This window comes from Ornithodoros turicata, chromosome 2 (assembly GCF_037126465.1).
Source record: "Ornithodoros turicata isolate Travis chromosome 2, ASM3712646v1, whole genome shotgun sequence".
NCBI lineage: Eukaryota > Metazoa > Arthropoda > Arachnida > Ixodida > Argasidae > Ornithodoros > Ornithodoros turicata.
Window position 1 is genome coordinate 119,472,641 of NC_088202.1, and position 257,857 is coordinate 119,730,497.

Consider the following 257,857-nt stretch of genomic DNA (forward strand, 5'->3'; position numbering starts at 1 on the left):
TGGATTCGTCTGTCAGCACAGCAGTGTGGGATGAAAGAACGTTGGCACATAAGTTGACCAAACGTTATTTTATCATCAGATTGTTGAAGGGAACGCTGATGGCGTCCTCCAGGTATTTCCAGATAAAGTTCTGGAGCGACAGTGCACTCCTTACCATTCTGTTCTGCTTTTATCTCGTGGAATAACTGGGTCATGGTTGATGTTTCCTTTGGGTTACCTTGCCACGAAGCTCACGCAGAAGGCTGACTGGGTGCTGTAACGGGACGCAACACCGCACTTCGGGAGGACCCAACATCGCTATGTAAAATGAAATCACAAGCGACGGTAACGAACGAACGAACCCTGGACCCTGCTATGTATGAGGAAGAGGAGTAACACTTCATCAACACATGGACCTAATCATTGGCCTGGGGCTGAATCTCATTTTCGGGTCAAATTGGCTGTCTACTCAGAGTATTGATCAGTCACAAGTCGATAATCCCGCGAACCGCAAAGCAAATTGTCCCGCAGTCCGTGTTGAGGAAGCCAAGTCAAGTAAACACGAGGCAGAGGAGGGCGCTGGATATTTGAACAGCTCTGACAGTACGAGGGTCACTCTCCCGAAATTAGAAGGGGCGAGAAGTACGGCTCTTCACGGTTCATTAAGCGAATGGGAAAGCGTCTGAAGCACTTCCACAGCTTGAAGAGACCTGTCATTCAAATCTCCAGAAGCTTCCCCGCGCTGTGGAAACAGCAAATGCGCCTTTCGATCGCTCACACTTGTGGTATCTTTGTTGGTTGGTTGGTTGGTTTAAAAAAGAAAAAAATATATAGAGGTTGCCCAGTTCGACGTAGGGTTGGCTACCCCAGCATGCTTAAGGAGGCGGGTTTCGCTACCAGATTTCTAAGAGGATGTTTGTTTCGTTACAGGAGAGATTTCCTTCCTTCCTAATTTTCTTCCTCGTGGAACAAACATTCCTTCCTAAGGAAGGAAATCACAGAGTGGAAAAAAAGACTTCTCGATATACGGCTGGCGGTTATCGAGTACTTTCTTGATGTCAAGAGGGCCCTTGACTTGTCTGTCCAAAGCATTCGTAGCACTTCATGGCTTGCTGCGAATCCCCCGCAGTTGTGCAGTATGTGCTCGATGTTCCTTCGTACTCGGCGTTGAGTGCAGTCCGGTGAAAGAGCTATCCCGATACAGTGTAGGACTAGGAACGCGTACCCGAACGGACCAGTCAGCCGAAATCGGTGGAATAATGATTTAAGTAACCTGCACGGCCGTGAAGGTTTTCGATATGTGAGATGGGTATCAATTCTATAGAGCAGGTGGTGGTGGTGGTGGTAGTGCTTAAAGAGCTCGCCGTCGTCGGCCTCACAGAGGTGAGCAACGTCACGACCAGGGTGGTCACGACTAACGCTCCGGGGGAATGTGCCGACTGGACCGACTTCTAAGGGAACTGTGCAAACATATGTCTGACAGCATCTTAGGAAAATTGAGGAAAAACCTCAGAGAACACAGCCGGCACCGGGATCCGAACCCGGGTACGTCCCAGTCTCGACGTGACATGGCCAGCGCGCTAACCACTGAGCCACGCAAGCTGGTGTGGTGGTTGAATAGAGCAGTGATGTCGGTTCCCTCACGTCCAACCAATCAGAAGACCTAGAACACGTTATTTTCTGTGGGGGCGCGCGCTGGTGAGCGTACAGCTTGTACAGCGCCTGACCCGGATGTCGTGGGCTTCAGTTCTGGTGAGCTATACTTCGGTGTACGCGGCCATGATGCCTTGTACCACAAGTGAAAAGCTGCTGGTTTCTTTCGCCGTGAAAACTTCGGTTAAGTCACTTTTAAAATACCTGAGGATAATCTAGGAGTCAATGGCTGGTACAGTGGCGACATACCAAAGGGCGCTGCTGTGGTGGCCGGTGTAGGGTGCCTGAATACTAGCTCCCTCTGTGTAGGCTAAGGGCACCCCGCGTCGTTTGCTGCAGTGTTCGCCACCATTTTATCTCCAAAGCGTGGCTTGAAGTGGCTTGAAGAAGTTGAATAAGTTGCAAGTGAATGAGAAACAGTGCAAAGTGGGACAAATGCATGATTGATGATGATGATGATGATTGATTGATGATCGTTTTACGTTGTTTGGATGCGTTTCTAACATCGTGGTCTTAGAAGAGGGTCCTCATTCCCGTTATGTCGACACGTGGCCGTATTAGAGTGGTTTCATCTTAGTAAACGTGGACACATTTCATTTACAAGTATATTACATAAACTGTCCATTACACTAACGCGTAATTGTTGCGCGAAATCGATTATTTAGCGAATCCGTACAAAAAACCCTGCTGAATTTTCTAAAGGCCATGCTACCTCAAGGACGGCGTGTGAGCGCTATGAGCCTGTGAGCGTGTGAGCCTTACCGAGCCGCCTACCCCCTTTTATCCCTTCCCCGAGAGACGGCCGCCAATCCAGACAGGCAGATGGCTCGAACCCCTAAGTAACCACCTCCCCCGAATATTTAGTAAGCACTTAATGAGACTTTTGGTATAGTCGTATAGACCTGGTATAGACCTTGGTAAGGCGTATAGGCCTTGGTACCTAGGCTTTAAACCTACTACGTACCATCCGTGAAAAAAAAAGAGACGAAAAATAAATATGCATCTGAGGGGGGGGGGGGCGGGAAATAATATGTAGATGGGCTCAGTCGTGTCCGAGTCGTAGTGTTTTACATGAAAACGTCACAATCTCCGATTCCTTTGCTGAATTTTAGTGAAAGAATTACCAGTCTTTGTGCATTTATTCAACAGGGTAAGGGCTCGCTGTACGCGCCGGCAGTCGTATTTGCGTCAGCCGCCAATCTTCTTCGGCGCTCCCATAGCTCTCTCGATCGCTCGGTGCTGAACTTGGGGGACTTCTTGGGTTCCTCCCGAGTCGCCCTTTCTTCTGATTGCCATTTCCTTCTATTCTAATCATATTTTAGTTCCATATATGCCGACATTCTGGCAAAATTTTCATAGTTCAAGTTTGCAGATTGATAAAATTTTGGCTATTGTTTTTGAAGCCGATATCGCTTAACTTCCAAGTAGAAACTCTCAAGCGCCTTCCAACGACACCTCGATCGGTGTCCTAGCTTCACGCGATCCTGAGCTCGACTGCCCGCAGGGTACGCGTACCCCTACATTTCCGTATCTCTCGCACACGCCCTCCACACCCAGAGATTGCCTCCGCTGCCGCAAGGACTTCGTTAGCTAGAATCTTACACGTGTAAGCTATCTGGATTTAGCCGATGGGTTGCTATCGGTTTATTATTCACGAAGTTATCGAGTCATGAAATTCGGCATAATTTCGTTGCATCGTAAGCTACACAGTAAACTTTCTTACACTTTTTTTGGTGTAAATGGCTTGTCCCATAGCGCACACCTTTCCGGTGTTGCCTTTACACTCAAATGACGGGTGTTTTCTAATACACCCTTTAGTGAAGTGTATTCCTAATAAAACACAGACGGGCGTTTAAAAACAAAAACACCCTTAAAATGGGAGTATTCTATTGAAAACACCTTTTATGATGGAATTGTTTGCTGGCAAATATTCCCTCGCAAATAGCTAGCGAGACAAGTGCCCGAGACATACACTTCGACGTTCTTGCTTCTATATGGCAAGCACCACCGTGAACATGGCAGACTACCAGCCGTGGTTCCATTGTAGAACCTAAACCGGAGCGTAATGCGTCGCAGGCACGCCTCGTTAGCTTGGTAACACTGTGGGACCAACGTGAGTGCCGAGACTTGAAGAGACCTCGGGCACCCTCAGTATCCTATATTGGCGCGTCGGATGGATCATATACAGAAATACAATTTGCTGGGGCACGTTCGTTACATGTGGTGGGGCGGGAAACGTTTGTAGCGGTGACGGGAATGCGTTTTTGCAATTAACACCCACGCTTGCAACGAGTCAAATATATCAGCTAAGTTCCTAACATTCTTCCCTGTCAAATACTGTGTTTTTAACTCAGGTTATCGTATATAATGTGATTACTTGCTGAGCGGAGCTGTGTAACCAGCATATTTTTTTCTCTCACGAAATAAAACACCATTTTTAACACCATATTCCCAATTCAAATGGGGTGTAAAAAGGTGTATTAGACGATAAACACCTGTTTCAACACCCCACTTTACACCCTTAATGATCGACACTGGATAAAACGTGGTGTATGTCGATATTACACCTTAAGTAATGCTCTTCTTGCACCTTTTGCGGAATAGAAAATGGTCTTTTTATAAGAATACACCTTTTTTGAGCAAATAAAGGTGTAAAATGATTTACTGTGTATGACCTGGCTACCAAACCTAACTTACAGACGTTTTCACGTAAAAAAAAAAAAAAAGATAGTGCTTCCCCATAAAGATTTCCTGTTTGAACATCCACCACCACCAAACATTTCCTGACAGCCAGTTCATGGGTGAAGTACCAAGTATCTGGTATCGTTGGTACTTACAGTACAGTACAAGTATCATACAGCAACTGTACTTTAAGTACAAAGTACCACGAAAAGTGCTTGAAAGTACTTTCCAATACTTGTAGTTGTTAATACACTTTTATTGCAGAATTAGGAAATAACGCATTTTATCACGGTAGGGAGACGCCTGTATAAGTACCTTTGAGGCTGTGATGCACATGTTGCAATGACGGGTCCCCAGCCTGACGCGAACCTATTTTAGTTAGAACCTTGTCCACTTCCTGACGATGGGTGTTGCATGTGTCTCATGTGTTTCATAAGAATTTGTTTTATAGGAAATCTGCTAGTACCTGAAAGGGTGATTTCAGATCAATAATGCTAGTGGTAGCCACTTGCGTTGTATTCCTCACACTGAAAATACATGCACCACATTATTTGATGAAAGATGGAACACCAATTGTCATCAGAACATCAATTGTCTCCTGCACCACATTATTTGTACGGTACAGCGTTATCCCACCAGTGACATATTACTTGAGTGCAGTCACATTGCCAAACTGCCTGTCCATACCGCCGAGAAATACGTACTTCTCTGACTTCTTCACAGTTCTTAACAGCTTTCCGTACTGTGCTCGTACTTCAGTACTGGCCTCGTATAGCCTAATGTTCAATATGCATACTTTGTTGGTTGGTCTTAAAGGGACCGAAAAGTGAAAAATAACCCCCATATTTTTGCCCATTGTCGTGCACAACATCGTCGTTTGATAAGACACAGAAAGCATTACTTCTCAATTCGGCATATTTTTTACGTATAAATATTTTGAAGATTGCCGGAACATGGACGGTGCTGCCAGCGAACGGTGAAAAAGAGCAACTTGGGTTTCTGGTCCAGGGCTCCCAGGGATTGGTCAACCCTTACCACGTGAGAGCTAATTTTGTAGAGAACGAAGCTGGCGCACATTATCTTACAGCTAAACACTATTTTAAAAATGACGCTCACTTCCATAGCTTTTACGTTAATAAAGCATTCAACAACTTCGCCGCTACGAGCTACGATCCGCCGCGCCATCTGCAAAGTCGTCTGTGTTATCGCGTTTATTGTTTACGTCGTGTTGGTCGCGCGAAGAGAAGCAAATGACATGTTCGTGGTTGTTGTGTCAATTATTCGAGAGTCCTACATATGAGTGGTGTGGTTTTGGTGTTCGGGGATGCAAAAATCATGTTCGTTCACCATCGGCGGCAGGCGTTTCTACTACAAGATTCAAGAGAGCGCGCGAAAACGAATGTGGTTCAAAGCACTCGGTTATTAGATGTAGCAGTCGTGTGGTATGTGCTGAGCTCATTTTGCTGCCGATGACTACGAAGATGCCGTAGAAGGCGAATTGCGAAGACGTCCGAAGCACACTGATGCTCAGTACCCCGTGATTTTGCTTCACCGAGGTGACGAGTTCAACACAACGTCTTAGGTATGTGCAGGCGTCACACACGTATAAGTTATAATATAGCGACGACGTATTCCATTTAACTTATGTTATCCTACTTGTCCCGTACTCAACTTTGTCAACATCAACAAATTTAATTTTAGGGGCCTTCCAGTGTTGAAGTGACGCAAGACTGCTTCGTATGTGTGATCCATGCACTCAAGTTGACATGACAGAAATAACTGAAAGCAGGTATGCAAAGTCCACAGATGGAAGCACTAGATTTGTTACGTGTTGCAGACTTTGACTTTTTTTTTTCTTTGAGTCTTTGGACAGGTGCAGAACATTAGTATGACGTCAACATGAGGAGAAGAAACCGATGAGAACTACTAGCTTGTTTGAAGGGTACGAGAATAGTTCCTGTTGAGATGGAGTTATGACTTTATGACTAAGGAACACTAATTAATTTTCTAGAGATGCATCCTCTACACTTGAATACCGAGTGCAACAGCAAACATTCATTGTCTTTGAAGCCGCAACTACTGGAATTGTTCAATGTGTGTCAGAGCTGCAGTGAGCCATGCAAGGTTACCACATCATATTGGTCCCAAAATTTGCAGTTCCCCTATCTCGGACGCAACTGTCATTTCTCTTTATTGCTCTTCCGATCCTACCTTCTCAGAAATTAATATGGTTCACCATACACTGCATGGGCACTGCCTTTCTCTGCTCATGCTTTCGGTTTCTTATTCTGTTGAATAAACCTTCACTTGAGTTTGCAGCCATTACGCTGTCTACTGTGTTTGCCCCTCATCTATATTGATGTGCTCTAACGGTATAGCACATCGACATCCCAACAACCTTCCAAACAACCTTGCCTAGTCCTACTTTTGGGTGGAAACTACACGATGTGGTAACATCCACATATATAAAGGTTTAGTCGACGGAGATTTGCTGTTTTTGTACAACCTTCATTGTACATTTCTTTTGTCTCACTTAGCATGCCTGAAGAAATGTTCTGATCTTCATCAAGATGACAGGTCATTGTTTGATCTGCAGCATCATTTTTCCTGTAATCTTTTCACCAACAGAGAATACAAAAGTGAACAAATAGTAAAATATAACTAGCTTGTTAAATTCAAAAGGGAAAGACGAAACTGTTTATATTTCTTTTGTTTATTTTGTTGTAGGTTTTACAACTGTACGTTCAAGTACGTCGAAACATCAGAGGGCAGGAAGTCCTACTCTATTTCCTAAATCCCTGGACAATAAAAAAGAAAGATATAGTTTGAATTGGGACAAAACGTTGCTTCTGCTCTTATATTATATTTCAATTAAATGTTACGATGCATTTGTAGTGTTCACTGAAGCCAGTTTCAATTTGCAGGGCTGTCAAAAGTACTTTACAAAAGTACATCTCAATTACAGTAACAGAGAACTTATGCAATAAATTATTTAGCCATTTTGGAGTACTATGTACACCAATGGTGCATTGTTAACTTTGAACCCAGATCAAGGGTTAATAATAGTTGAAGTCAGCCCTCAAGTCCTTCTTTACAAATGTTAGTTGGCGACGTGATAATGAATCAGAAGTACTCCGTTTAGCAAAACAGAGTTAATTAAGTGTTAAATCCCAATCTTGGTTCAATTATTAGTTGACATTTGGAAATGTGGTCACTAAGAAGTATACTAAAAGGTTATGAACACAATTCAGCTGAATGACACTGATGAAAATTGTCTTACTTACTCCTCACATATACAAGTGAGACATGAGTATAACCTACAAATACATCTATGCCCACAGGTTACTTAACCTTCCAGGTACAAACTAGTAATTATAATATGCTGTGACAGCAAAGAAAAAGCAATGAGAAAAACTTGCAGCAAACAAGAAATGAAAATGTGCTGACAACAGTTATACAGGTCAGCGCACTGATGGGAAAGCATCCCTAATAGCATGCATGACGCAGATCGAGATCCAGTGGAGTATTTTCTATTGTATTTTCACGGAGCACCCCATATCCTTGTGAATCGCCAACGGGTGGTAAAACGGAATTTCCTGCAGAAATAAGAGTGTTCCGTCCAGTTTGCCGTTCAAGTAGCGCGTAAAGACCACATGGCGCTGCCGTGTACGTTGCCATGCTCTTCGGTTTCTCGGATGTATGTAACAGACACTGGCAGTACTTCGGTGTCAAGGCACAGTATTTCGAAATATTCGTTAGTTCTGATGCAATCGTCTGTCTGCTTTTCACACGCATTCTCTACCTCTCGGCAGCAAAAACCGTAGTATCCGTCGGTTTGCATTTCACACATGAACACCTGCAAGACGAAAAAACGGCGCTTGTTTCGGCTTACATAAGTGCTTCTCCCTGATACATGAAAATTTCACAAAGCAGTCCATCTTCACGGCACGGTGAGCTACTCCTGAGGACGAATGCGACTCCGATTAATCTCTGGACGAGGAATCTTCTGCTGCGAAGAACACACTTTCCAGCACGCTAACACACGAACAACAGTTCCGTGTGAGTGACAGTTCTCGAATGCGGAATTCCAGCGCACTTATGTCCAATAGGCTCGACATTCTCGACGTAGAAAGCGGTCACAAATGCGCACTGCCATTTTCGTTTTCGCCGGATTAGCGCCCGGAAGTGCGCGTATTACATGCGTCCTCGACAGATGGCGCGGGGTCATGCCATTGTTGACAGACTGCTCGGTTTCCTACTAGGTCCCTGGACATGCGATTATGGAAAATTCGATTGCAGAAAAACTACAGCGATTTCAGCGGAGTTCTTTGACATTTGAACTTTTGAAGGTTCAAGCTTTTCGCTGAACATAAAGTTTCGATAGGTTTATATTCACTTTTCGGTCCCTTTAAGGAAAAAATAAAATGGAGATTTTGGCTTCACTAATGTGAGGCCCGCAACTCCACATCACTTGCACCAGTTACTTTGGTGGAAATTTCCTGGAATGATGATGCCAATGAAGGTGAGCAGGATGATGGCGATGATGATGGTGATGCTGATGATTAGTAGTGGTGGTGATGGTGGTGATTCCGACAGAAAGCAAGTACACACACACTGAGATATCACAGAACGCGCAAACACGCAACACGCAAACAGTCGAACAGCAAAACCCACAAACGTACTTAATACTTAATTTACAACGTTTCGTTGATTGTAGCTGGAGACTCGGTGTGTTCACGTTTGACATCTGCTGAGAGGGCTCGGTCTTGAGCTTCTGTTAAGAACGTGAAATTATTCTGGATGGTATGGATGTCAGCCTCAAGTGTCCACACGTTTTGCTTCAGTTTCTGCGTGACATGATTTCCTTTCTTGTGAATTTCCTTCATATTTCCATAGCTTGCGGGAAAATTGTTGTGTCTGATGAAGACCTGTCAGATAATATTTTGTTTTCTCCAATATACGTTTCTATATCGCGACACCCTACAAAAGTATGAGAAATATGCTCTTTGACCCTTTTTTAGGTAGCAACTGAGGGAGAGCACAGTAAACTTTTTTTACACTTTTCTTATGTAAATGGCTTGTCCCATGGCGCACACCTTTTTGCTGTTGCCTTCACACCCAAATCAAGGGTGTTGTCTAAAACACACTTTAAATAGGTGTATTCCTCATAAAACACTCTTATAATGGGCGTTTAAAAACAAAAACACCGTTAAAAGGGGAGTGTTCTAGTGTTCAAAGACACCTTTCAGGATGGAGTTGTTTTGTGGCAAATACTCCCTCTCAAATGGTCTAGTGTAATACAAGATCCCGCGGCAGCATACCGAGACATAGAGTTCGACGTTATTGCGTCAATGGATAGCACCACCCTGAACACAGCAGTCTTCCAGCCGTTGTTCCATCGTACAACATAACCCGGAGCGCAATGCGTCACAGGCACGCCTCGTTAGGTACCGTAGGCGTGAGTGCCGAAGCTTGAAGAGGCCTGGGCACTATCGGTAGCTTATATTGGCGCATCGGATGGATCATATACTGAAACACAATTTGTGGGGGGCATGTTCGTTAAGTGTATAGTAGCGCGTAAAACGTCTGCAACGGTGACGGGAATTCGTCTTTGCAATTAAAACGTACACCTGCAACGAGTCAAGGATACCATCTAAATTCCCTTGATCCCTCTCTATCAAATACCCTGTTTTTAACTCAAGTTATCGTTTTTAATGTAGTGAACTACTGAGTAGAGCTGTGAAACCAGTATAATTTTTCCTTCACGAATTAGAACACCATTTTCAAAACCATATTCCCAGTTCAAATGTGGTGTAAACAAGGTGTATATGACGTAAGCACCTCTTTCAACACCTCACTTTACACCTTAAATGATCGACGTGGGATAAAACGTGGTGTATGTCGATTTGCACCTTGCGGGATAGAAAAGGGTGTTTTTATAAGAATACGCGAGTTTTGAGCGAATAAAGGTGTAAAATGATTTGTGTGAGCCGTCGTGTCTTCAGCGCAGTTCACTGCTAGTGCGTGACATCGAGCAGCGTACGAGCTCTTGCCACCGAAGAAGCAGTGCAGGGTGATCGGCCTAAATGAGATGTGAAGTTTTTGCACATACAGGGTGTTTCACCTAGTGTGTCATAAAAATAGAGTAACAAAAACCTACTTGCCTGAAAATTCTGGGGTCAACGGTGTTTATCTTACGTTAACTTTTGCCATGATATCGAAACACTTGGACCAATCTTCTTTCTCGAGAAATTGAATTTTCTGAATTCAGCTCCGAAATTCACAAAGGCAACGTAACTTTTTTTCTTCTTGTGTTTCAGAAGCACAGAACGCGTAACGGAATTACCCCTATCAGAATGGTAACAGCTGGGGGGAAATGGAAATAGCTGGAAATATACGTGCACGGCAATTTTGGATTTATTCAGTTGCCAAAATATTTATAGTCAAACCTCGATTTACGAATTCCTCCCCTTGATCAACAATTCATGGTGGTACCCAACACTTCAAGATTTCACGGTCACATGAGACGACACAGGAGACAGGATGCACTTACTCGTGTCCTGATCTTTTTTTTGCGTCTGAAACCGCCAATGTGCAACACCAACGCAAAGCGCCCGTCGCAACTTCACAAGTAGTTGCTAACGAGAGGATAGAGAGGTAGGAAGCTAGCTGGTGGTATAGTCTCGGGTTTTTAAGTTATGCAAGTATAGTTGCTGTTCGCTCACGCACAGCTCTGATTTCTCTGACCTTTTTCAGTCACACGCGATGATGCATTTTGCAATTTCAGTTGCGGGAGAGAACATCCATCAAAAAGAAAAGGTCATCACTCATCAACTACGGCGAACTTATGCGCAAAGCACATTGCCGAACGGACGGAATTAGACTCGCTTCGGACGTGTTTGAACAAAACAACAGCTTTATTTTGAGATGATGAATGGGGAATTCGTTGGGATCAGCCGGAAAATGAAGGATCGGAAGCGAACCGATAGTGACCCTTAAATGGTCAGGGAGGTACTCTCGCCTGGTGGGTAATCAGTACATGCGCATGCGCTCAGCGCCATTCTCTCCCAATCGATTGTACCGACTGAACCAGTTCCCGGAAACTTCTACAGAGTAGAGGAAACTTCCACATAAGAATACGTCCGTCTTTCAACTCTCAGTAACTTCCACGAAATTCTGCATCTCCCTCTTCTATTTTTGACTAATGAAGGCTTTATCATATATACATCGTAACGCTTTTTTTCTCCAGTTCCCGAAAGCGCATTCAGAAAGCCCGGTCTGGCTCCGACCGATCGCTTGCCTCTCTACCACGAAGCGACCGACCGATCGACCGTATGCAGCGCGCCGGTTCCCGGAAACTCCTGCTGCCTTTAGCCGGTATTTCAAACTGAAGGCCTTTCAGGCCTTGAGTTTCAAATTCATTTTCAATGTTCGATGTGCATACGATGAGTGAACTTACAGAGTACAATACGCTGCCGCAACGTTGCACTTGAAATGCAGATGCGTAGCACGCAGTGTTGCTGTGAACCACGGCTGTGTCGGCAACAACAACAACAAAAGGGCATTTTTGTTATTTGAGCATCGTAAGGATGTGCTTGCGTTTAACCCATGGCAATCTGCTCAAAATTCACTTTCCTGAACCGGTTCGAACCGATATTTTGCGTTGCTGTGGAGCTGAACCCGAACCGAACCAATATGCCTGAACTTGAACCCGAATCGAACCGCAAAAATAACGGTCCGATCCCTGGTTTCGTTCTGCCTGCCAACCTTCTCAAAACAGTGGTACAGTCAAGCACTTTTTATTTCCCTTACCTTTCCCCACCTCCCTTTCCTCTCATCCTCTCTCCCTTGACCGGTATTTTTCAAGGAGTGAAGGTGGCAACCCTACTTGTATCGCTGCTGTCCTTTGGCGGTGTCTTCTGCTTTGGCGCAGCTACACAAAAATAAGCAACAGAAAATAATTATGTGTAAGTGCACCACGCATGATATGTGTTTCATACCTCTTCCCGGGCATTTGTGCAGGTATGTGCACTTTAAGTTACTTTTTGTACTCATTGTTCAGTCCTACGAGTTAATGTAGACAAGACGGCTGTTGCTCCCAAACCGTCCTCGTATGGTGTGCGAGCTAATTATGACGCGTAATTCACTTTGAAAAGCCCTAATTGTATAGCATGACACAGGAAGATCTGTGGCACCTGTTTCCTGTTTCTGTTTGTTTGTTTATTTGTTCTTCTCTTTTTTCTGGCTCTATTTTTTCACCCACAAACACGTTTTGGAGTAGCCAGTCCTGACTGGGTCGGGACTAACCTCTGCATATTTTTCTTTGTTTTCCAATCCAATCCAATCTAGTCTGTGACACCACCGAGAAATACCCTCGGTAGGCTTGCAGCAAAAGCTGAACGGCGTCGGTACCACTTTAGTTTTTAGATTTTTTCAATAGTCCACTCGATTCTCTTTGTAGCAGGTGTCTTCAAAGCCTGCCTGTAGGATAATAACACGTTCTCCCAGAGTGCCATAAAACTCCTCCAGTGAAATTTCTCAGCTGCACACCGGCATTCATTACCACAATCAGTTCTACTACAGCCACTCCGGCTGTACGTACGAGCGACGAACCACGAGCGAGATAAATAATACAGGAAAGCTAGAGAGACGTGTCTAACAGCTGTTGGCTTCACAGTGTGAAATCTATGCAATATGTATAGATACATCCTGACCTGCTAGGTGAGCGAAATACACAAACCGTACACTTACGCTGCAAATGTAAAAGCTCCCCTGCTCTGCAACGCGTCGATCAACGCCAGCTCGACTTAACCAAAATTCTCGGGCCATGGTCAGACCCCTCATATCAGCTGCAAGGCTTACGATTTGTTGCAGAGTTCCTCTCCAGCACTGGGCTAATGGACGAACTCTAATAGGACTCCTTTCCATCATCATTCCTTTCTCATCCCTTCCGCAAGAGCAATGGGGCAGTGTATAGTCATAACAACAAGAACATGTAGTAATGATGATGTAGTGGGATGTTTCGCCGCTGAGGCGGCACCCTATCCCACTGATTGAGGGGGAGAGGACGGTGAATGATAATGAATGTTCAGAGTTCACGCAGGACCCCTGTTGCTGTCAGGAAGGTGATGAGGGGTTGAAGAGCTCGTAGCTGATGTGCAGGATTTGCCGGATGCCCAAGTAGTTGAAGAAGGGCAAGTGAAGGTGTCGCAGTGGCTTCAATGGCGCCATAACGGTGGTGAATGACCTACCACATCATCCCTTCTTCTTCTTCTTAAATGTTGAGAGAGGTCAGCCAATATCCCATCATCCCATTTATGTGTGTGTAGAAGCTCCTTTTTGAATCCCATTTTTCTCATTGACATTTGCTTTCCAAATTCGACGCCCGTGTGAGTCTACCAGGAACGGATTCAGCTTCTTGACACTTCTCGAATGGTTGGAGCACCGCAGAACACAGCAGCCAGCCATGCTGACCCAGAGACCATGGACCGTGGGCTTTTATTGTACAAAACGTCGCAAAAGGATACCGTTTGTCCCACGCCACTTCGTCCACCACAGCAGAATAGCACGGCGTCCTCAAAGCTCTGCGGCACAATGGCAGCTCTCCCGCAAACAAATAGGTCATCTGTACAGAGTCCAAGGCAGTCCTGGAAACCATCCGAAAACAGAACCCCGACGACCTGCTGGTGTACAATATTGCAAAAGCCTTCACCTCTACGGCAAGAAACGGACACAGTCTCTCTGCAGTGGGTTCCCTCACACTGCGGAATACCAAGAAATGAATTGGCTGACAGGATAGCAAGGGGCGCGCTCAGCAAAACCAAGTTGTCTGCAATCCCTTTTTCTAAGTCAGATGTGAAGAGATCACTCAGAAAATCCACAAGCAAAAGATCAAACGGGGCATGGAAACAAGTCCAGCGGGAATCTGATCACATGACCCACGTATAGACCCAGACTCACAAACAGTCACCCCACGCGGCATCGACCGAAGCCTCGAGACAGCTATTCACCGCATCCGTCTGGGTGCTGTATACACCACGACGACGAAGCACAGATTAGCCATTGTGGCCTCGAACCTCTGCAGCAGATGCCAGGTGCCAGAGGACACACTTCACATTGTAATGCAGTACCCAGACTACGAGCATTCCGAGATCGACGGCAGCGTTTGCTTCTGCAAGAGACTACTCCACCCTACGCAGAGGGCGCTAGTATTGAGGCACACTAGACCGATGTACAGTATAGGTGCAACGAACGGAGTGTGGAACGCCACAGCTCGATATGTAGAACGCGTTGGTTGACCATACCTAGCCAAAAGTCACTTTCGAGCATGGTCACTGATTTTCAATGTGGCCAATCAGCTGAGCATGAGTGAGCGAACGGAGAGCATTAGTGAGCGGTAACGAAAGTCCCCGGATTTAGAGCATTGCACGGGCCTAATTTTCAGGCCCGTGCCCGGCCCAGGCACAGCTGTTACGGCCCGCACCCGGCCCGTACCCGACTGTTGAATGGCCTCTGATCGAGCATTTCAAGTTGACATATAAAGGCCAGTCGCTCGCATACGTACTGGCTGCAGTCTTCTAAAATGTGTCGGATTACTGCCGGGACACCACAAGTTGTACACAGCGCCGTGTTGCTGTGGCCCAGCCTACACCGGAGTGCAGGGGTGAATGCGACGCTAAGTCGTAAACAACGTTACAGGAGAGGTAAAGAGGCGAGGGAAACCGCCTGGAATTTCAAATAATAGTGTTGGGTCAACAGCATACAGAAGCGACCACCGGGTGATGTCATGACACCATTCCTGATAGGCCCCAGGCGAAGTCAATGCGGACAAGAGGGAGCGTCTATTCCCATTCGAAAGTATGATGGGGACTTCTGAGCGGCGATGGTGAGCCGCAGCAGCTGCCCGATCCGCTACTTCATTGCCTCTTATGCCAATGTGGCTAGGAACCCATTGGAAGGTCAGCCGGTGGCCCCTGTCTTCTAAAACCTTGAGCGTCGTCAAGATGTTCACTACCACCGGAGCCAAGGAGCCACGGATGCCCATGTTGTCTATGCACTGCAGCGCTGCCCGCGAATCTGTGCAAACCACCCAGAGGCGGGGGTGGTGATCCAAAATAGACTTTAGGAATAACAGGATGGCATACAACTCCGCAGAGGTGGCCGAGGTGCGGTGCGAAAGGCGGAACCCACGTGAAATTGATTCCTCTGGAATTACAAAGGCCGCAGATGAGCCGCCAGTAGTAGAGGAACGTCCGAACGGCGGTTTGGTTTCCGTATGCAGCGTCCATCCACTCCAGAGTAGCCTGCTTGAGGACTGGAGCAGGCCCCTCTTCGACCCCTTGATTCCCGGGATGTGAGGCGAGATGGATGGTTTCGGCAGTGTCCATGGTGCTACTGAAGAAGCGGTTGGGGCAACAGTGAAGGCAAGTATATGGTCCGTTACTTCTTGCGCACACTGCGCGATTTTGCTGTGGTTCCGCTTACGAAGCTTCTGTACCAGTGGGTGACGGCGATGGTGAGCGCGCGATCGCAAATAGTGGCGGAAAGTTTGTCTCTGGCGGAGGACGGCAATTAGGAGTTCCCTGGCTTCGGCTACCACCATCCTCGTCTCAGCGCAACGCGGAACGCCAAGACAGGTCCGCAAGCTGCGCGCCATGGTGCAACGGAGCTTGTGTTCGGATTCCGTGATAGTCCGTGCAACGCAGGAAGGCTGTAGGCTACTGAGCCACGAACAAGCGCTTTGTGGAGTGCATGAAGGTCCCGCTCACTTCATCCCCAGCGCAAGCCGGCAAAGTGACGTATCACATTTCCCCAACGTTGCGCCTTTGAAGTGAGATAATCAATGTGTCTTGCCCACGACAGGTTGCGGTCCAACACAACACCGAGGAACCTGTGGTGCCTAACCTGCCTTAAGGGAGATCCTCCAATGTGTAGTTGGAACCGACGCATCTCTTTCCGGGCGCATTCCACTGGAGAATAGTAGCTCGCTTATACAGATTGTCCATGACCCGCGGTCAGAAACTTTTCAGCTGCGAGCAAGGCCTGGACCTCCTGGAGTCCATCGGCGTCCGGGTACGCCGCTAAGATGGCCTTGAGGACCGCTAGAATCAGAGGGACCAGCACAGCTGCAGGTGCATCACCGCTCACTTGTCGCTCTAGAGCCCTGCACGGGCCCGGGCCCCCGGCCCGGCCCGGACCCGACCCGGCCCGCGGGCCGGGTCGGACATTTTATTTGCTATGTGGGCCGGGCGGGGCCGAACCCGGGCCGTCAAATCATGCCAGTACGGCGGGCCGGGCCGGGCCCGGGCTGACAAACATATTTTCGTGAGCCCGGCCGGGCCGTGTCACGTAGCTAACCCCATACAATGCGGGACTATTAGTTTATATGATGACGTGCTTGCATCATTCCTGTCCCTATAGTATCCACAAAAACAAACAAGGCCGCACCATTCTATGGTTCGATCCTGCAGATCTAGAACATTCTCACAGCTATTTCGCTTTGCTCATGTGCTTGGTGAGAGAGTTAACCACTGGGAGATGGCGCGCGCCACGTGCGTCGCCGCGTCGCCGGTGCATGGAGCCGCTGGGTCTGCCTCCTTCCAATGCGAAGCCATAAGACGCGTTCAGTCCAGCGTCGCCGCTGTTTTGACCACATTCAGTGAGCCAGGAGTGCTAACTCGGTAAACGATGTCTGACACACCAAGTGATGTTCAAGCAAAGCTCCAGGCAGGGACGTACAAACTGCAGGAGAGAGACTCAAAAAAAAGTGTCGTGTGGAAGACGTTCCAGCTAGTTGTCGACACGAATACCCTGCAGCAACAGGGTCATGTGCAGTGCACGAAATGCAAGAAAATTTTCGCGTACGACGGGTCGAAAACAGGAACATCTCATCTAAAGCGACACAAATGCATGGACGAGTCTAGATACGCTGCTATTTCGTCGTACTTCAAGGAAAGTTCACCAAATATCCGATCATCTACTCGCAGTGAGTGAGTCAGAGCATGTGTTCATTTCTGTGCCAGAGATCTTCGACCGTATGATGCCGTAGCTGGTAAGGGCTTTTTTGAAGTGGCCCAGACACTTATTAAGATCGGTGCGCAATACGGCCTCGTCGAAGCTAAAGATATTATCCCACATTCCACCACGATTTCGAGACACACTGAGGAGGTCGCGAATGAATTGCTTGTTAAAATGAAAGGTCCTTTGGAATCAGCTATGAAAAATGAATGTTGTGCTTCAACAACAGATATGTGGACAGATGACTTCAAAAAAGTGGCATACACTACAGTAACAGTTCACATGGTTGACGACAACTGGAAACTGCAGAGCCATGTTCTCTTCACGTGTGATTTTCCAGAGGAAAGGAAGACGGGGGACAACATAAGAAAGGAGTTGCAGCGAAGGTTTTCGAAACTAGGCTATGACTGTGACCTGCTGTCAAAGATCGCCTTTGTAACAGACCAGGGCGCTAACATCATTGCGGCGCTCCAGCCGTACTCTCGACTGAACTGTGCCGCGCACCTGTTGAATACTGTGCTTCGGAACGCTTTTAGTCGGGATTTCATGAGAGAGCACGCTCCGATGCTGCAGGATACCATCGCGAGCGCTAAGCGCCTGGTGACATTCCTGAAACAGTCGGGTCTCGCAAGTAGACTAGAAAGAACTGTCCGTCACGACGTCGAAACGCGGTGGAATTCAAAACTCGCTACGCTACAGTCAATCCACTGCCAGTTTGAGGAAATAGCAGCATTGCTTGAAGTTGAAAATAACTTTACAATGGACGACATCGAAAAGGCATCAATAAAACAGCTGATAGATCTGCTCCTGCCGTTTAAAGGAGCAACCGAAAGTCTGGAGAGAGAAAGTTGCCCTACGCTACCGCTTGTGCTCCTGCATTATCACCGTCTCAAGTCACATTTGACTGTTTTCTGCACAGAGACAGAAGCAGGAAAACTGAAGGAACGTTTAGCCAAGACTCTGCAGTTGAAGTTCTTAATTCACCTGCTGCACAAAGTTGCAACTTTCCTCTGGCCAAGATTTCGTCAGTTGCGGATGCTTTCGGACGACGAAAGGGATGTAGTGCTAGATGATATAAAACGAAAGGTCTACATGATTGATGGTACCCACATACCCGAGAGCACAACCGCAGACGACAGCAGCGAGCCTTCGGAGACCAAACGACCCAAGCGGTCGGAACATATGTTTGAACTGTGGGAAGACTTACGAACGCAGACACCTGCCTGCGAGGTGAAACGGTATTTGGAAGGAGAATATTCCTGCGACTCTGAGTGCGATCTTTTATCATGGTGGCGGGATCACAGCACAGAGTTCCCCAAGCTGTCAGTATTGGCGAAACGAATATTTTGTATTCCGGCAACTAGGGCCTCTAGTGAGAGGAATTTCAGCGCTGCTGGTTTAACACTGCAAGAGCGACGCACGTTTTTAAAGAAAGAATCTGTCGACAACATCCTGTATCTCCACAAAAACTTGTAGTGCGACGACGACGCACTTGCCTGGGTGCGTTCTGGGCTTTGGTCTCGCGGTGATACTGTGTTACGGTGACACAACCTCCAGTAGCATGTTTGTAACCCTGTTTTCTCTTCGCAATAAATCTGTTTATAAATGTGTTTGATTAGCGCTAGAGAGGCCACGGTCCAGCTGGAGATGCTAGGTCGGGTTCTATGTGCTAAGTCACCGGGCCGGGCCGGGTCGGGCCCTACTCACTGCGCTGCCGGGCCGGGCCGGGCTCTGCTCCCAGGGCCATTGGGCCGGGCCGGGCCCGGACGCGTAAATACGAGAAATGCTGGGCCCGGGTCGGGCTCGAAAAAGGCGGCCCGTGCAGTGCTCTAGCTCAGACTGCCTCGGGCGCGGAGGGAGTGGTGTGCTTGTATGTGCACCCAGTTGTGGAACCGCAGCGGCCCTCTTGACAGCATCCGTATAGGTCTGGCGCAAGGGAGGCGAAGACGTCAGGGGGTGCTGGGCATCCAGGCTAATCGGTGGCTCTCTCATCGACATTATTGTGTGTTCGGATGTCCGTGATAGTTCGTGCAACGCAGGAAGGCTGTAGGCTACTGAGCCACGAACAAGCGCTTTCTGGAGTGCAAGAAGGTCTCGCTCACTACATCCCCAGCGCAAGCCGGCAAAGTGACGTATCACATTTCCCCAACGTTGCGCCTTTGAAGTGAGATAATCAATGTGTCTTGCCCACGACAGGTTGCGGTCCAACACAACACCGAGGAGCCTGTGGTGCCTAACCTGCCTTAAGGGAGATCCTCCGATGTGTAGTTGGAACCGGCGCATCTCTTTCCGGGTAAACGGAAGCGTAGCGCTTTTCTCAGTGGAGATGTCCATCCCAGCTTTCAGGAAGTAGGCATGTATGGCATCAAGTGAGCTCTGGAGCCGACGCTGAATTGCAGGGCGGGACTTGCCAACCGTCCAGACGCAAATGTCATCAGCATAGATGGACAGATGCGCCCTCCGAGCAAGGCACCCCTTGAGGCCCATCAAGACAATGTTAAATAACAGGGGACGAAGGACACTTCCTTGAGGAACTTCCTGTGGCACAGTGATCTTTTCCGTGTCCCCCTCGCCTGTAGTGACGAAAATCTTCCGTTGATGGAGGAAGTCGGAGAGCCACGTCAGCGCCCTATGAGGCACCTGGGCCTGCAACAACCCATGAATAACACAAGGGTGGCTTACGTAATCGTACGCTCGTTTGATGTCCAGGAAGACAGCCATCGCTGTTTGTCTTCGCGCCTTCGCTTCTTCGACCGAAGAGACTAAATCGAGCACCGAATCCATGGAGTTACGGTGTCTGCGGAAACCCGCCATTTCCTGAGGAAAAACAGATCTTCGCTCCAGCCACCACTCGAGCCTGTGCAGTATCATACGTTCAAGGACCTTGCCTAAGCAGCTGGTGAGGCTCACGGGTCGGAAAGACGCCAGATCAGAGGGTTGTTTCCCCGGTTGGGGACTACCCGTGCCTCCTTCCACGCAGCAGGGACCTGCCCATTCCTCCATGACGTGTTGTAAACCTCCAAGAGCGCCAAAAGGGATGCGTCGTCCAAATCGCGGAGCGCCACGTAGGTGACTTTGTCTGGACCGGGCGACGACTTCTTGTGGGAGAGTGCCAGCGCAGCCTTGAGCTCGGCAAACGTGAGGTCTGCGTCCATGTCAGAGTCAGACACTGATGGGGCTTGACTAATAGCATGCTGCAGCTCCAATGCGTGGCTCCGAAAGGCTGCACATTTCGCTGCCTCAGAATTTGCTGCCAGAATTTTGCAGAAGTCGTAGGCAACTTCCTTCTCAGGCCTAGATACTGAGAGTGCCAGTGATCTGAGGGGATTCCTCGCGGGAGGAGCTTCGCGGAGACTCCGCGCAATCCGCCAGACCTTCGCAGGGCTTGAAAACGGAGTCAGAGACGCTCAAAACTGACGCCATCTTTTTTTGTCAACAGCCTGCAATGCTTTCTGTACCGACGCATTCGCACGACGCGCGGCATATGCATCTGCAAGTTGGCTGGATCGCCGAGCCTTCTGCTCTGCCCGTCTTCGAATGGCACGCAAACGCTCCACCTCCGGATCCGTACCTGCGTGGCCAGCGCTGATCTTTGCAGTCGTGGTGGCAGACGTCAGAGAGTTCACAATATGGCCGGTAAATTCGCCTGCGGTCATTCCCACGAGCACGTCCTTTTTGCACAGTTCAGGAAAGGACTGCCAATTTGTTAGCCGTATGGTTCTGCGGCCTGCCCCAGATGCGTACTTGGGGCAGGACACCAATATAGGAACGTGGTCACTACCTCTTCCGCCCAGGTCTGTGGACCACGTCAGGTACGGAAAAACGTCCCTCGAACACAGCGAAATGTCTAATACGCCTGTTGAGTAGTCCCGGCGGAGGAATGTTGGAGACCCGTCGTTTAAGACACAAATATCCAGGTCTTCAATGATGTCGCACCACAGGGACCCCTTGCTGTCTCGCAAGCGACTACCCCACAAGGGGTGATGAGCGTTGATATCCCCAACAACAAGGAAGGGATCACCCGCCCCTGCCAGAGCTAGTCTTAGGTCATGGGCTGTCGTCTGGACTGACGGCGGCACGTACACGCTGAGAACAGTCAGCGAAAATTTCCCAAGAAGAATCTTGCAGTGGACGCAGTCGAAAGGCAACTGTCTCGCCGTGTGTACTTGCGCCACAGCCAAGTCTTGTCGCACACATAGCACTGTCCTCCAAGATGACATCCCCTGCTGACCAAAGACGGTATATCCACTAAGTCGGAAGTCTGGCTTCACGTATGCTTCACAGATGGCCAAAATGGGAGTCCGGTACTTCAATAAAAACAACTCGAGGTCCGGTAGCTTCGTACGCAGACCACGCGCATTCCACTGGAGAATAGTAGCTCGCTTATACAGATTGTCGATGACCCGCGGTCAGAAACTTTTCAGCAGCGAGCAAGGCCTGGACCTCCTGGAGTCCAGCGGCGTCCGGGTACGCCGCTAAGATGGCCTTGAGGACAGCTAGAATCAGAGGGACCAGCACAGCTACCGTGGCATCACCGCTCATTTGTCGCTCAGACTGCCTCGGGCGCGGAGGGAGTGGTGTGCTTGTATGTGCACCAAGTTGTGGAACCGCAGCGGCCCTCTTGACGTCATCCGTATAGGTCTGGCGCAAGGGAGGCGAAGACGTCAGGGGGTGCTGGGCATCCAGGCTAATCGGTGGCTCTCTCATCCACACTCTTGTGTGCTTTGGAGCCCGCTGAGTCCGATGTGGAGGCGGCGCACGCTGGGGGGGGCGACACCACGTTGGTGGAGTGCCGATTACGAAGATCGCCGGTACTGCTGACCACCGGGCCCACAATGGTGGGGAGTACCTCCATATGGAACCGCTGTATCCCTGACCGCTTGCGCGGACACAGAGTGGGAATCCGCATGCGGACCTCCACAGTTGGAGCATCTTGGTTGCCGCCGCGCAGTGCACTCCTTGATGGAGTGCGGTCCTGAGCAAATCTTGCACCGTGTGGGCCAACGACAGTTGCGCGAGAAATGCCCGAAACGCTGGCAGTTATAACATTGTGTTGGACCCTCCACATACTCGTGAACATCGTGTGTGCAGAATCCCAAGTGCACCTTCTCAGGGAGTCTCAGGGTGGGCTTGAACGTGAGGATGACACTACGAAGAGGGATGAAGCTGTCCGTACCGTCTTCATGATAGACGTGACGAACTTGGCGGCGTGCCGCTATGACGCGTTCTTGCGCCAGGTACGAAACAAGATCACTGTTGTCATAGTCAAGTAGTACGTCATTGATCTTTCCCATGTTATTCACGTATGATGACGGTATTGAAGCGGAAACAGCCATACCTGCCACGACTTCAAGCGCCAAGAGGTTGGAAACCGCTCCTTGAGATTTGACGAAGACGCACAAGCTGCCATCCTTGCTAATGCGATGGTGAGAAATTGACTCCTGCGCCGCAGCGCATATGTCCCGAGCCACAACATTGGGGTTGACCTTCCAGAAGGAACGGGTGACATCGATGGGTTTGAAGAGCACGGGAATTCCTTTCGGCCGATTCTTTCTATATGTCACCAGTGTGAAGCGGTCCGCTGCGCCATCATCTTCAACATCTTCAGGGCCCCTATTGGGGTCGTACGTCACCGTAGCTTGCGACCAGTCACAGTGCGGCGACGGAGGGGGAGCAGGTCCAAATGCCTCCGACATGTGAAAGTCCACAGGAGCTTCATCAGTAGCTCGGCGGCCCACAGGTGACCTACTCCTGTCCCGCCAGGACGAGGGAGGCTCGGGCTGTGGGGCGAGAAGGCTCGCCGGCCTCGCCGTAACACCCGGGGTCTCATCCCCGCCTTTCATAGGCAGACAGGAAGGCCCCCGGACGTACAACTTGGTCCAAAGGGAACAGTAGCAGAGCTGGGTTACGAAAGAAATAGCTTCACGAACTAAGCCTAGTCTGGGCGGGAGCTGTAGGAATAAGCGTCCGTGCCGAGCGAGACTCGCGCGAAGACGAAAACGACGGTACCAGTCACACTACTGCTTCCGCTGATTTCAAGACGGCACCGTACACTGATGATTTGCCTACATTTGTTATCACTGAGAGTGATGTAAGCGACGCGATCCGCAGGTTGAAACCCACAACAACACCTGGCCCTGATGGAATTCCAGCTATTTTTCTGAGAGCTTACTCTGATGTTGTTACACCTGTACTATCGTTTATTTATAACTTGTCACTGAGATGCAATAATTTCCCTAGTCACTGGAAGTCATCCGTTGTAATGCCTGTCCACAAGTTAGGAGGCCGGCACATTGCGACCAACTACAGACCGATCAGTATTCTATGCGCGCCTTCTAAGGCGTTTGAGCACATCATATATACGCACTTGTCGTCGTTTCTCAAACGCAAGCTCGTTGACTCTCAACATGGCTTCATGACAGGCAGATCTTCGGTAACAAATTTGGTATCCTTCATGTCTTCCGTTGCCCCTGTCGTCAGTGCTCGCGGTCAGATTGATGTTGTCTACTTCCATGTATCAAAAGCTTTCGATTTAATGAGTCACGGCCTCCTACTAGATAAGCTACGTACATCCGGTGTTTCTGACTCGCTTGTTGTATCATTCGAGTCATACCTAAGTCAGCGTTCCTGTTCTGTTTTTGTCTCGGGCACGTACTCAGATGCATATGTTCCCACATCTGGGGTCCCTCAGGGATCCAACCTAGGTCTCCTGCTTTTTAATATCTTTGTGAATGACATGTCAGCCTGCCTCAAACATTCTACTCTACTTCAGTATGCGGATGATTTCAAATTAATGAAAGTGATATCTTCGGTTTCCGACTGCTTACAGCTACAGGCAGATGTATCCAATATACTGTCATGGTGCAGTGCTAACGGTCTCAAAATTAACAGCGCAAAGACGAAGGTTTCTCGTTCACACGCAAGACAAATATCTCTGTGTTTCGATACTTCTCCGACATTGAAATATGTCGTGTTGGCAGTATCCGAGATTTAGGAGTTATTTTTGATGCCAAGCTGCTATTCCATGAACATGTCACAGCGCTTCGTTCTTCCGCTCTTCGCATGCTGGGCCTCCTGTCATATACATGCAAGGATTGTCAGACTCCTGCTGTCTTCGTTAAACTTTACAAGTCCTATGTTCTTCCCAGGCTTGAATATGCCTCTGTTGCTTGGAACGCACCTTCAGGTACTGATACAAAGCGTCTCGAGGCTGTACAAAAACGAGCACTCTATATCATACGTACACAATGGCTTTTTACGAAACAGGTTATTGTATGACTATGACACACTATTGCAATATTTTCACCTTCACCCACTGGCCACACGTCGCTCTATCGCCGACGCCCTATTTCTGTACAAATGTGTCCATGCCCGTGTTGATTCCCCACTCCTGCTGAGCCTCCTAAACTTTTGTATTCCTCGCGCGGCTTTTCGTAATCCACCAGTCTTCTACGTTAAACGCTTCTGCCCAAGCGATTCAATTACCCTATGCCAAATTCTTCTGAACTCGCTTCCCCCCACATGTGATATTTTCCACGCCTCCAGCGCGTTATTTCTTTCCTTCATCAGTGAAGTTTCAATCGTGATATATCTTTCCTTTGTTTTGTACAGTATATCGTCTCATTCCCTCTTATAACTTATGTGCTGCGCGTAATCTATGTATTGTAGTTTTAGATTAGATTAGATTAGATTTTAGATTAGTTTAGATTAGATTTTTATTAGATATTTCATTGCGTGTACTGCGTGGTATACTTGTCTGTAAATATGTAAGTACGTATGCATGTTATGTAGTTTTGTAGCTGATGTATCATCGCGTGTACTGCGTGGTATATTTGTCTGTAATATGTAAGAACGTATGCCTGTTATGTTTGTAATGTACCTCTGTTAGTATCCCACTGTATATGTATTATATATATGTCTGTACATAATTATTTGTGCGTTTATGTCTGCATTGTATCCACTGTGAGTTATGTGTATTGTGTGCGCCAACACCATGGCCTTAGCCGCCGTTCTTGGGCCCTAATAAAAATTATTATTATTATTATTATTATTATTATTATTATTATTATTATTATTATTATTATTATTATTATTATTATTATTATTTGTCGATAAAGTATTTTTCGATATCCTGAACAGCTGCAATAGTAGCAAACGACTTCGGTGGCTCAGTTGGTTGCGTGCTCGTCTTCTGATCCCGAGTTCAGCCGGGTTCGAACCCGGCCGAGGACGCCAGCAACTTGGTGGCAGGGTACAAGTTGCTTCGACACGCCGCCTTCCGCGAGGGAAGTTAATACCGGGTGCCGTGTGATGAGCTTTCATCGCACGTTAAAGAACCCTCAGGTGGGCAAAAGCAATCCACAGACCGACCGCTGTGCCGTCGCTCATGACCTCAGTTGTCTCGCGACATAAACCCCCAATTATTATTTTATTTTAGCATAACACCATGGGCGAAGGACAACCTCGTGGTCAAAGCGCCTCCGACTGCTAGACGGAGGAACGCAGTATACTTGACAAAACTCACACTCATGCTGAATGTGGCTAACGAGCTGAGCATGAGTGAGAACACGGCGAGCTTAGCAATGAGTGAGCGAGCAAACAAGAAGCTGAGCAGGAGACGAGTGAGCAGGAGTCACAGGCACCGACCTAGCTCTGACATTGACACGTTTGGGGTTGTTGATGTTGGGTTTCAAAGGACAGAGTCGTCAACCAGTGTTGCTTCAAGGAAAGGCGTGTGATCGGCTTGCGGAATGTTGTTTCCGGTTAGCGTCGGACGTGTTCGTACAGCCAGGAGCGTAACACCGTGTTCCGCGCAACATGGTCACGTCAGAACTCACACTGGTAAGCGAAAGTCGGCGTATTCACCGACGACTTTTCACTTAGTATATTGCGATGCCAGCACCAAGCAGACGACATCGGAGACAATCCCCTGCCCTGTGCTTGCATTCGTGTGCCTGGCTTACGTCATCATGGTGGTAGCTGCAGAGGGAGTACAGATCTTTAAAACTTGTTTATTTCATATGTAAGCAGTTTTCGGAAGAGAAACTTGGCCGAGTGGACTGTGAAGCGACGACGAACATTACCGTATCGGTCTTATACATACGTTCCCGTATGGAATAGTCCCTTTAAGGTGTTTTCTCGTGAAGGAGAGATACACGGTCTTTTCCTTTGTGACGTCGATCCCTCCTTCTCTGATATATTGTACTACATTGTTAAGCGCGCTGTGCAGCCTGGTTTGCGGCGCCGGCCATTGTGTACCGGACATCAAAAAGCATCTTGCCTACAACAGAGATGTAGACCTCGCGGTGGGACTCTAGGGAGATCTGCGAGCGCGACATTAAAGTGGTTGGGCTTAGTAGCGATACCATAGATAGCCTGTGGTAGTAGTAATAAGTCTACTGCACTGTATTTTTCCTATGAACGAACATGAAACAAAGACAAAAATTGTTATTATTATCAAGGTAAAAACGCTCCTAGAAGCAATGTTTATCTCCCCACATTGTTACCGTCCGTCTGAGATATCCTGCGCACGTCAAAAGAGCCACAGGTGGTCGAAATTCTCCAGAGTCCTATACCCTGCGGCACACAAATACGCTGACACACCTTACGTGTAAATCTGCTTCAATTACCTTTTTGCCGCTTTGCGGCACGGAATAAGCCAAACGAAGATGAAAGCCATACGCTCCACAGACGCGCGGTTTTGGGTCCAGGTCATCTGCATAGCAATATCCGGCGATTGATATTGCAATGCACGCCCTCGTTTCAGTATTTTTAAGACATACAGAATGGCTTCCAACGAGGGTTGTCTCCCATTCTGTTATCTCGCCTTTGCCCGACATCTTAGTCATCAAGTTGTTACGTTACTTTTTTCGAGAGGATGTCTCTCATAGCTTTTTTTCTTAAATATTGCGGAACAAAAATAAAAAAGAAACTCCCTATACTTTTCGAAATAGTAACGCATAATGCACGGGTATAACAGCCAAACCTCTTCAGTCACAACTCTCTACCATTATTTCATGCAATCTAGCACCCACTTCTGACAGTTCATAAGCACGCCGTCCCCCCAAAAGACACAGCATGGGACCAAAAGAAGATGTGGCACGTCACGACTTAGTGTTGGATAGACGCAACAGTTGAACAGTTCAACAAAGTGATGGAGCCTGACTGCACAGGGCCAACCTTTGAGCCAAGCGCTAGCAAAGCGTAGAGGGATTGATCGGTGAATCAGTATTCGACCCGAACTCTCGCCCGGGGGCTCGTAATGTCGGAGAATAAAAATACTATAACCCTGTGCAAATCCTCGTTTTGATACCAGAAAGTTCGCTCAAGTTAGTGACTTGCTATGCTGTTCTTATGGTAACTTCGACTGGCGGTGCCAATGCTCTAATCCAGAAAGCGCTCCGAGCTGAAGGAAGAAAGAAGATGGAAGAAAGAAGCAACTGCCGAAGCTGCTGTCAGAGTGCTCTGTTTTGACCAAGATAGAGCGCTCTAGAGCGATCGGTGGCTGCCAGTCGAAGACGCCATACGAGACGGAAGCTGCTGCAGTGTGAAACTGAAGATTTCAACACACGCAACAAGATCCTGTGCCAAGCTTTCCCAAAGTGCGGTGTGATAAAGGCTGATTATGACGTGGGGCATGGAATGGTCGCGAACGCGATTTGCTTTGACGGACGTTTGCCGCGTCCGTCGTTCTTCTGACGATGAGGCCAGAAGGACGTAGACCACACTAAAATGTCTACGTAACTTCAAGAGGGTGCAATGAACAGAGCAAAAAGGAGAGCATGTACGACAGCAGGGTTGTTAAGTAACTGAGTACGTGTATTTTTGTGTATACTCTTTGTTTGTGTCTTGAGTGAAATATCAGATACATTTTCATTGAGATACTTTTGTCTGTAACTCAGTCACTTTTTTCAGTAAACTTCACACTTTTTCAGAGTTTTTTTTATTTTTCCTAAAAGAAAAAACACGATCAACAACCGTCATCAACAGTTGGCGCAATTCGGCTAGGCAACCTGACATGAGTGTTTTGCAATCGCTCCCAGCGCACCATAACTAAATTCTCTATTTCTCAAATATAGCTAGGGTTCCGCGGTTTCGGTTTTAATCGAAAAACACCGAAAAACATACGCCGGGTAAATTTTCCCTCATTCTGTTTTAATCGAAAAACATCGAATACAGGGGACATTCCAGGAACGATGACAGAGATAAATTGCTGCACATGCCCAGCAAGTTGTTGATGCAGATAAGAAAACCATACGTAAATACCATGGTCGTGAAAAATGTCCGTTTACGTTTTCGTTAGCTGTAAAACGACGCTGCAGCTAACAACGGCATGTTGAATGAGCGTCTTGCGGAAATTACACTGTGATTTGTATTCGCCGATAGCTGTGCCGGGTAAACCATTTACACGCCAGGAAAAACATCGAAAAACGTCGATTTCGTGAAAATCAATAAACACCGAAAAACATACGCAGAATCCGCCCAAAAATAAGAACCGAAAACTCGGAACCATAAATATAGCACATGGATTGTCAAAGGTAACACATGGGTTGTCAAGCAGGGCCGCGGTGGAGCGGGTATTTAGCTTTGAGGAATCTCCCCAACACAAATCTTCGAACGCGCATGATGAAGAATTTTGAAGTGACTGTGCTCCTTCGTGGAAACAGAAGGTATTTAAGGAAAGCAAACAGCTGTAATAAGTTGCTGGTTGTTAATGTGTGCTATCTGGTCAGTGTCCAGTCAATTTTTTTTTCTTGGAATAAAGACATTTAATGGTTCATATCTGGGGTATGTGCAGAATCCATGAGAAACAAAAGAATGAAAAACATGAAGCATTATCATATCCTGTGACCCAAGGTAGTCCGCTTTATTAATTGTAATGCAATTAATAACAGGTCACTAAATCAACCCAATCAATCCAATAGAAAAAGTAACTGTCAAAGTACTGAGCAGATTTTTGGAAGTATCCGTAGCTGTATTTTCTCTCACGGGGTATCTGTAGCTGTAACTCAGATACTTTTAAACACATTTACCTGTAGCTCTAACTCATATACTTTTTAAAAGTAACTTTAACTACCCTGTTCAACAATCGGAAGCAATTAACCTGGGATGGACGACAATGGTCGCGACTCATCGTGTGAAAGCTTGGGTAAGCGGCAGCGGAAAGGTGCGCCGTAATATTCAATCTATGTGGTCTCCCGTAGATTAATGTTGATCTCAAAAAAGCGGTAAAACGTGGAACCACGTGCAACACGACATGACAAAGTGGAACATCCCTATCCGGTGAAAATTCCTCGAGGGTACCTAATGTCTCTCTGTTTTTGGACAAATACACGTCTTCGTAACCTCTCAGGCTTTTTTTTTTTTCTTTTTTCTCTCTTTTTTTTTTTTTTTTTTTTGTAGAATGGTAGAATCCGATAGATATGCAAAATATACAATAGTTCCTAACAACGTTGTGGATACGCGTTAACCTTAGTGACACGGTGTGTAAATAGTGATGGCCATGCATTTCTCACGGTCATTACTGATATCCATATGGTACCATCGGTGCCTTACTTTCGAATGTCCGTGGTCTCCGCTGCATATATTTCGTGCTTCGCTTGTTTTTACGCGCCCAGATGATGTTTCTCAATCCCGATGTGATGCATATTTCACGACGTACCAGAATACCAATAAGAATACATCAGCAGAGTATTTAAGACACGATTTTAACTAAGATGGCTCTCACGTGTAAGTCCTGGCTGAGCCACATGAAATGTCGCATCAGGGATGTCCTATAAAGCAAGCTCGCACGGTGTTTCCCACTTTTTTATTTCCTCTCCCTATCTCTCTCACTCTTTCCTTTGCTGTCTCTGGAAAACGGAAGCCTTCATTGGCTGGTTGTCACTTCCCCAAATGTGAGAATGGCACGAGATTAGAGATGGGTTTCGAGAAGGCTGTTTCTCTGCAGTTTCTTTCTTCTGTTCCTTTTACTCAGCAGCTTCGAAAGGCTTACGTAAACGTGATCAGGTCTCGGGCAATCCACTTTGATTTTGCGAATACTCCGAACTCGATTGGAAGATATCGGGTTACCTTTCCTTTATACGGTAGTGTGTAACTTAGCGCCAAGTTCTTTTCCGATCATGCTGGTGAAACTAAATGATACAGCTTTAGAAGACGGCTACAAAAACATGGCTGTTCCTGTGTTTGTTTTCATTTTGAGAGGTCGCCGTGGGGAAATGATTCTCTCTTGAACTGTCAGGATAATTGCAGGATCAGAATTAAAAGTAATGTCTCTCCGGACGCGTCTGTCGCGTGTTTCGCTGACAGACGCTAGTAATGTGTCTGCCTCTTCATTACGGAGACGTACTGACTGCAGAAAGAGAAGATGTGGCGATAATGAGAAATCATTATTTGCTTCGCTCTCTAATTATTTCTTTCTTACAGCGTGTGGATCGCTGCCATACACGAAGGCATTATTAATGGATTGTACGTCGCCATCTACGGTTTGTCTCAATGATTTTCTGTACAATCTTGAAATCGAAGCGCTAAAAGAGAAGGTTCGAATTAAAAACTCCGAGATGAAATTATCGGCATTGCAAAGCGAATAACAATGTGAAGAAAAGCGAGTAAAAAGCTAGAAAAACCTTCGGCGTCGGCAACAAGTATTCTATTTGCTAGACTTGTCAGGTTCTTGTCACCATGGAGCTTGCACACATGTTTTTCCGCGTTTACGCTGCTTAAAAAATGAGGAAGCTCGCCAATGATTTAGTTTTAGTAATTTTTTTAAATTCCGTGTTAGCGCGCCGCGAAGCAACTGGGGCTATGAGCGGCGTAGAGACGTGGACAGATGGAGAGAGGACAGCCAGGAACGACTTCACTGGACTTCTTTCTTCTTTCCGACTTCAGGGGGAACTGTGCCGACATTCGTCTGGGAAGCGACATTCGGAAAACCCAGGGAAAACCTCAGACAGCACAGCCGGTGACAGGATTCGAACCCGTGTCGCCTGCCAGTCTCGGCGTGGAAAGTTTTACTAATCAGTTTTTCATCCGCACTCTCCTTAACCAGCGCTGTGCATCCACAACTGATATGCATGCTAAAGGAAAAGAAAGGTAGCCGAAGCTCTTTGGCTGCACGTAGACCATGTGTTTATAAGTTCCAAACGTCGCCACACCAGCACTGGACAGCTGTTTCCGCCTTATTCACGTGACCTTCTGACGCCACTCCTTCAAACTTAGCCCACCGGCGCACTGCTGACGATGGCCCAATAGGCCGAAACGGCTGTCCAGTGCTGGTGCGGCGACGTGTGGGACTTATAAACACGTATCCTACGTGCAGCTCAAGAGTTTCGGCTACTTTTTTTCCCTTTATACTTTACTGGCTTTGCACTGCGCTTTCAGATGTGAGTCTGCCACCCTAACGAGAGGAAATCACGTTCCACGTGACCTTCCGACGCCACTCGCTCAAACGTCGCCCACCTGCGCGATGCGTGCTGCCACCTGCGTGCTGACGATGGCCCAATAAGGCCGAAGCAGCTGTCCAGTGCTGGTGTTGCGACATTTGGGACTTATAAAGATACTATTTTTGAAATGTGATGTGGGCAAGCTTTCGCTTGTCCCATCCGGTAGTTGGCAATACGATATGCGTGCTATGCTTTTCTTGTTTACAGGAAAGAAAAAAACATGAAACGACAGTTATGTAATTGTAACGCGATATTCAACGTCAGCTGTGTGTGAATCAATGCTTGACGGTTGTTATAATGCAGTGGCGATCACAGCATATCTCGGGATGCGACCACACATCGAGCAACTGTAGAGGAGATTGTCTTCCTCCACAGGAGTCCTGACCGGCGGGGATGGAATGTCCCAGATGGCAGATATTCGTGTCCTCACGCTAGGACGACTGACTGGTTGGCATGTGCATGTCTCCGTCGTCTGCGGCAGTTTTCTTGTGGCGGATCACGTTACGCCCAGTCACGTGACCGGGTCACGTGACGCCCATGCGTTTACTGCGGACGACCGATCAAGGGTGGGCCGACGCTGTAATAATGAGTGCGCTATAATTCTCTCGCCGTCCCCCTGTTCTTCGGAACAGGGGGATTGTACCGATAATTGTACGGATTGTAGGGGCGAAACGTATAGCTGTCATGTAATTAAGGAAATCTGAAGAAAAAATTATATATTTCGTAATGTATATGTAGGTATGTATGTAATGGTCGGTAATGGTAGGTATATATGTAGGCAATGTATGTAACCGGTCGTATAATCAATTATATGTATAAACAAATATTTCATGCGTATGCTGCAGTAACGAGAACATATGGCGCGTCTATTTGTCGACAGTACCAATACCCATAGTTTGGATGCCCAGACGATGAGAATAGAGTAGAGGTGCGCAGGTGCTCTAGCATGCCTATACACGTTCTAAAAACAGGCAGAGCACTCATGGTATCGTACACTCTTATAATACGCATCTCAGGATATACTTTTCCCACCTTTCTTAGAGAATTCCATCTTTCATTTTCCGAATTTCAATAGTGTCACCTATGTGGCAGTCACTTGCTCCTACAACCGGAACCACTGCATTTCTCCCGTTTGATCTTCCGTTGATATTCCTTGACCGAAGTATGCAGACTCCGCATCTTATATATTTGAAGAGCAACGTCGGAGATCCTTCTGAGGCATTTTCACTTTGAGGCCGGTTGAGGATGCACTGGAGCCTTTATGCAAACATTGCCGCAAAGACCAACACAGCGCATATATTGGTCCAGTACGCCGAATATTTTCTACCCTGTTTCTGCTTCCCCCTCCCCTGTTATATAACGTATTCGTCCATCGCAATGACAACGCGCGCACCTACCAGCCTATTTCTTTCCAAGATAACGTAGCCCCTCATTTTTCCTTCCTTTTTATTCATGCTTATGTACTTTTTTTTTTCTGCGAAGCCTCTGGCTTAGAGCAGACTTGTCGTATTTGGAGCACTGTAATTAAAATACTGTATGTTAAATACCGTTGTCAGTATTTTGGCATCTTACTCAGTATATTTTCTTTGAGGTATTTGTACTCAAGGAAACTGACAGGCGAAAATGGGAGAAGTCTAGCACTCGCAAGCGAATAAATTTTTTTACTGAAAAACAAGCTTTCGGACGGAGTCCATCCTTCATCAGGTGCGATACATTGAACACTTGGTAGAGATATTTATACTAATGTACATCAGAGAAAGGGGACAACGAAGAATAAAAAAAAAAGTTATGAAAACTCTGCGCACTCAACCAGCTCTCCCTTTCTCAAAGCACGTAAGCTGTTAGACAAAAATATTAGGTTCCTTTCGCACCGCATGTTCCTGTCAGATTCTGCATTTCTCACAATGTTACTTCCAATGGATTTGCCCTAAGAAACCACCCTACTTTTGAATTCCATTCCCCACGCAATGCCACCCGATGGTATACTGTCTTAAAGAATACGTCATTGGAACTAACCAAGATTGCGCAGTATGAATATTCTGATCTAACAAAGGACCTTGACAACCAACTTCGCCAGATTTCACCTGTACTCACTCCCCTTGATTTTTCAGAACTAGAATCCTTTGCCTCCAAAAAGGCTACTGAAATAAATAAAGTAAAATTGAATAAAGCGAAGAAACTTGACGTAATATTGACACCCCTTGATCCCCGATACATCTTGGACCGGCTCATGCCAGTCAACCCACTACCATCCAATGCCACAAACGTAGTCTTCAATCCTTCTAACGCCGAATTGAGTTAAATGTTAAATGTAAAAGTTAAATGTTCTGTCCAAAGGCCTCAGTTTCGCTCCCACACAGACTACCATAAACGAATTTGAAGCACTCAACGATTTACAGAGCCTACGCAGAAGAATGCACCTCCGTACTTTCTTTCATGACAAATGCACAGATAGGGCTGAACCTTTCAAACAAACTTCTTCTTGGACGCCTGATCCCAGCCAAACCAGCGCCCTCATAGATAACTACATTCAAGGCGTCCATAATGACATCATGTCTGCATTTAACAATAGCCCAAAATCGCATCACGGTAACCTGTCCTCCAAAGAGAAAGCTGCATTGAATCGCCTAAAATCCCGAGATGATATTATTATTAGACCTGCTGACAAGGGTGGCGGCATAGTTGTTCTGAACACCTCCGACTACACAGCCGAAGCCCTTCGACAACTTAGCGACTCGAAATTCTATAAAATCCTAGATAAGGATCCCACCGAATCTTTTTGTTGCATTATTAACCAAACCATAGACGCCCTCTCACGTAAAAACCTGGTCCCCTCTGATATATCTAAATTCATGAAGCCAAAGAACGTTAAGCCAGGCAATTTTTACATTCTGATCAAAGTCCATAAGGAAAATCACCCAGGGAGACCTATTATTTCAGGTGTAAATACCCCGACAGAGAACATTTTTTTAGTTTTAGATAAGTGCATCAACCACATCCCTCCTCTTCTGCCATCATATGTTAAGGACCAAAAGATGTCATGGTAATGTCATTCTAGCGACCATGGATGTAGTATCCCTGTACACTAATATCCCTCATGATGAAGGAGTTAAAAGTCTTGAAGCTTTTCTTTCTTCGCACCCTCCCAATATTCTCCACAGCACCGCTATAATTCCACTCTTAGAGTTGGTTCTGAAATACAACAGCTTTACCTTTTCGGACACACATTATGTACAGATCCACGGAGCAGCGATGGGTTCGCGAGTTTCCCCAAATTATGCTAACCTTTCTATGGGCCAATTTGAACATAGAGCACTAGAATCATTTGATATACGTCCCCTAGCATACTATAGATACATCGATGACATATTCATCATGCCTGATGATGGAACGTCTGTAAAACGATTTTTTGAGCATTTTAACTCGCTGCATCATTCAATTAAAGTTTCATGTCACTTCTCACACCAATCTGTTAACTTCTTAGACATAGCCGTCTCTCTCAGATCTGGCTCACTTGTTACCGAGCTTTTTAAGAAACCACAGATCGACGCCAGTATCTCCATTTTGACAGTTACCACCCCCAGAAACAGAAAAGTAACATACCTTATGGACAGTTTTTGCACTTAAAACGTATATGCTCAGACCAGGAAGATTTTTCTAAACATGCACGCGACATGACTAAAGACTTCCTAAACCGTGGTTATCCTTTCCCCCTAGTCAGTGATGCCCTCCACAAATCAAACTTACAGGAAAGAGATGTCCTACTAGCACCTAGAACTAGAATAGAAAGCCCAAACTTAGTTTTCACGACTCAGTTCTATAAACCTCTCAATAACTGTAAAACAATCCTAGACCGCCATTTAAATATCCTTCACGCTGACAGGAAATTGAAGGAAGTTTTCCCGCAGGCTCCCACGGTCGCTTTCAAGCGACAGACGAACTTGCGTAACCTACTAGTATCGTCAAAGATTCACCACCAACCCCCAAGTTGTGCTCCATGTGACAAAACACGATGCCGGACCTGTAAATTTATTGTTTCGTGTACACAGATTGATAGCTACAAAACAACTTCACTTTTAAAATAAAACACTCTCTTAACTGTAATTCACATAATGTATGCTACATAATCTTCTGCGCCAAATGTCACGTTCAGTATGTCGGAGAAACGTCTAATTCCATGCGTGAACGGTTTTACGGACACAAAGGGAGACATTGTTCATCAGCGACCAACCCCAGTTTCCTTGCATTTTAACCTCCCTGGGCACGACTTTAACACACACTTAAAGATTGTCATTCTTAGAATCGGGCTTTCCTGACAAAAACGCAAAAACCGAGAGTCATTTTTAATTGCTAAATTCCAGTCCTTGACTCCCCATGGTCTCAATGTTTTTCCTGGCCCACTTTATCATCTCGTTTCCCCGATTTTCCCGAAGGTTCCAAAGCATTGCCCGTCTGCTAAACATAAAAACTCTTGACCTGTTTTTCACCTACTGCAGGAGACCACGTGTGTATTGGTCATTTGACCACCTGAAGCAATCCTCTTTAGTATTGTATAATGCATTCCCCCTTTTTTTTTACCAACTCCAGGGCCCTCTGTCTTTAAACTGTGGTACATATAGCTTGTGTTCTCAAAGACAAGTCACACTTTCTCCAGATTTTATTTTTCTTTGCTTATTACTTTATCTTCCCTTTTTTCACCCATTTTAAGAATGTACCACTTCGGCAAAACTCCTAATAACCGATAGCCTTTTCTTAGCTTCTGTACGTTAGAATGCAGGCTAAACACGAGTGCTGCCATTGCTTATCTTTTCTCAAACCCCAGCAGTGTAATATTTCTTCCAGCGGTCTTCTTTACGATGTTCGCTCACCTGAGATCTCCTCAACGGTTTTTCTTCTCCGGTAACGCTCTTACTGTACATTGCATTCTTTTGTATTTTCTTTTTCGCGCCCTCAGTCCTAAGAAGAATTTGTATTTCCTCCTCACCACCTTCGTTGTCCCCTTTCTCTGATGTACATTAGTATAAATATCTCTACGAAGCGAAATACGAATATCTCTACGAAATATCTCATCAGCTGATGAAGGACGGACTCCGTCCGAAAGCTTGTTTTTCAGTAAAATAAATGTTTCAATCTCTTTAAATACTTATTTTATTTGTATACTTTGATATTTTCTAATCAATATTCTAATTACATTTTTGGATCTCCCTGCCAATGTTTCCTTGTCTCATCTTCAAGGAACGGCAACTCCTTAATCTTCAAGCTCGTAGCCTGCGCACCTCCTTGGGAGTCCCGAAGACCACGGAAACCTTGTCTGCTATCGCCGAAGCGCGGGTTCCTTTCGTGCTTATCCTTCGGGACACGGTTACACACGCTATCTTGTACGGCATCCATATCACCACCTTCGTGATGTTACGCAGCATTTCGCTGCTTCTGCGTACGGCCAAACGGTTCTGCGCCTACAAAGCCAAATCCCACAATCGCATACCTTTGTCTCCTATACGGAGCCGCTGTGGACCTTATGTCTGCCCCCAGTAAACACATCCGTTCCTGGTCTTCCGAAAAAGATCCATGTCCCAGCTGTTGCGGCATGCCAACTAACGCTGCAATATCACCACTCCCTGCACCAGAATCGAACGGAGATTTACATTGACGGCTCGGTGGCATCCGATGGATCATCATCTGCTTTTTATATTCCTGAGGAGGCATACGAGCGCGGTTTCAATCTGCTGCCCGCGCTGTCATCAACCGAAGCAGAAGCCTTTGCTATATTATCTGCTCTGCGGTACATCTCTTCGTCGACACCAAGAGCGTAGACTATTCTTTCGGATTGTAAGTCAGTCTTGGAGGCCCTGGCATCGTATTCGCCCGAAGTTATCAACGACATCTACACGGAGATCCTTTGCCTGCACTCCATATTGTCGTCTCTAGACCACAGTGTGTGGTTCCAGTGGATTCCGGGCCACGTTGGTACCTCCGGAAATGCCCTCGCCGATTCTGCGGGCAAGTGTGCTCGTGCAGCTGGATCTGTCACTTCTGTCCTGCTTACCCCGTCTGTCTGCCGGCTAGCCGTTCCCTGATACTGCATGAATTGCTCTCAGACCTTTTTCCAAGACGCTGAGAGGACGAGCTCTTTTCTGCGCTCGATTGACCCTACGATGGCCCACACACTGGTAGGCCACTACCTCAGGGAAGAAGAGTCCTTCCTAAACAGGCTTCGACTGAATGTAGCGCGGACTCCACTACTCCTCTTTAAGAGGGGCCACCTTTCATCACCCAACTGCCCCACCTGTCATGTTGAAGGAGACATTCCGCACCTGCTGCTCCACTACACCCGTTACCGCCAACATCGTCTTCTCCTTCTGTCGCGCATCGCTCGCCTCAGGATTTCGGACTTTTCCCTATAGCTACGCTGCTACACCCCACACAACATCGTCAGGTGACAAATGCACTTGTTCAGTTCCTGCGGATCTGTGGTCTTCTGGGTTAAATGTGATCAGTTTCGTGGTTGTTTTCCCTTTTTGTTTGTTTGTTTTCCTTTTTTGTTTGTTTGCTTTCCTTTCTCTTTTCTTTCTTTCTTTGCTGGGAATAGCAAGCCGAGGTAGCGCACGCTAACCTTTCCCTCCTTTTTTATAATAAACATATATCCTCTCCATTTAGTGGTCGTGTGGCAGCTGTACTACTGCAAGGCAACACAGGGTTTTCTTTATCTGTACCCTATCAGTTCATTCGCACCGAATTCCGGGGTGGAAGCTCGTTTGGTTCTGGGGCCGCACCTCTACCTAGCAGACTGTGGTGTCCCTTTATGATCTATTGGGGGGTGGGGCAGGGGGCGGTGTTTGGTGACTCATGTCATACAGCGGGGACTTGCCGGCTTGACCGGTGACCACAGCTCACTGTCTTCCCATCTTTAGGTTAATAAGAATCACTCCATGTTTTGAATATGCTTCGGAAAGTGAAAACACTATTTTGGGCAAGTGCAAGCTCTGCTTGTCCAGGACGAACTTGCTTTCGGTCGGGAAGACATCCAACCCAAATTAGAGGAAACACATTAAGGTATGCTAAGTTTCGTATTTGGAATTCCACGCAAAGTCGCTTCTAAAGTTCCCGCTGCATGAAGGCATTCCATTCCCGGTGCCATTACCTTAGAAGTGGCGTTCACGAGTCTTCCTTAAGACTAAGGGTACTCGAGTGTCTAGATTGTATCTTAAATACTGTCTCAAGTATTTGCTACTCTATCTTAATTACTTTCACTTTGTTATATTTATGCCCTATCTTAATTACATTCTACCGTTGGCATTGAGCATCTTATTTTAAATATTTTTGAGTATCTTGTACATGTCTGGAGTAGAGTAATAAACACGCCGTTGTTACAAACCGTGAACGCTGGAAAAACCTTTCCTTCATGAAACTGGAAGCCGCATAATTGAAGTGCGATGATCCCGTAGGCTACAAAATTTGAGATGATTTCACTGTCGAATTTTTGTTCAGTCGGTAGCGTGTTCGCCTTCTGATCCCGAGATCGCGGGTTCGAACCCGGCCGAGGGCGCCAGCAACTTGGTGGCAGGGTACAAGTTGCTTAGACACGCCGTCTTCCGCGAAGGACGTTAAATACGGGGTGCCGTGTGATTAGCTTTCATCCCAGGTTAAAGAACCCTCAGGTGGGCAAAAGCAATCCACAGACCGACCACTGTGGCGTCGCTCATGATCTCAGTTATCTCGCGACGTAAACTCCCAATTATTATTATTATTACTGTCGAACTTTGCTCTCATCTGCAGACGCTGATTCTTTTCGGCAAGCTTCCTTCGACATCGTATTTAGAGGCACGCGAAAGAAAGTTTTGTCACTGAAAGCTTCATGCTCGACGGCGAACTATAAGAACGAAGCTGTTTATGCCCCTTTTCCTTGACGACCTCCACGGGGAATGTGTACCTGCTGTTCCATACAGTTTCCAGAGACAATGAAGTGCACAGGTAAAAGAAGTGAAAATCGCTTCTATATTTCCAGCTCGGGCAAAGCGATGAGAACGATGTCGTAGTCCTTATCCTGGCTGCCTTCATCGTTGCCTTGGGATTCCAAGGTTGCCCCGATAATGACAGGTTCTTGCGGAAACTGGAGAACTTCCAGTTGAGGTGTTATGTGAAGAACAGCTCGGCACTACATCCGCCTACGTGCACATAATCGTCGTCACACACAACTCAGGGAAATTCGATACCGCCCAGAGAGTGACTTTTACCGGGCTGCGCAGATGACAGGCGAGCCTCAATGGTTTTGCAACGAAGGACGCAACACCGCCAGTGCCCCCGTCGTCTCTGTAATTCGCTCCCATTTCGGTCTGTCGCTCAGATCTTCGGGAACGAAGAGACGAAACTCTCCTACATGTCTTTCGAGACCATTTTTATATTCTGGTAGCTAGAAGAGAAATCCTCTACTTCTGTAGTGGTATACACGGATGGCACTTCAAGAAATGGCAAATCTGCGTCAGTATTTGTAATACCACCAAAGTGCGTAGCGGAAAAAAGACGCCTTTCTCACCAAATCTCATCCGTAATTGTAGAACTTTACGCTATTATCTTCTGTCTTCAAGACATAGTCGATCTTGAGCCCTGTTTATGGACAGCCTTCGCCAACTAGAAGTCTGTGCTGCAAACGTTTGAGAACACAGGCATACGAGGATAGTCCGTCCCTGTCCATCTGCTCATGGACTTCCATAAGGTGTACGCAGCAGGCCGCAGGCTCACTGCAAGTCGTGGAGAATGAGCACGCTGAACGCCCCGCAAAAGCAGCTCTCTCTTCTATAGCAGACGGCACAGTACTGCAATGCTGAGAGGGGGCTGTTGTTCCATTCTTATAGCGAATGCAGCTGGTCGTTTGAGTGCAGGCCAGTGTAGGCCCTGTGCAGTAAAACTGCGCCAGTGCTGCTTACAGCAATCCGCCCAGCAGATCATGCTACATATTGCCAGTGTTGACCAAAAATTCATGCAACTGATGTACAAGATCGCGGCAACAGGACAACCACTTTAAACATAAAATACATGACAATGCCAGAATCCACATTCACAACCCACATTCATACAATCCGAATCCGAGTTCGCGTCCATCATCGTCCGAGTGGCGCGAAACAGTGTTCACGACGTATAGTTCTCCATGCAGCTTCGGATGCTTCGCCCGTGGACAGAAAAATATCTGCCGAATGTCTCAGCATCAAGCGAGGTGTAACTACTGCTACTGCTTAAGCTGTCTGAACTCGACTCCAACATCTGCAGTAAGTCTGCCGGTTCCATGGCGGCCATGTTGAGCATGTGTAAACTATGCAAAGGAGGGTGAGAAGGACGCGGAACTTCAGATCTCGTGTTCCGGTCGACACCGCCGATATTCTCGGAGTGGCCTAACCTGCACGGATTGAGTGCTCGCGAAAGGGCGCTGCACGCGTGCAACCAGCAGAACATGTTGCATGTTACCCTGAAACGGCCAGCACAACATGCACGCTCGAGACAGTGCAACTTTTCCTTCATGAAGACGACCTGCTGAATTCGCTATTCGACGCTTAATCCGCGGTCTCGCCAGTTGGCAACCGACATTCCTTCCATATCTCTGCTTGAAAGAGTTTATCTAACGCTCGCTTTCCGGACACAACGAAACATGTCTCATCAGGATGCTGCGTTAATTTATTGCATTAATGCATTAATGCGCTTTTACTGCTTGGTTGCACTATCGCTTGCGACAAGTGGACTTTCCAAGGTACCGTCACTGTGGTGACTTGGAAAGTCTAAAACACATCCTTCTTCATTGCCCGCACTACCAATCTTCTTTAAATCACTACACCGTCTTTAAATCAGCTAGACTCTCGACCTCCATGGCTACTCGCGCGCTCCTATAAGAGCGGCCTGCCGCCATCGACGAAATAGACCACTACCCTAGAAAGGTCATCATGACGTTGGTAGACAGACTGAAACCGAAACAAATCAGAAGGGGATGGCTGGGTTCCACGAATGGGCACTTGTTCGCTGCCTCCTATTGAAAGAAAAGTAAGACCGAAGGTCGCGTCCCTTTCAGGGGCCATCGTAATCCCCTCGAGACCGTGGCTTATGGGCGCGACCTTGTTCGCCCCTAGCTTCGAGCGTAGTTCAACTCTACCAAATTGGTGGCGCTGTCAAACACTTTGACGTCATTTGTTTACAAACAGGGAGAGGTCTATTCGCATGAGGGCCGAGTTTCGCATCGTGGCCACTGGAGGTGCACCCCAACGTGGACGACCCATCGCGATCGAGAACGCTCTAAGACTGTTCTTCCTGCGAGCGGTTATTGTGGAGTTACTTCTTGAACTGCCCTTTATGGTTACAAGCACTTTTACTTATTTTCTTTTTCTTTACTTTTTTTACCTGTTACTTACTTTTCTCGCGACCTAAAGGAATGTAATCATAAGTAATTGGAGGAATGAATACTTCATTGCCAAACATTATATTGATTTGGAGCATTTACTGAAACCGGAACGGAACAGAAAGCCGCTTGGAACCCAAATTTTTTAAAAGAACCGTAACCGGAACATAATCGCAACTCACCACCGGTAATTAACCGAAACCGTAACCTGAACCGTAAAATGTGATTTCGGTTACCGGTACATATGAACCGGTTCAAGCGTGGACGCGGACAACTTTGGATGCTATATTTGTATCGCTTTACAACTCTGATTAGTGGTGTACTACGTGCTTCTGTTAAATCAGGTTTCTCGTCGTGTGTTTTTCATTCAGAAGTTGTGTAGACAACATACCATCTTATGCACTTGGACCCATAATCGGATGACATACGCATCGTATGTCATCCAATGTAGAAACAATGTAGACAGAGTGTTCCGTTCACCGTATACGTGAGAAATACGAGTTTCGTTTCTCACCGCTTTTCACCGAGCGTCTTTACTTTTAAAACCTCACCACCGAAAACCGCCGATTCGTGACGAACGAAATAGACACCGATTTTTCACACCCAATTTCTGGAAAAATTAAACACCCTAAACCGGAGGCCCTAGTCGCAGGCTTTACTGATGTCGGCTACAGATTAGTTTTTACTTCGCAGTAACTCCCGAACATACTTTTTCTTATCAAGCGTCCGCGTTGTTTTTACTGAGTTGCTGTTAGCGCGACAAAAAAGATGCAATAAAATTGTTGCATAAAAACTGACACAATTTTTAGCACTGAGATCATTTTTGTGCTCGGCTCGATAGAGGCGCAATACTACTCGATAAGTACGGTGGCATGACATGCAAATCTGTCTTGTTTAAGAACAGACAATATTACTACCGCAGTGACACTGTAAAATTTCCTTCGTAATTTGGACTTTGTAAAATCCTCACATGCATAAAAAGGCTGTAATTCCTCTCCCGTCCTTTTTTTTTTCTCTATTTTTTTAAGCAGCGGTCTTCTTACTAGTCTTTCCAAAGTGTCAACGTCTTGCCACGTACATAATCCCTTGTACTTCGTGCACATGCACACACACACACACTCACGCATACCGAACGAGCCTGTGTGACAGGAGCCAGTGTGCGTTGCTCATTCTCTGGAATTGGTCACTCCATCTGATGTCCAGTGGGAAATACAAGCGCAGCATCCTAAATGCTTAAAAGAGAAAGCGCGTGATCTCATTTCGGCTCCCTCTTCTTTTTCTATACTTGTATTTGCGTCCCCCCTCTATTTTTGTAACCCACACAAATCTACGAGCACCTCATTCGCAATTCACTATTCTAGGGTTGCCCCCAATAGCCCCAAACTTCTTTGCGTGTTCCTTACCAGCTTTGTATCCCCCACATGAGAATTTCTGCGTTGGCGACGTTCGCTGCAGCGCACTTTTACTTCATAATTTATGACAGCGCTCGCGTTACATTTTCCCTGTCGTGGCTGTCATAGGGGAATACGAGTGTGTCGATGTTGTCCGAAGCTGAATTTACGACGTTTGAATTTTACTTTCTCCTTTCTTCTTTCATCCTGTAGCTTCTCCTCTCTCTCCCTCTCTCTCTTTCTCACTGTCGTTTTTATGAATTCATTGCTGATTAGAAGAGAGGACGAAAGCTCGGAGAAGTGCCGCTGGTTTTGTGCTTGCGAATGAGAAAGAAAAATCGCCATCGCTAGAATCTCTCGATCAGTGATCTGGAAAAATAATTCAGCTGGAAGTTTCAGCAGGCTGCGCTGAGTCGGCGATTGAGTACCTTGCTGTGATTGATGTAGAAAAGTGCTGCGCGAGAGAATTTATTTTCTCTTTTGACTTTTAATTTTATTTCATGGGTGGCAGAACAGCAAGGTGCAGGAATAACCAAAATGGTTTGGGAGACAATGCGAATATGCTCCTATCATCGTCTACGAATGCATTAACGGCATAGCCACCAACAGCACTCAAGCCTTCAGTCGTGCACCTGAATTGGATCACATAGTTTACAAACCAAGAACCATTAAGGTGTCACTACGGAATCTTCAGAATCCTACAGAACTTATGGCATTGCAATCTTCGTGCCTCACACTGTATTTTCCCAAGGTATGGTTTCACTTTGCAACGCGTTATGAAATTCATCTCTGGTTTTGAGAGGTATGACATCATGATGCGCCCCCATCTACCAACGCGTCTGGAAAAATTGCTTTTCGAAGGTTGATTTCCGTCATTTTTGACAGTCTTCAAAAATGGAGCGTAGGCGCGCGCTGTTGCTAAGAGACTGACGTCAGAGCCCCAGGTGATGTCACCATACTCGCGGAGAATCCGAAGCTGTGAAGTTTTGCGTGTTCTCTCGAAACGTTCACTGACGGCATTCATGTTTTGCGTACTGGATCTTTCAGCGAGGTTGGTTTATATTACTAAATGAAATACACCTCATTTTTTGCCCACATGGCACTTTAACTCCACACGGCTTCAGTCTTCAAAGACTAGTCATACTTATGGGTCAGCTTCATAATTGCTATCCAAAATCAAGCGTAACGTTAACGAAGTGCATCCTATAGCTTAGTTGCGTTACACGTTCGATTGCGGCGACAAAAGCCCGCGCAGGCTTGTAGTACGGCATGCAACGTTGGCGATAGACCACTGTGCCGCCGCGCGGACCGTCAATTTTTCAGTACTCACTAAGGCACATATATCCCAGTGATGACGTGGACGTCTGCATATCCCAGGGACATTCGCAGAGAGCCCGTGGCCGTATTATGTACGTCCAGGCGACTAGGAAAAGTCAGGTCTTTAGCACGTCCCAGAAACGTCCCATTGTACAAGGATGGTACAATTTACGTGCCATTTCTCGAAGCCCGCCACGTTGCACCCCCGCACTAAGGAAAACTTCCGGACGGCCATGGAAGGTGTTGCGACTTCCAGCGGCAGCTGTTAGACACTTTTACTGACGCTGACGACAATTTTGACATTGCCGCTAAATGTTGCTGCAACACTTGCCATGACGGTCTGCAAATTTCCTTGTAAATGTTTCGTGATATGTTTGTAGAAGGGTGATTAATACTAGACAGGGTTTTCGACGAGTTTCAAACTAATTTCTGTGTTACAGTAGATATCTATTCGAACGCATTCGATGTACTAAAACTCCCTAATGCGTGATTTCATTTAGTTCAGTATTAGCGACTCGAAACAACTGTCAGGCGTGGACAGATGGAGAGAGGACAGCAAGAAGGAGTGGGGGACACAGGGGCTGACTTCAGGGGGAGCTGCGCCGTCGTCCGTCTAGGAAATCTGCCACAAAACCCAGGGAAAACCTTAGACAGTACAGCCGGTGGTGGATTCAAACCAATCTTCCGCACGACCTTGACTACCACTAACGAACGGACGCTTCTACCCATTCAAACATGCCAGTGATCGCTCAGTGTGGCTGCGCAGCGTATCTCACTTGATGTCGCCCACGTCGTCTGGACGAGGCCCATGCCGACCTATGGTCGGGTTTGCGGTTGCGCCGCACGCAAATCATGTACTGTCTCAGCACGAGGACCGCCCTTCGGCTGTTGCAATCCTATCGCGTCTCATACGCGTTTTGCAGTGCACCAAAGAGCGCAGTGTTTTTTGTTTTTGTTTTTTTTTTATTAATTACTGACCAGCGGCATGGCCGAGCGGGCTAACGCGTCCGCTCGTTGGTCGTAGCCAAGGTCGTGCTGAAGACTGGGAGGTGGTGGGTTTGAATCCTACCACCGGCTGTGCTCTCTGAGGATTTCCCTGGGTTTTCGGAAGACTTTCCAGACAAATGTTGGCACAGTTCCCCCTGAAGCGGGCCCAGGACGCATACTAACACCCCTGTACCCCACGCCTCCCTGCTGTCCTCTCTCCATCTGTCCACGTCTGTACGCCGCTCAAAGCCACAGTTGCTTCGCGGCGCTAACACGCAATCAAAAAAAATTAATTACTGGAAGGTCTCTCCTTCAACAAGGAAGAGACGTACAGTTCTCCGCCACCTCAACTTGAACGCGGCTTCGCGCGGCGGAGCTAGAGGGCGGAGTTGGAGGAGAGACACCCTAGTGGGATTCAGCTGAACTATTGGGAGAGCGCATTTCGGCGGCTTCTGTCCTGAGGCAACTCCCTTCGTACTTATCTACCGGTTCGCTGGATTTCTACCCATCTGCATTTCGGTCTGTTCCACTCGCGGTGTAGGGGTGTCCGTTGTTAGTCAAACGCTTCGAAGGCGGGCATTGCTTTTTGAAGAAACAAACAACTTTATTGTGAGATGATGAATGGGGAGTTTCATCGCCATGGGTGATACCCTACTCCATTGCTGGTGGTGATGTGGGGAATGAAATAATGAGCCCCTTCACAATAAGAGTCGAAGTCCAAAAAGGTGAAAAAAGCTTTGAAGGCAGAGCGTTGTGGGCTGGATTTGACCAGGGACCAAGCAATTTCAAGAAGGGGGGGGGGAGAGTCAAGTTGTTATCGAGATCGCGATTATTTCTGTTGTTTATATGCGAGATACGCGCTAGGTGATATCGCTAATATCCGAGGCGTGGCCGCGTTGGTAGCTAAGAACGATCTCGCACACCCGAATTGAACTTCCATTATACTGTATGAACTTGAAACGCAATTATCGAGGATAGACAGAAGTGCATCACAAAATGTGTCAAATGACTAAAAAATGCAGAAGGGAATTCAGTCGTACTGTATGCGAGGTGTGATTTGCGCATCCTGACATAGGGTACCGGAACGGCCGATGCAAACACCACGTGTTGTGCCCTTTCATGTCGCTATATTTCCAAGTGCTCGGGGCCGTCACCACATTGCATAATTGAAAAACTGGAATACTTGTATGTCAACCTCTCCCAATAGTTCAGCTGAATCCCACTAGAGTGTCTCTGCTCCTGCTCCGCCGGTCGAAGCCGCTTCCAGGTTAAGGTTGTGGGGAGCTGTACGTAGCTATAGGACAACCAAATCCGTCTTTTCCTTGTCTCGGGGTTCTCTTTCATCATGTACAACCAGCTAGACTGCGTCTCATCTCTCCTATCCCTTAAAGGGACAGTCCGGGAAAACCGGAAGTTGATTTTTTCCAACTGCCACGGAGGCTTACATGCTCTGTGGAAAGTTTCAGCTCACAAAATGGCGTGGTTTTCGAGACACCGAATAAAAACTACTCCTCTGAAGACATCCGGGTTCGTTTTTCTCCCTCGCATACTCCTTGCCACAAGAATCCTCTATGTACGTCAGCCGTCACGTGACCATGACGCCACCAAGGGATAAAGCGGAGCGGAGGACTGCGCCGCTGCTGGGAATGCAGAGAGGTGTTTTTTTCTATGAGTGTACTGAACAGAAGGCTGCGTCGTGATACCTATGTTTACATTAACGCTACTCTGCATTTTACTCTGCTTAACGTGTGATTGCTACTCAAAATCATCATAATGGGCAAATGCTAGCACGCAAACAACCAAATATCGCGCAAACAGGCAAGCGCGAGTCACGTGCGGCATTGCTCTTATGCACGTCACGCGAGAGCTCGGTGCGTCCTTTACTCAGGACCAATTTCGACATAGGAAAAAATCGATTATAAATCGTGCGATACGATTTCTTTTGAAATATTTTGCACAGTTGTTGTGAGGAGTATTAGGAATCATAAGACGGTGTTTTCCAGATCTAGGTTTTCCACCGGACTGTCACTTTAATGCCGTATGGACCTCCACCATGCATCAGACCATAATCTAGGCGCCCAATCAACACTGAACGTGGGGTCACATTGCACGCACTCGTTTGTTTAATTATCGTTCAGTAGGGAGGCTTAGAAGGATTACAAGAGATTTAGGAGATTGGAACGTCATTGCGATAACAGTTCCGTAAACAGGGTACGCCAAGCACCCGATTCCTTTGCAGTGGCTAACATCACGTTGCTAATCTTGGATTTGAAAGCTTTTTGTTTTTCTTTTGTTTTCATGGAACGCTTCTGATATCTTAGAACTACCTATTGCGTGCTTCCTTTTGATTCCCCTGCCCCGCAAGCAGATACCGCTTTCTAGCGCCGCTTGCCCTTTCCAAACCTAGGCGCGCACCTGTCACTCTGTTTTCCTCCTCTCTGCAGCCGAGAGGCGCGAAGGACTTTGGCACACGGACACGGCGATCTCCTGGAACTTGCCCGTTAAAGGAGCAACGAGGAGATATTTAACGCCACTCGAAATCCTGCCTCGTCTGTCAAGCTGTCCACCAGGAGTCACCAAGCAAAATATTTTCGCTCTGCGTTGCGTTATAGCTGTGCAATAGAATTTACAAAAAAAAAACAGTTTTTTTTTATTTTTCAAAAAAAAATTTCAACTGTGTGCGGAACAAGGCCCTCGCGCTCGCTCTGTAGGTCACCTACATTGATCGTTCTTTCGCAGGAACTCATTTTATTCGTTGGAAAACACTCTGCATCGAAAAAAAAAAAGAAATTGGGGTCACCTCTTAAACAGCAGCCGCTGTAAAAGGAACCTGGGCGGATTTTCCTTTGCGAGACACGTTAGGAAAAGCTGTGTATATACCAAGCGAATACCAGCATATTGCGAAGAGTGGAAAAAAGACAAGAACGTTAAAAAAGGAACAACTGGCCTCGCTAAATCCCCACGTGGGTCATTGGGAAGGATCGACCCTCGCAGCGTAAGCCATTCATTAGTGTACGATTTGGCGATGACCTTACTGTTTTCTCTTCCCTACATCCACTGAGCGCAGTGTTCTCGTCCGAGATGCGCCGAAATTGTGCCGCGATCTGGTGGTAATGAGCGCGCAGCCGTCTTCTGACACTAAGATACGAGAGCCAGTCGCATATTCATATGTGTGTCGTATTGCCGCCTCTATGTAATCTGTACGAGAGATCCGAAACTACGATGTATCCGGACAACTCTGAAAAGAGCTTAAGAATCTGCTGGAAAACTTGAAACGAACCTTCTTTCTTTCTATCTTTCTTTCTTTTTTGTCCCCTCTAATCACTAATAAATTGAGCGTGTCCACCGTACGCGCTGTTAATGGTCCTCGCTGCTGATTTATTCGGCTTAGGCTGGACGTCCGAACACGAAACTTACGCGTTTGATTTTATTTAATGGAATTCAATAGTGAGTTCTTTACATTTCCTTACCCCTACTGAGGATGACACCGAGATGGGGATAGGAAAAAGCGGCCGCATGAAAAACGGAACTCCGCAGGGCGCTCGAAGGTCTTGCATTTTCTATACTATCTTTTATACTGGTGCACAGAGGTTCGGTGCGGTTTCGAGTTTCGGGTACTAGAGATGTCAAGGTCGTGCTCTACAGCTTTGCAACCATCAACCTATTTTCACTAATTAGGAATATTAATTATGAAAGTTCAGAGGTGTTTCCGGCGAATTACAAAGTGTTTCGCAAAGATCGAGACGGGAGACAGGGGCGGAGTTGCGGTATTATACCTGAGGTTCAGTGTATAGTATGCTGCTTTTGTAAGATTGTTTTCCGAGATTTTGTGGACATTTCCGAGGATTTCCGAGAATTCCGTGATTTCCGAGATATTGTGGTTGGAGCTGTATACCGTCTGTTGAGGAAGAGGACTAGATTGTCCTAGCGCAGAGGTCACAGCCGAGTGCATTGAAGTGGACCTCGACTTCTTGGTCGCACGAAAGGCCGCGCTTCACGACTTGGACCTCCAGATCTTGGTGCTCACGGAGGATGACAAGTACGACGACGAGGTGCACGGCATACTCGACTGTGAGCAGCAGTTGGAGGCCGCCATCACAAGAGCGAAACGAATGCTACGAACCACGTCAGCGGTAACGGTGCCAGCTCCGGGCGCCCCCACGGTCGCGCAGGGCGACGCGGCGCGGAGCTGCCCAACGAGCCGAGCTGTATCGTTGCCGAAGCTGCAAATACCGAAGTTCGGGGGCAAGTTGCAGGACTGGGCCCGCTTTTGGGAGCACTTTCAGGCGACCGTCCACGACAACCATTCATTGGCCGCGGTGGAGAAGTTTAAATACCTTCTATGCTACGTCACCGACGACGCCAAGCGTACCATCGACGGGATCAGCCTAAGCGGTGCCAACTACAACGTGGCGGTCGAAGCTCTAAAGCAACGCTTCGGTCGCACAGATCTTCTCGCAGCGGAGCATATCGATAAGCTACTTGCGCTTCGGGCGATCCACAGTAGCGATGTGATACAGCTCCGGCACTTATTAGACGAAGCCTTCCGCCACACACGTGCTCTGGAAGCGCTGGAAATTCCGCTATCCAGTTATGAAGTGGTACTGTACAGGGTCGTATCGCGGTGCCTGCCTTCAGAGCTCTTCGTGCAGTTTCGGCAAAGGAGAAAGGAACTGGTCGCATCTTCCGATGTGAGCGCTACTGCGCCGCCCACGGATGCGACGACAGCCTCACCATCAGCAGCAACAGAGGTTAAGGCGCTGATGGACTGCGCGTTCACGTCGAAGCGCGAGAGGAGGCTGTGCTTCACCGACCACGGCCTTCCCATCAAGACCACGCGGATGATGAGGTGCCAAACCCCTTGCCATCGGCCGCTGCACTCCCAACCGTAGTGAGCTCTGCCCCCGCCACCGTCGTCGCCAGAGGGCCATCGTCGCAAGCTCCTGAACAGCCAACGTGCGCCCTTTGTCGGACCGCGGATCACCGCATTGCAGCATGCTCAGCATCTCTCACACCGGAGGAGAAGCGCCGGCGCCTCGCTTCAGAGCATCGCTGTTTCCGGTGCGCGAGGCGCAATCACCGCTGTTGTCGTTCGGCTGGGAGCCTGAAGTGCGGTAAATGTCAGGGGAATCACCTGACGGTGGTCTGTGATATACAGCCTCTGGCGAGCGGTCGGAGCGCAGCAGCCGAGCCAGTGTCGGTGCCAGCAGTCCAGGCCACAGCAGCCTCAACGTCCTCAACTATTACGTTCTTGCAAACAGCCACAGCGACGATATCCGGTCCCGGTGGGTCTGCAGAGGTGCGAGTCTTGCTCGGGAGCCAAAGGACATTCGTCACCGAAAACCTTGCCCGACAGCTTCGCTGCCCCATCCAGTCTTCGGAAGGCCTGTTTGCGTTTGGCTCAACGCAGGCCTCCACATTCCGAACGTACGACTGGGTCTCATTGTGCGTTGCTGGTTTATGCCAGTCATTGGAGGTGGATGCCCTCGCCATCCCGCACATCTGTAGATCGCTCAGCCCTCCAGTAGATGCCCGAATCACAGAAGTACTAAAGCACCGCGGTCTCCGTCCCGCGACGACTTCATGCGCCTCACAGAACGTTGATCTCCTCGTCGGTGCGGACCACTACTGGCGTTTCGTGTCAGGGAAGATAGAGCGCCTCCCCAATGACATGACGGCCATCGAGACAATATTTGGATGGGTCGTCCACCCGGCTCGGCGCAGGACCACCATGCCCTAACGTCGCTCTTATGCTCCACGCTCGACGAGGGACTACCAGAGCCAGCTGACCTCTGGCGACTAGAGGCTTTGGGCATCACGGAGTCATAGCTGTCTCCTCCCGATGGAGCCGCAGATCTCCAAGTGTTTGAAGACAATATCAAGTGGCGAACAGACGGATATGAGGTGCCTCTCATGATCAAAGAGCTCGGTCTCCCGCTCGAGGCTAGCAAACTTGCCACCGCTGAGAAGAGATTGAAGGCCCAGTTGCGACGTTTCAGCACGGCGCCCGAAGTTCTGGAGCAGTATGACTCCACCATGCGCGAGTACTTTACCGAAGGGCACGCCGAACCGGTGACTGGGCCACACCTCACCAACAATCTGTACTACTTACCTCATCATGCGGTCATCCGCAACGAAGCCGTCACTACCAAGGTCCGAATAGTGTTCGACGCGTCGTCTCACGTCCCCGGCCAACCCTCACTCAACGACGTCTTCGCGAAGGGTCCGAACCTAAACAGCGACCTCCTGCGTTTGCTCATCACGTTTCGGTCCTCTCCCATCATCCTCACCGCAGATATCCGCAAGGCGTATCTGCAGATCCACATCCGGCCGCAAGACAGGGACGCCCTACGTTTCCTGTGGATCCAGGAGTTGCCGTCGGCATCCAACCCTTACCCAGCAGTCAAGCAGTGGAGGATGACAAGAGTGCCGTTCGGAGCCTCGTCCAGTCCATTTGTACTCGCAGCAACGTTACACCACCATTTCCGTGCCTGCACTCGCTATCCACTCACGGCGGCTCGTCTGTGTACCAGCTTCTACGTATCTGGTGGTTGGATGCGACAACACGCAAGAGGCCGAGACCTTATACGCGGAAACGAGGGCCATCTCGCAAGAGGCCGGAATGGACATCCGGAAGTGGGCGGCGAACTCAATGACGCTTCAGCGGAAGTTCCTCGAGGACGGAACGGCATATGACAACGTTGGTTGCACGGACACCGTGCTTCGTGTTCTGGGAGTGCCATGGGATCGTCACGCGGATGCAATCTTGGCGCCAGTCACCGCGGTTCACGCGTTCGCCAAGCTTAACGAGCCCACGAACCGCACGGTGCTCACGACGTTTTCCAGATTGTACGACCCATTTGGGCTTCTAGCCCCGTTCACCGTCACCGCGAAACTGTTGTTACAAGCAATGTGGAAGGACGCAGTGCCTTGGGACCGACCAATGACTAACACAGCACATCAAGTCTGGAATAAGTGGGTGAACGGCCTGCCTACTCCTTCGCTGTTGAACGTGCCCAGATGTACTGCCGGTACGAACGGCAGCGTCCAAGATCTCCAGATCTTTGCCGACGCTAGCCCGCGAGCCTACGGAGCGGCCATTTACATGAGAGTAGACAGGGGCACGGAAGGCATCAGCTGCAATCTGCTTCTCGCCAAGGGTCGAATCGCGCCGCTGAAACCGGTAACACTACCGCGCTTAGAGCTCCTCGGCTGCCTTCTCGCTGCTCGTCTCTACAGCCGCATCCGCGGAGTCAGGCCCAACGTGGCATGGAAGGCAACCTTCTGGACGGACTCTCAGATTGCGCTGCAGTGGATCAAGAACACGGCTTCACGGTGCCCGCAGTTTGTAGAAAGCCGCGTGCGGGAGATACGGCACCTCACCGATCCTGGTCAGTGGCGTCATTGTGACGGGAAAAATAACCCAGCCGACCTGCTCACGAGAGGAATCTCCGCGGACGAGCTCGTCAGCAGCGAGCTGTGGTGGGTTGGACCCCCATGGTTGTCTGGTAGTGTCGACCCGCCTCTCGAACCAATATCGAACCGCACCCCATCGTCCTCTCGGACGGAAGAGACGTGCTGTCCAGTAGCGATCCACCATGGTGACCCCATCATCTGGTTAGAGGACTACAGCCTACTCAGCCGCGTGCTTAGAGTGACAGCATACGTGCTCAGATATGTCAACAACTCGCGGAGACCTGGATCAAGGCTAACCGGGCCCATCTCTGCACAAGAACTGCATTCGGCAGAGCTTCTATGGGTCCGCCGCACTCAACTAGAATGCTTTGGCACAGATGTCGTTGACCTTCAGGCGGCGCGACCCATCTCCCGTTCGTCTGCTCTTTTGACTCTGAACCCATACTTGGACGCAAACTCGCTTCTTCGGGTGGGAGGAAGATTGGAGTTCGCCGACGAAGAGGACAGCACCCGGCATCCCGTACTTCTCCCGGCCAAGCACCGTCTCACAGAGTTGCTTGTCCTTGACGTCCACCGGCGTCTCCACCACACCGGAGTGCAAGACACCCTCTGCGAACTGCGGCTGAAATACTGGATTGTCAAGGGCCGGCAGACTGTTCGCCGCGTGCTCCAAACGTGCCTACAGTGTAGGCGTCGACGGCTGTCCTCACAGACTGCACCTGTTGCTCCTCTCCCGCGTGAAAGAGTTACTCCCACGAACCCATTTGATGTGGTGGGTGTGGACTTCGCGGGCCCTTTGTACGTGCACGAAGACGGTAAGCAGCGAAAGGCGTACATAGTCCTTTTCACCTCCGGCGTCACACGTGCGGTGCACCTCGAGTTAGCGACCGGAATGTCCACGCAACACTCCCTCAGTGCCTTCCGGCGTTTCACGTCCAGACGCGGCGTGCCATGCCTCATGATGTCCAACAATGCCCGCACCTTTCATCAGGTGTCTCGTCTGCTCTCCTCCGAAGATGTACTGAATTTCGCCACTACCTACCGCATCCAGTGGAAATTCATTGTGCAGAGAGCACCTTGGTGGGGCGGGTGGTGGGAAAGGATGGTCCGCTCTGTCAAGGACGCCCTGAAACGGTGTCTGGGAAGGCAGCGCCTTACCTTCGAAGAACTCACCACCGCCCTCTGCGAAGCTGAGTGCATAGTGAACTGCCGGCCACTTACTTACGTCACATCCGAGACCGAAGACCTGAACCCCTTGATACCGGCGGACTTCCTCGTAGGAAAACACCTGACGCTCCTCCCAACGCCGGGCGAAGTCGCCCCGCCACCGAGTGCCAAGGGCCTCCGGCAGTATCTGAAGGTCCAAAGGCGGCACCGCTCGCAGTTTTGGAGTAGATGGCGAAGGGAGTATCTCCTTCAGCTAAGCTCGGCGCACATGACACGGCATAAGCCGGAATCACAGCTACAAGTCGGTGATGTGGTGGTCATCCATGATAAAGGGCCCCTCCTGATGTGGAAACTCGGCCGCGTCACACAAGCCTTTCCCGGACGCGACGGCGTCGTTCGTGCCACACCGGAAGCCGTGGTAACGGTCCCACTTGGTAGTGTGCTAAGCCCTATTCCCTTTAACCTCGTCGTGCTGGTTATGGAATCCTGTATCACCCCCAGGATCCAGATCTCGATAAACGCTGATCATGTTTGCACCTGGACCGTTGGAGTCAGGACCTGCAATTCGGCGTCGATCTGCAGCATTCGCTGGACAGAATTATGCAGTCCTTCACCGAAGCCGGCATGGATATATCGGGGGACCAATCTGCAGCTCTCGCCTTCACAAGGAAGCGCATGTACCGCTATCAGCTTTGTAGAGGAGATGGTCTTCCTCTACATGAGTGCTGACTGTCGGTGATGGAATGTCCCAGCGGGCAGATATTCGTGGCCTCACGCTAGGCGGGTGCCGGTAGAACCGCGAAGCGCGTGGCAGCAGGATCACATCGCCGTCGTCCACGGGCCGCCACATCAATCCCCCCTACGACGCGGAGCGGAACTTGCGATTGAGGTCCGCGTCGATAAGAAGAATGAAGAAGAGAAGACAAGAATGACGACGACACGTGGATGAGGGACGGCTGGGCGTACGGCTTAGGTTCGCGGCGGGAGCGGTAGCAGCAGGATACCAAGCATCGACGTTCGTTTGCGATGCAGTGCGCTGTGCGTCGTGCTGCTGTTCCAGTGACCTGACATCTCGCGTTGTGTCAGGTGGTAGCGTCTTCCAGAAAGCAGTGCCGAGCTGACGCATCTGCGGGCGCCAGGCCGTAAGGACAGCGAAACCGGTAGCGGAGCACGTTGCTCATTGAAGTGTCAGTGATGATGCTGGGATGTACCATCACGATGTAGGTGTAGTTCTGAAGAGTGCGAGACCACGGCGTACCGCGAGCGGTATGGGGCGTTGAAGTGTACCGGGTCGGAAGAAGTGAGCATAACCTCCCATTACGAGTCTCTTGTGAAAGGACGTGCTCGGTGGCTCACAAGGCGGGCCCTACCGCCATCGTGTGCTTCCTGGGCAGGTGCGCGGACCTTTATGTCTGATGACGGTGGTCGTTGTGAAATTTGGGAAGGTAGAAGGTCAAATTTTTGAACTGAACTGAGGTGTTCGTAGTTCGTGTCACCAAATGTGGAGGAGACGGTATTCCTCCTCACGAGTCCTGACCGGCAATGATGGAATGTCCCAGCGGGCAAACGTTCGTGGCCTCACGCTACATAGGACGGCACCGGTAGAACTGCGAGGAGCGGGGCAGCAGGGTCACATCATCACCGTCCACGGGCCGCCACAGCTTTTTCTTGCTGGCTCGCCGATCAAGCAGGTGAAACACCACAGGTTTCTGGATGTCGTCCTCGACTACAACTTGTCCTGAAAGAGGCACATTGATCACCTCGACAAAATAGTTCAGCGGTGGACCTCCATCCTTCGTCACTCTGCTGGCGCCAAGTGGGTTCATAGATGAGCAGTCACTCCTAGCTGTTCATAAGACTCTCGTTCGTAGTACAGTTTTGTACAGCCACGGCATTTCTGAGACGCAAGTTCAGCGGATTCGGGTGCCTCCTTGCACGCAGCCGAAGGACCTGCCTTCGCAGACAGAGAACCGCTGAAACGCGGACGGTCATAGTCACAGCTCATGAAATTCCCATTGAAGTCCTCCAGACGAGGGAGACTGTACGTCTCTACTTGCGCCTCATAGCACATCACCGCCGTCACCCATTGGTGTCAAAACTTAATTGGCGCAAGCAGAGCAACCCCTACAAATTAACTGCGGAAGCAAAGCCTAAGGTCCCCTGGTTTGTAGTAAAACCAAAAGTGTCTTCGTTTCCCAAGTGGTGACTTCCAATACCCTCGGTCTCCTACTCCATTCCAGGACTCAACGTTAAAGGAAAGCAAGTGCCAGCGTCAGCCCTTCGCCACATGTCATTCAATCAATCAGTCAATCAAATAGAGTTTATTATTGATCAAATAAAATGCATACAGTGGATATACAGATGGAGGTCCTATAGTTAATAATAGGAGGTCCTGAAACTAGTTTTTAACACAATTTGAACAGCAAGCAGCAGAGGGGGCGTACCAAATGAGAATTTCAAGAATGTACAGGCGTATTAAAGGAAATCAGTATGAAGAAAACATAGTAAGGCAGCCCTAGAGGCTAGAAAGCTCGTGATGCTCCTAATGTGTAATGAGTTCGATGTTTTAGCACAGTATTTAGTAAACATAAAATTGCCATAATTCGTTCTGGATGTTTGAAGTGATAAATGATGTGCAATGAGGCGCGTGTGTAAGCCATGTTATGCTTTTTGGGAATATTTATCCCACTCGCGGGTCCCCCTGTCCATTCTGCCGTTGAAGAAGGACACAAGCAACCAAAGAATAAGCAAACGGACAACAGTTTAGTACCATACCGGATCCAACCCAGCCCACCGTTCTCCGACCAAACCAACGCCCGGAGCAGCTGTCTGCGTGCCAAGCCACATAGGCCCAAGGAAGCCTCTCTCCCGTGCTGCACGCGCAGCTTCACTTTTATACCAAAAGTACCTCCCATGCATGACATCACAACCACGTGTGCGCACCACCCACACCACGTTCCGAGAAGACATACATGATTATGTTATCGCAATCTGAGAGCGATGCAGCGGTGGTACAGAAGGCACGATAACAGTGATCGCTTCCGAAGTTAGATAACATTCGAGATAGTCTGTTCCCTACATTCCCCTGCCCCCAAAACTGGACACAACGTCAAAATATAGGTTGGCTAAATCAACAAAACAGAAGATCAACAGCGAACGCAGAGTGCGGTAGTGCACAAACAGTTCGGGCGAAATGTCTATGAGGATGTCTCCGTGGTGGTGCTCGTTCACTGGGCGCATAAGTTCAGGGCGATGTCGTGCTAACACGGCGATAGCTGCATCCACGTCGTTAGCGGCGGTCCTGGCATGACGCCCAGCTTCTGTCCTAATGCGGTGCAGCGATCCGCGACTGTGAGCTCCCCGATGAATTTCTGGGACAATGCATGTAGGGCACAGCAAGCGTTGCTCCTCTTCGGTGTAGGGGACTTGAGGGTCGTTGGGGTGGCGGTCTTCGAGCGTGAGACCGTTGAAAGGGGACAACACGCGCTGCGGGCCGTCGCCGTGGAGCGGACGTTGCTGGGAAGACCATTTAGCGGAGGAAGTCCAAGATATCGGTCAACCATCAGCAACCACGGTACAGGTTGCCGTCGACCGTGTACGACGCGCTCCTCCTGAGCCACGTTGTCCACCTGGGCTGGTGCCGTTCCCACGGTCACGCCGGGAGTCATGCCTGTTCGAAGTTCTCGTCCTGGCTACAGCTGGTCCTGCTCTTGGGACTGGCGACATGTCAAGACTAAAAAAACAACAAAGCACAGCGAACGGTAAGGAGATAAACTCCGACCGCAAAAGGTCTGTCTAGCCTTTTTAGAACCCTGCTGATCACCGCGAACAGCCGTGACACGGCCCAAGCAGCACAATGTACTGAAAGTCGAGTGCAATAGGGGTGGACTTTATGTGTCTTATCAGTGTTCTTTAGTTTCGCGAGTCTGTTCAAGGCCTTCCACCTACCCGTCCACCCCTATTGCACTCGACTTTCAGTACATTGTGCTGCTCGGGGGGGGGGGGGGTGCATGCGATGATCAGCTGAGACCGAACCCAGTCGAGAGCACTAAGGTCTAGTGACCGATGGGCGGGAACGTTTCTTCCTCTGAACGAGGTGAGATAACGTAGAACAGGCTCGAAAACATTCTGATCTGCTCGCAGTGACTATTATCGCTGATGTCTGAGGGCACGGCCCTCGAACTGGTCTCAATATCTCCGAGATCTTAGCGATAGCGGTCGGTTTTCGGGTAGGTAAATGCGGGAACCGATGAGCGGAGTAACCGCTCCATTATTATAACAGCTTGTTCAGCTGACATCACAAATACTACTACAGATAGTAACTGATCCCCTACGGATATGACTGATATCCGATGTCGCAGGGAGCGTGTCACTGTCATAAAGGTTCGGGTCTGTGGTGGCCCCTACCAACCTGGATCAACCTTCGTGAAAATACGCAGGGATATTCTGCTGAACGGAATCTGACCGCGCGGTAAACGTACGGAAAGGTGATGCAAACCCACTGCAAGAAGGTGACGGGTGCCGAATTTAGTGTCTGCTGATGCATAAACGTGGCAAATATAACAGTCCTGTAATCAGGCGGCCTGAGAGCTGCCTTTCGTTATTACGACTGCGAGAGGTGGTCCGCCGAAAAGCGTCCACCCGAACTCGTTGTGCGAGTGTTCGTCAAGGCACTGAAGCTACCTAAAACAGTTACTTGGTCCTACAGGTCACGTAAACGTACCCTGTGGTGAGACCTGGCTTCCTCAGGATCGCGACTCGGATAGGCTCGTAATCAGGCTCTGTGCGCCGCAACCAAGGAATGGCACACGGGGCAATATCAGTGCTCAGGATCCGAAGTGGGTGCTAGAGAACGAACAATAAACACGCGGCGCAGCCGCTTGAGGGTCACCGTAAAACAACCACAAGAAAAGGAAAGAAGAACCGATCCCTTCTCCAACCGAATAGACAGAACCCGTCCACAGAGCCGATTCTCCCCATCGCCTTCAGAAGTCAGTGCAGCGTTCGGAGCCTGCAGACTCAGGCATTTGGGAGCCGAGCCCCACGTTGGGCGCCACTTGTGGGAATATTTATCCCACTCGCGGGTCCCACTGTCCATTCTGCCGTTGAAGAAGGACACAAGCAATCAAAGAATAAGCAAACGGACAACAGTTTATTACCATACCGGATCCAACCCAGCCCACCGTTCTCTGCCCACACCAACGCCCAGAGCAGCTGTCTGCGTGCCAAGCCGGGTAGACCCAGAGGAAGCTTCTCTCCCGTGCTGCACGCGCAGCTTCGCTTTTATTCCAAAAGTACCGCCCATACGTGACATCACAACCACGTGTGCGCTCCACCCACACCACGTTCCGAGAAGACATACATAATTATGTTATCGCTATCTGAGAGCGATGCAGCGGTGGTACAGAAGACACGATAACAGTGATCGCTTCCTAAGTTAGATAACATTCGAGATAGTCTGTTCCCTACAGCTTAAAATTTAATTCAACGTGTGGTATTGCTATTTTCCTGTTAAGAATTTTATGTGTTAACAACATTGACCGAAACAGTACTGATTTGTTCATTTGTGGATATGAGGATCAAATGCTTTCGCCCTTTGGACACCTTTCGTCATTGGACATTACGTTCAGCGCATACGGTGAGCATGCTTCCGCCTACATCGACAAGTCCTCTACACTTGTAAGCGCTTCGGCCGCCTTCATTATTCCGTCGGTCCGGGTGTCCCACGGATATCGCCCGGCACACTGCACTTCTTCTACGTCCGCGGAGTTCTATGCCATCTTGTCGTTCCTGCGACATGCTCTGTGCGAGTATCCGCGAATGTGAGTGGCGTTCACGGACTCCAGGGCAGCCCTACAGTGCATAGCGAATATGGGCGTGCGTGGTACGTTAGCTCCAGTTGTTACAGACATCCTCAGCGACGTTAAGCGCCTGTGCGACGTAGGCTACTACATCGCTTTTCAGTGGACCCCAGGTCACTGTGGACTAAGCAGAAACGTCGAGGTCTGCCGCTGCAAGTCGGTTGTACTGAGTATATTGACCGGTGGTGACAAGAGGGCATTCTTGGCGGTGATGACTCAAGCGATCTCGGCGCAACAATGGCGTCGGGACATTCAACCAAGGCACGTCCTGAGGACGTCCATATGATGCCACCAACGGGACAATCAGATGTCCATAAGATATCCTGGATTGTCCGAATGACATACATCATTCGTACTGCTATTGCAACAGCCGGGGACTTCATTTGGGCAATCCTGGCGGCGTCCTTTGTGGCATTTTCAGGATGTTTTTCTGAGCATTCCAGGACGTTAATACAGTATGCGCCCTCCACCTGTAAGCTATACAGGGTGTCCCAAAAAAACGTGTCATTGAATTCTAATAAACAAAACTACGCCACCCAGAATCATGCAGTCAACGGCATTTGTTCTTACTAGATTTCTGCCCCTTCCTAATGTGCACGTCATGTAACTTAAGTTTAATTACGTAAATTTTTGCGAATCGAACTCAGAAATTTGCCAAAGTAAAGGTCACGTTTTTACCCCACCATGAAGAGCGTGCCGAATTTATTCAAAATCATGATAATTGACATTGATATTCAGTATATATCCTGTCGGGAAGAATAGTCAAACATCATGCTTCTCGGGAACGCGCAAGGACTTTCTGAACGCAATCGCTGTCAGTTCGACGGAAGGAGGTTGGAAACCCAACCCACAGAGTGATAGTAGTAGAAAAAGTAACAGTTCATGAAATTGGGAGAGGGAAGGTATGGTCACAGCCGAGGCTGGACGCGATAGCTATGTCTAGAGTGCCGGTGTGGGCTGGGCTCCTTTCGTCGGACTGACAATGATTCTGCTGAAAGATTCGTGGCGCGCTATCCTCCGAGAGCTCCATAAAGCATGATTTTCGGCTATTTTTTCCGATACGATAGCTCCTGAATATTCCAGTTAATTATCATTAATTTGAGTAAATTCGGCACGCTCTTCGCATTGGCGGGGTAAAAAGTAAGCTTTACTTCGCAAATTTCGGAGTTCAGTTCGCAAAAATTTATATAACTGAACTTAGGTTACATGACATGCACATCAGGAGGTGGCAAAAACCTAGTAAGAACAAATGCCGTTGACCGTATGATTCTGTGTGGCGTAGTTTTTCTTCTAATTAAAATTCAATTACACGTTTTCTGGGCACCTTGTATACACATCTTATAATGCAAACTACTCTATCACACAAGCCTGTTCACAGTGAATAGGAATAGTAATTTTATTGAATATTCTGCATTCCCACACAAGAACCTCATCTGTATATCACATAGCAACGAGCTAGCTATGTACCATGTCAACACCAGTTCGTTGAATGAGCAACTAGAACTACGAGACAAATGGGTGAGTACCCTGAGAAACACAGGAGATTAATTAAGTTACAAGTACCAAAACGGGAATATAGAAGCAAGCTAGCCCTGACACTTCGGTACGCCAAAAATATGAAAATTGCTCCCACCCTAATATGAAGATATTACAGTGTAATTCTGACATGTAGTATAAACAGCAACTGCCACCAAGGAATGTTGGAGGCACAGTTTAAGTGGGCAATTGTACTGAAACAAATTTGCACACAAACTTCCGCTTGCCCTTTTGACCAACCTAGCTGAACTCTGCAGCAACGCAGACCGTCAGAAGGTGTTCAAGTATTTTTCGTGCAGATTGCTTTACTTCACTGCGCCCAAACCAAGCAAGCTCTTGAACCTGAAAGTTGGAAATGTTCCAAAAGCTCATCGCACTAACCAAAAGAGACTGCCACTGACTTCACGCAACACAAAATTGAGACTTTTCCTGTTCTATGCGGACGACTGATGGTGTCCTCGCGGTCTGATGATGTTTCCTGCATCTGTTGTATTCGGCATCATGAGCTCATGTAATCTAATGACACCTGTAATAACTACGAATCGGTAATATTTTGTAAGCAGCGTCAAGGGAGCAGATCCCAGTCCAACCGTTACTGAATGCGTTTATTCCAAAAAACCAAAGAAGAAAACGCCCGTGCTCGTATCCCTCCAACCAAAAGAGCCAACCAAACACTACGTCACACAATGCCCGCGAGCCACCACCTTCCTTTTCGTCGTTATCAAGACTATGCTACACGTTTACCCAATCAATTAACGAAGTCCCAACATACTCCCCCCAAATGAGTTCTTGCTCATTTCCAGACGTCCGACAGTTCCAGAGGGTAAAGCAATTGAATGGGTCGTCTACGTGTGGTCCCGTTTGGTAACCGTACGTTGCACGCCCTGACCTTGCCGTCCCTGCCGCTAAATAGCTCTTCGATTCTGCACAACTTCCACAGATGACGTGGTCGATGCTCATCGTGCAGGATAACAACGTCGTCGATCTTTAGTGATGTTGACGATGAAGACTTAGTTGTTTTGGATGCATGAGCTGAACGAAGTTCTGCTAAATATTCTTTGCGCCACCGTTTCCAGAAGTGAGCAAGATATTCTTGCCGACTGGTCCACAGGTCGTGCAGCACAGCTTCAGTAGAAGTAATCTCTTCTCGCTTGGAAGTTGGTAGCGACGTCAACCGCTTTCCCACTAGGAAATGCGCTGGAGAAAGAGGGGTGCCCTCTGCCCTGTCCACGTAAATGAAGGTGATGGGACGTGAATTTACCACTGCCTCTACTTCAGTTAGCACAGTACGCATCTCTTCAGCGTCTAGAAGCCGCCTTCCCAAAACCTTTTTCAGGGAAGTTTTCACAGTCCTTACTAGTCGCTCGTAGAAGCCGCCCCACCATGGGGCCCGTTCCACGATGAACTTCCATTCGACCTTACAGGTAGAGAAGTGATCGCTGACCTCTGGATCCCTTAGGACGTGCCACAGGCCCATCAGGTCACGTTTGCTTCGTTTAAACGTCCGAAAGTTGTCCGAATAGATGACCCGACAAAGTCCTCTTCGAGAGACGAATCTTCGTAAGGCCTGAAGGAAAGCCCTGGTCGACATATCGCTGGTTAATTCCAGGTGCAGCGCCCTCGTAACTGCACAGACGAATAACACGATGTAACACTTGCCGACGTCTTCGTCCACTTTGACGATCAGAGGTCCCGCAAAGTCGATTCCCACGACTTCGAATGGCTGCGACTTCGTTATCCGGTCCGCTGGTAAAGGGGACGTCGTCTGGTCAGCCGCCTTAGCCTGGAGCCGTTTACAGGTGATGCACTGGTGGATCTCGCCCTTAACCAGTTGGCGCGCTCGTATGATCCAAAATTTTTCACGTATATGAACCAGTGTGTCCCTTACACCGGCATGCAGCAAGCGGTTGTGCGCCTGCATGACAAGTAGCTTGGTGTAGTGGTGGCTTCCCGGTAAGATTAGAGGGTGTCGTTCGTTATACGTCCCGTCACTGAAGTGAACTCGCCCAACCTATACGAAAAAACCCGTCACTGTCGAGAAATGGCGCCAGATCCCTGAGAGGAGACTCATTCGGTAGCTTTACGTTCGTATTTATATTGCTGATTTCACGATGAAACGTCATGTGTTGTATTCTCCTGACCCAGTAGGCCTCTGCCGCTTCTATTTCGTCCGTGGAAAGTGGACCGCTCCTTTTCTCCGGAGGTTGTGCACAAACCGCATGATCCATGCTGTGGTCCTGTGAAGTGCTACCGCCGAGCTGAACTTGCTTGCCTCCAAAAGAACGGGTACCGTTGATGTAGCTGCGCTCAGTACCTCAGTTCTCCGTTCTTCGCGCTCTTCGCCGGAAAACCGTGTTGGCGATTGCTCTACTGGCCACCGGTTATCTCCGTAAACCAGCCATCTTGGGTCCTTCCACCAAAGTTCATTCTCCACTAGGCTTTTAGCCGTGATTCCTCGAGTCATGAGGTCTGCTGGGTTTTCCTTGCATCAGGAAACATGCAAGGAAATAGTGCCAAGGGTGAGAAGAATCATTTCCTTGAATTTCGACCACTCTATTTTGTACGAAAGGTTTCCACCTGGTTGCGTTCCCCTGGATCCAGTACAGAGCAATCATGCTGTCGCTCCAGAAATGAATTTCGTCGGTCTCCAACTTGAGATGGCTGGAAATGTACTTAAACAGCCTCGATGCGATGAGGCACGCCATGAGTTCGAGCATGGGTAATGTCAGCTTCTTCAACGGCGCAACCCTCGCTTTTGCCAGAAGTAACGAAGTGGTTGCTTCACCCGTTGCATCCTTGACGCAAATGTATGCAGCTGCACCATACGCTAAGGGACTGGCGTCCGCGAAGATATGCAGCATCCGGCTGACAACGTTGCCATCCACGCCGTGCTCATAGAATCGTGGAACTTGTATCGTCTGTAGGAGCGGTAAGCCCTCACACCACTCGTGCCATTTCTGCTTTATGCCGTTCGGTAAAGTATCATCCCAGTTGAGCTTGAGTTCCCACGTCCGTTGAAACCAAATCTTCGCCTTCACAAGGAAAGGTGAAAGGAACCCCATCGGATCGTAAAGTCTGGCCGTTGTTTGAAGAAGGAACCGCTTTGTATCCTTCCGCTGCTGCGCGAATTGCAGCACATCGTTTGATGAGAACGTCAACGTATCCACTGTGGGATTCCACGTCAGACCAAGCACCTTAAGGACCCCAGTGACTTCACCCAGTGGCACAGCTCCCGTTGCCTCAGATTGAAAACGGCCTCTCATCAGACTTCTGTTAGACGCCCACTTATGGAGCTTCATGGACGCTGCCCGGAAGATATCGTTGACTCCTCATCCGATGCTCCAACTAGGAGGTCGTCGACGTAGAGAGATATCCTGAGTAACTGGCAGGTGCTGGGGTACGTTGCTTCCATAGTCTCGATGTGATGTTGGAGAGTGGCTGCTAGTAAGAAAGGGCTCGACGTTGTGCGGAACGGCACCCTTGTCATCCGAAACGTTACGGTGTCCGGCAAAGGATGACCAGGTGTAGGAGTTTCCTGCAGCCAGAGGAAACGGAGCGCGTCCCTGTCGTTGTCGTTGATGCTGATCTGTAGGAACGCCTTTTCAATATCGGCAACTAACGCTACCCGATACTTCCGGAAATTTAGCAATAAGGCGACCAAATCCGAGTTGAGGTTGGGGCCACTCTCCAGGTTGTCGTTCAGTGATCGTGCATCCGATTCGTGCGATGAAGCGTCGAAGACAACCCGGAGCTTCGTTGTGCTGCTAGATTCCCGTATCACCGCGTGATGCGGCATGTAATACGTTCTGGTTTCCGGTGACGTGTCCGGATCGGTCTCTTCTGCTATGCCATCGCGGAGATATTGTCTTACAACGTTGTCATATTCCAGCATGTGTTCTTCAGTAGCTGATGAAGCCGCTTCTGTGCGACGTGTTCGTTGTCGTCTAGATACACATCGTTCTTCCACGGCAACCGTATCTCGTAACGGTTATCCACTTTCTTTACTGTAGCCTTGAACGATGTCAGGAAGATATCGTCCGTCGAGCCTTCGTGGTCTCCCAGAGAGTTGATTGCCACTCCGATGCTCTCCAGTTCCCAGAATTTCGATACCATATTTTCAAGATGTGATTCCTGGACCGCAGTCCGCAGCACTATAGTTTTGTTACAGTGCACCACCGCCCCGTCTCCAGTGACCGGTCCCTGGACACACCAACCAAGCACTGTTTCAGTAGCCCTGAGTCCCTTTCCGAGGCTTAAGACCTTCCCACTGACGAACTCCCAGTAGTAGTCGCAACCAATGAGAACAGAAATCTCTCTCGCCACAACCGATGGTACGTCCATGACCAGCAAACCCAGGTCCTCCAGTTTTCCTTTGATGTCCGTGCTGACTCTTGGCAGAAACTGTTCGCAAATGTTATCCGTCTCGAGAACTTCAACCGAAAAGTTCCCTTTAGTTCTGCTCTCCAGTGTCAGCAACACCCTTCTGAAAGTGCGCTCGGAGAGTCGACCTCCAAAGACTTCAACGGTGAGCTCTTCTTCAGCCAGAAATTTGCACCCCAGTTTCCTAGACATTCTTTTCGTGATAAAGGACCGCTGGCTTCCTCCATCAAAAATGATCCTTGCTAGCGACGTGGCCCGTCGGCCTGCTACGCAGGCTGCTGCGGTTTGCAGGAGAACCGTGGTATGCTCTTTGCTGCCAGCGGTAGAATGCAGACTGACCGGTGCTGACGACGACTTAACAGAGTCTTCTGTTTCTCCACCGTCCTTGCGCTGTTCTCTCGGCTGGTAACCCGGATCGCAAACTGAAAATGCATGTCTTCCAGAGCATCGCTGACACCTTATCTTTCTCTTGCGTGCCTTGGGCTGGTGATATGGTCTGGTACATCGGTAGCATCTCCCATCCAGCTTCAGTATTTCCTTCTTCTTGGTCAATCCAAGATCGGCGTCACAGTCCTCGGTTCCATGCTTTCTGGATTCGCAAAACAAACAACTCGGACGTCCTGCAACGTGCTGCAATGCCGCTGCTGAAGCTGCGTGTTGTCTCGCTTGTTTCTTGTGAGTCACACCCTTAGGGTGACCCCCGTTGTCGGTCTTCTGCACTGAAGCTAAGCGCTCTCGGCTCTCCACTTCAATCCCCAGCAATTGCAGAAGATCCGCCACCTTCTTCCGATACTTCGTTACTGCGGACTCTGACGTCCTACTATTCGCATTATCGCCGGTTTCATTGATCGACGAAATTTTGGTCCCGTACTGTGTAAAGTTCACCACTGTCTTCCGACTGTACTGTAGAACGAGGTCCTTCGGAAGGGACCGCAGCAGTACAGGATAAAGCAGGGAGCAGTAGGAATCCTCAGCTACACCAAGCACGTTCAGACCACGCATGTGCGCTCGGAGACGGTCATGCAGCTTTCGTAGCTCGTGGACATCCTCCGACGACTGGATAGGTCGAATGTTGAGGAGTGCCTCCATGTGCTCTTGTATGATCGCTGTGTCAGCTCTAAAACGTTGCAGGAGTTCCACGGCGTCCTTGTAGCACTCCGCGGATACATGCAGTCCCGCTATCGCCGCAGCTGCGTCGCCCGTCAGCAACGACTTGAAGTAGCTGAACTTGTCACTCAGAGACAAGTCCTCGTTCCGATGAGCCAGCCTGTCGAACTGCTCCCAGAATGAGTTCCAGTTCTTCTGTTTCCCATCGAATTTCAGCAACTCCAGCCTGGGAAGCTTCACTTTCACTGATCTTCGTTCAGTCATCGCAGGCGGTGGTATCATTCGCTGGACCTGACTGCCTTTGTACTTCAACCTTGTTGTGCAGGTGACCACCTTGTCGTCGTACTCGCATATTCGTGTGTAGTCTTGCTCCTCTTGCTGGACGCCACTTTCTTCAATTTGTGCATCCACACCGTTGAGTTGGCGTTGAAACGTGAGCAAGCGTTCGATCAGTACCTCCGCTTCTTCCGTTGCGATCTGTCCTGTCCCGCCAAGTAAACCATTCGCATCGTTGAGGAGACGGGATAGTTGATACCGAAGAGCTTGCCGCTTTTTCGTGAGGTTTGGCATGCTGACCTGTCCTTCAACGCCGTCCAAAGTTCAATAGGTCGTTGCAGGAGTCCGCTGTCCTCCCGGGTTTCGGCACCATGTAATAACGACGAATCGGTAATATTTTGTAAGCAGCGTCAAGGGAGCAGATCCCAGTCCAACCGTTCCTGAATGCGTTTATTCCAAAAAAAAAAAACAAGAAAACGCCCGTGCTCGTATCCCTCCAACCAAAAGAGCCCAACCAATCACTACGTCACACAATGCCCGCGAGCCACCACCTTCCTTTTCGTCGTTATCAAGACTATGCTACAACGTTTACCCAATCAATTAACGAAGTCCCAACAACACCAATAGTTTTACCCCCTAATTTGAAAAGAAAAAAAAATCTGAAAACTTTTGGCTCTGGACTTGAGCTCATGTAATCATATGACACCTATAGTTCGAGCAGTTTCTGCATAGCAAAAATGTCTGAATAGAAATAACTGATCAGTACCACAATGCTCCTGTTCCACAGATTACGAGTTGGACTAAAACGATGCGCTGCAAATCAGTATTTCCTAAGTGTGTACACGGAACATGGGCATTTAATGCAAATGGCATCAGATAAACATCGCAAGATACAGATGCAGATTTTAAGAGCTCTGAGCGGTGCACGACTACAGCTCATGAATGCAGTTCATACAACTATAGATACATATCTGGTGATTACTGCACTTGCTGGTTCAGACTTGCGACTTGAAGATCAACTGTCCTACACACACCGCTTGCCCATTGTCGTAATATAGCTCGTGCAAGCCTTCAGGAACAAAACGCATAATAGAGCATCACACTACAGAAATAAAAAGCCGTTCACATTCTTATGCGGTCAGAGCACGTGGGTCTGAGGAGTTGCAAGACAGAAGGAAACACAATTCAACAGGCTGCTACACGCCAACACGCTAACAGACGTTTTCAAGTTGAAAACGAGTTGATGCCGATACTACTTGGTCGCATATAACTATGAGAGCCCTGTGGCTATGTTTATTTTCGGTTTGAAAGACCGGGAAAGCTCACGACTCGCAGAACTATTCCATAGCCATTTTTTGCAACCTACTAAAGTACGTGGATTGGCGTGCACAACTTCGTTAACTTTTGGTTGTCTATTTATTTTATTATTGCATTTGTTTTATTATGTTATTTATTTATTTATTTTTATGTCCATGAATTATTTGCACACGTTTGCGCAACTTAGATAGTTTCGAAAATAGTGTGTTGGGTACACAGAAACCTAAGAAAGCAAAATCACTGCAGTATTTCAATTCCCCTAAGGCTGTGGAAAACTGAAGTCACTTGATATCCGAGCTGACTAACTGTGCTGAAGAGTGTTTGACAGCCTTTAATTTGTCTCATCTCACGCAATACGCCGGCCAACAATAAGACACGAGGAACGCTTCAATCCTCGTGTAACTTCGACTTGTCTGCTTAGATGTTATTGCAGAAATCTTGCAGTGAAATTTGCCAGTGAACTGTACAACGCAGTTCATACGACGATGCACTTGACATTAACCATTTTAATATGCTGTTGTACGTGTTGTACGTGTGTTGTGCTGTCTGGTGACAGACAATTAGTATGAAATCATTTGTCAGTGCGATCCGATTCAGGCAAGACACCGTGCTCTATGCCAGAAAGAATGAATCATCAAAGAGATCCATGTGTAAGACTACGTAAAAACATAAAATCAAGTAATCAGAAATAAAATGAGTCTTGGCTAATTATTGAAATAGCATGTCAATAGAGCTTAGCAATTATGTGACACATACAATTTTGTTTGTGGATCGATTTCATTTATTCAAGCGATTTTGTATTTTTGCTATACATTACGTAGATTGTATTTTAATGTGGCATGAATGTCGGAAGAGAATTACACCTACCACGTGCTTAGGGAATTCATACCACATGATTCCAATGGGAAATTCGGATATGACATGAGACATGAGCCACAGGATGACTGTAGGATATCTGCAGGACGTATGTTTTTATTGTCCCAAGGGACATCGCTAATAGACATCCAGAAGATATCCTATTTATGTCAGTTTCCGACAAAGACATTTCGTCCATTTCAGACCATTCGACCACTTCTGGACATCGATGGTTGTGTGGATACAGACAGGTCCTTGTTGTACTCCGTGTTTGTCGTTTGTCAACTTTGTCGTTTTCACTCCCAGGCCGTTTGCCCCGCTGTCCGTCCTCCCTTCTGCACAGACTTCGCCTCAATATGGCTTTCACTCCGCAACACAGACACCGCTTAGGATACGCTTCAACTAGCTCCTGTTCCAACTGCGACAAGGTGGCAAAACCTTCAACACGTACTCATCGCCTGCCGCCTGTACAGTTTGGAGAGAGCAACACTCCAGTTCGAATTGGCCCGCATCAATAGCAAGACGTTCAACCTTGCCGTAATCCTGGTTCCTTGCCTCGGATCCTGCGCAGCACCGTCAATGCCTGCGCGTATTTCATCAGTTCTTGACGTCTACCGTTATGCTTGAACTCCTCTAACCTCAGAGTCTTTCGCATGAGTGCGGATGTGTGATGTATGGGACTTCAACGTATTATATCACATGTGGTGTACTGGATGAACTGCTAACCCCGACCATTGCGACGCCCCTGCATGTGTAGTATCTCATTTACTATGTGTTTTGTCATGTGTGTGTGTGTATGTCTCATCTTTTTCATCGCAACCCCACTCATAGATTTACCCACATGCACTGAGGTATGGTATCGCAGTTGTTGCGGTGAAACACGTCATTCCATCGTCATTCATGTAGTTCATTGATTTATGTTGTTGTTCATTGATGGAAGTTGCTTTCATGCACAACATAACCCAAGTTCTCAGCGAGGGCACTCGGTGAAATCCAAACGGACACAAAACGTTGCTAGATCTAGTATTTCTCAATCGATTGCTGGCAGAAAAGCCATTCTCGTGTGCACTTAAAGGGGTGCAACACCCTGCTACCCCAATGGCATTCCTCGTGCATTTTTCAAACCGCATAGGTCAGCATGGAACTGCTCAATTTGCATAAAATAAATCTTCAATGGAAGATCTCAATGGGTTCTAGTACTTAATGGTGCCAGAAATGTATCTTTTGTTTTAGAAATTTTTCCGCAGACGTCAGAAATAGCGTTTCGCGCTTCCTTTAATTTTGTTGGCCGGTCATAAAATAAATAGACCTGAGGTGAGAATTTTAATCCCCTTAAGGGTACTAAAATAATGTGTCTAAAATCGATATGTCCCGAAAGATTTTGTTTATGTCGATTCTTGTGCGCAGTGGTTAGCCGATGCTGACCCGCTGGGATTTTGTCCGTGTGCAGTCGTGCTATCTGTCTGCATGCCACAGAAATCTGCACAAGTGGGAAAAAACAGAAAAATTGTTACAGTCTGTCTTTTGGCATGTGATAATAAATGGAACGTGGACGCGCAGCTGTCGCTCGTTATCTCGGAATCCATCGTTCCGTGGTTGTGATATGCCTCGACAGTCACGGTTTTTCGCAATGGGTAGCAGGAAACCTGTCTGCGGAAAACAGAAGAGACGCAAAGAACCAGCCCTGAACTTCTACGAGAGAAGGCATCTGGGATAATCTTTCAGTAGTACCAGACTTGCACGAAACAAGCAATCTTTCATCGGGAGCTATCTCAAGCGACAGTATACGCGAGACGTAACTGCAGGAACGCCGGAAACGGACCCGTGTTGTTGAAGGGCGAAGAATTGTGGACTTTGTGCACTTGCTCAACAGATTTCAAGATCTGGGTGTCCATAGTCTGTTCAACTGAACACTTGCAGCCATGGAGATAACATCATAGAACAGATGATTGCGGAGCGAAATGACGCTGCAATGCAAAATGTGCTTGCTGATATCGTATGGACGTGAACACAGCAGCTGTTTCCGATGTGCTACTCATTGGGGCTGCCTATGCCGGCCTTACTGAGCTTTATGCAGGTCTTAGCCTGCCGTACATGGCGAACGGAACGTTCGCCAAGTTTCAAGACCAGCTGGCAAATGGCACTGAACAGGCAGCGTGGATGATGATGGAACAGGCTGCGAAGGAAGAAGCAGAGGTTGCACCGCAGCAAGGCGTCGTTGACGAGGACGGGTACCGACTTATCCCTGTCGTCGCGGATGGGGCATGGGTCAAGCGATCGTATAAGACAAAATACGATTCGCTTTCGGGCATGGTAAGTTCTTTTGTGTGCTTCTGTTTCCTTTGTGTAGCGGTTCCTCCACTGCGTCCTGTAGGGTGTCATGTGGACTTCCGGACGAAGAAGGCTCTGTACCCCGCTGTCAAGAGCAAGTTCTGCGCCATCTGCAGTAAGAAAATCTTGCAAAATCTGCAGGCAGAAAATCTTGGTAAGCCACCAAGCAAGCACGTATTTGGAGCGCTCGGAGAGCTCTTGCAGCATGGAATGCAGCTGCTGTGGAAGGCTTCCGCTGCAGCGTTTCGATGTATGGCGTCAAGTACAACTGTGTGATTGCTGACGGAGACTCTAGCATGCACAGTGCCCTGCTGTCCGCCTCTCCATATCCTGGGGATGTTCCTGGTGATGTATATCGAAAAGATTGAGTGCAGAAACCACATATTACGGAACTTTATAACCAACCTCAAGAAGCCCATCGTAGGCAAATGCGTGCCTACTGTGCCTTCAGCAATGCGAAGCATACTGAAATAGTAACTTGAGGCGCCGTAGGTACGGCATAACAGCGGTCATGCACTACAGATCGCAGCAGGCGGAATTGACGTTCAACCAGCGTGTGAGGCTTCTTGAGAGTGACATCCGGAATAGCCCCAGCCACGTTTTTGGTGAGCACAGTGCATACACTGCATATTCCTGCGACAGGAGTAAATGCACAGAAAAGAGCCACGTTCCCGACCGATTTGTGCGGTCTCTACACCGAGATACTTGGAATACTCAGCCGTGTTGTAGCAGATGGACGTAGCTTGCTGATGAACGTGGACAACAATGCAGCAGAGCATTTTAGTTCTATAATCGCGAAGTTTGTTGGGGGCAAACATATTAATTTCTGCCACAGGCGGTCACATGAAACGCGCTCGCTCGCTGCAATTTTGTCCATGAACTCACCCGAAGGCTTTCATACCACTGTGCACAAGGTGGTCTACCACAGTAGGATGTACAGTGAGCAGCTTCAAAAAAGCCGTAGCTCACGAGGAGCAACGAGGGCTCATCGGCGTCGTGTGGCCGTACCGAAGACGCACAAATGCAATCATAGAGCTCCGACACAGACTTTGAAAGGCACGAGCCAAGACTATGGTGAGGAGGCACAAAGGCCGGACATGGATGCAGATTCTTTTGAAGTGGCTTGTATGGAGCACAAACGGTCCCTTGATCTCAACCAAGAAGAGCACACCTAGCTCCAGGAGGACACTGTACAGCAATCGCTTTGCCTCCGATGGAAACAAGAGAGACGGAAAAGGCTCACTGCGTCGTTCTTCGGCCGAGTGTGCAGGATGCTTCCATCTACTGCCGTGCTCGTGTTGTCAAGGACATACTGTACAACGATATAGAAGCCGCTTCGCTGCGACATAGAAGAACCTACGAGCCTCTTGCCATTGCTGACCTAGAAAAACACGAAGGAATATCAATGAAGCGGGGCGGTCCTTCTGTGGACAGAACGCATAGCTTCCTTCCAGCTAGCCCAGATGGGTTGATTGGAGATGATGGGCTTGTTGAATTCAAATGCCCTTCGGCATACGGTATGACCCCCCTTGAAGCCGTACGATCGTAGAAAGTCGTGTATTGCACGGAGGTTGACAGCAACCTGAGGCTCAAGCACACACATGTCTGTTGGTACAACTTGGAACAAAAGTTCACGGAACACCAGGGTGTCACCTACCCCCATTGGTGTGGCACCTTGGCAGCAAACAGGAGCGGACACACGTACTGGAAGATGGATAGTATAGCCGGTCACCCGCTTCATATTCGATCTCTTCCTGAGATCTAGTAGGGGGCCGCTCCAATGAAGAAACGTTCGCCGGTGCCGTGTTCCGTAAACTTTTGTCCCATGCTGTGCCAAGTGCAGGGTCGGCTTCACATAACCCGCCGAAAGTTTTGCCTCTTGGTAGTTTGGACAGGCAGCGGGAACATCTCCGTCGAGAAAGTTGAAAGAGATGCCGACTTTTGGAACCAAAATATGTTATGCACCTTGAGCGGTTCTATAATGACTATCTCCTTCCAGAGCTCTTTGACCCACGCATACCACACAGTATGCCGATCAGGGATTCTGACTACAAGAAGAAAAACAACACGCAGGAGAGCTCTTCGTAATGCAGCCCTTTCGTCAGACTGTGTATTCTTACTGCCAGTGGTATCTGTACTACAATTCCCTCTCGTCACACAGCTGTCCTTTGCTGTGCTTGCAGTTGACCCCAATGGGACTTTCATCATCTAGTCCAAGTTATCGGACCCAGTGAATGGAGCCTCTGCTTCGCCTGCGTTGTCATGACGAACGTGAGCACATTCCCGTGGAGCGCGGATTGCGTCACACACAGAAACACTGTATATGCTAGCTGGCTTATCACAAGAAGCCTGATTCCTGAATGTTTGTGTGTCCTTGGCGCTCCTGGTGTCCATTGGGTACTGTTTATTGTGGAGGCTTATCTCTTGTATTCACCTTTTAGACTGCCATCAGAACCCTTGTGCGAACAAACTCAGTTCAGCTACAGTTGTGACACTCCGATTCTTATAATCGCTGTTCGTTTTTTATATACACATATTTGAGGTCTTCTTAGTTGGGATGCCGCTTAACTGAAATATGCGCATCCTGCACAACGCTGTAGTTGGTCAGCTTATTGCCCAATCCCATTTGTGTGCGACAGTTGCATTCTGTTATAGACAGCTCACTAAAACGTTACATTATTTTGAACTCTCCTTCTGGATTAGGACATGCTGTATGAGGGATACGTGAGTTTCAGTGAAATAACACAGCGTTCACATGCCCGCTTAGTTTTCTTTTCATGGGGTAAAATACTACAGGGAACTGTGACACTAAATTGCCATAGTTAACCGTTCTACAATTCGGTAGTTTCATTTTAAATCGAACAACGTGTGAAAGTCGTATTTTTTAATTCGGCCAGAAAAAAAATATATGTTAGAAGACAGCTCAAACGAAGCAAATCGCACCACGTGCGACGCTCGAGCGTGGAGCAGTTTCCGCGTGGGAGAGGAGGAAAGTCTGAGGCTGCTTGAGCGCGTTTTCTTCTGGACCGACTTTGACGTGATCTAGCACCGCTGATTTTATGCCTAGGAAACTTAAGGTTTTTTGTGATTATAGGCTGCACCATAGACACTGCCACCCGCAGAACTCTGAGGGCCACAGATTTTCTGTTAAAAAATGAGAAACTTGGCGTAAACGTTCAAAAAGGCCAAACTTTGTTACTAATTCGCTTAATGACGGAACGTCTAATGACATCGAGCTTAGCGCCATTCGATAGGACGTTGAAAGAGCTTTCGTGCTGTATAGAGTTTATTTTTGCTCAGCCCAGTGGTTTCTGTGTTATTAGCTTGAGAATCGCACATGGTAGGCGAAAATTGCCAATGTTGCATCTGAATTTGCTCAAAAACGCCATCTTCGATTTCCTTGATTATTTTTGAAAAGGTGGCGTCATATCTCTACTTTAGACGCCAAGTGAGACAATCTTTTATTTTTACCTGAGAGACGCGCAGCGATTGTTTTTGTCAGGCAGGGACCACGAGGCTGCGGCCGGGCGCGCCCCACCCGCGAGCACGCGACCTTCAACTTCTTCTTTGCTACAGGTCTCCCGCTGACGGAGAAATCAATGATCACACTGCGTGAGCTTGTTGTAGTGTCCCCAAAGTATCACTTTTCGTTTACCCAATGGTCCCCCAGTTCCGTCAGGCTCATTCAAACCGTGGGAGAGTACATGAGTTGCCTGTGCGCCCTTGACGAGAAGCCTCTTTCCGACGAACATGAGAACAAAGCAGTGAGAAGAAACGAAGCGCTTCGTAAAGATCTTTATCCACTGGCAACATCGTAGCTTTTGTTTCAGGTTGCCGCCAGTCCTTCAGGCAGTGTGAAAGTCACATCCTTTTCATTGGTAAAAGAACGTTGTGGATGTTTAGAAAAACGTAAAATGTGCCCATTGCGAGAACCCTGCAGGTGATGGATGCCACCTTTGGATTAGCATCATCCGATAGCTTTGGACATGACCTTACACATGATAAAAAGTGACTGGGTTCAAGCGCATGGATGCCAAAAGCATTACTGAAGACTCTCAGCCAATAAGCCCTTTACGAGCAGCTAAGTAAGCTTTTGTTCTGGTATCCAAGGCCATGCCATAAGTCAGCGGCAGATGAAACTAAAGAGTAGAGGAACCACCAGGGGTACGGTGCGCACGCGCAAGCTTAATCGGCGGAAGGATACTGTCCGCGCGGTTTTGCTTTCGCGTCACCAGATGGCAACACACAATGACGTGTTTCGCTGGGCTTCGGCCGCTGTTTACGCTCACATATACTCACATTTCATGCTTTTTTATAAAAACTAAAAGTGGTAGACATATATAAATTTGGTGTCTATTGATTCCTGAAATATTTCGAAAGAAAGTAAATGAAAAGTTTCTTTTCGAAATGGATATAGAAGTTTAATAAAAACCTGTTCAAAGAGGGAGGAGAAAAATTGTGTATTTTTTTCACGTTCGTGACGTCGCCATAAAATACATACGACATGTATGAGAAATCTAGTAGAATAATTCTCTTCATCTCGTCTTCCTCTTTATGGTGAAACCACCCGCATTAAAATCTGCACGGTGGTTACCGAGAAAAAGCATAAAAACTGTTCCATAAAAAATACATTGGGACGGAGAGCTGGTATGCCCTCTTAAGGTACCTACAGCTACTGGAAACGAGGGATTGTAATTGTGCGTTGCTCTGTCGGAAATTTTGATTCCCACGGTGGCATCGACACACCTCGTGGAGGGCGAACGTGTTACACTTGAGAGCAGCAACATACTGTCATCACAGCGGTCTTACGGGCTTTGTACTCGTCGTGGTTCCGAAATAACGCTACGGCGCATACAACTAATTAAAGATGGCATGCAGAGCTTCGTAACTGTCACTTATTGCGCCCAAGCTAAGAGACGGCTGCAACCACGCGGCCACAAATTTGTATTCTCAGGCGTTGTAACTTTCTGTCCCCCGTGGCCGTAGTTCTGCCTTCCTAATATTCACTCGCACGACTGCCTCACAGCGTGCGTATGTGCATTGCCTCAAGCACATTTGAGGCAGAATAGTGAATATGCGCACGTGCGTACGCACACGTCGTGGGTGCGACTCCCATGAAAGTGCGTAATAACAAGTTCAAGGCGCCCACGAAAGTATTGCCCTCCGTCTCCAAAGGAAAAAATAAACATACGTACCATAAGTGCAAAATAAGGACACAATGCAACATCTCGGCAATAAATTACAACGCAAAGACTACGAAGCAACGCGTCGTAAACATACGCGGAGCGCCTTTGTTTGAAAAAATCGCTCCACGGAAAGGTAACCCTGCGTCTCAATCAAAAAGAGAAAATGTATCTTATCAGCATTATCAGCACCGCAAAGTACAGGCATAATTCTGCCCCTATGGAATAAATTGTAAAAAAAAACATTCTGGCGTTTTAGAAATAATTATCGAACATGCAAAATTTTCGCGTACCACTAGTGGTTTTGCGATACTAGGCGGATAAAAAATGCGCTTGAACCCAGTCGCTTTATATCATGTGAAAGGTCATGTAAAGCTATCGGATGATGTTAATCCAATGGTGGAACCCATCGCAACGGGCACATTTTATGTTTTTCGAAACTTCCACAACGTTCTTTTACCAATGAAAAGGGTGTGACTTTCACACTGCCTTGGGGACTGGCGGCAACCTGAAACAAAAGCTACAATGTTAGCAGTGGATAAATATCTTTACGAAGCGCTTCGTTTCTTCTCACTGCTTTGTCGGTATGTTCGTCGGATTGGGGCTTCTCGTCAAGGGCGCACAGACAACTCATGTACTCTCCCACGGTTTGAATGAGCCTGACGGAACTGGGAGACCATTGGGTAAACGTAAAGTGATGCTCTGGGGACACTACAACAAGCTCACGCAGTGTACGAAGAAAGTAGGAAGTCACTGAAAAGGTTAGCCAGCTGCAGGGCTCGAACCCACATCTTCTGGATTACCGGGCCAGGTTTCTTCGTTCATCGTACTTAGGCAGTTGAGGCTTTGTGTCTTCGGTGTTCCAGCCTCAGCACACCAATTTCCATCGGGGTGACGCAGTGTGGTCATTGATTTCTCTGTCAGCGGGAGACCTGTAGCAAAGATGAGGTTGAAGGTCGCGTGCTCGTGGGTGGGGCGCACAAGGCCGCAGCCTCGTGGACCCTGCCTTACAAAAAAAAATCGCTGCTCGTCTCTCAGGTAAAAATAAAAGATTGTCTCACTTGGCGTCTAAAGTAGAGACATGACGCCACCTTTTCAAAAATAATCAAGGAAATTGAAGAGGGCATTTTTGAGAAAATTGAGATGCAACATTGGCAATTTTCGCCTACCATGTACGATTCTCAAGCTAATAACACAAAAACCACTGGGCTGAGAAAAAATAAACTCTATACAGCACAAAAGCCCTTTCAACGTCGTATCGAATGGCACTAAGCTCGATGTCCTTAGACGTTCCGTCATGAAGCAAATTGGTAATTAAATTTGGCCTTTTTGAACGTTTACGCCAAGTTTCTCATTTTTTAACAGAAAATCTGTGGCCCTCAGAGTTCTGTGGGTGGCTGTCGACAGTGTCTATGGTGCACACCTATGGTGCAAGCCTATAATCACAAAAAATCTCTAGTTCCTAGGCAGGTGCTATATCCCGTCAAAGTCGGTCCAGAAGAAAGCGCGCTCAAGCAGCCTCAGACTTTCCTCCTCTCCCACGCGGAAACTACTCTACGCACGAGCGTGGCGCGATTTGCGTCGTTTGAGCTGTCCTCTAACATAATTTTTTGCTGGGCGAACTAAAAAATACGACTTTCACGCGTTCGATTTAAAATGAAACTACCCAATTTCGATGCTCTTCTGCATTCTGTGTAAGAAGACATCTGGCAGCGAACAGTTTGGATGACAGTTAAAATATTGCTGTAGAACTTGGTATAGAACTTCGCGTACGCCAAGTCGACCTTCTCCAGGTGAGGGAACGGAGGGATTTGTTGCAAGCACTATAGCCGGTGGTCAGCGTCCGCGTCTCATTGATCACAATTTGTGCACTGAGCTCGCGTGAGAAAATCCAGTGCACAACTGTTGATACGAGGCACCCCGTTACAAAAGCATGTGGCTATCAAGTTGTCCGGTTGTTAGTGCTTGCCCTTGCTGCCCACCGATGGCGACCAGCAACCTCGTACCCGACGCCCCCTCACGCTGTACAATCCACCACAAGCACTGTACCGCTGGCACTGTGCTCGTGAAGATAACTGCCACAGCTGTCATATGCAGCTTCATTCCCGCCTTTTTAGACTTGGTGTACAAATATGAGCGCGAAATTGTGGCGTCGGTGTAACTGAGTCGACAACAGCGCTGTGTATACGGAGACAGTCATCTATACGGAGACAGAATTACCTATACAGCTTTTCTTTTCTTTTTCTTTTTTTTTTCAAACAGGAAAGTAGTCCAGTGTGTGAGGGGGAGGGGTCATCAATTTATTTTGACAGGAAAAGTCAGCCAGAAAGGACGGCTTGCTATTCCTTGTTATATAATTCCTTAGTCCAGTGGGATGAGGCCTACGTAATCGGTAGAGATCAGTTTGTCCAGATTGAAGGTACTATCTCCAGTAAAGTGGGTGCATTATAAGTTGTGCAGCTGGGATCCGTTATCGGACCGCTATCTTGTTCATAAATGACATGAGCGCGATAACATTGACGAAACTGTGAAGATAAAACACTTTGCCGATGACACCGTTGTCCATTCCGAAATTAACTGCAGGGATGATCAAGTAAAATGAAATTTCTTTCTAAACAAAGTTTTTCTGAAGTGGTGTGAGGACTGCTAGATGGACATCAATACATCTAAAACTGTCGTCGCTACGAAGAACCTAGCAAAGGAGGATTCCCGCTCGATTGAGTTCAGGAGTGCACATAAATTCGAAGCTGTCCTGGAACAAGCACATTGAAACACTCTGTAATAAGGCCTCATTCAAGTTGTGGAAACAAGAAAGGTCACCCCAACCTGCGCCCTCACGTGTTAAATTATTAGCATATATCAGACAGTAATTCGCTCAATTCTCGATTATGCGTCGCCCGTATGGGCACTCTTCACGTGAGAAAACTACTCGATCGAAACTACTACATCGATCTACTACATCGAAAGACTAGATCGTGTACAAAATAGGGCCCTGAGGTTCATATACTATAATTGCTACTGGAGTAGCCTACTGTGCGTGTCTGCTATAAAGAAAAGGTCAAGTTGGCTGCTAGTAGAGAGGCACTCAATCCATTAAAATGATTTTCCATATACTTCACAACACATCTGTAAACTTAACACAATGCATATTACTCTTCTCGTCAACTCTACGTCGAACGAAAGACATCAAACACGTCACACCTATCCCGATTCATACAGACCTCTTTAAATTTTCATTCCTGCCAAGATTGATTGAGGACTGGAACAGACTTGCACAAGAAGTAGTTTGTATCTGCTTTGACAGAACACATGAAATAGTTTTGGGAAAGTCATCAGCTGTTTCAGTAGTATTTCCTGCTTAGTTATAGTTTTAGTTTGGTGTCAGCTTGTGCCGTGTGTTCCGGATAAAGTAAGAATTTTGCCTAAATTCTATTGCGTGATTTGGACCTGCACTTTGTTTGCTCTACGTAAGCTGTGCATATATTTCGCATTTTCGGTTTGTAGGTCTGGCCTAGATCAGTGCTTCATCCTGTATGTATGTGGTGAGTCTATAATTGTTGTCCATCATCTGTCGATAAATAAACAAAAATTTAATGAAACTGGCACCAATTAGTAACACAATATTACCCTTAAGTAGACCATATCGGGAATAAGTATATGCAGCAAATCTTCGAAAGAAGAGTGATCTACGAATTGTAGAAAATTTTGTTCAGTTTTATTCAGTCAGCTTCTCGTGACACATCCTGTGTAATTAACAAGAGCTCTAGTCGCGATACGCTTATCGAGCAAATTGCCACTCAGAGATAAGTAAATACGGTCAGGTCTGCGGGGCCACATGCCATCGTGGACTCAGTCAACTGTTTTGGCGGCATTAATCCGGGCTTGACGGTGAGCCTCGCCAGTAATGACTGTCGCGCAGTAATCTCTTGAGGGAAGCAAAGCACAAAAGACGTCCCGCATGAAAACAATAAGATCGATACAGGCTGGGGTATTTGGAGAGAAGAGGCGGAAAGCCTACCCTGGCAAATGATGCGGCAAATGTTTATTACCCGGCATGTGAGAAAGAGAGCTCGTTAGGCTAATGACACTAGAGTGGGGGTGTCGCTATTCTGGCACGTTTATCATGGCAAGATAACTATTACGTCCGCACTCATTCACGCTTGATCAGCTGATAACTAACACACGCAGCAGTTTGTCGGCGGGTGGGACTACAGGGTACATTGAGCGCCGAAGTGTTATAACGAAAAAAAAAAAAGAGAGAGTGAATTGAGGTGGTAGGCAGCTCCCTTATCAGTGTAATGCTCCTAATTCACAGCATTAGGTCAGCACCAAGAAAACCTTGAACCAGCGGTGCAACTGTAAGCGCTTGCAGCTTCAGTGCTTTGGGCTGTGTAGAACCATGCCAGGAAGACGCTGGTTATTTTGAAGTATGACAGTCGTTAAAAAAAGACAACGGCAGTATGTTCTTACGCACCTTGAAGCTTGTGTTGTGTTCGTCTGTCCCAGCCCCAGAAACAGTCATCTTCCATCATGTACGTTATTTGTCATACTGAGGTCTTGTGAAAAGATCGTTGGTTTGGTTTGGTTTTAAGGAAAAAAATAAAATGGAGATTTTGGCTTCACAAACGTGAGGCCCGCAACTCCACACCACTTGCACCAGTTACTTTTGCGGAAAACTCCTGGAATGATGATGCTGATGATGATGATTAGTGGTGGTGGTGATTCCGCCAGAAAGCAAGTACACACACACTTAGATGTCACAGAACGCGCAAACACGCAACACGCAAACAGTCGAACAGCAAAACCCACAAAACACACAGAGGCTCAAAACTTGTTGTCTGCATCAATGTCCCGGAAAAATTTCACTATGGCGGACATTGCCCGGTGTGTGACACTGTGATTCCAGGGCCCAAGTACTTTTGAAACGCTGTGGGGACGGCCGTCCACTGCTGCCAGCTCCGACTGTAGAAGGCGACGGGCTTCTGTGTATCGTACGCAGGACATCAAAGTGTGCTCTACATCTTCCACAACACCGCACATGGAGCAGTTTGGGGAGGCAGCTTTCCCGATCATGTGTAGAAAGCTACGGTTGTATGGAACCTTCAGACGAAACCGGTGGACTAGGGTCTCCATGAACCGAGGAAGCGAGGCTGGGACCACGAACCCTAAGGACCCTGAAGAGTTTGCTTACGCACAACACTTGACGGCAAAAGATCGTCTTTTTGTAGCATCGCATCTAATCTTGCGTAAACATTTAATGAGGCATGCTTAGACAGGAAAGTCCTGTTTATGGGTGACATATGCTGCTCATGGTATTTCTCTGAGTCGTGGCGCATCTAACAACAACAATAATCACCAAGATTCTGAAGAACCCGGCCGAGGACGCCAGCAACTTGGTGGCAGGGTACAAGTTGCTTAGACACGCCGTCTTCCGCGAGGGACGTTAAATACGGGGTACCGTGTGATGAGCCTTCATCGCACGTTAAAGAACCCTCAGGTGGGCAAAAGCAATCCACAGACCGACCGCTGTGGCGTCGCTTACGATCTCAGTTGTCTCGCGACGTAAACCCCCAATTATTATTATTAGATTCTGAGGTTATAACACCAAGACATCCCTCCACAGATATGAAGCATACTTACCCAGCGTCCACATTGTCATCAAGAAGCTCCTATGGAGATGAAGTTTGAGTAAGTCGTGCTTTATGGGCGCAGAGTTTTGAATTGCCGCAAATAATCACACTCCCGGTTACGTTCTCTCCTCAGCTACATTGTCGAATAAACAGTCGAAAACTACAGCGCCGTGAAAACAGTGAAACAAGACATCGGAACAACAAGCCTGCTCTAGGAAGGATTCCTAGTGCACCGAACATGGGGGTCACGAGCACCAAAAATGTGGCAGAAAAGTAAGTGCACACACACACACACACACACACACATAAATGGGATGATGATGTGGTGGGTCATTTTCCGCCGTTATGGCGGTACACTGCCCCATTTTGTGGAAGGGATGAGGAAGTGATGATGATGGGAAGGTGTTCTATTAGAGTTCGCCCATTAATCCAGTGCTGGAGAGGAACTCAGCAACAGCTCGTAGGCCTTGCATCAGATGTGAGGGGTCCGACCATGACCCGAGAATTTTCGCTAAGTCGAACTGGCGTTGATCGACGCGTTGGAGAGCAGTTTCCATGGGGGCGCGCTCGCGCTCGTACTGTCCGCAGACGAGGAGGACGTGATGGAGGTCACCGCGCACACTACACGTGGAACAGAGAAAAAAAGTGCGAGAATTGGAGAACAGGCGGAAAACAATGATGAACAGCAACTGAAGAAATATCGAGAAAAACAGAGAATCAAGTTTACTACCTTTGATGAGCCTTGGTTAAACCGGATGTACAACAAACAGACACGTCACAGACCGCTGTGTGGGATGTCGTACTGGGCCGAGCACAGTAGATACGGGTGTCACACACACCCTACGAAATTTGGTTGTAGCACGACCCATAAAGGGTATACGCTATGAAAGTAGATCAGCCTTCCGCGCAGTCCCTCAGCTTTTCCCTTTCCCCTCGCGCACGTAGAACGGTTTCATTGGAACGTTCTCAAGTAAGGTACCACAACAACTGCACGTGAGGTCCACGTTGCTTCACCTCTGTGAGGCCGACAACGGCGAGCTCTTTCACAACCACCACCACCACCACGTTGCTCCGTCTTTTTCACCATACTGTTGTGGATCGGCTGCAAATCCCCCCTTATTGCTGCTTTCTGAGTGGACAGACGCTTTGTCACGTGCTTTCTCCAACGCCTTGCTCAATGACCCATCTAATACTTTGCTCTCCCCGACGACCTCGTGCACCCTCATCGCATCTCCAGCCTTCATCCTCCTCTATCCTCCATCAGTCCGTCCTCCTTTCTTTGTGTGTGTGTGTGTTTGTGTTCTTTTTTTTTTTTGCTATAGTCGTGACGACGCCCACTTTTGTGTGGCCAACAACGGCCTATCCTGCCATTACACCCCCCCCCTCAACGTTTTCTTTCCCTCATGCGCAGAGACGTACTGTCGTAGCGTATAGTAAAAGGGTGGGTTCTCACTGGTGAACACTTCCTCATCTTTTATTACAAAATGGTGAACATAAAACAGGTTCAAGCCTGTATCCAAATAAATTGTTGAATTTTTTTTTCTGGAACTCAGTAAGGTTTAACTCCCCACAGCTCTGGCATTGCTCAGCCCCTTCCGGATCTCCCCATCCTTCTGTTCCCATTTCTCCATCCGCTTCCGTGCACTGCCACCGCTGGAGAGCTGTAGCAGGTCCACCCTGCTTGTAGCTTCGTCGTTTTCTATGAGGTTGACGAACGTATACATATTGGGGTGTGACCTCCCAAGCCTGCTGTTAATCTGTATTCCAGCACCGTGTGTCGAAGATTTGTGGTCTAAATTATCCGCAGTCCTACCCTGCGGCATGTGCAACATGTCGCCACACTGAGCAGACAAACCTTACGTGTAACATCACGGTATCATTATTATTACCATTATTTATGTTAATCTGTAACTCTGAATCTGCAATCTGAAGATCTCAATCACTTTCTGACGCGAACAAGCATACGGATAAGCTTTCAGAAGCGAGATAAAATGCGTGACATCGCTTACCTGTGCCAGGCCACCTTTAGATTGTTTGTTCGAGCGCTGCGGTTGGCTATGATGGTTCCACTGCTTGATATCAAAGATGCCCGTCATCCAGACGTCTTCAATGTACAGGATAAAAGCTGGAATTCCTGACATCGATGGAGGTCTGGCCTTCAGTCCTCTCCAGGCAACGTGAACGAATGCCACAGGGACAAATATGCTAAGCTGATAACCTTCCTGATGAAGATCCTCACATCTGCATCATCGTGATATGCATGCATGCATGTGCTCCGTCGAAGCTCCTGTACTTTCCTCCACACCAAAGTGGGAACGGCAGCCCCTATGACTTACGGCAGGGAACACGTAGAGTAGAGCTTGAAGTAGTGCCACTTCGAAGTCCGTTCGCATAAGTGTCACCGCGCGTTGCAGATGGTGGCCGTGAGAAAGTCAGCGGAGCGCTCGAATGTGGCGATATGTCCTGTGACTTCCCTGGGGCAGAAGAGAGTAGGCGACGTTCACGCTGTATCCGTCTTTGACAGTGCTGCTCGTTAGCAGTTAAAAGAAAATGGAATTACAGGAAACGAAGGTGCCGTCTATAAGAACTTCGTCAGCCTCACAGAAGTGCGCCAAGCCTTCTAGCGTCGCGAAGCACATGATGCGGCCTGCACTGACCGTGAAGTCGAACAATAGAAAATTTCGCCCGTCCAAAGTCTGACACACGGGTCATTTATAGTTGTACGTCAGCTGCCACCCGTGGCAGGTTCGGTTGGTGTCTGTGCTTCTCCCGGTCCTTCGGTCCTCAAGCGCTCGAACGTGGGAGCATGGGCAAGAGTTTTATCCGCCTCCTGTGCACAAAATTCATACAGATACTCAACGTACAAGAAGTGCCAGCCGGAATGTTTGAAGATATGTGAGAGTATCTGGGAAAAATGATTCCACTTTAAAACGAGCCAGAAACGATCTGACTCGGCACGTGTGTCTTCTAACGAGCCCTTGTGTTTGTGAAGTTCAGTGTTAAAGAAATATACAGGAGAAAGGATATATATACAGAAGTTTTAGCCTAGGAATACTTGGTAGTGATGGAGATCTCCATTAGTGTCTGAAGTGTTACTCACGTCTCCAGCCGCATCGCTGACAATTTGATTGGAGTATATCTGCAGAGCTGGGATATGGGCGTGCACGATCCTTCACGGCGTTAGTGAAGCGTCCATTATCAACTTCTGCAGCGTCTGGCTGGTGGCAGTGGACGCCTACAACGGCAGGAAATCCAAGAGCTACGCCGGCTAAGCTGATGAAAGCAATCTCTAAAATACATTAAATTATAACTAATGAGCTATCCGACCGCTGAGAGCATCTCATTGATGCTACAATGCGATTCCTGAATGGACGGCACTGACAAAAGTTAGAGCACCAAGCTCGAGATCTTCCTAACGCAAAAGTTACGAGAATGCCACCTACCAGGGTTCTTGACGATGTTGCTGCTTTCCGCACGACCAACTCTATAAGTAGCTAACAGTTGGTCGTGGCTTTCCGTCATCATAGTGGCTCCACAACCGTTGGCGTAGTACTTTGAACATCGCCTCGCAATCGTTCCTTACATTTTATGTTTAAGGTCTCACATTGCTGTCCTCATATGAACGAGCGTCGAAATGCGGGGTAGTTGGTAACAGTACATAATCATAAAAGTAATAGCAGCAAGGGACAAAGACAAGGAAGCGCACAAACGAACTGCTGGCAACATGTTAAATAAATTACGTGTAAGAAGAACTATACGGGTATATTTTCTCCTGAAACTGAAGCATTATTTAATATGTTTTTCATTAAACAAATGTATCATATTCTGCTTCAAAACATTTTTCACTAGAAGTGTGTTTCTCTCTCTCACACACTTTTTAAAGAAAGGATTCGAAAGATTCGAGATTCGTAATGTTGAATTTCAATGGCAGAGCAAGTGGCAGGCTCCGCAGTGGAGCGGCTTGATCTGCCCTAGAGCAAGTCATCCGAATCTGCGACTGGAACACTTCCGCACAACTTGGAGTTAGCGCTGGGTAACCTCCCTTGGTGGATGGCGGCCAGAGACGGAGGAAGAAGAAGAAGTATATGCTCATGTTCCATTATAACGCCACGTTTTGCGACGTCAAGGTCCTCCTAATCTCCTAACGTTGCCCTGGTAATGTCTGATTCTCGCTTCCTTCATGAAACAAAATCGCCAACGTACGACGCGAAATACTAGTCACGGCGAAGACCCGTTGCAAAGCAGCCATGTTGGCGAAATAGAGACAGGAAAGAGGAAGCACGAGCGACAAGTGACACGTCACGTAGAGTTCCGGTTGAATCTGCCTATTTTGGCGGAGCAGTCTGGGTTGCTCCCTGGAGCGACCTTGGCTCGAATGCCGCTCCGAAGCTGCCATTGGAATACTCCAGAACTGTTCCCAATCTGCTAATCGAACAGACTTGCTCTCGGCGGAGCAACAAAACTTGCTCCGGAGGCGCTCTGAATCTGCCATTGGAATTCAACATAAGATTCGTGGATTCATAGAACCTTCCTTGGATTCGGATTTTCGGATTGGAAAAATTTTGGATTGGATTGGAAAAAGAAAGAAAAATATGGAGAGGTTAGTCCCCGCTCCCGACCCAGTCAGAACTGGCTACTCCAAAACGCGTTTGTGGGTGAAGAAAAAAAAAAGATTCGTCCCATCTCTATTAATGCTCGTTGTACAGTTGCGTGGTGGCGGTACACAGGTGATTAACTTTAAAGCAATTGATTGTTCACAGCGTTTGATACGGTTAGGGGAAAGTTACACGACATTTCTTTTTTCTTCTTCTTCTTCTGTGAACTCTTCATTACGGAGGAGGTAATCTCACACGGGTAGACTTTTCCTGAGCAACTCATACTCCCGGAAAAAGCGCATGAAGAGTTATAGTTTTTCGTTTTATCAAGCGCTTTATAAAAGAAGCCGTCGTGTGGCTGGAAGTATGGAAGTATGGTGTAGGCAACAACAGTAACTCCTAATTCCTGTGAGACCTAAGCTCTGATGTAGTTATGCTTCTAGGCGTTAGCCATGCCGAAAGCATGAGCAGATCTTCTTACTACCTGGTAGCTACTTATGGATGACTCGATGAGTGGTCGCTTATGATGGCAGTTGCGCCACTTGTCCGCAGGGAAAACTGATGAATCCATCGACAGTAAGCATACGGACAGATTTGAGTTTGGGATTCGCGGATATCTCGAACAAAATACTGCTACTGCAGAAAAAGTCGAAACATTTTGAAGGATAAGTTATTAAATGCACATATGTGCTTTGTGCATTAAAATATGTCTTAGGTGCGCATCATCTCAAGGTCAGGATCCATGTGACATAATATATCGTCGTATATCGCTGTAAGTAAAGTGTACTTTATGCTGCACGCTGGTCATGTAAGGGGGCATAAATATTGCACCAACGGCAACGGCAACGGGGTGCCTATGGTAAGCTGTTTTGCCTAGAGATGGGTACGGTAGCGGAAAAGTAGCGGCATAGTATTTACATGACTTGTATTTGGTAGCGGTATCTCGTAACTTTTTCAAATTTGTAACGACGCTAGTATTGCGCTACTTTTTTGTGGAGCAGCGCGTAGCGGTATTTCGTTACTTCGTTTTGGTAACGGGTACAACACTGGTCCTTGGCCAGGTCAGGGGGAACTGTGCCGGCATTCGCCTGGGAAGTCCTAGGAAAACCAAGGGAAAACCTCAGACAGCACATCCGGTGTCCGGATTGCGTCACCTCCTAGTCTAGGCGGGGAAGGCGATCATCCTAACAGTAACGCCACGGAGCTGGTAATGTCAAACATGCCACAAGGCGTTCTTTGCTTCGACCAAACAGGCGTGCACTGAAAGATTCGATTTTTGAGAAACTGTTATAATTAATGTCAAATAGCCAGTAATGCATGTATTGTTTCAAACAACAGTAACTGTAAATTGTGAAATAAATGTTGTGCATGCCCTGTAATACACTGTATCAGGAGTATTATTCGTAATTCGTGTTTTTGTGGAGTATTATGTATTAGCATTATAATAAGAATAATAATATTACTGCCCACTCCTGCGGAGCACTGCGCGGGAGGGAGGCGTCTCCAATTGCGAAAGCACAGCGGCGCGATGCATAGTAAGTATAGGTAGCATTTTTTACATCTCTGCGACTGCTCCCATCTGGAGAAGCGTTAAACATATACTCTATAACTTCCTGGGATGTGTAACATAGAATGTTGTGGACTGTTCCTTGAGAGCAGCTGGAGTGTATATAGTAGCCCATAGTATATACATATATATATATAACGACAGTACACAGGTTGTCCCACAGGACCAGGGGCTAAAGAAAAACGGAGTGCTGGACACAAATGGAACCAACTGTACGTATTTGGCAGTTCTGTGGTCTATCCAAAAAAATTTTTTCATCGCCCCTGGTTAATTAATTAACGGTAATTAATTTTCTAACTTTTTAATTATAAAAGCTACGAAGTTGTTCCAATGAGAACATCTGATCTCTTCCGCCGCCTGATACCAAAGCCGTTTTCAGAACAAAACTCCGTTCGATAGATCGTTCGCAAAAAGTTCGGAAGGAATACAATTTTTTTCTTTATTTTGTTTATTGCGCATCTCTAGAGACGCGTCTTTCCTTCACCCCCAAAACGAGACGATGAAAGAGCCCACTATCGCCTCTTGCGTCCTGGAAAAAGATTAAAAGAAAACCGAAAATGCAACCCAAGATAAGGGCAGTTGCGATAGAGTCCCCCGATACATTTGTTTTGTTTCCGCAAGTTAAAACTCATCTTCGACGCATTCTCACTTTCACTCTCTCACACTGGGGGCGAAGGAAAGACGCGTCTTCGAAGATGCGCAATGAACAAAATAAAGAAGAAAATAGTGTTCCTTCACGATTTTTTTGCGGACGATCTATCCAACGGATTTTTGTTCTGAAAGCGGCTTTGGGATCAGGTGACCGAAGAGATCAGATGTTCTCATTGAAACAAGTTTGTAGCTTTTATAGTTAAAAAGTTAGAAAATTAATTACTGCTAATTAATTAACAAGGGGCGATGAAAAAAAATATTTTTGGATAGACCACACAACTGCCAAACACGTATAGTTGGTTCCATTTGTGCCCAGCACTCCGTTTTTTCTTTAGCCCCTGGTCCTTTTTCGGTGGGACACCCTGTATATATAACACAGAATGAGGTGCACAGAAATGACGTTCATGTAATATACGCAAAATGCGCAACAGTAAACGTTTTATTAGCATGCTACATGTTGGTTGTCTTGTGTCTGTCTATGGGTCCCCATTTATGGTTTAGACAGTACCACGGGAACTTTGAAGCAGAAGAATTCTCCTCCAGCGTCCTTTCCGGAGAAGACGGCCTCGGTTGATAACTGAAACAGTATTCGTGTTGATGTTCTACATATCAAATGAATATGGTTCAAATACGGAATGTATAGTCATACCGAGCTACACATTCATGTTTTCTATGTGTTTTTACTCGATAGGATCATAGCACTTTGTTTACTAATTTCGTATGGACACTCTGTAGTTGTCATTCCTAAAAACAGTGTGTGCTAGATTTCTGCCTGGCGGACTGTAGCTGCGAGGAGGATGACGGACACGCGCTGAGCTGCCCACGCGCTAGATTTACACGTAAGGTGTGTCAGCCTATTTCTGTGGCGATATGCTGCACGCGCCGTAGGGTAGGACTGCGGACATTTTCGACTACCTGGAGTTCTTTTGAAGTACACCGGAAATTTACGACACACAGTGCTGGAAGCAATGTTTACCTCCCAAACATCGCTACCGTACTCGTCCGGGGTAATAACGGACAGTTGCGGCTTGAGTTGCCAAGAGCACGCTTGCTGCGGTTAGATTTCCAGGGGTGGATTTTCAAACTGTGATAATGGTGTGTAAATAAGTTGGTTTGGTTTTAAGAAAAATAAGTGAATAAGTAATGCACAGATGAAACAATCATTCATGTAAAACAGGAAAGTTGAAGAGAAAGTTCGGAAGAAGAAATTAAGCAAAGAAAAGAGTTACGAAGCGGAAGAACATCTCAGAGAATACACAATTGAAACCACTCATTCTTATCTTCTCCTCTGATCTAATCTAATCACTCACTGGAAGTGCGCTAGGAGGAAGGCCGGGAACCGCCAGCTTGAACTCAGACTTGGCAGTGTATTGCTTGCCGGCAGTAACTGGACACTCAACTCCCATGTTGTTGCAGGCATCAGAGTTGAAAGCCGGCAAAACGGTTGGGGTTGAACCAGGGACTAACGAGCCCTTTACATAAACTCGTAAGGCATCAGAGTCTCTCTCTGAAAGTAGAAGGTGATAACAACGATAACAACTGTATATCGTACAAACAATATTGGCGAATGTCGGGAAGTACACAGCGGGTCACTTACTTGCAACAAAATCTACCTCGAACTTTGGAACATCCGACGTGGTCACCTTGCATGGTAGAGTGTGGCAGTGCGTTACACGGAATTCCTTCAGACTTTCCAAGTCAGCAGCTGCAAATTATTTACAAAACCAGATACTACATGTATTTATGAAGCCGGAGATATTCCTGTACTTGCTACTTTAATTTTCCGCCAAGGCCTAAAAACCTACATCAAATTTCTCCCTTCCCAATTTCTTCATTTACAAACAGACGAAGCTTTTGTTTTATTTAATTTTCCTAACAAAGCACCACCTTGTAACTACCTTCGAAACACGTTACTATTTTGCCAATGAATCTTCTTCAGTTTCAGGAAATATCAACACATCACCCACATCATCATCATCCATTCATCTATGTTGTTGTTGTTGTTGTTGTTCAGGAAATATCCGTTACTTCACTGATGCTAGCGTGACGCTCCCATGTGGTGATACAGGAAATAATTAATCCCATCTGCTCGAGTTGTTCAATAATATGACTAAATAGGGGGAAAATGTAATTAACTCCATAAGTAATCGAGCATCAGGAAGTTAATAATACTGGAGTGTGCTGCACCGAAAATCTAATGCCAACCGAGCTTCGTATACACTTGCAAATTTGACGTCACGGACCATAGCGAAGCGAGCAATGAACAGTACTTACCACTCTTGCACGGTTGAACATCCAGTTTGTTGAAGATGAGGCATTCTACCGTGGCGAAAGCGATGAGTGCACACAGGAATGTAGTGGCGAACATCGTGAAGACAGTCGTTTGGGAACCTGGAGACGCACGAACACTGTTTCATGCACGACAGCCTTTTATACGGTCTGCCCCACATTGACCTTCTTCACACCAACTGATAACACACAACCGTTGATCTGAACTAGAGGCCTGCCAGGAGACAATCATATCGGATATATTCCGCCCTCTAATTGTCAATGGGCGTTTCCTGTCTGTGTATGAGGGTCACACCATCTTATCAAGACGACTCTACCTTGCTATCAGACAATGTTGCATTACTCATGATGATATGCTAATGACAAACTTGTCACGTGAAACGCTCGTTCACGCGCATGTTTCTCGTTCTCTACCTACTCACGCTACACGCGATCAATGCAAAACTGCATTTGTTCTGAAAATGCCTAGATACGAGGAACATGCAGCAAATCCATGAGCATTATCAGAACAGAATGGAAGCTATACTTGAGAATACAATGAGGACGATAAGGGGCTACGATAACCGCTCCCATTAATCAGAGGGCGCGTAAATCCTTGGAGTGCTATAGCTTCGAATTGTCGAAACGTGTCTTGAAAACTGACAGAATTAATAATAATAAGTTCAGGTGGGACTTCGCGAGACTACTATTATCGTGGTAGACATCGTACAGTATTTGAAGTCCCTATCGCGCGACTTGTGCCCTGCCACCAAATTGCTGGCGTCCTCGGCCGTGTTCGAACCCGCAACATTGCATCAGTACAGGCGGACACGCCGTTAAATGACCCACGCAGGCTGGTTTAAAAACTCACATCCAATGAGTGAAAGCATGTGTCTCGGACCAGGTTAGTGTGCGGCATTGCCTAGTATACACGTGGGAGCACATCTTCTATTCGCATGAAGTCTGTCTGTTGTTACGGAAAGGGAAAGTGAAATAAAGTTTCAAAGTTTTAAAATTTTAAAAACTCAAGGATAAAGGTAAGTAAAGACAACCAACCCTCCTGTCTCCTTCAGCGAAGCTTAGGGGAACAACCTCGCTTCTTTCTTTTTTGTTCATGATGAACTTCACAAATATGCTTGTTTGTTTGTAAAATAAAAAAAGAGAGGAGAAATTGAACTGGGAAATTGAAACCGGAGGACACGCTGCCCAACGGGAAAAACAATGTCGGCACAAAGTCGGCCCAATGTACAGTGTCAGACTAAAAGTTAACGGCCCGATCTATGTAAAAGTGGCCGGGCCAAGGTTGGGGATTGACATTGGCCTAACGCGGCCTGACTTAATCTGCTGGAGGTTGGGCCAACGTATATGGCCGACCTAAACGACATAGGGCCAAAGTAGTGCCAGCATAAAACCGAGATTAGTTGCAGCTTGGGGTCTCCCTGGCTTCACCCTAGCCAGCAATCTATTTTTATTGATGGGCCGACCAAGGCCCCACAGTCATAGAGCAGTAGGCCCGACGCAGGGGCGGATCCAGGGAAGATCCTCGTGGGGGGGGGGGGGGGGGGGGTCGCCATGTAAGACGGCGAGCTGCTGCGCTTTCATTTCACACCAGCACTTTATTTATGATATACATGTTGCGAAGCTTAGGCGAAAGGCGCACACGGGATTGGCGAGAAAACGGAGCGTGCGGCAGGAAAATCTGCCGGAATGAGGGGTAGAGGTATGTCTCGGGGGGGGGGGGGCTGGATTTGCCCCTGGCCCGACGTTGGATGGACGTATTCATACTCAACTGTCTCGTGGCATAGGGTAACGATTTATCATCCTTTGTTTGTTGCTCGTATTTCCCACAACGGACAGTGAGCACGCCGTTTTCAAGCACAGAAATTTCCCACAATGGAACAGCGTTTCAAAATGCGACAAAATAGGGAGAGGGAGAATCATAAAAACTCGCAATATGGCCAGAGACCACCAGAATCACACAGCTCACAAAGAAGAGCAATTGCATTTATCGTATTGCCAACTCTAGGATGGGACAAGCGTAAGCATTTCTTTCCTGAGGAAGAACAGATACAATACATAGGTTGTCTAGCGAGCTTCCACAAATTCGGGAGTCCTGTTCGAGTGTGAGTCAAAATCAAGGGTGAGATGTCTAAGTTTAATTCGACGTGTACACAAACAACACTGAAATGAGGAATTGCTGGTCGTATTAGCTCACCGTGAAGATAATGTCTCTGTTTCTTACTGATTTTGGTTCGAGACAATCTCCTGGCCAAACGAAAGTCGAACTTATGAAGTGCTACACCATTCCACGTTTCCCTCTCCCCAAGGTTGATTTGGCGCTCTTTGGCCCAAGCAGCCCTTGCGCCATAAAACCTTCAATTACCCAAAGAACACACGCGGTCCTCAGGAGGTCCCCACAGTGTCATCGTGTCCTCGTCCTTCGAGGTTATCCTCAGGACGTCCTGAGGATAACACTCTCGGACTGTCCTTTAAGAGTCATTCAGGTACGTCCTGTGTTCGTACCTGTGGGTAGCTAGCGGGACGAGAAATATTACTTTGTTTAGTTTACCTGTTCAGACTTTCTAAACACATTTGTTTTCTTCTTGGGCCGATCCTGGGACCTGATTGACATTTTTCTGAAATAAAGGGTGGTCCAGGGTAAAATTCTCTGCATCTAAAAAGGATGACTGTCTATGATAAATGGAGCGCTTTACTTGTGGAATGCAGAGAAACGCGCGATTCTGTCACACTGCTTTTGACTTTCAAAGCTCCTACCTGAACGTCTCAAACCAAAAGGAGTAAGAAACATAGACTTTGCATTGGTGTGGACCTAATACTTCAATGAATTCCTCACTTTGAGTATTCTTTCCTTGCGTCATCGAAAGAAACATGGATAGCTCACCCTTCGTTTTGTATTACAGGCGAGCAGGACTCTCGAATGTACGGAGGATCGCGTTATAAGCAATAAACAGTGTCTGTTTTGGCTTCGGAAGAAAATTCTAGAACCTTTCGGAGTGGGTTTCTCGGACTTCGTGCCCCTGACAAGATTTTTTTTTTGCGTCTTTTATATTTCTCTCTGCTTTCTCTTTAAACCGCTGCACTGGTTGTCCGTTATGAATTGTACTAGAAACAAACAGCGAGATTGTATCGCGGAAGTTAATTACGATGTATGGAAAAAGAGAAGTTATCAGGACTGCGTCTGGTTTCGTATAAATTATACGCAGAAAAATGAGGTACAGGTGGGTGCAGGTGAAGTCGTCCTCACAAGCTCCTGCGAGTGTTCCAGGTTGACACCCTGAGGATGTGCAGGTGACATGACCGGGAGTCCCACTTTAACACGGAGGTAACACTGGGAGGACCAGTTGATAACTTCCTGAGGAAGTCATCGTCGTCCGGGGTTGACATCCTGGGGACGATCGCAGGACGTTTGTGTTATTGGGGAAGCAGCGCGTGTGCGCAGTACTCCGCTCCGTGCTTCGAATAGCAGCGCACTTCCCCGGTCGTTATCATAGAGGTGGTGTTCTGCCCGGATCTCCTGTTTGTATCGGATGCAAAGGTGGAGAGCAAGCTTTCCTTTTCCATTCAGAAAGTTCCGCTTTTGCTACTTTTTCTCTCAGTTCCTCCACGGTGTGGGAGGCAGCACTTGGATATATCACAGGGGTAGGCAGGGCATACTTCCAACCAAGTCGTCTTGTTCGTAATGTCCACTTCGTTGAAATACCGTTAAGGTACAAGGATTTGTAGACTTCCCGCCCTCTCCCCTCTTCCATGTTGCATAGCCGTGTCTCGAAGCAAACTTTGCTTGCGGCTTCACGGGCCGCAAAGCTTGACCAGCCAATATCCCCCGTGATGGCCTCGTTGGGTGTGGCCCTGTGCACCTTTAAAGCCATTCTGCCCACCTCGCGTTGCTTCCTTTCCAGAAACTCCCGCGTTGTACTTGACAAGCATACCACTGCATTTGCGTAAGTCAGGCCTGGCACCACCACTGATTTCCAAACCTCCCGTACTATACTTCTAAGTACCTACCCAGCAAACCAGAGATGTCCCCTGAACACCCATGTGATATCCTGACTCGGAGGTTTGAACGTCGCAGGGAGTATGCCACAAATCCCATAGACATCATCTCTACGTCCAGGGGACAAAAAAATCTTCCCCTGTTGCACATTCCACGAACATCGCACAAACGTACAGTAGACGTCCGTGGGATATTGACAGCTTTGAGATCGGGACGCCGCATGGATGTTTATTGGGAGCTTGAAGTTGCTTTTATCATCTTCAAAGCATATTTTGAAACATTTTGCGAGAGTTGTGGGGGGTGGGGGGTGCTGGTGTCGGCACCATTAACGGACCCGTAACTATACCCAATAAACCATTCATATCCATAGGACATCCCTATAAGGTCGCGAACGTCCTGAATATCTGGACAACCATGCGATATCTACTGGATGTCTCAGAACGACATTCGCGTTTCAGTTTTACCCAGTATATAACATGTCCTAGGTACATCTGCAGGATATCGCGCTTTGGATATTTGACTGGAGGAAGCAGCCTGGAGATCCCCTGGATATCCATGGAAGATCCACTGGGCACTGGTTGAACGTCACAGGAACATCGCCAGGATGTCGGCTGGAGATATACGGATAAATGTGAAGTTTATGACATCTTGTTCCGACAGCCACATTTTTGTTGTTCTGAAAGCAAGCAAAAACTTCTGTAAACGCTAACGGGATATGAGGGAACAGGTAAAATCGTTATATATTTTTATCGTTCGCGTGCTTCTAGCCGTGAAAGTATTTATCTCTGCATAACGCTCGCCAAGCAACAGTGGAATTCGATCATTTTTACAGCTCCACTCAGCAGCTAACGACATTATAGACAATAGCTTGAACTAAACACAGTAGTTGACAAGAAGGAATGTCAGAAACGGTACTGGTTATACCATGACTCTGCAGATGCACGGGTTAATTGCCAAGAAGCACCCACTCACCGTTACAAATGTATCACGGCGCAGTACACTTAACGAATGTGCACCAACAACTTGTATTTCAGTATATGCTCTGGCCATTTTGTCAACAGAGACTATTGTGAATGCTCTGGTCTCCCTTTAAATCCGCGTACGCGGTGGTGGGGACAAAAAGGGAGTCTGCTCTTCTTCTTAAGGTGAGAGCACCTTTGTTAACCTGGTCTGCCTTGGTGGACCGTGTGTCGGAGTCTTGCCGAACGCTGGCGGGGCACACTACAGCTCCTGGAATTTTTTTTTCCTGTTGTTGTTCGAGGCGTTTATTTCAGCAAGCACGCACATGATGACAAACATGTAATAATTAACATATACATAATATGTATGGTAATAATATGTACTTTCCGTTTATAGCAGCGTGACGTCGTCATCTCAGATGTGTATGTGTATGTGGGGACAAAAAGGGAGTCTGCTCTTCTTCTTAAGGTGAGAGCACCTTTGTTAACCTGGTCTGCCTTGGTGGACCGTGTGTCGGAGTCTTGCCGAACGCTGGCGGGGCACACTACAGCTCCTGGAATTTTTTTTTCCTGTTGTTGTTCGAGGCGTTTATTTCAGCAAGCACGCACATGATGACAAACATGTAATAATTAACATATACATAATATGTATGGTAATAATATGTACTTTCCGTTTATAGCAGCGTGACGTCGTCATCTCAGATGTGTATTAAACTAAAAGTAAGTAAGCACAAGTAAATGTTAAATTTTAAGTCAGAACTATTTGTGACATCCAATCTGTGTCCAGTTATCCACTAAAATACCTTGCGGGGACATATCTGGGATGACAAAGGAGGGTTAAAATACATATCTCACGGACGTCCTGTAGATGTAAGTTGGATCCTCACGAATCTCCAGCAGACATCCAAATATCCAGAATGAGATATCACATAGATATTGCCTGGATGTAAATGATTTACTGGGAAGTGGCGCCCATACAGGTACGTACGGGCGAAACATGTAACAATTTCCACTGTCCCGAAATCCCAGTAACATCCGGCATACCGCAAGGCTCTGTTCTCGGACCTCTGCTGTTCCTCATCTATATCAATGACTTACCTAGTTGTCTAACATCAACCGTCCGACTCTTTGCAGACGACTGCGTCATTTATCGTAAAATCGCTTCTCCTAGTCTGGGGAGCGAGGTGCAAGGTTGGTATGCTACGCAGACGCAGACTGGGCAGGTGACATCAGGGACCGTAGATCAACAAGCGGCTACTTCATTAGTCTAAGAGGAAGCCCTGTTTCGTGGTCCAGCAGGAAGCAGACGTCCGTGGCGCTTTCATCGACAGAGGCTGAATACGTCTCAGAGGTGCATGCATGCCTTACAGAAAGTGCTGTGGCTGCGACAGTTGCTCACCGACTTCGGCCGCAGCATGGACGAGCCGACACAGCAAACCATATATATCCAGAAAACGTCTACAGGATATCCTATTTCGGACGTTGGGATATCCCACGGACTTTGCCACAGAGCCCATCTACATCCCCGATACGTTCTGTGGACTAGCACTTCTTTGTCATTTGTAGATCCTGCGAATATCCCGGGAACGTCTTTTTAGGATATATGGACGTACGTGGGACATCATGCAAGCAGGTCCAAACATGCACTTGCTTTTAGTTGTACATATCTGACATGACAACACCACTCTGATATGTATGTAAACATATATGTATTTGCATACGTATTATGTACAATGTTAATTTTTACGTGAGTGTGTTGAAATAAATGCCTCGAACATCAACAACTGGTCAAAAATTCAGGGAATGTAGTAAGCCCCGCCAGCGTTCGATCAAACCCTGACGTACGGTCCACCAAGGCTGACCATGCTACGACACGTGCTTCCACCCTAAAAAGAAGAGCAGGCTCCCTTTTTGTCCCCTCCACCGCGTACGCGAATTTGAAGGGAGTATTCACAACGGTTTATGCTGACAGAACGCCCAGAGCTTATACTGAAATAAAAGCCGTTGGGGCAAGTTCGTTACGTATTTGGGCAGTCATACACCTGTGACGGTGAGGAGGTGCTTCTTTGGAATTAACCCGTGAATCTGCAGAGACATAGTATAACCAATAACGTTTCTCACATTCCTTCATGCCAGATACTGTGTTTTTAATTCAAGCTATTGTCTAAAATGGGATTAGCTGCTGAGTGGAGCTATAAAAGTGATCAAATTCCACTGTTGCTTGACGATCGTTACGAATACAGATAAATACTTTCACGGCTAGCAGCACGCGAACGATAGAAATATATAACAATTTTGCTTGTTTTGCTAAAACAGAAGTGTTTGCTTGCTCTAAGCAGAACAAAAATATGGCTTTCGGAACAAGAGTCATAAACTTCACGTTTATTAGCATATCTTCAGTCAACGTCCTGGCGACGTTCCTGTGACGTTCAACCAGTGCCCAAAATCTCGTGTACTGGATCTTTCATGGGTATCCAAGGGATCTCCAGGCTTTTCCTCCATTCAAATGTCCAAAGCGCGATATCCTGTAGACGTACCTAGGGCATCTGTGATTTACTCGATAAAATAGAAACGCGAATGTCGTTCTGGGACATCCCACAGATATTGCATGGATGTCCAGATATTCAGGACGTTCACGACCTTGTAAGGATGTCCTAGGGATATTAGTGGTTTACTGGGGACGTGTTTGCTCGAAGACAACCAGAGTTGCATCAAGCTGTCGGTTAACGAGGGCATTAGCGCGAGGACGAAGCACATCGGCGTTCGTCATCATCATCTGCGCGACCTAGTTCACCACAGAGTCATCAACCTCCAGTACGGCCAAACTATAGCGAGATGGTCACTTACACATGGACATTTTTACGAAGCCACTGTCGCGAGCTAGACTTCAGAACCTCAGGGGCCGTTCAGGCCTCGTTGATGGCTAGTCGTCGAGGGGGGGTGTGGGGAACAAACGACAACATCATTTTGGTACTTGCGCATCTATGCATGCGCACCCGCCCACGTTTTCTCATTCTCAGTAAACCTGTTGCACCCGCACTGTTCGGCCGTCTGTCATTGCAGATCCAATATAGTCCCATACCATCCCATAGTAATGCATAGAGTAGGCATAGTCACAAAAAGTCAATTTAAGGCTGTAAACAAGGAGATAGTCAAAACAGGTCATAAATCACGCCAGTAGTCCCATACCATCCCATAGTAGTGCATGTAGTAGTCATACGCAGGGGCGCCGGAACAGGGGGAGCAGGGGGAGCGACGGCTCCCCCTCATTTACAGATGAGGTAGCACGGCTCCCCCAGTCAAAGGGCACTACCACAGGGCGACAAGTTCTTGTGCGAATTTTCGTTTAGTTGCGAGTTACGTTAGAGAAGAGTTGTTGCAACAGGAACTGGTTCAGTTGGCCATGACAGCTTCGGGATCCCCAAAGTTATTGCTTCCAGATGTTTTGTCAGACGCGTTGGAGGGACAGTCCGGGTGTGCGTCCTCCGGGTAGTTCTCGACCCCCTATATGGCGAGACCAGGCATGGCATTTTCGGGTCGTTCGGACCGTCCACGGTAAGCCGATGCCACGTGTTTTCGCCCAGAATCTTTTAGCCCCCAGACCTGGGAATTGTCTTTGCACCCTGACATTTGGAAAGGAAGTAAATTATTGTTTTTTTTTTGTTTTTTTTTTTTACGTAAAGCTGCCATAGTGGGGTTTTGTGACAGTGGCGTCGTGACTCTTTCCCGCCCAAGAAAAGAGGGATGTTCCGTGGAGTTTATAAGGAGGTTTTATAAGGGATTGTTGGATGAGCTTGAGAGACTCGTCCCGTGGTTGGTCTGGAAGACGGAAGAATGTAAACGCGAGGGGGATATAGTAGCAGTATTCCCGCCGGGAAGTTTGGGAATAGTGGCGGCGGCAGTAATAGCGGTATGGCCCGACGATCGGTCTGAAGTGTCAACTGCAGGTTGCTGCACCGTGCAGTTAGATTATTTTTGTGACGTGTGCAAGTGTTGTTTGCCACGGTGTGACGTCAAGGAAATTGCCAGAAGACACGCCGCCGACAAGAAGACGTCTCAGGCCTCTTCGAGGAATCTTCGGACTTCCCACCCCTAGCTAAGTGAAGTTGATGAAACTGACGTAAAAGTTGTTTAGTTAGGTAGCCTGTGCGGTAATTTTGAGTTTAAGGATTTGTGCACCTTGTTGGGTAGCCCGGCGATTGTGATTTTAAGAAGCAGAGATCACTTTTGTGCAATTTGTCGGGTAGCCTGTGTGGCGATTTTGATTGTGAGGAGCAGAGATCCCTTTTGTGCATCTTGTCGAGAAGCCTGTGTGTACCACCCCTGTATTGCCTGCATGAGCCCTCAAGGAAAATAAATGATGATGATGATGATGATAGCATTTTTTTTCGCTCCCCCAGTGCAAAAATAGTTCCGACGCCACTGAGTCTTAAAAAGTCCATTTATAGGTGTACAGGTAGTCCATTTATGCAGGTAGTCCCATATCATCCCATAATAATGGATAGAGTAGTCCTAGTCATAAAAGTCAAATTATAGGCCTAAGGAAGGAAACAGTCAAAACAGGTCATAAACCATGCAGTTAGTCCTATACCATCTTATTGTAGTGTGTAGAATTGTCACAAAAAGTCAATTTATAGTTATAACCCCAAGAACACTCGCGATCCTCAGGACGTCCTCAAAGTGTCATCGCGTCCTCGTCCGTGATGGGATGTCCGGAGGAGATCCGGAGAGAGTCATCATGGGATCTTACAGTGATAGTCACTTGCGTACATCCTGCGGCCGCCAGCCGGAGGACATATATAGGAGAAGTAAATTAGTTTAATATTGCGATGCGCATTTCTATGCCTGCACCCATTAATTAGTGTTTCGGTTTGTTTGTCATAACCAAGTTCAACCAAATCAGCAGTGATCATTTATAAACTACAAAAATACTACGAAGCGAAAATACAAAAAAAATACAGTGGTACAAATACAAATTGAATGATTTCAACGGATACTGCATGCACTGAGTTCGATGTGCGACAAAATATAGCTTGCTAGACCTCTCATTGTGATCTTGTTGCCATGAACATCCGTGATGGCATATTACAGCGCGTGCTTGACTTTCGGTGGATGTTTTAAATCATCTAAGTAGGAAACACGGACGTTACCTTGGTTGTATCCTCATCATCCAAGGAATTCGTCACTGGTGCGTTGCTTATACATGAAATTGAATTAAACTTAGGTACCTCACCCTTGGTTTTGACTGCGATGCTAGGAGGACTCTCGCACATACGGGAGTTTGCACAATATATAGTTTATGTTTTATCTGCGGAAGGAAATGCCACTGTTGGATATTCCTTTCAAAGTTGGCTGTCTTAGTCTTACACTTAGTGGCATGTGGCCTTTTATATTTTTTGCTTTTTATACCACGGCACCCATTGTCCGTCGTCGAAAAACAATCAAAAATGAGAGACGGAAAATGACAAGAGACAGAGTGCGTTTACACTGTAAACGTCGGCACACTTCTGGAAGTGAGAAATGAAAGCAGATTTACTGGACGATTTTACATGATCCTATAGTGCTCCTGAGAGTATCCCAGTCTTGTCCCCAGGTGTTGTCCCTAGGACCATCTCTGCAGTCTCATTCTAACATTTTCTAACAAATTGAGGATCATGTGGGAATATTCCCAGGATGTCACTGCTGTCCCGCAATGACATCCTCAGGATGAGTGAGGGATGTCAGCGTGGTCTTGGGGTCGCGGTCCATCTTGCGCAGACGGCACGTCCTAGGGATGTCTAACCAGAACCGTAAGTCCGGTAAGACATCTCTAAAACGTCCGATAAGACATCCCTAGGACGTCCGATAGGACATCCGGTAGGACATCTTTAGGACATGCGGTAAGACATCCCTAGGACGTCCGATAGGACATTCGGTAGGACATCCCTAGGACGTCCAGTAAGTCATCCTTAGGACGTCCGATAGGACATTCGGTAAGACATCCCTAGGACGTCCGATAGGACATTCGGTAGGACATCCCTAGGACGTCCAGTAAGTCATCCCTAGGACGTCCGATAGGACATTCGGTAGGACATCCCTAGGACGTCCAGTAAGTCATCCTTAGGACATCCGATAGGACATTCGGTAAGACATCCCTAGGACGTCCGATAGGACATCCTTAGGATGTGCAGGTGATATGACCGGGAGTCCCACTTTAACACGGAGGACCAGTTGACTTTTCACTGGGAGGACCAGTTGATAACTTCCTGAGGACGTCATCGTCGTCCGGGGTTGACATCCTGGGGACGATCGCAGGACGTTTCTGTGTTGTTGGGGTACACACACACACACCCTCTCCCCAAGGAAAGATACCGAGATTGGACCAAGCTTGGCAAAAGTTTGGCTGGCAAACCTAGCCGTGCTTGGCAAGTGCTTGGCCAACGAGCTGGTTTTTGGTATAGGTCTGCTCCCTGGCCGACGGCTTGCCAAACCTCGCTCTGCCTAACGTTGGCTGGCCCAAGAGTTCTGTCATCCGACTTTTTGACAACCGTCAAAGCGTCTTGTCTTTTTTTTAGTAGCAGCTGCATTGTTTTAGGGTTTGTTTGCAGTGTAGGACCGACATTGGCCCGCCTATATTGTGCAAAACTCTCATTAGCACGCCCGCAAATCGCCGCACAACGTCGCTCGCCAATAACTGTGAGCGACATCATACTGACGTTGGTCCAAGGTGCAGTGGCCGGCTAAGTCGCGTACCGACCAAAAACCGACCACTGGCACTTTCCACTTGGGATAGAGAACATGGTATGGTTTAAATCTCGCGATATGTATTGCCGAAAAAAGAGCGACTGTGCGTTCTTTTCGGTGAATCACCCAATGTTGGCCAGACGATGCATGCCAAGGCTTTAACGACACCTCAACAAGGTGTCAGGGCGTGCTGTGGGGCCAGCGTCCGTTAACCAACATACTCTATTAGTGACATTGGCCCATGCTTGTTTCAATCATTCTTGGCCGAGGAAGTCGTTTGCCGACCGACTGCCGATGGCCGGCCGATCATCGGTAGTCGGCAAATTCCCATTGGGTGGTCGTGTGTCTAGAGGTTGAAGGACGGCTCTTGTACCATGTTCTGGAACGACTCATAGCCATGACTGCACAGAGGGAAAGCATAAGGATGTGTTAAAAATCGAAGAAACACCATATAGAGAGCTATGCTTATGTTACACAATAATGATGATGATTAGAGTTTTTATGGCGCAGCGACTACAAAGGTCATAATGCGCCCTATACACAATAACGACAGAGATAAAAATATACTTTAGGTATACGGCCGAGGCCTCAGCCAGCATGGGGTCAGCTCAGTGTCTGGACTTTGCCCGTGGGGGCCGACGTCGGAAGCTCCACTGCAGGTGTGTCGTCGTCCTCAGACCCAGGCCGGTCTTAGGTCCGAGATCTGTAACTGGTCTTATTTCCTCTACGTCGGCGCAGCTGCGTAGCGTGTAGGTGCCATCCTTGATCCGCGGGCATCGAATACCTCGAAGAGGCTTCCCATCTGTCAGCTTGGGAAGCTGCGGAACCTCGTGCTGCATCGCTGTGCGGATGTGCCCGATGAACGATGTGACGACGAGGTCGCCCACGCTGAACGTCAGGTTCCTAGGGCCGCGGTTGTACTGCTGGTCCAGTCAGGCTACATCGAGGTTCTCCCGAGCTGTCCTAATGGGATCGTTCAGCCGGTTCCGGAGTCCTTTCGCGAAGGTGGAGTAGAGGGAGGGCCGACTGCGTTTTCCTGAAGGCCAAGCGCGTTCTCCGAAGGAAACAGCACCTCTAGGCCTAGGTTCAGGAGTGCCCGTGTGTAACCTGTTGAACGATTATGTTCGCTAGTAAGCGTGATTTTTAAATCATTTTAAATCCATATTGCCCCGTTCAGTAACGTTAGCATAGGAGTCATATGGAGACGTTCTCTTTCGTCTTACCTAAGGCAGCACAAGAGTCTGTGAACACCTTACTGGTAAAGTAAGAGCCGTTATGAGTAATAAGCTGTGTGGGGAAACCAAATACACAAAATGTGTCTAGAAGTCGATCCGAGAGCTTACGGGAAGAGTCCTAAAAGAAAACTTATCTACCCATTTCGTAAAGTGGTCCATTATCACGAACAGGTACTGATTAGCACATAGACTGTGGGGAAGAGGTCCCATTACATCGCACGCAACGATTTGCCAAGGCCTCAACAGGCTGCAATCGCCAAAGTAGCTGTCCGCCAAGATATTTTGCCTTTTGGCATATCGGGCTAGTTTGTGCGAGTTTCGCTACATCATTTCTCATTTCTTCATTCATAACTCTGCGTAGGTTTTCCTGCCGCTGCTGTGACCTGCCAAAGCCGAGTCATGGAAATAGCATATAAAAGACTTCGCACATAACCACAAAGAGTTCCACGGCTATTTACGGGATCCGCCGCGCCGACGTTGTGAAGACTCCCCCAATCAGTGCCGTGTATTAAAAGGGAGTCTGGCCATTAGGAGGAGCCTAAAAGAGAGGCTCGACCTGTCAGTCAAATTTGGGCGCATTTCATTTGGTTGCCGTTTTCCACGGGGGCCGCCGTGGCACCAAAATTTCTCCAAAATGGAGGATGGTACTTGGAACGGCGAAGCGGAGATTTCGTGGCAAACTTTTTTCATGAACTACTCTAATTTTATTCTGCGAGTATACATGCTCTTGTAACTAGCTTTAAAATCGGATTCAACTTTCGCTCCGCCTCCATTATTTGCGAGAAAATGACGTTTCGTCGCTACCGTTAGGCCTAGTGAATATGCCTCAAGAAAATAGCGCAAAAGACGCCACTGGTGCCTAAGATTTTGCATTATATAATTGAATTTTATCTATACATACGTGCGCATTTTTTTATTCCATCTACTTACGTTACGTAATTAAAAGTTCGCACCGGCAGTCATCTGTTACGGTGGTGATGGTGGTGGCCTATTACGAAGAAGCGGTTCTGCCGCTCCCCTGGCAACCATTCCTGCAGTTTCCAACATGCCTCTCTCCATACAGATGGCGTCGATAAAAGTGGCCGCAAAATCCTCGGTTTGGCCTCTCACCAGTGATATCCGTTCCAACATAAATCAATCTCGTTTCTCCAAAATGGTGGCGCCCAGTAAATAAGGGTGAGGTATAAGTACTGCATGACCTGTAATAATAGGGAACTGCATTTCGACCTGTGATTAGCTGGATACCTCAAAAAGTGGATGGAGCCTCAGGTATGTGCAGGTCCCGTTGATGACCAGACTCCCCTTTAAATAGACGGCACTGCCCACAATCAGTGCCGTGTATGCCAAAGGGAGTCTGGCCATTAGGAGCGCTAGGAGCCTAAAAGTCACAGGGACCATCAAAAGTCAATGGGACAAAACGTCGTACCAGGACGTTTCCCATAGCTTGTCAAGGACGCGAGTTTATCCCTCGGCTCTGGGGAACGGAAGAATAAAAACGAATTCTTTTTCTGCTCTTCGCAATGCTCGCAATAGACCTCTCCCTGTTTGTAAACAAATGACGCCATAGTGTTCGACAGCGACACCAATTTGGTAGAGTTGAACTACGCTCAAAGCTAGGGGCGAAAAGATCGCGCCCGAAAGCCACGGTCCTGAGGGGATTACGATGGTCCCTGAAAGGGACGCGACCTTCGGTCGTACTTTTCTTTCAATAGGAGGCAGCGATCAAGTACCCATTCGTGGAACCCAGCCTTCCCCTTCTGATTTGTTTCGGTTTCAGTCTGTCTACCAACGTCATGATGACGTTTCTCGGGTAGAGGTCAATTGAGGCTCCTAGGCAAGTCATCAGAAAGCAGATGCCAGCGTGGTCGAATTGGTCAACGCGCTCAACCGGTACATGCCGCTACACTGCAGCACTGAGACGGGACGAAGGGGCGCTTAAAGGAGCTCTGAAAGCCATCTCAAAAATTTTCCGTTCCGAACGCGTTGTGGAAGCAGGTAACTTAACTTGATGATTAACACGAAAATTTTCTCTGTACGCGGTATTTTTCGTAGAAAAAAAGACACTTGAACATCGCCGCGGGCGTTCCCGCTCGACTCGCTCTTCAGGGTTAAGCGAGGAGGAGAAGGAAAAACGTCACTGGTGACGTAATAAAAGTAGAAAGCGGTGACCGCGCTTCTATCTGGGTCAGTGCTGCCCGGTTTTTCTTTTCTTTCTTGCTTTTTTTTTTCTTTTTCCCTGCTTTCTACCTGTCAAGTGATGAATAAGGAAATGAATAAAGAAGGACCTCGATATTCCTGGTCGTGAAACCCCCGTTCTGGAAATTTATGTTCTGGTATTGCCAGCTTCAGGATGGGATGGATTCATGTTCTGGAAACAAGGAAAAGCAGGGAAACTGCTGCTTCGTAAGATGATATGCCGTGATTAAAAACATAACATCACTATTTAACCACTCAAATTCACAGGTTTTCGATATGTGTCCAAGTCGTGTTAGCGAACGAAAGCCACATTTTAGCAGCCATTTTTCTTCGAGGGGCGGTATGTTGGTTAGTTTATTATTAGGTTAGTTAGTTGGGTGTTTGCAATGTTATGTCTGGGTAAGTCACAGTTCGCCGTTGGCAGTTTCCCGCGCGCGACTGTTCATTTATGGTCAGATAACGTTTACTCTAGTCACGTGTTGTTTCAGTGCACGCTGATATGTCGACGGGCGCAAATTTAACCGGCGTTGTCGGTCATTATGTGGTGACAAAACAAAAGGCGCCGGGCACGGATGAACTCAAATATGCGTGTTTGTGTCGTCCACGTTTGTAGCCTGCACCGGCTAATTCTCGTTTTGCTCCATGATTGCTGAGTTGACCATAAATTGTGGTGGTTTTATGACACTGCTTGGCTATGTTGGTGTGTAACCCAGCCAAAGGATGTTCAACGCCTGTTGCCGCGACGTGCTGGCGACGGCATATTGCGATAGATTTCACTGGATTGTATCTGACAACGTATTGCCAAAAACACTCCTCCGGCTGAATGAGACATTCACTGAATGGCTAGCAAAGTTGCTAGTCGAAGTGACGGGCAAATTAGTGATCATAGCGATGCAGCGATCATATTGAAGCGTGAACTGAAGCTGCACTGTGCTTATACTTATTGCCGCCAACAACAGAACAACAAACAGTCACCCCGATAACGAACACCATACAAAACACAGACATGGACAGAACAGCGTTCAACTGGCACCTGAAGTTTATTTTCATAATCCACCTGCTCCGGGAGGTCGCGGGAGGGAAAAGCGAAGTCGAGCGGGGACAGGTTGACCAATTTTTGGTTAACTTTGCTCGGGGAGTTCAATGAGGATGGCCTCCACAATTTCATGGCCTAACCTTGAACGGTGTCTGTAGAACAGTGTTCGTTTACTGTATCTGATAAATCAAAGAAAAGGCAAAAAGAAACTTCTTCCACCGCTGCGTCGGAGTTCCGAGTGAAAAATAGCAGACGACGTTCCTCTAAACCAATCAGCGGCTCCACTTTCCCGACGTCAAAATGACGCGACGGCTCGACGGCTCGTTCCGGGCATTGCCACCGCTGCGCAGGGTCGCGATTTTCAAAATCGAACTCTGCGATACTTGTGCACCTGTTGATAGAATTACTTCGCATGGTGCATTTTAATAGGCGTGCGTACCGCTTGGTTAAAAAAATGGTGGTGATTGAAGTGCTTTCCGCAAACGTATCAAACGTATCTGCAGACTCTCAACTCCTTGTTTTAACCCCCTCCACCCTTCATCCCGTCTGGGTGCTGCAGTCTAGCGACATGAACTATCACCAACTCCCCCTCTTCTCTCCTCCCGTTGCTCGACCGGTAATCGAGAGATGCGTGGTTCAAATCCCGCCGCTGTCTGGTTTTTTCGATGACTGCTGTTCATGCATGTTTCGATACTTCAACTGTTCATGCATCCAGGGTTCTCGAGGCTTGTGTTGTGTTTGTCTGTTTGTATGTTCCAGTCAAGAACAATTACTTTCCATCGTACTTCCTTTGCCGTCTAGCAGGGAAGGATAACGGACGTATTTTCGTTACCGTTTCCATTTTCGTTACTGCTATATTTTCGTTTCCGTTATCCGTTTCTGGTACCAGCTTTTAATTTCGTTTCCGTTACGTTTCCGTTACTGTTTCCGGTAATGAAACGGCTGCGGGAGGACAGCCAGTCCGGCTCTGTCAGCACCCTCTTTTGCCCAAGTGCTGCTTCGATGTAACGCGTACACGCTATACAAGTAATTTTACATCGTTGGGATGTGCACATCTTGCAGGATTTTTAAAGAAGTGTATGAACATATGTTCAGTCAGTCTTCTGTCTTCAGTCACTCTGAGTCCAGCAACCCAAGTTAGGCGTAACTTTCATCCAATGCCACATTGGCTGTACGCCGAAATAAATCTTTTAAAATAAAACATTAAAAAATCCACGCTTAAAATTCCACCCTTCGAAATCCATTTTCTGAAATAAACCGTTTAAAAATACACGTCCTCAAAATAAACGCTGTTAAAATAAATCATGGTTAGGCTTAGGAAAGGTAATGCTCCGTATCATAGAGTAGTGATAGCCGTATGGGCGACACGATGTTCTTTTTGGCGAAACATGCTATTATGATGTTTCTTACTCATGTTTGTATTGCTATCAATTACATAACAACTTAGGATTTCGAAATATCCAGCTTAAAAGTGATGTCGACGATGCGCGTATGAATACAGGACACACACACTTGATCATACCTGGGTAGTAATAGCATTACTGTAATAAAATTACAGTACTGAATTACTTTTTCTGGTAATTTGTAATGTAACGCATTACTTTTGACATTAGGTAATTTGTAATGTAATTTAATTACATTTGGGCTGTAATTTTAATAACATTACTCATTACTTTTTACAAAAGAACCGAGTGTGTGTTCTGTGTTGGCACTTGGCAGAAAGAGAGTTGGGGACTGGCAAGTGAAAAGAATTCCAAAAGCGATAAAACCCCGGTGCAGGGGACACAAAGAGACAACACACTAGTTGTTTGTCAGTCAGTGCTTCGTCTGTGTTGTCTCTTTGTGTCCCCATGCACCGGGGTTTTATCGCTTTTAGATGTACCACCAAACAGCCCGGTTTTTATCGCTTTTTAAAAGAATTCCAACGGCACTATGAACGGTGACGCACTCAATCGGCACGTGGAACGTCAATTCCCTTCTACGAGCCAGTTGCCTTAGGCAGGGCACTCACAAACAAACGTTGTTAGGTCAACGGTTTGTAGCCCTGGAGAATCATTGTTTGCGGGCCCCATCCTCCTGACAATCTTCCTGTTGCCGTGATACATTGTGTCTCCTTCGTCTCTGCATTGTGGAACGATACGTCACACGTGGCACACTAGCATGACATGTAGAAGAGACAAATAGAAGAGTACAAGTTAACTGTTGATACCATTGTAAGCATACATTTTTTTCCTCGAATTTCGGGGAAGGCAAGTTTCGTCAACTTGTGTGTCCCTTGTGCCTTCCACAAACTCAGGATCATGTATGCCAATAATGGTAAAGTAATGACTTTGTAATGTCATTACTTTTTCGTAGTAATTGTAATGTAATTTTATTACGTTTCAATTGCATTCGCACTGGTAAAGGAAAGGCCAAGAAAGCGCGCACGCACACGAAAAAGAGAAACGCAAAATCAAAAAACATACCAAAGAATGGCCAAACTCTCCTGATAGTCGGCTCTATATTAGACTATATTACACCGATGTCGCGCGTTACTTGCACTGCTAAAAGAGAACTTCACCGAATAATACGCTCCCGGGCATCCGTCATTCCGAATGATATCAGCCCCCGCCCCCTTACTAGGTTGGCAAAACTTGTCACGGATCACATACAGACAGACAACCTACTTCCGGTGTACCGAAATCCTCGTTCACAGTTATAGCCCTGGCTAGCCCCAAGCTCGAGGAGGGTACTATTTTCCGCGGCGGGCGAAGAGCCGTCGGCACTGATCTCTATAGTAATTGGCTGGATAGCGGATTGAGGGTGCAACCGTACGGTCACCGGCCGCCATATTGGGAAGCTCAAAACATTGCCGTCCGCGACTCAGCTGCATTATCTGCATGCGCCTTTGCGTAGCATTTTTGTGGTGTCATGTCCGCCTGCTGTGGTTATGGGTGTGCTGACCGTACTGGCAAGGCACCGGGGACGACATTTCACAAGTAAGTGACTTGGTTTTACAAATAAATGTGATTTATTAGTCCACGAGCGGGGCGACAAAACGTTGCTGTTGAAGCATGTGCGCGGCATTTTGTGAATCGTATCTCAAGATCTAAACGTTAAACTTTAAGCCGTACGTTATCTGGATAGAGTCATTGTGATAGTCTAGACTTCCTGCAGTTCACGGGTATGGTCTCGGCACGCAGCAGGCGTTGAAGTGCGCTTGGTGTGGTATCTACGGCTCAGTTTGTTGGTCACGGTATCGACGATTGCTTGCTTGGATTAGCCTTGTCATCCCTTCCGTAAATGATGGCATAAATTGTTCAATGCAGGTTGACTGGACGCCGTCGACGACATCACTGGTCTGCAGCAAACATTTTAAAAACAAATGCTTCGACAGAACGGGCCAAACCGTTCGACTGAGGCCTGACGCTGTGCCCAACAAGTTCGACTTCCCAGAACACCTCCAGAAATTAATAATGCATGCGTCATATGTAGAGGCCGTATTTATATGCACTAAAAGCTGGTTGAACACACATGCATGAAAAATTCATTAATCTTGCTCAAAATATGCAGCTCTAGGATTTCACTTGCATGCATTTAAAACACGCAACAAATTCACAGGGGTAAAAGTATCTTACTTTATGTAATGTACAAAAAGCATGCACAGTTGAAAGCATAGATCGAGAAGTTGCCCGTCAAAAGGAACTCGTTACAAAGTTACCGTGTGAAAAATGTAACTAAGTTAATAACTAAGTTATTCAGCCCGAAACGTAGCTCGCAGTTACAGGGTTACTTAAAAAAAAGAACGAGTTACTCCCAAGTTACTTCGGACACAAAATAGCACTACAAAGGTGCAGTTGAGTTCGACCCTGAGGTGCCTCCGTTGAGTTTTCGTTCATGTCCAACAATTCGAACGCTTTACATCTTATTCCCTGTGGGCACACGATGGTTCAGCTTCATTTCAATAGCAGCAGTTCTTACTTCCTGAACAGAATACTGTCATTGACTGGACATCACGTTTTATGACATAAAATGCCGTGGAAGAACCGTAGAGAAAGCAAGGAAATAAGTGGACGTGAGTGAAAAGCGAATTAAAAGTAACTTGGAACTTAGCTTAAGTTACTTTGGCAAAGTTACCTGAAAAAGGAGTTCCTCTGAAAGTTACCACGGTGCAAAAGTAGCGAGTTAAGTTATATAGTTACCAAGAAAAGGAACAGTAACGAGTTACCTCGAACTCTGGTTGAAAGTGTGTATTTGCATGGAAATCTAGCCTCTAGAATCATGTTCCCTAGTTAAGAGTTTCAAGCGATGGCTGATGATTGGAATCAGTACTGCACGAAGGGCACCTTAAAGCTGCAGCTAGTCCAATATATGAAAACACTCCTGAATTATGCATTCATATGCAGTAAAAGCCAGTCCATATTGGATAGGACAATACTAAGATGAGCAAACATATAAAGAAAAAAGTATTGCATGAAAATTTTGTCTAACGTACAAACTCGTATTAGTGGGACATACAAACACACCAGCCACATGTCTCTTTTGTGCGTTCCAGCATGTTTACTTTACTTAGAGACAATAAATAATTTTTCAACCTCGAATGTCTACTCTTTATTCACCCTGCTTAAGTTTGCGACAATATATGTTTGAATGCAGCCCAAATGAAAACAATGTGATCCGTCTGATCAAAGAAGTTTCCCAGTGCTACAGCAGTATCGGACTGTACCACCTTGCCAAGGAATATTCAGAGAAGGTGACAGCCAGACCTCACTGCGAAGGAAATTGTCAAGGTTGATCATATTCAACAACCAGTAATGCACTCTGCCCACTTACCTGGTTGACTGCTTCAAACTTGCTGTTGCAACTGGACTTGTGATACTTTGATGTTGGAGCTTTCACCACAAGACCTTGCTGCTTAGCCTTTTTATGACTTATTCGCTCTACCTCTAGTCATTTTGAACTGTCTTTACCGCCATTTACTTCCCCAGTACACACACATATTTCTAGTCGATATGTTTTTACCGTCATATAGCCTTTATATCACATAATATCGTTCTAGTCCTTTGGAAGTGCTTTAGTGCCGTACGGCATTTCGTGTCATAACTAGTCATATCTAAACTTCCTGTGCAAAGCACAAACGTGCCAAACATTCCCTGGCATTCCACACCCCCGAGCAGAAAGGAAATGGGTGAAACACGAGAAGCAACACGCTGCACACGCTGACAGACGACAAAGGAAACGTAACACAACAAATACAACACCACACAACACCAGCAAATCACATAATCGAAGTTCAAAGTACAAAATTGGAACGACACGACCTCACACGAGTACAAAATAGACAGGAAACAACATGTATGTGACGGGATTTCACACAAAAAACGTAAGGAATCCAATCACGAGGGATTTCTGCAGCGATCCGTGGCAAAATTTTAGCGAAGCAGCAGGGGAAGCGCTCACAAACAGCAAAACTTGTCACAGCTTACATGCATTCCAATGTGCTGTAATGGCTCTTTTGAGCACCGCAATATGGCGGCCGGTTGGCGTACCCTTTCCCGCGATACCCTCACCCATCCGCTATCCAGCCTTTATACATAGAGATCAGTGGCCGTCGGCTGTCCACCAATCAGGGACCATGGATGTTAAAAGATTTATTTCGAAGCGTTTATTCTTCAAAGTTTATTTTTCGGAGTTTATTTCGACAGCGTGGATTTTCTCATGATTTATATTGAAGAGTTTATTTTGCAAACTTGATATTTAAGAGATTTATTTTTGAACGTTTTATTTTTACATGATTTATTTCGGCGTCATCCCGCCACATTCATAGGCGAACGCTCTCAGTATAGTCAACAATACTGCCATAGCCACATGAAGAAAGTAAAAAATAACAATAAAAAGTCATATGCTGTCATCCCTGTGCTATGGTGGAATAGAGTGCGTGGAGTCTATGTTGTGTAAGTCTCATGTCTTCATGTCATGTAGGTAGGTAATATCACGAGTAGGTCAGCGGGTGATGCACCCTCGGTATCCAATATTGCGCTTTGTTTCTATGCTGCCGAGTAGTATGTAGAGCATTACAGGGAATGGAGTCATCAAAATACAAAAATAAAATGAAATGTCACTGAAATGTCATCGCACAACAATAATAGCCATTACCGGAATTCAATACCAGACGATAATTTTCGTTTCCGTTTCTGTTTCCGGTAATGGAGGACAGTGGTATGCGCTTATGTTTCCGTTATCGTTACTATCTCCAATTTCGGTAATATACCGTTTCTGTTTCCCTTACCACTACCGATACCCTTCCCTGGTCTAAAGTCGCCGCCATACGCGATTTTCCGCAACCGACATCGGCTACCAAGCTCCGTCAATTCCTCGGGATGGTTAACTTCTACCGGCGTTTCATACAGGGCTTGCCCTCATAGTCCCGTTTTGTATTCATTTTTCTGTATGCATTTTGTTTAAAATAAAGAACCTTTGAACCTTTGAACCTCCCTTTATGCCTCATTGAAACTCTACTACTCTCCGGCCGAACCCATCGTTCAAGAACGTTAACCTGGGCTCCCGAAACTCCCTAAGCTTTCACCACGTTGCCGAAGCCACTCTCCTCATCCACCCCCGGCACGATGACTTCACAAGCGTCATGGTGGATGCTTCGAGTACCGCTGTCGGCACAGTACTTCATCAGCAACGTATGTCTACCGTGTGGCAACCTTTCTAACGCAAGCTCAAGCCAACGGACACTCGCTACAGTACTTTTGGCCGCGAACTCCTCGCCATTTTCCTTGCCATCAAGCACTTCCGGCATTCCCTCGAGGGATGTACATTCATGGTCTACACCGGCAACACCAGCCACAAACCGCTTACGTACGCTTTGTCATAATCGTGCATAGGATACTCCCCTCGCGTACTTCTGCAACTGTCTTGTATCTCCGAATTCACGAACGACATCCAACATGTGAGCGGAGCCAGCAATACCGTCGCTGATGCCGCTCAGCAGGAAAAATTTCGTTTCTGAACCAACCCCTCTGTTTACGTCCACCGCTCTCTCACCTTAGCTGAGGCACCGTCGAAAGACGAGGAACTATGCCTCCTTCCGCAAAAGTCCGACATCTTCTTTGAAAATGAAACATGTCCTTCTCGCAGGTGCATCAACATCCGTTGCCTGTGATATGTCTCAAGGCCGCCCTCGTCCTTTCGTACCCCTCGCTCTTCGCCGACCCATACGGTGCACTGACCGAAACTTTGAAACACAGCAAAACCGTATTGCATTTCCTTTTCTCTTTCCGTTTTTTACTATTTCACGTGACATCAATAATGCTTCTAGTGGTTTCCGAAGTAAGTGCTGATAATGATCGGCCGGTATGGCTAGGTTTACCTAGCTCATATCGACCACATATTCCTTTGCCTCTAGGCCGCCTTTTGGTTCGCAAACTGTAGATGTACATGAAAAAAAGGCCGAAAGCACAAGATAATAAGCACAGTCACAGGCCGAAAACGATATTTGCTGAGCTGCAGACACAATTGACAACGCTAATATCGAGCATATTCTCTCTGATGGGTAGTTCCATTTTAAATCGAACAAGGGATGAAAGTCGTATTTTTTAATTTGCCCAGAAAAAATATGGTTCCGGGACATTTGATCGAACGCCGTTTGGTCGAAAGCCGTTTGATCGAACGCAGGACATTTGGTCGAAAGCCATTTGATCGAACGCCGTTTGATCGAAACGGCAGCGGTCGTTTGATCGATTTTTTGAATTGGTTCACTTGGCGTGTCGAAAATGACAAAAAAGACAGGAAAAAAAAAAAGCTGCAGTTCTAAATGCAGTTATCCTAAGGAACATTTAACTTTGTGTAATCTGCTTCCCCGTAAACACATTCCTCATGCTAACCCACTTTTTAGCGTCCAAAAAGCAGTACAAGGGCCAGGGTTGTTCACCGTTAACCCGTTGGACAACCGAATAGGTTTTTCCGCTCTGACACATGGTGACTAAAGATGCTGTACTTGTTAATCCCCAACCCTTTGTGAAATAATAATAGACGTCAAGTATTAAACATTTTGGCAAATGAATTAAAAAATAAGTAAATGAAATTTTTGATGTTTATTCCCGTCGAATGTGAACAGATTTTAACAGTGGATTATTGTTTGTAATCAACTGACCACTGTATAGGAGAAAGAGCAGTTTCAGTTTATTTACTTTTCGCCTATGTGCAAGTGAACCTAAATTTAGTTCTTGCAACAGACATGTAACCGAAGAAGTCCTTCGAAACTTAGACAAGATTATAAGGCAGCAGATCTTTGTACTTTCTCTATTTCTTCGGATATCGTGCATGTGTAGTGATTCGAGGCTGCAGATGCATACTCTAAGGTCGAACTAAGGTTTTACATGCTGTTAATTTAATATCTCTCGTTGTACCATGGCGAAATTTCGTTCTTAGCACCCACAGACTTCGAGTGGCTTTGCACATATGACTATCCCGTTTCAGACCGTTACCTTTAAATATGTCGCCAGCAATAAGAAGATTGCCCAGAACAAGGATAGACTATCGGCTGCTCTCAACCTGGGACAGCTTTTTCAATATGTGTCCTACTGATTGGTAAATGACAAACGCCTGCAACTAACCAGTGGTCTCCCCTCTTCGGCTGCAAAAAGCAAAAAAAAAAGAAGAAATAAAAAAGCAGAGGACACTGATTGCCTGCTCCGTATGCTAGAGTCAAAAGTTACAGGAAAAGTGGAGAAGTTACAGAAACAACACAGTGCATGCAGCTTTGAATTCCCTTCGAACAAACGTCTTTCGAACAAACGGCGTCGATCAACTGGCTTTCGATCAAACGGCTTTCGACCAAGTGGCGTTCGATCAAACGCCTTCGATCAAACGGCGTTCGATCAAACGGCGTTCGACCAAATGGGCGGACACCAAAAAATATATGTTAGAGGACAGCTCAAACGACGCAAATCGCACCACGTGCGACGCTCGTGCGTGGGGTAGTTTCCGCGAGGAAGAGGAGGAAAGTCGGAGGCTGCTTGAGCACGATTTGTCCTGGACCGACTTTGACGGGATCTAACACCGGCCATGTCACGTCGAGACTGGGAGGTACCCGGGTTCGAATCCCGGTGCCGGCTGTGCTGTCTGGGGTTTTTCCTGGGTTTTCCTCAGACGCTTTCAGACATATGTCGGCACAGTTCCCTTAGAAGTCGGCCCAGGACGCACATTCCCCCAGGGCGTCAGTCGTGACGTTGCCCCCTACGTGAGGCCGACAACGGCAAGCCCTTTCACCACCCACCACCACCACCACCAACACCGCTGATTTCATGCCTAGGAACTGGAGGTTTTTCGTGATTATAGGCTGCACCATAGACACTGCCGACAGCCACCCACAGAACTCTGAGCGCCACAGATTTTCTGTTAAAAAATGCCAAACTCTGCGTAAACGTTCAAAAAGGCCAAATTCTCTTACCAATTTGCTTCATGACGGAACGCCTGAGGACATCGAGCTTAGTGCCATTCGATAGGACGTTGAAAGAACTTTCGTGCTGTATAAAGTTCATTTTTCTGAGTCTAGTGTTTTCTGTGTTATTAGCTCGAGAATCGCACATGGTAGGCGAAAATTGCCAATGTTGCATCTAAATTTTCTGAAAAATGCCATCTTCGATTTCCTTGATTATTTTTCAAAAGGTGGCGTCATGCCTCTACTTTAGACGCCAAGTGAGACAATCTTTTATTTTTACCCGAGAGACACGCAGCGATTTTTTTTTTTTTTTTTTGTCAGGCAGGGTCCACGAGGCTGCGGCCTTGCGCGCCCCACCTACGAGCACGCGACCTTCAACCTCTTCTTTGCTACAGGTCTCCCGCTGACGGAGAAATGAATGACCACACTGCGTGAGGTTGTTGTTGTGTCCCCAGAGCATCACCTTACGTTTATCCAATGGTCTCCCAGTTCCGTCAGGCTCATTCAAACTGTGGGAGAGTACATGAGTTGCCTGTGCGCCCTTGACGATACGCCCTTGACGGTACGCCCTTGCGCCCCAGTCCTCGAACATACCGACAAAGTAGTGAGAAGAAAGGAAGCGCTTCGTAAAGATCTTTGTCCAGTGGTAACATCGTAGCTTTTGTTTCAGGTTGCCACCAGTCCCCGAGGCAGTGTGAAAGTCACATCCTTTTCATTGGTAAAAGAACGTTGTGGAAGGTTCGCAAAGCGTAAAATGTGCCCATTGCGAGACCCCTGCAGGTGATGGATGCAACCATTGGATTAGCATTATCCGATAGGTTTAGATATGACCTTTCACGTGATATAAAGTGACTGGTTTCAAGCGCATGGGTGCCAAAATGATTACTGAAGACCACACCGAGGGTTTAATGTACCTACGGCTACCGGAAACGAGGGATTTTTGTTGTGCGTTGTTCTGTCGGAAATTTTGATTCCCACGGTGGCACTGACACAGCTCGTGGAGTGCGAACGTGTTATATTTGAGAGCAGCAACATAATGTCATCACAGCGGTCTTACGGGCTTTGTATATAGTACACGTCGTGGTTCCGAAATAACGCTACGGGGCATAAAACTAATTAAAGGTAGCATGCACAGCTTCGGAACTATCACTTATTGCGCCCAAGCTAAGAGACGGGTGGAACCAGGCGGCCACAAATTTGTATTCTCACGTGTTGTAACTTTCTGTCCCCTGTGGCCGTAGTTCTGCCTTCCTAATATTAACTCGCACGACAGCCTCATAGCGTGCGTATGTGCATTGCCTCAAGCCCATGTGCGGCGGGAGAATAGTGAATATGCGCACGTGCATACGCACACTTCGTGCGTGCGACGCCCATGAAAGTGCGTAATAGCAAGTTCAAGGCGCCCACGAAAGTATTGCCCTGTGTCTCCAAAGGAAAAAATAAACATACGTACCATAACTGCAAAAAAAGTACAGAGTGCAACATCTGGGCAATAATTTACAAAGCAAAGACTACGAAGCAAAGCGCGCTCGTAAACATACGAGGAGCGCCTTTGTGTGGAAAAATCGCTCCACGAAAAGGTAGCCCAGCGTCTCAATCCAGCGCAAAGTACAGGCATAATTCTGCCCCTGTGGAATAAATCGTGAAAAATATTCTGGCGTTTTAGAAATAATTAAGATCGAACATGCAAAATTTTCGCGTACTACTCGTGGTTTTGTGAAACAATATAGGCGGACGAAAAATACGCTTGAACCCAGTCACTTTATATCATGTGAAAGGTCCTGTAAAGCTTTCGGATGATACTAATCCAATGGTGGCTGCCATCATCTGCAGGGGTCTCGCAATGGGCACATTTTAAGTTTTTCGAAACTTCCACAACGTTCTTTTACCAATCAAAAGGATGTGACTTTCACACTGCCTGGGAGACTAGCGGCAACCTGAAACAAAAGCTACGATGTTACCACTGGATAAAGATCTTTACGAAACGCTTCGTTTCTTCTCACTACTTTGTAGGTATGTTCGCGGACTGGGGCTTCGTCAAGGGCGCACAGGCAACTCATGTACTCTCCCACGGTTTGAATGAGCCTGACGGAACTGGGAGACGATTGGGTAAACGTAAAGTAATGCTCTGGGGATACTACAACAAGCTCACGCAGTGCGGTCATTGATTACTACGTCATCGGAAGACCTGTAGCAAAGAAGAGGTTGAAGGTCGCGTGCTCGTAAGTGGGGCGCGCAAGGCTGCAACCTCGTGGACTCTGCCTGAAAAAAAAAAAAAAAAAAATTGCTGCGCGTCTCTCGTGTAAAAATAAAAGATTGTCTCACTTGGCGTCTAAAGTAGAAGCATGACGCCACCTTTTGAAAAATAATCAAGGAAATCGAAGATGGCATTTTTCAGAAAATTTAGATGCAACATTGGCAATTTTCGCCTACCATGTGCGATTCTCGAGCTAATAACACAGAAAGCACTAGACTCAGAAAAATGAACTTTATACAGCACCAAAGTTCTTTCAACGTCCTATCGAATGGCACTAAGCTCGATGTCCTCAGATGTTCCGTCATGAAGCAAATAGGTAACAAAGTTTGGCCTTTTTGAACGTTTACGCCAAGTTTGGCATTTTTTAACATAAAATCTGTGGCCCTCAGAATTCTGTGGGTGGCTGTCGACAGTGTCTATGGTGCAGCCTACAATCACAAAAAACCTTCAGTTCCTAGGCAAAAAATCAGCTGTGCAAGATCCCGTCAAAGTCGGTCCAGAAGAAAGCGCGCTCAAGCAGCCTCAGATGTCCTTTTCTCCCACGCGGAAACTACTCCACGCACGAGCGTCGCAGGTGGCGCGATTTGCGTCGTTTGAGCTGTCATCTAACATATATTTTTTCTAGGCGAATTAAATAATACGACTTTCATACGTTGTTCGATTTAAAATGAAACTGCCCTGATGCTAATAGTAGCCCATCCCTCGCTCGAAATCGAAACCGAAACTCACGTGTCAAAGCCGTTTAGAATTTATTTGTTGGCAAAGTCACACGTGCATACGAATATTTGCAAGATTTAGACAAAAATTACACAACGCAAACTGAATTGCACTGATTTTGTGCTGTATCTATTCAGCTTGCTATGGTTTGCATGCACAACTGCACAACAAGATTGTGGAAAATTTTGGGCCGGCGCATGGTAGCCGCCATACTGGCCATGGTGGCCGGGGCATGCTTGTAGCCGTAGGCTTTTTGTGTTCCGGATTCGCTGCAGTCTTTTGTGTCGTCCATCACCACATCTAATTTCACGAAGATGAATGTCAGGTGGGTTTTTGCGTTATCTTGGTTTCGGATAGATACGTTCGATGACGGACAGAATAAGCCGCTAAGCGAAGCCAGCCAAGCCATAGCCAGTACGTAGCCTCCGGCCGGCCAAGCGGTGACGGCTGAGCGAAAGCCGAAACGCTTCACTGATAGTACTCTGTGATTTTAGTTTTCTGTGAACTGATCTGTGTTGTTAACCTCAGTAATGGTCGATTTGACGGGAGGAGGACCTGAAGGGCCAATTGAGCACGGATTTAATAACTGGGTGTTCGTATTGCCAGGAATTGTCACCGTAACACTAATAAGTAAGTGTCAATGACGTGGTCTCTTCCCACACAGAGTTCGCATCCAAGTGGTAGTTCTGCCGGAATCAGTTCCTGTTACAGAAATCTGCGTGCACATGTTGACATACAACACTCAGCTTGAATCCAGTAGCACTTGCTCGATCTGCCAGTCGTTGTGTTACAATGCCTCGAGACAGAAAGTAGAATAAAAGCAGGTAAAAAGTACACGAAGGCATCCCGCAAGTTTGTACAAACAGTGCGATTGGCTTGCCGGTTCGAGACTTGTCTAGATCTAAACATTCAAGATACCAGCGCTCTACTTGACCTCGAGTACGTGCTGACCCAACTGGCCAGACAACTTAGCGCGATAAACTAGATCAGTTGAGGCTCCACGTGGAACCTCCTCGTAGACACGCTGGTCGTCCAGTCAGGCGGTCGCTTGCGTGAGCACAAGTATGGTTTTCTACGCGCTCGTTACGTTGGTTCCCGTTACTGTCCTTGGTAAGTCGCTTGGAGTAGTACTCGCATTGAATGCTGTTGCCACATGAGTGCGCGCGCCTTGATCATTCAGTATTTCAGCTCACAACTTTGCGATGAACAGGAGCACAGCTGCTCCAACTCTATATAGCCTTGCGTTACCTACCTGTGCACTGCTGACGAAGGCCCAATAAGGCCGAAATAGCTGCCCAGTGCCGGTATGAGTTACACGTTTGAGTTACAATCTCACACCTTAGTTTTTAGCATCATGTTTTTGGAGCCATAATTCCAAACGTGTGTACTGCAGTTCAAAACGAAAGGAAGACACAGTCCAGAGGGGGTAATAATAAGGTAGGATGAAGTGCAGACCCTGTATGACAGCTTGAACCTAAAGTTTTTTTAGGTGCTTCGTACTTTGTATCTTCACGTTTATACTGCACTACAGAATGAAGAGAAGTCTGCAGTATGCTAATTTGCAGGTGCTGTCACACAGATGTGGAAGTTAGTGTTTTAATTAACTCTTGATGGTGTGTACCATTTCAGAATCTCTGCTCTTTAAGTGCGTTAAGTAATTTTTGGCTCAGTACATGTTGGAGAGAAGCCCTTTTACAAACCTGTAAGGAGGTCAAACACTCAGACAACCCATTCAAGTGACCCAGTATTGGTTATGTAAAACAAAATACTTTGTGATAGTACAAGGCACACTCATACCAGACAAACTCGGGAATATGTGACATGACATTCCCTCAACATTTTTTTTTTACATAAAATAATACATTTCAATTTACATCCATAGATATGCTTGTAGAATCTATAGGTTCCAAGTGAACTACACCATCACATTCTGTATTGATTCCAATTTGCTCGACTTGCAAAATTTGACACACTTCAGGGTTATATAAGACAGATGCATCATCCACATTGGGTTTATGGTGGTAAAGTCCCCATGCTGGCCAATGTGCTGGCAGAAAACTGTGCGCAGTAACAGAAGTCAAATAGGACTGCAGTATAAGCCATCTGCAGTATTGCTGCTTGTGTGTCCTGCCTACTTCCATGTACATGCAAGTGACACACGTATGTAAGAATGGCTCAGTGCAGATTTCTTAGAAAACACCAGGTGTAGCAGATGCTATCCATTGCAGGCTTCTTTGCCTATAAGCTCGTTCAGAGCCTTCGGGACAAGGAGAAGCGCAAAGAAGATAAGAAGAAGCAGAAGCAGCAGAAGAAAGAAGTGAAAAAGAAGAGCAAGTGATGGCACATACCTACTTCAGCCTTCTACTGCCATGCAGACTCTCTTGCAGAAACTCACAAGTATCACCGCCTAACCGGACAACACCGTCAACTCATCACTTCCGCTGGAACTTATATCTGGCCACGTAATGGAATCGGACGAATATTGGATTGCGTTGTATGCAGTTTAGAGATGTGTTCCCTTTATCATGCTTCTATTCTCTGTACATTCCACTTTATGTAAATTGCTTGGGAACAGATTTTGACACGTATGAAAGTGGTTTTATTGTTGGAAGGATGCCTGTTTGGAATTTTTTCAGATGTGGGAATGCAAATATATTAAAGTATTTATTGACTTGACAAATAAAAGGAACTTGAATATTTGGTATTTTGAGAAACTTTTCCTCGTTAGCTTATAAATATGATCCTAGAAATAGGGCTGACAGCAGGCACAACAACCCTGGACTACTGCAATACAGTGTGCTACGTTTATTTATTTGTACCCCTTACAGATGTACTATATGTCAACTTATGGAGCAGAAGTGCTGCTTCCCCAAGCAAACAGACAGTCACAAATTATTCTACAGATTTCTCCTGAGGTTTGGAGCTGCAGCCTTATTCGACTGCTTAGAAAGAGAAATTGTTTGAAAAAAAAATAGTTATGATTAGGTGCACAATGAGTACGATCTATTGCGAACAGTCTGGGGCCGATGGAAATACTGGCATTTTATGAAAAGGTGATAGTCTTGTGGACCGTCCTGTATGCCCATTAGTGCGAAACAGAGGATATATTTAGGTAATAAAAAATGCCTATGCAATAAGTCACGTCAGTAAAGTGTGAAGAGCAAAAAGACTGGTCAAAAGCTTCAAATTACACTGATGCAATCACGTACCTACTGTGGCACAGCTATGGCTGCCAGAGTTGCACATGATATACACGTATTTAAAACTAAAACGTTTTGTGAGATTTTAGAAGTTTGGATCTGCTTAGTCTTAAGTCGTGTTAACTAAGTGAAAAGAAAAAAAAAAGTACCCCAACACCCAGGGCGCACTCGACAACAGTCTCAATGAGTCATCCCTGGGGGGAGACTCATTTTCTCATCGCAGTCAGTCTGACTGGGAGAAGGCCTATCATTTAGGGAAAGAAGAATTAGCAGACTGCATGTACTTTAGTTGTATGTACTTGAGTTTCAAATGTAGAGCGAAGAAGTATGCACGAGAGTAACTAATCATACAAAAATACACAGCACATTTATTAACATACTTGCGCCTTTACTCAACTCTTCCGAACAGGCCACCATGTTCCACTTCAAAAAGGGGCTGGCCAGCGCAAGCACAGTCCTGACACTCGCTCGGTTTCTCTTGTGGCACAGTTTTTTCAAAAACATAACGTGACTATATCACATTGCTTGCACTGGGAAGTTGGGAATGGATAGACAAAAAATGGTGATATTGCTAAGAATGCTGTTGAACAGATGGAGGTGTGCTTCACTTTCTGCAGAAATGCTGAGGATGCTAAGACATAAATATAAGAGGCATCTCAATGCCAAAGAGTTCTTCCCAGGGCACTCTTAATGTGTTCAGAAAGGTGTGAAGGGAAGCCTTGGTGGCAGTCCGTACAATCCACTTTGTTTCTACACCGTCTGCGTCTTCGTCAAGAAACGTGAGGGTAACAGTGACCAGGTCTTCGTGTAAGTGCTGCAGCAGAAACAGACACCATGTTTAGGAAGAAAACATACAAAAGGCACTGATGTAGAAATCGTATGTGGTGTTACTTAGTAGTAGTAGTAATAGTAGTAGTAGTAGTAGTAGTAGTAGTAGTAGTGGTAGTGGTAGTGGTAGTGGTAGTGGTAGTGGTAGTAGTAGAACAAAGTATGTGCCAATCGTAGGAAGTATTTTTGCGTCAAGTCTTGTCTTGGTAGCCATGTGGCTGACACAAAATCAGCCAAGCAGTTAAAAGAAAGATTTGCACCAGCAGTGCATGAACATTAGAGGCTCAAAATATGGGAGGAAAGCCTTGTGTTGCCCTTCCTTTATTCAGGGTCAAATATTTTGTTAAATTGCTTTCATGCAAATATCTAACAACTTTCTGCAGCTTGTCTTTCACGCCACCGTCTTCATAACTTGGTTGTATAGGCACATTCCGCAGTGCAGTTACATTCTATGATGTTTGGAAATCTAAATTTTGCACAAGGAAACAACGTGGGACATGAACCATATGTGGAGTCTTGTGTTTTAGGGTTTGTTGAATCTATATGAAGAGGACAACAATCTTCGCCTGCCCATGCACACGCCTTACACCTGATTCATTCCTTTTCCACTCCTTCCAATAAACCCATCGTTTACCAGTCTCTCTGCCTAGTCTTCCACAGGGTTAAACCCGTTTCTACCCCCCGATTTGCATCATCGTCACTTTGGGTAAACCCCGAGAACTGAACTTGCCAATATGCAAACTTGGCCACTTGTACAGGCTCAGGTGCTCTGCATATAAGCAGAGGACACCTTGTAGAGAAAAAAAAAAAACACACAAAAAAAAAACAACTGTAGCGGGTCATTTGTTGTAATAATTAGTTGGTCTTGGTTTACATATTTTGTCGCAGTGAAGCACAAAACGACGCTCTTCCATTCTCTTATCCACCAATTAATTACATTTTTACACCAATTAATTACGTCCTTTCGCACTTCACAGCGACCAGCCGCGACAAAAATATGTAAACCGAAATAAGTTACTGCAACAAATGACCCGCTTGAGTGGCAGATTTTTCTTGAAAAGGTGTCCACTGAAGGTCCCAAAAGGGGTAGTACCCTTTTTAATGCAAACCCGATGCGCACTGCTTCAGAAATTATGTTTTTTCATGAAACTCATATGAATTTTTATTTAAATAGCGCCTCCCACTCATTCACACGGTACGGAGCTTATAGGTCGTATCGGACAAATACTTGTAAAAAAGAATGTTCTTGGACTAGTACACGCGTACGCGAATTATTTAGCCTGGACATTTAACTGAGACACCCTGTATATAAACAGTGCCCACCAATCTAGAAAAGTGTTATTGAAATTACGTAAGTGCACGCTTAATTTCTATAAACTGTAAACATACCAACATCATTCTTACCATGGCAGTGAGATTGCTAATCCTCTGTGCTGAGAGAAACTTGTACTGAGTTCTGAACCTGCTGTGCACTTTCACATCTTTTATGTAATTTTCCCTTGCCAAACATATATCAGATTTGGTGACCACCAAAGATACAGGTTCCATTGCAGGTGTGTTCTTTGGGCCTGGCAAGAAGACAAAGCAAAACACTAAGAAACAGTTTCTAAGGGGTACTTGCAATCCAACAATTTATTCAAACACGTGTCTTGCATCGTTCACCACTAATTTGAGTAATGAGTCTAAAGAATGATGACGTAACCCTTTATTTAGAACACATAGTGCAATTGTGTACACACAAATTCGATATACCTGCAAGGAACATATTTGAAATCCTCTATGGGTGAGCATCTTTTATTCTTTATTGTTTCAGGTGACTGCATAATTTGATGACACAAGTATGTTAAAGCATAACCTTTTGCAAAAGAAAAAAAAAAAGATAGAATAGTTTGATGCAGTTTGATGGCTTTGCCAGCTGCACACAAGAAGTAATCGAGAAACATATGAAGCTGCGTTTAGAGGGAACAAAGTGAAAGCAGGCGAACTGGTGGTATTGGATATTCATACTTAGAACCCTGAGATTGTGTCGTGTGTGTCTTTTTCCCCATCAATTTCAGGGTTCTATGTGTGGAAAGCCACATTTGCCTCTATGAACCTTTTTTCCTTTGCTTTGATCAGCAAATGTGGAGTGCCTCAGAAGGTCAGATGTGTCAGGATGACCTCCGTTTGGGGCACTGCCGCCCACAGAACTAAAGCTTGCGTTGCTTCTTGCACCTCACCGTCATCACCGTCACAACTCCACCACAGATGTTTGGCAATCTTACGTTACCTTACTTAAGAACTGGGAACGTTCTGTAGCTCACATAACTTCAAAAGAGCTCCGAAAAATCAAGCCTGCTCTTGAGATTTGCATCATGCGTGCTACCAGCTGCACAACTATGTCATCAAAAAGTGACTAAGCCGGATGTTTTACACTGCTCTGCACCAAATAATAGGACCCGAACCATAGACTGTTAAACTGAAAAAAAAAAAAAAAAAAAAAAGAACGAAGGAACTAGTAGCCAAAAAATAATAATAATGCACAATTTAGCGTGTAAACACCAATATGCAATTTCCAATGTTGAAAAACAGAAAACACTAACAGGACCTTGATTTCAAGCTCACCTTTATCAGGACACCAGAACACCATAATGTACAACACCACTTCACCCTCTCTGCCAATATCACACGCAGACGACAGAGTATCGCCGAAAGGTAAAACTTCTTTCGCTAACTGTGCAAGGCTCTCATTCACAGTTGTTTCCATTTTTGGCATTGTCTTGACTACATCCTCTAGCCTCCCTAGATTTAAAAAAAAAAAAAAAAAATTAGCAACCTTGTAAAGTTTACATTTCATGAGGGGTATGCAATTATTTCAAAACTGAATTTTACATGGTACCCACTGAATTTTGGAACAATAATTCAAGGATCTTTCAAGGACCCTCTTGCCATCCATGGTTTTGTCAGGGATGTAAAACATAGTTTATGACAAGGGCTTCAATATTTCGCAAAAATATTTACGTATAAGCTACAGGTATCATATGAGACACAAGGAGACTGACAACTCCTGCGTGTCAAAGATAATAAGACAGAAAAGCAAATCGATTAATATAACGAAGGGCCCCATCAATTTCTTGATGCTTATTCCTAGTGCAAACAGTGCTAACTCCTGTGGTTTCGAAACTATAGTTCGACCCCAGAGAAGTGGAATTTGCACTAGCAGCTCCACGAGAACAAGAAAAAGATGCAAACTCAAGGGTTTTCAAGGACTGTGAAGTATTCCAGGGCTTTCCAGACCTTCGAAATAGAATTTTCAAATTCCAGGGTATTCAAGGGTTTCAAGGGCTAGTGAGACCCATGATTTTACATTATTTCACACAGAAATGGGTACAAAAGAATGCAGAACTATCCTACAATACTCTTCGTATCCTACAACAGTCATAATATAGCAGCAATACTTCACTCGTAATTACCTGTAAAGACCTGCAGAAAACAGTTGCAATGATCTGCATCTCTGAGAAGGCACAGCTGCCAAGGCACATTGCCTCTATCTGCGTGCCAACTCAGACGAAAGCCCTGGTTGCCCAGCATCGAGGAAATGCTCTTCAGACACGTCAGAGGACGATTTTCCAGCACTTGGAGCCATGATTCAGGACTATCACTTTATTTGGTGGCAGGAAGAGACATTTGTTACTGCTTGAAGCATGTGGTAGTATTACACAGCAACAGGCGATTTCAACATGACACTGAAGAGCTTAGCATGTGAAATGGCTTAGCTGGTTGGAATTTGTTGTAGAGATGTAAACAGAAACAATGCAAAAAGTACCCTGTTTTCTGGTGTATAATGTACATGAGAAGTGCCTCAAAGAGGCAGTGCATGTTATCTACTATCTACTGGTGCGCACTACACATCTAAGTTTTTCCCGGAATCGAAGATTCTCCGAGAATATTGTTCAACCTGTAGCCTTGTGTCTTGGTCTAGTTGCCTGACATAAGCATGAATCACATGTTCAAGTTCAAGTGCCATGTCACGAACAATTAAAAAAAAAATCGGGCCTTTTCGCAGCCCACATGCGAAGGAGTAACAGCGGTAGCTGTATCGTGCACGCGCAATAAGGCGAGATGAGGCTCACGGTTGTATTGTACACGCACATGTAGACAACTTTTTTTTTCTCTTAAAGGAGCTCTGAAAGCCATCTCAAAAATTTTCCGTTCCGAACGCGTCGTGGAAGCAGGTAAATTAACTTGATGATTAACACAAAAATTTTCTCTGTGCGCGATGTTTTTCGTAGAAAAAAAGACACTTGAACATCGCCGCGCGTGTTCCCACTCGACTCGCTCCTCCGGGTCAAACGAGGAGGAGAAAGAACAAAACGTCATTGGTGACGTAATAAAAGTGGTGCGAAAGCGGCGACCGCGCTTCTATCCGGGTCAGTGCTGACTGGTTTTCTTTTCTTTCTTTCCGTTTTCTTTCACCCTGCTTTCTCTTGTCAAGGGATCAATAAGGGAGGACCTCGATATTCATGGTTGTGAAACCCCCGTTCTCGAAATTCATGTTCTGGGAACAAGGAAAAGGGGAAATGCTACTTCGTAAGATGTTATGCCGCGATTAAGAACATAACATCACTATTTAACCACTCAAATTCAGGAATTTTCTATATGTGTTCAAGTCGCCTTAGCGAACGAAAGACACATTTAGAAGCCATTTGGCTTATTGCGGCATGTTGGTTGGTTAGTTGTGTGCTTGCAATATTATGGGTGGGTTAATCACAGTTTGCCGTTGGCAGTTTTCCGCGCGCAACATGTGCATTTTATAGTCAGCTAAAATTTACGCTAGTCACGTGTTGTTTCAGTGCACGCTGATATGTCGTCGGACGCAAACTTAACCAGCGTTGTCGGTCACTATATGGTGGATAAAACTGATGCACTATATGGTGACAAAACAAATGGCGCCGAGCACGGATGAACTCAAACTTGCGTGTCTGCGTCGTCCACATTTGTAGTCTGCATCGGCCAATTCTCGTTTAGCTCGATGGTTGGTAAGTTAATCATAAATTGTGGTGGTCTTATGACACTGCTTGGCTATGTTGGTGTGTAACTCAGGCAATGAATGTTCAACTCCTGATGCCACGATGTGCCGGCGACGGCATATTGCGATAGATTTCACTGGATTGTATCTGGCAACGTATGGGCAAGAACACTCCTCCAGCCGAATAAGGAATTAACTGAATGGCTAACAAAGTTGCTAGTCAAAGTGACGGGCACTAGTGATCATAGCGAATTAGTGATATAGCGTATATTGATATAATGACATAGCGGACGGAATTAGTGGTCATAGCCATGCAGCGATCATTTCGAGGCGTGAAGTGAAGCAGCGCTTAGTGCCGCACTGTGTTTATACGTATTGCCACCAACAACACAACAAGAAACAGTCACCACGATAACGAAGAGCACACAAAACACAGAAACGGACAGAACAGCGTTCAACTGGCACCTGAAGTTTATTTTCATAATCCACCTACTCCGGAAGGTCGCTTTAGGGAAAGCAAGGTCAAGCGGGGAGAGGTTGACCGATTTTTGGTTGACTTCGCTCGGGGAGTTCAATGAGGAGGCCTCTACAATCTCACGGTCTAACCTTGAACAGTATCTGTAGACCAGTCTTCGTTTCCTGTATCTGATAAACCAAAGAAAAAGCTAAAGAAACGTCTTCCACCGTTGCAGCGGGGTTCCAAGTGAAAAATAGCAGACGACGTTCTTCGAAACCAATCAGGGGCTCCACCTTTCTCACGTCAAAATGACGCAAGCGGCTCGACGGCTCGTTCCGGGTATTGCCACCGTTGCGCACGGTCGCGATTTTCAAAATCGAATTCTGGGATATTAATGCACCTGTTGATAGTATTACTTCGCATGGTGCATTTTAATATGCTTATTAAACAGTTGGTTTAAAAAAATGCTAGTGATTAAAGTGCTTTCCTAGCTCCTTTAAAGTTTTCCACACATTCTGCCGCAAACTGCCTGGCCAACAGTTGGTGGTGATGCATGTGTGCGGGCTCCACATCGGTGCAAAACCATAGCCCATCGCAAACGTCACAAACATGTCCAAACTTGTACCCCACACGGCTGCCATTTTTTTGCCACAGCCCCATCTTTTGTTAGCGATACAGCGTGGCCCCTGAAGACTTTTCATGCGTTCTCCGATTCGCTGCTCCGCCAACCAATGGCGTGCAGAGTTGGAAATCAGGATCTACGCCGTCCTTGAGAAACAAGTTCCCTCGATTATGAGTATACAAAGTGCGTTTAGGAAGCACTTTGATGCTGTCGATATGCTAGTTGTCCTCACTCATCTGAGAAGGCTGACATTGTTGAGAAGAAATGTGAGACAGAGAGTGGTCAAAAGAAGGAAGTTCACAATGACACCGACTCTGTCAGGTCAGAGTTTGAGTGCGTTGGGTAAACATTGTGCCCAAAACAAATGTCATAGCACATCCTTTTCCTGTTATTACTGTTGGCTGTAGGTAGAGCCCACAGTTTCCATGCACTAATGGCACCGGTATTTGCAGCTCTGTGGTATGCATTATGCATTGATTTTTAAAAATCCCACTAATTTTTGGCGGGTATCCTCTCTTCTCCTCAACACATGATAGGCCATTTGAAAAGTACCTGTTTCTCAACAGAACAACCCTATAGTATTCCAGTCAAACTGTGATTCAGTATTTCAGAGTCTTTAGGTTGCACCCCGCTGTTTGTACATGCTGTATAACTGTTACGCAGATATTCTTTTTATCTTCTATTTTGTCACGTACTATTATACGCACTTACTGCCCCCCCCCCCCCCCCCCCCTTAGGTAATGCGCGGTTAGAGCCTTCAAAGTAAATAACAGAAATGAAATGCACGGGAAAATATGGTAATTGCTCGCCTCAAATGTGGGGGTGCTTTAGCGATTACGTTGAATTATATACTGTAAGCTAATGCATTGGCAATGACTGTGTCTATGTCAGTGCTTCCCAAACTCTGCTAACCTGTGAGCCATCAAACATAAAATGTAGCGTTGCAGCCAGTGGCGATAGAGCCTATCCATCAGTCTGCCTGCATCTGCGCCATTTCGTCTGGCAGATACTCCCTCCCCCCCTTCAATAACACAGAGTCCCTAGTTTTACATCATCAAAGCCTTTCTTGCTCTTGTCTACGTTTCATGGCAGAGTTTCATGGTAGAAAGCGCTGACTAACATTCGAGAAATTATGTGGTATGGAAATATGTTGAATTAAAAACAGGTATGATCATTCTAATTCAAAAATTCACCCTCTCGGGTATTTTACCATATGGGAAATTACTACGGATGTTCTTGCCACTACAAGATAGTGGAAAACTAGAGCAACATACCTTTCTTCCCCAGCTATCTTGAAGAAATAAGCCCTCTTAGTGGACATGACAAAAAGCGCAGGCACTTCTTCTAATGTCGTAGACGGTACGAGAGACATCTGAAATGAAAAAACGAAAATGATATTCTCCAGGCAACCTTATCTGGAGGAGACAGTGATCTCCTTAATCTCGAATTTCATAAGAGCACCCGTTTTGTCTAAAGTGCCACTGCAGACTTTGACTGCAGACACTGACTTTGCGACATTGTCTGTCTCATCTTCTGTGTGTTGCATCGCGTCTGGCAACAGTATGTACCAACCTGCCCGGTCTTTGTTACAATGTTATGCAGACTAAAGCAATTATATTTATTATCTTTCATATAAAAACCAAGCTCACTCCAAGACTCAGCATGAAAAAAATATGAATGTCGTCGGTGAGCATCACGAGCAACAACATGTTCTCGAAAGAACCCGCAAGACTTCAAGCTTTTGATTTTCCAAGGGCAGGTGATGTCGCTGGGAGCTTTGGCATCTGTCTCCCACCAACAGTGCGTGTCTCAACCCTCCACCCCATGTAGGAAGACTGCCAGCAGGTTGTGGTGAGGAGACAAAAATATAGACCTCAGAGGGAAAAATTTTGCCAGACACATGGGTAGATAGTGCACCCCATGACTTTTTTTCTAAATTCTTCTCTTCTTCGCCTTTGCCTCATTTCCTGAGAATATTTTACATTACGCCCGCACATACGTCTCATAGTATGGCACGTATAATGTGGCTGTACTCCAAGAGAAAATGCTCCACACCTTTCCCTGCATACTACCACTGACCTGAAACTCCAATTTATGACTCTCCCATTGCACCAGTGTGTCCGAAGGTCTCAGTTTCAATTTTCACGCCCCCTCTTTATGGTGCTGCTGCGGTGCTCTGGGAGTGATGCTTGGCTGCGTGAGGCTTCTCCGGGCAGTGTGTCTACTGTACTGTAGCTTTCAAATTTCCTGACTTTTCCAGGTTTTCACTGACTATTTCAAGTGAATTCCCTGACCAAAACAAAAGGGAACTTGGTGCCTGCAGCTACGTTTCGATACAGACCCATACTACAACAGATCATTTATCGAGAAATTAGTAAGACTGCCCTGCTTTTCTGCCCCTGAGCATGTTGTATTGGCGAAGTGCTACTCGCGGCAACACTGCTGCGGCGTGGCTCCTCAACCACTCATCAGCACTCGCGATTCACTGCACATCGTGACGGCACTTGTCTGCGATTTTCCCTGACTTCAGTTGCCTTTTTAGCAAATTCCCTGACAATCCCATGACTTTTCCAGTCGCATCAAAATTCCCTGCAGTAGAACCTCTTTATAGTAACTCCTCTTGTAGTAAAACTCTGCTTATAGTAAACGAGAACTGCAGTCCCCATAGAATCCCATACATTCAATGGCACACCTGATATAATAAAACTCCTGATCTAGTAAAATTTCATCATGGTCCCAGAGAGTTTACTACAAAGGGGTTTTACTGTTACACACCGGTGTAAGTACTGTTACACACTGGTGTAATTCCCTGTTTTCCAGGTTTTCCAGGTTGGTAGACACCCTGCCGGGGAACTGTGGCGCCATCTGTGGGCTATTTTTTTTTACAAGTATACTGGTAATATCGCTGGAGGGTGAGCATCGCCTGTACTTCAAATGGCGGTGCAGAGAAGCCGAAGGAGCAGGGGGTGTCTCGCCTGCACCAACAGGCAACGCAGCATGCTCGGCTACAGAAAGGCACCAAACTCATGCGTGTTGGGTGTGACAAGGGCCTCTGCGTATAGCAGCGCATTCAAACTCTCATGAACTTTTGCAGACAAGTAGAAAAACACAAAACACACAAAACAAATTCTCTTATACATAACCCAAGCATAGGTCGGCAAATTCATTCATGATGGCCTTCACAGACCTCATTCACCATCACTTTATAGAGAATGATGTGATGTTGAATGAAGGGCTATGATGTGATTTGATGGTGAAGTTGACATTGAATGATGGGCTATTATGTGATGGACTCTGAAGTTGATGTTGAGTGATGGGCCTGTGATGTGATGGTTTATGATGGTGACGTGATGTGATGGGCTTTGTGGAAATCCGACCATATGTCCGACCATGATGTGATGTTGAATGAATTTTTAGGAAAATGCCGATCTATGAAACCAAGTGAATATATAACCATTACGACTATCAAAGCCTTATTGAATATTCATAGGAATATTTGACAGATAACTCTCTACAACTCATCAGGTGTGTACGTTGTTTATGAAGCCTCACCCATCTTGGCACGCAGTTGTAATTTTTGCCCTCTCTCCAAAGGGTTAATTTATGTTCAGGTATACTTCACTGGGTTAAGCACCTAGACTACTGGAACTTTCATGCAGTAGCAGACCACGATACAAGTGTACTAACTAACCTTCAAGGCACAAACAAAGTCTTCATCTTTAGCAAACATGCTAAGTTCCAGATAAAGCTTGATCCTGTGATCAAGCAGTGTGAAGGTCTCAGATGTCACCGTATCAAATTCATGAAGTATGTCCCATGGAGAGATGCTCTTTAAGTGTGCTGCTGATCCTGCGGATCCTGCACCGGACTTTCGGCCAAGCGTCACTTGACTTCGTGCACTCTCGAAGCTCGAGTCGGACAAAACAGGCTCCGCGTAGCACTGGCTCCCAGCTTTTTCTATACCACTGCAAACTCCTATGTTAACAGGAAGAGAATTAAGTGGATAAACAGGATGAATGGCAGACACAAAACGAAAGATATGTTAGCTTACCTTTTGTGTAGCCTGTGGGCTCATTGAGTATCTCTGTTACGGTCGGCAACACAACATTTGGTGGCCTAGAAATTTTAAAAATAAATAGTAGGGGTGTGCGAATATTCGAATTCTCGAATTCGAATCGAATATCAAACGCTCGAACTATTCGATTCGCGAATCGAATATCCAATATTCGATTTTTCGAATATTCGACTATTCCACGAATACGAGCGACACAACCCGAAAGTGGGCTTCACCTGATGCTTCCGTGCATGAGGTGAAGCCTCCTTTACAAAATTGCCCTTGCTGCAGGACCAACACAGGCCGGACGGTGTTTAGTTTAAGATAACGTTATCCAAAGTTAGTTTTGTAGACATCGTCTGTGGAAGGGGTGGCGCCCCTCCCACATGCAGTTAGCGGTGCCGACGAGGGACTTTGATTTGATGTCTGTGAGGTTGCCTTTAAAAAGTTAGGACTCTCGAATAATGACTACATCCCACGAACAAGAAGGGTGTCTCAAAGATGTCCTTTACATCTAAAATTTCAGTAGTGCAACTTCCTAGGATGAGTGCAAAGAAACTAAAGGGTGTTCATGGCAAAGCTGAGGCAGGATGCCAATTCGTTTGTTTCACAAATGGCCTGTGGTTGTCTGAAACAATTACAGCCTCATCCGTATAACATGCTACTGCCTGACAAAATTTTTAAATGAAGGTAACCACTCCAGTACTCCAGTAAGTGTAGGCTCACCTGAAAAGCAGGAAGCACTCATGTAAAATTAAAGAGTATGGGCTTTAAACAGAAGAATTGCATGTCTCTCTTGTGACCGTTAATGCTAGAAAAATTACGCTAAAGCCACGGGCTACAAAATGGAAACTTTTAGTGCGATAGTCACATATTGTAAATTTTGCACGAATATTCAATATTCGATTCGATATTCGATTCGACTTAAAATATTCGGATTCGCACACCCCTAATAAATAGTATACAAATGTCTTTGACACAGAAGGCACTGACAAAAGAAGCCACATTTCACTATGTATGTAAACTTACGGCGATACTGTTCGTTCTCCATCTTTTGCCAGATTCAAAGCTGCAGCGGAGGTCGACGACAAGACCGTGATGCTGCTTTGACTTGGATTGCTTAGAATCGTGATATCACTCTGACTTTTTCTGAAGCCAGGACGGTAAAGTTGATGCGCTGAGTCAGTGTTCACGGCTTCAATGCTGTCCTCTGAGCCTGAATCGCCTCCTTTAGTCGCCTTCTCCTGATCACGTCTTGGCCTAAGGTTAGTAAACATGAACAAAACGTATGTCTAGCAAGCAAGAATACGCAGCAGATCCTTTGGTCTTAGTGACCAAACTGCTCGACAATCAGATGTGTTGGTTGTATGGTGTCAATGGTGCTGGTCGAAAAAAGTTTTGAGGTCTCAATGGCCGGTTAGGTACTAATAACACCATTACAAACCCTTCGGAGGCTTGTGTAGGGCTGGCAGCTTCAAGAAGGAAACGACTTTCACACTGAGGGCAGACATCCACTTCAGATATCCCTGCAAGGTGAAGCACTTGCTGCCTTACAATGCAACTAACATGAACACAACACTACAAAAAGTAACGCATACTTTTCTTGTCCGTGTCTTTATTGATGCTTTCTTCCACAACTTTCTTCTTTACCTCTCGTTTAGGAAATTGTGTTCCACACTGCAAACACTACGATCCCACAAATGTTATAAATATTCTATAGACATATTTGTTCTAAAATTGCAGACACAATGAACTCAATGATTACCTGTAAGCATTCTGCAGTCATGTCCTTGAGAGCTTTCGCTCTCACAAATGGCATGAGGACCTGATGGAACTCCTAGAAGAGTGCAGTACAATGTGTGAGTTTTACAAGTAGGCCCGTGCAAACAATGGACTTCCAACTTAACATGGAGTTGTAGTGAATACGTAATAAATTTTCTATGAAGGATTTTGAATGGAAAATTGAACAGGTCAAATTCCTCCAAATAAGGATGTGAAAACAAGTGTGATATGTAGTGCTGTATACTATAACAAACATGAAGATGCAACTATACCCGGTGTTCAACCTAAGAACAGTACGGAACAGTCAACTCTAACACAGTTACTCAGCCAGAGAAAGTATACTGCACTGCCGCCTATAGGGTTCCTATATTTTCAGGGTCAGCGCACTACTTGTCGTGACCTAGAGTGATGCAGTCTGAAAATAGATTTCATTCGCAAAGAGCTTCATTCACTTCGCAATGTGTGTGTCTGCATGACAACATGTAGCTGTGCTCATGATATGTTCTGGACAAGTCCATATGCAGCGCACTCCCACATACGACTGGTAGGCGCTTACATTACTGCTCATTATAGGTCCCACTGCACATCGTACATTACAGCCCAATAAATGTGTTCACAACCTCGAGGCTTATATACAGTGGCAGAGGGAAATATTTGCAGTTTGTAAAAAGTACAGGAAGTACAAATGCAAACAAATAAACTAGAGGATGTACATCTCATGGATACCAATTGTGTTCCAGTATCTCAAGTGGAGGGGCTTCTTTTTCTCATGGTACGAGAATCGATCAAAAAGTTCCCGGACTAGCCCTATAAAAATGGAACCAGATCATTTATTCAAATTTTTGCCCTATCCCCTTCAAAGTAGTCTCCTTGGGAACCTACACATCGCTCCCAGTTCTGGTAGTTTTAGCCTAACGTCCTCGCTCAGGCGACTCAAAATTTTGCAGTACGGTAGTTCGGAGTTCACGGTGTGGCCAGCAGGGACGAATTCTTGGTGCACAACACTGCGAATGTCGAAGAAAACGAAGAAAATGCGATAGTTTCCGCCGTGCTACTTTTGGAGGGTATTCCTGACCGTGCGTCGTCGTCCAGTGAAGTCCTGCCACTTCTAAAACATGCATGCCGCTCAAAACACGTTCTCCGGCTCACTTATTCATCGTCACAGGCCTGCCAAATCATCTCAAACGTCTCCGTTGCAGATTTCTCAAGTTTGACACAAAACTTGATGTTTGTTCTCTCTGCTCAAGTTTGATGTTCATGGCGAAATAGCAGACGGGCTCCTGCCCGTGACCAGAAAATTGCTAATAACTCTGGTCCCAGAGTAGATCGGGTGACACCACGCGGCACGCTGATTGGTCAGGGCAACACCACACCCTCGCGCTTCCCTTTGTCGGTCAGCAATAAAATCAGTCCGGGAACTTTTTCATCAACCCTCGTGTTGCGTCCTGGCTGAAAAGTTGAAGGCTCATCCACTAGGGGCAGCAGTTCCCCTAACGGACACAAAGTTATCCTAGTGGGTGGCAGTTCTCCTAAGCAGATCTCCTAATGGGCACAAAGTGTGGGATATTCAAAATTAATTCGAATTGGGATTTTTGTGAATATTCGAATTCGACACTAAACTGTAAGAGATAACTCGAATTCGATTCGCAGTGTGTGTGAGCTATTCAGATTCAAGACAATATGGGAATTTTGCTATTTGCACACAGCTCTAAAATTTCTTGATAAGTCTGCCACTTGGCTAGTGACAAAACAGAGCATGTCATGTATGTCATGTGCTGTCATGCATGTACGTTCTGCTATATCAATGTTTAAGACATATATTATTGCAAAAACACAACAAATGAACGTAGATTATGCACACAGACACAAATAATTTGCCTACTCTGGTGGATTTAATGGCGGCATAAGGCACGTTCATAAGGCTTTATTTATGAGGCATGTCACCTTTGCATTGCACCTTTGGATGGCCAAACATCCTTGCTAGCACAAAAATTTCTATTCATCCACTACTTGTCCTGTTCACAACTTGCATGGCTCTCAGCGCTGTGCGCCACAGCAACATAACACGTAACCCACTCACCACTGCATCTCCTGAATCGTCAAAGACATAGTACAGCTCTCTCTTGCTCCGTACAATGGTATCCAACTTAAGGCGAACAGCTGTGTCATCATTATCCTAAAAACAAAATCCACCTATGAAGCACTGAATAACACATTTACGACCCATAGATCCATGGCCTACAGGCTTTGTTTCCAGGTTATGATTTAGTTTGGAGAACAATGCAGATAAATATGCACTAAAAACTTACAAAATATGCATGCAACAATGCACCATGTCTTCAAAATATGCACTAAAAACTGTGAATATATGCAATGTTATCATTGACCAAGAACACGGCACAAAGGCAATGTATCTGGGATTTTTCGAGATCGTCTTTACTTCCAGCTGCAGCTTCAACTTCAAAGTTAACACTAAATTGTTTTTTACAAACATTAGTTGGCGACCTGATGAATGCTGTAATGTGACGAATGCTTGCGATAACTTGCTTTAGTGAAGCAGAGTTAAGCATTCAATTCAAGTTAAGGAACCTAAGGATCTCTGTTCAAATGTTAATCAGCGTTGGTGAAACCAGGCTAAAGTCTTGCACAACATATTTAAAAATAATATTGTTTATGTCAGAAGTTCAGAATTTGCGATGACACCCATGTTTATGTCAACAGCAAAACTTCTACTGAACAAAAGCAAGAAACCACACCTAAGAGCAATGTTAAATTAGTTAAATTAGTCGCCCTATGCCACTAGACATGGTACTCAGCGTTAAAGTGGTGCATACATACTGCCATAATATTTTTGAAAACAGGGGATAAAAATCAACATCATTGGTTGGGTATGAAGCATGATGAGTGTCCACATGAATAGCTGAAACCTTGTGTGAGTGCATGTTTTAAATTAATACAAAAACCTGTGCAAGACAAGTCTCTAAGAAAAATGGATAACATGACCTCAGTAGAAGCCTCAGCCACTGCATAGAGACAATACTGTACACAGAAATTTGCAACAACCACAGCAGAATGTAACTGTCACTTGAATAGAAGTTATAGATAAATGTAATTCAGTTACAGCCATACTTATTCATTTTTGAAAGTATTTAGGTAGAGTGATTACTCTAAAAGTAATTAACTGCAGTAAACTAATTACTTGCAATTAATTACTTCACAGCTCTGTATTACAGAAAGTTGACAGCAGGGGCAAAATTCAGATCCAGCTCTGTTCTAAAAGTTTCGTGCAGTGCAATGAAATGTTCTTTGCACTTTAATGCACTAAGCTCTTTACGCTTTACAATTGTGTAACAATATAGAGCAAATGTGAATGTCTCTGAAAATAGCTCAGCACTTTAACAATACATTTATACCCACGCTAAAAAGTGAATTTCAGAAACTGTGAGAACCGAAAATAATTCACAAATTCGCTAGGCGGGCTGTTTATCGAATATTTCGCGGGACCTTAATTTTGCGATGCATGTTCTATGCAGCAGTACGACGGAGCTCATCTGGCTCAGAATTCTTGTAAGTCCGAAGCTTTGCCAGGAGCTTGTGTGTGCCTACTTCATTTTGTCTGTGTCTTGCCCTGTCTTGTCTACTTCACCAGGACATTAGGAATTGGTGATGCTTCTGAATCGAGCGTAGGACAAAATGGTGCATATAGAACCAAACGTTCCCCGTGTGAATCTGATGTTGACAAACGGAGGGGAAGGAAAGAAGCAGAAGCTCTTTGGCTGCACGTAGCGTATGACCCACCTCTCTGTTTTCAACCCTGATGTTGAAAATGAACCATACATTATCGACTTCAGAACCAGAGTGGAATGACGAAATGATATTGGAATGAGTGTGGTATCGACGTCCAGGAGTGCAAGTGTTGCCAAAGTGCATTAAATGTGTACTAAAAATAGTGCTAGAATAAATTGCACTCAGTGGGCCAATTTGGCTTTGTGGAACTTGTTCGTTGCAAATTACAATATTCCTGTCATTGTTAACAATAATTTGCGTAACTTTAAATTCCTGGAAGAATGATTACCCTGAAATCCGCGAATAGTGCAAATGCTTTTACAGCAAATGAATTGCACAACCGGAGCACATAAAAACTAATGTGGAAGTGGTTAACGAGAAGCCATTCATGAGAAATAGGTTCATTAAGAAGCTGCCACCACAAAGGCACAAAGAGAAGTCGAAGATCATGTGAAATGAGCCAATTAACTGCCCATTTTACTGCCCATTGACAAGCCAATGGATACAGAGGCAAAGTATGCAGAGCATTTTACTGGCTCTACTTGTGGTTAATCTCACTTAAAATTACAGATCAGTCAGACTAAGTACATGCCACAAAGTACATGTTCTACACACCCCTTGCACAAGGATATGCTCATGGCTTACCAGTGCTGCTGACACCACAGAAGTAAGGTTGATGTTCTGAACAATTTTCCCAGTGAGACTTTCACTTTCTCTGACAACAGAATCCTTTATGCCGAGGAATACTGTTGTTTCCTGTCCATCAACGTATTTACGAGCAAGGAACAACTTTGAGTCAAGGTCTGCAAAGGACAAATTTACAGTTAAGTGGTTCTACAAAAGGACACACAATTCACAATTATGACAACTACTGCGCCCTTCAGTGTACACCACTGATGTTCTATTAAGCATCTCAGATTTGATAACACACTCACATGAGGCACACAACATCTAATGTGAGCAGATAAACGAGCACACAGATAAGGTTAACAATGCAAATACTTGGGCCAACTGGTGTGCTTTACTTTAGACAAATGAAAAAAAGAAATCCCAGCCACCTCTAAAATAGTGCAGAGTATTACCATGTGAGGCTATAATAGCACAATCCATGAATGACAGAAACAAGTCTCTCACACCCAAACTCCCTAAAAAGCCAATTACTCAGCGCCATTAACTGAACCTGAATCCCTCACTTTTGAGCTGGTATGCATCTAATTATAGCTGAAATAGTGTCGATAGCCTCTGTTATTTGGTTTTTCTCTGTTTAGATACCGTCCACAGTGCTGTCCTACTCTGCACAAGAAATTTGGATTTTCTGTTTCTCTTTTTGCACACTCCCCACGCTACCCTGTGAGACCGTAGTTCTATTATCATGACTAGAGCCCGGATTCCTAGCCAAGCCTATTTTTTTCGTGTGGTTCTAATAGAGCCTTATCAATACAGGAGCACGAATTGGGTGCTGGGGTGCCTCCTGTGTCATTTTGATGGTGCCTATAAATGCCTATTCCGGCATTAGTGCCTATTTTGGCGTAGGTGCCTATAACTCCAATTAAGCATAGAAAAATGCCCATAATGCCCTTAAGAAGAGACGATACTCTGTTGTACAGGCGAAATTGGCATCAGTCACGTCGCACGTCCCTCTGAAACCATCAATATTGCTTCAAAGAAGCGAGTATTCCAAAAGTACTGAAATGTAAGCTCGGAATTGAAAATCGGCGGCTGAGTACAGTCGTCAACTCGTTCTTTCTCCCCTTCCCAGAATTGTGTTGTTGCGTGGGTCGCTATTATAAAATATAGGCACATTTCATAACGGTTTTTTTCAAAATATAGAACTCCCAGTGTTATTGCATGTTTACATCTAAAAGAGCGTTTTAGTTTCCATCTGTTTCCTTTTTTATAACGCGGAGTGAAAACCGGGACTGGTGTGCTTAAAAAGGGTTTTTCGCCTTCAAACGCTCCCTTCTGATGAAGAGCGTTTGCTCGAAACGTTAAGTCTAATTTCCCCCCCCCCCTTTTTCCCCTTTTAAGTACACCAGTCCCGGTTTTTACTTCTGTGTTTGGTGTACCTGGCAGTCCTTTTTATCGTTTTTTATAACGAATTTGACACACAGTAAGGTGTTGGGTAGGGGATGTGACGCACAAAGGTAGGTACAATCCCTACAGTCTGGCAACCTGGGGGACGCTGCCCTTCTCGCGTGTGGTAAGTGGCAGCAAGTCAAGCGAGCGCACGAGCGAAAGTGACGCCCTGTCCAGTGTGAGCAGACTTTATATCCCCCATATATGCTTGCTGTTGCGAGCCTTGCGGTAATGCCGAAAACGAAATCTAGAAGGTGGAGCTTAAAAAATTCGAGACTAAGAAATTTGCACGTTGTGCTAAAGCTGCTCGAAACCCATCTCACATATCGCCAGTATGCTGGCCGCGACAAGTCCTTCTGAAAACTGTTGTGGAATGGTTTCCAATGGCTAGAAGCCTTGTGACCGTAGTAGGATGGATAATTTTTGCATTTCGTGCAGCAAAAAGATTAGCAAAACAGTCACAACTCCCACAGTCACAACTCACAACACTATGGTATTGTTCTTGCGGATGAAACTGATTTTTAGTCACTTTGTTTTTGCACTTTCAGTGCTACACACCTTGCACTGAGGAAGCCTGGTCCCCCACGCGAAAGCTTGTATATATTAAACTACGGAAGCTTCAGTGTTGCTTTTTGTATTGTGCTGCTACTGATGAACAAAAAAATCGACAATGTATACTGCCTATAATGCAACTTTTGGTTCCTAAATAGGGATTTTTAGGGCCTTTTATAGGCGCCTAAAACACTAAAACAAGGTTTTTTTTCACGCCTAAAAATCCGGGCTCTAATCATGACAGCTGGCCTTACCTTCGAAGCAGAGTGCATAAGGTGTGCTGAAACTCACCTTCCCCAGTTTCCACAGTGTCCCTCGACTCAGACCCCTCTGCAATCCAACTTAGGCCATCCACAACAGAGACATCTGTTTCAGCAAAATGGTCTGGCTGATCTGGCAACACTTCCACACCTTGGCTTTGTTCTGATATCTTTCGTTGCTGTTCAGGATCGGGCTGCTCCTTCATATCTGTCTCCCTGTCATCAACGGGAGATGTTTCTTTTAGCAGAACTGTTGTCACAGATTCAGCCCTTCCCGAGTCATCGTCACTGAGTGTATCCTTCCTTCCTTCCGTCAAAAGTGTATCCTTTGATGCGATCTGCTCAGCATCGCCATGTGCTGAAGCATTTGAACTTTGAGAAGTTTCGCTGGCTCCAGGAAGGTGCACTTGTGTGGTGCCCACGAGCCATTCATCGCCTAACCGTTGCTTGCGGCTTTCAAGACGATTTTTGTAGTCCACAATCTCTGTACTAGTTGCAACTGCAAGAAAGAAGAATGACTGTGGAGCCTGAGGTTTTCGGGAAATATTTTTTTCTAAATTCAGGGGGTAAAAATTGGGTAAATAAACACGTGCACTAAATTCATGCGAATTCGGGTGAAAAAACTTCCATTACGCTAAAATCGGGTAGAAATCGAGCTCAGTTATTCAAACTAACTCTAGCGATTTGGTACAAACGGTGATGTAACTACATTTTTCTGCCAAGCAAGCAAGTTGGTGCATTCCTACAGACATCCCAGAGACAGCAATTTGCCTGGTAAAAACCGGGTTTCACCCTAAAGAGGCAACCTTCAATTCGGGGTGCAAACTCTGGGAAGAATCGGGTAAAACCCTAAAACTTCAGGCTCTAAGAATGAGGGGTACTGCAGCTGTGGTTTTGTCTAAAATGTAGTGACTTATAAGTAAGAAACCCGCTGAACTAAATGACATTACTTGTACCCTGCAAACACTATCCTTTTTCCTGCCTTGATGTTGCAACTCATATTGAGACTGATACTTGAGCTCAAATAAGAGTTTAATACAGCTTACCATCACTACCCATGCTAGGAGGTCCAACTGTGTCCTGCACAGATGGCTTGTCTAAAATTGCAGCCACTCGTAGCACTCGTCGCTTCAATTTCGACACTTTATTTGCCTTCACAACCAGTTTCTCACTCTCGTTACTTTCACTAGGGTCGTGTTGCACGAGGCTTGCTCCTGCGCATGGCACCTCATGAAGTGATGGGTGCATTTCAGCAGATAACTGATTAGGATTTTGTACTGAACTACCAACGGAGGGAGTAACAGTAGATGGCTCTATGCTCTCGACATTCCATGTTGAAGACGCACTATTAGAAATCTGAAAAGAATTGCAGATGAGTCCTACTTTTACCAAACATTTCTTTAAAGCAGGCATTATACATTGCAGTCCCAAAATAATATAGGACGACTTGCCTATCAACCAGTACACTTCAAAATTGTATACAAGCATACACAACTAGGTTTCATGCTTGTTTGTTTGTTTTTTTAATTTCATGGGGGCAAAAATTTGCTTTTATTTCAGGAGCTGTAAAACAGAATAAAACCGGGTGATATTGGGTGGAAAAGTACACTTTGGGATGAAAAAAAAAAACTTCCTGCATTTCAAGTGAACATGTACAAGATGTTAAGCTGGATGTGCAGTGCTTAGTGTCCTCAAGTGCCTGTATTGGTAGCTGGATTTGCACTTTTGGCAAGTTAGTTTTCAGGATTATTTGGGTTGTACCCTAAGTGATGATGATGCAAATAGGGCAATAACTACTGGTTTTACCCGGTTTACCCCTAACCCCCTACAAAGAAAATACTGTAAAGTATGTGTGCTCTTAAAGCCATTTCAAAGCATGCTGCAAGGAAATGTTATCAAGTCTGGCTGTACAGTCAACCCCCGTTAATATGACCAAGGCCATTCCCGCGGATTTCGGTCATAAAGCGAATTGTCAAATTAACGAGCAACGTGGATAACGGCTCCAGATAAGCCCCGCATAAAGGAAGTCCGTTTGGCTCTGTCTCATTTATTGAAGATGCAGGGGAAGAGCATTTACACAGGACTTCCATTGGGAACAAGCGGTGCCCCAGAAAAGTGGTCATAAAGTGGGGACGTCAAACTAACGAGTATCATATTAACGTGTATTGACTGCATTTGACTTCCGCAGTATTATCATTGTTCCTTTGCTCTGAATGAGAGATACTGCATGATGAAATACAGATAACAGACACTGGTACAAGCTGCAAACCTCAACTTGTGAGCACACAACAGTTGCACAAAAACTCGTTTGTGCTGCTATATAGTATAAGACAGTACTTCTGCACATAAAAAAAATATTATTCTTACCTTTACGTATTTCCGTGGCAGTGGTTGGTTATCCAACACGAAATGGCAAGTCACAACACTGCCGCAAAGGTTGGATGTCAGTACTACATAGTAGTCGTGGTGAAATGTGATTGGATTTCCTTCCATCTTCAACTGAGTAAGAATGGATGAAAGAAAGTGTTACAGCTAGTGCTGAGTTATTCTCACTAAAAATTGTTATGAGGAAACATTTCCAGAACACAGCTGGAGCATTTGACGAGCAATTGTATCTGTCTATGCTGCTTTGCCACTGCCATCACACACATGAAGGTAAAAGAGCATAAATGGAATACACCAAGAAAGCTTGATACCAGATTTAAGCAGGAGAGCTGCTTTAGACCTTCCAGAGATTTTCCATCAGAGAGGCAGTTGAAAGAAATGTCCAGCTCCTTTAGACCCCTCAGAGTGGCCAGACCTGGATTAGCATGAGCAAAACAAACAGAGTATCGTTAGTCCTGATAATGGTCCAGCTTCCTAAATAGTGTCAATTTTCAGTTAAGAGGAAGTACACTACAAACAGCAAAAATTAAGAAATATGATACCTGATTCTCCAAAAATGTGACAGCACAATAGCTATAGTTGTTTGGCTATAGCTAGGGATTTCACTACATCCCTCTCCCTCCCCAACATTCTGAGATTGCCCAATACAGCTTGGCTTCCACTGCATATACCCACAAATATGTATCCATATACATATACACTCCCTTCCTGGAAGCTTGCTACAGGTCCCAAACAAAAGTTTACGGAACACACGAGCTGTGTATTTTCACCTCGGTACGACACCCTAGCGGCAAGCGGAAGCTGGCCAAATCAGGCCAGTTCACTGCCTCAGAGGGGTGGACGACTGCGCTCTTAGCGACAGACTGCGGTAGTTTCGGTATGATCACTCTTGTATGTGCCCGCGAAGTGAGCTGGATTTAACTGTTGTGCTCGCCAACAACACGTGACTCAACGTCAATTGTTCATCAATCAATCGATTATCAATGTCAGCATCAATTGTTTATCAGCTGGTCACCACTGAGTTCCATAATAAAGCAACTGTTTACAAGATATCTTTCTTTCTCTTGTCTACATATCACGGCTTTCCAATAAGAGCAATACACCGTAAAGTGTTGCCACCATGATTCATCCTTGCTATCACGATGATAGCAGCGAGCTCCCAGTCTTAACGATCGTTGAGTCACGTGTTGCCCACTCTGCAGTCGTCCATCCCTCTGAGGCAGTGAACTGGCCTGATTTCGCCAGCTTCCGCTTGTCGCTAGGCTGTCGCACCGAGGAGAAAATACACCGCTCACGTGTTCCGTAAACTTTTGTTTGAGACCTGTAAACCCAGAGGTCGATTTGTGGGGAAATTCCTGGCTATAACTACAGTCCCTTGCCTGCGTTATGGCACACATAGCAGACACAATGCACACTGGCAAATTCCCATAAGCATATAGCTACGTATGAGCATGTTTAGTACACATAAACCAATATTTACAACATGATTTCTTCAAAGGTTTGGAAAAAGTTAGAGGTGAACACATATACAGTATCCGCATCTGCAGTGTACCCGCGCGTGTAAGATCTGTGATCGCATCCACAACTGGACATAGGTGCATCTGCAATCACGCGGATACTGGGTATATCCGCAGATTCGCAGTCATTATATTTGTAGGAAAAAATCCACGACAAAAATGTTACGAGGAGGATTTACATGGGGAGAGAATGGTTCCTGAGCTAGAGAGTCGGTGCATGTTATTCTTGTATTCATATGCGTCATCGTCTCACTCTCAAACTTCGTGAGTCCCTTCTCAAAATCCCTGAGTGTGGGGAGAAAACAAGGGAACGAACAAAGAAACGTACGACACTAATCTCTTTATGACATGAGGCCTTCCATCGTATATAAAGAATGGCACTGTTCCACTAGCTCAACTCAAGAATGTGTGTGTCATTTTTGTATCCATACGCATCGTCGTCTCACTCTCGAACTGGATATTTCGATTTCCTCAACTATTATCCGAAGAAACATAATCAATCATGGATAAGGCCCGTCTTTTTCTGCTGCGGCAAATCCTGAATTCCGCAGCAGGAATCTACAATTCTGCATTTTTCCACGGTACAAGTAGGGTTGCCACCTGGCCGGTATTATACTGGCACGGCCGGTTATTTGCGCGCTCTGCCAGTTGCCGGTAAGAAGGTGATACCGGCAGCCTTTTGCCGGTATTTGTTGCTCAAGACCTTACATAAGGGCTTTTACGAGGTTTTTCTCTACAACGTTCCACTTCAGCTTTAATACATCTGGAGCACAGACCTAACTCCGCAGTCACCAGTCGTTTTCTTCGTTATTCATTATTATGATTATTCATTGTTATTATTATTACCATTGTTATTCATTAAGTCTTGTGTTCGGAGGGGACAAGAGCAGTGGTTGTGCAAAGCTGCTGGCGGTTGTGTCGAGCCAGCTAGAACGTTCCTCACCCACTTTCCCTTTCCCAATAGCCTTTCCTCCTTTCCCTCTATTCCACCTCCTCTCCCTCAGCCGGTATTTTTCACTCCGAAAGGTGGCAACCCTAGGTACAAGGCAAATTGCCCTAGTTCAGACAGAAAAAACTCTCTGTTAGCTCTTAGTGTGGAGGAACACGGTTACAACACCAAAAACTGTTGTGACTTAGCATAACAAGGTACACTGTGCTTTCTTCTGAGAGGGAGTGATGTTTGTCACTGACTATCAAATTGTACTTGCTGAGTGACCTCTCTGCATGTACAGAGTTTACTGTTGCACAGAGGTACAGTTACAGAGGTACAGAGGGACAGTTATGGACACCAAAGCAGGGGTCAGTGTTTGCATTCCACTCCAGAATCACAGAGAGTTGAGGGTTAGAGAGAGGGTTTGAGAGAGGAGATAGAGGGTTGTTACAGCACACAGATGGGGCCATATCACGGCCTGATGGCCTTATCCGGTTGGCACATCTATGCTGTAATGAAAGCCGATCCGGTGCGAGTCCGTTCGTCTCATGCATAAACTGAGTTAAGCACGCGGTTTCTGCAAAATTCTGCGCAAAACTTCATATTCTGCGGCAGACACACAATTCCGCGAATTTTTGCAGGATCGCAGAAAAAGAAGGGCCTTAATCATGGAACATATGTGAATAGAGAAAATATTGTTAAAATATTGAATTATAGAGAAACAGAACATCCTGTTGGCCACAAGAAAATGTACAGCAGACTTCCCCGTTAGGCCTAACTATGATTTATTTTGACCACGTGGATTTTACGAGCATGGGTTCTTAAATGGTTTATTTCGGCAGATGGATTTTGGTAGGTAGAATTTTAAGCGTGGATTTTCAATGATTTGTTTTTAAGCGTTTATTTCAGCGCACACCCGGTTTGAGACTGTATGTATGTCAATTGTGGCTCCACCTGGGGGACGTCAACAGAGCCAGTAATGCTTGCAATAAAATTAGCCGAGGCAGGCTACAAACATGGATGACACAAACACCTTTCACCTCCAATGCCCAAGGATCGATGTATTCAAATAACTCGTGGGGGGGAAAAGGTGCTGACACCAGGACTCTAAACCTAAGCCCTTCCGATTTCCGGTCAGAGATATATGCAGATAAAATGCGGATGTCCGAACGAACCGCAGAGGTGCACAGCTTTATCCACATTTTACCCGCGCGGATCTCAAAATGTTATACAGGGTGTTTGCTCTAACGTGTCCAGAAATTTTATTTAAAGCGAACGATAAAAGAGAAACGAGCGCTACTTTTCAGCTACTTGACTAAGAAACAGGTGCTACTATTGAAGCAGTACCTCTTTCTTACTCGAGTAGAAGAAAAGTACCACTTGCTTTTCTTTTATCGCTCACTTTAAATATAATTTCCGGACACATTAGAGCAAACACCCTGTATTTCTATCCGCAAACCACAATGTAGCGCAGATGTCCACGTGGACCCCACAGGTATAACCGCACCCGTACACACCTCTAGAAATGGTTTCACAACCCTTTTAACGCTTCTATCAGACTGGAATTACCCACCGAATACATTTTCAAGGGAGCATCCTGCATTTCCAAACACACGGAGCATATCGACATGCACTGCACTGAAACAAAGTAGAAACTCATTAATTCAAACTCGGATATTTCATACCTTTTGTGAAATCACATGGATTGCAAATTTTGTTTAGCCTGCTATGGTTACAATGTACTGAAAAGCACTTTTCCCTAATGCATACTTTTCATTCCCTAGTAAAATCTTTCTACCTGCAGAAAATGGCTTCCATGCATTGGCAACATTATCTCTTGAGGCACCTGCCTTCAAACATGTTGCCCATCCCGGATATACTTGTCTGCTAAAGAAGAGCTCATAAAGAACTGCTTGCTTTGGCTGACACTGAAGATTTTATTTTGAGGACACATGTACTGACTAAGCAGTCAATCACAGACAAGTTTCTTTTACATACCTCCATTTGTAGACTGTTTAATTAATAAACTTGGTAACAGGCCTTTTACCAATGTTTTATGCGTGTCCCCACTTATAATAAGGCTTGTCTAGAGGAAAGGTTAAAAATGTTCTTTGTATTGCAACAATATATTCAGATTAATTTCTGGTAATTCAAACCTTTGATAATTCAAATAAAAATATGTGGTCTCCCAGAGTTTGAATTAATGAGAGTCTGTACTGCACTTGCCAACAAATCACAAGTAGGCAAGTGCAAAGTGGAAATCTCCTAGGCGCACAATTGTTGTGCCAGTTGCTGAGTGATTGTACCATACAAAAACTTGTACATGTGATGGCTGGAAGACAGCTAACAATCAAGACATTCCTCAGTGAAACAACACAATTTTTTACTGTTAGAACACATTGGTGCAGCAGGTCAGTAAGTGGTACCAGTGTGTTTGTACTGAAACATCAAACACACGCTTAATTTTTTCTGTATGAATCCTAGGTCGCTTAGGCCCGGTTTCATCAGCAGAGCTAAGTGTTATTCAAGTTAAGGGGCTGTTGATCTCGGTTCAAATGTTAATCGGCATTGGTGAAACTGGGCCTTAATGGACGTAATGTAATGTGGCTAACACTGTCACTCTCTAATGCAGCTATATCGCAACTGAAAACATTTCCACACAGACAATTGTTCAACGAATGCAATGAGTTCACACAGATATGGATACAGTGCTGGACAGAAGTTCAGATAACACAGAAACATCGTTATCTTCTCGAGCATCGACACCCTGGCAGTGGAAGGAAGCAGTTGTGTGCATCCATAAAGGGTCGTTCAAAATATCTCAGAAGCAGGAATTATACTCTGAAGACTTAGGCCCGGTTTCAACAACGCTGGTTAACTTTGGACCGAGATCAAGGGTTGTTAAAACTTTAAGTTACCACTAAATTATTTATAAACGCCAGTTGGTGACGTGATGAATGTTTCAGTGACAATGACTCCCTTTAGTGAAGCAGAGTTAAGAGTCAAATTCAAGTTAAGGGGCCACTGATCTCAGTTCAAATGTTAATCGGCATTGGTGAAACTGGGCCAAATTTGCACAAAACCTCCTCTTTCAGCATGTCAGTCTGTGATGTTATCTAACGCACTCAAAAGTGAGGTGCACACTATCTATTTCTTACAGTTTTATTTCTGCTGCCAAGGACAACGTCCATCAACTGGTCGCGCTGTTCCCACATTGCAGCAGATCCTTTTTTGTGAGCCAATAAAAGTGCTCGCGTCTGTCGACACCATGTCAGACATGCAAGCACAGAGGGTGGAGAGTTCGCACATTCTTGTAGGATAATTTTCTCAGGAAATATGCAGCCCAAAAGGAAACATTTTGTGTGACAATTCCTGAAGGCAGTACTATGTTCACATCATGTGGTAAAAAAATTTCTATGTTCGAGGTGCCATCCGTGCTCCTTTAGTGGGAAGAGAGCTGCCCAGGAATTTCGAATGATGCCGATCCATGTTCCTGGAACTTTTGCCCTGCACCATACCCAAAGCAAAACAATGAAAATGGTACCTACCTTGTGTTGTCTCAATGCAGTTATTCCTAAGACACAATACAGCCAATGACATTTGAGCCTTCTCACTAAAGGAATCTATGCATTCCAGAAAGTTGTAAGACAAGTTAAGAACCCTCATGTTCTGTATGTACTGCAAAGAAAAAGAAAATTCCCTTTATTACTTGCACCTTTTAATGAAAGGCAACTGTACCTTAATTCCTGTTGCATCTGATATACAGTTGTTGCTGCAGTCAAAATACTGCAGCCCTGGCACTTGTGTCTGCAATGAACAAAACATCTAACTGTGACTGCAAAGCAAGGTGGAAATGTTGTCATTCTTATACTTCAGGGCCTGCTTGCACAAGCTTATTGGCCTTCGACACTCCCTTGAGTTCCCTCATGCCTGCATTTCCGGTAACTTCTGTTGCACTTAACTGTATTACTTTTGCATACTTTATGCATACGTTCTGATGGAGCAGCATACACAGAGTATCTGGCATACTCCTAGTACATTACATGCATATGTTCACGAACCATGTCACATGGGAACACCACAGAAGACAAGCAGCGGCGTTGTAAGTGGGGATTTCGGGGTTCAAATCTCCCCCTAAAATCGTACACCTTTGGTAGAGCATTTGGGAGAGGGGAATTGAGTGGGAAATCTTCCTCTCCCATGTAAAGTCCTCATAAGACCCCATAGACCCCTCCCAATATATTTTTACAGCTTAACCGCAGAAGACACTGTTTCGATGATCAACTGCTTCAGCATGGCACAATTGGTAGGTTACTATCATACACTAGTCTCAAATTGCTCCATGTGCCCTAATTTTAGTTCATAGTAGATAGTATGCGAGGACTTATGCACAAAATTTTTTCAGCAGTCAGTAGCTGTCGGCAGGTGGCGTAAGTGTGCTTTGTTAAAGTTCTTGTTTTTTGGGGGCTGCAAAGTATATTCGCAGATAAAGATATTTAAGCAAAAAGCAAATTAGTCTGATATCTCACAAAATAGACAAATATACATAGGACACTCTCCAACTGATCATGTGCATACTAAAACATGCACATATATGTGACAAAAGAAAAGACCTGGTAGAAAATGCTCATATGAATGAGTTGAATATGCATTTTGCTAAATACAGGTGCCTACAGTGTAGTAAGAGGTGACTAACCAAACTGTCATCCAAGCATGTGATGGAGTTATGGCTAAAGTTTGCAATCTTGAGCTTCAGCCAGGGCTGACGTGCTGTGCTGCGTATCCAAAGCACCTCCTACAAAGCATAAGAAACAACAGATTATGCATGACAATAATTTTTCTTTAAATGTTATATAATTAGAGCCTGAAGTTTTCGGGAAATATGTTTCTCTAAATTCGGAGGGTAAAAATCGGGTAAATAAACATGTGCTCTAAATTAATGCGAATTCGGATGGAAAAACTTCCAGTATGCTAAATTCGGGAAGAAATCGGGCTCAGTTACACAAAGTGACTATACAGGCTTGGCACAAACTGTGATGTGACTGCATTTGCTGCCAAACAAGTGAGTGTGCATTCCAACGGATTTCTCAGTGAGGGCAATCTGCCGGGCAAAAATCGGGTTTCACCCTAAAGAGGCAACCTTCAATTCCGGGTGCAAATTCAGGAAAAAATTGGGTTCAACCCAAAAATTCAGCCTCTATATACAGGGTGTCCCAGCTAAATGTGAACATATTTTTTAATAATATATACATCACTTTTCCCCCGAGATGAAATCAATTGCAATTTAGCATATGCTGAAGGGCACTCCTTAGGAGAGCATTAGCAAACTCCTAAGGCAACATCTTAACTAACTTTCAATAGTTATTTTTTTAATTATAAAAGCTACAAAGTTGTCCAGATGAGAACACCTGGTCCCTTCGGTCACCTGATACCGGGGCCGTTTTCAGAACAAAAGTCTGTTAGATCGTCCGCAAAAAATTCATGAAGGAACACCATTTTTTCTTTATCTTGTTCATTGCGCATCTTTGGAGACATGACTTTCCTTCACCTCAAATGTGAGAGGGGGAAAGAGCACACTGTCACCTCTTGCATTCTGGGAAAAGATTAAAAGAAAACAGAAAAAAGCAACCCAAGATAAGGGCTGTTCCAATAGAGTCACCCTATAATTTTGTTTTTGTTTTGTTTCCGCAAGTTAAAGCTAATCTTTGACGCATGAGGCTGCACTGTGCTCCTTCACCCTCTCACAATGGGGGTGAAGGAAAGACGAGTCTCCAAAGATGCGCAATGAACAAAATAAAGAAGAAAATGGTATTCCTTCACGAATTTTTTGCGGACGATCTATCGAACTGATTTTTGTTCTGAAACCGGCTCCGATATCAGGTGACCGGAGTGACCAGATGTTCTCATTCGGACAACTTCGTAGCTTTTAAAATTGAAAAGTTAATTATTGAAAGTTAATTTAGACATTGCCTTAGGAGCTTGCTAATGCCCTCCTAAGGAGTGCCCTTCAGCATGTGCTATATTGCGCTTGATTTCATCTCGGAAAAAATGATTTTTCTTTCTTTTTTTTTTATGTTCGCATTTAGCTGGGACACCCTGTATAATGTATGAGTTATACAACAATGTTTCCTAATGGAATCAAACAGACCTCTAATATTTCTTGCACAGGCAAAGAAACACATATCTGATCAAGCATACTGTTTTTCTGCAGAATACAACAGCATCTCATGGTACAAATTTCCCAGTACCAGGAATTACATACTGTTAAGCTTGAAATAGTGATTAAATAAGACAGCAGGAGAGACGGAGTGAACGGTACAGTTTATGATCAAAGAAGGAAAGAATGTCCAAGGCTCGAATCATCACACCCCAAAACTTAAGATGGCAATTGTAATTATTCTGTGTTACAATATGTACATACCAACACCCTTAGCTCTCCGAGATTTTATGCATATGTATTTGGTATCTGTTTTGGCAACATGTTTTGAATTTTTGTACGCACAACACAGGAATGCATCTTTTTTTTGCATTAGCGCACAAGTCTTAAAATGGACTTTCAGACTTGTGCAGTAGTATCATAATAGCTGGAAAGTGTCGCATGTGCCTACAGCGCAGATTTGTGATATAAAACGAAATGATATAATATGCCGGAAAGCGCACCTTCAGAGAAGAAATACTCCGCTGACAAATGAGGGTCTCGAGCTGGAGGATAAGTGAATCGACTCCAACAAGCAAGTGTGGTGGAACTCTCTTCAGTTCCAGGATGCGCAGACAGCGAAACTTCGACAGATCGAGCCCTCCTTGAATTGTTGAGGAGCTCTGAACGATCTGAAATTAGATGCAAAGTGTGTCCCTGCTTCGTCATATATAACTCACATAGGTCAGCTTTCTGTTTCAATGGGCTTACTTTCAACGAGCAGGCCTTCTGAAGAAAGTCGTGCAGGAAAAAGACATCACACATGAAGTTGGAATTCCCACTGCAGCCATAAGGTACAGTGAAAGAGTCATTGTCCTGGGCTCCGAGAAACTGACTGAAGATATCATTCAGTGCGTTTAAGCAGCCAGTTGTCAACGTTAGCCTTCTCGTACCATTGAGAACCAGGTCACCTGCGTCAAGATACAGGTGTTCTGCATGCTACAAACAGTCGACACTGCCATTGTCACACATTCGATGCGCCCGCTTCTGAGTTCACATGAACTACGAAATAGCAATTGCTCGTATGTTCCATAGCGGTCAACCTGCCGGTTATTTGGCGTCCCGCAACAAAAAATCAGGTCACTTCGTCCAGTCAAGGTAATTATTTTCCTGGTCACTATACAAAGTGTCAGGTGGGGTGACTCGAGATGTGCATGACTCACCGTGTTTTCTTAGGAACGTCGACAAAGTACGCACCATATCATTGCGGACGAGGTTGGAACTCATTGTCATTTCTACACAACAGTAGAAACATGTCCTAAACACGGCCCCCTCTTTCAAAGCGTAGCCTGCGATAAGCGCTTCATTTACTGCTATCGGCTGACAACACTACAAGCGGCAGGCAAACTCAACGTTGGGCAAGCTTGTGGGCGAAAGTAAACAAAAAGTGATTCTTCTTGTGACATAGCATCAGCATCTGCGTAACAAGTCCTTGAATCTCATAGACCTTGCATGCCCACTGTACGGTGCAAAGGCAATTATTGACTCGAAAGACATGTGTTAGCTACACTTCTACCGTTCACAACGCATACAGTTTCGGATCAACAACTACGACAACGACAGTAACGAATAGCGGCTGTGTGTGTCAGCTGTGGCGGATACGGAAGTTAGGATACGGAAGTTAGAAGCTATATTGTTTTTCCTTTCCCTTTCTCCTTTCTATCTTCTAGTTTCCTGTGCACCTGTGGACTCCGTTTCTTTCTTTTTTTCGGAAGCCTGCCCTGTATCAAAAGGGATTAGGTGCCACTACTACTACTACTACTACTAGAAACTCAAACTGATTTGCAGAGAAAACTAACATCATCATTTGTGTTATGCCTGTTATGCACATCCCAAATATATATATATATATTAAAAATAGCGTATTATTTAATTTTTAATGTCGCAGAATATAAGTGTATCATGCTCAAGGCTGTGTTTGTCGTGTTTGTCCCCTTTGAATCATCGCACACAGATGTCGCTAAACGTAATCCCATCTGCGCGTGCTGATTGGACGTTACAGATTGAAAGTTCTCCCGCCGCTTCTTCAAAGTGGCGTTTGAACTAGAACATTTAGTACTATTTATTTTGTGCCCGACATTGCAGTGATCAAAACAGCTTTGTGCGGTTGTCACAGGGCACATGACTACGATGCGACCTGCGTAAGTAGATACTTCTGCAACATTTATTCCATGTCTGTGAATGACATGAGGTCCGTTGCGCGTCTGTCACAGTAGGCGAGGCCTGTGAGTTCGTTGTTGTGACAGGCTGCGAAGAAGCTTTTACGAAAGTCAAACGTTTACGTTCCGACAGTGTTACGAAACATTTTTAGAATATTTAGGAGTGTCATGCACGACAGAGAATAGAGAGGAAACATAGGAACTTGTCACGTGAAATAAAATGGCTTACCTTATGTGGCGATTGCAACTAAAATTTCCCACTTTATTAGCTTTGCCGTCTTACACAGAATTGTTAAAATGCATGACAAAATGCCGTTAACGCAGACGAACTTTTCTATAATATTCATAGTTGAAACAATTGCGATTGTTAAATTGGAGGCAACCTGATGTTGTTTTGTCTGGACTGACTTCTGACATTGCTTCTCTCTGCTAGACGAGGGAAAACTCCAAAGAGGAAGCCAGCTCCAAAAAACAATGCAGTAAGCAAAGATCCCGTGGAAGTGTACTGTAGGCTACGACCGTTATACGACCAAAATGAAGTTCCAGTAATAAAGAGGCTGAACAGCAAAGTTGTCCAGTTTGAGCCTCTGGACACTGCACAATCAAAAGGACCAGCAAAGCAGGTAACGGTACATCTCTGCAATAGCAATTTGCTCTTGTCTATTACCAATGCTCTGATGGAAGACATGCCCATTGCAGTATCAGTACACGTTCAAGCATGTGTTTGATGCAAATGCATCCCAACAAGAAATATTCCAGGAAGTCGCACTACCATTGGTTGATGACCTTATTCATGGAAGACCAGGTATTTGTTTAAAGTGAAATGCGATTTGCATCGCTTCATGCCACCACCCTATGATATCCTGAAGGGATTCTTAACGTATACATGCTCTGTGTGCGGAGAGGCCACTAAACGTATCACAAACGTCAACCTACATGATGTTTATTAAGTATTACTATCTCCCTCAGGGTTGCTTTTTACGTATGGCATCACATCATCTGGGAAGACGTACACGATGACAGGCAGCCCACAGGATGGCGGGATTTTGCCACGAAGCCTCGATGTTGTTTTCAACTCTATTGGAAGTTTTCAAGCACACAAATATGTAAGTGATTTTTTTAAAAACCTAAATGCATGCTGAGATGTTTGTGCCCATCCACTGATGAAGCTCTGAAACAACGAGCAGGTGTTCAAGCCAGATAAGCTGAATGGATTTGACACCCAGACGTGGGCTGAAGCGGTGTTGGAACATCAGCGAGAATCACTTGCCCAAGCATCTAAAACTCCAAGAATCAAGAGGTATGTTACGTTTAGATGTGCCAGCCTTTACTCCGAAGTGTCATTAAACTGAAAGGGTGTCAAATCTAGGGAACTACCAGTAGGTAACCTACTAGTAATAAATAGAGCCTGAAGTTTTAGGGTTTTACCCGATTCTTCCCCGAATTTGCACCCCGAGTTGAAGGTTGACTCCTTAGGGTGAAACCCGATTTTTACCTGGTAAATTCCCCTCACTGGGATGTCTGCAGGAATGCACTAGCTTACTTGTTTGGCAGCAAATGCAGTTACATCACAGTTTGTTCACCCAAATTTGCATGAATTTAGTGCACATGTTGATTTACCTCAGTTTTACCCCCTGCATTTAGAAAAAAATATTTCCCGAAAACTTCAGGCTCTAGTAATAAAGAACTTTGTTTGTGTGAGACAGTCTGTTGGTTCTACACCAAACTTCAGTGAGGAGCATTCATAGCAAAAAGCATGTTGGTATCATTTCTGCTTAGCAAGCAGCTCTCCAGTGGTATATTATGATTCGGTGCACACCATTGATCGCCTTTGGGAAAGACAGAGCTCTTTCTTAACAAATAGAGTGTTACATGCCATCTCTACATCTTAATGGCAGTTCAGCGTTACCCTATGCAAGCAAGTGATATAAGATTACATTCCAGGAAAGATGACGGCGTCACCGACTGGACAACGCGCACATCTGACACTACAAAAATTGAAGATGTTGACCCTGACATGGCATACGCGGTATTTGTGTCGTACATCGAGATTTACAACAACTATGTCTACGACTTGTTGGATGACAATCCAATTGACCCCATCAAAAAGTATGGTTTCCCTCCTTGTGTCCAGTTGTGCCTAAATATGTCTTCCCCCTGCAACGTCAGGCAGCTGCAGTCGAGAATGCTCCGCGAGGACTCCAAGCGTTGCATGTACGCCTTTGGTGTCACCGAGGTGGAAGCAAAGAGCGCAGATGAAGCATTTGATGTCTGGTGCCGCGGCCAGAAAAGGAAACGTATCGCGCACACCACACTGAATGCAGAATCAAGCCGAAGTCACAGCATCTTCAACATTCGCCTAGTCCAATCGCCCTTGGATGCTGATGGCTCGGAGATCATGCTGGTATGTACAATTTACTGCTACGGAGGTTGCATTGCAACATGCACGGTGATCATGAACTTACAGTACGCATTATAAAAAGTAATGTCTGGACTGCCCATAGCAAGATAGGAGGAGACAGTGCTCCATTAATCTGTGTCATGCTTTGGGTTCCTTCCTGGGACAGCTTGGTCGTGCCTGGTATTATTTCTCTGAACTTGCTCGTACACTTTGCAGGACAAGAACTTTGTGACTATCAGTCAACTTTCCCTCGTTGATCTTGCGGGCAGTGAAAGGTCTGTAAGGACAGGCAGTACAGGGAATAGGATCAGGGAAGCAGGTAAGCTTTAGCGCAGATCCTAGTTTGTCTTACGTAGCGTATTGCCCCGCGTTACTTGGCATGGTGTTTTCATACTGGGGAGAACAGCATGCCACAAAACGCTGGTGAATTTACTGTTATGGTGAAGAACCAAACGCCACTGAAGGCTGCATTTCGAAGAAGATTAACTAGATGGCCAGCTGTTTGTAAGGCTTGGTCATAGGCACCATGCAATAGGATTGAGTAAATGCATCAGTTAACCTCAGGATGCTGTGACAAAGTGCTAGTGAAAACTGTGACGGATGGAGATGAAAGCCCTCGCGACAGGCAACATGACAATCCAGCTATAGGAACATCGTAGGCTGTGGATATACATCAGTGACAGAAACAAGAGAGACAGCATGGAGGACAGTGCAGATGCTCTTGCACAATGGCAAAAGGGCAAGGGTGCAGGCCAGCTGGTACATGGGTACTGGTACAAGGGGGCTACATGGGGGGTACATGGGGGCTGGTACAAGGGTTTGCTGTGTTCGAGAACGTGTCGTGTCGTCCCTCCTCTGTCCCTTTCTCGGGTTCCAAATTTTTTGCTCTTGCACAAAGTTACTCAGTTTTCTTCCTGCTTTATATTCTGAAGAGACTGGAAGAGTGCAAGACTGAATGAAAAGTCGAGATCAGCTAAGTGTGTGGTAACTGACACCTGTCTTCCATTCGGAACAGAAGGAACATGTCATCGGGATAAGAGCCACCAATATTTTAAATAGCTACAGTTTCTTTTGGGGAAACTCTCTGTTGGAAATATATTGGTGGCTCTTCCCCTGAGGACCTTCCCTTAGCATTTCCCCACCAGTTCACTGGATTGTCAGTCATTAAAAAAAAAGCAAAATCCACTGATATGGAGCAAGAGCTGTCAGCGTGGATATTGCTCTTTCATAAGATCGGGTTTCCAGTATGATAGAGGTATGTGCATGGCACATAATAAAAGAGTGAATCAAATCAAGCATCAAGCAGCTGGCTGAGGGGAAGGGGAATGAACGCAGTGGAGTTTCGTGCCCAAGTAGATCTCTTTTACTTGACTCCCCAAATTTTGTGGCATGCCAGCAAAATCCGGCTTTGGGAAGCCTGGACTCCCTTCATTATAATGCTGTGGAGGAGTATTCTTAAAAATTCTGGCGTTGAAACATACTACTGTACGTGTGCAGGAAATATCAACAACTCACTCATGTGCCTTCGGACATGCATCGAGATTCTCAGAGAAAACCAGGTGTCCCCGGATTCAAACAAGGTGTGTTGTCAGTCTGCAAGTTTTTGAACTGACTTTTTTGTGTTCTTTGTTCAATTCAGTACGGTAGTGTAAGTACACATTCCTGTTACATTTCTTCGCGCAGTTGACAGAGAAGCAAAAACTAGCCGTGTAGTATTTCTTCGGAGAAGTTCATTCATTTGTTTTTCTGGAGAAGGCCGCTCTTCCCTAAACTTAGAAGTTTGCGTTCTGAGGGAGAATCATATGGCATGGAACAAATGTGTGCTCTAAATCTGATGCATCACTCGATTAATTGTTCACAGGCAAATCAGATGAGCAGTCCAGCTACTTTGGTAAAGTCCCTGTAAAATTTGGCAAAGTTTCAATGCCTGACGCTGCACGGTACATAAATGACCACAGTGACCCTCGTTATCATCTCGCACAACACGATGCTTCCCCCAAGTTTATTCTGGATCTTTACATCACTTTTTACATCATCTTTACATCACTGGGTCTCAATGATCTTGACGTAATTGCTGTAATTCTAAACATCTGTGTCCTTTAGTGACAGCTTTGTAATAGAGGCTATGGCTGGGAAGCCTCTTTCCAGAATAGCTCTAGGGACATCTGCTGTAATGTTGTCACCGTTCTCATATGCATCTCCACGAAACAGATGGTACCATATCGTGATGCAAAGCTAACCCACCTGTTCAAGAACTTCTTTGAAGGAGAAGGGAAGGTGAAGATGGTAGTCTGCGTGAACCCACGAGCCGATGACTACGACGAGACATTCGTAAGTAACCGCAAGGGCTGCCTCGCGCATTGCGATCCTGACCACGCATAAACCGATGTTGAATGTTCGATTGTCAGCACGTGATGAAGTTTGCGGAGATGGCTCAGGAAGTCCTGATACCACGAGCAGCTCCCGTCACGCCTGTGCCAGTCCTCGGTCTTCGTTCGTGCCGACGGAGAAAGGAGCCGTTGCCTCGTGCTGACAGATTTGGTGGTTAGTGTGAACCACAAGCATTAGTAAAGTGTAATGCAGATACAAACCTATACTGTATTGCCAACTCACTTTTAGGGAGCTTGAAGGATCTCTCCTCGCAGCCCTTATTTGCCCCCGTACAAGAACCTGTTTTGCCGAACTATGTGGTGAGCGCCAAGTTGCATGAAGTCTTTAATCTACGTAGGGTATAGGTTCTCAAACTGCTTTCCCGGGTTCCAAGCAGCTTCTCAGCTTCACCCCCATCACGCTGCTGAAACTCACTTGGCTTACTAAAATGTTAGTGATGGCAATGTTGGCAGTGCCCAGTGTGGCGACGTCTCGTTCAATGCACACTTTTCTCTGTGGAATTTTGTGCACTTTCGTTAAATGCAAGCGCATGTGTCGCCTTCCTGTTGAACTATGAGTAAGTAGGTTCCTTGCGCTTTCCAAAAGTTGCTGAAGGTTCTTTGGGGTGAAAAAGTTTGAGAACCTATCTGTAGTAACCCCTAAGGAGGAGTAACGCTCAAGTATTTACTTTTAATTGATTCTAACTCGTGCAATATTTATTGCGGTATGCTTCCAGTTGACAATGGCTAGTGATGAGGACATGCTACCGAGGATGGTGGACTACCTTAACCAGCAAGTTGCACTGAAACAGGCTCGAGACAAGGCACTAGAACAGAAAAGTGGGTATTTATTTTAACGTAGGGGTAGATAGTTGTTGGAACCTATTTCACAATTTCAAACAATGACATTTAATTTTTAATTTTAATTTAATTTTGCATGTTGCAAAATTCTGTTCTGTACTACTACATAAAAATGGACCATGTGGAATGTATTTGTTGAATAATGTCCATGTCGTATTCCATAAGGATTTCAAGTTACTGTAAAGTTTGGAGAGACGTGTTTGGGAGATGGATTATGTGTGCTTTTTGAATGTTGCCAGCTCTCACAACAGAATACGTATAAATCTGAAAATACATGTATTTCATGCGAGAGTGTTCACAAGAGAGTGGTTATGGTGGGGAGCGAGCTTTCCCCTTAAATTGCTTGTCTGTATTGTTGAATGAAATGAAATATTAAACTAACTCGTGTTTTACAAAAATTGCAATAACAGTAGTTTTCTGTAGATTTGTACAATGATATTCCATACCCATGCACTTGTAGAGCACACTGTGTACCATTACATGGTTAACCTGTATGTTCGCAGGAGAGGACCTGCGGAAGGCTATAGTGCAACTTGAGGAAGAACGCAATGTGCTCAAGGAGGTAGGCTTCAAATCACGAGTAATTTGTTTGCTCGAGTTAACTGTATCTCTATTTAATCACATAGTACTAAGCATTTTAAAGAGCATGAATGAAAAGCACTGTATCCTCACTTTCTTTCTGGTTCTGTGCAGCAACAAAGAGCTGTGCGAATGGACCTGAAAGCACGGGAACAGCAAGTCATCCTTCTGGAAAAGAAGCTGTCCAATTCAGATTCTGCAGTCCAGGGTCTCACTTTGGAGTTGGAGGCTGTGCAAAGAGAAAAGAGGGCCCTCGAGCAACAGGTGAAGAGCTGTCGTGAATATGTGACGCTATGTCGATGTATATATGTACATTAGTGGCTGTATTATCCACTCACTCAACTGCTTTTCCTTACAAGCTGCGAGAGAAGGAGATGCTTCTCAATAAGGGGGCAATGGAGAAGGAGCATATGCGAACTGAAATGGAAGACTGCATTGCCCTGGAAAGGAACAAAATGAGGAGGCTTATGGTATGTTGTTCTACTGGGACTTTACAAACTGTGAATTGTGCTCGATAATAGTGTACAAGTAGTGCAGTATGCTTTTGTTCATTCTAACAATTTTTTATGAATATGGAAAATGGAATATGGAAATTTTCTCCAGTTGCATTAGATTAACTTGTAGATGGAGGTGGTCGTACTGTGGCCAACATAATATTGGCGTGGCTTTTATTGAAGATTATATCAACAGTGTGTTTTGCAACCTTGCAATTATAAATGTTAGCACTAAGTGATGTGCACTGAATTGTGAAGGTCACTGTTTCAACGTTTTTACCCTCCGATTTCCACCAACCTGTCTCCCTCTTTTCAATGTTCCACCGAAAACCTGCTTTTCCACATCATGCCCTATGATGTTGCCCTATTTTACATCTCTTGAAATAGAGCCAGAATTTTGCCTTGAGGTTTTCAGAACACTTAAAACCCCAAAACACAGCAGTCTACTATATACTCATATAGTAAAGCCTGTGCAAGTGGAGAAATGTGCTCAGCTTCTTATTGTATCCAGCATTTATCTGATTTGGATTTCTTTTCTCAGGGTTGTAACATAGCAGTCCAGAATAAGCTTTACCTAAGGTTCGGTGTTGCATAAAGTTAGCGTTCCTGCAAGTGAAAGTGCACTAAGAAACACTTCTTTTTATACTTGGAGACATGCATGCTCAGGACTCTGAAAATCTAATCCATGTTGTGTGTACAAATGCGACGCGACATTTTATTTAATTACGTCAAGGAACGCCATTGGGACTTCATTTATCATTTAGGGACAAAGACATAACCCGAATCTGCTTCTGTGTAATTGCATGCAGAATTTCTGGCAAAATTTCAGGACCACTTGCTCGCTGATAAACAAGCCGAATTGGAGTCTAAGGTCTGTGTAACACAAGAAAAGTTCCGCCTGCTGAGAGAGATCCTGAATACGGCAGACTGGGACCTACTCAGTGGTGGTGACAACAATGGAAGAGATGGCCCGACGAAGCCTACGGAGGGTCGCAGAACAAGGTCTCAGTCCAGTGAGTCACACTAAAAACTGGCACTGTATGGCTGCGCATGTATGACTAGTTACTAAGGATTTTAGAACTGTACCTGGCATTTTTAAAATCTATACAGCTCTGTTTAAAAGTGAGTGGTGACAGTCTGCATAAGGAACCCTGTTAGAGTGATTTTTTTATACTGTATATATTTTTCTTTTAAGCAGATGTAGATTGGTTGAGATGCTTTGAACTTGCATGGTTAAATTTTAGCATATTTTACATAAACTGTACATGACTGTATGTGGCTCTTTAGAAATACATTTTATTTGATTGCTCACCGTAATCATGAATCCCTCAGGAGCGCAAATTTTATAATGTGAGAGCGGACTGGAGCAGCACTTTACTGAAACATGTGCTGAGGTGTACATATTAATTTTGGTGCTGAGATTTATTCATGCCATTCTTTTAAGGCCCTCCAAAGGCATATGATTGCAACCAGAATTGGCCATTAGGGGCACTCCTGTGATACATTCTGCAAATATTTTGTAGTTTTAGACTTTTATATGTGGGGACCTCAGAATTCTGATTAGTTCTGCTCTGATTTCCTCCAATAAAGTTTGCAAGTGTGTGTGAGAGCAAAGGTGCAGGGACTGTTACCTGTACCAAAGATGTCTAATGACCAGTAATCTTTGAATGTAAGAAACTGCCACATGCGAGTACTTTACAATGCTGCGCATGGCGGTGGGCAGGATGTGAAGCAAATATTACTTAGCACATGGGTTGTCTGTGTGATGGTGCTTTTCTTATTTTAAATGCTTTGCAGACAATGTGGTTGCATCTGCTTACTTTGCATTTCTGTTATAAATCTCGGTGCTTTTGAGCTTCACGATGTTCCTCAATGTGTGAGGTATCTACTGTGCTGGGGGATCTCACAGTGGCACGATTGTTGGCTTACTTGTGCTCAGCTTTTGATCAAAGGCAGATGTGTGCACTTAACATCTTTCAAGGTGCAAGTCAGGTTTTGACCTTTACCCATTCAGAACTTTCCATGAATAAGCGGATAAACAACCATAAAACATTGGCTGTGCCAACATACCATTAAGCCTTCCCATCCATTTGGACCACCTGTACATTGCCCATCCTACTCTACTAAAGTCTTCAGTGTGTTCATCTGATGGAGGAAGGCTCTACATATGACAGCTCCTCTCCAGGCTCCCTGACACTTTCCTCTAGCTGGTGACCAACACTTTAAATGTTCTCGCTTCTGGTTTTGTTGCTGCTCGCCCTGGTGGTTCCTGAACTTGTCTGTGGTCTGCTCTTTCCCAACACTGCTCAGCTGCTAACTACTGGCAGTCCTTCGACTTTCTTTGACTCTTTTGTTGCTACAGGATTATGGCTGAACCACAAAAATTTCACATACTTGCATGTATTTACTCGCACAATTAAAGCACTTTTTTTTAGACACACACGGTGGTGTTAATTGTGCAGATAAAGAAACTGGATGTCTATGCTCTAAGAACACTTGGTCAAATTTGGGTGGTCACTTCGTGGAAACGTGGCCTAGCGGTAGAAAATTGCTAGTCTGGCGCCCACACTGGATTACGGGACCGTTGTCACCCGAACATGAGTGCCAGGAATCTAGCGGTTTTAGTCGCTTCTTCGCTTCTATCGCACTAAGGGCATTGCACGACTTCGGGTTTTGTTGTCAGCCCAAGAGCCCATGGCCCAAAAGCCACACAAATATGTGAGATGGCTGCTCTTTGACCAAGCAAACATGACTGCTCAGCATCTAGGAAAAAAGTTGTCACAAATCAAGGTGTCTTTAAGCTATCTAGACTAGAATGATGAACTCAGTGTTGTAGAAGCAGTCTCTCTTTCTCTCTTTTTTATTGTGTTCCACTATCGAATCCAAACAAAGTCGTCGAATGTGCTCTCTAACAGGTTTGTTGACAGGAGCAGCAAGCAGTTGCCTTGCACACTAATAGCACTGGAATCACTAGAATTCAGTAGGGCAATCAAGTTACATCTCTTAAGACTGGCATGACAAAATTCTCTCAAAGTGTCATCCTACTTCTAGGAAACTGAAAGTGACTAACAAGAACTAACATGTATTTGCCAGAGCTGCAATTACTTGGCACATTGGTCATTTGTCCTTCTCATCCAATGGTTTCACCTCTGGCATAGCCTTCCTATTCGAGATTATGCGCGTTCGCCAGGGCTTGTACACTTGCTCACATTGCAATGGATTGCCTCGTGTTTCGCGGGCCTGCTGCTAAAATTGCAGTGCCAGCTAGTTACCTGACCCTGACAAAGCTCAAAACAGTCACAAATTTTCGAAGGACAGATAAGGAGCTGCCCAGCAACTTATTCACTACTTCGGTTTGACTAGTTGCTGTTGAGACATTGTGAAGAAGAAACTGGCAATGAGTATGGCGTTTGGCAGGAGCTTCCAACTTTCGATCGGGTGTTTGTATCCTGTCTTGTCCGAACCTGATGAGGCCAATGCTGCAATAGAATTATGTGCCTTCAGCACACCTTTTAGGAAAAGAATGACCAGCTCGTATGGCGTAGTGATCAAGGATGATCGCCTTCCATGCCGAGACTGGGAGGTGGCGTGGGGCTGTGCTCTGTGGGGTTTTCCGCCACAGTTCCCCCTCCAGTTGGTCCCGGGTGCACACTAAACCTCCCTCTGTCTCCCACTACTTCCTTCTAGCCCCTCTGCTGACACCTGACCATGCCCGTACGCCGCTGTTAGCAGCTGCTTAGTTGCTTTGCAGCACTAACACGGAACTAAAAAAGAAAAAGTGATACAGTGACAAAATATGCATGCTATAAGCATTGATACGCGAGTTTTGCATAAAGCCAAGGAGCCCGGTAAAATTTACGGCCACCGTGATAGAGAAGGCACCAAGTTAATGTGTTTTAACCATTTATAGTTTAGTAACTATAAGAAGTATTATTTGAGACATCTTTAAGTCTCTCCATGCTAATTACATAGATTTGAACATTCTGTGGCTTATCTGTAATTCGTAAAGTACTGTTGAATTCCAATGGGACTCCACAGGGGAGCGTCCCGTCACATGACCGCGCACAGCTCTCACTGGATAACAAGTACAGCCTGAAGTTTTAGGGTTTAACCCGATTCTTCCCCGAATTGAAGGTTGCCTCTTTAGGGTGAAACCCGATTTTTACTTAGCGAATTGCCCTCACTGAGACGTCTGTAGGAATGCACACTAACTTGTTTGGCAGCAAACACAGTTACATCCCCATTTGTACCGAAACAGTTCCGTTAGTTTGAGTAACTGAGCCCGATTTCTCCCCAAATTTAGCGTACTGGAAGTCTTTTCACCCGAATTTGCATGAATTTAGAGCATACGTTTACTTACCCGATTTTTACTCCCCGAATTTAGAAGAAAAAAAATTTCCCGAAAACTTGAGGCTCTAATTAACAAGGCATAGGCGCAACGCCTGCAATGGGAGCTTCCATCATGTTAGCGAAAGCGAACGCATGGAATGCAGCAGGAACCGCAAGCATGTGATGGAGTTTCTGTCAAATCTGCCGATGTTCGAGGAGCAGTTGGCGCTGCTCCGTGGAGCAATCTCTGCTCCTAAGGTCGTGCAAGAGCTGCCATTGGGCTCTACTCCCAACCTGCCAATAGAGCATAATTGCTCCAAGCAGAGCAGCCAGACTTGCCCCGGAAGTGCTCCCTATATGCCATTCCAATTCAACATTATATGTAAACCTTGCCTCATTATCCTCTGTTCCTCTTTCCTTGCGTTTAGAGGCTTCACCAGGTTCATCTGAAGTGACACTGTCAACAGCAGTTTCGGAACCGAAGATCTACGCCTCTGAAAATACCAAGGTGAGGCCAAATATCGAGACCTCTTCCCTGGAATGCTGTTATAGTGTGGCACACTGAAACTTTGAACCAACTAAGCTGAGCGTCCTTGTAGTTCTGTGCTCCATGGCTAGTTATTATAAGTAGTTGTTATATGTACAGCAGACCTAGGGCCCTGTATTTTCGGGTTTTATGGTTTTTGGAAATCGTGGGGTAAAAATCTGGTATTGTTTCAAGAGCCATAAAACAGGGTAAAATCAGGTGATATTGGATGGAAAACTAAAAAGAAAGCACTCTTCGCATTTTAGATAACAGAAGATACGGAACAGCTGTGCTGAACATCCAGTGCTCAGTGTCCTCCAGCGCCTGTTTTGGTGGCTGAATTGGCAATTTGCCATGTTCATTCTTTTTTCTTTCTTTTTTTGCCTTGAATGATGATGCAAATCGGGGGGGGGGGGGGGTAAAAACGGGTTTTACCCTAAAACGCAGGGCTATAAGTATGCCCAGTTTTCTGTGTGCACCTTTTAACCTTTTTCCTCTATTCAGGGCATACCAGTTTGCAATCCACGTCACAGGCGATCAAAGTCCAGTGGAGGGGAACTGTGGGTAGACCATAGGCCTCCTGGGAATGTGGAATTAGGTATATAGGGCATGCCCTTCTAAACATAGTGACCAGTGGTCAGACAGTGATAGATATTGACTATCCAAGTTGCGGCATGTGATTCATCCTGACTATTATCCTGAAGGAACAGTCATGCAGCCAGTGATGAAGAAGCGCAAGTCTGTTGGCAAGCTGGATGTAAAGGATGTCACCAAGAGGGCCTCAAAGTATGTTTTGACGCACCAAGAACAAGACGCTTCGGGAGATATTGAGACGCAGCTTTACAAGGTAATTCAAGGAAGAACACACATCTGTTCTTCAAAGAGCAGGAGGAGTGTGCAAATAAGTCGTGAAATTTTTTTTCAAATCAAATATTTATTTCAAAAATGAACGCCAAACCAAAATTATGGTTGTACAAGATTGAATCAGCTTATAGCATAATAAAATAGCAGGATAACTTATCTTTGCCCTGTCCCTTGGAAAATATAAAAACGGGAAACAGTGGGCGATTCCGCAGATACTGAAATATGCGAAGAACACCCCACTAGAGCATGTGGTGGTGCCCCACTTCTGTCTGCTTGTGGTGCTTTTATGTTCTACATTCTTTGTAAATGTAGATTGGCTTCTTCTTTCAATATAGGGAGATGTTATCCCATCAATTGGTGGAGGAGCACAGGTCATCTTCAATGATGTCGAAACAGTCAGACAGGCAACTCCGATATCGACACGACTCAGGTTTGTACCGGCATTAACTTGCTCGTGATCACCATAAACCTTGCCCGTTCCCCAGTTTGTTGGTGCCCTAGGTCGTGCATAAGCTATGAACGGCACACTGAAGCATTTTCATCCATTTTCATGCCATCCAGAACCTTGGGTAGTGCATAATGTAAAACCCTGAGACTAGGGAACACGAAAGGACAGACACAAACACGAAGTCTCAAGATTTCCCTTCCCTCTGGTTGTACAGTCGGACCTCGTTTTATGAACCCTCGATATACGAATTCCCTCGATATACGAATTCCCTCAACTTACGAACGGCTCCACAGGGAACGAAACTTTTTGCGTGTATTTTGACCTCGTTTTACGAACCCTCGATATCCGAACTATGAACGGATTATTAGGGAACGGACCCAAAGTAGCCAAGCCATTCTGACCTCGATATACGAACGGGCGTTATGAACGTACAGAGGACAGGCCAATGGACCGGAGGATAATGAAAGTTCCTCAGTACATGCTGCCAAGGTCAAACATGCAATGTCCCAACGCCACTACGTTCCACAAACATGATTCACCATTTCCTGAAAGAATAATTCCGGAGTTTACAGCCGAACGGTGTGAGTTTGGACCAGGTCTCCGAGATGGGAACATCTTGCCATTCCAAGAGAAGGCATTCAGTCCTGACAGCCGGTGACAAGCGTGATATTTGCCGTTGGAAACAGTCTCATCCGCGCGCGATACGGTACTTTGAGGACCGGGTGGATGAGTCAAGTGTCAGACTTCTGTCATATCTTCTAAACAGGATAGACCCTGCTGAAAGTATGGTGCAGAGCAGAATTACGCAGTGTCTTCAAAAATAAAAATTATTCAAATCAATTTCCCGTGGCTTTGTGAGGTATTTGTGCACTGCACACCTCGGACCTCGACTTACGAATACTTCAATTTACGAACCATTTTCTGAGAAACGAAGGGTGTTCGTAAAGCGAGGTTTGACTGTATATAATTCTTGTATGCGAAGTAAAATTTTCAGCTGTGTTTGAGACTTCGTGTTTGTGTCTGTCCTTTCGTGTTCCCTAGTCTCAGGGTTTTACATTACGCATCATCTTCACCAGCTCGCTCGCTTCCTAGCCGTTTTTTCTTGGGTAGATTATTTTATAATCCAAGACGCAGCTGACATGCAGCTAACAGTACTAGTTGTTGGTCAGAAACGTCTGTCAGAGGACAGCTCTTCCGAAATCGTCCTCGAGCCTATAGCCCGACTGTTGTAAAAGACTTCAATACTGGGAGCAAGCTTGACATGGGAGACAAGACAATTATCTCGGTGTGTTTACAAGTGAAACACTTGGCAGGTTTCGAAGGAACAAAGAAAGCCCGTGAATAGAGCCTGGTACAGAGCAGAGATCGTGGGCTCCAACAGGGTTGTGAGGCAAGCCGACTCCGAAGCCAGCAGCCCCGAAAAGGCACATTCTACGGCGAAGCCTCGAGAGGCTCAAGAGCAAGTGAGCAATGCTACAGGGCGTCATGTTCACTGAAAATGAAGTTCAGGAGGACTTCAACCTCGACAGAACTGATGTAGTTGAAGAAAGTGGAGGAAACGTGAAAGACACGTTCACTCAACCAGCAGGAAATCTGTCCGAAGACGAATGTGGTTGGTTCATCACGGTGAGCCTCTCAGACAAGTGGTTTACATCAGAATCGACATCTTGGTGTCCGAAGACTTCTCCATCGGTGGGAGCAGCTCCAGAAGTGTCCAGATGGACTTTCCCTAGTGTCGAGGGAGTGAAGCAGGTCCCCTTGTTTGTGAAACGAGAGCAGCGCAGAGGAAATTCATGATGGCGAGAAACAGAGGCTGGAGGGCGTGAAGCAATAAAGCTGTGGTGACCGCCGCCGAGGTCGGTTCAGTTGACGCCGACGCCGCAGCATGCCCCAACACCTTATTTTCAGGAGAGCCACTAACAAGTGATTTGAGATATAAACCTGGACAGCCCGATTGCGTCACCTCCTCAGGATGACATCCACAGAAGCACTAATGTCCAGGGGGGTTCTATGTGGGCTTTACGTGGGTGAGGAGGGTTGCCCTCGTTTCCTTTTCTCAAATGCGCTACCAAAGATACCATTTTCAAGAAGACCATAGATGCCATATGGTGTACCATGATTCGAGATACCTATTCGGGGGGAGGGGGTTTGGATCCCCCCACGGCAGTGCTCCCAGTAGCCTACGAGAACCACAAACGCCAGCCACTTTTGGTGCCCCTTTAATGTGCCTTCCCCACCATCCCACAGTGGATTATGTCACAGTTTACAGTCCAGTCTCTCCATCATTTTTTGAAACTATAAAACACTCATTTGGTTAAAATATGATATATACCTGTTCAAATATAGGCTGTAAAGAATGACTAGGGCTCTTCGTTTTCGGGTTAAACCCGATTTTTCACGATAGCCCCCCCGCCCCGAACAAGTTTTCAAGAATTCGGGTAAAACCAGATATCTACCCGAAATCTTCGCGGTCCTTCAACTTGTCATTCTCGGTAAACCGTCAGTAAAGTGAATCATAATATCAGCAAAGACAGCTATTTGTGACAACCTATTTGTCTTTTTTCTATAATCCCCTCCTGCATGAGTGAAAAACGAGCTTTTGTGGGGCTCGAGCAAGTGTTTGAACATGGCAGTCATTCACTGCCCCAGTTACGAGCGGAAATATAAAGATTCCTGTTTCTCCTCCACGTGTTGGAGCAATGGCTTGTTTCATATGCCTTTCGTTTCACCAGAAAATTCCCCAGTGACATATCAAATAGTGATCGTAGCGCCCGATTTCTCCCCAAATGCTCGTGTGCAAATAGCGCCCGATTTTTACCCCCCAATTTTGAAAAATCATAGAACCCGAAAACGAAGAACCCTAAGAATGACCTATACTATGAGGGTGGTTCAATAAATAACCTTAGGACATTACCGTAATTTCACGTGTATTAGCCGCACAGCAGATAAGCCGCGGGCAATACGAGGTGACTGATTTGTGCAACAAAGGAGACCACAGAGAAGGCCATAAACCCTGTGGTCCATACTCCGGGGTCGGGATGGGGTACAACAAAGGAAATCAGTTCTAGTGTTCTAGTTGTAGTGTAGCGCTTTGGGGTTGTACCATAGAGGGACAAAGGTCGGTCATCCATTTTTTTTTTTTTTTTCTTACGAGTGCAGGGGTGAGACCCTTTGACATCCACCATCAGGTGAGGGCACAGTATGATGTTGCCCGCATTTCACTACACGTTTCGCTACAACAAGTGTATAAATGAGCGTGTCAATAAACTGTTTAAGGTTGCTTACAGAGCCACTCTCGTAATAGGTAACCAAGCTGTAGTATAATTGAAAATTACATTTTGAGATTCCCTGTTGCAGAGCATTCCTCTAAGAGTAAGCACGAGCATTTTCATAGGCTAGAGTTCGAGGTGGTGATATATTGTGGACACTTTTTGTATTTTTACAGGAAGAGGAGCAGCGGAGGGCAGGCTCTTTCAAGTGAAGACGTTGAGGCGAAAGTAATTGCTCCTTTCATTACGTTTGCATTGTATCGCGCATATTCGACAGCCTAACTTGTTCTGTTTACTTTGTTAATTTCTTCGGCTGCTGAATGCGAAATCTTTTTTCTTTATTGCAACATAACAACGTGTGCTTTTATTGACTGTATCTATATGTTGCACATCGATTGCATACTGTGCTTAAGCACTTAAAAAGCAAAACTTCTCCTATTCTTGAATCTTGAAAATGCTTTGCATCTTCATGATCAAACACTAAGACCTCATTTCCAATTATCATACTAATCTCTCTTACAGTGTTCCGTATCTATTGAAGGCCATCCCTACCCTTCGCTTATCAAGTAGGTTCAGATGTGCAAGCATTAGTTATGCAATTCCTTATGAATACAATTTTTAAATGGACTCTTGATTTCTTTTTCAGACGTTCCAAGGTTTGAATGGGAAGACAGCTTCTGTTGCATATTCTCCTGGGTCATTGTGTGTTTTTAATCCTCGCAGAGCTTTCATAATTTTAATAAATATTTTAAACATGAAGCTTCCTGCGCTCATCAGACTGATGAAGTTTGATTTTCTGTAATGTCTTTCCTTTGGCATATGTCACGAGAGTAGCATTTCCTTCTACCCAGGGGCAATTTTCCCTTGCACATTCGGGTTGACTGTTGCAACAGTTCACTGTGATTACATGATTATGGAGAACATGATGTAATTAGAAGTGAGAGAAAGGCTGGTTATGCTTGTGTAATGTAGCGTGATAGGTAATAAACTTTTTTTATTGTACTTTTGAAAGGTAGCAAGACTCCATGGTTGGGAATGTTCTGGTCCTGTAAAATGTCAGTTTTGCAGTTCATTTGTTGTGTTAAAGCCCCAGGTCATATCTCTCTTTCTCTTCCGAAATTGGAGGGGATAATCAGTGACTAAACCAAGATAACAAGAAAATGAGCGCGCTGTTCCAACCTGCCTTCAGTCGCGAGTCCGCGCTTCTATAGTCTGCTTATCTATCGCGGAATGATAGAGCAGAGTCTTCTGACTGTCCAGAAAGATAAAAATGTGCCAGCGCCGTGCTCGAAAGCATTTCAGTTCAGGAAGGTCCTCCTCCAGCATGTGCCCACCGCGAGATATGCCTCCTTTCATTATTTCGGATGGGACATGAACTGGCCACACCGGTACAGGCGGAGAGTGGAACATGCTTGAAAAATAAAATGAATGAGAAAGAGCGACAATTGAGCAAGGAAATAAATGTTTCGATAAGGTGACCCCTGGGCTCATTTAAACTCTGTCTTTGAGCATTCTTTGTGATGGATAGAATGACGGTCACGGCTACTCAGTGATTTATCCAGACCCCACCCCAAAATCTGGAGGAAACCCCCCTAAAATTTTGTGAGATTGCACAATATTTCGTCAAAAGCATGTAAATACACCCCCTTGCGGAGCCCAACCCCCCCTCAAGGACGAAATTCCGGGTAAACCGATGCGGCTATTCTCAATAGGTATCCTATTTCTAATGAATTCGTTACCGCGGAATGACCGCTTGAGACCATAAAGTATGAGAAGTTGGGGACAGCAAGCACGCGACACGAGTAAAATATGTGCAACGCAGAGATGGCTTGAAGATGGCGTGAAGGCTTAGGAAGGAATGCGTCCCCTCGTCATGATCTCGGGCACTTCCCTTCCTAGGTTCCTCAACTTCCTTGTCGACGCGTGCGCTTAGTGTCCTGTGTTGGAAAATAGACACCTTCGATAAACACGACACGATAAACACTGAGAATGCGACAAGCGTACGTTCAAGCACGTTCTAGTCCACGTCGGTACCGCCAATAATGATAATCCGAAATAATGACAAGAGGAATCTCGTGGTGGTCGCATGCAGGAAAATGACCTTTCCTGCACTGAAATGCTTTCAGTCCTTCGAGCACTTTGCTGGCACATTTTTCATCTTTCCGAACGGGGAGAAGATTCTGCTCTGGACGCGCGACCACAGGCGGGCAGGGACAGCGCGCTTAGTTTCTCGTTACTTTGGTTTCGTCACTGATCATCCTCTCCCATTTCGAAGCCAATAAAATTTTCCTTACCAACTGAAGAGAAAATCTGACCTGGGGCTTTAAAACGAGACAAACTCGTTGCAGCACGGTTACGCAAAACATACTAGCTGAGGCACCAAAGCCAGTGGAGGTGATTCTGACAGACTTTATGGTCTTACATCTTATGGTCTTGTGCTACGAAAATTTATTACAGTCACCGTCCGTCAGCGCTGGTGCTCTGGTTCCGTCAAAATAATTAATTTTTCGATGAGGGGGGGAAGGTGTCCGGTAATTCGAATACAAGAACGTGCACAACAACGTATTCGAACGAGATTGCCTACGCGTCGTCCCGAAAGCGTCAGACCGCGCGTGGCATTATGCAAGAGGAACAAGGAACTTATCACCGTAACAGATCGCGCGCGAATGCGCTGAACGATGCTGCTCTGCTCGTGGTTGGCAAAGCAAGAAGCCTCCCTGCTGAGATGCTTTCGTCGACCGTTCGTATTGACAATACAGCAAAAAAAAAAAAAAAAAAAAGAAGCGTGGATGGCAGCCGATATGTTCTCAAATTGGGTATAGGTGACAACGTTCGGGTTCGCGACGCAAATGTCGATTGAGCCGCTGCCGAAGACACGAATGCTAAGCGCGTATAACAGATTATTCAGTAACTGAGATGTTTGGATGCTTGCCTGTTCGAAACGTTGACCCCCCCGTAAATACATCTTTTAGAATGAAGGAGCCTCTTTCCGGCGTCGGGTGACCGCAAACGTGCAGCGAGGCCTAGCGCCGGTGCAACCGACGCATTAAGCACTCGTTCAGAGCAGCTCACCAAACTTCAGAACAGATTTTCGCGCACTTTCGAGTTCGAATTAACGGCATGGCACTTTTAAGCCGATTGTAGCTGGCACAAAACAGTCAATGCGTGAATAGGGTCCTGTTCGCCCTCTACTTCTCTTTACCACTCCACCCTTCTCATTTACATGTTTTGTATTTGTTCGCACATTTAGACATTGGTCAATCGAATTCGTCAACTGCAGTTGGGACTTATGGGAGCGTGGAAGGCACTTCGAACCAGAGAGTCGAACCGAAAATGTTTTCGATTCGGGTTCGGGTTCGACCGTAAGTGTTCAGCGCGGTTGACGAGCCGATTCAATGATATAAACACTTACCGCCATGTCGCTGCAGGGGAAATTAGCAGCGGTGCGTGTCATTGCACCACAACATTATTGTTCTATTTAATTTTACATGGTGGACTAGGACTGGATAATTGCAATGCTCATGGGGGGAGTTTTTTGGATAGTTTAGCGCGGATAGGGCGGAGGACGAGGAACATGCATTACTACATGAGATGTTCTCCTCACCACAGTTTGCTGTCAATTGGAATGATATCACATTGCATCTGAGAGCTTGAGAACAGGGGCAGTGCCATTATTTGAAACTTTGCTTGTAATTTAATCTAAGTGAAAAGCGTACGGACTATAAAGTATGAGAAGTCGGGGACAGCAAACACGCGACACAAGCAGCACGAGTAAAGTATGTGCAACGCAGAGATGAAGGCTTAGGAGGGAACGCGTCCTACTAACGAGCGCAAGGGAATCTACTGATGCTGTGTGCCGACGAAAACCTGACATTTCTTGCGGGAAGAAGCAGCGATATTCGAGCCACCACTCCAGTCTGGCGAGTACCATGCGCTCCATTAACTGGCCAAGGCAGCTAGTCAGGCTCAGTCACTGATCTAAAGGAGAAGAGCTGTGATGGCGATTTACCTGGCTCCAACAGCGGAATAACACGTGCGCGCTTCTGTCAGATACTTTCACTGACCTCAATGACTCATTAACTACCTCCAGCAGATACTTCAGACATTTCTGGTCGAGGTTGCGGAGAGCCCTATGTGACGTTATCCGGAGCTGGAGAGGACCGAACCCGAGACTGTAGTAGTGCACTTCGGAACTCGGCTAGCGAGAATAAGTCAATATCCAGGTCCGGGTTATTGACTGTTTCTGGGGACATCACTGCTTGCCTGCCTATATGCTCTTTTATCAGTGTACCATGAGCACATGCTACTAACATTCTCACCAGGGTGAATCCAAATAGTTTCATTGGTTATTATGGTGGTGCAATAGCAATGTAAGTTAGATTTAGGACAGCTTTGTTCACGACATTGTATGGTATGGTGTTGCACGGTATGATTATGGTATGGTGCCGATGGCGTATACTCCGCCTTCTTAGCTTCCTTGCTGCGTCGTCGCTTTAATTTGGTCCATGTGTCGTTTACACAGAAAAGAACTGTCATAAAATGCCCTTCGGCTGCCATCCGTCACATGCAAGGATCAGTCATGTTTGAAACACAAGTACGTAAATGATACCAACAGAAATAAGCATCAGCTTTGTGTTCATACTTCAACATTTATTTCAGTTATTCAGAAGAAGCTCTCGTTCTCCCCAATTGATTCCAGATCCGCATAATTCTAGAGACAAGCATAAATGCGCACTGAAGGAGTTTCAGTCCTACCCGAGAACATTACGTGAATGGAACAGCCTCCCGGCCGCTGTTGTTAATCAAGGTGATATGCATCGTTTTGTGACTCCTAGAATTTGTATTATAATCCTGCCACCTGTAACTGCCCACTGTGTGGATCAACAGTATCTCAAATAAAGTACGCATTCCGTTTGTATAGCATACTATAGTGAGCATTTCATAGTACACAAATATACTATGTTCTGTTGAATTTCTCGAAATAAACTGTGGTAGTTATGAAGACTGCCATTGGTCTTGCATGGAGTCCATATCCGCGGTCACAGTGGCGTAGCCAGAAAAATATATCGGGAGGGGGGGGGGATATGTTTATTATCAAAAAAGAAAGATAAGGTCAGCCAGACAGAGGTCGGCTTGCTATTCAAAAAAGAAAAATAAAGGAAAATGGAGGGGTGAATGTGAATGACTTATCATTGTCTTCGTCAAGAACATTATTTGTACAAGGTTTATGCCCCTAATTCGTAAGTATAATCAGCACATAATGCTTGTTGTGAGAATTTAGTTACTAGTTGTAACCGTCACACTAATTCATGTACTCTTGGTCAATTAGTCGCCCTGAACTTAAGCGTTGACGTCGATTGATCATCAATTTCAATTTATTTTGTCACTGTACGTTTTGTATGCGTGCATGTGCTCTTTCCTTTCTCTTGTAGTAACGTCCTGTAATAGCTGTCACTGACGAGTGGTAGAAGGGTAGTGCCTTAGTCAAGCAGCTTCGGGCTGCCTTTTGGCCGCCCGTGACATGTATTCTTGCATTTAATGACGGAACAAATGATATCAAATCAAAAAAGAAAAGGAGAAGACAAAGGAGAAAAGGAAGGGAGGGGTTCTATGGGGGCTTTAGATGGAGGGGGAAATTTCGCCCTCGTTTCCCTCTCCCAAATACACTACCGAGTGTACGATTTCGGATGGAGGGGTTCGTACCCCCACTCCGGCTGTGCCACTGCGTGGTCAACCGACACGTCTCCAAGCTCTAGACCGAACAACGCACCTTTTTTGTGTAGCTAATTCACACTGTGTGTTGAACCCCTGTGTCGCTTTATCTCGAAAATGCCGAACTTTTCTGCAATGTTGTTTACGGAATTTTTCTTTTGTAAGGGCCTCTCATTCACCATGAACTGTCACGTCGTCTGCAAAGCTCGTCTCAGCGCGCTGAAATTTTTGCTACCTTACCTACACTTATTAGTGCGTGTTGCACATGCTTGTTGTTTCAAATGCCTTTTTGAGTTTGAGTTTGATTATAGAAAAAAAAAAAACCGGAAGATATTGAATTCGTCACTGACGAATTCTGCTACTCCCACAAAGGAAATGAAGTGAATGAAAGGAGAAAGAAAACTGAAAAGATGAAAAGCCTTTTTCTTTTGTTGCTGTTGTTGTTCTAGTTGTTGCAGCAGCTGTATAATAACCTCACTTCAACATTCTTTCGTTGTCCAAAATTTGACAAAGTAGCGTCAACAGGATACACAGGTGGACTCCTATGGTCTAGGGCTGCATGTCGCTTTCGAAGCTCCCTACGGCTATCTGTGTGGAAAGCTGTTTGTAACCCGTTCACCACATAGACAAAGTTCGTTGCGCTATCGCTGGAGTCAAACAGAGGGACAGGCAAACGGAAACGCTCTACTGGGGCGGACGTCTTGCGGATACATGTTCAACGATAAACCCTAGCGTACAACTAGGGCTTCGTGTTCTGGGGTCGCACAACTGCGGGGAACAGAAAAGAGCGTATGACCAATTTCAACAGCCAAACTCACGATCAGGTACGTTCTCTCTCAAAACGGATATGGATACGTATACTAATGGAAGACGTTAATAATATAGGTTGCAATTTTCAATATGTCCTAGGTAGAAAATGTATTTGAAAGTTTTTGAATATTTGCGATTATCATTAAGGTATAACCTGACCGCGTAATGAGACCACATAAAGTTGGTCCGGGCAGGCGTGTGTCGACCACTATAGACAGCCGGTTATGCTGGATGCTCGAGACGAAAGTCATATTGTCGATGTATAGCAGTACAGGCAAGAAGTTCTCACGTCCATTAAAACCGCAGTATAAAAAAAAGATTACAAGTTGAGCCTGCTCCTCGCAACTGTTGGCGTCATAAATAATTAAGTGATCTACGTTCGTTTACCGAGTGCATTTTTTATGTGTAACCCGTTCAACGAAAAATGAAACACAGGTACGTCGCGAATGTGTCATGGTACGCAATCGGACATCACTTGTCAAAGCTCTGACGCCAGGACAGAAGAAAAAGGAAAACGTTTACATGACATTTAGTATATTGGCTACCGTATCGCAGCTCCTTCCTTTGCAACATATTAGATGTCTCATTCATTGTCGAGGATGCACGGCAAACTATATATCCTGTTTCCACAATATCTTTCGTGCGCGTGTAAGTACATAGCTTAGACATCAAAACAAGTCGTACGTAATTAGCCATACTATGATTAGATGGTTCCGGGTTTTCCCCCTGGCGGGCGAAGGCTGCGCAACCCGTTAACGTCTCGTAAAGTTTCATCGCTTGCCTTTCTTATTTCATTTTGTGCGCACTGCGGCCGTGAACCGACGCGAGGATTGAATTCTTTATGGCAGCCCTCTCTTTTGTAAGGGTTGATTTCGTTGAATGCTGAAGTCCGGAGGGGAAAAACGCAAGTTGCACAGCAAATGCGCGGAAAGCGACAGAGGAAAACGGGCGTTTTGTTCATTACCCGATCTCGTCTTCCAATTTTTCTTCCTTCTCATGAATAGACCGTGCAGCTTTCATTTTTGGGGGCGTTTGCTGCGTATAATCTCCGGATATTGAGACAGGCACTTTGTTCTGGAGACCATGGGATGTATTCTTGCGAAGTTGCAGTGCCCGCATAGGCCTTGGCAAAGCTGGTTTTTCTGAACTATCTTCAGTCAGCGTCTGTGCCGATGACGATGATTGGAATTTTCATAGCAACAAACAAGGGCTGTATGACCTTTCGTGCGCTCATGAACTTTTGCTGGAATACGGCCTGCCAACAATGCCCGTCTCGAAACCCGTTCTTTACGCATCCGCTCGGGGATATCTGACAGGTTTTAACGAATACGGTAGGGCAGCCTCAATCATTAAAAAAAAAAAGGAAAGAAAAAGGGAAGAGACGAGACCAACAAGATCCCGGTGGATATCCCAGGTCTTGTTATCGGTCTGGAGTTCGCTTGTTTCCACCATACAACTCTCATAATAACTAGAAGCCAAGCCAGCGAAGAGGGGCGTCTCAACCACGACCTACTAGATTATAACTCTAGATTATAACGACCACGTCGTGGGCACCCCTTCCCAGCGCCGCATTTTTGGAAGCTAGCGGTGGCGCTTCTCATCGTCCCAGTTATTGCTTCCTCAACTTCTACATTACTTTGCACTTCAGCTTACCTTAGTAGTATTTCTGTACAAGCGGTGGACGTTCCACAGATGTTTCATTCTGAGGTTGATTATCATCATCATTCTACGCGTTTTCATAGGAGTTATCGCTGTCGTCTGTTACGGTAGCCGTACATACGCTTCTGCGCGTTCAGAATTCAAATTTCCATCGTCCAATCGTGGCGTGCCGATGAGTAGCGCCCCTGGCGGATCGTGCGGTCGGGCTCCTCATAGGGGTTGCTGATTGTGACATGGTCGTTATAATCTAGTAGGTCGTGGTCTCAACATGTGAGCCGCCATGATCGATACGGTAGGCCTATAGCTTCTTACGAACGATGTCTCCTACGAGTTCCGTGCGCCCATCTTTCATGTCGCAGCAGAAGGTTTAAACCGTACGATACTCGTTCTCCACGGAATCCAAGCACACAGACAATGGCAGACAAAACAAGCACACTTCGCACACGGCATGGCACGTGGAGCCCAGCGGAAGCGACTTGCATTGGATTGGATACCATTGCGCCGAACGCGCCTGGTCTTCACACGTGGAAAGGCTGTGACCAAATCCGGCCGAATTCACAATATACGATCATGTCGACTCCCGGACTTGGACATTGGGAGAGGGTCTTGCCTCCGTACAGTTCCTTTGCTCTTCCCCATCACTCTCTCTCCCAGCTTTTCTTCTACCCGGTCTTCTAAGGATTTCTATGCCCACATCACGTTTCAACAACAGTACTACCCTCGCCCTCTGTTTCTTTGTTTCTGGCCTTTCTGTTTGTATTGTGGACTGATTAGATGAGTCACATAATTAGTGAGCTCATCTTCCTTATCGTTTTAGCCTACCATTCCCTATATCCTTAATCTCTCTCTCTCTCTTATTTTTTTGATCGCAAGCTCAGAGTTAAAGCTTTGGATTATCTACATCATTTGAAATGGCCTGCGGAAAATCACGAATTACAATTCCGACAGTGCTTGCCACCACGCAGTCACTGATCAAGTTAAATTCAGGTTTTTCTCACGCTCTGTTAAAGCCTGGAGCTATGGTATTGGAACCGTTTGTCGGCACATGTTGTCAATGCAGGTAGTAGTTTTACTGAATGTGGTAAGGGGTTGGAGTCGCCGTATCATCAGAAGGGATCCAGACCCCCGGCTTGGGGTGGGTGTAAGGGGGCGGTTTCTTTGTCGAAGCGCGTAGTGGGGGAGCGGAGAGACAAAAGTCTAATGTATAAACTGGCGTGTCTCTTTCTTTTTTTTTAACTACTGTCTACTCCTGCCTTGGCACCCAGTATAGGGGCTGGCAATGTGATCAAATAGATAAACATATGGCGAGACCCGTGCATTCAACGTTCGAATTTGTGGGAGTATTCGCAGCAGGATACATATACTCTGACAGTAGAAGGGTAGAAAATCCAGTGAACCGGTAAGGAAGTACGAAGGAAATTGCCTCAGGACGAGAGCCACCGATATTTCGAACAGAGGCTGTTCTTCCTCTGGGCCCAGAAGAAGAACAGTCGCTGTTCGAAATATCGGCGGCTCTCCTGCTGAGGCACTTCCCTTCGCTGTGATAGAATTTTCCGTAAACTTCCGCCCAAACGCTTTATATCTTATTCCTCTGGGTAAGTAAGTGCTGCGCTACGGGCACGTGTCCCTTTCCCTCTCTGTCGGTTCCTTCCGGCGGCCTCGATTAGAGCAATTAAAAGTTGGAACTGCTATGGAAGTTGCCACGGCACCCAACGGTTCCTCATATAGCACTTTTGTGAGCAACACTGTGATGTCACTCCCACGTGACAAACGGCGTAGCGTGACTGACCGTGGCACAGAAAGCCGGGAGGAGGTTTTATTGCGCCACCTAAGGCACATGCATGTTTGTCCCCTTTCTTCGCTGAAGGAGTTGCTCACTTGCGCAACGGTAGGACGAAATGTGCTTTCCCGATGAGTGTCGTACCAGATACATCTTCCACTTTGGTATTTCTGGCTGCGTGACGATTAGCTTCCACGTCCGAGTTCAGCGGGCTTCCTTTTACTGCGACGTGAAACAACGAGAATTTGCCGAGGTAGGCCACAAATATGAACGGCACAAACTTACTGGAATTCGTTATTTGAATTGCTTTTGCTTTTTTCTAAATTCTGTATTAGCGACGCGAAGCAACTGTGGCTATGAGCGGCGTACAGACGTGGACAGGTGTAGAGAGGACAGCAGAAAGGAATGGGGGGTTAGTATGCGTCCTGTTCCGACTTCAGGGGAACTGTGCCAACATTGGAAAGTCTTCGGAAAACCCAGGGAAAAACTCAGACAGCACTGCAGCTGTCACCACCCAGTTTCGGCGTGGAAAGCGATCATCCTAACCATTATGCCACTGGAGCTGGTGACTCAAGCAGCACAACATCTTGGGCCAATATTGAACCAATATTGGGAATGTCGGCCCAATATTGGAGCAACATTGGACCAACAGTGTGCCAGTATTGCCAATATTGGTCCAATATTGCACCAAGATGTTGTGCTGCTTGGGAAATTTCTTTTACTTTTGTTTTGGTTGTTCTGCGGGTATTCTTCAAACATTCAACGTGTTGTTCAGCACTTAGGGGACCTTATCGAAGTTTTCCGGGTATTCCATGCGAGCTGCAATACTCTTCCATCTCCAGTATTAACGCACATTACACGCGTAAGCCTCTTAGGATATAGCTTAAACATTTCTCTAACGTATAAGGGTGAAGAAAACAGGAAGTGACAATCTGTTTCTGGCTTGTGCTTCGTATCATAATAAATTTAAGAACTAGAATAGAATAGAGTAGAAATAGAAAGAAAAAAATGGAAACGTAGGTCGCACTGGCGCGGCCAGCTGTTCCAGGACGCTTGACGTGTGAAAGCACGGAACGATTTAAAGGATTGCGATATTCGCGAGAACGCCCTAGAACAGTGGAGTGTCATATATTATACAATTTAGGTCTTTCGTTGATCTTATTCGTCTCCGCTTGAAACACTCGTCTTTCGACTCGCAGTCATGTACCTATTTCTTATTTCTATCAGCCACCTATGCAATTTTCGTTCAAAATAACCGCATATCGATTTCTTGCGGATGCCACCACAATCCTTCCGGAAAGGTTTTAGCTTATCCACGTGCAACACTTGTCACAATACGCGAAATTAGAACGAGAGTTTAGTGGGTCAGATTATGATTCTACCGGGAACGACGTAGACGTGCCCATAGATTTTAGAGCACAGTTAGAAATTACGCTTCAAGGAAGGAAGTCTTCCATAGGACACATAACTAGACGCACGTACCGTCATTCCACACCTTTCGTGAGCAAATCGGAAATCCCGCACCCCGTCTTAATCATTCGGAGATCGACATTAATAAGCAGCGCCACTTCGCGATGCCCCCGGACTACACGGAATACGTCAGAAGAAGAAACAGGCTTTGCCCCGAAGCTGAAAAATCGAGACGAAAATAAAAATAAAAGCCGGTAAGCTAACCTTGGGAGAGCAAGCTTTCGTAAGCCGGAGGAAACACCGACGACGCCACAGAAAGTGCCGCTCGAGAATTGGAGGCCCCCAATGGTGAATGCGGGCATGTGATTTTGAGGACGGTACGTCTGTTTTTCCTGAAGGTCTGAAGCCAACAGCATGGTCGCAAGGCTCTTCAATGCAGCCGTCGTAGTATTTGTCTTCTGTGCTCTTGTCAATGGGGACGACGTTACACCGTTAGTGAGAGAGAAACGACAAGGTGAGTGCTCAGTGAACACACGTTCAATGGTGGCGCGCGCTGTGACAACATGCACAACTTCACAGTGCCAATTTCTTTTCTTCGAATAATGTATTTTACAATTGACAGGCTGGCAGCGACTGTGATATTGCTAGAAGTAGCTCGGTGCACACCCTTGCGATTATACGTGCTTCCGACCAGAAAGTTGCTTCACTCTTAAGGAAGTAAATAACAAGTACACTCTTAGAAAAATGGGTGGAGCAGTTACACCTTTTAAGAGGTAATACTTGTCGCATATGTTGCGCCTAAAAGGTTACAAATTTATACCTGCTACCTACGAATGATAGGGTTATACCGTTATTCGGTGAACGCGGGGGGCGTACACCTTTTTGTACCAATTTGGATATACGATAATTGCCTTTACCACCGTTTCGCACCCTTTATCAGACGCTATGTTGAGCTAGGTGGCAACTATAGAAGTTACCACCTTTTCACACCCTTTTTTTCTTAGAGTGTAGCAAAGCAAGTAGTAAAGTAAGCAGTAAAGTAAGTTATTATAGACTTGTACTTTGTGTGTACAGACATTGAAACATATACTCATCACTTTTCGACCTCCTCCATGGTAAGGTAAACCAATACGTCTCCGAACGCAGTTCTTGGGATCGTGGCTAATAAGCACTTGTAAGCGTAGCTCACAAAGTTTGCAGTACGGGGTTCACTTAATTCTCAGGGAAGACATCATTTTTCTGCATTATTTTTCGCTCGGACGTGATAGTACCTGACCTCTCTTCCGGTTCTAATTGCTCATAATTTATGTTGTGTAGTATTCATGCGCTCAACACTTGTATGTCTCCGGTGACGTTTTACCGTGCTAATAACGAAAAGCCTATGGCCGTGCGTCCCTCGCCATTCGCGCTCTGTGAACGTGCCCGAAAGTTAAATATATGAATGTACCTGTTATTGCCTTGCCATTTGCTACTGCCGGTGCAGATAAGGACGACACCGTCCTTAACCTGGGCACGCCTGGCGCTGAAGAGGCACTTAAACTTTGTCAATCCTATCACAATGTGTGTGTGACACCGTTGGTGGACAAGAATGGTGTATGTTGGTTATAGTTATATGGAGTATAGTCCGTTATCACATAGTCATTTTATTCTGCACCGTAATGCCCACTTTTCTGGATGCTTTCTTACAGGTCTCCTGGGTGGGCTTCTGAAGCCTTTCGTCAGCATTGGACGGAGGCCAGAACCTGCACCAGCAGTCCAAACAAATCATCTTACCCATGGATCCCCCATACAGGATTCAAACGTTGTAGATTCGTTTATCCGACAAGTGCAGGACAACAGACACCGCATTCCTGGACCATTATCACGAAGTACGGCTTTTCTAGGACCTGTTACGAGTGCTTTTCAAGCATTTCAGTCATGCGTCACACCACTCGCTGGACCGGGTCACTGTCGTCATGTCAGACAATGCGTTCTTCCATCGTTTCTCAACAATTTTGATCTGTTCTTGAGCTATGTCTGCATCATTGAGAGCCAGGTTATGGGAGTCTGCTGTCCGGATCAATTCTTTTCACAGGCATTACCTTCCTTATCTTCCGGACCCCTATCAAAGCCTACAATACCTATCGTGACGGACTTGATCAATCTTAGTGGCTTTGGGCAACCGAACAGAAATGACCGCCCAACAAACGTACATCAGCAACCTACAAATCCTGCGTACCCTCCAGCAGTTCCCCAAGTTCCTCACCAAAACCGTCCAGAACCTCCGACAGGATCTAGGCCCTTTCCTGGAAACAATGACCAGCTAGTCACAGATTCTCAAAGAGAACCCATCGGGCACGATGGACGGCCACACGGTTCAGGAAGTCACTTCGGAAATGGTGGTCATGTCGAAGAGCGTCCATACGTTGACGATTACGGTTCAGGAGGCCATACAGGAACTAGTGGACATGGCACTCGACCTCAGCACGTGCAGGGTCAACAAGGTTCGGGAGGCCACGTTGGAAATGGTGCTCATGTCGCAGAGCCGCCGTACACACATGATCAGCACGGTTCAGGTGGTCATGCAGGAAGCGGTGAACACGCAGTTCGGCCTCCACACATACAAGACCAGCACGGCTCAGGAAGTCATATCGGGAATACTGGCGTTGTCGGACAGCCCCTGGACAATGGAGGACACAATGGTTTAATAAGCCGCCCACATCAAGACGACGGATTTGTGGAAGGCCACAACAGGCCTTCATCAACGACTCGCCGGCCATACAATACTGGAGGAGGCACCTCCCGCCCTGTGCGTCCGCACGGCGCTAATGACACACCGCGTCCATTGCACACTTCGGATAATTCAACTCGTCGGCCAGTGAACACTGCAAGGCCCACAACTCGTCGTCCTGCAGTGACACCAAGACCAAGTAGTAGTGGAGACCGGGATAATTCGGATGACTCCGAAAATGCCCCCATAGTGTTCCCAGACGATTCAGTGTCCGACCAGGAAATTACTCCAAAGGTGACCATACCAAAGGGATTAAGTAGCATCAATCAATGTAAGTATTGGCTTTGCTTTTGAAAATGTAGTTGTGCGTATTCAGCGGGTGGTTGATGTAGAAATCGAGGAAACCGTGCATATTCATGGCACACAGAGGCATCGTTTGTGTGCGTAAGATTAGTGCTGGTGCCAGGATACTCTGGGACCTCGCTGCATAATCAGCGCCAGATTAGAAGCTCTGCTGTGGATAGACATCACGAGAGCGTGCACTACTTGTGTATGTTGCTTGGCTGGGCAGCATAGAGAAAGCTTTTTGATCGTAAAAGGTACACAGTCTAGTACGAAAAATTATCGCAGACCAGGACTTTAGGACACGCATTGGTTATATGAAAAGTGGGGTAAATGAAGTCATGTATTTACCAAGGATAGAATACACGCTTCAAGACCGGCGAAACTTGAATCCAAGACGGAAACAACGTATCCGTATATGGCATATACCATGCACGTATAAAGTATGGCAACAGTCATTCGGCTACTGGAGAATAACACACCCCCATATGGGGCTATTATTCAAGTGCTTATTTCTCCATTACCGTTTCTAACTTTCTCCAATGACCTGGTATAATTTGATACTACTATTCTTGTACATTTTTGTGCGAAATAGACGCATTATAACACACCGGTCACGCAAACACAAAGGGAATATTTGTGAGTGGAGGTACAGAAGGTGTGCATCAGCGTAATCTGAGGTGGGGTTGTCGCATCTGCACAACAACGACAAATTATACCTGCGGTGACAATGACTGGTGAAATTTGCCACTTAATTTTGTGGCTCCTTACCCTATGGATCACACTGGTCAGTATAGGATGTGAAATGATCAGGTTATGGGCGAATAATGACACTATACATGCGTGTCCTTGTTCTACGTACGTCATTCTCAAAATTACATGCATCGCATAACGTTCATAACACACCCTTACGTAACAGTCGCTGTACTATTGACCGATGAAGACCTCAGAAACCAGACAATATCAGTACTCGAGGGCATAAAAATCAATATGTGTCCGCTTCAGCTCCAGCGTGTGAAGGAGACCAGTGGCCCTTAGAAAGGGTCCCATATCTGCGCAAGTGCATAAGATTTCAGAGCTCAGTGCACAAGCGGGTGGCAGCCAAACAATCCCCAGACGTCTTGTCTGGCACAAGAGCCTGATGAGGACCTTATATAAGTTATGAAACAGTGGAGGCAAGGAGAATGTGTAGTTGACATATTGAAATTGTATGACAAATACCGAGTGGTATTGAAGTGTCACTATGCCTAGGGATTTTCCCAGAACCCGCCACACAACCGACTGACACCACCACCCCTGTATAAAAACACAAAACTACCCGAAACGTCATTAGATGCGGGTGTCACACCACCGCAGCGCAATTCCAGCATCCCCTGAGGCGAAAACCTTGCGCACATCCCCAACCATGCTCGTTGCACCAGAGAGCAGTAGGTTCGCCTTTTTGTCTGTTTATGCATGTCCTCACTTCGTACGTTTTATTCTATACACAATATGCCTAAAGAGTTTTATAAACATCGCGCCGCCTGTACGTTGCTTACGTGTAACTCCTACATACACGCAGCCTCTCAAACGAAAAGTGAGTTCTTTGTTACACGAAACATTCAAACGGCATTTTTTTTTTTCGGGTACAAAGCTCGACAACGTTGGCATTCATGGACGCAGATGTGAAAACAGGGCTGAATACTGTTCAAGAAGTTTGACAGAGCAACATAATATCTGAATCCGGTAAAGTACAACGAACGACGATGATTCATTCATACGCGAAATTTCAAGTATCCGCACGCCACTTAGCCGATGTCATGACTAGAAAACGTGTATTCTACAAACGCAATTACGAAAATGTTTGACTTGGCAAGGGTACTTATACGAGGAAAAACATGTTCACACGTGAAGGAGTACACGTCATTTCCAGTTTACTCACCGATGCCAACTCAGGAGAAGGTGAGGTCACTTGGCATGCACAACGTCGACAGCGGCGGAGGTGGGAAAGGAAACCACAAGTTTATATGGACGATAATGAGTGTGACGCTTTGAATGAACACATGAGGTGCTCAAACCCCATCGCTCGCGGTAATTTATTGAGGACATAACGGTGAGCACCACAGTGAGGGTCGAAAATATTTGGAGAGTCCCATAGTCTACCTCCTCCTCCTCCGTATCTCCGGTCTACTCAGCGACCGTCAAGGAATTACGCACGAAGGCATATTGGGAATCGGCGCATTGGGATTCCGGACATCTGTAACTGCAGAGCATAATGAGTATAACAAGCTCGCTGTAATTAATTGCACCCTCAGTAATTAATTACTGCAACGACTACTCTGGATTTTATGTAGTTGTAACTGTAGCTTAATTACTTTTGCAAGCAATTTATAATGCACTTGGAGTTACCCCTGGAATTACTTCGCACGCATGGACATTACCAGCGGTAGCTAAAAAGGCCCACTTCCGGCGTTTTACTGCAGACTTTTTAAGGCATTCACAAAATTTCTGTTGTAGCTTCAGTTCTTATGTTAGTATGATTGATTGATTGATCGACTGATTGAGAAATAGGAAAAAAATATGGAGGCCCGGCGTGTGGGACCCGGCAAAGTCGGGTCAGCCTACTCCGGAACTCGTGAACAGAAAATAAAGCAGAAAACCCCCCAGACCAAAAGGCATAAAAAAGAAAGAAAGAGAGAGAGAGAAAGAACAAGCAGGGTCCACCTTATGAATGAGTCTAGTAAATGAAAAAAAGTTTCAAATGAAGGTAGACTAAATGCACCAATGGCCCTTATCACACGGAGACTTCAGAGTGAGTCGAGGAGGTCACATGATTGCAAAAACTGCATAACTGCGTGTATGGCGGCACTTGGTGACCCACAGGCCAGCATCCAACAACTTTTTTTAGTACTGAAAGGGAGGTTTATCCAGGTGGGCCAGCGACGATTCTATGTTAGTCTTCTCGCACCTCCTGCTACTTCAAAACTCAACGTAGAACCTACGAGTTACGGGTAATGACAGGTAACAATATCGATATCTGGGATGTTGCTCGCTTGCACTTAGGATAGACAAGCGTGCGGTATACCGATAAATTCTCGAAATCGGATTGCATCAAAATTGGCAGGTGTGAAATGAAATGCTGATATTGCATATTGGCAGCTGAGCACTGAGTGAGTGAGTAGCACTGAGCAGAAAGTGAGCATCACGAGTCTGTAGAAGTTTTCGCCGATAAACCCTAAGTGAAAAATCTTGTCGTAACATATTTAAAAGCTACTTGGTTAATTATCGAACACACGTTAATTATGCTGTAATTGAACAGATTAACTGCATAAGTAAAAGTTGTACCGAAACAGATTAAGAAATATTTTTCCAGGAGCAGCACTGCAAGCAATACTGCCCCGCGGCCACTCGGCCGTATTCCGAAACAGATGAAAACACAGACAACAAATATGTCTGATATCTTCACCTGCGAATACGTTAAAGCTCGGAATATAATGCCAGTTATGTGTAACATTCAAATAGGAAATGTTCTATATGTGCTGTGCTTGTTTCTTTATCTGCGTTCTTGTTTCTCCGCGCGATTGTGGTTTCATTCTATTTGGTTAATTTTGTTTCCTTTATTTTGCTGAAATATGTCTCGCGAAAGCTAGCGCGCTCTACTTCTCGTGCACATAGCTCGTGCAAAGACATGCAAAACTGCAGTTTACTCTACAACAGCACCGAAAGAAAATGTGATGGGTACAAAAATCATTAATAACTTATCGTTATGTGACGCGAGGAGGAAGATTCGCTCAAAACATTTATTTATTTGAACATACTGCAGCCTCACTCGAGGTTATTGCAGGAGTGAATAAAAAAAATGACTTGAAGACATCTCGCGAACAATGCCATCCATAGCATTCCACTCGGTAATGCAATGTGGAAAAAATTTACTTAAAACACTACATGCACAGCGTCCTGTTTTTGCCACAAATTTACCATTTACTTCTGTGTGGGACCCTGCAATATGCGATAAAAATATGTCTCTAATTACTTGTAATGGCCAGCGCCAGCTTCACAATATGTTCTACGTAAATTTCACGTAGAAGAATGTGGTTTTCAGGCCTTGTTAGCCAGGTGACCCCGAAGCAGTACGTGTAGCCAAGTTGAGAAACGTAGCTGAGGTGAACAGTAGCTAAATACGTTAATTTCAGGGTACTACATGATCGGGAGTCACATTGCATTTCCATGCCAAAGGAGTTGTTTCAGTACTGGGCACTTATCTGCCTTTTTTGCTAAGTATGGTACAATGCGAGAGTGTTGTGTGTGTATGTTTATCTTACGCTCAGTCCAACCAGCCAAGACCACAATGAGAGGACTTTGTACCATGTAAGCAAGTAGCGAACGTGAATCGTTGAGAGCTCACTAAAACTTAAACTGGTATTGAGCCTTCGGTGAAGCCGAAAGCAAGCCTGATTGAAATTGCGAACTGACTTTCCTACATGGTTTTGTGTATATCTGCAGCGTGCGGGTTGAATTTCAAGACAAGGATCGTCGGTGGACAAGTCGCAAAACCAGACCAGTGGACATGGATGGTACGAAATCAGACACTCTGCATATGTATATGAAAGTTTGGATTTGTATAGTTGCCATTATACAGGGTGGTCCACCAATCATGAGAGAACTTCATAGCAAATATAGCAGGCGACGGAGAGACATGCGGTCAAGAGATTTTTTTTCTGCCAGGAACATTTGCCACATATTCGTCAATTTTTATTTCATTTCAATTGATGGAAATTTAATTTCTTGAATGGACCTTTTTCACATACGCGTCGTATCCTAGCGGCACCCCAGCGAACCACGCTCGGAGCGCGTCAAAACAAATCCACGTGGGGAGCACAAAGGACCAAAACCAGTCCCGAGTGGGGCCGGGGAGCTCGCGTCGTTCGTGCGGTCGCCCAACTGGTCCTAGGGTTGCCACCTTTCGGAGCGAAAAATACCGGCTGGGGGAGAGGAGGTGGAATAGATGGAAAGGAGGAAAGGCTCGTGGGAAAGGGAAAGTGGGTGAGGGACGTTCTAGCTGGTTCAACAGAACCACCAACAGCTTTGCACAACCACTGCTCTTGTCCCCTCCGAGCACAAGATGTAATGAATAACAATGAAAATAATAATAACAATGAATAATCATAATAATGAATAACTAAGAAAACGACTGGTGACTGTGGAGTTGGGTCTATGATTTATTATATCAGATTTATTCAAGCTGTAGTGGAATGTTGAAGGGAAAACCCCGTAAAAGCCCCTATGAAAGGTCTTGAGCCACAAATACCGGCAAAAGGCTGCCGGTATCACCTTCCTACCGGCAACCGGCAGAGCGCGCAAATAACCGGCCGTGCCGGTATAATACCGGCCTGGTGGCAACCCTGGTCCCCACTTCTGTCGTCCCCATACTGCGCCATCTAGTGAAGACGGAGATAATCCTCTACGGCGCCTCAAGATCATACGCATGCGCATAAGCCGTTGTGAAAAAGGTCCTTTGAACTCCGAAATTTCCCGAGTCAACCTAACGGTTTCTTTTCGGAAATAGGTTCCTCGTGGTCATTTTGCTCAGTATAGCACCTGTAACGCAACGACAATTGCTGAAATAAATTCGCCGAAAATCCGCGGAAATGAGTCATTAGCTCCGCCTCTTTTTTGTCGGCTCTAGCTTGAGCGCCAAAAATTGTTTTCCTTCCCTGCCTGTCAAAACGTCGGCTGACCTCGTTTTTGATAAGATAGCTCTGATTCCCGCTCTCACCGCACGTGTTTGTTCTCTGGGTTGGCATTCTAACCCTCTCCCCCTCGTATGTCGTGTCAATGTAACCTCCTTTCGTCGCACTTTGGCGCTCAAACTACGCCAAATTTGAGTAAAATGATCACGAAGAGTGCATTTCCGCAAATAAAACGTTAGGTTGACTTGGGAAATTTCGGAGTTCAATTCAAGGAATTAAATTTCCATCAACTGAAATAAAATAAAAATGGTACCAATATGTGGCAAATGTTCCTGGCAGAAAAAAAATCCCTTGACCGCATGTCTCTCCGCTGCCTACGTTATACTATAAATTTCTATCATGGTTGGTGGACCACCCTGTATGTATGACTCGCGATCAATTTTCTGCTGCTTACTTGCCTACTTCTGTTATCTTGGAGGTTATTCTGCATACCACGCATCCTTAATTAGACAACAACACACCTTGTGCAACAACAACACGAACTTTTCATCTTCGAGTAACGACATAGTGACGCCATCTACCCAGCAATAATTACGTTACTCAATATTATGTACTTCCTTTTCATTTTTTTTTTCTTTTTTGCTCTACGTAGGTGTACTGGGGTAGCCAGTCCGATTCAGTCGTGACTCTCCTTCCCATTTCTTCTTCTATCCACCACCACCATCATCATAATCAAATATACATGTGCAAATCGAGTCATACTTTTGATATTTTCGCAAAATATAAAATAAAATGCAGATTTTTTTTTCGCCGCGTGCATGATACAGAGATATACCTGTGCGACAGAAAATATGTTTTGTTTCCCTCTTGCGATATAATGTACACAGAACAATGTTCAAATGGCTTTGAGGTAAAGGAGGGAAAAATCTGCTTCGTATCCCACTCATATTAACCTGCATGCACTGAGGTATGGTACCGCAATTGTTGCGGCGAATCACCTCATCCCATCGTCATTCATGTAGTAGTAGTAGTAGTAGTAGTAGTAGTAGTAGTTGTTGTTGTTGTTACTGCGCAGAACTTATGTTTCAAAGGCCGTGTACATTCTTTAAAGATTCATTATTGCCATCAGTATTTTACATATTGTTACTACTTATGACATCACATAACTGGGATCTCCATAGATTTGCGTTCGATTTAAAACATTAGTTTCGACCTATGTTATTTTACCATAGAAAGTGCAAGTACTACGTCTTTCAAGGATGCGTTACTTCGGTTCAATATTCAGCTGTTACTCAGTTGGGACAATTGCCGACTATAGCAGCTTATATTTTTTAGCTAAATTAAACTGTATTGAATTAATCTGAAGTATTACTAAAATAGAATAGTAATAATAATATTCTACCTTTTCAGGCTGCTTTACTACGCCGCAGTAACGACGATCAATTCTGCGGCGGTGCTCTTATTAGTGACAGATATGTGCTAACCGCTGCGCACTGCACACAAGGGTAAGCTCTCCTTTCATTTTCTCTTCTTTCTTATTCGATATCAGTTCAACTCAGATTGAAATTACAACATGTTAACCTTCTATTCAAATATATCCAGTTCATGCGGGGTACTTGGTGTTTGCACTGTTTATTTCTTTTGCAATCACTCTTTACAAAACGCGTATTAGAGGTGAAGAAACAAATAAAGCAATGCTATACTATTTTGCTTATAAAGTGAACTTATCATATTCATCCACTGTTGTACGTTGTAAGTCACGTTGTACGTTGTACGTCACCGAAATATGGTATGGCGATACCGATACTCGTTACTTGAGTAAAAAGTATCGAAATACCGGTATCGATACTTCTTTTTTAAAGTAACGGAGTACCGCTACCGTTACTAAAAACTAGTAACTCGATACTTTTCCCGATACTTTTGTTCAAAATATGAAGTTGATGCAACATTGAAATATCGCTTACGTGAGCACCCCATTTGTTTAATATGAAATTGGAAGAAGACAGTTTTGCAGGGGAAAGACAGCATATTCATTATGTAGCTTAAGCACTTGGCTTTTATCAATAGCTGGTTCTCAAAGTCGTCCTCTGCCATCCTAGCAGGCCGTGGCCTCTCCGGCAGCTGACAGCGGCCGATATGGCAATTACGATAGTGTCAGGCCCACACACACCGTGAAGTCCAATGACCAAGGAAACCTATCCGAACTTATAAGTTATAACACCACAGTACATATGTGAGCGTGACTCAGTGCAACACGGCAGCTTAGCAGGGAAATCCAGAGCGCACTGTTCAGGTCTTGACCTATGTACGATGACCTCAACTCTCTTGTTGAGCGCAGCGTGATTAGTTCTTCGAGATTCGAAGAAAAAAAGTGACCATGTGTTTGGTATAATTCCCGTTACGGAACAAGTACGCGTGTCCACAGGCTTCTTGTCGAGCGCTAGGCGGACCAGTGACAATGAATAAAAGTAGGAAATATGGTCAGTGAGGAAAGGGTGGAGCACTAATAAAGTATCGGTATCGGTAACGATACGGAGGTCGCGTTACCGTAAATGTGTAACGGAAATACTTTTCCGATACCGATTTACAAACGTATCGCGATCCTCACTCCGATACCGTAAAAAGTATCGATTACTGTAACGGCGTTACGTACAACGCTGTATTCATCATATTCAGACCGAGAGGGAAAGCAACCGTCCAAAACACGCGTTTATAATTTTCCTTGTGCAGCTTGAGGCCGCAGAACATCACCGTTCGCTTAGGCGAATACGACTTCAAGCAGGAGACGGATAGTAGACGTCCACGGGACTTCAACGTCTCCCGAATCCGGCAGCACCCGGACTTCAAGAAGGACACGTACCACAACGACATCGCGCTGCTGCGCTTGAGTCGACGGGTACGCTTCACGGAGCACATCCGACCCATCTGTTTACCCAAGAGCCCAGATGAGACTTTCTTCGGAAAATCCGGCACCGTTGTCGGATGGGGAACGTTATCCTTTGGTAAGACAGACGCAGACTCGTCGTTCACTTCCATAGAGAAATCACGCAGTATTTGATATACTTTCGATTTCGATTTGTTGTTCGATACCCTGGCGTGGCGATAACGGAAACGCACGTGCACAACCTCCTTAGCATAGCAGCGAGGCAGATATTCAAGTCGCATAAGGCAACGTCGCGGAAAGGCTCGATTTTTGAGAGCGATCGTCGCGGACGGCGACTGTCGCACAAAGAGCGCCCCAAACTACAGGGTGCAAGGTGCGTGGAGAAAAAGTAGCCCCACATTTTCGCACATAGTGCGTTCCCTGCATATCGTACGAACTTCCGGCGGCGCACGACGATGCATTTACGCGATGAAAATGAACAAAAACAATCTTTGAACAAAATCAATCAAACGTTGCGCCGTGTATTTCCAATTGGACAATGCAGTGCAGCACAGTTGCGTCGCCCTACCGCTGGGAGTGCCACCTATGCTGAAACAAAAACGAAATCCGGCACCCCTAGCGGTAGCTAGACGCAACTGTGCTGTGAGCACCATACACAGAGAGCAGCGCTTGCATGAATAACTTTTTGTTACGCAGAGGTTGGTTACTACGATTGTTTTATGGTTTTCAACGCATAAATGCGTCGTCGTGCGCCACCGGAAGTTCGTGCGTTATGCAGGGAACGCGGTACGTGCGTAAATGTGGGGCTGCTTTTTCTGTACACACCATGTACTATGTCGCGCACAAAGCGACAGTACCCAGACGTGCAAGTCGTATGCCTCCTAAGACACGACGTTGATAAACATGTACAAAACGATTGAATATGGGAGGTGGGCGGCTGGCTCAGAGGATACAGCGCTTGCTTCTCATGCGATGAGCGCCGTGATCGATGCCTCGTGTGCTGAATATAACGACATGTGGCGCAGCCCGCATTACAATGGCACACCTTGTACCGACCAGAAGTAGTGGAGATCAAAAGCAAGAAGTACGTCTGTAGGCAACGTAATGGACACCATACCATGACTGCGCACCCCATTTCGGTTTCTTTTTCGTTTCACGCGGTCTGCGTATTCTGTCGGCGGCGGCGGCGTTTCGTGTTTGTTTTCCTTTTCGTAATCTCTACTGGAGGCGTCCCAAAGCAGTGCACGTCTGTGCGTTTCCTTAATAATGCATTTATTAATGTCGACCGACATTGCTTTGCATGACACCATGATTGCACAGGTGGCGCCACTGCCGGTATGTCCTGATTGGTGAGCTTGCGCTCTGGTTTCCGGTGTCACGCCGGACGACCGTGACGCACATTCCCCAGGGCGTCACCTGTGACGTTGCCCACCTCTGTGAGGCCGACAACTGCGAGCCCTTTCACCACCACCACCACCACCACCACCACCACGAAATAAATGTGGCAGAGGCGGTAGCTTGCGACGTTGCGAAGGAGAGAGTGGCGTCGCTGGCCCTTCGCGTGACTAGAGTCACTAAATAGGGACCCTATTTAGTGTCTCTACGCGTAACAAGAGGTGCGTCACGCTGGTTGTCGCGTTTGTGAGATCCGCGACCGCTTTCGCAACCGCGCTAGCTGAGTTGTACGTGTACATTGAGTGTATCCGCGCATCCACGATCATTACTTCTCCTTTGGGGGGGGGGATATAGATGAAAAATGTGCGTCATGCGCATTTGGCTACGTAACGGATAGAGCCACTATATAGGGAGCAGAGTAGCGATACTGAGCCACATCGACGAGCGAGACCGCCATTTTGGGTCAGGCGCCTCTGCGTCGCCTAGCAATGGGACGCCAATCTCCTCCTTCTCTGCCGGAGAACAGGACGCAGCCGAGCCAGCTCGCAACCGAGGAAACCAGTTTTGGATGGAGGGGACTCAACATCGACGGCGCGGTCTTGGAAGGAGAAAGCACGTGACACGATCAGCCCAATCAAGGACACCGAACGGCGGCTCCGGCGCGGAAAACGAATGCGATACTCAGTACCCCTATTTAGTGACTCTAGTAACGGATGACGGACTTCAACGCGCCATTTGGGATTCACTAAGTACCCGTAATCGTGATTCTGCCTTTGGGACGTTACAGATACACTGCTTACTTGCGAATCAAATGTGAATATCCATGGAGCCGCGAGGTTTTATCTGCATTTTATCCGCGCGGATTTCAAGACGTTCGATTTCCATGCGTAAACCAGGATGTCGCGCGGATCCGCAAATATGACCGCACATGCACAAGCCTCTATACAAAATCGCACACACTTCTTTGATGATCTTCCACACAGGGCAATGCTGATGGTATGATAACAGGGGAAATAAGAAAGCGAAATACACAAGAGAAATTCTGAAAACACGGAACCGTGTTCGATGCAGCTGAGTCATACCGCCTCGCCTGCGCGACTCTTAAGTGTAGCTCGAGAAAAACGACACTCAGGGTCTACAAAAAGGCAAAACATGGCCCAACTGCCTTGCGATGGCTCAAGATTAGCAAGAAGTGGCGTTGCGATCACACACCTACACCTACAAGTTCCCGTCTTGCATGTAAGCATGCGAATGGCTTAGGGCTGTGAAATGAGCTTTCATTTACATTTTATTGTAATTATATCCCTTGCTGTGCTGTTCCGGGGAAGAGTTTTCCTAAAGTGATATCATTTCTTTCAGGTGGTCCTTCCAGTGCCATATTAAGAGAAGTATCGCTGCCAATCTGGAACAACACTGAGTGCAAGTCAAAGTTTACTCAGTCTATTACGGAAGTATTCCTTTGTGCGGGTACGCGAGATGGTGGACAAGACGCATGCCAGGTATGACACCTATTTTCACCAAATTCACAACATGAGGAATCAGAGTAGTAGGTTTAGCAGCGCAAATACACGTTCCAGTCGATAACATAATGTTACAAAGATCGGTGCTTATTAAGAAGGCCGTATATCGTAATGTTGTACACAATATACTTCGAACAAGTTAAAAGCGCTATAATGGAAGGACGAAACACACACATCGAGCGCCGACGGTGTTCGGTGTGTGTGTTTCGTCTTTCCATTTCAGCGCTTTTAACCAGTTCGATAATGTACCAATACGCCCAAAAAGCGGTCTTAAACAACATTACACTTGCCACCTCATTCGCTGAATAGAGAGTCTTAGCAGATCGTAACCACCCAAGCAGCACAATGCACTGAAAGTCGAGTGCAATGGGGGTGGACAGGTAGGTGAAATGCCTTGAACAGACCTGTGAAACTAAGGAACATTGATAAGACACATACCGTCCACCCCCATTGCACTCGACTTTCAGTACATTGTGTTGCTTGGGCACTCTACGGAGTAAGTTGTCAAATCAAATATCAGCATCGTGATGTCATCCACTTCGAAGGAATAAGGCGATTGGCTTATCATGTTTTCGGAAGCGATACACTAAAGCTCGCTAATAAGTGTCACCTATGCAGTCGAGGCACAAAATGACCCTAAAGAACAAACATGAGGCAACGTGAATCAGTTGTACGATAATCTAAACAATGTCCAGTTAGATGTATGGGAGATAAATACAACGATAAGAACGATAAGGAACGATATATATATAAGAAGCAGCTCGTAACAGTCACATGTGTCTCAAACAAAAACTGTAGCCGAACAGCATAACGGCCAAGGGGAGTTCCATGTTATTGCCCCCCCCCCCCCCCCTCCGGCCACCTGAACCTCCAGCTCCGAAGAAGTTTCGGACCAATTCGGGTTAAACTCGATGTCTCGCTGAATTTCACAGACGTATCACACCCATTATTTAGAAGCAATCTGAACGCAACTCTCCAAATTCAAGAAGGGTACGCTTCACGGAGCAACTTGCAACGAGCACGGAGCAGTTGCAGCTCTCATGTTGCTATACTTTAGTAGCGCAACAGTAGTTTTTTTTTTAATGTTACAACATGGGGTTTGTGAGTACAGTAACTTCGCGAGGAATCTGTGCTTGACATTCGTGATACATGCACCTCTAACTGCGGGCCGCCTGCGGGACAAAACGAACAGAAATGCACCTGATAACACCCCAATGCCTCAATAGCACCCGATTTCTCGCCCTCCCTTCCCCTCTCCGAATCTGGATAAGGCATTTAACCTGACCTGTTCACCCTGTAGGGTAGTTAACCTGTATCACCCCCGCCCCCTTCCCCGTCTCTGTCGGATACTGGAAGGGAGTTGCCTCAGGACAGAAGCCGGCGGCTTCTGTCCTGAGGCAACTCCCTTCCTACATCTCTACCGGTTCGCTGGATTTCTACCCATCTACTCTGTCGGATACTGTATCTCAAGGCGACACCTCGAGCGTAATGAGACATCGTCGTATGTATCTGCTCAGATGGTGGCTGCCGTGGCCGCAGTATGCCGCCTCGGTGACTTTTTCTCAGACAACGAATGGGCGGTTAGTTCGTGTTCGTAACGCCCTGAAGATTATTGAAACTCATGTTTTGATAAAGTCCTGATTGAAGGCCTCCTCCCTTGGTGATCCGCGATGAATGCCATTCGCAAATCGCTGAATATGAGTGTTTTATAGGGTGACTCCGGCGGACCTTTGATGCTTGAAGCGGAAAACTCTCAGTGGACCTTAGTCGGCGTCGTGTCTTGGGGCATCCAGTGTGCTCAGGCCGGTCTTCCTGGAGTCTACACACGTGTCTCAGAGTTTCTGGACTGGGTTTACGAGAACGCCGTCGATTAAGTGCGCCAAGGATGTGTGCTGTACAAAATGTGCAAAGCCAGATGCTGCCAATGATGGGGGAGAGTGCATCGAGGACGAATACGTGCGCGTCTTGCAGGAACTGCCCTCAGGGAAGAAACGACGCAGACGACAATCTCTACGAAAACGTGGAAATACCTTAAGTACGGGAACAATAAAATGTATACGTTGATCGATCTCCCAACCTTGACATGCTGAACAATCGGGAAGTGCCAACATTTAGGCGCAAGTGAGTCCGCACCCTGAAAGTGAGCTTGACAAGGAAAAAGCTTTATACAGGGTTGCTTTTTGTTTATCCGTTGTAGATTTGTTTTTAAAAAGCCGATGCCATTTTTGCGGGCGGGTTACGCGGCCAGGCGGACGTTCTGTGGGAAAGGTCACGTAACGTCTAATTACCTAAAATTCGTTAATGAAGTTTTTAATTAGATGCTGTCGCGAAAATGCGAGACAGCGGAATTGGTGGCGACCATTATTTGAATCATCTTCTTTGTCAAAAATCGTAGAACTAGCACGTATTTTGATATATAATTCGCCAAATTTTGGTATGCAAATAAGGCGAAACCGGAACTACGCGCGCAATGGACCTTTTTCATACTCGCGTCATACCCTAGCAGCTGTCCAGCGCAACACGATCGGCGCGCGCCAAAGCACAGTCAGCCTGCGCCAAATTGGCGCCATCTATTGAATATATAGGGAACACTCTTCGGCGCCGTCAGGGTCACACAGCATGCGCAGAAGCGTTGTGAAAAAAGTCCATTCTGCAGCCAAATGTCAGTGTCCCTTTCATCCAACGAGGTCACCTTCCTGGAAAAGGATTCGGGCGGTCAGCTGCCTGGAGTGGGAATTTTTGTCAATAAACCCTCAGTTGCTGTCGAACGCTTGTGTGTATGTGTCGTCCTTTTACGTGTGGCTTTGCGTTCATTCATAATGATCTGCTGTCTCGCATTTTTGGGAAAACATCTAATTAAAAAGTTAATTAATTAATTTTAGGTAATTAGTCGCCCAGTATGTCACATGCTGTTTCCCACAGGACGTCTGCCTGATCGCGTAACCCACCCGCAGAAATGGCATCAGGGCTACTTTCACAGCTTTTTCAAAAAATAAATAAATAAATAAATAAAATCTGTAAAGGATAAAACTGAAAGAGAAGAAACCCTGTGTATATACCTACGGGGCGTTTCACCTAACGCGCGATTAATTCCTGTAAAAATATCTACCGCGGTCAGTGGTACTTATCCTTTGGGCTTCATTTTATTTACTATTCATTTTTCTTTCAAACTCATTTCAATTCAGTCTTCAATGCTGCTCAGGGATGACATTGCGTCCTGGGCAGATGTCGGTGCGACATATGCCGACATCTGCCTGAGCATCTAAAAAAAAAAAAAATAGAAGAAGAATATCGCGACGTAGCTTTCGAGGAGTATATCAGCTCACGGACAACGATGAAATGTTTGGCGACGACAAAGAAGTAAAAATTGGAGCGGCCAAGAGACCAACGGGCAGGCTGCTGCGTCTAGCAGAGCACCCATTATTAGTAAGTGGATCATCCTTCCACCCGTCCCGTACGGCCACTACCATGATCTGGGTGATGCTAGTCGTCATGAGCCTGCTTTCGGCCACCTTCTGCCGGGTACTCGTGCTCACCGTCGGTGCTCTTTACCCGGCTTATGCGTCCTGCAAGGCAGTCGACTCGCGAAACGCACGGCAATACGTCCATTGGATGATGTACTGGATCGTCCTCGCCTCCTTCCTCACCATGGAACCCATTGTCGACTGCATGCTCGCAAACATCCCGTTCTACAACCAACTCAAGATGGGCATCGTATTTTGGTTGCAGTCTCCTACGAACAAAGGGGCAAGCCTAATATTCCGCAAGGTCATCCTGCCTCAGTTCACGCGCTGTGCGGCCGAGATTGATCTTTGTGTGGCCAAAATTAATGCCGAAGCTGCTTGCGTCGGATCCACCGCTGCCAAGTACTTTGTGCAGGTGATCATTCGCTCAGTGCTGGACCACATGCGAGATTATAGCATTGCCGATCCTGCTGCTCTGCCTTCTTCGCAAAATGAGAAGTCTGAGAGGTCTGCGCAAGAGCATCGGAGCCCTGCGACACTAATATCCAGTCCGGTGAATTGACTGACTGTGTGAGAGTGTCAAAGTTAATCGGTTGAGAAATTTTTCTTCTGACGACTAGCTAGTTCGTCACGTCCGCGTCGTAATCTGTATCGGGAATGTCTGCGGAGAAATTCTGTAAACGTGACGGTGGAAGGGACATCATAAAATAGAGAAATTTACGGAGCTAGTATGCTTGTTTCTGCCTTTCCTTTCGTCTGTACTACTATAATATTGATGCGTGCTGGTGCCCGTATCACACAGAAAAAGAAATGAAGCACATCCCTGTGACCGTTTGCGGCGGTCTTCCTCGGTGAAAGATGTCAAGCCGTTTTTAGACAGACGTGGAGAAGGTAACTGTTAGGTCTGACAATTTTAAGTAAACGGACGGAAGAAGTTCGGCGGTCGAGTGACCACAACTGAAGTTCGAAATATGACATGATGGGTTGATGACTGATAACGCAATGGCACGGGCGGACAGCGTTTATACTATAGCAGTAAACGCTAGCAAAGTTCGACACTGTGAAATTACGCGACATCTACTATTCGGCAGAATTTTGTGTGTGCGTTTCTCTCTTTTTTTTTCCGCATTTCTGTTTGTAGAAGTTCGGTCTTGCATTTTGGGCAAAGAAGTGCGCCGTAAAAAACACTTCCAGTTGGGGTAGATTACCAGTTGAAACAGTCTTATCATGCTATTTTGGATGCGTTCAGTATACAGTTGACTCGTTAATGCTCATAGCTAAGAAGTTTATTCAGTTGAACAAGTTGCCTGCTAGTCTGCCAGAGCACGAGAGATAGCAAGTTATTAATTATTACGTTTTAACACCGGATGCCTGCAAAATAGGGTGCCAACGCACAAAACGATTGCGACTGGCCATGACGTCGTCACGCGTCTTGGGTCAGTCAAAATTCCTAACAACTCGACCGTTCCTTTCACGATAAAACGTTTTTGCAAGACTAAAATTTATGAAACCACGTTCCGTTATACACTAGACAGTGGCTTTATGCACACTAACGTTGTTACTGTACGCAAATAATGGGAGCGAGAATAGGCATTACATGGGCCAATGCGCTGTGGTGAACCCATTAAGCATAAAATGGCATTAATGGCATTAATGGCAGGATGCCGAGGTGAAGTTCTTGTACATATCAAGTTCTAAGTAATTCCACCAGTTCTTTGAACTTCAGCGTCCCCCCTCCTCCGTCCTGTGGCGAAGGACTTCCGACGCCCTGCAAGGAAGTTACGTATGAACGTTGAGGGGGGCAGTGGAACAAAAATGAAGAGAAAGGGTCAGGTCACGTGTATGAAACTGTGGGCGGTGCACAATTATCCTGTTACAGCGAGAGCTGTTAAGGGCTTACTTTCATGAAGATCCAGTCCCGTACGTCGCATCGCCGAAAACCCTTCTCTTCCATGACGCGAGATGAAGCGAAGAAACGAGAAAATGGGGCGCGACGCAGATGTGTTATTTCGGAGAGTCACGTAAGCTAGGACGTTGACGTCACGAGTCTCAGAGGATAAGTTGCAGCAGCGGTTGCCAGTTCACATGTCACGGCGTGTGAAGAGTTGCGCCGCACGCGTACCGGCTTCTCCGCAGCGTAGACGGCACCGGAGACGGCAGAAAAAAAAATCTATCACTGCAAGAAATCTACGCCCAATTCGAGCGAGTTTTCTGGAGTTCGAAGGCAGCATAAAATGAACATTTCATATAGAAATAAATGTTTGGCGAGACCTTATGATATCGTGGATCCCGACGTCCCCTGTAAGGGACTCCACAAAGAGGAGCAAAACGGAATTCTTTCTGACGTCCGGGAACTCTGTTCTCTTGATTTCCTTTCCTTGGGTTGACGGCACGGGAAGCACCCAAGAGCATCGGATGCCGGTCGCCTCAGAAAGAGTCCGCCGCTATAGGGGCAGTACGCCAGCAACACGTGGATTGCGTAAAACTCTCTTCCTACCTGCAATGAAAACTACGTACCTTTAAGTCAAATAGCGCGTAAACTGACGTACGGCAAGCTAAGGCGTTGACTACCTTGGCATCATCAAATAGCATTCACGCCATTCACGAGTAACAATGTGGAAAAAGTTAGTGTGCGTGCTGTTATGGACCTTCTTCAGCTGGGGAAAGGGAAGCCTGCGTCGTTCTCCTGATATTGGTAAGTAAACCTTCTTCTTTTTTTAATGCATATCTGCGTAATGTTTCGTTTGTGGAGGAGCACAATAAACGTTGCCTTGCATGAACTGTTACACACATTTTTTTCTTTCTCACATCACCATCACCAACGCTGTCACTTACGTATGCAAAGGCGATAGCGTACGATGCATTAAAGCGAAAACTTTTATTATTCGCACGCTTTGGAGTAAAATATTTTCAAACATTCTCAAGGCTCGTGGCAAAGCGGCGATATTGAGGATGGAAACGGAAAACTTATCAACCATCCAAACACGGAAGACCTCACTGAATATGACGGCTGGAACCATCAGGTATGTATAGGGACACAATATGTTATGAAGCCTATCTTCCCCTATCACGCGGACAGCCTTCAATGATGATTGAAACCAATGAACCATTGAACACACGCGTAGCTCCACCCAGCGCGCAACGCGTCAACCTGTCAGGGAGCATTGGGTCCAATGCTCGCTCGCTCGTCACAGTTCGTTCGTTTTCAAAAGAAACATGGTAAAATTTGGAATTCAGAGTGAATAAACCATTGATAGATTGCAGGAGGGAAGCACGAATTCAGCAAGTTTCGTTTTCAAAAGAAACATAGTAAAATTTTAAATTTGAAGTGAATAAACTTTTGATAGTCTGCAAGACCGCGCAGAGGACCGCGGTGGGTGGAAAATTTGTGTGGCGTCCAGTACAGCTTTCTATGTTCTGCTCTTGTGTGATTAGATTGCAACGGAAAGTCGAAGGTCCAGGCGGCAATCAAAGAACACCATGCCGAGTACGAGTGGAAGTTCCTCCTCCGGGCATCCCATACCGCCCGATCTCGTCAGACTGAGAAAGAGTAAGCACTGTTACACTCATGACGTCAATGCTTCGCAAAGTACAATTATAACCATCAAATTTGTTTTACCGGAACATAGTTAAAACGGCTTGCTTCTACACTCTAAGCAAAAAGTGTTTTTTTATCGTTTGGGGTAGAAGTGCGTTGTTCCAAATTTTCAACCCTTTAGGGGTAGAAAATGAGGGGTAGAAGCAGTTCTACCCCGCCACTTCTACCTCAGGGGTAGAACAGACCTACCCCATAGCAGACCTCGGCAAAAAAACTCATGAGTACGATAAATCGCGATATGCACAATCACAATCACCGAAGCGAAAAGTCTGACGTGATTGCAACCATCTTGACAAGGGACTTGCGATTATCTCACACTTGTGCGTAACGCGTTACTAGTAATTGCGTTACTTGTAATCAATTACTTTTGAGTAGTTTTTCGAGTAATCAATTACTTTTCTGAGTAATTGATTACTCAGTAATTGATTACTTTTCCGGCAGAGATTAGCTTATATCTCAGATGTTCTGCCCCAAGTCAAGCCCCTGGTGCCATCAGCCTTTGTTGGGCTGTTCTACTATAGCAAGCGGAGGTCACTGTAATAACGCTCTGGAATTTCAGAGTCTCTCTTCCTAATCTCTTCCTACACCAGTGTGATGGTACCTGAAACTTTGGAGGTTTAGTGAGTCATGGGGAAGCTCCACGCAATGCTCTGCCACAATCGGGTCAACGTCTTCCCGGGCATACAGATCTCCTTGTCCTACGTGTTTTTGTTTGTCTTGTTATTTCAGCTGTTCCGCTGTTGAACTTTTTTTTTTCCGAGGCACACAAAGACGATTATAATTTGCGTGAATGCAGAGTAACGACCGAAGTAACGCGTTACTTTTCTACTCGTTACCCAATTACATTTGAAGTTGAGTAATTGGTAATGGTAATCAATTACTTTTTCCACAGAAGTAACGGTAACGGTAATCAATTACATTTTTCGAGTAACGGGCACAAGTCTGGTAAACAAGGCGGATGCAACATGAGTGAGGAAGGAAGTTTTTACGGTTGCTCTCAGCTGTCATCTTATCTCGTTGGCCCGAGCAGTGCGATCACACTGTGGTGCCGCACGGCGGTGCGGAAAAGCAATCTCAATACAACCGGACTACAAAATGGCGCGCTTCATGTAATGATTTCGTGAGTGCGCCATCACTAGCTGCGGCGCTTTGAAGGCCGCTGCTCTTTGCTTGAAATTGAAAGAGCTCGCGCTTACTTTTTTATTTATTTATTTATTTTTTGTGGCATGGTCGATTATTTGTATTGTATCCTGTATCGATGCCGATCACGTTTTTATAACTGCTTCCACCAGACCTTCAAGATAACCACAATTTGTCCTGTTACCAGAACACTTGCTTGTACACGAACTCCCCTGCATGTCACTTGCTGAATACTGCATGAAGCACAGTATTTAGTATTTCCGGAGCCGGCGACAAACCCGTGGCACAATAGTGCATCGTACGCTATCGCCTCTGCGTACGTAAGGGATAGCGTGATGGTTCTGCGCACTGCGCGAAGGTCTCTTGATGTATTTTGCGTACGCAAAACCGCCAGCGCTATCCCTTAGATACGCAAGGGGGTGAACGTGAACGTGAAACGGCTCGGCACTTCCTACGTTTGTGTGCTCGCATTCCCCGTCACCCGCTCCTCAGGAAAATTCGATACCGCCCTGAAAGCGACTTCTATCGAGTAGCGCAGAGGACACTCCAGACTCTCACTGGCTTCATACCTAAGGACATTATACCGCCGGAAGCCCCCTGGTCTCTGCCGGTACCGCCGACTTTTGTAAGCCTTAATTCCAAACCTTCTGGAAAGAAGAGATCAGGTCCCCCCTCAAGTCCTCCGAGCCCATTCTCACGCTCTGGTAGACGAGAAGTTTTCTACGTTTACGGCAGCATATACCGATGGCGCATCCCGAAACAACAAGTCCGCCTGAGCATTCGTCATACCATCCGAAGGCGTAGTGCACGGACGACGCCTTTCACATCCAACCTCCTCCACAGCTGCGGAACTCTATGCCATCCTTTTCTTTCTACCACACATCGCTGATTTTACACCGCGGGAATGGGCAGTCTTCACATACTCCAAATCTGCACTTCAAGCTATTGAAAATTCCGGCATACGAGGCCCATCCGCACCCCTAGTCACAGATGCGTTAATGGCTTACCACGCTATCTACGCAGCAGGCCACAGGCTAGTTCTCCAGTGGGTTCCAGCCCATTGTGGTGTTGTGGGGAACGAGCAGGCCGACAGCGCTGCAGAAGCAGCACTCTCGTATCGGAAACGGACCAGTATTGTTCTGCTGAGAGGAGACCGCCGTTCCATTCTGCGACGCCTCGTGACACCCCTGGCTTCCCGCCAATGGACAACCGACATTCTCCCCCCCCCCCCTCTATGTTGAGCCGAGTTGATTCAACGCTCGCTTTCCGCATGCCACGAAACACCTCTCGTCAAGATGCTGCATTAATCCACCGAATGCGCCTCGATGTGGCCTTTACAGCTCAGTGGCGTTACCGCTTGAGACAAGTTGACTCTCCCACCTGCTGCCACTGTGTTGCTCTTGAGGATCTGGAGCACATTCTTCTTCATTGCCCCCACTACCAACCTTAACGAACCGCACTCTCTGAGCCTCTTCGTCAGCTGGACTCTCGCCCCTCCTCCCTATCGAAATTGCTTGGCCCCTGGCCCAATCCAGTCCAGCAACGATCTGCGCTCAAAGCTCTTGTGACATTTCTGGACACCATCGAACTTCGATCGTTATTGTGAAGGGGCTCGTTATTTTATTCCCCACATCCCCACGAGCAATGGGGTAGGGTATCGCCTCTGACGATGAACCTCCCCACTCTCCAAAGTCAAAATAAAGCAAGCTTTATTGTCAAGCTGTTTGGCAAGCTTTCGTTTGTCCCATCCTACAGTTGGCAATACAAGTCAAAATAAAATTGTAGTTGTTGTCTTATTAGTGGTCAGCCTCCCTTTTAATACGCGGGTTTGCTCTGTCCTGTTCGTGTAGATGAGACGTATGGTATGGATACAATGATGCTCAGAGACAGATATGATAAAAACATCACCGCCGGCAACGGGGTATAGCTACTCATCATCATCATTTAGATAAAGTTTGGTAAGAAGCAACTCAAAACGACAACGAGAAAAGCTGCATCTTCCTGTTTTTTTACATGTTCTCTTACGCTTCCGCGCGCTTCCAAACATCTTCATAAATGTTTGCCGTCTTTATTGAATCATTCGCAGCTTGCGGCATCGAATCCGAAACACGGATTGCCGGAGGACGAGACGCCAACTGGAGCCACTGGGGCTGGATCGTAAGCGAATATCATTTACCACATGCCAAACGAGGCTTGTGCAGTGACATCACGTTTTGCCACGTCACTCGGGAAAACATATTGCCCGCACCGGAGTCACAGTAGGAGGGCATGTCGTGAGTTGTTGCAGTATGCGTCCAATTACGAGGGGATAACTGTAGAAAACACACGCTGTTGCCTCATTCGGCCCGAAGTATGACGCCTGTGACGCATCCCCGTGTTTTCCCGAGTCACGTAACCCCCCCCCCCCCCTTCCATAATCCCCCGTAAAGTCCGGAGGATACCCCCTAAGATTTTGTGTGATTGCGCAATATTTTGTCGAACGCATGTATATATACACACCCTTGCGGAGCCTCGGCCCCCCCCTCCCCCACCCCATCCGCTTAAAGGCTGCGCGTAACTATATGTGAAAGAGCCTCTTTCAAAAGCCCCTCTTACTATAGCCTTACTGTTGTTTGTCCAATCACCACCACCCCTCTCTACTACTTTCTCTTCTTTCGTTTCTACGCAGGCGGGCATCCTTTACAGCAACAACTACGAGCAGTACTGTGGTGGAGCCCTCATCAGTAACCGATACGTTATTACAGCTGCACACTGCACTGACGGGTGAGATTACCCACGCGGAGCATGATGACGCAACGACACCGTTAAATAAAAACTGGGCTTCGCGAGGTTGTTTAAAATTTATCGGCAGTCTGAAGGCTGGACTTAAAGAGACGTACAATATTGCTACATCACAGTGCAGTTAACAGTTTAGGACATTTGGCGGTCCATTTCCGTTTCCGTGGTTCTGGTCAATGATAAAGCTGTCGTCAGCCTAAGTATTGTACAGAAGCAGATACATATGAAGCAAAACTAGTTATGGGTCGTTCCGCAATGTCGGTTCTGCCCAGGCCAGGGTCCCGACCTTCAACTTGTCGTCAGGGATCGGAACCGGTATTTTTTTTTCGGTCCGGTTCGGGTTCGGGTCCAGGTATATTGGTTCGGTTCGAGTTTAGCTCCGCTGAACCGAAATTATCAGCTTGAACTGGTTCAGGTATATCGGTTCGGTTCAGGTTCGGCTCCGGGAGAAACGAAAAAACAAAACAACAAAGTGTCATGGTCGGGACACTTACAGGGATTGGAAGCGTTACTTTTTTCGGTCCTGGTTTAACCGGTTCATCGGCAGTAATTTTGCTACATGAAAGCGAGCTCACCCTTACCGCACACGGTTGTAAGAGAAAGGTGTGAGATAATCGTTCCAGGAAGCGTCTACTGCTGCCTCGCCACGGCCACTTGCTTCACAAGACGAAGCGTTCTTAGGGAAACGCACGAAGTTTTGCATAGTTTCGGTTTCACTCTTTGCCACTTCGTTGAACAACAACAACAACAACATATATATTGTGAACAAGATGGTTAGGGCATCCGAAGGGAGTAGCAGGGCTCTGATAAATTATTGTATTGCACTCCCGTGGTCGTCTGCTGAAAACGAAAAGCGAAGTGCTAGAAGACTTTTGGCAGAACCCGATCAGGACCCTCATTTGTTCCGGCAAAAACTGGCGATACAATCACAAACTTTTATTCTCATCTTTTATCGTACAAAAAATAAATAATAAAAAAAAGTCGGTCGATAGTACAATAGGTATTTCACCTCTGAGCCGATTCCCGAACCGGTAACCTTATCAGTTTTTTTGGTTCAGTTCCGGTTCGGTTCAGGACAAGCAAAAAAAAAAAAAATTGTTCGGGTTCGGTTCGGTTCGGGTTCGATGGAAAATAACGTTTCTTTCCGGTTTTCGGTTCGGGTTCAGTTCCGGTTTAGATCCCTGCTTGTCGTTAACCTATAACGCGTTAAATGCATCACTTCGGCCCGTGATTCGCCACAAGCTGCCTTGCGCCAGCCCACCAAAGCGGCTTTGGGGCGCGCGAACTTAAAATATAACGATAACGATCGCTATGTGAGCGTTCAAGATGGCCCAGGACTGGGAGGTGAAGCGCGTTCGAAGCCCGACATCTGCTGTGCAGTGTCTGAGCATTTTCCATGGATTTTCCTCAGTCGTTTCTAGACCAATGTCGGCGCACTTGCCCGTGAAGTCGGCCAAAGATGAATGCTACCCTCGAGCAGCCACGCGACAGGCAGAATAATCGGTATACATATATAAATAAAGAGGGCTACTCGCAGTGCACAGCAGCCTTCGTCTGAGCTGAAGATTTGGCGTCGAGGTGTCGATGTGCCCGCTCGTCATTTACTGATACTAAGCCAGCCGGTACAACCTCCTCATGTGCACTATTTGAAACAGACAAGGTTCCCACGAACAACACGGCGTCAATTTGCACAACATTTGTACTAGAATAGCAGTCCAGAAATCCCCAGGTTTGAAATAGAAGGTGCCTACGTAATACGATTTAAAGCAACACCATACCGATGTGATAGTAGCAATAAGACGTGCCAAGATGTCATTACGTGGCATGACACTCATTTTTCCCCACTCTCACGCACCCTTTGTAATTCCGTCTCTAGTGCGTCGTTTACGACTTAGCGTCGCATTCACCCCTGCACTCCGGTATAGGCTGGGCCACAGCACCACGGCGCTGTGTACAACTTGTGGTTTACCGGCAACAATCCGACACATTCTCGAAGACTGCAGCCAGTACAGACGCGAGCGACGGGTCTTTAAATCTCAACTTGGAATGCTGGATCAGAGGCCATTCAACATCTGCAAAGTTCTCGGCCCATGGAGTAACCCTGGACACCAGTGCCGTGCACTTGGCGCCCTTCTTTCCTTGCTGAGGGCCACCGGCCTCCTTCACGAACTGTAGGGATTTCCTTCCCTCGTCATCCTTTCATGTGAACTTTTTTGGAATGGGGTAGGGTCCTGCACTCAACGCAGGGAAACATCCCACATCATCATCATCCATTCATCTATGTTGTTGTTGTTGTTGTTGTTGTAATTCCAGCTCTCACTGATTAATCACTCCGTACATGCCGCTTTCACCGCTTGAGGGTTGGTGCCAAAACGACATCCGGTTTCACAGCAAACACGCTCTGCGCCAACCTGTGCCGATCAACACAGCTATCGCTTCTGATTTGAGGAGAGAGAGCGTCGTATACGCCTTTTTGTGGCAATTCAAACAGCCACAAAAAGGTGTACGCCTCCCGTTTTCAGCAAATCAGGAAAGCGAAAGATATAATTCCTCATGGCAGCTAGTTCAGAGCGTTTTTAGTCACGGAAGGACCGCAAGTCTTCGTGGCGAAGTTCCGGTGGGGGCTTGTTTATGTTTACCCGAGAATGTCATATCAGGACCGTTAATGACACTCATTTCATTTGTGTCGCAACGTTCCACGTGTCCATTAATTCCCATGTCGATGCTGTCAAAGTCTCACATGTACTTTTTTTTTTTTTTCATCACAGGAAGGCGGCCTCCGACATGAAAGTTTTACTGGGCAGGAACGACCTCAACAGTACTGCGGGTCGAATTTTTAATGTTTCGCGGCTACGACAGCACCCGGACTTCCAAAGGGACACCCTTCAGAACGACATCGCTATTTTACGACTGCAACAGCAGGCCAGATTCGACGATAATATTCGTCCTATTTGCCTGCCATCCAGCAGAGATGTAACATTCTTTGGCAAAAGGGCCCATGTAGCTGGATGGGGAAGTCTCTTTCACAGTAAGCACCGTTGTCTCGCGGCGTAAAGCCCCGAGTTATTATCTTTCACTGTAAGGACGTGCTTTAATGCATGTTGCACGGTATGTGAAACACTCCGACTTACAACTACTTTGGCATTGTGTGGTGGCTCCCTCTTTCGTACCATCTATCAGCATACAAGGTGTCCCAGAAAGCGTGTCATTAAAATATAATTAAAAAAACTACGCCACCTAGAATCATGCGGTCGACGTCATTTGTTCTTACTAGGTGTTCGTCACCTCCTGATATGAATGTCATAAAACTTAAGATAGTTTTATTATGTCAGTTTTTTACAAATCGAACTCTGAAATTTACCAAGCAAAGGTCGCTTTTTTACGCCACCAATGCGTTTCGGACGCGTGCCGAATTTATTCAGGTTCATGATAATTGACATGGATATTGAGGAGCTATCCCATCGGGAAAAAAATAGCCGAACATCATGCGTTCCGGAGCGCAACAGCTTAGCGCTGGGTCACTTTTTGCGCGCCTTCGCTCTCAGTCCACTGAAAGGAGGTTGCCAAACCCAGCCCACACAGGGTACAAACACACTCAAAATTTCAACGTTCCACAAATGAATTTCTTTATTTTCTTGCTTCGGTACCAGACAGGTATGGCTTATCGCATCAGCTTCCGTTGGTATAATGCCTTCACTATCCCCACTTCATGAATTCACACTTTTTCTGCTATCCCTGTGCGGGCTAGGTTTACCAACCTCCATGATAGGCAAGCCTGAGCCATGGGTAAGACACGTAAACAACAAAACACGAAGGCTCAAAAAGGCTTGCCTATCTTGCTTGCAAAAGGCTCAGGCTTGCCTATCGTGGAGTCTATCCACCAGCTAGCCTATACATCTACGCCATTCTATCTATTTACCTCTCCTCTCTCGTATTTTATCTCCTTTCGTCGTACTGAGCGCGAAGGCGCAAAAAATCTGGTCCAGCGCAAAGCTGTTGGCACTCCGAAACGGATGATGTTCGGCTATTTTTTTTCGATGGGATAGCTCTTCAATATCCGTGCCAATTATCATGAACTGGAGTAAATTTGACAGGCGCTTCAGATTGCTAGCGTAAAAAAGCGACCTTTAATTTGCACTCTTCCGAGTTCAGTTCATAAAAATTGCCATAATAAAACTTCAATGACATTCACATCAGGAGGTGGCAAAACCTTGTAAGAACAAATGCCGTTGACCGCGTGGTTCTAGGAGGCGTACTTTCTTAAAATTCTAATTCAATGACACGTTTTCTGAGACACCCTGTATATATGTACGTATACAAGGTGCTTGCTCCAACTAACGTGTACCAACATTTTTTTTTATGAAGGAATGTTCTACGGGAATGAAACAAAGTGAATGTTTTCAGCAGTCGTGAATCATACATAGTCGCCAGATGGGTTTCTACCCATCTGGCGACTATGTATGATTGTGGGTCAACAACAGGGGATTATGTGAACACTACGTTCACATAATCCCCTCCACACTCTAACAAAGCAGCCATTCACTCCGGCCGTAGAAGCCCGTACGGCACCTTTCTTCCCTCCGGGCTGTTGACCCACAATTCGCACAAACCTTTAAACACGTCACACCTAACCCTTTAAATACCATGCCAATGATGAGGACGGTGCCCAGAAGAACAGTCTCTGTTCGAAATATCGGCGGCTTCTGTCCTGAGGCAACTCCCTTCCTATACATAGCCGCCAGTATTTTTCTCGCTGGCCCTAAACAATTTATTTGCTAACATTTAAAGTATTGCTTTAAGGGCCGAGGTGTCAATTAGAAAGTTACTTTGAAAAACACACGACCGAAGTGTAATTAATTAGGCATAGTAATAATAAAAATTCCGGAAGAGCGAAGAGTCTCTTTTTAAACCTTAGTACATGATAGCTCGGGCACTTCGAATAGCAAATACTTCAACAGCAATTGCTGTATGCCGTTGTACTACACTGTCTCCACTGTCTACACTGTGATAATCAGCCAATCAATCAATCAATCAATCAATCAATCAAACAAACAAAAAATTCGTTTCTTTTTTTTTTTTTTTTTTGTTGTTGTTGTGGTGTTTGGCGGGAAAGGGACAGTAAATGCTGTTCTTAGCTTTGGATTTTCTAGCTTTTTTTTCCTGAAACTGGGTTACATTATCATTGCAGGAGGACCTTCGAGTCCAAAGTTACTGGAAGCTGAATTAAGAATCTGGAACAATACGGAGTGCCAAGGAGTTTTTCCTCAGCGAATTATTAACACCTTCCTGTGTGCTGGAAACAGAAAAGGAGGAGTTGATTCGTGTCAGGTAAGTCGAAGCTAAAGCTCCGGAGTCGAGGAAAACGTGCGGCTGTGTTGTCAAATTATTCAGCATTATAAAGTTTTCTCCTCGAAAATCATCGTCGCTCTGGCGCAAAGAAGAAAATCACTTCTTCTAGTGGGCAAGATAATGAGTGCTGGAACTGCTGAAAGCATGCGGGTAGGTTTTAAGTTTTAAAAATAAGTAAAATCATATAACTGACGTAGTTTACGCTATAAGGGGGTATATGTTTATTAAGAAAAAAAAGCAAGGAACGTTATAAGAGCTTTAGTTTACGCTCCCCCAATAAATACGGCCCCTCCCTTAGTTTTGCACAGTAGACATCTGTAATCCGTACCAGCTGTGTGGGGAAGACCCAGGAACGAATGGTCTTCAACAGGCTCAGCTGGTACCAGAGTACCGGCTTTTTCCCGGCAACAATGATGGGGTTTCGCCCAAGCCGGTCGTCACTTGATAGTGTCCTTACTCTCGTCAGTGAAGTGCAACAGGCTTGGGCGGATGGCTTCCTGTCCACCGCTGTTTTCCTAGACGTTAAGAAGACTTATGACAGTGTCCAACATATTGTAATTTTGCGAGCACTCCAAGATGTCAACGTAGGATTTCTTTTCCCACCATGGCTCCGAGACATCCTCACAGACCGTTCTCCTTTTGTACGCAGTACGAAGGGGGACACTGCTTCGCGCCACGTCCAACGAGGTGTCCCGCAGGGCAGCATACTCAGGCCCCTATTGTTCAATATCGTCATGGCCTCCCTGCCAGCACAGCTGCCTAGTCACACTCACGTTACACTCTATGCGGACGATATTTGTATTTGGACATTTGCTCGTCGTCGTGATGCGATCCAACGTCGTCTGTAAGGCTCCTTGGACACAATCTGTCATTATCTCGCCGACCGAGGCCTAACTAGCTCACCTGCAAGACTGTAGCCATGGCCTTTTCACGAAAGTCATTTCACAAGTACCCACTATCCCTTGCTGAATCGCCCAGCACATTTGTCTCGACCTGCCGTTACTTGGGTTTTACCGTTGACCGAGGCTTGACATGGTCTCCCCACGTGAAGACACTTGTTGCCAAATCTTCAAGTCTTTTTAACGCCCTTAAGCGTATCGCAGGTGCGTCCTGGGGCCCCTCCTGCCGCGACCTCCACCGAGTTCATATACGGCTCTCCTTTTGCCACGCTACGGTACAGCTTCCCTATCCTCCATGGAATCAGCCCTATCCTAGAATACATTGCTGGCCTGCCACCTGAGAAGTCCTGGGTTGTCCTCACTGATATCAGGGCCCCTCCTTCTTTTGCTGTCTTCCCGCCCCGCCAGCATGATCATCCAGGCATACAATCGGCTCTGTGCCAATGGTCACGTTCTTTCTCTGCAATGGATTCCGTGTCATGTGGGCCTATCCCGTAATTCATGCCCAGATGCGGCTGCACGACGTACTGCTCAAGTTGTGACTCATACCACCGTACATCTGCCTCTTACTGTTTCTGCCTGCCGTCTATCTATGCGCCGGCGGTGTGCTGCTCGTGCCCAAGCGTTCAGAGCTGAGGCTGCCTCATACAACAGTCACCTGCAATTAATCGATCCCTCAGTGGACTCTTTTATTACGTGTCGCTGCACTCGTCACGAGGAATGGCTCCTTCATCGCCTCCGTCTAAACGTTGCCCACACACCCCCGCATCTGTTCAAAATGGGTCAATCCAGCACTACCCTCTGCACTAGCTGTGGCGTGGTGCTGATATTCTCCACCGCATCCTACACTGCCGGCAACACCTTCTGCACCGTGACGCCCTCTGTCGTCGTGTATCTCAACTTGGCTGCAGCAATATAACATTGGCTACATTACTGGGTCCCGCTCTTCAGCCGACCCAGTGGCCATCACAACTGCGCTCCTCCGCTTTCTCCGCCCTTCGAACCTTGTCAACGCCTTGTGATTGTGTGACCTTGTGTGTTTTTCAGTTTCTTTTCTTTTTCTTCTTTTTCTTTTCATTTTTTTTAATAGCAATCGATCTTTCTCTGGCTGACCTTTCATTTCTTTTTTGTTAATAAACGTATCCCTCCCCGTACCGTGCAGTGCTTGCGTACCTCGTATACTGCTCACAGGAAAAGATACCTGCGGAGGGAAGACGATATGTGAACAATGGCCTTCCGAATGAGTTTTGAATCGTTTTACGTCTCACGGCATATGGAAAGCGCGGCAATCGAATAACTCGTGTTTTTGTGCAAAGTGCTGTCTTCAAGTATCTCATGGAGGTCTGGCCCAAGCTTCCTCCGTTCATAATCCACCCAACAGTTCTCACAACCCCTCCATGGTCGCTTCCGTTCCCATGACTCTGGTTATCTGTCCCTGGCCTCAAGGTTCCAAAGCATCAAGCGCCACCTTTAGTTCTTCAACAGTTGGCAGCGGACATAATGCACCTTTAATATTCCCGACCACACTGCCGTCTTCACTGATGAATCACATGGAACACATGGAAGTGTTCGTCGTGTGTGTGAGTGACTGACTGAGAGTCTTTGTCACTCATTGGCTTTATTGTAGATAGCCATTTGTGCTGATCTGGAGTAGCCGGCTCTCGTAATGAGTGTCTGTTTCTCCATTTTTTTTTCTTTTCTAATCAACTCATCTCAACTCGTGTGCTTTTGTCGTCCCATCTGATGCAGCCTCGCGTGAGTATCGTCTCTCACATCGGACGTCATCAACATCGGCGGAGCTCTACACCCTCCTGCTCTTTCTGCAGCAGATATCCTAAGTTCCTCCGCGTGTCTGGGAGATCTACACAGATTCAAGGGTTGCTCTGCAATGTGTGGCAACCATGGGGCTTCATGGGTCGCTAGCCCCCATCGTAGTAGACATTCTCCACCATGTTCAGCGTCTACTTGATGAAGGTCGTCATATATCCCTGCAGTGGATTCCTGGTCACTGCTGTTTAACAGGCAATGAGGAGGCTGACAGAGTAGCAACGGCTGTTCATGAGCCCCCGACAGCCGTGCCCATTGTGCTGTCGAGAGGTGTCAGAGAGAGAGAGAGAAATACATGATGACGATGATATGGGGATGACTTCCGCTCATTGAGCAGAATGCTACCCCATTGCTATTGGGGGAAAATGAGAGGATGGTGATGAGGATGATGCTGACGACGCTGACAGGGTTTTAGAGAGAGTCGATGAGGCCGGTAGTTTGCAGGAATTTGATGAAGGGTCGTAAGACGGACATCTGCGTTCGTGTGTCCCATGGTCCCAAAATGAGTCTGAGGTCAAGGGGTCGGCTGTCAATCCGCGCAAGGTCGTTTGCCAACAAGTGACGCTCCCTCCTATGGGTGGCACATGCGATGATCACATGGTCCGCGGTCGCTGGCACACCACACTCCGGGCACAAGGGACTACTGGCACACCCTATCTGGTAACGGTAGTACGGCGAAAAGGCAACATTCAGCCGTAAGCGATGTAGGAGGGACTTAATGGCGCGCGGTAGAGATGTCGGTAAGCGACACGAGAATGTTGGGTCTACAATTCCCAGTGTGGTACTGGCCGGGACATCCCGACGCCATTGTTCGACGGATGAGGAGGCAGCCCAGTCACGAAGAAGGGACCGTCTGTCCCCCCTTGGGAGAACAATCGGGACACACTTGCCCTGGTGGTGAGCGGCCGCTGCGGCAGCGTCGGCAACGTGATTGCCAGAGATTCCGCAATGACCCGGAATCCATTGAAAAGCGATGGTGTGGCCGTGGGCAGTTATGGACTTCAGTAGGCGTAGAATGTTTATCACAAGTGTGGCCAGTGAGCCGCGGAGACCTGAGGTTTTCAGGCATCGAAGAGCTGACTTGGAGTCCGTACAGACTACCCATCGCCGTGGATCGCAGGTGGCCGCATATTGTAAGAACAACAGGATTCCGTACAGCTCGGCTGAGGTCGAAGAGGTGCGATGGGATAACCGGCAACCCCGGGTGAGCGGTATCGAGGGTACCACAAAAGATGAGGATGACGAAGTTTTCGTTGAGGAGCCATCCGTGAAGACCGTGCAGAACCCATCATATGCGGTGCCGATGAAATCCATAGTCAGTTGCTGTAGTACGAGGTCGGGGTAGCTCCTTTTGTTGTCCGTGATCCCTGGGACAGAGGCGGTGACGCTTGGCGACGGAAGTGTCCACGGGGCCGTGCTTTCAGCGGCGGGGCTGATAACGAATTTCGGAACGCGGGATTTGAATGACATTATACATCCGTGGATCGGCGTGCTGCGCGTTGCCCGAAGTTTCCGGATGAGCGGGTGGTGGCGATGGTGTGCAATCAGGCGGAGATACTGGCGCACAGTTTCTGTATTTCGGAGAACTTCAAAAGGGATGTCGCGGGCTTCCGCAACCACTAGCCTTGTCTCGGCCCCGCGGGGGACACCGAGGCACACCCGTAGGCTCCGTGCCAGCATAGCGCGGATCCTCTGTGCTAAGGTGCTGGGGAGATCGTGAAGCACAGGCAGACTGTAGGCGACTGTGGCGCGAATCAAGGCGTTATGCAGCATCAGGAGGTCCTTCTCATCGCGTCCCCACCTCATTCCAGCGAAGTGACGGATGACAGCGGTCCAGCGCTGAACTTTCTTCTCCATGCCATCGATGTGACGTTTCCAAGAGAGGCTAGTGGTTAGAGTTACGCCGAGGAATTTGTGGTGCTGGACATTTATAAGTGGCCTGTCCCCAATGTGCAGACGGCATCGTTGCATGGATTTGCGGGAGAAGGCGAGTGCCGCACTTTTCTCCGCTGATATTTCCATCCCTGCTCGGAGCAGGTAAGTGTGAATGTCGTCCAATGTAGCCTGGAGGCGTTGTCGAATGGCAGGGCGAGATGTACCAGTTGACCAGATGCATATGTCATCGGCGTAAAGGGACAAGTTGACCTTCCTTCGAATGCAACTCTTAATGCCCGCCATTACAACATTAAATAAGAGCGGGCTCTGGACGCTTCCTTGTGGAACACCCTGAGGGACCGGGAACAAGTCGGTGTCGCCTTGTGATGTGCGGACGAAGACGGACCGTTGATGGAGAAAGTCCTGGAGCCAACATAGTGTACGATGCGAGAGACCAGCTTGGTAGAGATCATGCAAGATGGATACGTGACTGACCGTGTCATACGCCCTTTTGACATCAAGAAAAACGGCGACGGAAATCTTCCTGCGCTGTTTACCAACTTGCACAGCTGTGACGAGATCAACTACAGAGTCCATTGAGTTACGGTAACGGCGAAAGCCGCTCTGCTCCTGGGGAAAGAATCCATGGCTCTCAAGCCACCACTCAAGCCTCCGTAGGACCATTCGTTCCATGACTTTGCCCAAACAACTGGTGAGGGTAACTGGGCGAAATGAAGACAGCTGAGACGGGTGCTTTCCTGGTTTCAAGAGCGGCACCACCTGACCTACTTTCCACTCCAAAGGGACCTGTCCGCTTCTCCACGAATGGTTGTACATGGCTAACACAGCCTTGAGGGACAGAGTATCCAGGTTCCTAATAGCAGCGTAGGTGATACCGTCCGGGCCAGGAGATGACTTTCTACTCGAAGATGATACCGCCGTGAGGAGTTCCTCCATGGTGAAATCCATGTCGAGAGGGGGTATTGATGGCATAATCACCTGTTCAAGGGTAGACTTCAAGCAAGCTGTGCCTGCCCGGTGCTCAGCACAACGACACACGTCCGCAGCTCTCGTAATGAGACGACAAAATTCTGAGGCAACCAGCTTCTCCGAAGAGGACGTGGATAGGGCCAAGGACCCTAAAGGATTTCTAACTGGATGAGTTTCCTTCAGGCTACGTGCAATTCTCCAGATCCGGGCAGGGCTTGCAAATGGGGACAGTGTCATGCAAAATTGGCGCCAACGCTGACGGTCAATGTCCCGGAGTGCCTTCTGTACCTGTTTGCTGGCGCGTCGTGCTTCCTGGATGTCATGAATGTCGCCAGTCCGCCTAGCTTTGCGCTCTGCACGTCGCCGGAGAGCTCGGAGCTGTTCCACCCGGGGGTTAGTGCCTAAGTGACCAGGGGTCAAGCGGACTGACTTGGTAGAGAGCGCCAAAGAGCGAACAATCAGCTTTCCGACATCGTTTACCGAACGCAGGGATTCAGCTTGTTCCGCACAGGCAGTCCGGAAAGCGTGCCAGTCTGTTATCTTCACAATTCTGCAGCCAGATGCCGGGGGATAACGGTTATATGTTATGTAAATGGGGATGTGATCGCTCCCCCTAGAATCTAGATCGGTGTACCAGTGTAAGTCCCTACAAATATCTTTAGAGCAAAGAGAGACATCCAGGACGTCAGTAGAGAACGATCTGCCGATGAATGTTGGGGAGCCGTCGTTAAGTAGATGAAGGTCAAATCTCTCAATGATTTCCAGCCAGATCTTTCCTTTGCGATCGGTCTTGGGGCTGCCCCATACAGGGTGATGAGCGTTTATGTCGCCAACCACCAGAAAAGGCGGATCCAAGTCGTCGAAGACGGTCATCAAGTCAGTCTTCGAAACCGGTACCGATGGTGGTATGTAGAGACTAACAACGGTAAGAGTGATCTTGCCGAGACGAACCTTACACTTTACGCAGTCAAAAGGCAGACACTGTGACATTGGCACAACTGCAGACACGAGGTCCAGGCGGACAAACAAGACACTCCTATAAATGTCCGCGTCGCCCTGAGTAACCATGGCATACCCGCTTATGCTAAAGTCCTTCTTGACGTAAGCTTCGCTGATGGCCAAAAGAGGAACAGGATGTTTTAACAAAAAAGGTTTGACGTCAGGGAGCTTGTTTCGCAAACCGCGTGCATTCCACTGAATTAGGGCGGCACGCTTATATATTTGCTCCATGGCCGGAAAAGCATATGTCCATTACCATCAGGGCCTGCACTTCTGGTAGGTTCGCAGCCTCAGGGCAGCATGTCACAATTGCTTTCAAAGCGGCTAGAACTAACCGCAGAATGGTGCTAGTGCCAGTGGCAGTATCTTGCGCGGGCTGGGGCTGCAATTGCCTTATGCGACGTGGTGTCTGGGGTTGAACCTGAGGTTCAGGCGTCTTCCTTGGGAGCCGTACCAGATCAGCGTAAGTTGAGCCGTGTGTGGCAGCGGTTGAACGTTGCTGCGGCAAGCTACAGCTTCCCTTATCAGCCTGTGCTCCAATCCTGTCACACGAGTCGGACCGGGGCTTTGGTCGCATAATTAACTTTTTGGGGCCCACTTCTCGAGGTGACTTAAGGTCTGAGGCTGCACATTCTGCAGCACGAAAACCAGGCATGTAACGAGCGTCTTTAACAACAGGAGGCTTGTCGGCTGTGAGCACCCGAGCTTGGAACCGTCTGGTAGCTGCACGCTTTCGTGGGCATAACGAAGAGGTGTCAGAAGGACCCTACTAGCTGCGTGGTTTCAATCCTTGGCTCTGAAGCAATGGCGCCGGAACATCGCGGCTCAATCTCTCATGTATTCGGTAGACCCACATTGGTCGTTTTCTTTCGCTGCTCGTTTATTACGCCATTTTACCCTCCTGCGTAGACTCCGCCTCAATGTGGCTTGCACACCCCAATTCAAGTGCACGATCAGACGCTGTGACACGAGCCTCTGTTTCACCTGCGTTGTCGTGGCGAACACCCAGAACAGTCTTGTGGAATGTGCATTCTACTGCCTTCAAAGGCGGATACTATGTGATGAGCTTGCCCGTATCAGCAAGAGACAGCTCAACTTACCTGTACTCATTGGCCCCTATGAAGATTGCTCCATCGTCGGGTTCTTCACCTGCTCATCGACTTCCTCATGTCCACTGGATTGCTCCAGACTCTTTAATTATTTCTCGTATTTTCATCCTTCATCATCTTCATGTAATGCTCCACGTGCAATGGGGTAGGGTACCGCACCACCGCGGGTGAAACACCCCATTACATCATCATCATCTATTGTTGTTGTGTTTTTTGTGTTTTATGCTATACTCTGATCGCCATCATGTACTGTGTGTTCCATTCCAGGGCGACTCTGGAGGACCCTTGATAGTCAAATATCATCGTAAGAAGCAGTGGTTCCTTGCTGGTGTAGTGTCCTGGGGTTTAGGGTGCGCAAGTCCTGGTATACCTGGCGTCTACACTAGGGTCACCGAGTTTCTCGACTACATTTATGAGCACGCTGTTTAATAGGCCAACGTCGCCAAGCATCCATTGGCGGATGTGCCGTGTTACACCATCACCACCACCACCATATCTTGCGGTGGACAGCAGAAGACAGCACTCTTGGACATCCAGCAAACTCTCACCAGGATGTTTTGCCAAAACACTTTTGGAATGAAATTACATTTTTTCCTGACGCCTTTTAATGTTTTGTGAAATCGTATGCTTTTTTTGCATTGGTACTGTGGCGGTAACAGAATTTCAGCGTGCCACAAGGCATCTGGCGATCACGTGGTGGATCACCTCGTGCATAAACACGGGTTTTGCCTGCAAACACACTCACTTCTTAAATTCACGGTCAGTGCCGGATTTAAAAGGGGGAGGGGCAGACCGGGCATATCCCCCGGGGATCCTTATTTCTTCTGTAAACGATATGGCTTTAGGTTCTCCCCAAAATCACGTATGGAGCAAGCAGAGCCGTAGCGACAGGGGTGCGAGAGGGGCAGCCGCACCTGCGCCCTCGCGAGAGAGGGCGCTGAAGGGCAGCCCCTAGCAGGTTGGTTGGACAGGATAAAGCGGGAACGAAGAGAATTTGAACTTACGATCTGGGCAGTGCAAATAAGCGTTTTTTTTTTCATCTTTGTTTACAGGGCTTCTGACGGCAGTGGGTGAGGAGGAGGGGGCGGGGGCGCTTCTGACGTACTCTGCCCTGGGCGCAAACTTGCCTCGCTACGGCTCTGGTAGCAAGAACTTTCGCGCACTTAGAAAATACGCCAGTTGAAGGATCCGTCCTGACCACGTAAGGCTGAGGACACGTTGAAAACTTTAGTGAGTTTCGTCGACCCACATGACATAAGCACAAGGTCTGGCGAGTATTACGACAATGCTGCGTCCGTGAGTGGAAAGTACAAAGGCCTTCAAGCGTTAGTACGGCAGAAAAATCCTCTTGCCACCTGGGTTCCTTGTTCAGCGCTACTTTTTTTAATTAAAAGCGCTGGAAATCATCGCTAACTGGTGATGAATTGGGTTAAGTGCGCTTTAAAGCCCCGCCTCATGGGCAGACTGGACACTAGTCTAGGTTAGACGCTAGACAATGGGAATTAACGGGAATATGCTACATTTTGGGACGGTATTTTTGACAGAGTGAACAAGACTACGTTACAGTCCAAAGATCGACTGGAATTCGACTGGGAGCCCAAAAATCGGGGGGGGGGGGGAAATGCTGGAACTATACGTGCACGATAATTTTGCGATTTCTTTAGTTGCCAAAATGTTTCCAGTCGAACCTCGATTTACGAATCCCTCCCCTTAATCAACTATTCGTGGTGGGACCCAACACTTCAAAATTTCGGGGTACAAAAGGGGACCGACCACCAGAGAGGACAAAGGATGCACTTACCTGTGCCCTGATCTTTTTCGCATCTGAAACCACCAATATGCAACACTAACGCGAACCGCCCGCCGTATAACTTCACAGATAGTTGCTTCCACAAGTTAACTCCGTCCTCTTTCTCGGAAACAGACAGCGTTCGCTCACGCACAGCTCTGTTTTCTCGGACCTTTTTCAGGCCATGAAGAAGACCGAGAGACACGGACACAGAAGACGACACACGCAAGTTCTTCAGCTCAGAAGTTCGCAGTTTCGGAAGAACCCAAGTTCTTCAAGCCCAAGTCTTGTCCGTGTCTCTCGGTCTTCTTCATGGACCTATACCAGCTAGCCTGCACCCGTACCCTTGTTTCTTTTTCAGTCACCGCGATCAGGCATTTCGCAATTTCAGTTGCGGGATAGAACATCCCTCAGAAAGAAAAGGTCATCAACACACATGAACCCTTTGCGCAGAGTACTTTACAGAACGGACAGCGTTGCACTCGCGTCGGACATGTTTGTTTTCGTTGGGATCAGCCGGAAAACGAAGGATCGGAAGCGAACCGATCGTGACCCCGAAACGGTCAAGGAGTTACCCTCGCTTGGTGGGTAATCAGTACTAGATAATGCACATGCGCGCAGCGCCCGTCTCTTCCAATCATATTAGTGCACTCACCGGATAACATCACACTTGTAAACAGAGCAGGTGTGATGTTATCTGGTGAGTGCACTAATATGCGGCATGATCGAGCTCACCGATACGCCATGTCGACCTTCACGTGAGTTCGTAGCAGGGCTCGAACTCACACCTTATCAGATGATTGTGATCGTGAGTTTCGAAGGCCCGAAACGCCGAGCTATGCTCCCAATTGATTGTACCGCTGAACCGGTTCGCGAAAATTTCCCCAGATTACAGGAAAATTCCACATAAGAACACGCACGTCTTTCAACTTTCAATAACTTCCACAAATTCTGCCTCCCTCACTTCTATTTTTGATACGTCGAAAAGGGGAAAAAAATAAAACACTGTCAAGGAGCCCGCGAAGAGGGAATCACACACGTAACATGAAAAACGGTTAGGAGCAACTAATATTTATTCGAACAAGAACTTTCGTGCAAGAGACTGCACTTCTTCCTGAAGCGCGCTTACGATTTCCTAAAACTCCTATTATTAGGAGTTTTAGCTGATCGGAAGATGTTGACGATAACGATTCCGAAACACAATAAGCTAGTCGCATTGTTTCTTTGAAGCAGGTGACATCACATTGCTATAAGCTTTGATTTGATAACTTCCTTTATCGTATCGTTCTTACCACGTACTAAAACTCGCTTGTACTCGGCGTCTTCATCACAAACATGAAAAAAGGAAGAAAAAGGCTGCTCTAAACCGCCGTTCTGTTTCTGCTTCCCTGCTGAATTGTTAATTTTCTTGTTTTCCGTACGTTATATTCTGTCCTGAAGCTTTCCTCGGTGGTCAAGAGAGACTTATAAGACCGCAACGGCGATGTCGGACCCATCGCTGGCCAACGTCCCAGGCGCCGTCCCACGAGCGCTGCCCGCTCTTCCCGCTACGGATCACACACCTTTTCGGTGCAAACGGCCCCGTGAAGGCCATGACGTCTCTGATGAGGCTTCGTCGGACCAAGAAGGCACCCAGATTGTAGAGAATGAGCTCTCAGACGAAATTGCTGAGATGATCCCAGACCCAGATCCCAGACCTTTCCAGGTGGTCACGTAAAAGAAAAATCATCCCGCAGGTATCCCCATCGTTTTCGATAGGGTCAATCCTGATGTCTCTTTTTGGAAAGTGAATCCTAACCGTATCGTAAGCGATGTTATGACGGCCACACAAGATCAAAAGATCATTTCGCATCGCATCACCAAAGACGGCGACCTTGTTATCACCGGGACGGTGATAACAAGGTCACCGAAGTCAGAGGTCAGAAGGAAGCCGAGACGGTCGCCGAGGTCAGGAGGAGCTGCAAATAGTCTTTTCCAGCTAACAAAGGTTGCAGGCTAAGATGTCCAGACAAGCGTTTCGGAGTCGTATCTCACAACAATGGGGCGAATCCATAACATACCGAGACTGTACTCTGATATCGATCTCCTAGAATACCTCAAACCCTACGGAGTGTCTGCGGTTCAGAGGGAAATTGTTTACAGAAGAGAGGCCGACGAATCCTCCACGGCCTACCAGAAATCTAGAGTCATTCTCACCTTCTCTCCGGGCAAGTCTCTGCCCGCTGAGGTACGTCGCACCCCGTAATTGAATATATATTTCCTCCTACTCAGTGTTTCAAGTGCCAGAGGTTTGGGCACTACGCCAAAGACTGTCGTGGCACTGAGAGATGTAAAATCTGCGCGGTATCGCACGACTTTAAGGCTTGCACGTCCTGACGCGAGCCCAAAATTGGCACAGGAAAATTCCACATAAGAACACGCACGTCTTTCAACTTTCAATAACTTACACAAGTCGCTCCTTACGCCGCAGTTATGCCAACTGCGGCGAAAATGACGTGGCGTCATATGGGGCTTGCAGGATCGCCAGAGCTGCTGCTGCAGCCCATGTCCGTAAGGTTGCACCAGGCGGCGGCAATGTAAAAAAAGCAGCAGCGGCTCGCTCTAACCCGAGCTACGTTAAGCGACAGTCGTACTGTAATCCCTCGTCTTCGTCTCTCGGACACCCTCCTCATCGTGCCCCCCCAAGAGAACCAAAATCGCGGCAGCCCAAGCTAAAAGAGTATTTCGCTGAAGTGGTCGTGACCGACACAGCTGGTTCCAAACCTTCATCTGGACTTCCGGCTCCAGCTAAAGGTTCCCTGGAAATGTTACGCCCCACGCCTTAGGAAGGACGTGCGAGACGAACTGAGAAGCAACCTAACCGGGACAGGCAAGGTCGCGCCTGTTTCACCCCGCTTTTGCACTCATCTTGGCCGCCTTCCGATCGGTTCTAAGGGTTATCCCAACAGCTGCTGAGCTGCCTGAGGCGCAAGCGTTGCTCATGCTGGAGACCCTTCTGAGTAGCTACCAACAAACATGTCCTGTATCCACCAATGATGGCATATAGATACTCTGGGTCTTGCGTCTTTCAGTGGAACTGCAACGGTCTACAGAACAAGTTAAGCGACTTTCGAAATTTTGTCTTCAGACAACGGGTGCCCCTCCTTGCTCTCTGCGAAGCACGCGTGCCCGCCTCTTTCAGACTCTCAAGTTATGTTATCTATCGTTCTGAGAAACACACTGGGTTCAGCAGGGCGATGCTCTGCGTAAGAAAAGACCTTCCAAGTGCTCTACTTTGTTCAACTTCCGATGACCACTTCGAATATGTTGTGTGCAGTGTCCGTCTTCACGGTCAACAAGTCGCTATTGCTTGCGTTAACATCGCTCCCTCAGTACGCGAGTTCGCGTCGTTTTCTCGACTGCTTCCTCAACATCTCATCGTGTGGGGGGACTTCAATGCCCATGCCAACGTGCGGGGAAGCCAACATGAGGATGCGATGCGCGGGGTCGCCTCTTACAGCAGTGCCTAGAGACTTCTGGTGCCATTGTTTTGAATGATGGTTCCCCGACTTTTTTTCGCGGGCCGTCGTACTCCAGCTGATTAGATGTCACTTTCTGCTCTGCAGCACCTGCCCCAACACTGCACTGGATGTCTACTTGCTCGTATCCCATAGAGGGATACAAGGTCTTCCTAGCAAAAGGAGGCTTATAAATTGGAAAGTTTTTAAGTCACAGGCAGAAGGATTGGCCTCGTCGTCCGGAAAGCTGCAAGATTTTACACACGCTTTGGTGTCCAGCCTCTCTATGGCAAGCAAGCAGATCTCTGTACCGCCAATGCACTCCTTTGTCGATATTGAATTTGAACACCTCAGAGCAATACGACGTCGAGCAGAGCGACGGTTCCGCAGAACTGGATGTCCTCGGGACTACAACGACGTCTGTAAATTACGATGCATTATACGCAAACACCTTCAACGCATTGGTCGAAAGTCCTGGAGGACGTTCTGTTCCTCCCTTTCCCCTATACGCCGGCCTCAAGAATTTGGCAGGTGATCAAGACCCTCAGCTGGCCTGCTGTTGTACAGGAGACGCCCTTCCGAGCACTGGCGCTTCACCAGGACGTACCGGAATTAACTGTTGGCGACGATTTCTGCCGTTGCCTTACTCGCTCATCCTGTGCCTCCTTAGGTGACGCTCACAAACAGCCTGCCGAAGATGCTCTCAAGGTAGTCGACTTCCATTGCGGTGCTCGCGGGCCTCTGATGGACCTAGATTTCTCCTTCAACGAACTACAGTCTGCAATTTCTGTCGCAAAGAAAGGGTCGTCGCCAGGACGGGATCTCATACCAGGCCTTACTCTCTTTCGGACCTGAGAAGCTTGGTAAGCTGCTGTGTCTTATAAATGAATCTTGGAGGGACGGAGTCGTGCCTGACATGTGGAAGACAGCCCGGGTAATCCCGGTGCTGGAACCAGGAAAGTCACCAAGAGAACTGGCATCGTTTCGGCGCGTCAGCCTCGCTAGCTGTCTCTGTAACTTGTTGAAAGGCTAATCCTGAACCGCCTCGACTGGTTCTTGGAATCCCGAAGCCTTCTGGATCCAGCGCAGGCTGGCTTTAGACGGGGACGTAGCACGATGGACTGCGTGATTAATGTGGCATTCCACGTGGAACAGGCTAGTGCTGACGGCCTCCTGACGGTTGCCGTTTTTCTGGATATCAAGCGAGCCTATGACACCACAAGTCACAGTCACGTGCTTCATGGGCTTTTTACTATGGACGTTACGGGGAAAGCCCTTACGTGGATATCTGACTTCCTGCGAGACAGGTCCGTATACGTGAAAACCTCAGAAAGCGAAACCCTTCATCACGGTACAGCAGCTGGTGTCCCACAGGGAAGCGTCCTTAGCCCGCTCCTGTTCAACGTTGTCATGGCCGCACTACCCTCTCTCCTGCCACGGGGCGTCAATGTTAGCTTGTACGCTGACGATATTTGTATCTGGTCTTCTGGAAAGCAGTGGCCAGCACTACAACGCCGCCTGCAATGTGCGCTGGACATTGTAGCCTCCTTCCTGGCAAAGAGAGGTATGAACCTGTCCATTGAAAAGACTGTGTTTTTGCCCTTCACACGCCGCCATTTGAGAAACCTTCAGCTCTACATAAGTGAGCACCCAGTGAGGCGCGTTACGCACCACCGGTTCCTTGGTCTCATCCTCGACCGCAGCTTATCGTGGAGAGTAGAAGTTCGCTGCTTGAAAGACAGAGCAGAGTCTCGACTGAATGTTCTGCGCTACCTCTGTGGTACCCGGTGGGGGCTCACTTCTAGGGCTCTTTTCGGTCTTCACCGGTCCCTTGTACGCCAGGTGTTGGCTTACCAACTTCCAGTACTGCATCATCTCTGTCCCACATCTGAGCAACTGCTGGAGACCATTCTTGCGAAAAGCATCAAGACGTGCCTCGGCGTCCACAAGTCCCCATCGACTGCTCTTGTCTTCGCGGAAGCCAAGGAGCCACCTGTAACCATCATGAGGCTCAATCAGTCTCTTAGCCACTATATGAGGCTGGCAACTCGCCACCATCGACACCCCTTAGTGCGCGCTTTGATTCGTCGTCCAGCGTCTGGGTACAGCCAAGCCGTTCTTGCCCACCGAAGCATCATCCCCAAGCACAAATCTCTGCCGAGGCACCCTGTCCCACTCTGAGCCCTGCCCACACACCCTGTCCGTGTCGACATACCTGGAGTGTCCTCGAAGAAATCTGCGTCGACGGTTGTTCTACCTTGACCGTACTTGACAGCGATAGAGGGAAGATTCAGGTTTTCACCAACGCATCAACGATGCGTTCCGCCTCTGCTTGCGCCTATGTGATCCCGCAGTTGTCAGCTGAAGGATGTGCAAGACTCTCACACCGCACATCGGCCGCGGCGGCGGAATTGCACGCGGTTTGTATGTCGCTTGTCTTCATTGCATCCTCTCCATCCCGAGCTGACTGGTTCATCTACACCGATTCCAAAGCCGCTACAAGCCATTCTCTACTCTACAGGATCGGGATGTCTGTCTCCAATGGTGCATGACGCCCTTGAAGTGTACACCTCTGCCGTATCACGGGGACATGGCATCCAGTTGCAGTGGGTCCCTGGCCATTGCGGTGTACCCGGACATGAGGCTGCGGATGCAGTTGCCAGGCGTGCCCATCTAGCGCGTGGCGTTCGCACGCACCCCGTCTACTTCACAAGAGGGGATGCAAAGAGCGCGATAAACGCAGTTGTGAAACGCCTGAGCGGAGAACACTGGCGCCGATGTGTCCCAGTTTCCTTACTACTGCACAAAGTGGATCCGGACCTGCAGTTTTTAATGCCCCCAGAGCTGCCCCTTGCCGTTACCTCCATCATTCACCGGCTCCGTCTCAATGTGCCATGTTCCGGCCGCATCCTCTTTAAACTTGGGAAGGTTTCCACACCGAATTGTTCTGAGTGTGGGGTATTGGAGGACACAGAGCATGTTATCGAGGCGTGCCGTCGATACAGAGCGCCTCGTCTTTCCCTTGAGGCGGCACTAACCTGTCTCGACAATCGCCCTTTCTCGGTTTGGAAGGTTCTAAGCTGCTGGCCTGCCCGTCACCAGGTGACGGCATTGCGCGCTCTTGTGGACTTCCTTACCGCTTCGAACCTGCTTGACACTCTTTGACAACTTCGGTGACACTGTGTTCGCACAGTATCTGACATTGTGCAGTGAGTGTTTCTCGGTGCCTAACGTCTCCCCCCTTCCTTTTCCCTGTTTTCCTTTATGCTTTATCCTGCTACACCCACTCTACCCCTTTCCTGTCTCCTAGCTGTTTTTGGTTGTTTGTTTGTTCTTCTCTTTTTCCTAGCTCATCTTTTTTTTTCACCCACAAACGGGTTTTGGAGTAGCCAGTTCTGACTGGGTCGGGGCTAACCTCTCCATATTTTTCTTTCTTTTTCCAATCCAATCCAATCATCACAAACATTCTTCTTCGCTTCTATCTTCTATATCACAAACATTTGGCAAGCAAATTTGGGAACCTTCACGGAGAGTGTTGCGACATTTAGCGGCAATGGTCAACGTATCGTCAGCATCAGCAAAAGTCATTAACAGATGCCGCCGAAAATCGCAACACGTTCCGTGGTCGTCTGCAAATTTTATGCACGTACGTCCAATTCGAACGACTCCTCTGGAGTTTAAAATAACATAAAATTAACATTCGATATAGGCATAAATGTTTGCCGAGAACTTACGGTATCGTGCATTGCCTAAGGAAGTCCAAGAAGACGAGCAAAACGGAATTCTTTCTGACGTCCGGGAACTGTTTTCTTTTATCTGTTCTAAGATTTCGTTTCCTTCGGGGTATGCAGCGGGAAGCACCCAAAAAGCTACGGATGCCCGTCGCCTCAGACAGGGGGAAATTCGCCGATGACACGTGGATTGCGCAGGATTCTCTTTGTACACGCAACGGATACCATTGGCCTTGAGTCAAATAGCAGCGCATGTAGCGTGCAAACTGACCTGTCGCGCTGCGTTCACGAGTAACAATGTGGAAAAGGTTTGTGTGCGCGGTGTTATGGACCTTCCTAAGCTGTGGGAACGGAAGTCTGCGTCGTTCTCCTGATTTTGGTAAGTACACTTTTTTTAATATAGATATTTGCTAAACGTCTCGTTTGTGGGGATGCATAATAAATGTTTTCTTGCATAAGCTGCTATAATGTACAAACCAGCATGGTGAAGTCATATTACCTTTCCCTCCTACAGGAAAAGAATGCTGAACTGAATTAAAATATGACTCCAAGTTAGAGGGACCGCACGAAGTATGGTCGAGGGTTATACGATATCAGCCATATCCATCGGTCTCCATGTTTAACATCACTAGAGATTTACAAAAGACTAAACGATTGAAAAAAAAAGAACAAAAACGAATGGGTGAATAGCAAGTTACGTTAAACGTGTGTCGGTATTATTTTTACGGAGAATGACGAATAAGTGATAGCAGAAGTTGTCCACATAAAAACTACCGAACTAAATACAACTATGAGGTTAACGACTGCACATTATGTAGTAATGCTGTGGAAGTCGAAACTGGAGATGCCTGCAGAGAGACATAGATGCCGTGGATGTAATTTACTCAAAAATGTAGAAAATTTCAAGGCTGATCAAACACAGACATGTGCACTATGTGGCTGTCTCAATTAGTTTTTAACCGTAAGTAATGAGAAGAATATAAGGCTGTCCTATGGAAGTTTACATCGGGGATACATAGGTGGGACTACAGGCATTATAAGCTAGCTGCTATATAAGCTAGTGACTGCAGGTGGGACCGTAAGTAAGTTTATGGTACCAAGGAACTACAGTGTACCCATTATGTAAAGATCCCATCGCACGTGCAAAAATAAATAAATAAATAACGCTGTGCATGCACCCAAAATAATAAAGCGAATTCTTTTATTATGCGCAAGCTTTAGAGTGAAATGTTTTAAACATTATTAAGGCTCGTGGCAAAGCGATGATCTTGGAGATGGAAACGGAGAACTTATCAACCATTCAAACACAGGAGATCTGACCAGATACGACGGCTGGAACCATCAGGTATGTAAGGACATAATATTGGATGAAATATTTTATGGATATCATTATACAGGATGTCTCAGTTAAACCCCCGAGGGGGGGGGGGGGGGTGTCGAGGTAGCTTGCCGTTGTTGGCCGCACTCAAGTGGGCATCGTCACGACTATAGCCAAAAAAAAAAAAGGAAACGAAGGTGGGAGAAAGGGGAGTTGAGGACTTCAAAGTGATGTAGAAGCAGGATGACCGGTACTGATGGGACGGAAGCACACTGTAAACCCCCGGGCTAAATAATTCGCGAACGGGTGCACCAATCGAAGAACTTTCATTTTTACAAGTATCTGTCCGATACCACCTACAAGCTGTTCAAAAAACTTCAGATGATTTTTGTAAAAGCAGGGCGCTGTCGACATTAAAATGGGTACTACCCCTTTTGGGATCTTCAGTGGACACCTTTTAGGGAAAAATCTGCCACTGAAGCGGGTCATTTGTTGCAGCAATTAATTGGTTTCGGTTTATATATTTTTGTCGCGGCTGGTCGCGGTGAAGCGCAAAAAGACGCTTTTGCATTCCCTTATCCACCAATGAATTATGTCCTTACACCAATGAATTACACCACTGAATTACGTCCTTTTGCACTTCACCGCGACCAGACGCGACAAAATATGTAAACCGAAACCAATTAATTACTGCAACAAATGACTCGCGTCGGTGGCAGATTTTTCTCTAAAGGGTGTCCACTGAAGGTCCCAAAAGAGGTAGCACCAATCGTAAAGCCGACAGCGCCTTGCTTTAGAAGATATCTTCATAACGAACCCTGAGATTGGGGGAAAACACACACTAAACAGGAGTCTCAAAAAGTGTCCTGTTTAGTGTGTTTCTTTTCCCAGACTCAGGGTTCGTTATGGAGATTAATTATTACTAGCTCGCCTGCTTTCTCGCCTCTCTCTAGAAGTTATGTTTTTTTTTACGAAACTCATTTGAATTTTTATTTAAATAATAAGCGCCTCCCATTCATTCACACGGTGCGCAGCTTGTGGTGGTATCGGACATATACTTGTAAAAAAGAAAGTTAGTCGATCGATGGACCCGCTATACAGGGTGTTTGCTCTTACGTGTCCAGACTTTTATTTAAAGCGAACGATAAAAGAGAAATGAGCGCTACTTTTCAGCTACTTGACTAAGAAACAGGTTCTACTAATGAAGCAGTACCTGTTTCTTACTCAAGTAGCAGAAAAGTACCACTTGCTTTTCCTGATTGCTTTAAATATAAATATTTATAGTTAATTTAGATTTGTTATATTTCGATTTCTATTTATATTTAAATATAACTTCTGGACACGTTAGAGCAAACACCATGTATATATTATCATTATATGCAGGGTGTCATTTTTCATAAAAAAACTAAAGGCTACAGACATCCTGTTTTCACTTCTATCATCTCTGGGCAGGCGGACGTTCTTGGCCAACTGTTGCTCAACCGTCGAATGACTAATTACCTACAAAAGTTAATTAACCGTTTAATTATAAAGGCTACGAAGTGGTCCTAATGAGAACATCTGGTCGCTTCGGTCACCTGATATCGTAGCCGTTTTCAGAACGAAAATCCGTGCGATAGATCATCCGCGAAAAATTCGTGAAGGAACAAATGTATCGGGTGACGCTATCGGAACTGCCCTTATTTTGGGTTGCATTTTCTGTTTTCTTTTAATCTTTTTCCAGGACGCAAGAGGCGATAGTGTCCCCTTTTACCCTCTCACAATGGGGTGAAGGAAAGACGTGTCTCCGAAGATGCGCAATGAACAAAATAGAGAAAAAAAAAGTGTTCCTTCACGATTTTTTTGAGGACGATCTATCGAACCGATTTTTGTTCTGAAAACGGCTCCGGTATCAAGTGACCGAAGGGACCAGATGTTCTCATTGGGGCAACTTCGTAGCTTTTATAATTAAAAGTTAATTATTGAAAGTTAATTTAGACATTGCCTTAAGAGCTTGCTAATGCCCTCCTAAGGAGTACCCTTCAGCATATGCTATATTGCAATTGATTTCATCTCGGAAAAAAGTGACATATATATTTTTAAGAAATATGTTCGCGTTTAGCTGGGACACCCTCTATATCATTGTGCATACTCGAAGTAGCAAAACTTCTTTGGAGCCGCCCTTTGTACCTTCGTTCCAACTTTCAAATGTCGTTGGGCATTACACGCACAGTCTAAAACCCAGCTGTGGCTGCACAGTATCCTCCCGAGAACACGCTACACCGGCGCACGAAAAAAGAAAGCATGAGTAAGGAGCAACAGATACTTATGTGAAACTGGATTCGTATCATACTTCCTCACCAGGCATATGGTTGTGAGTCGGTTGTGTTATTCGAGGGAGTCTTCATTCAACGGCGTCTGGTTTCTACAAGTTTGTGTCTGCATGTAAAGCATGCGCGGTAAGTAGTCGTAAAATAGGCTCTTGCGCCATTGCCTCTTCCCTGCTTTAATGTACGGGCTCACCCAGGATGAAGTACGAGATCTGGAATGAAGATAAAATGAATAAAAGCGTGCGTGGGAACGAAACTATTCGTCGGAGGACATATTATGTACTAAAATGTGAGTAGGTTTATCATAAGGAGAGTCCGGTCACATTTGTGTGGCTACATACAACACGTGCCGCCGGAAAGGGCTGTTTATACTCCGCCGTAGACCGATCGCGTGCAACGAGGTTGACTCGGGTCGGTTGCCGTCGGAGTGTTCATACTCGAGCGGCAGACGAAGTATGAACAGCACATGAAAGGCAGTGCAGCGTGCCGTAAGCGCCCGATTGCGCCAGGCCACGCTGCACGAGCTAGCTCTCTGCCGATGGAGTATAAAAAGCCCTTAGGACTGCGGATAATTTCGACCTCCTGGGGTCCTTTTAGGGTGCTGGAGCAAATGCTGGAGATTGTCCCCAAAACTTTGCAATGACTGTTCAATGTGCGTCAAAACTGATATATGATGTGCTGTTGCAAAACCGCCCAGAGGACTGCGGCGGGTGGAAAATTAGTGTGACGTCCAGTACAGCGTTGTATGGCATACGACTTACTTATGAGTGCTGTTCTTGTGTGATTAGATTGCAACGGACAGTGGAAGGTCCAAAAGACATGCGGAGAATAGCATGCCGAGCACGAATGGAAGTTCCTCCTCCGGGCATTCCATGCCGCCCGATCTCTTCAGACTGAGAAGGCGTAAGCGCTATGACACTTATTTAACTACTTAACAAAGCACAGTTATGACAATTAACTTTGATTTACCGAAGCGCAGAAGAAAAACTGTGTTTCCAGGAGCGGACACGCACAGCTGTAATTGACTTCTATACCGTATTATACCGTATTACTAGAGTGATGCTGTCATTTCATTTCTGACTCGATGCAGCGATGACTGAATGATCCCACAAGAAAAGTTGGAAGCGGGTCATCGTGGTTATATAGCCGCAAAAGAGCGCGTGCGCCATGCCTCGGGAAGCCCACCACGGTTCCTTTAGTATCATCCTCGATCTCTCGCTTTCGTGAGACCCCTGCAGACCCCGTGTCACCTTGCAATTTTAACCTTCTCTCAATAGGGGTCCTCGAAGGCATTGCCTTCACTGCCTTTGATAGACCGTTACGCAGCCGGGGGATCGACATTTGTCTTAAAGCCGTCTGAGGAAAATGTAGGGAAAACATTCAGATAACACAGCCGGCGCGCCAATTAGAACCCGGGTCACCTCCCAGTCTCGGCGTGGAATGCGGGCTAGCATGGCATTGGCTGCCGAACCCGGCCTGGCGCTATTTACATTACCTTGCTCCAACGTGAAGCGATCGTGGTGGCGACGCGTTTACATGCAGCTCCCCGAGCGAGTCAACCTTCCCCCTGCTGTCGGGTCGACACGACTCGCCGCCAGGCGGGGTCCACACGACTCGGCAGCGTTTACATGAATGAGTCGAACCCGGCAACCCAACATATCCGCTCCTGTCGGTGTAAACAAGGCTTATGTGATTGCTTACCGTACGGGAAAGAAGCTCTTTGTTTCGTTACGTCGTTCGGGGGCAAGCCTTTGCATCAACGTACAGCGCTAGACAAAAGTTTACGGAACACGCTCCGGCACAATCCTTCCTCAGCGTGACACGCTAGCAGCGAATGGGACCGTACGGACTATCAGACAAGTGCCAAGAGGTAATCCAATCACCTGTTTGTAAGTCCGTACGGTACCATTCGCTGCTAGCATGTCACTCTGAGGGAGGAATGCGCCGGAGCGTGTTCCGTATACGTTTGTCCAGCACTGTACAAGTTGCCTAGACATGTCGTCTTTAGCAGGGAACGTTAAATACAGTGTACCGTGTGCTGAGATTTCGCACACGTTAAAGAACCATGAGGTGGGCTAAAGTAATAAACGGACCTGCCGCTGTGGCGTCGCTGACGAATTACCATTGCCATTACCCATCACATCATACACAGTAAGATAAGGAAAAAAAAAAGAACACTTTCACTGATGCATTTACGAGAGAAGGATCCTGGCTTATGTGTTTCGTGTGCTCTCCGTTTAGAGATGTGTCCCCCCCTGCATGGGTTCCACTGCTGCGAAGCTCTACTGCATCATCCATAACAGTGCAGTTCATTTTGTCATTTGCAGAATCGGCAGCATACGCACACGTCTTGAGCTAGTTAAAGGGATTCCCAATTTGTGTGGGGAGACTGCGTACGCGACGCCAATAGGATCTACCTAATCTAAGATGTTGCGCTGTGGAAGGACACGATGTAGTCTTGAGTCTTGGTAGTCTTACAGTAGGTACCCAGTCATTCTGGCATCTCCGGTAACGAACCAACGTCTGGGTACGGGTAGTTGGTGCGTAATAATCACGGTGCAGACTCCGCGGTAACGCAGCTGTTGAAGAAACGGCGTCCCGAGCATACCAGCAGGACGCAGGACACCGGGCGTGCACCCCTGCTTTGATCGGAGTTAATGGCTAACTGTCATCGCCGGGAAGGAGAGCAACGGACAGGAAACTTTAGTTTAATGGAGCAGCAAGCAGATTACTCTGCAGTATGCAGGATCCCCAGTATGCGGTAAGTAACAATTATGACTGGTGATGTCATCATGTGGTTCCCCGTTTAGACTGCGGGACACTATCCCAGTGCATGTGGCGCTCGCAGGGGCCTCAAGGCCGGGCGAACAGCCCGCGCCTCAGGGTTTGGGCGCTGGTAGCTCCTCTGTGTCCTATTCGTGTAGATGGCACATGCAATGCTCACACACATATATGACAAAAAAACAACTTGAACAATGATTAGAAAGGTTGCATCTTCGTTTTTACATGCTTTTTTCGACGTGCTTTCAAACGTTTTCGTTAACGTGTGCTGTCTTTACTGAATCCCCGCCCTGTCTGGTTCACATATCTCTCGCAGTGTCTTTTGTTTTCGCTGCGCAACTCTCCCCAACATGATTTGCTGAATCCCTCCGCAGGGTGCGGTCTCGAATCCCAGACACGGATTGCCGGAGGACGAGACGCCATCTGGAGGCGCTGGGGCTGGGTCGTAAGCCAATATTGTTTACCAAATGCCAATTCGAAAACTCCTCTTACTTACCTTTAATTGTCCATATCAACTACAAAAAATACAAACCACTCTCTGCTTTTTTGTTTCTACGCAGGCGGGTATCCTTTACAGCGACACACACGAGAAGTACTGTGGTGGAGCCCTCATCAGTAACCGATACGTTATTACAGCCGCACGATGCACTGACGGGTGAGGTTATTCATGCGGACCGTGAAACGTAATGGTACCGTCCAAGAAGAACTGGACTTCGACGTTGTATAAAATGTCTATGTAATCTGAAGGGTCGAGTTAAATGTGCAATATTGCAGAGATCTACATTACGGTGAAAGATGGAAGTCACTGAAAAAGTTAGCCCAGCTGTAGCACTCGAGCCCACATCTTCAGGATTACCGGTCCAGGTAGTCCAGAAGATGTGGGTTCGAGTCCTACAGCTGGCTAACCTCTTCAGTGACTTGCATCTTTCATCGTTAATTTCTTAGGCAATTTGAGGCTTTGCATGTATTTGTCCTTTCTATGTTGTTCCAGCCTCAGAACATCAGTTCTCTCATGATCCACCGGCGCAGCTCACAGTTTAGCACACTTAGCGTCCAATTTTCTTTTCGGTGGTCAATGATAAAGCTGTCGTCAACTCAAGCATTGTTCAGAAGCACATACATATGAAGTCAAAGTGGTTATCGGTCGTTCTGCAATTTCGGGTTTGTAGAATTGTCCACGCCAGGACTGGGTGGGTGGTGACGTGGGTTCTAGTCGCGACCCCTGTTGCGCATTGTCTGAAGTTCTTCATGGGTTCTCAGTCCGGTTTCAAGACAAATATCGATACGGTTCCCAGTGGAGTCGGCCCATGGCAGATTAATCGGTAAACACACAAATACGTATATAAGTAGAGAGAGCTAGGGCTCTCGCAATGCACAGCAATCGTCGTCTGAGCTGAAGATCTTGCGTCAAGGTGTCGATGTTCGCTTGTCATTTATTGATTGTAAGCCGGCTGGTACAACTCCCTGATGTGCACTATTTGACACGATCAAGGTTTCCTCAAACGACACAGCGCCAACTTACAAAACATTTGTACCAAAATAACAGTTCAGAAATCCCAGGTTTGAAATAGAAGGCGCCCATAAGTAATATGATTTAATGTAAAGGTATTTTCCGACATATAGCGATTTGCTATATAGCGCTACAAAATAGCGCAATATCTTCCTCCTCGCAGTGCTCCAAGACGCTAAAAATTAGCGCTTGTCGCAGTTGAGCTTGTGTCAACTTTTTCAGCGCTAATGTTAGCACTATATTCGTGTTGACCAAAGAGGAGCTGCTTCAGCGATGACGTCGCGGAAGTCCTGGAGTTGTTTTGCTTCCGTACTTCACGGCACGGCGACCGCATTCGAACCGGCGAGTCTGTCATCCAAAATGCCTGATAATATTTCGTTTACTCAGTTGATCAAACTGGTTCGTCCGCATGCTGTCGAACTCCGTAGGGGCTATGATGGGAGAGACCGGAAATGACCACCGAACCTCCGCTAAATTTTAACACTATAGCGCCGCTTTGCAAGTGTGAACCGTCCGATAACAGTGAGCGCTGTTTTTGCGTGATGTTTCGTAGCGCTATATTGTCGCGCTGCTAGGAAAGGATAGCTGGAAAGGATAACAGCTAAAGGGCGTTATTCATACTCGTTGTATTTGTACCGCAACGAAATATTCTCTCTAATTCCATGTCGATGCTGTCAGAATGTCACATGTACCATTTTTCAATCGCAGGAAGGCGCTCTCCGACATGAAAGTCTTACTGGGCGGCGACGGCCTCAACATCACTACGTGTCGAATTTTTAATGTTTCGCGGCTACGACAACACCCTGGCTACAAAAGGGACACCTTTGAGAACGACATCGCTATATTACGACTGAAATGGCCGGCCAGATTCAACGAGAATATTCGTCCTATTTGCCTGCCAACCAGCAGAGACGAAACGTTCTTTGGCCAAAAGGCCTATGTAGCTGGATGGGGAGATCTCGTTTACGGTAAGGGCGTGCTTTAATGCAAGTTTCGCGGTATGTGGATCACTCGAGATACAACTGCTTTGCCACTGTGTGGCGACTCACTCCCTTTGGTGTTGTTACTATTACCATACATACCTATACGTATACATACGTATACATTCTGAGGCAACTCCCTTCCTACATTCTACCGGTTCGCTGGATTTCTACCCATCTATATACGTATACAAGGTGCACCAACTAATCTCTACCAAGATTTAAAAAAAAAGACTGAGTGCTCTCCGGGGATGAAATCAGCTGAATGCTGTCAGCAGTCGTGAATTGCAGGTTGTCGCCAGTACCTTACTAATTGTGCCTAATTAATTAACTAGCTTTTAAAATATTGGTTTAAGGGCCGTGCCGTAAATGGGAAGTTGTAGAGTGCCTTGAGAAGCACCCGACAACACGATCAAAGACACCATAATACACGGATAAGACGGCGAACGCACTTGCCTCCCAATGAAAGACACCGCCGACCCGCGTCCACAGTTCAAATTTCTAATGAAACCGCCGAGACGCAGCACGCAGGCGAGGAAGCGCGAAGTGCCGTTTTCAAATTCCGGCAACCAATCCGAACACACCTCTGGCGTCCGACAATACAGGCACGTATTGCTCCGTGCGCAGTAACACGCATTTTAATACAGATTTTGCGAGAGCTGTGGAGGGCTGACGGCAGCTGGAGCCAGCCAGAGCAGTCGTAAGTTGCGCCTCGTCTCCGGATCTGCACATACGTGTTTCGTGCGCTCTCCGAGAGTTTCGCGAGCGGCCGAGCTTGTGTATCATGTCGTGTGGCATATGTCGTATGTGTCATGTATGTGTGTAGTGTGGTGTAGTGTGGTGTGGTGTGGTGGTGTGTGTGGTGTGGTCTACGAATGCATTCCGCATGAGAAGCAATTAGAATTAAGACGAATGCCTAATGCTAACGTATTGTCATCGCATTAATTACATTAATCTCACTCAATTTATTTGTTGTTGTTGTGACAAACGTAGTGTTTTGTGGGAAAAGGGCAGTGAATGCTCTTCTTAGCTTCGACTTTGCCAGCTTATTCCCTGAGATTGGGTTATATTATCATTGCAGGAGGACCTTCGAGTCCAACGTTACAGGAGGCTGAATTAATAATTTGGAACAATACGGACTGCCAAGGAGTTTTTCCTCAACCAATCACTAACGTATTCCTGTGTGCGGGCAACAGAACAGAGGGAGTTGATTCCTGTCAGGTGAGTTTAAGGAAAACGGCGGGAATTGAAGAAACTCTGTACCCCTAATGGGCAGAGAAGGGGTGGTAGAGTTGCTGAGAGCATGCGGATACATTTTAAGTTAACAAACAGGTAACATTATAAACCTGATGTAGTGTTCGCTCTCCAGGAACAAATAGGGCCGCCTCACTTAGTTTCACACGATAGACATTTAAAGACATTACTGTAACCCATGCCGTGCAGTCCTTGCATAGTTCATATACGCCTTACGGCCCACGGATTACAGGAAAAGATACCTGCAGAGGGAAGATATAACTTAACCATAGCCTTCCGAATGAGTTTCGAATAGTTTTAAGTGTGGCTAATGGAAAGCGGCAAACGAATACCTCGTTGTGTTTTTGTATTTTATGTTATGCTAGGATCGCCTTAATGTACTGCGTGCTCTATTCCAGGGAGACTCTGGCGGACCATTGATAGTGAAATCACAGAGGCAATGGTACCTTGTTGGCGTAGTGTCCTGGGGTGTAGGGTGTGCAACGCAGGGAATGCCTGGCGTCTACACTAGGGTCACAGAGTTTCTCGACTACATTTATCAGCACGCTATTTAATACGTGAACGTCCATGGAGCCATTAGCGGATGTGTCGTGTCACACCAGAAGCATGATTATCTTGCGGTGGACAGCAGAAGACTGCAGAAGACACTTGGACATTCGGCAAACGCTCACCTTAAAGTTTTGCCGAAACCCTTTCGAAATTAAATTACCTTTTTTAAATACTGAAAGCCTTTAATGTTTTGTGAAATCGTATTTCGCTTGCATTGTTACTGTGGTGATTACACAATTTCAGCGTGCCACAAAGCATCTTGCGATCACGTGGAGGTGCCACAAGACACTGCCACGTGACAAGTGCGTGGTCCTTTAAAGCCACAGACGGACCTACGCCTTGGTTAGCCCCAGAGATGAAAAAAGTTACTCGACAAGAGGAACTCGTCAGAAGTTAGCGTACTATGGGAAACCATTCACTGTACTCTTGTGCACACTGCCAAACGCGTACGAATTGCGATACAATCATGTCTCACTCATCCGGACACCTCGGGAGTCGCCCTTTTCTGTCCGGATAACGAATTTCCGGATAAGCGAATCAAGCAAACTCCCAAGGAAACCCGAAAATTCAGGAATCCTCTCCATTGATCCAGAAGAAAGAAAACAAGGAGAAGGTCTTCCCTGGTATCCGTTACCTCAAAACGTCATACAAAGTGGCCTGCTTGAAGTCAGGAGGCATCTGTGCATAGAATGTCGTAGATAGTGAACTATCCCAAATCAGTGCTCAGGGCACCTGTGGCTCAGGATAAGAGTCAGGGGTGTTCTGGGATGGACTGGATACTACAAGTTCACATATTGATTTCTTGTGCTCGGTGGATACAGGACACCTCTTCCACTTCTCGCACCCTGACTGCGTGCCCGCACACGTAAAAAAGGAGTGACCTCTGAGGAAAGGGGAGCCAAACCATACAGGCCCCAGTGAGATATGACCCTTTTCCGGAACAGCGCGAACACAGCACATAACACGTGCCAAGGACGGAGGCCATTGAGAAATTTCCGGATAGGCGAATCAGAATCACGTAGGTTTACGGATGCGGATAAAGAATTCCGGATAACCGAGACAAAAGCCAATGGTAGGAGGCTCGTTCCCGGTAATGCAGTCCGGATAACGAGTTTTCCGGGTACCTAAATTCCGGATAAGCGAGACATATGACAGTATATCATTGCAGCAGATGAAGGGTGTCCCTGCGCTGTGACCGTACATGATTTGCGTGCGGCGCATACGTTCTTCATTTTCGGTCACCGCGCCTGCATCTCCCGCAGCAGGAACTCCGGCAGATCTGAGAGCTCTATACTTTCGCGAATGCTCCGCAGCACACCGTCTACGTTCGTGTTGCTGGACGACGTGGACGCGTGAGACGCACGGAGCAGACACTCGTCGACCAGCGGCATGGCCGGGTGGGTAAAAGTGTCCGCTCGTTGGTGCTAGCCTAGGTCGTGCAGAAGATTAGGACGTGGTGGGTTCCCTGTTCCCCGCTCCTTCCTGCTGTCCTCTCTGCGTCCGTCCCACGTCTGTACGCCTATCATACCCATGGTGCCTTCATGGCGCTAACACGAAATCACACACATTTGTAAGGTTTAGCACATCGGAAGCGCTCTTCGAAAACTATACGGCAGTCTCCTGGAGAGCAGCCATCTTGCCTGACACCACCCAGTCGCCATTACGGCAGTGCGGGGCGTCACGCCCGCGCACACTGATATGCGCTGCAGCCAATACCGCAGTTTCGTCGAGAGGAGCTATCTTGCCTGACGTCACCCGGTCGCCATTACAGCAGTGTGGGGGCGTCATGCCCGCGCCCACAGATATGCGCCGCAACCAATACCGCAGTTTCCTCCAGAAGAGCTATCTTGCCTGATGTCAACCGGTCGCCATTACAGTAGTGTTGGGGCGCCATGGCCGCGCCCGGTGTTATTGCGCCGAAACCACCGTATACTGTAAAGGAAGCTGTCAAATCTAAGATCAGCGACGTGATGCCAGTCACTGGGGTAGCCAGTTCGACTTCGTCGAAACTCACATCCCCGTTTTTACTTTATTCACATCACATCACGCCAGTCACTTCAAAGGAATCAGGTGCTCGGCGTATCACATTTTCGGAACCGTTATCGTTAAGACTTTCCAATTTGCTAAATATTCTCTAATCTTTCCAATCCTTCCCGAATTCCTTCCGCGAAAAAGAAACAAACAAGAAGGAGCAGCGTCCTGCGTGACGCGGGCCCGGACGCCGAGATCCCAAAAGTGAGTCGCAGAAATGCTACGGCATTTAAAGAAATGTAACTGTAAAAAATGTAATCTGTAAGCTACTAATGAAGTTACAAGTTAAGGTTCTCAAGTTACTTTTTGAAAGTAACTAGTTACCTTCAAGTCAATTAGTTCAGACCTGGATGTCACAAAGGGTGGTGGAAGACCTTTTATAATAGTTTACGTTGTTTATACGCTTTACGACGTTCTGTCTCGTTCTTTATACGGAGCACTCTTTATGTACCTGCCATTCGAACTTCAGATGGCCTCCCTGCACGCTCTGGCGAGGGACTTCCGACGTCCCCGTAAGGTACGGGGAGATGGTATTGCAAGAAAAAAGAGAAAGAGGAAGGTCAGGAGTATGGCCGGCAGAGGTGGGGAAATTACTTTTATTTTGCAATTGCATTACCATTACTCGTTACTTTGATATAAAGTAATGCATTACATTACTCATTACTTTTTCGAGGTTAGTAATGCATTAGTAATGCCATTACTTTCATCAAGTAATGTCATTACTCTGGCATTACATTTATGTGTTAGGGCATAAGGCTGAAACACGCCACGCATGAGTTTTCTTCTTTGCTTTCTTTGTTATATGCAATAGCCACCCGAATATCCCCCAAATCGGTGCCACTAAACCCCTGCAGAAACGAGACTCACAGGCAAAAACTATGGATAAGATTTATTGCAGCGTTGCAGCCGCTGATGCTCAAAGGTGCCATCCGCTAGCCTTGCTCGCCTCGGAAGCCGATGACTGAATTCCCGTGTTTCTGGATGGACAGCCTCTTGATTGTCGGGAACCAAGACGAACTAACACGGTACAAGACCAAAACAGCCAATCACTATTACACTTGTCCCTTGTAACGAACGTAGATGCTATGTTCCTGTTTGGTTGATTCTCTTTTGCCCCAAATTCGTACTGGAGAAAGAAGGCGACATCACCATAGATCATTCGGAAACCATAAATCACATCCTGCTTGAATGTCCCACCTACAATGAAGCACGCAGACAGCTGCTCAACCCTGACCCCAGCATCTCTACATCTGACATCATCTTTGGTGGCAACTCGCCTGGCGAGCGACGACGCCGGACTGCTGCTCTGGTCGCCTTCCTAAAGGAAACGCGGCTTATATCACACCTATAGTGTAGTGCAGTGTTTTTTTTTTTTCCTGCGCCTTAGTCGTGACTCTGCCCGCTTCATCAGTCGCCCCGCAGTTTTCATCTTCACCACCACCACCGACATCACCACGTGAACACTGATGACACACACCGCCGAATGTTGACCTCTTGCAGAATTCCCCGTGCTGGCTCTTCTCATTCTTTGTTGCACTGTGTTAGAAAAACCCAACCCTCACGTAGCGGAATGTACATTCGACGAAAGTAATGAGTAACGCCACGCTGCATTACTCAGTCAAAATGTAATGCATTACCATTACTCATTACTTACAGGCAAAATGTAATTCATTACCATTACTCATTACTCAAAAGTAATGCATTACTCCCCACCTCTGATGGCCGGTAGGCGGTGCACAATTATCCATTTTTGTCAACGAATTTTGCTACATCAATAAATGTACATCCAATTCGAACGACTGTTCTGAAGTTTCAAGACAACAAATGAACATTTGACATAGGTATAAATGCTTGCCGACTTACGGTATCATGCATCTCCTGTATCTGGTATCTTACATCTCCTGGTATCTCCTGTGCTGTAAGGAAGTCCAAAAAAAAGGAGCAAAACTGAATTCTTTTGGACATCCAGGAGCTGTTTTCTTTTAACTTTTTCTAAGATATTGCCTTGGGTATACGGAGTGGGAAGCACCCAAGAGCATCGGATGCCGGACGCCTCAGAAGGAGTCGCTATGGTTTCCCACTGCCGCTAGAGGGCAATAGGACGGCGACACGTGGATTACGTAAAATTCTCTTCGTAGATGCAAATGAAATCTATTGACCTTGAGCCAAATAGCCTCGCATGCAGCGCGTAAATTGACGTGTATGTGTATTGTGTGTGTCGTAAAGTGACGTACTGCAAGCTAAAGCTTGACTACCTTGGCATCTTCAAATAGACTTCACGCAATTCACGAGTGACAATGTGGGAAATGTTAGTGTGCGCGATGTTATTGACCTTTGGAAACGGAAGTGTGCGTCGTTCTCCTGATTTTGGTAAGTAAACCTCATTTTTTCGATTCATATAGCCGAAATGTCTCACTTGTGGAGATGCCCAATAAATGATTTCTCGTATAAGCTGTTATACGGTAGAAGCCAGCCTCCAGATGTTATACTATCTTTCCCTTGTAGAGGGAAAGGATGCTGAACTGAATTAAAATATGACTCAGAGTTACAACGACCGCATAGAGGGTCAAGAGGTACGGTATCAGCCATATCCTTCGCCAGATTCTACCAGATCTACCAGATTTAAAGCTTACTAGACGTTTACTAAAGACTAAATATTCAAAGAAATTGGATGAATGGCAAGTTGCGCTAAAGCTCTGTTTTTATTACTTTTATGGCGAATGACCAATAAGTGATACTAGAAGTTGTCCATAACACTACCGAATTGAATGCAACTATGGGGATAACGTTATACGCGAGTACGAGATGTCATACTAGTAGATCCCGTTGATGCAGTTCATTACCCGAAATATTAGCAAATTTCAAGGCCAATCAAACACAGTCATCATTGAATTTGCATTCGAAATTTCGACTATTTTATCTGTCTGCTACGTGCACAATGTGGCCGTCTCAATTAATTGTTAACCGTGATTAATGAAAGGAAAATACGACTATGGAAGTGAGCCATTAGGAGGGAACGCAAGTGGCTTTATGGCACCCAGCAATTACAGTGAACGCGTTACGTAGTGTTGTCGCGCGTGGAGAAATAGACGCTGTACCTGTACATATAATAATAAACGGAATACTTTTATTATGCGCGCGCTTTGGAGTGAAATATTTTTAAACATTATCAAGGCCCGTGGCAAAGCGGTGATATTGAGGATAGGAACGGGAAACTCGTCAACCATCCAAACACGGAAGATCACACCAGGTATGACAGCTGGAACTATCAGGTATGTAAGGACACAATATTTTACGAAATCTTTCTTCCTCTATCACACACACGGGCAGTCTCAAATGATGATTGAAACCAATTGTCATTGAACATTCTCGTAGCGCCACCAAGCACGCCACGCGTGAACCTGTTAGGGAGGATTGGATTCAATGCTCTGTGAGGAGGTTCACACGTTACACGATTGATGGCGCAAAGCGCATGGTTCAGTGTAGGGAGCCTCCATGTGCGTTCCCTTTTCAGGGAGGCGACAACTCCGTCGTCTGCTACTAGCGCCGCCATCTTGACTCCCACATCGCATTGGGCGTCAGCGACGGGGTTGCGTTTGTCTCGATTTTTCGCGACAGGAAGAGGGTAAAAGCGGAATGAAGGTAGCTGGCGTGGCAAAACTGTCATATATGCTAGTAGATGCTGGTCATCGGTTGTAAAGTATGTTGTTAATGCTTTGTAACGTTTGTCTAAACACATCACTGCACCTGCACACGCAGTCGTGTCTGGACCAACGATTTACAATAGTAAACATGGGAATGTGTATAGACAACAGTAATATGTTAATTGCAAGCAGATTTTATTACAACATCTCATTCAATGGAATAGAATATGAATAGAAAGAAAAAATGGAAACGTAGGTCGCACTGGTGCCGTTTTGCTTGAAAACGATGTTTTACCGACATGCTCCTGTCGCAAGTACACCCTCAATCGCAGTTGTACAAATTTGTCCACAATCACATGATATAGTTCTTCTTTGTGTTGGCCACAAGCCGGAAGATTATTGTCCACGTTATTATGAATAAAAGTCGACACAGTCTTGAAAGGTGAGTGCATCGCATAAATGCGTTTCGAAGCAGATATCGCTCTGAATGCCTCTTCACATTGTATGCTGCACGCAGCCCGAAATATACCGAAGATTCATTGCACCACGTCCGTGTTCACGAAGCTCAATGAGCTTGTTGTGGCTTTCCGGAGATTTAACGTAATTTAATTTAACGTGAATAACCACCTCGCACACGTACGAGCTTCTTGTTGGTTCCCATTCTGCTCTCTTTACTTGCACGAGCCAAACCTCTTTCCGCTTTTTTGGTGCTGGGAAGCGATACAAACGCGCACCTTTCCGAGAGTGATTGGCACTTGTGCTGTGCACTTGGGCACACAGCACCCTGGCATTTTGCTGCACGACGTATCATGCGGGCAACGCGCATTGCAGATCTCCACGCACGGTAGTCTTCGGCCACCAACCGAATGTATTTGCTCAATCAAATAGGACCTGCTCAAACTAGAGCGAACGCTGGTTCGCGACCTAGCTCTTGAGCCGACAGATCAACGACCTCATACCAACAATACGGAGATGAACTGAGCCCTAGCAGTGGTTCTCAAAGAAATAGAGAAAAGAAAGATGGAGCACTTTCATGCGTACTAAAGTGCAATGCAAAAGAACTGTGACCCGAAGGTGGTACACGCAGAAAAAATGGGACGGAACACTGGTATTACCCGAGGAAATGACTCGTGGAACGACCGATTTCAGCAATAATAGAGGCAGTTCTGACACGCTTGTTGCACGCTGGATTTAAAATTTCGGAGGGATGAGTTGCGATATTTGTTCCCAAAACATACAATGACGCTAAGATACAGAAGAAATGGAATCATTTGCGTGTACATGTGCCGGATGGCCGCTCGAACGCGCAAAATGCACAGCAGGCAATGGGCAGCGCGTAGCAAGTTGGGAGTCAAAATGCGCGCTCCGCGCGAGGGCGAGGAGGAAAGGCGGCGTTGGCACGGTTAAAGGGTGTCTCCTCCCTGAAAGCGGAGAAGCCGCAGCAGCCCATGGAGGCTCCCTAGGTTCAGTGCAGAGCCGTGTTACAAAAATGGGAGTCGGCCATTCGGACGAGCCTAAAAAAAAGGCTCTACCTGTCAATCAAGTTTGGGCGCATTTCATTGGTTGCTGTTTTATCTGGGGGCCGCCATGACACTAAAATTTCCCCATCATGGAGGCACTGCTTGGAACAGCGAAGCGGGGATTTTGTGACACTTTTTTTTTCCATAAACTACCTTAATTTCATTCTGTGAACTTGCATCCTCTTGTAACTAGCTGCGAGATCAGCTTAAACTTTCATTCCGCCATCATTACTTATCACTCTTAAAAAAAGGGTGTACTTTAACTTCTTTTCCTTGCCATATATATCACTCCCTTTAGGAGAGTGCAATTACTCTCAGAAGGGAGTCTCATCACTTCCTTCAGGGAGTGAGGAGACCCTTTAACTCTCTACTGGAGAGTGATTGTACACTCCAACTGGAGTGATCTATGTGGGAAGGGTGGCTCCTCAAAAAGGAGTTACTGTACACCCTTTTTTATGAGTGTACGGGAAAATGATATGTTCCGTCGCTGACGTTAGGCCTCGTGAAACCTGCGATCTCAAGATAATAGCAAGAAAGGCAAGGCAAGACGAGAGAAATTACGTGTCCCGGGGATGGGTCCAGCCCGGGAGCCCTCCTAACGTCTCGGTAACGTGGCTTAGGTATATCTTGTTTATATAATCACGTGTGTCGGACTCAGACGCACGTTGGACCCTGGTTCAGGCCCCTGGAGAGGCCCGTGTCCCAGGGCTCCATCCGCGACTGACTCCACTCTCTCGCCAGCCCGGTGACCGACGCCACTGATTCGTAAGAATTTGGGTTATAACGTCAAATTTTATTTATACATATATGCCAATTATTAAGCCGGCTGCTTATGTTATGTGGTTAAAAGCAGGGTGTCGAACCGAACGCGAACCGTTATTTCTGCAGAAACCGAACCCGAACCAAAATTTTCATAACACTGTTGAACCCGAACCGGATCATAACAAAAAAAAAAATGAAAAATAACGGTAACCGGTTCGCAGCAAAACGGTTCGTACAAGTGCTCTCAGTTGGTGCTCTCAGTTGCTCTCAAGTGCTCTCAAAGGTTCAAGTGCCTCTCAATCCATGAACGAGGACACATTGGTCTCGATATCATGGATTTCACAAATTTTCATCTAGCAGTCAAACAATGACATATAGTAAGTATACTTTCAGCGTCCTTTTTAACACGTTGAAGCGCAGTTGTCCTTGTGAGCGCCGCGGCTAGGGCCCCACGCACGCGTTGTGGCGTCTGCTCTTCAGGGAGCAGGAGGCGCCACGCGGACGAATGAAGCAGGAATGTAGTAGACCAGTTGTGTAGCTCTATAGGACGAATATGTGATTAAGCAAGCGCCCAACATTTGCCTTTACACGCGAGCAGCAAAAATTAAACAAGTCAGAAACATGAGAAGTGGAGAAGAAGCGTACGCAGAACGGTGCCTGTTTGATTGGACGTGGTTTGAAAAGTAAATGTACTTCTACTTACTGCCGTCTCATGTCGGCATCAGAGACAACGAACGAGCGGACCAGCTAGCTTCCTCAGCACACAACAGCTGCAGCCCATCCTTAGCAGTCCCGGCCGACACTGACAGGCTCATGGTCGTCAAACAGCTATTTGAGGTACGTCATCCTGGCATACAGGACATCATGCAGAATCACCGACCCTCTCTTCCCACGAAAGATCTTCCCCGTGGTATGCAGACAATGGTCCATCGATTACGCACAGGATCTGCGTTCACGAACTCGCAACTGTTCAAGATCGGCTCCAGGGAGGACTCCAGTTGCGGACACTGTAATCATCCGGAGACAATTGCGCATATCCTGACAGAATGCCGTGCATACCATACTATGCGGGAAACCCATCTTCCCCACGCCAGGCCTGGCATACTGACGGACGTCCTCATTCCCCGAAGGTTCTTGTGCGGAACGACTTTCAAAAACTCGCGGCCTCGTGCGCTTTCTTCAAGAAACGGGCCTAGCGGAGAGACCACTCTAGTGCACCTCTCACCTACAGTGTGCTTCCGTCCCATCAGTATCGGCCATCCTGCCTCTACATCACTTTGAAGTCCTCAACTCCCCTCTCCCACTTCCTTTTTTTTTTTTGGCTATAGTCGTGACGATGCCCACTTGAGTGCGGCCAACAACGGCAAGCTACACAGTAAAATTTTTTATGCCCTTCCCGGTGTGAAAACGGTGTACTATGAGGACACATCCGAATTACACTTATACTACACTCAACTAAGCACCCGTGTTGGTGTAAAAGGGGTGTAATGTACCAATACACCCCGATCACACTTATGTTACACACCATGCTAAATTTTGGAACATTCATGTCAGTGCAACAGGGGTGTATGCCGCACAATGCTCAAAGCTCCTGTAGTTTTCTTTTTCGTTGTGATAATCTTTGCAATATATATATGTATATATATATATATATATATAACTTCTTATGGGTGTGTATGGATAACTTGGAACATACAGATGGATGCGAGAAGATATAGACCATAAGTAACGGAGAGACTTGGGAAGCCGTATAAGGATTAACAACAATTGCTACTTTTATTGCATTAACAAAATTAAATGGGAATTATGGGAATTACTATACACAGATTTACAGTCGTATTGCCAACTGTAGGACATCTGTAGTCAAAATTAGGGGTCGACGTTTTGGCAGTCAGCGCTGCCTTCAGCAGGACTAAACTCGAAAAATGGTGACAGGGGCTTGACCCCCTGCCTGGAAGGTTTACTGGCGCGGGTGACATTGAAATTAAAATACATATGTGTATGTAAGTAAAGGGCTAATTACTGTGAGTGATTGTGAAATTAATATACGGAAAGAAAAAGTAGAAAGAACCAAAGATTACGAACAGTTAGGAACAAACAAGGGAAGGTCGACAGCAGCAGCCTTCAACTGGGCTTGCAAATGTCGAAGACAGGCTACTGTTGAAGTGTCGACTTGGTTAAAGCGGAAGCACTTGGCTTAGCTAGCAAAGCCTTTCTAAGCTCTTGGGGTGCACAGCTAGCTGAACTCTAAGAGACCAGTTCCCGTGGCATAGTGGTTAAGATCATCGCTTTCCACGCCGGTGACACGGGTTCGAATCCCGTCACAGTCTGGGTTTTCCGAAGACTTTCCCAACGAATGTGAGGTCCCCCGCAAGTCGGCCCAGGACGCACAATAATCCCCCTGTTCCCCACTCCTTCCTGCTGTCCTCTGTCCACGCCTGTACGCCACTCATGGCCACAGTTGCTTCGCGGCGCTAACACGGAAATAAAAAAAGCCTCTAAGAGTCTAGATAGTTAAGATGTTCACACTTGCAAATGCAGCTTGCACTGCATCAGTGGAACTAGTGTTCCGTGAATTTCGGGAACAAGCCTTTTTTTTCGTTTTTGGGGTCAATGCACCCAATAAACACCCTTCCTTTGGGTGTAACATGTGACACCCCTGTTACACCCATTATTGAGGTGTAGCATTTACACCCATAGGGGTGTGAGTTGTCTAACACTCATTTTACACTCATAGGGGCGTAAATAAATTTACTGTGTACCTCGACCCCCCCTCCCCGCTCTACTTACTGGTAGTGCAATTGTGTCGTGACGCATTGTCTTTGTGTCGTGCTTTAACTGGTACACTGCTGTGAGCTCGGACAGAGAAAGGCTAGCGAACTTATTTTTGACATGCTTCATTACGGTCTCAGATCGATTCACGCTGCGCATGCAGTGTGCCGGAAAGTACCGTCATCTATGTAAAATGCTGTCCATCTTATTAGGCTTTCTTTAAGTGCATCTTGCTGGCACTGTGCGTGTGAAGAAACATAAAATGGAAGCGTTGAATCGGTTCGCGAACCGGTTCAATTTTTGCCGTGGCCGAACCAAAACTGAACCGGAACGAAATCCAAGCAAAGTGAACCAGAACCGAACCCGTATTTTTTGGAGTTCGACACCCTGGTTAAAAGTTCATCACCGACTGTGTACGAAGAAGCGGTTCTGCCATTTCTGCAACCATTTCTGCTAGGTTTCTGCAGCTCTGCGTCTTCCTTCCCCACATGCCTCTCTCCATCCAGATGGTGTTGCTAAAAGTGGCAGCAAAATCCATCGTTTTGGTATGTCGGGAGGTACATTCGTTTCAAACCAAACAAATCCCGTGTCCCCAACATGGTGGCGTCCAGTAAATAAGGGTGATGTATAGCCTTTTTGTATAGCCTGTAATAATACCGAACTGTATTTCGGTGGGTGATTGGCCAGACACTTCAAAAAATGGGTGGTGCTCCAGGTATAGGCAGGTCGTATAAATGGCCAGACTCCCTTTTTCACACGCAAAGTCTAAACCTGCCATGGTTGCACAGACTCATCCACAGAACACTCTGTACTGGAGCACAAAAAGAGAAAGCATGAGCAACACATGCTTATGCGAAACTGGATTATTATGGTACTTCCAGTACCAGGCGTGGTCGTATGTCCATGGAGTCTCCATTCAACGGAGTCTGATTTCTATAAGCTTATGTCCGCGCAGCATACATGGGAAGTGTGTCGCAAAATAACAGCGTTTGAAAGGGACGGTCGCATCCGTTCCAGTCGATATCGAAACTACGGTGTCACTATATTCGTCCTAGACCTCTGACCACGGTATCGAAAACCCCACGCAAAATAGTGTCGTAGTTCGACTGTTATTCGATGGAATACATAACAAGAGCAGAAGCCGAATATTGAACGTATGCTTGAATTCCATCTCTGGAAAAACGAGAAAATGTCACTCCCTACGAACCAGGGATGGGCAGTATTTAAATACATTGTAATTAAAATACAATTTAAAATATAAATACATGTATTTATATTTTGTATTTAAATACAGACTCGAAATATGTATTTATAATTATATTTAAATACCAATTTTCGGGTATTTATTCTTGTAAATACTTTGTATATACTCATAAATACAGAATATACTGACTCATATCTTAAAGTTGCCCTGCATTTGACCTTTCGGGAAGAAGGGCGAGTTTGGGGCGCAATTATGCCGGGTTAGCGCTAGCATGCGCAATCGACAAACCATTTTAGATAGGCGAGTTTTTCACTGTTGTTGCGGACAACGGTCGTGACTACCCGATTACATTGTTCTACGAAGCATTTTCGTCAAATATAAGCTTATGTCCGCGCAGCATACATGGGAAGTGTGTCGCAAAATAACAGCGTTTGAAAGGGACGGTCGCATCCGTTCCAGTCGATATCGAAACTACGGTGTCACTATATTCGTCCTAGACCTCTGACCACGGTATCGAAAACCCCACGCAAAATAGTGTCGTAGTTCGACTGTTATTCGATGGAATACATAACAAGAGCAGAAGCCGAATATTGAACGTATGCTTGAAATCCATCTCTGGAAAAACGAGAAAATGTCACTCCCTACGAACCAGGGATGGGCAGTATTTAAATACATTGTAATTAAAATACAATTTAAAATATAAATACATGTATTTATATTTTGTATTTAAATACAGACTCGAAATATGTATTTATAATTATATTTAAATACCAATTTTCGGGTATTTATTCTTGTAAATACTTTGTATATACTCATAAATACAGAATATACTGACTCATATCTTAAAGTTGCCCTGCATTTGACCTTTCGGGAAGAAGGGCGAGTTTGGGGCGCAATTATGCCGGGTTAGCGCTAGCATGCGCAATCGACAAACCATTTTAGATAGGCGAGTTTTTCACTGTTGTTGCGGACAACGGTCGTGACTACCCGATTACATTGTTCTACGAAGCATTTTCGTCAAATATAAGCTTATGTCCGCGCAGCATACATGGGAAGTGTGTCGCAAAATAACAGCGTTTGAAAGGGACGGTCGCATCCGTTCCAGTCGATATCGAAACTACGGTGTCACTATATTCGTCCTAGACCTCTGACCACGGTATCGAAAACCCCACGCAAAATAGTGTCGTAGTTCGACTGTTATTCGATGGAATACATAACAAGAGCAGAAGCCGAATATTGAACGTATGCTTGAATTCCATCTCTGGAAAAACGAGAAAATGTCACTCCCTACGAACCAGGGATGGGCAGTATTTAAATAGATTGTAATTAAAATACAATTTAAAATATAAATACATGTATTTATATTTTGTATTTAAATACAGACTCGAAATATGTATTTATAATTATATTTAAATACCAATTTTCGGGTATTTATTCTTGTAAATACTTTGTATATACTCATAAATACAGAATATACTGACTCATATCTTAAAGTTGCCCTGCATTTGACCTTTCGGGAAGAAGGGCGAGTTTGGGGCGCAATTATGCCGGGTTAGCGCTAGCATGCGCAATCGACAAACCATTTTAGATAGGCGAGTTTTTCACTGTTGTTGCGGACAACGGTCGTGACTACCCGATTACATTGTTCTACGAAGCATTTTCGTCAAATTTAATACAAGCATTTGTTCATCGGCACCTGTGGAGATGCTGTTCTCCTTTGCGAATCTGATTGTACGGCCGAACAGAAGACGCCTAAAAGAAGCAGTCTTCGGGAAATTTCTAATATTAAAATCGCCATGATAATCTAACAAATAAATGCTATTCTTCCTTGCTGATTTGTCCTTATGATCACAGTTATTTCTGTAATTCCAGATAACATCTTCCTCACAGTATTTATGGTAGTAGTTACGGCATTTAAATACCGTATTTTGTATTTAAATACTCAAGTTGAAAACTATTTATGAAGAGTATTTAAATACCCCTGCCAACAAAGTATTTTGTATTGATATTTAAATACTCAAAAAATGTATTTATGCTCATCCCTGCTACGAACCAATGAGGGCGCGACCTTGAGGAAAGGGATACAGCGGCTGTAAAACGCACCGGCGAATACACGTGGGCCAAACCGCATCGTTCAAGTGCACGTCGTGAAATGCGGAACTCGCCGAGAGAGAGAGAAAGAAATCAAGCAGTGTTTCCAGTACATGTGCAACTGCACTAAACAACGAGAATTGGCCAAGGCTGGTCACAATTAGGGAACACGCAGACACTTAAGCCTCAAACGCCCGGAAGGAATAGGTCCTGGCGCCAGCACCCATTTTCCTTGAGTTAGTTGAATTTCGTTAACATGCACTAATCCGTAACATAGTAAATTACATATAGTAAAATAATATATATTTATTTGCTACAGGAAAGAAATTTCGGTGCAAGAAAAAGTGATTAGGAAGCAAGAAGAAGGTTAAACGTTGAACTGGTTCAGCCAGGTGTAGACACGGCGCCGATATCGGAGCAAGCTGAGCAACCAGTGTCGTCGCAATTTCTTTCCACCTCCATCTATAACTGCTATTAGCTCAATCAACCTGGGGTCTGCATAAGCTCCTACAAAAGAATTGTAGCTGCAGCCTCCCCAAGGACGTCCACCCTGCTCCAGCACCCCATCCAGCTCGTGTACTGCCACTACTACTACTTTCCGCATGGCCATCTTCAATATGTTTCTGTATTTTTTGCTTATAAAGGGGTACCAAAGGGAATGGAGGTCTCATAGGCTACTGGAAGCGGGTATATTCTGCACTCGATGCTCGCACTGTAAGAAGTACAATTACGCGCTATTTCGCGATGCTCGCCGACGATGAAGTGTGTGAGGAGTTTGACGTCAAAATGACGAATGAACACGTCATAATGACGACATATGTCATCTGCCAACGAGTTGGATTTCTACCAAGCATTGACATTTGGAGCGCGTGAACTTTAAAAGTAACGCTTGCTGTGTGAGAGCTGAAAATTGGACAGAAGAGGACAGAGTCCAATTAAGCACCAATCCTTCCTACGCTGGAATTAATTTTACCTGTGGTTGCTCATTTAAATTATGCATACTGTTATCATCTGTCGACGAAATCATTCATACATAGCGATTGTGCAGGAACTCTAACTTGTAACACTGGCGGCTTTTTACAGTATATTCACATAGCACTGTGTTAGTGAATTCTGGGGAAAATACAATGCCGGGGCAGTGTTATCATAACTGCTAGAAAATTAGTAATGCATTACTAAGTATGTAATGTAATTCGTTAGCTTAGAAAACTATAATGAGTAATGGCACTGCATTTCAAAATGAAAGTAATTTCCCCAACTCTGCATTCCACACAAGAGAGTTTTCGAAAAGGGGCAAGAGCAGCTTGAAACAGATTTGCCGGCTAATCTACGTATAGTAATAGTATGACGTCTATATAGTAATACTGAAGCACCGTAACTGCAAATTGAACGTCGTAGACAGAGGAGGTTGGTACGCAGACAAAGGATGCTAACAAGGCAACTCTTTAGACAGGGTAGTGGTGGTGGTGATGGAACTGCTTGCCGTATAGTCGGCCACGCTCAGGGCGCGGTATGTCACGACCATCGCAGGGGGGCGCTCGTGCCCCCTGGGCCAACTTCACAGGGAACTGTGCCGACATTTACTCAAAGCATCTGGGGAATACCCAGGGAGAGCACCCAGACATCACATTGGAGCAGCAGTCGAATTGGAGCAGGCGCCCCAATTCGAACCTGGGTCACCTCCCAATCT

The 257,857-nt window shown here is 46.3% G+C and overlaps 13 protein-coding genes and 1 long non-coding RNA gene across 16 annotated transcripts; 8 read left to right on the top strand and 6 right to left on the bottom strand.

Moving 5' to 3' along the window:
• Positions 1-37,927: 37,927 nt before the first annotated feature.
• LOC135384993 (uncharacterized) lies at positions 37,928-51,585 on the top strand. Its single transcript, XM_064614170.1, has 4 exons — positions 37,928-37,996; positions 39,778-39,902; positions 49,756-50,694; positions 50,769-51,585. The coding sequence occupies exons 1-4, from the start codon at positions 37,928-37,930 to the stop codon at positions 51,583-51,585; spliced, it is 1,950 nt and encodes a 649-aa protein (XP_064470240.1).
• Positions 51,586-51,758: 173 nt separating this feature from the next.
• Positions 51,759-55,167, top strand: LOC135384994 (uncharacterized). Its single transcript, XM_064614171.1, has 2 exons — positions 51,759-52,332; positions 52,379-55,167. The coding sequence occupies exons 1-2, from the start codon at positions 51,759-51,761 to the stop codon at positions 55,165-55,167; spliced, it is 3,363 nt and encodes a 1,120-aa protein (XP_064470241.1).
• A 7,451-nt stretch (positions 55,168-62,618) lies between these two features.
• LOC135384995 (uncharacterized) lies at positions 62,619-63,746 on the bottom strand. The gene has a single exon (XM_064614172.1). It carries the CDS (start codon positions 63,744-63,746, stop codon positions 62,619-62,621), a length of 1,128 nt encoding a protein of 375 aa, XP_064470242.1.
• Positions 63,747-64,266: 520 nt separating this feature from the next.
• LOC135384996 (uncharacterized) lies at positions 64,267-65,124 on the bottom strand. The gene has a single exon (XM_064614173.1). The coding sequence runs from the start codon at positions 65,122-65,124 to the stop codon at positions 64,267-64,269; it is 858 nt and encodes a 285-aa protein (XP_064470243.1).
• Positions 65,121-65,621, bottom strand: LOC135384997 (uncharacterized). The gene has a single exon (XM_064614174.1). It carries the CDS (start codon positions 65,619-65,621, stop codon positions 65,121-65,123), a length of 501 nt encoding a protein of 166 aa, XP_064470244.1.
• Positions 65,622-65,692: 71 nt separating this feature from the next.
• On the bottom strand, positions 65,693-67,882 carry LOC135384998 (uncharacterized). Its single transcript, XM_064614175.1, has one exon. It carries the CDS (start codon positions 67,880-67,882, stop codon positions 65,693-65,695), a length of 2,190 nt encoding a protein of 729 aa, XP_064470245.1.
• Positions 67,883-90,124: 22,242 nt separating this feature from the next.
• LOC135383988 (uncharacterized) lies at positions 90,125-92,198 on the bottom strand. Its single transcript, XM_064613260.1, has 4 exons — positions 91,992-92,198; positions 91,315-91,422; positions 91,028-91,224; positions 90,125-90,294 (listed from the first exon to the last, which is right to left on the bottom strand). Exons 1-4 carry the CDS (start codon positions 92,083-92,085, stop codon positions 90,208-90,210), a joined length of 486 nt encoding a protein of 161 aa, XP_064469330.1. The 5' UTR covers positions 92,086-92,198; the 3' UTR covers positions 90,125-90,207.
• A 29,111-nt stretch (positions 92,199-121,309) lies between these two features.
• Positions 121,310-122,981, top strand: LOC135385986 (uncharacterized). Its single transcript, XR_010420549.1, has 2 exons — positions 121,310-121,663; positions 122,782-122,981. It is a non-coding gene; the product is annotated as an uncharacterized LOC135385986 (long non-coding RNA).
• A 1,114-nt stretch (positions 122,982-124,095) lies between these two features.
• LOC135385985 (serine/threonine-protein kinase 11-interacting protein-like) lies at positions 124,096-155,795 on the bottom strand. Of its 2 annotated transcripts, XM_064615656.1 has the most exons (23): positions 155,371-155,795; positions 154,919-155,118; positions 154,672-154,839; positions 152,708-152,806; positions 151,750-151,818; positions 151,560-151,689; positions 145,875-145,978; positions 145,546-145,677; positions 144,225-144,534; positions 143,210-143,677; positions 140,936-141,093; positions 138,585-138,680; positions 136,488-136,559; positions 136,321-136,408; positions 136,167-136,248; positions 135,752-135,982; positions 134,720-134,784; positions 134,360-134,643; positions 131,943-132,040; positions 128,034-128,221; positions 127,186-127,362; positions 125,986-126,149; positions 124,096-124,567 (listed from the first exon to the last, which is right to left on the bottom strand). In XM_064615656.1, the coding sequence occupies exons 1-23, from the start codon at positions 155,438-155,440 to the stop codon at positions 124,385-124,387; spliced, it is 3,636 nt and encodes a 1,211-aa protein (XP_064471726.1). In that variant the 5' UTR covers positions 155,441-155,795; the 3' UTR covers positions 124,096-124,384. The 2 variants fall into 2 exon arrangements, with proteins under 2 accessions (XP_064471726.1, XP_064471727.1); XM_064615657.1 differs by lacking the exons at positions 151,750-151,818; positions 152,708-152,806; positions 154,672-154,839; positions 154,919-155,118; positions 155,371-155,795 and adding an exon at positions 149,585-149,649 and having other exon boundaries at positions 151,560-151,627.
• Positions 155,796-156,164: 369 nt separating this feature from the next.
• Positions 156,165-173,265, top strand: LOC135385988 (kinesin-like protein KIF23). Of its 2 annotated transcripts, XM_064615661.1 has the most exons (24): positions 156,165-156,348; positions 156,800-156,989; positions 157,066-157,171; positions 157,336-157,472; positions 157,554-157,666; positions 158,311-158,475; positions 158,536-158,770; positions 158,984-159,086; positions 160,265-160,347; positions 160,979-161,098; positions 161,176-161,311; positions 161,387-161,457; positions 161,874-161,976; positions 162,501-162,559; positions 162,691-162,840; positions 162,936-163,046; positions 163,900-164,083; positions 167,828-167,907; positions 168,430-168,523; positions 168,630-168,772; positions 169,125-169,219; positions 172,683-172,734; positions 173,029-173,072; positions 173,153-173,265. In XM_064615661.1, exons 1-24 carry the CDS (start codon positions 156,329-156,331, stop codon positions 173,166-173,168), a joined length of 2,610 nt encoding a protein of 869 aa, XP_064471731.1. In that variant the 5' UTR covers positions 156,165-156,328; the 3' UTR covers positions 173,169-173,265. The 2 variants fall into 2 exon arrangements, with proteins under 2 accessions (XP_064471731.1, XP_064471732.1); XM_064615662.1 differs by lacking the exons at positions 173,029-173,072; positions 173,153-173,265 and adding an exon at positions 172,595-172,609 and having other exon boundaries at positions 156,166-156,348.
• Positions 173,266-182,702: 9,437 nt separating this feature from the next.
• On the top strand, positions 182,703-200,461 carry LOC135385992 (uncharacterized). Its single transcript, XM_064615664.1, has 8 exons — positions 182,703-182,720; positions 184,276-184,391; positions 185,566-186,918; positions 191,412-191,482; positions 194,009-194,103; positions 195,329-195,600; positions 198,237-198,376; positions 200,110-200,461. Exons 2-8 carry the CDS (start codon positions 184,292-184,294, stop codon positions 200,269-200,271), a joined length of 2,193 nt encoding a protein of 730 aa, XP_064471734.1. The 5' UTR covers positions 182,703-182,720; positions 184,276-184,291; the 3' UTR covers positions 200,272-200,461.
• Positions 200,462-201,736: 1,275 nt separating this feature from the next.
• On the top strand, positions 201,737-202,423 carry LOC135384999 (receptor expression-enhancing protein 4-like). The gene has a single exon (XM_064614176.1). It carries the CDS (start codon positions 201,737-201,739, stop codon positions 202,421-202,423), a length of 687 nt encoding a protein of 228 aa, XP_064470246.1.
• Positions 202,424-204,260: 1,837 nt separating this feature from the next.
• Positions 204,261-223,023, top strand: LOC135385996 (venom protease-like). Its single transcript, XM_064615685.1, has 8 exons — positions 204,261-204,556; positions 204,787-204,884; positions 205,297-205,411; positions 208,686-208,756; positions 209,268-209,362; positions 212,146-212,405; positions 214,566-214,705; positions 222,693-223,023. Exons 1-8 carry the CDS (start codon positions 204,475-204,477, stop codon positions 222,852-222,854), a joined length of 1,023 nt encoding a protein of 340 aa, XP_064471755.1. The 5' UTR covers positions 204,261-204,474; the 3' UTR covers positions 222,855-223,023.
• An 8,559-nt stretch (positions 223,024-231,582) lies between these two features.
• Positions 231,583-242,321, top strand: LOC135385998 (chymotrypsinogen B-like). The gene is made up of 8 exons (XM_064615687.1): positions 231,583-231,821; positions 232,690-232,787; positions 235,858-235,972; positions 238,225-238,295; positions 238,411-238,505; positions 240,069-240,328; positions 241,422-241,561; positions 241,993-242,321. The coding sequence occupies exons 1-8, from the start codon at positions 231,740-231,742 to the stop codon at positions 242,146-242,148; spliced, it is 1,017 nt and encodes a 338-aa protein (XP_064471757.1). The 5' UTR covers positions 231,583-231,739; the 3' UTR covers positions 242,149-242,321.
• The last annotated feature ends 15,536 nt before the right edge of the window (positions 242,322-257,857 follow it).

Coding starts and splice junctions, on each gene's coding strand:
- LOC135384993 (XM_064614170.1), top strand. CDS start 37,928: ATGGCCCACACACTGGTAGGCCACTACCTCAGGGAAGAAGAGTCCTTC. Junction 39,903..49,755: donor CTGGAGAACTTCCAGTTGAG/GTGTTATGTGAA, acceptor CTGTTGAGGAAG/AGGACTAGATTGTCCTAGCG. Junction 50,695..50,768: donor AAGACCACGCGGATGATGAG/GTGCCAAACCCC, acceptor CGTCGTCGCCAG/AGGGCCATCGTCGCAAGCTC.
- LOC135384994 (XM_064614171.1), top strand. CDS start 51,759: ATGATCAAAGAGCTCGGTCTCCCGCTCGAGGCTAGCAAACTTGCCACC. Junction 52,333..52,378: donor AACGTTACACCACCATTTCC/GTGCCTGCACTC, acceptor TCTGTGTACCAG/CTTCTACGTATCTGGTGGTT.
- LOC135384995 (XM_064614172.1), bottom strand. CDS start 63,746: ATGCAGGCGCACAACCGCTTGCTGCATGCCGGTGTAAGGGACACACTG.
- LOC135384996 (XM_064614173.1), bottom strand. CDS start 65,124: ATGAAGCTCCATAAGTGGGCGTCTAACAGAAGTCTGATGAGAGGCCGT.
- LOC135384997 (XM_064614174.1), bottom strand. CDS start 65,621: ATGCCGCATCACGCGGTGATACGGGAATCTAGCAGCACAACGAAGCTC.
- LOC135384998 (XM_064614175.1), bottom strand. CDS start 67,882: ATGCCAAACCTCACGAAAAAGCGGCAAGCTCTTCGGTATCAACTATCC.
- LOC135383988 (XM_064613260.1), bottom strand. CDS start 92,085: ATGTTCGCCACTACATTCCTGTGTGCACTCATCGCTTTCGCCACGGTA. Junction 91,423..91,991: donor TGTTCAACCGTGCAAGAGTG/GTAAGTACTGTT, acceptor AATAATTTGCAG/CTGCTGACTTGGAAAGTCTG. Junction 90,295..91,027: donor TTCCTCCTAGCGCACTTCCA/GTGAGTGATTAG, acceptor ATACTGTTTCAG/TTATCAACCGAGGCCGTCTT.
- LOC135385985 (XM_064615656.1), bottom strand. CDS start 155,440: ATGACAATGAGTTCCAACCTCGTCCGCAATGATATGGTGCGTACTTTG. Junction 154,840..154,918: donor AGAAGGCCTGCTCGTTGAAA/GTAAGCCCATTG, acceptor ATCTAATTTCAG/ATCGTTCAGAGCTCCTCAAC. Junction 145,979..151,559: donor CTGCATTGAGACAACACAAG/GTAGGTACCATT, acceptor ATGCTAATCCAG/GTCTGGCCACTCTGAGGGGT.
- LOC135385988 (XM_064615661.1), top strand. CDS start 156,329: ATGACTACGATGCGACCTGC. Junction 157,667..158,310: donor AAAACTCCAAGAATCAAGAG/GTATGTTACGTT, acceptor ATTACATTCCAG/GAAAGATGACGGCGTCACCG. Junction 161,099..161,175: donor ATGACTACGACGAGACATTC/GTAAGTAACCGC, acceptor TTCGATTGTCAG/CACGTGATGAAGTTTGCGGA.
- LOC135385992 (XM_064615664.1), top strand. CDS start 184,292: ATGGTCGCAAGGCTCTTCAATGCAGCCGTCGTAGTATTTGTCTTCTGT. Junction 184,392..185,565: donor AGTGAGAGAGAAACGACAAG/GTGAGTGCTCAG, acceptor GCTTTCTTACAG/GTCTCCTGGGTGGGCTTCTG. Junction 195,601..198,236: donor ATGGGGAACGTTATCCTTTG/GTAAGACAGACG, acceptor CATTTCTTTCAG/GTGGTCCTTCCAGTGCCATA.
- LOC135384999 (XM_064614176.1), top strand. CDS start 201,737: ATGTTTGGCGACGACAAAGAAGTAAAAATTGGAGCGGCCAAGAGACCA.
- LOC135385996 (XM_064615685.1), top strand. CDS start 204,475: ATGTGGAAAAAGTTAGTGTGCGTGCTGTTATGGACCTTCTTCAGCTGG. Junction 204,885..205,296: donor ATGACGGCTGGAACCATCAG/GTATGTATAGGG, acceptor TTGTGTGATTAG/ATTGCAACGGAAAGTCGAAG. Junction 212,406..214,565: donor ATGGGGAAGTCTCTTTCACA/GTAAGCACCGTT, acceptor TTATCATTGCAG/GAGGACCTTCGAGTCCAAAG.
- LOC135385998 (XM_064615687.1), top strand. CDS start 231,740: ATGTGGAAAAGGTTTGTGTGCGCGGTGTTATGGACCTTCCTAAGCTGT. Junction 231,822..232,689: donor GCGTCGTTCTCCTGATTTTG/GTAAGTACACTT, acceptor AACATTATTAAG/GCTCGTGGCAAAGCGATGAT. Junction 232,788..235,857: donor ACGACGGCTGGAACCATCAG/GTATGTAAGGAC, acceptor TTGTGTGATTAG/ATTGCAACGGACAGTGGAAG.